Raw genomic sequence first — 230,607 nt, forward strand, 5'->3', positions numbered from 1 at the left:
CAGGGAGCTGTTTACCCTAGCATGAGGATAATTTGAGCAAACTACGGCTGTTTAAAGATATAGCAATCACATGAGGGTCATTAAGAGTCACAAAGGTACTGAGAGGATCATTAATTTTATCTTTGCATGAATGGAGGTGTGAATTGTTGTGGAGAAGCTGGGACTGTTGTTGAGATGTTAGGACTGTGTTGTAAGTAGCTGATAGGAGGTGTAGTACCTCATCCCCTCTGTTCAGGGATGGGTTTTCCAGTTTGACAAAGATGGCCTCTTTAAACCCTCTTTCAAACCACCTGTCCGTCCCATTCCCCCCCCCCCGCCACCCCACCCCGGTCATATGCATATTGTTGTCATCAAAGCAGTGTCTCTTGTACTTTAAGTGTAGATATACAGCTGAGTATTGAACTGAGGTGTTAGTCCTCCCATGCTGGGCCATCCGTTTGTGAAGTGGTTGTTTTGTCTCGCCGATATACAGATCTGTGCCGTTCTCATTGCATTGGATAGCATAAACAATATTGCTCTGTTTATGTTTGGGTGGATGAGTTTCTATCTGAGTGTGTTTGTAGGTTTGAAAAACACAGGGATTTGGTGTTTGTTGAAAATCCTTCTGAGTTTCTCTGAAACTCCAGCGACATATGGGATGACTATATTTTTCCATCTGTTGGTTTAATGTCCCTACTGGGGAAATCATCTTTGTCAAACTGGAAGACCCATTCTTGAACAAAGGGGGATGGGGTACAACACCACCTATCAGCTACAACAGTTCATTCCTCTATTAATGGAGGAATGGAGGAGCTACAACTCCTCCATTCATGCAAAGATAAGACTAATGGCCCTCTCTTTACCCCTACAACTCTCAATGACCCTCATGTGATTACTATACCTTTAAACAACTCACAAGGTTTATAAACTGGAAAGCTACTCACCGTGGAATATAACTGAAGAACACTCTTGGGTAAGTGGTGAAATGGCTTCTGGACAACACAGCAAGTCCAGTTGCCTTGATTTGCTACTGTATGATATAGATGTCAGAGGTAGGTTTTTTTTTACACAGAATGATGGGTGCATGAGATGCCCTGCTAAGGTTGATGGTAGAGGTAGGTGCATTCAGACTTTTAAGTGCCACTTATATAGGCACATGGATAGAAAAAAAATGAAGGGTGATATGGTAGGTCAGGGTTAGATTAAAAGGTTGGCACAACATTGTGGGCCGAAGGGCCTGAACCAGACTGTTCTATGTTCTGCTGTTCTGAACTAATTTTTTTCCTTATCTAGTTTCCTTAATATTCTGATATGTTGAAATAGTTTGTCTCATTATATTGGTATGAGTGCTATAATAGTCAGGTGTGGTATCGGCATGACGTGTTTGAGTTAGAGAAATACCTGTGCAAATGCTTTGACTTTGATGGGTTACTCTGTTTGATGCTTTTGTGCCAGAGCTGCTACAGTAGTTTGAGATCCTGTGTGGTTAGTAGTTGAGCTTACTCTGAAGTGCTTTACATGCCTGAGTTTTCTTCTGACTGAGACACAACACTGTTTTATTGCGTGTCATTGGTGTATATGTTTCATTATTTCATCTTTGGAAATATGTTATGGACCCAAGATGTATTGTTCTATAATGTTTAGTGGCATTTTATGCAGCTGAGGTATAATATTTTGCATGACTTTTTGTAAATTGTGATATTTTAATTACCCTCAGTGCTGGTGGATTTCTATTAGAATTGAGATTTCTTATAGTTCTGGTGGATTAGAGAATAGATAATGTGACCCCAATATTTCAAGGAGACAGAGAAAGTGGAGAATTATAGATGGGTTAGATTAGCAGTGAGTAAGATGCTGTATCATTTATAAAAGATGCACTTGGGGAAATGACAGGATCACACAGTAATCATGAATCTGTGAATGGACAATCATGCTTGATAAATCCACGGGCAATTTTTAATGTACCCAGCAGACCAGTTGATGGAGAAGCAGTGGATGTGGTGCATTTAGACTTCCAGAATAGCTTCAATACGATCCCACATGGGTTATCCTATCAAGTTGAGAATCACGGGACAAATTATGGTGAATCCGTAGGTATCTGGGAGAGAGGAACCAGGGAGGGAGTAGGAGCAAACGGTGTGGATCCAGGAGACGTTGGTGATGCTGAAATGAATAATACTCATCTGTATTCAAAAAGGAGAAAGGGCAGGGTGAAAGGAGAATTCTGGATGAGGGATGGCAATATTCTGGAACTCCTTTGCATTAAGAATGAAAAGGTGTTAGATGTCTTGAAATACAAAAAGTTGAATAAATCCTCAAAGCCTGATTTTTTTTGGGGGGGGGGGGTGGGAAATTCCTTAGCTGCTGTGGGAAGCAAGAAAGGAGGAGGTTAAGGCCCTAATAGATATCTTTGTATCTCTCTTTGCCAGTGGTGAAGTATCAGATGACTGGTGTGTCACAATAGACAATAGACAGTAGGTGCAGGAGTAGGCCATTCAGCCCTTCTAGCCAGCACCGCCATTCACTGTGATCATGGCTGATCATACACAATCAGTACTCTGTTCCTGCCCTCTCCCCAAATCCCTTGACCCTGCTATCTATAAGAGCTCTATCTAACTCTCTCTTGAATGCATCCAGAGACTTGGCCTCCACTGCCTTCTGGGGCAGAACATTCCACATATCCACCACTCCCTGGGTGAAAAAGTTTTTCCGCATCTCTCTTCTAAATGGCCTACCCCTTACTCTTAAACTGTGGCCTCTAGTTCTGGACTCACCCATCAGCGGAAACATGCTTCCTGCCTCCAGCGTGTCCAATCCCTTAATAATCTTATATGTTTCAATCAGATCCCCTCTCATCCTTCTAAATTCCAGTGTAAAGCCCAGTCGCTCCAATCTTTCAACATATGACAGTCCCGCCATTCCGGGAATTAATCTCATGAACCTGCGCTGCAGTCCCTCAATAACAAGAATGTCCTTCCTCAAATTTGGAGACCAAAACTGCACACAATACTCCAGGTGTGGTCTCACCAGGGCCCTGTACAGCTGCAGAAGGACCTCTCTATTCCTATACTCAATTCCTCTTGTTATAAAGGCCAGCATGCCATTAGCTTTCTTCACTGCCTGTTGTACCTGCATGCTTGCTTTCATTGACTGATGTACAAGAACAAATGTTACTCTTTTATTCAAGCATGACTGCAGGGATAACTTGAGTCTTGATATGGACAAGACCAAAGAGATGATTGTGGACTTTAGAAAGGTGCAGGCTGACCCCTCTTCACTGCACATAACTGCTCCATCTCTCTTGTCAAGAAAACACAGCAGAGCTCCACTTCCTGAGGAGGTTGAGGCTCCCCTCGCCCCATTCTAACTTTTTTTTTGCAGGAACACCACTGAGAGTTTCAATTCCAGCTGCATCACTGTCTGGTACAGGAACTGCTAGGCATCTGCCCACAAGTCCCAGCAAAGGATTGTGCAGACTGCTGAGAGGATCATCTTAGTCTCTCTTCCATCCAACAGAAATACTTATCTGAAGTACTGTGAATGCAGGACCCTGGCTTTGTCAGTGACAAATACTGTTTGGCTAGGAAACAGCTTCTTCCCTCAGACTGTGAGACTACTGAACTCTATGTCACTATATCTTTGGTGTTTATCTTAATATTGAAAATGGAGGCCCTCTTCAAAATTTAAAAATCATTGATCTGAATTCATCCCTAGCTAATGAAATTCCTTTCCTATGTAACATTGATGATCATCCATCAATAATATAATTTATCTTAATGAATTTTGAAGCAGCTATATCATATTTAGATTCATTCTTGTGTAATGTCTAGTTTTTTCTAAAGTTTATACTGGTTTTAGTTGATACTTCGTCCTTTAATTCAGCATTTACAATTGGTGAAGTCAGGTTGAATTTCCATCCTGTCCATTCTACGCTATGTGTCATAGATAGTCATTGAGTTACACAGTTTGGAAATAGGCCCTTTGGTCCAGCTTGTTGATCAAGTTGCCCAAATGAACTAGTTTGATTTGCCTGCATTTGTTCCATATGCCTCTAAACTGCTTCCATCCATGCGATTGTCTAAATGCCGGTGGGTCTCCAGCAGCCGACTCTGAGAAAACTGGTGTCTAACAAAGTTGGTCATCATCACAACACTTCTGTCAACCTTTCTTGCTGAAGTGTTGATTCACCTCCAACAAACTGCCCACAAGAGTGGAGTGGATCTACAGAAATAATGAGAAGTATTGATATAACTGATGAGAGCCCAACATTTAGTCCTGATCTAAGGCACCTGTATACCAAAATCCTAACTGTTGTTTTTATAATGTAGCTTAAAATGGGCAAGGAAGAAAAATCTTGAGTACAGTATTGACAGAAATTGGATATCAAGCTTTGCAAGTAGATATTGGGGCAGATGTACAAAAGCTTATTCGAGCAGGTATTCTAAGGAATATATTGTAGAAAGCAAGCAATATTAAAGAGAAAATGCCAGTGATCAGGTTTTTCATCATCGCTGGTTAGACAATTAAAGGCAGTATAGTCATGAGATCAGTGTCTAAGGAGTGCAGATATCTTGAAGAACTGCAGATGGGGAGGATGAAGGTCATGGAAAACATTGAAAATAAGAATTATAAAATTGACATATTGTTTATCCAGGAGTCAATGCAATTCATCAGGTGAAAAATGGGGATCACAATTCGGTTTAAAACAGAAGCCACAAGTTTGCATTACCTCAAGTTTAGGAACTGTGAAATGACGAGTTGACCAGAATGCAGTGGAATTGCAATGGGTCTTAATTCACTTAAAGTTAGTGACTTGAACATCAAGCCTTTCTCTCTCTGGTTCACCATTCCAATCATGTTTTTGTTTCAAATTTCCAGTCTGTGCTGCATTTTGCCTTTGTATTAGATTGGCCAACTCGAGCTCAGTGACAGAATTCACAATTCATTTTTGTTTTGCTTGGCTTATTCAGAGCCAGACTCAAAAATCCAAAGTGAGCTAGAGATCAGAGACTGGAGCACTCGATCTGCCACTCTTCTGTGAATCCAGCTGAAGAGTGCTGACTCCCTCTGGAACAAAGACTGCACTCACTTGGCTGTGGTAAGGGTTTCAATTTTTTTTAAAGTATTTGAGTTATTTTACTTTTTTTTATTAGTGGTAATTTGCATTGCTTTGAATTGTTTTTAAGTGTACAGTGGTAGAAAGTTTGTGAACCCGATAGAAAATTCTCTACTTCTGCATAAGTATGACCTAAAATGTGATCAGATCTTCACCTAAGTACTAAAACTAGATAGAGAACCTAATTAAATAAATTGCTCGCTTGCTTGCTCTAGGTCGCATCTGGAAATTCCAATTGGCAGATGATTTCCCTCCATGCCGCTCTGACATATTGGGAAATCGTGTACTCGGCAGGTTACAGCAGTGGTTTGCCTTTGCCTTCTGCTGGGGGAGTTTAAAGAGATCACCAACTCTTGCAGTGGATGACCAGGACATCCAAGTGCCTTGTCATGCTCTTAGCCTGCTGGCCTGCCTTCTTGACCATTGGACCATTGATCGGTCTCCTCCACTCCCTCTGCCAGGGCCAAACTTCACATGCTGGGATAGGCAGATCCCCTACCTCACCGATGGTCGAAGAGCTGTCGGCTACCCTCATCTGGTTTGGCCCGTCTGCCAAGATGGTTTACCGGGCTGTGGCCGCTGCGCGTGTTACAGCTACTTGGAGCCAAAGGTGAGTGCTGAGCACCAGGTGGGGACCAAAGGTGAACAAGCTGCCCTGAAAAAGGGCACAGCAGGTCCCCCACCAGTGGTGCTACCCCTCCCTTTATATCCCATACATACCATACACCCCAATTAAATAAATAACATACAAAATTACACTTATTTATTGTATTACAAATGAGGAGCAAATCTGATGGGCAGAAGGGAACAGAATCGCCAATGCCCCCCCCCCCTTTTTGAGAATCGCAAGATCGCTATTATTTCGGGTTTGATACCCAGGAAATGAGAGAGATACACATCATTTCAGTAATGAGAGAGAGACGCAGGATAACAGAAAAGGTAGTTGTTATTGACAACGCAGGAATACACAAAAAGTGGAATGTCTCCTTCTAACAAAACCGGAACGGAACCACTGATTACTGCTATTGTCTCTTGGAGAAGGAATTGTGTATTGAGTACTGTTCTATTCATTGAAACCCCTCAGGGGACAACCAGAGTGGTCTGGTTGAGGGATTGCATCATCCCAACCTGATTGACATCTGAGACCCCGTGAGTGGAGATAAAAGTAGGGTCTGGGGAACACCCCTCAGATGCATCAGGAGAGACGCTACAAGACAGGTGGGGGCTTGTGTGTGTGTCCACCCTTGCCTGGGTGACAAGTCCTCCACGGAACAGTCTAGCTAAAGGACGGATACGGATCAAGATTGTAACAAGGAAAGTCGGTAAGTTTTTCTCTTTCTCTCTCTCTCTCCCTCCAACAATTGCAACACAGCGATCAACAACGACTGCAGCCTGTATGAACTGAACTGAACTTTATATTTCCATCGGACAATTCATTATCCCCTAGACAACGATATTCTTATTTCTTATTGATTATTATTATAAACTTTTAGGTTTAATATTGATGACGTATATTATCTGTATATTTGCATTGATATTATCTTTGTGTATTTTCACTAATAAATACTGTTTAAAAATAGTATCATCAGACTTCAACGGCTACTCCTATCTTTGCTGGTAAGACACCCAGTTATGGGGTTCGTAACAATTGAGGTGGAAAATGGTCCAATATTACATGTACTTGTTGGAAAACGTATGTGAACCTTTGCTTTCAGTAACTGGCGTGATCCCCTTGTACAACAATAACTTCAACCAAATGTTTCCGGTAACTGTTAACCAGTCCTACATGTCAGTTTGGAGCTTTAGGCCATTCCTCCTTACTTCAACTCTGGGATGTTGGAGGGCTTCCTTAAATGAACTGCTTGTTTCAGGTCCTTCCACAACATTTCTATAGGATTAAAGTCAGGAGTTTGACTTGGCGATTCCAAAACAAATTTTCCCCTTTTTTTTAAACCATTCTATTATTGATTTGCTGTTGTCTTCCAGATCATTGTCTTATTGCATTGCCTGTCTTCTATTAAGCTTCTGGTGACAGACTGCTACCCTGACATTCCCTTGTAAAATGTCTTGATACAATTTTGAATTCATTGTTCCGTCAGTGACTGCAAGTTCTCCAGGCCCTGAGACAGCAAAGCAGCTCCAAACTGTGGTGCTCCTTCCACCATGCTTCACAGTTGAGATGAGATTTTGGTGTTGGTGTGCAGTACCCTTTTCCCTCCAATCATAACAATGTGCACTTCTGCAAAAAAGTTCAACTTATAGTCTCATCTGTCCCCAGAACATTGTCCCAAAATCATTATAGAACATCCAGGTGGTTTGTTGCAAGCTTAAGACCTGCAGCAATATTTTTGTTTTGTTTTTCTTTTTGGCATTTCTGTGATGTCCTTCCATGAACATCATCCTTGTTCAGTATTTTTCTTATAGTGGACACATGAGAAGACTTTAGCAAGTTCTCAAGATTTCTGCAGGCCTTTTGCTGTTACCCTTGGGTTCTTCTTCACCTCCTTCAGCATTTCACATTGTGCTCTTGGTGTGATCTTGTAGGATGCCCACTCCTAGGGAGAGTAGCAACAGTACTCTGCTTCCTTCATTTGTAGACAATTTCTCTTACTCTGGACTGATGAACACTCAGGCCCTTAGAAGTGTTTTTGTGGCCTTTTCCAACTTCATCCATCTCTACAATTCTTCTAAGGACCTCTGAAAGTTGTTTTGGTTGAGGAATGGTGCACATAAACAGGGCTTTCTTGAGAAGAGCAGGCTCTATCAGCAACCTGACTTTGTGCCTTTTTTATAGGGCAATGCACTTCCGCAACCCACACTCCAATTTCATCTCATTGATTGGAACACCTGACTCCAAATAGCTTTTGTAGCAGGCATTACTCCAGAGGTTCACATACTGTACATACATTTTTCAACAAATACATGTAATATTGGATAATTTTTCTCAATAAATGAGCAAGTATGTTTTTGTGTTATTTATTTAAGAGGGTTCTCTTTATCTAGATTTAGGACTCGCGTGAAGATCTGATCACATTTTGGGTCATACTTATGCAGAAATAGAGGATTTCAAGGGTTCATAAACTTCCTAGCACCACTGTAGTTGAGAAGGATTTGAAGTCATTCAATTTTAACAGCTCCAAGCATTTGATATTTTCCTGATACAGAGGGTCAGGGTTTTTTTTACCCTTGCTGCTGGTGATGAGTTCGAACCATTTCTGCCCAATCCAGCCCATTATGGACCTTTCAATACATTAATGTCTTGGACAAAAAGTTGTTTTGTTTGCAGGTGATGTTGTTTTAGGAGGAAACATGATGATTGGAACAGGAGTGCATGGAGAAAAGCCACAGCCTTCCAGCACAAGGAGACCATGGTTCAATGCTGACCATGGGTATTATCTGTATGGAGCTTGCACGTTCTTTCCCTGGCTGTGTTGGTTTCCTCTGTCTGCTTCTGTTTTCTCCCGCATCCTAAAGGCGTGCAGTTTTGGGAGTTAATTCATCACTATAGTTCCCCTAGGATGTAGGTGAGTGGTCGAAACTGGAGGGAGTTGATGGGAGTGTGAGAATAAAGTGTTTAATGTGGAATTAATGTAAATAGGTGGTTGATAGTCAACAAGGAGCTTAATGGGCTGAAAAGCCTGTTTCTATGTTGTATCTCTCTGAGGATACAAAGTTAGACGTTTCAGTCTGAAATGAGAAGGAACTTCTCTTGGAGGTTTGTGAACTTGTGGTATGTGGTGGGTGTGGAATTCCCCTTCAAGGCTGTGTAGGCTAGCTTAAGAATGATATCCAAATGGAAATCATCAATGGGAATGGGGAGGGCACAGGAATATGCCACTGGTGGATATCAACCAATGATGATATTGAATGGCGGCAGACCGGGTTAGAAGACCTATTAGCCTATTCCTGTTCTGTTTCTGTGTTTTGTTGTTTCCAAGAAAAGCAGAAGTTGGGGCAGGTCAGTGGAAGAAGAGTTTGAGGGAGGTTCTAATTGGGCATCAAGATTGCAAGGCAGGCGGGTCTCAGACAGAAGTTGTCTATCTACAATTCCCTAGATAGATCACACTTTCCTTGGGAAAGGCCGAAAGGAAAGAGGCAAGTAAAGAGCTGCTCTGTTTCAAAATATTAAAGGAGTAGAGGAGAGATGAAGAATCAATATGCAGTATTATTATATGATAAGTGTTCCTGTTAGCAGAGTGAAAAAGAATGGATGCCAAGATTTCAGTTGTTAGTTAAGCATAGGGTAGCAACTAGTAAAATTGATTCCAGAAGTGCATAGATAATGAGAGCTAGTAAGAATAACTTTAGTTTTGTCAATTGGAAATTTTAATTCATCCAGTTTTATTGGTAAATAGGTAAAATAACTTGAATTCACAGTTGTTTTTTTGTTGTTGTAAGCATTGTTTTCACAGGGGTCCTTTAGTGATCTTTGCAACTGTTTACTAAATTAAGGATGGGTTCTTTAATTATAAAATTCTCAGAATATTGCTATTCTCTTCTTGAGTACAAGAAGGATGAAAGTGTTAATATTCATAGATGTACAACACCAAAAAGTACCTTCAGTTCTTCACAAACATGCCAACATTTTACGCCCATCTACACTAATCATATTTAACCCATGTTAGGTCCATGTCCTTCTATGCCTTGCCTATTTAATTGTTCGCCTAAAAGTCTCTTAAACATTGCCACCACTGCCTCTAACACCACATTCTAGATATCAACCGTTCTCTGTAAGATTTTTTTCCTCCTCAGATCCCATTTAAAATTCCTTCCTGGAGTATGTGTCCTCTTGTTTGTAATACCCTTACCACAGAATCATTCGTTTTTTTCCCACTATGGAAAAATATCTCCAATTTGTTCAATAAATGAATATTGGCAGATAGACATATCCCCCTTCAAGCAGATAAAACCTTGTTTGTCTAGTTAGTGAATTAATGGAGTAGGAATAACAAGCTTTTCCACCAAAGTACAACTAAGCAATGGATTTTGACATCTTAAAGTGGAAATGCTGATGACTGTTTTTTAAATGTGAAAGGGCATGGAAAGGTAAAGGTTAAGAGTTTTTTTCCAATGGAAAAACAAAATGGTAATGGAAGGATCTAGAACACACCCAAGAACATTGAAACAACTTTGAGCACATCCAAGTTGCTTTTTAAGATGGCATTTTATTACAATACAAAATTATATTTTAACATAGAAATACTTGTAAGGAAAAATTGTTTCCTCTTTGAAAAGTGAATTCTTATCCACTTTTATCATATATTGTCATCGTCTGAACCCTTAGTGCCTAGGTGGCACGTGGGGCCTCCTTTATCATATATAGCTTTACAAACACGAGGAAATCTGCAGATGCTGGAAATTCAAACAACACACACAAAATGCTGGTGGAACACAGCAGGCCAGGCAGCATCTATAGGGAGAAGCACTGTTGACGTTTCAGGCCGAGACCCTTTGTCAGGACTAAACTGAAAGGAAAGATAGTAAGAGATTTGAAAGTAGTGGGGGGAGGAGAAAATGCAAAATGATAGGAGAAGACCGGAGGGGGTGGGATGAAGCTAAGAGCTGGAAAGGTGATTGGTGAAAGTGATACAGAGCTGGAGAAGGGAAAGGATCATGGGACGGGAGGCCTCGGGAGAAAGAAAGCCGTTTCTTTGAGTCTATCACGTCCTGCAAGGATCGCAAGATCTTCCATCTGCAGACCCCAGAGCATGGACTTCGTATCGTGGCCCCGGGCCTGGCTGTCGATTTCAGCTGCCCCAGTAACCCAGGGCATATTGAAAACCCAGACTCCAGCACCATCAACGAGGGTTCCAACGACCATGGACAGCTTCAAAGCGATTGCACAACCACCGACTGCGACTCCAGCCTTGAACTCCAGGCCGGGTCTTCACAGGCTGCGATTGTGACTCCCGTCTCCCCTTCCCCCACCACCACTCTGCAATCCCCTCTCCCTCAGATCCCATCGTCAGCTCCTGGGCCCTCAGAGGCTCCATCTTTCTCTCACCCCAACCCTCCCCTCTCCACCGACACCACCAGCCTCCCTCTCCCCGCCCCCCCCTCCACCCCGATCCCATCTCTCATCCATGCCGGGTCTTTACAATTTCCTCTGACCTTCAACTCTCTGAGGCAGAGCGTTCTGTCCTCAGTAAGGGCCTCACCTTTGACCCACCTAAGGAGAACCAGGCCACTGTTTCCTATACCATCACCAACCTTATCAGCACTGGGGATCTCCCATCCACTGCCACCAACCTCATTGTTCCCATACCCCGCACTTCCCATTTCTACCTCCTACCCAAGATCCACAAACCTGCCTGTCCAGGTAGACCTATTGTCTCAGCTTGCTCCTGCCCCACTGAACTCATTTCTGCATACCTTGTCACTGTGTTATCCCCCCTTGTTCAATCTCTTCCCACCTATGTTCGTGACACTTCTCACGCTTTGAATTTTTTCAATGATTTTAAGTTCCCTGGCCCCCACCGTCTTATTTTCACCATGGACGTCCAGTCCCTATATACCTCCATCCCCCACTGAGATGGTCTTGAAGCTCTTCGCTTTTTTTTGGATTCCAGACCTAACCAATTCCCCTCTACCACCACTCTCCTCCATCTAGTGGAATTAGTTCTTACTCTCAATAATTTCTCCTTTGGCTCCTCCCACTTCCTCCAAACCAATGGTGTAGCCATGGGCACCCGCATGGGTCCCAGTTATGCCTGCCTTTTTGTTGGCTTTGTGGAACAGTCCATGTTCCAAGTCTATACCGATATCCATCCCCCTCTTTTCCTTTGCTACATTGACGACTGCATTGGCGCTGCCTCTTGCACGTGTGCTGAGCTCGTCGACTTCATTAACTTTGCCTCCAACTTTCACCCTGCCCTCAAATTTACCTGGTCCATTTCCGACACCTCCCTCCCCTTTCTTGATCTTTCTGTCTCCATCTCTGGAGACGGCCTATCTACTGATATCTACTATAAGCCTACAGACTCTCACAGCTACCTGGACTATTCCTCTTCCCACCCTGTCCCTTGCAAAAATGCTAACCCCTTCTCACAATTCCTCCGTCTCTGCTGCATCTGCCCTCAGGATGAGGCTTTTCATTCCAGGACAAAGGAGATGTCTTCCTTTTTTAAACAAAGGGGCTTCTCTTTGTCCACCATTAACTCTGCTCTCAAACACATCTCTCCCATTTCCCGCACATCTGCCCTCACCCCATCCACCTGTCACCCCACTCAGGATAGAGTTCCCCTTGTGCTCACCTACCACCCCACCAGCCTCCAGGTCCAACATATAATTCTTCGTAACTTCCGCCACCTCCAACGGGATCCCACCACCAAACACATCTTTCCCTCCCCCCCCCCTTCTGCTTTCCGCAGGGATCACTCCCTATACGACTCCCTTGTCCACTCGTTCCACCCCCCCCCCCCCATCCCTTCCCACCGATCTCCCTCCTGGCACTTATCCTTGTAAGCGGAACAAGTGCTACACCTGCCCTTACACTTCCTCCCTCACCACCATTCAGGGCTCCAGACAGTCCTTCCAGGTGAGGCGACACTTCACCTGTAAGTCGGCTGGTGTGGTATACTGTGTCCGGTGCTCCTGGTGTGGCCTTTTATATATTGGTGAGACCCGACGCAGACTGGGAGACCGTTTCGCTGAACACCTACGCTCGGTCCACCAGAGAAAGCAGGATACCCCAGTGGCCACATATTTTAATTCCACATCCCATTCCCATTCCGATATGTCTATCCATGGCCTCCTCTACTGTCAAGATGAATCCAAACTCAGGTTGGAGAAACAACACCTTATATACTGGCTGGGCAGCCTCCAACCTGATGGCATGAACATTGACTTCACTAACTTCCGTTAATGCCCCTCCTCCCCTTCTTACTCCATCCCTGACATATTTAGTTGTTTGTTTTTTTCCATCTCTCTCTGCCCATCACCCTGCCTGTTCTCCATCTCCCTCTGGTGCTCCCCCCCTCCCCCTTTCTTTCTCCCGAGGCCTCCTGTCCCATGATCCTTTCCCTTCTCCAGCTCTGTATCCCTTTTGCCAATCACCTTTCCAGCTCTTAGCTTCATCCCACCCCCTCCAGTCTTCTATCATTTCACATTTCCCCCTCCCTCCACTACTTTCAAATCTCTTACTATCTTTCCTTTCAGTTAGTCCTGACGAAGGGTCTCGGCCCGAAACATCGACAGTGCTTCTCCCTATAGATGCTGCCTGGCCTGCTGTGTTCCACCAGCATTTTGTGTGTGTTGCTTGTAGCTTTACCAAAATTTAATTTATGACTTGCTCCTGTGCTCTCCATTAACAAACAATACAAACCATTGGAAAACATGTTTCAATTAATTGCAGTAAAATTGCAGGGATTTGCTTTTGAGCCTTTGACAGGTTCTATAGAGGAAAATTCACAAAGGAAATTTTAAACTGTGTGTACCAGGAAAAGAAAGGATTAACAAAGGCTACATCAGCAGTCGGCCAGGAAGGTAAAACAAAATTCTGTGTGGAATACGACTTGGTTTATTATTGTCATGTACCAAGAAACAGTGAAAGCTTGTCTTGCATTCCGTTTATGCTGATCAAATCATTGCACAGTGCATTAAGCAGAAGGTAAAACAATAACAGACGGCAGACTAAAGTGTAAAAGCTACAGAGAATGTGTAGTGTAGGTGAACAAATGGGTGCAAATTCATGAGGTAGATTGGGAGGTTATCGTCTGACAACGGTGGGATGCATGCTGCCCCTCAACCTGGTGGTAGGGGCTTTCAGGCTTTTGCCTCTTCTGCCCAATGGGAAAGGGGCGAACAAAGAATGTTTGGGGCACATTAGGTCTTTGATTATGTGGCAGCAAGAATGTCAACAGTCAGTGGAGAGAAGACTGGTGTCAGTGATATGCTGAGCTGGATCCACAACTCATTGCACTTTCTTGAGGTCACAGGCAGAACAGTTGTCATTACCAAACTGTGATGATCCCAAATAGGATCTTTTCTATGGTGCATCAACTGGGACATGCTAAATTTCTTCAGCAGCCTGAGGATATAGAGGCTTTAGTGAGCTTTCTTGATGATGGGATCTATATGATTGGACCAGAACAATCTATTGGTGATGTTCACTCCTAGGAACTTGAAGCTCTGAACCTTGACATTATTGATGTATACAGAAGCATGTGCACCAGCTCCCTTCCTGAAGTCACTGTTGTGCTGAGAGTAAGGGAAAGGATGTTGTCATGACACCATGTTACTAAGCTCTCTATTTCCTTCCTGGACTGTGCCTCATCATTATTTGAGATACGGCCATAATGGTGTTAACATCTGTAAACTTGTGGAAGGAGTTGAGAGCAGACTTTGGACATTCTGGTATGAGTGTACAGGGTGTAACGTAGTGGGCTGAGGGTGCAATCTTGTTAAACATGAGTGTTTAGAACAATCATGGAAGAAGTGTTTCTGCCTATCCTTTCAGATTAAGGTCTGCTGATCATGAAGTTGAGGATCCAGTTATAGAGTGAGGTGTTGACTCTTGGGGTCCAGATTATGCTAATCAGGTTATTTGGATTATAATATTGAAGGTAGAGCTGCAGTCAATTAACGATGGTATGATATAGGTGTTCATGCTGTCCACATGCTCCAGAGATGAGTGTAGGGCCAGGGAGATGGTGTCTGTTGTGGACCTGTTTTGGTGGCAAGCAAGTTGTGGTGGGTCTGAAGCTAATGCGTGCATTGAGCGGCCTTTTGAAGCACTTTATGTTGATGAACGTCAGAGCCAATGGGCAGTAGTCATTAAAGCACATAATTTTGTTTTTCTTCTTGAGTACTGGGATGCTGGTGATTTTCTTAAAGTAGGTGGAACCACATATTGAAGTAGAAGGAGCTTTAAAATGCCTGAAGTATCCTTGTCTGCTGATATGCACAGTATTTAAGGACACCATATGGGCCAAATGCTTTCAGTGGGTTCACTCTCCAGAACACTGATCTTGCATCCACAACAGTGACAGAGAGTTGGAGATTGCTGGGGTGGGTGGTAACATACCAATTGTCTTCTGTTCAAAACATACATGGACTGCAAGCTTGAAAAGAAAGGATATGCTGTTGTTGGCGATGCTGTCCAACCTTGTTTTATTACCCACTATAGCCTATAGCACATCAGCCCTTCCAAAACTGAAGCTGGACTGGGACTCTATATTGAACTGATGCTGTTCTCTTGGATGCTAGTGTGTAGCTGAACTATAACTTAAGTCTTTATAAATATAGTTATGGACCAATGTAAATTGGGTATTTTTCTGTCATTCCACCTTCAGTAAGGGTGGTGGGGCAGAGGTGTGTCTCTACCAAAGGAGGTATGAAGCACTCCTCCTTCCAAGAGCAGCTCACTCTTGGGCCACGTGCAGCATCTGCTCAGCCTGCGCCCCCCCCCCCCCCACCACCGCCAACCAGGGTCATGTGAAGCCATGGGAGCATGTTTGTATGAGCAACTAGTGCATATCACAGGTCCTGGTTATGAGACCAGTGAGGCCAGGCTGACAGTCTCTGAAGAGTATTGACGATGGCCAGGGTCACCTATCTTGTAAAGACACTGCCCAGAAAAATGCAATAGCTAACCACTCTGTAGAAAAATTTGCCAAGAACAATCTCGGTCAAAGACCATGGCACAAGATGATGATGATGATATACCCTCCAATCCACTATCCCCATGCTATAGGAAAGCAAAACATAAAAATAAAGATAACACTGTTCATAAATTACACGTCAGCAGTATGTCAAGTTACTAATTAGCATAACCATGACACCAATCATCCTATTTCACTACTACTTCCTAACCAATGAACATTCCAATTAAACAAGTGGCCTAAGAATAGGCACCAAGAACCAGGTTAGATTCCCTCCCTAAATGCTGCCATGCACCACAAGCAGTGTAAATGCAAAGATACTGAAAACCCAAGTAATGTGGACTATTGATATTGACTTGGTCATTTTGGTTAGGAAATGGAGTCTCCGTGTTAATAACTAAGTCAAACAAAAGTCGAGGAAATCAGGAAGTGAAGCATTTGTCAGTAAGGCAGGAATAACTTCACTTCATGGCATTCATTAATTCCTGTTTCAGAATCTAAGCCTTCGGAGTCAAATTCAATTTGGGCAACATTTTACTGCTCTGTAGAATTACACTTTGCAACTGCAAACTAAATTAAAATGATGTGAATGATTTCTTGGTAGTCAGGGGACAAGATGGCATTGATAATCCAATGCATTTGAAAGTCCGATCACCTGGCTGTACTTCTGCACCCAGTGTATAGGCAGAGAATAGACAGGAGCACCAGTGATGAGGATGAAGGAAGTATGGTCGAAGGAGGTGGAGGAGCACTTGCAGGACTGCTTTGAATTGGTGGATCAGACAATATACAGGAATTCATTTCAGAATCTGAATGAATATGCCACAATTGTCACCAATTCATCAGGACTTATATGGATGAGTGTGTGCATTTGAGAACATGCCAGATAGACCCAAACAAAAAGCTAAGGATGAAACAGAAGACCTGTGGTCTGTTGAGGGCTAGGTCTGTGGCATTCAAGACCAGTGATCTAGAATTGTACAAGAAGTCCAGGTACAACCTATGGAAGGCTAAATTAAGAGGTGGGGGGAAGTATTCTGATTGAAGTTGGAGTTGGAAGTAGATGCATGTTAGCCCTGGCAGTGTTTGCAGGCCATTATTTTCTACAAAGCAAAGCCTAACAAGAATGGTAATATGATGCTTCACTCTCAGGTGAGCTCTACTCCTTTTTATGCACATGTTGAAAGGGAGAATCCCTGTGATACCTGGTGATCCAGTCGTGAAACATCTTTCAAGAGGGTGAATCCTTGCAAGGCATCTGATGGTGTACCTGGCAAGGCAACGAAAACCTGTACGAACCAACTGGCAGAAGTGCTCAAAGACATTCTCAAGGCAGCAGTTGAAGATTCCCACCTGCTTCAAAAGAACAACAGTCATAGAAGTACCCAGGAGGAACAGAGTGAGCTGCCTCAAAGACCATCATCCAGTTGCACTCAAACCTACTGTGATGAGGTGCTTTGAGAGGTAGGTCTTAGCCACAATTAATCCCTGCCTAAGCAAGTACCTGGACACGCTGCAATTTCCCTGTTGCCACAATAGGTCTAAAGTGGATGCAACTTCACTGGCTCTCCACTTGGCCTGCATCACCTGGCCAATAGCAATACCTGCGTCAGGGTGCTGTTTATTGATTACAGCTCAGCATTCAAAATAATTGTATCTTCAGTTCTAATCAGCAAGCTCCAAAACCTGGACTTCTGCCTCTTTCTGCAACTGGATCCTTGACTTCCTCATTAGGAGACCACAGTCAGTGCGGCTCAAAAATAGCATCTCCTCACTGACAATCAACACTGGTGCACTTCAAGTATGCGTGCTTAGCCCACTGATCTACTCTGTACACCCACGACTGTGTGGCTAGGCACAGCTCAAATGCCATTTATAAACTTGTCAATGACCTAACTAATGTTGGCAGAGTTTTCAGATGATGAGAAGACTTACAGGGGTGAGGTGGGTCAGCTGGCCGAGTGGTATCACACAACATTGCATTCAAGAACAGTAAAACCAAGTAAGTGATTGCGGACTTCTGGAAGGGGAAATCGAGAGAGCAAACCCCACCCTCATCAAGGGTTCAGCAGTGGGGAAAGAGGTAACCAGTCTCAAGTGCTTGGCTTTCAACATCTGAAGATCTGTCCTCAGCCCAATATATTGATACAATTACAAGAAAGAGGCTATAAATCATTTGGAGTTTGTGGAGATTTGTCACCAAAAACTCAAAACAAATTTCTACAAAACTCCATGAAGAGCATTCTAACTGGTTGCTTCACTGTCTGATTTGGAGGGGCCATTGTACAGGATCAGGAAAAAACTGCAGAAGGCTGTAAATTTGGCCTGCTCCAGCACCAGCCTCCCAAGCGTTAAGGACATCTTCAAAAGGCAGATCCTCAAAGATGGTATTCATCATAAAGTACCCCCAACGCCCAGGACATGCCCTCATCAAGGAGGAGGTATAGGAGCGTGTTGACACACAGTCAACATTTTCAGAACAGCTTCTGCCCCTCAGCCATCAGATTTCTGAATGGCCAATGAACTCATGTACAACTGCCTCACTTTTTTTTCTCTTTTTGTACTACTTAATTTAATTTGTATACATTTCATATAGCAATACATGATAAACTATAAATTACAATGTACTGTCACAAAACAATAAATTTCACCACCTATACCAATAATATTAAACCTGATTCTGTTTCTGTATGTAATTTATGATTATTTTAAGAGTTATAATTGTGTCCTTACCAAAGTCACACGCTAACTCTGACATATGTAATCACAGAAGTCTTTTTTATCGCTCTGCTTTTTTTCTAACCAATAAAGTGTACATTTTTTTAAAATGCAAATATCATCACTGTCCACCAAAATTCAGCAATACTCAATGCTGACAACAAAATTTTATCAATATCAAAATGCTCTGCTGAAAAGTTAAATGTGATTTCACATGTTCGTGGAAACATGATAAAGATGAACCTACTGCCTAAGGAGGAAGGAAAAACATGAGATCAAAAGTCAGAGGGAAGTGATGTTGTTGATGCAGTCATTTATTTAGGTCACGCATTGCCAAGTAGATGGAGAAGGTGATGGCAAATAAGCAAATTCCTGTACACAAATTTATTGATCAATAAACTTGACAAGAAGTAAAAGCCTGCTGATAATGTTACTGTTTTATTTATGAAAATGCTTGTTGACCTCAGAGCAAATACTTAAAGGAAGCATGCCATCTGAGCAACAACAATTCATGAGTCTACAAATCATGCTCTCAGTATTTTTTTGCACAATTTTTCTTTTGCACCTTGGTTGTTTATCAGTCTTTGTTTATGTACAGGTTTTCATAAATTCTGTTGTATTTATTGTCCCGTAGTATTTGCAAGAAAATGAACCTCAAGGTAGTACATGATAATATGTATACTTTGACAATATATTTACTTGGACTTTGATCACTTGTGATTAACAACATGGAAAGTCTGCTAGATCTATTCTGGAATGTCTTTAACGTAAAATAAACATAAGAATAGACTATTTAGCTCCTTAACGATATGTACGAATGGATACGCATGAGACTGCAAATACTGGAATCTGGAATTATAAAAACAATCTGATGGGAGAACTCGGTGATTTGAACAGCATGTATTGTGGGAGGGAGGAAATTATTTCACCAGAAAACTCAACCCTGCATCAAGACTGGGAAGAAATTCCTCCTCGTTTCTGATCTAAGGGGACATCCCTTTATTCTGAGGCTGTGTACTCTGGACTTAAACACTCCTACAATAGGAAATGTCCTCTCCATATCCACTCTATTGAGACCTTCCATCATTCAAAAGGCTTCAAATGGGTCACCTCTCATTCTTCTGAATTCCAGTGAGTAAAGGCCCAGAGCTATCAAGCACTCATCACATGTCAAGCTCTTCAATCCTTGGGTCATTTTTGTCAGCCTTGTTTGAACCCTCACCAGTTTCAGCACTCCTTTCTAAAATAAGGGGCCCAAAACTTCTCTCAATATTCCAAATGAGGACTTGCCAGTACTTTATAAAGCCTCAATGTTACATCCTTGCTTTTATATTCTAGTTCTCTTAATGAGGATCACAGCCCAATGATCCAAAAATCTTATGCCCTCGCTCCTAAACCAACTCCTTAGCCATGTAATAAACTGTATAATCTTCCCAGTTCTGGCCTCACTGGCACATGGCATAGGCAGCAATCCTGAGATCACAACCTTGGAGGGTCGAGTGAGATGGAGAAACTGAGGGAAATACATGTTAGTAGGGAAGTGGTTTTAGGTAAATTGAAGGGATTAAAGGCAGATAAATCCCCAGGGCCAGATGGTCTGTATCCCAGAGTGCTTAAGGAAGTAGCCCAAGAAATAGTGGATGCATTAGTGATCATTTTTCAAAACTCCTTAGATTCTGGATTAGTTCCTGAGGATTGGAGGGTGGCTAATGTAACCCCACTTTTTAAAAAAGGAGGGAGAGAGAAATCGGGGAATTATAGACAGTTAGCCTGACATCAGTGGTGGGGAAAATGCTAGAGTCGGTTATCAAAGATGTGATAACAGCACATTGGGAAAGAGGTGAAATCATCGGACAAAGTCAGCATGGACTTGTGAAAGGAAAATCATGTCTGACGAATCTTATAGAATTTTTTGAAGATGTAACTAGTAGAGTGGACGGGGAGAACCAGTGAATGAGGTATATTTGGATTTTCAAAAGGCTTTTGACAAGGTCCCACGCAGGAGATTAGTGTACATACTTAAAGCACACGGTATTGGGGGTATGGTATTGATGTGGATATAGAATTGGTTGGCAGATAGGAAGCAAAGAGTGGGAGTAAACGCGACCTTTTCAGAATGGCAGGCAGTGACTAATGGGGTACCGCAAGGCTCAGTGCTGGGACCCCAGTTGTTTACAATATATATTAATGATTTAGACGAGGGAATTAAATGCAGCATCTCCAAGTTTGCGGATGACACGAAGCTGGGCGGCAGTGTTAGCTGTGAGGAGGATGCTAAGAGGATGCAGGGTGACTTGGATATGTTAGGTGAGTGGGCAAGTTCATGGCAGATGCAATTTAATGTGGATAAATGTGAGGTTATCCACTTTGGTGGCAAGAACAGGAAAACAGATTATTATCTGAACAGTGGCCAATTAGGAAAAGGGGAGATGCAAGGAGACCTGGGTGTCATTGTACACCAGTCATTGAAAGTGGGCATGCAGGTACAGCAGGCGGTGAAAAAGGCGAATGGTATGTTGGCATTCATAGCAAAAGGATTTGAGTACAGGAGCAGGGAGGTTCTACTGCAGTTATACAAGGCCTTGGTGAGACCACACCTGGAGTATTGTGTGCAGTTTTGGTCCCCTAATCTGAGGAAAGACATTCTTGTCATAGAGGGAGTACAAAGAAGGTTCACCAGATTGATTCCTGGGATGGCAGGACTTTCATATGAAGAAAGACTGGATCGACTAGGCTTATACTCACTGGAATTTAGAAGATTGAGGGGGGATCTTATTGAAACATATAAAATTCTAAAGGGATTGGACAGGTTAGATGCAGTAAGATTGTTCCCGATGTTGAGGAAGTCCAGAACGAGGGGTCACAGTTTAATGATAAAGGGGAAGCCTTTTAGGATCAAGATGAGGAAAAATTTCTTCACACAGAGAGTGGTGAGTCTGTGGAATTCTCTGCCACAGGAAACAGTTGAGGCCAGTTCATTGGCTATATTTAAGAGGGAGTTAGATATGGCCCTTGTGGCTAAAGGGATCAGGGGGTATGGAGAGAAAGCAGGTACAAGGTTCTGAGTTGGATGATCAGCCATGATCATACTGAATGGCAGTGCAGGCTCGAAGGGCCGAATGGCCTACTCCTGCACCTATTTTCTATGTTTCTATGTTAACTTGGCACTGAGCTCCCTATGGCTCCTCTGGAAAATGTATGGTAATGCGTTTTGGTAAAAGGAACAATAATGCAGACTATTATCAAATGGGGTGATGGTTCAAACATTAGAGGTGCAGAGGGACTTGGGAGTCCTCGTGCAAGAATCCCAGAAAGTTAAGATGCAGGTTGGGTATGTGGTAAAGATGGCAAATGCATTGTTGGCATTTATTTCAAGGGGAATAGAATATAAAAGGTAGGAGATATTGCTGAGTCTTTATAAGACACTAATCAGGCCACCCTTGGAGTATTGTCAAGCCTTGGGTCCCATATCTCAAAGGATGTGTTCTCAATGGAGAGAGTCCAGAGGAAGTTCATGAGGATGATTCCAGGAATAAAGAGGGTTAACATGAGTGTTTGGCAGTTTTGTGCCTGTACTCACTGGAATTTAGAAGAATGTGGGGGGATCTCATTGAAACCTACTGAATGTTGAAATGACTAGATAGGGTGGATGTGGAGAGGATGTTTCCTATGGTGGGGGTATCCAGAACTGGAGGAAACAGCCTCAAAATTGAAATTGAAGGGCAGCCCTTTAGATCAGAGCTTAGGAGGATTTTTTTTACAACCAGAGAGTGGTGAATCTGTGGAATGCTCTGCCACAGACTGTGATGGAGGCCAAGTCCATGTGTATATTTAAGGTAGAAGTTGATTGTTTCCTGATTGGTCAGGGCATCAAGAATCACTACATTCTAGAATGGTTCTGGAGGAGTGGAAAATTGCAAATGTCACTCCACTCTTTAAGAAGGGAGGGAGGCAGAAGAATGGAAATTACAGGCCAGTATTTCTTTTACTTCAGTAGTTCAGGTGTTGGTCCATTATCAAGGATAAAGTTTGGGGTACTTGGAGGCACATGATAAACAGGCCAAAGTCAGCATGGTTTCCTTGAGAGGAAATCTTGGCTGACAAATCTATTGGAATTCTTTAAGGAAATAACAGGCAGGATAGACAAAGGAGAGTCAGCGTATGTTGTTTGAGAAGGTGACACATGAGGCTGCAGAACAAGTTAAGAGCCCTTGGTATTACAGAAAAGATACTGGCATGGATCAAACCTTGGCCGGAGGCAAGAGTTGGAATAAAAGGGGCTATTCTGGTTGGTTGCCAAGAACAAATGGTGTTCTGCAAGGGTCAGTATTGGGACCACTTCTTTTAATGTTGCATATCAACAACTTGGATGATGGAAGTGATGGCTTTGTGGCCAAGTTTGCAGATGATACAAAGATGGTGGATGGGGCAGGTAGTGTTGAGGAAGCAGGGTGTCTGCAAAGCGACTTAGACAAATGGGAGAATGGGCAAGGAAGTGGCAAATGGAATATAGTGTAGTGTGTGGCCATGCACTTTGGTAGGAGGAATAAAGGAATAAAATAGATTACTTTCTAAACAGAAAGAAGTTGAAAAATCAGAGCTACAAAGGGACATGGGAGTCGTTGTGCAGGATTTCCTAAAGGTTAACTTGCAGGTTGTGTTAATGGTAAGGAAGGGAAATGCAATATTGGCATTCATTTTGAGAGGACTAGACTATAAGAACAAGAATGTGATACTGAGGCTTTCTAAGGCACTGGTTAGACCACATGGATTACTGAGAGCAGTTTTGGGCTCCTTATCTAGGAAATGTACTGGCATTGGGGAGGGTCCGGAGAAGGTTAAAGGAAAGTTCTGGAATGAAAGGGCTAATGTATGAGGAACATTTGATAGATCTGGGCCTACACGCACTGGTGTTTGGAAGGATCGGGGGAGATCTTGAGATTTAAAAAAAAACAAACCAACAAATTCTGCGGATGCTGGAAATCCAAAGCAACACACAAAATGCTGGAGGATCTTAATAGGTCAGGCAACATCTATGGAAATAAACTGTCGACGTTTTGGGCCAAGACTCTTCTTCCAGACTGGAAAGGATGGGGGAAGATGCCAGTATAAAAAGGTGGGGTGGAGAAGGAGGTAATAAAGTAAGTAAAGTAATAAGTAAATCCAGATGAGTACATAGTCAAAGAGTTGGAGGGCAGCAGAGATTGCAGAGGGGTGGCAGTCTCACTGAACTCCTGTCAAAGAGAAGATTTGAACTTCAGGGTAAGCATCCCTCGAAGAGGCTACTGTCCACTTCTATCATAATCATAAGTAGACTTCTTCAATAAATCAGTGAGTGACAGCTATCCCGAAAAAAGTAAAGGTTGTAACAACCAACAAAGCTAACCAACTCCAGTCGAAAATCCTCTGCCATTAGAATTGTTACATACCCCTTTATTAACAACTTGGTACTGGTCAGCCACTGAATAACATGGCTACAAAACCAGGTGAGTTTTGGTGTTTCCAAGGCACAAGTCATGAGTACAAAGGAACACTCCAACTTAAGACTGTGCAAAACACACCAGTCCTATGGTCAGCACACTAGTTATCATAAACATTCACTTGTTTGACAACACAACATCATAACAATGTGTGCCATCCACAAGGTTTACTGCAGCCACTTGCCATGACTTATTTGCACTTTGCAAACATGATTTTTAAAAGCTTGGGGAGCAAGAGCAACAAAAAGGACTATCAGAATCAGGTTTATTATCACTGGCATGTGTTGTGAAATTTATTAACAGCAGCAGCAGTACATAATACATAATATAGAAGATAAATAAATCACTTACATTATACGTATCTTGAATAGATTAAAAATTGTGCAGAAGAACAGAAATAATATATTTTAAAGTGAGTTAGTGTTCAAGGATTCAACGTCCATTTAGGAATCGGATTGGAGAGGGGAAGAAGCTGTTTCTGAATCATTGAGTGTGTGCCTTCAGGCTTCTGTACCTCCTACCTGATGGTAACAGTGAGAAAAGGGTATGCCCTGGGTGCTGCAGGTATTTAATAATAATTTAATAATAATACCTTTCTGAGACACTGCTCCTTGAAAATACCCTGGGTACTTTGCAGGCTAGTATCCAAGACGGAGCTGACTAAATTTACTACCCTGTATGGCTTCTTTCAGTCCTGTGCAGTAGCCCTCCTCCCATACTAGTGATGCAGCCTGTCAGGCTGCTCTCCATATCTATAGAAGTTTTTGAGTGTTTTATTGACATGCCAAATCCCTTCAAACTCCTGATGAAGTATAGTCATTGTATTGCCTTCTTTATAACTGCATTGATATGTTGAGACCAGGTTAGATCCTTGGAGATCTTGACACCCAGGAATGCGAAACTGCTCACTCTCTCCACTTCTGATCCCTCAATGAGGATTGGTATGTGTTCCTTTGTCTTACCCTTCCTGAAGTCCATAATCAGCTCTTTCATCTTACTGACGTTGAGTGCCAGGTTGTTGCTGCATCACCACTCCACTAGTTGGCATATCTCACTCCAGTACACCCTCTGGTCTCCATCTAAGATTCTACCAACAATGGTTGTATCGTCAGCAAATTTGTAGATGGTATTTGAGCAATGCCTAGCCACACAGTCATGGGTATTTAGAGAGTAGAGCAGTGGGCTAAGCTCACCCCCCTGAGGTGCGCCCGAGTTGATCATCAGTGAGGAGGAGATATTATCACCAATCCACACAGATTATGGTCTTCCGGTTAGGAGTCATGGATCCAATTGCAGAGGGAGGTACAGAGGCACAGGTTTGGAACTTCTCAATCAGGATTGTGGGAATGATGGTGTTAAATACCGAGCCATAGTCGACGAACAGCATCCTGACATTATATTGTCTAGGTGGTCTGAAACTCCTATTCCTTGTCAGCTGCTACCCTAACACAGAAGTATACCCCTCATCCCTGGATGGTCAAAACTCTGGATCCTCCTACATGCCATCATGTCTATGTCATGTAGAGAGTCCGTGCACCAACCGGAGGGCAGCAATTCAAGATGAAAACACATCACCACCTTCTTGGGGGTGATTAAAGAGGTCCATGCCAGATACATCCACATCCCCCAAAAAAAGAAAATAATTAATTACAGTTACAATGAAACATCTGTTAGATTTTAATTAAAAATTACAAATTGACAGCTGTCTGGTATGTTGATTTACTGATGTCTTTGTGAATGAATATTAATAGGATTATAGTTTTTACAAGGGGAAAAATAGAATTTTGACAGTTAAATCTTTATAGTTAAAAGGTTAATTCTCTGTGGTTTTTCCCAATTATTGACTGCCAGATGGGGCCCAGAATGTTTTACTTTAGAAATTAAAGAGTAAATTGACCGAGGGATCTGAACTGAGCCATGTACAACACAAGTCATAGCATTCCCAAAGGAGATAGCCTTCATTTTTCATTTCTGGATCCAGACACAAAAATGTTGCTAAAAATCCATTAGTTACATTGACACACCATCACAATGTGGGCCATTTTCTAAGTGGCTTGCAATATACTAAAATTTTACACTACATCCCCAGAGAAAAATTCCTTACAGTTGGTTAAACCCTTTGAAAATGGTGTTTTCATTTGCAAGAAAATTGTCACTTGTATTTTCTCCTCTAATATCTCTAAGTTATAAGCCATTTAACATTTTTAATTTGTGGAACCAGGAGAAGAAGAAAGTTAAACCCTCACATTCTCTCTGTTTCTCCATTCCCTCCCCATACCTCATCAGCAAGTGGCCAAGTGGTTAAGGCGTCTGTCTAGTGATCTGAAGGTCACTGTTTCGAGCCTCAACTGAGGCAGCATGTTGTGTCCTTGAGCTAGGCACTTAACATGATTAACTAGGCATTGTTCTGCACCAGTGCCAAGCTGTATGGGTCCTCATGCCCTTCCCTTGGGCAACATCAGTGGCATGGAGAGGGGAGACTTGCAGCATGGTCAACTGCTGTTCTTTCATACAACCTTGCCCAGGCCTCACTCTTCATCGATGGACAGCTGAAGAAGAAGCAGTGCCAATGCACCTCACCCCAGATGAGAGGCCAAATGGAAAAACTTTCCCTATAGACAGTTCCTTAGGTTATCCAGCCATGGCAGCTATGTGCAGGTGAGATTAAAATTGACAGAGCAACACGAGGAAATCTGCAGATGCTGGAACAAAATGCTGGTGGAAGCACTGTCGTCGTTTCGGGCCGAGATTTTTCATCCGTCCTGATGAAGGGTCTCGGCCCGAAACATCAACAGTGCTTCTCCCTATAGATACTGCCTGGCCTGCTGTGTTCCACCAGCATTTTGTGTGTGTTGTTAAAATTGACAGTCTGGTTTTAAAATCAGTCTGATTTTCTGATCTTCACCCTGTACTGCCCAGTTCAAGTTAGTATAGAATTTGTTTCTCAAATCTGAACAAGAACAGCTGACTGTAAAACAATTCTATTGATTTTAAGCACTTTCTGGTGATACAATAAAACATAGCATAACTAGGGCAATGGGAATATTTTAACAGTTCTCTTTTCATTAGAACAAACACCAATTTAGATATCAGTGATATTTAAAGGTATGAAAGAGTAGGACAATATGGACGAAAATAAACCATGAACAGTACCAGTGGAAGAAAAGGATGTGTTGGGGTTTGTCAAGCGCCAACGCCACAGAGGCAAACTTAAGCATAAATGGTTAAGGACTGAGCAGGTGGAAATGCCAATACAATGATAGGATTTAGACATCAGAATGTACTTCCAGGGCTAACGACTAAGGAAGCAACATAAGAATGAAATTTCCTAAATACTCTTGATTACCTGATTATAATTTAAGAACAGGCTTTGCATAAACACTGGAGATAGTGTTCTTTAGGGTGGTAAAGTGTTTAGAAGAACATCTGACTAAATAGATAGTAGATGTAAATCGTTAAGAACATATTAAATCGTTGGCTGAAAGACTCCTTCCATAAAGGTATGCAGATAAGTGAAATAAAGCATCCCTATTCATCAATTCCAAATAATCAGTGGGGATCACAAAAGAAAACAGGCTCAGAATCAGAATTGGATTTATTATCATCGACGACGTGAAATTTGTTTTGAGGTAGCAGTAGTGTAAAAACAGTTTCAATATTTTACGAAATTAAATGGTTCAAAACAAAAGGAAAAATGAAGTAAACGTTGAAATCAGAGGTGCAAAGGGACTTGGGAGTTTTCGTGCAGGCTACCCTAAAGGTTAATTTTCAGGCAGAGTCAGTGGCAAGAAAGGCAAAAGCAATGTTGGCATTCATTTCCATAGGACTAGAATGCAAAGCTGACTCTTTATAAGGCATTGGCCAGACCGCATTTGGAGTATTGTGAGCAGTCTTGGACCCCTTCTTTAAGAAAAGATGTGCTGGTATTGTTGAGGTTCACAAGAATTATTCTGGAATGAAAGCATTAGCAGGAGGAGTGTTTGATGGCCCTGGGCCTATACTCGCTTGAGTGTAGAAGAACAAGGGGATTTCATGAAATCATGCATAGTGAAAGGCCTATATTGGGTGTGAAGAGGATGTTTCCTTTAATGGAGGAGTCTAGGACCATTGGGCATAGCCTCAGGTTAGATGAATGTCCCTTTTAAAAAATAAATGAGGAGGAATCTCTTTAGCCAGGAAGTGGGAAATCTGTGGAATTAATTGCCACAGAGTGTGCAGGTCAAGTCTTTTGGTATATTTAAAATACAATTTGATGGGTTCTTGATTAATAAAGGCATCAAAAATTACAAGGAGACTGGGGATAATGAATCAGCCAAGATTGAATGGGAGAGTAAACTTGATGCTGAATGGCATAGTTCTTCTCCAGTCAGTCTCTCTTGTGGATCATGAACAGCTACAAATCTGATGGGGAAGAGCAGAAGCTGTTTTTGAATCATGGAGTGTGGGTTTTCAGGCTCCTGTACTTCCAGCCCAGAGTCATATTCAGAAGACATAGTTGATGATAGTCCTTGGTGATAGATACCGCTTCTTGAAGATGTCCTTGATGGTGAGAAGGCTACAAACCTCTGCAGCCTCTCATAATCCTGTGCACTGGAGCCTTCAATCCAAGCTGTGATGCAGCCAGTCAAAATGCTCTCCCTGGCACAGCCACAGAAACTCGTAAGAGTCTTTTGTGTCATATTGAATCTGCTCAAACTCCTAATAAGGTAGAGCCACTAGCTTGTCTTCATGATTGCATCAACATGTTAGGCCCAGGATGGATCCTGCATGATGTCTCTACAAGTTGCATTGGAGAATAAGCAAATATAAATTGAAAAGTTTCACATATCAGAAGATGGGACAAAGCAAGAAACGTGAGTGTTACTTAATTACTTATCAGGAGATGGGACTTAGAGTGAGTTAAAAGGAATGTCTTGGAACTTCCTGGTGAATTTTATTTATCAGGACCCCAGAGAGGCATATTTGCAAATTGTTAATTAGTAACTAGCTGGCTAATTATCTAATTGACACAACCTACAAGGTTAGATTGGGGTCAATCAGACTGGGCCTTGTCATTTGGTTTTGGAGGATATTGAGTTGAATAATAATACCTTTGTGCTCAGATCTATGTAGGGGAAGTGTGGGTATGATACTGAAAATGGGAAGAGATAGAAAACTCAATGTGTTGCCAGTTTTGTATGGTGGGGAGAAGGTTGCGATTACTGTTTCTGAATTGGCAGAATTATTAGCAAAAGCATATGTCAGTGTAAAGAAGAAAGGTCTTGTAGAGAAACAGTTTTGGCAAGCAATCCACAGAGTGCTGAGAGAAAAAGCACTGTCCTAGTTTCTACTTGGATATTGAATTTAAAAGGACTATTAATAGACATCATCTGGGAAAGATGATACTTGTTATAATGTATTTACATGGTTATTGGATTTGAAGCTTATGATTTTTGGAATTTTTAATACAACCTGGGTTGAAGGGTGATTTCCTCCTTCCTGAAATTTAATGGTTGTTATCCCTTTATTAAAATCTGGTAAGGGTCAATCAGATCCTTCTAGTAACAAATCTATTTTGCTAATTTCATGTGTAAAATAAAGGAACCAAAAAGATAGCAAGGCTTTCTTATTTTTTTGGAAAGTGGTGCAAAATTAGCTGTGTACCATTCTGGATTTTGAAAAGAGAGAATGACCGTGGACTCGGTGTTAAGTTTAGAATTTGATATCTGTGCGGCCCAAGTTAATAAGCAATCAGTTTTCTTTGATTATATAGAGAAAGCAACGTCACTGTTTAAACTGGAAAAGATTGGAATAGGTGATAGAATATTTAATTGCATTCAATTATTTTTAAGCGATAGGAAGATGGTGGGAACGACATTCTCTAAGGAGCATGAGACGGAAACTGGGATTCCACAGGGAAGTGTGTAGCCCACTCCTCCTCAATATTATGATTAATGATATTTTCTTAACTCTAGTTCAGATACTGTGGAAGAGACAGTATATACCTGTCATGTACGTGTGTGTGTATATTTATATATATATCTGTAAATTTATATAGTTGGGAAAATGTAAGCAGCTGTTAATGAAGTAAAGGAATGGGGATGTTGTTTGGGGTGGGGGTTAAATTTTCTGTTGCAAAGATTCACTTTTTTTCCTAAAGTTGCTTAGTCAGGTGTGATTGGAGTTCAAATAGGATGTCACTTAAGCTAATGCATATTGCTTTAATCAGACTTGTCTTTGATCATGGATGTGTTGCTTATGGGTCAGTCTCATCAGCATTCTCAAAGCCCCTAGACAAAGTTCAAGCTCAAGCATTGAGATTGTGGTGCTATTAAATCATTCTCAGTTTCAGCATTACTGGTAAAAATAAGTGAAGTAACTTCACATCTATGCAGGTTACAGTTAGCATTGGTTTATTGGGTTAACAGGTGAAGAAATATTTTGTTCAAAGGTTATCAAAGTATACAACTCTGAAATTCTTCAGTTCTCTGGGTAGCCATGAAACCAAGAAAGTAATGAAAGGCAGCACAATCATCAACACCCAAAAACCCATCTTCCAGCAATGAAAACTAACAAAAAACTGATCAGGCACATCAACCCCCCAAATCCCTCCTCCCACACAAACAGATTGGGCACATCATCACCTAAATCCCACTCCCCACACAAAAAAAAACAGAAGATTGGGTGAAGAAACACCACCCGCTGCACCCGCAAAGCTAACAGCATTGTGAAGGACCCCACGCACCCCTCACACAAACTCTTCTCCCTCCTGCCTTCTGGCAAAAGGTACAGAAGCATTCGGGCTCTCACGATCAGACTGTGCAACAGTTTCTTCCCTCAAGCCATCAGATTCCTCAATACCCAGAGTGTAGACTGACATCTACATCATTTATTATTATATTGAAATTTGTCCTCTACTGTGCCTATTGTCTTGTTTATTATTAATTAATTAATTAATTAATTGTTGCGCTGCCCTGCACTATTTTGTGCACTTTATGTAGTCCTGTGCAGGTCTGTAGTCTAGTGTAGTTTTACGTAGTCTAGTGTAGCCTTGCACTGTCTCACATAGCCTAGTGTAGTTTTGTGTTGTTTCATGTAGCACCAGGGTCCCAGAGGAATGTTGTTTCATTCTTACTGTGTATTGTACCAGCAGTTTATGGTCGAAATGACAATAAAAAGTGACTTGACTTGAGAATATGAAAACTATAAGACTGGAAAAAGTCTAGTCTAAGTCCACATCCAAATTGGAGGGAAAACTTGGGCAGCACTCTCTGAGCACAGCGACAGTCTGTCCCCTCTCTGGTAGAGGGCAACCGATCAAAAGACAAGCAGCCAGCGCTCACTCACTCCAGATGCTTCAATCACCCTCATCACTTTAATCAACAAACAATGGAAGTTGTCCAATACTGGTGACGTTAGCAGAATGCTAGGAGCAGTTCTTTCATAAAGTCTTCAGTTTTGGGTGGGTGGGAAATGAAAGGGCATAATCTTGGGTTGCTCTGTGTGGAGTATGGTCCCAGTAGATCCCTGTTTTTTTTCTTTGTTATTCATCCATGGTTCTTTCCTTTTCCTGTGTTTGATTTAGGCCTTCAAGGAGAGGTCAAGATGAAGATTGTTTATCAGTGGCACAGGTAGTTCAGCAGTATATGCAAGGCAGAGATTATGGCTTCTTGCATATCTATACAGACGATTCAAAGGATCCAGTGATGGGTCATTCGAGTCTTTCTGTTCCAAAAGTTTCAGGTGACTATTTAGAAAAGATTACCAGACAAAGTATCAGTATTTGCTTCTGAGGTTTGAAGAAGTACGTGCTGATTATGTACTCCTGTGCTCTGACTTATTCTGGGTTTTGACAGCTATTAAAACAGGCCCTTCAAATTGTAGGCCACACATTCATTTTGAGATTGGACATCTGCTGAGGCTGCAGGGTTTAGGCTTGAGTATCCATTTTTTATGATCCCTGCCCACATTGTTGTTGAAGGAAATGATGTGGGAGACATTCTAGCTAAGCAATCGCTTAAAATCAAGGGTGTAAATGTAGTGGTGCCTTTTGCATAAAGGGGAGGTGAGAGCCATAATTTAAAAAGTCTATTTGATCACTGTAGCCACAAAGTTGGGATAAGGAGAAGGGAGGACAGCCTATATATATAAAATTCAGAGGATGGTGGGAACTCAACTGGGAGATAAGTTTAAAAGGAAAGTCGTTTATCCCTTATTTATACTTGCAGTATGTATTTGTACATACTAGGTTAATGTGCATGATACAGGCATTTGTAGTGGGTGCACTTGTCAAGAAATACTGCAGTGCACATTGTTCGAATGCAGTTCCTACGAGGTGCAAAGGAAACACCTAATAGTTAAATTGAGATCTTTGGGACAGATACAGTTTATCATAATGTATATGGTGTAAGTATGTATTTGAAAAACATTAGACTTTTGATATTTGAGGTTTTGGGGGGGTAGATTTAGAGGGTATACTTCCTATCTCTTTGCTCCACACCCACCTCAGTAGGTGGCAGTAATGGACTTTGTTGGTCTGTCAACCGCCATTAAACTTTACATGAAGAAGAACAGGGTGGCTGTTGTCTGGGCCAGTGTGATAGAGAGCAGAGTAAGTGGCGTTGGACGTGAAAGCAACTTTGTGAGAAAAGGCTTCAACGAGAAGCCACATAAGGTCTTATTTTGACTATAATTCCTTGGCCATTGATTTAGATTAAGCAGCATAGTAGTTGGGGCAGTGAAAATGCTCCTCCTGTAAGATGTGGGAAGGCAGGCAATCACAAGGTCTCCCTGAAAATTACATCTGCAGGAAATGCATTGAGGTGCAATGCTGACATGTTGGGTCAAGGAACTGGAGTTGGTTGTACTAGGGACCATCTTGGAGGCTGAAAACCTCATAGATGATACTTCTACTTAGGTGGTCACTTCCATGGTAAAAGCTACAAATAGATACGTAGGCGTTTAAAGTAAGGGGACTAAGCAGTCAGTGCAAGGTTCCCCTGTGGCAATTTCCCTAGGCAACCAGTATTACCCTTTGTATTGCTGCTAGGAGAAATGTCAGTGGCTCTGAGGCCAGCAGGGAAGGGTTAAATCAAGCAGTGTTCAGCATTCAAAATAAATTTCATGAAAGTATATGTGTCACCATATACAACCCTGAGATTCACTTCTATGTGGGCATACTAAAGAAATCTATAGAATAATCATAATCAAGAATCAATAAAAGACCACCCAACAAGGGATTTCAACAAAGTGCAGAAGACAACAAACTGTGCCAATGCAAAAAGTAGAAATAGTAATAAACAAGCAACAAATATTGAGAACATGAGATGAATCCTTGAAGGTGAGTCCTTCGGTTGAGGGAACATTTCAATGATGGGGCAAGTGAAGTTATCCCCTTTGTATTAAGACCCAATCATTGAGGGGTAGTAAAAATTCCTGAAACTGGTGCTATGGATCCTGAGGCTCTTGCACTTTCCTGACGACAACAGCAAGAAGCGAGCATGTCCTGAGTGTTGGAATTCCTGACGGTGGATGCTGCTTTCCTGCGACAGAGTTTCATGTAGATGTGTTCAATGGTTGGGAGAGCTTTACCCATGATGGACTGGGCTGTATTCACTACTTTCTATTAGATTTTCTGTTCAAGGGCATTGGTGTTTCCATACCAGGCTGTGATGCAGCCAGTCAATATACTTCACTACACATCTATAAAAATTTGTCGGTTTTGGATGTCATACCAGATCTTCACAAACTCCTAAAGAAGTAGAGGAGCTCATGTGCCTTCTTCATAATTGCACTTGTGTGCTGGGCCAGGACAGGTCCTCCAAAATAATAACACCAAGGAATTTAAAGTTGCTAAGCCTCTCCACCTCTGATCCTCAGAAGTTATTTTGATGGCACAACTCAGCCAGAATTTCAACCTCTGTCCTATATGTTGATTCACCACCACCTTTTATTTTGCCTATGACAGTGGAGTCATCAGTAAACTTGAATATACATTGAGCTGTAATTAACCATGTTGTGTTCCTTATATGTACTGTGGGTTACTCACAAAGGAACATATTCTGGAAGAACATAACTAGAACTTTTATTTACAACAGCAACAGCAACCATGTTTTAACCATACAAGTTTCTTGATCTTTCTGTCATTTCTGCGCATGCTCCAAACTCTGTCCAATCGCGTTCTGACACGTGACATGAGACATCACCACAAGCCACACAATTATAAGTGTAAAGTAGAGCAGGGGACTAAGTGCAAAGCCGTGTAGTGCACCTGTGCTGATGGAGATCATGGAGATAGTATTGCCAATTCAAATTGACTGTGGTCTGCAAGTGAGGAAATCGAGGATCCAATTGCATAAGCAGGTGTTGAGGCCCAGGTTTTGAAGCTTATTGATTAGTTTTGAGGGGTTGATTGTATTGAATTCCAAGCTGTATTCAATAAAGAGCATCCTGATGTATGCATTTTTGAATTGACTTTATTGAATTGAACTGATGTAAGAAATAAAATCCTTCACATACATGAGTAAAAATCTTTGTTACATCTGTCTAAATGTGCAATTTATAGCAAATTGTAATAAATAGTATGTACAACAGGACACTCAATATAGCATAGAAATACAATTGTATCAGCATGAATTAATCCGTCTGGTGGCCTGGTGGAAGAAGCTGTCACAAAGCCTGTTGGTCTTGGCTTTTACGCTGCGGTACTGTTTCCCAGTGATCCTTCAGGCCCTTTTTATGCACCTCTCTCTGTAAATGTCCGGAATAGTGAGAAGTTCACATCTACAGATGTGACTGTCCACACCATTCTCTGCAGAGTCCTCCGATTGAGGGAATTGCACTTCCCATACCAGGCAGTAATGCACCCAGTCAGAATGCTCGCAGTTGTGGCCCTGTACAAAGCCCTTAAGATTTGGGGATTCATGCCGAATAACTTCAACCATCTGAGGTAAAAGAAGCACTGTTGTGCTTTCTTTTTCACTACACAGGTGAGATCCTTGGTGATGTGTATGCTGAGGAACTTAAAGCTGTTCACCCTCTCAACCTCAGATCCATTGATGTCAATAGGGGTTAGCCTGTCTCCATTCCTCCTGTAGTTCACAACCAGCTCCTTTTGTTTTTTTTTAGCAACATTGAGGGAGAGGTTGTTTTCTTGACACAGATGTGTCAGAGAACGACTTCTTCCCTGTAGGCTGCCTCATTATTTCAGATGAGGCCAATCAACATAGTGTGTTCAGCAAATTTAATTAGCAGATTGGAGCTGTGGACATATCAGTTATGGGAATGCAGAGTAAAGGAGGGGGCTTGAAACACAACCCTGAGGGGCATCTGTGCTGAGGGGCAGAGGTGAGGGAGCCCACTCTTGCCGCCTGCCAGCAATTTGACAGGAAGTCCAGGATCCAGCTGCACAAGGCCGGGTGAAGGCCAAGGTCTCTGAGCCTGGAGGGAGTTATAGTTTTGAATGCTGAACTGTATTCCAAGAACAGCATTCTTGCACGAGCACCCTTCTCCAGATGTGTAAGGGCAATGTGTAGAACTGTGGGCTATTGTGTCGTCTGTCGACCAGTTGTGTGGGTAGAGGGGTCCAGTCTGGGTGGTAGCATGCTGTATGTAGTCCTTGACCAGCCTCTCAAAGCATTCACCTACTGTTGAGGGGAGTGCAACAGGACATCGGTTGTTCCGACAAGTTACCTCGGTCTTTTTAGGTAGGGTGCAATGGTGGATGTTTTGAAGCAGGAGGGCACTCTGCAGTGGGAGAGGGGGAGATTAAAACTGTCTGTGAACACACCTGCCAGTTGTGCCGCGCACCCTCTGAGTCCCCGCCCTGGGATGCCTCGTGACCGTCCACTGATTGGAAACACCTGCGTACTTTAGCCTCGGGTGACCAAGGTACAGGTCACTTCAGGGGCTCAGTGTTGGCAACATGAATCAAGTGTTTTTAAAGAAACAAAATATTTGCCCATCTGGGAGAGGGGCAGCAACTTTGGTAGCACCACTGTGCTTAGCTTTGAAGTCTGCAATGCTGTGCAGACCTTGCCAGAAGCTGCATGCGTTGCTGGTGGACAGTTGTCTGGATCTTGACCCTGTATTGTCGTTTCGCTGCCTTGATGATTTTGCGTAGTTCATTGCTGCATTCCTTAAGTTCCGGTTGGTTGCCAGCAATGTCAGCTGTGCGTCACGCAGTTAGTGCTGCTTACATGGAACTGTTGGTCCAGGGCTTCTGGTTTGGATAGGTGTTCCAGGGTTGAGTGAAGAGCCAATGAGATGGCACCTGTTGTGGACCTGTTTCTCAGGCAGGGGTTAATACATTTCATCATCAACAATCAACTATTCTAGGAGACTGGATAGTTGTGGGGAGACAGGAACTGAACTGAACCGAGGTGCTGGACTCTCTGCAGAGTCCTACCATTGAGGGAAGTACAGTTCCCATACCAGGCAGTGATGCAGCCAGTCAAGATGCTCTCAGTTGTGCCCCTGTAGAAAGTTCCTAGGTTTTTGGAGCCCATACCAAATTTCTTCAAGCACCTGAGGTGAGAGGTGCTGTTGTGCCTGTTTCACAACAGAGCCAGTATGTACAGACAACGTGAGATCCTCGGTGATGTGTATGTTGAGGAACTTGAAGCTGTTCACGCTCTCAATTCCAGATCTATTGATGTCATTAGGGGTGAGCCTGTCTCCATTCCTCCTGTAATCCACAACCAGCTCCTTTGTCTTTGCAACATCGAGGGAGAGGTTGTTTTCTTGACACCACTGTGTTAGAGTGATGACTTCTCTGTAGGCTGCCTTGTTATTATTTGAGATGAGGCCAATCAGTGTAGTATTGTCAGCAAATTTAATTAGCAGATTGGAGCTGTAGGTGGCTTAACACAGACATGGGTATGTAGTGAGTAAAGGAGGGGGTTTGAAGCACAACCCTGAAGGGCATCTGTGTTGAGGGGCAGAGGTGAGGGAGCCCACTCTTACCACTTGCCAGCGATCTGACAGGAAGTCCAGGATCCAGTTGCACAAGGCCAGGTGAAGGCCGAGGTCTCGGAGCCTCTTGTTGAGCCTGGAGGGAATTATAGTGTTGAATGCTGAACTGTATTCCAAGAATGGCATTCTCACATAAGCATCCTTCTCCAGATGTGTAAGGACGGTATGTAGAGCAGTGGCTATTGGTTTGTCTGGTGATCAGTTGTGTCGGTAGGTGAAACGTAGGGGGTCCATTCTGGGTGGTAATAGGTTGCATGTGGTCCTTGACCAGGCTCTCAAAACACTTGCTTAATATTGAGGTGAGTGCAACAGGATGCCAGTCATTCAGACATATTACCTTGGTCTTTATAGGTGCAGGAACGATGGTGGATCTTTTGAAGCAGGAGGGCACTCTTCACCGGGAAAGGAGACTCTGTGGCCATGAATGAGAAACCAGGATGGTGTTTGCCTCCCAGGTGCTTGGATTGAGGATGTCACAGAATGGCTACAGAGTATTCTCAAAGGGGGAAGTGAGCAGCCAAGGGATGTGCACATTGGCACTGATATTGCTAGGAAAGAGGAAGAAGTCATTCAGAGTATAGGGAGTTAGGAAAGTGGCTGAGAAGCAGATCTTTGAAGGTAGTGGCTACACAGGTTGATAAGGTGGTAAAGAAGGTTTGCCTTGAGTTGAGGAATTAAGTTTGAGTTGGGAAGTTGTATTGCTGCTTTATAAACTATTGCTAGGCCATACCTGGAGTATGGCATTCATTTCTGGTTGCCGCATTATAGGAAGGATGTTGAGGATGCTGCCTGGATTAGGGTGTTTTTTTCTGGAGCAGTGGAGGCTGAGGGGAGAATGGATAGAGATGTATAAGATTATGAGAGGCATAAATAGACTAGACAAGTTTGCATCTGTTTCTCAGTGTTGAAATGTCTAAAATTAGAGGGCATGCATCTAAGGTGAGAGGGGATTACTTCAAAGGAGATGTGCGGGACAAGTTTTTTTCAAATTGGTGAGTAGGTGGAATGCTGTCTGGAGTGATGGTGGAAACAAATGATAGTGGCATTAATGAAGCTTTTGGGTAGGCACCTGAATGTGCAGGAAATTGAAGGATGTGAACATTGTAGGCAGAAAGGATTTGTTTAGTTAGACGTTTGAATACTAATTTAATTAGTACACAACAGCGCAGACTGAAGGGTCTGTTCCTGTGCTATACTGTTCTGCAGTATGTTCTGTATCTGGACACTGAAGATTCATGCATCAGGATACACTTCATTGACTACAACTTTGCATTCAACATTATCAACCCCTCAAAACTAATCAATAAGCTACAAGACCTGGACCTCAATACCTCCCTGTACAACTGGATCCTCAATTTCTTCACTTGCAGACCCCAGTCAGCACAGGTACACCTCAAAGCTGTTTATTTACCCCTCCCCCCCCCACGGGGTTGAATCAGCATATAGAAGAGGGGTTGAAAATCTGGCTGAATGGTGCCAGAACAATAGCTTTTCACTGAACGTCAGCAAAACCAAAGAGCTGATTATTAGACCACATGAGGAGGAAACCGGGTATCCATGAACCAATCCTCATCAGGAATCGGAGTTGGAGAGGGTCAGCAATTTTAAACTCCTGTGTTATCATTTCAGAGGATCTGTCCTGGGTCTAGCGCACAAGTTCCATTACAAAGAAGACCTGGTAGTGCATCCACTTTCTTAGATGTTCGTGTAATGCTGTAAGGTTTCGTTGCTAATGTAATGGTTTCTCTGTAGCAGTAGTGCTTGGGTTATGCCTAGAAATGGGGCTTTGGAGTGTGCTCCATCCAATGGAGCTTCTTTCTTGTGTGTCTGAGAGAAGGTATTCGCGGGCTTTTGTTTGGCGGAAGATGGAGAGTGAAGATGCAAGAATGGAGAGGTCGTAGACTGCAGGACTGAGTGGACGTGGAATGGGGTTGGGAGTTGACTAAGTCTGGGGGAAATCGATGGAGAACAAACGGATGGGAAAGTCATGAGCTCCAACATCCACAATAGACTGTTACATTAAAATGGGCCCTTTTCTTTTTGTTTTTTTTACTAACCCTCTAGTCAAATTAAGAATCATAAAGTTAAATCATTTAATTGCATATGGTGCACTGTCTGCTATTTCATGGTACTGATTTGTAATGAGCAAACATCACGCAGCATCCACACAAATGAGATTTCACAATTTTGGTGGGCCAGAGTAATGCCCGAGACTAATGCAGCACACCAAACCAGGGGGTGTCATTCGGGATTGATTTTGTTGGATGCTGTGTGATTGCCCTGAGCACTGAACCAGTGTGCTGTGTGTTTAAGACTGTGCTGGTATGGATGTTGCCGGGGTGGAGCAGTGGTGTGCCTCCATGAGGTTACCAGTAACTAATGTGTGTGTGTTGAGTGGGGTAGATATTCGTATCTGGATGAATTGTTAATTCGACTTTTGAATACTCTTAAAGTTACTATTGCGAAGGTTTGATAAAATGGTGGAAACAGACCTTGGTCTTATGGTCTTGTTTTAGTTCAGACTAGCGCTGACGTAACGGCAGTGGGACTGCCCGCTTCTATCGGTGCCCCAGGTGAGGCGTGACCATGGCCTGTCCATACTATCAGGGAGCAGGAGGGTGTAGCAGAGCAGGCCAAATCACAAGTTGACCTTCCTGTAGCTGGGGGCGGAGACTTCAAAGACTGGATTCTGTCGTTTCTGAGGAGTGAGGGGAGGGAGAGGTTGCATTTGAAGTGTCTAATTGGTCCCGTCCCCCAGGGAAGAATGAGAATTTTGAGTTGGTATTCACTCTTGCCTCTCTGGAGAATAAAAGGAAAAATGCCCAGGTTCTAAGTCCCCGCTATGGCAGGCTCCGCCTATTCTCTGGAATAACACCCACCCCTGTAGGGGAAGAGAAGTATGAGGCTTGGCTGGAGCAGACCTCCCAGTTGCTAGACGAGTGGCACTGCTCTGATGTAAGGTGACAGATTGGTTGAAAAGTTTGAGTGGCCGGGCCGCTGACATCACGAGAGCCATGAAGTTCCGGTACCCCATAGCTAAAGCTGTCGATTATATGGGGGCATCAGAAAAGGCATTTGGCCTGACAGGAAGCCCAATGGAGCTCATGGTGGGGTTTCAGAACATGCTGAAGGCGAAGGGGTAGAAGCTTTCTGCTTACATTTTTCGGCTAGAGAGGCAGCTACGTTGCTTGCAGCGCAGAGGGGTCATTCAAACGGCTGAGGTGGGTCAGTTAAGAATGGACCAGATAGCCAGTCCCATGACCTGATTGCTTGGGGTCTGTGACAATCTCGTAAGAACTGACCCCCCCCCCTTTTGTTGAGCTGATCAGAGAAATACAAGAGGAGAAGAATACGTCAGAGGCGCAGGAGGCCTCCATCAGCAGCGTACAGTTCTCATTACTGATCCCCTGCAGTGAAGCAACCATGAATAGCCTACCCCGGGGAGTGGTAGAGGAGATTGTGGCAGAGTTGAGAACTGAGATGTCCTGGTTGTTATCAGCAGGTGTGACCCCCCCACCCCCCATATGATGCTGATTGGGGGGGGTGGGAGGATCTTCTAAGGGGACGAACAATGTGGAGGGCTGCTGGCAGCAGGTGTCACGCCAGAAGGAGAGTGAGCCCCTGGGTACCTCAGCAGGGAGAGTCGTTGAGAAAACTTAGAGGATACCCAGTGAGGGAACGGCCTGGTGTCTCTGGGGGAGCACATTCCCAGCAATGTACCAAGGAACTCCCGAAAGCAAAAGGCCCAATTCCTGACGGCCTAATGGGATCTTGCTCCAGTGTGTCGCTACAGATAGAGGGTACTTACGCTAAAGCCATACTCGACACTGGGTCGCAGGTCACGTTACTGTACCGTTTGTTTTACGATCATTATCTGAAGCATTTACCCTTGACACCATTCAGGCACTGGAGATCTGGGGTCTCAGTGCTGGTGATTATCTATATGACAGTTATTTGTCAGGGAAACTGGGGGTCTCAGAGGCCAATGTGAGAGTGGCTGAGGCCCTTGATACATTAGTGCTGGTTTGTCCGGACCCTGTTGAGAAGGGCGGTGTTTCAATTCTGGTGGGGACCAACACCCCTCTTGTGAGGAGGCTCATAGGGGCCTGCAAGGAGATGGCTGGTGAGAGCTTTCTGGGAACATTGTCCGTACGCCGAGTGCTTCGAGCTGCTTTTGAGGAAGTGCGTGGTTGCATCAGGCCGGATACCGAATTTAGACGGGGGATTGTGTGGTTCACCCAGTCGATGTCAATGGTGGCACAGCCAGGGGAAGTAGCGAGAGTGATGAGACCCCTCCCCCCAAAATTCCCGGAATGCCTGCGGGCGAGGCCCACTTAGTGGACACTCCAGAAGACCACGAGGGGGAGTCAGGATTTCCTGCTGGGGTACTGGTGAGGCAAGAATTGCAGAAGCCCTCGGTTGTGTAAGTAAACAGGATGGCAGTGATTGTCAGGAACACTCTTTCTTTCTTTTTCAATCTTTTTATTGAATTTCATATATAAAAAAAACATAATATAATAATAAATAGGTTATAAATGCATAAGACTTGAAATTGAATTATAGTAGGATAACAATATCCTATTAAAATATCAACAGAAAAACATAGTACATTATCAATCAAGTCTATAATAATTATATGAAAAAAATAAAAATAATCATCAAAAGAAAAAGAAAAAATTATAAAAATACAGGCAAAAAATATAAAAAAAATACTAAACTAAACTAACATGGGCAATACTAACAGTTTATTTGTATATGATAGTGCCAAAAACTCCGGAACTCCATACCTGAACAAGAATAAGTAAAGACAAGGTCTGGAAGAGGCCAAATTAATTCATATGAAAATGTCGAATGAACGGTCCCCAAGTTTCTTCAAATTTAATTGATGAGTCAAAAATAGTGCTTCTAATTTTTTCCAAGCTCAGAAAAGAAATAGTTTGAGAGAAAGGAACACTCTAAAGTGGGAGGTCACCTTCAAGCGGGAAATGCCCCTGGTGCATTTGTTCCTGGTGACGGTAATGTCCAGTGTCCACATGATACAAGCTGGGGAGAAACCATTGGAAAAGGGGTTAAGTTGACTGCTGGGTCATTCTACTTCGGGGACTCCCTGATTCCTGCGGGTTGGAAGAAGAGGTTGGTAGAGAAAATGTTGAAGCTGGAAAGTATCTTTTCCACTGAGTCTGTTGATTGTCCCAAAAGCACTTGTCACACTATCCGGGTGACCGAGGACACCCCGTTCAGAGAGAGGTTGAGGCGACTGGCTCCTGCAGAGGTGGAAGACATTCAGCAGCATTTGTGTATGTTGAAGGAAGCTGGGATCATCACTGTGACCCAAAGCCCCTATGCATCCCCAATAGTAGTGGCCAGAAAGAAGAATGGGAAGGTATGGATGTGTGTGGACTATAGGACTCTGAACAGATGCACCGACTCTGACCAGTATACTGCCCCAAGGTTCGAAGACATGCTGGCCTGCCTGAGGAGTGCAGAGTGGTTCAGTGTGCTGGACTTGAGGACTGGATATTACCAGATCCCGATGAGTGAGGCCGACAAAGAGAAGACTGCATCTGTATGTCCCCTGGGATGCTTCCAGTTCGAAAGGATGCCCCAGGGCATATCGGGAGCCCCTGCCACCTTCCAGTGTGTCATGGAGAAGATGGTGGGGGATATGAACTTACTTGAGGTATTGGTATATCTGGATGACCTCATAGTGTTTGGATCCACCTTGGAAGAACATGGAGCGAGACTACTGAAGGTGCTGGGCCACCTGAAAGCTGAAGGGTTAAAAGTTTCCCTGGCCAAGTGCCAGTTCTGCAAGATGTCTGTTAGCTATGTTGAGCACATAGTCACAGGGAATGGAGTAGCTACAAATCTGGCTAAGGTAGAGGCGGTGATCACGTGGCCAAGACTCCAGACTGTGAGCGCTCGGTGCTTGTTCCTCGGGTTCCGTGGTTACTATCAGAGGTTCATGAAGGGCTACGTGAAAGTGAGTCACCCGTTGAATCAGCTTCTGTGTGTTTACCCTCCCTTGGGGAAGAAAGGTGGGGGGGAAGGAGAAGTATTGGAGGATTGTGTTGAAGTCACTTCATGATGATTCTGGACATTTGGGGGTTGAAAAGACCTAAGTAAAACTCAGAGACTGGTTTTCCTGGCCCCAAATGACAAATACTGCAAGTCATACGCGGAAGACGCTACCTACGCGGGCAGCTCCGTTGTCCCACCTGCAGAGTGCAGGGCCCCTGGCCCTGGTGTGTATGGATTTCCTGTCAATAGAACCCAATGCCAGCAACATGGTGAATGTCTTAGTCATGGATCACTACACCAGATTTGCTCAAGCTTTCCTTACCATGGACCAGAGGGCAACTACGGTAGCAGACGTGTTATGGGAGAAGTATTTTCTTTATTATGGCCTCCCCAGGCGGATATGTAGTGATCAGGGATGGGATTTTGAGAGCAGGCTCATCCATGAGTTACTGGGCATGCTTGGAGTTGAGAAGTTGAGGACCACACCCTATCATCCATAGAGTGATCCCCAGCCCAAGAGGTTTAATCAGACTTTGCTAGACATGCTCAGGACCCTGGAGATCAGCAAGAAGAGCAGGTGGAGTCAACATATTTGACGTCTAGTCCACAGTTACAACTGTACACAAAATGAAGCTACTGGGTACTCACCATACTTTCTGATGTTTGGGCATGAGGCGAGGTTGCCCATTGAATGACGAGGGTGACTTACCACTGAAGACTTATCTGAAGTATGTGTCTGACATGAGAAGAGGGCTGAAAAGGGATTATGAATGATCTGGGGTCGCAGCTGCCAAGCAGAATCAAGGAAATAAGAGGAGGTACGATCAAAAAGTGAGGTTCTCCCTACTCCTGCTGGGAGACAGAGTCCTCACAAAGAATTTGAGTGACCTGGGCAGCATAAGTTGGCTGACCGCTGGGCGGCTATGCCCTACGTGGTGGAGAGTCAGATGCCAAACCTACCACTTTTTTGGGTGAAACCAGAGGATGGGGATGGGCCTGTCATGATTCTCCATTGGAACCACCTTCTGCCTCTGGGACAAGAGGTGAAGGCTGACCCAGAGCCTAACCTGGAGCCTGCACCTCGTAAGATGACTCTGAGGTGATGCAGGGCAACTGCAGGACCAACAGCAGAAGAAGTTAGGCTGGCCCTCACCCCTGAGAGGGATACTGTTTTGGAGGATGAGGACATGGAGGAGTGGTATATGCTGCTTTTTGCTAACTCCCCACTGACTGAGGAAGAGACTCCCAATCCTTCTCACACTGAGTCAGGTGAAATCGGGGAGGATGGTGCGATCGGTGGACAGCCTGGGTTGCAGTGGGACCCTGCAAGGGATGAAGCCAGGCTTAGCCAAGGGACAGAGGGGTCTGAGTTGCAGGGGGGCACAAGTGATAGGCCAGGTGAGGTCTCACCAGGTAGACCAAAAAGTATCCCTGGTAGTGTTAGAACATGAAGAGATAGATGAGAGGGAATGTAGGTCTTGGAGAATTAGGAGACCATTGGATAGGCTGGCTAATGTAACACCGGGGGAACAGAGAGTGGCCCCAACTGCTTTGGGGATCTATGTCACTGCCTTTTACATCTGCGTTGGACTTTGTGCTTTGCAGGAGGCATTGGCGAATTCTCTCAATGTCATGAGGACATGAGTGAATTTGGTGGGGGGGAGAGTGTAATGCTTTGTAAGGTTTCACTGCTAATGTAATGGTTTCTCTGTAGCAGCAGTGTTTGGGTAATGACGAGATAACGCAGCTTTGGAATGTGCGCCATCCGATGAGAGGCATGTTGTTTCTTTCTTGCGGGTCTGGGAGAAGGTATTTGTGGGCTTTTGTTTGGCAGATGGAGAGAGAAGACGCAGCCCACTGAACCTGGGGGTTACATTTGCAAAGATTCAGCATGTCATCTAAAGCTTTGACAATCTTCTATAGATGCGTGGTGGAGAGTATAGTGACCGTTTGCATCATGGCCTGGGATGGAAACACCAATGCCCCGAATGGAAAAGCCCATAAGAAGTGATGGATGTGGCAAGTCCATCACTGGAAAAGCCCTCCATACCACTGAACACATCTACAAAGGGCTCTGTTGTCCATCATCAAAGGCACCCACTGTCCAGGCCATGGTCTCTTCTCCAGACAGAGGTACAAGAGCCTTGGTTCCCACACCACCAGCAGGTTCAGGTGCAGTTATTACTGCCTCAACCATCGGGCTCCTGGACCAGGGTAGATAACTTCCCTCACCCTAATACCAAAATGATCCACAAACGATGGACTCACTCTCAAGTACTCTACAACTCGTGTTCTCAATATTTATTTATAGTACAATTTTTTTTTGTATTTTCACAATCTGTTGTCTTCTGCACATTGGTGGTTTATCTGACATTAAAGTTTTTTTGTTGATTCTATCGTGTTTCTTTGTATTAGTGTGAATGTTCACAGGAAAATGGATCTCAGGGCAGTATATAGTGACATGTATATAATATGGTAATAAATTTACTTTGAACTTTGAGTGAATTCACTCTGGCTATTTGGATTCCAAACAAACTACTTTGACTTCCATATTTAATTCTGGATAATTAGTTATGGAATTTAAGTAAAACTAGTCTCATTAATGTTCATCATGAAACAACATGATTGACATTAAAATTAACCTGGTTCAGTAATGTTCCTTGGGGAAGTCAATCTGCCATTTGTTACCTGGTCTGACCTCCTGATTTCAGACTCCCAATTTAATTGGCTTAACTGTGTCTCGTCAGTTCAGGAAGATTAAGGATGCACATTAAGTCAGCATTGTCGTCATCGCATTGTTGTATGCAGATATCTGTCAGAGCTAGTCCCATTTGTTTGCATTTGACCCATATGCCTTTATATCATTTTTATCCATATACTTGTCCAAATGTCTTTTATAACATTTCTATTTGATCTCAGTACTACAGTTTCCTCTGGCACCTAATTCACATACCCACCATCCTCCTGCAGAAGGGTCTCGACCCGAAATGTCGACTGTACTCTTTTCCCCAGATGCTGCCTGGCCTGCTGAGTTCTTCAGCATTTTGTATGTAATACCCTATTTGGATAATGTTTGCCCTTTGGTTGCTTTTTGAATTGTTTTTTTTTTATTTCTCCTCTCACTTTAACTCTGTTTATGCTGGTGGGGGAAGAAAGGCTGGCCATTTACCTTTTCTGCACCCCTCTTGTTTAAAAACCTCTAAAGTCACCCCCCTCCACCTCCTTTGCTCCAGGAAAAATTCATTAGCCCATCCAGTCTCTCCTTGTAACTCAGATCTTCCAGTTCCAGTAACATCCTGGTGAATCTTTTCTGCACAATTTCCAACTAACGACATCTTTTCAATAGCTGGGTGCCAAGAACTGTGCACAATACTCTAAATGTGGTATCACAAATGACTTGTACAGTAGAACATGACATCCCACCTTCTGTACTTGATGCCCTGGCCAGTGAAGGTTATCATGCTAAATGCACCATGATAATCCTACCTACCTGTATCACCACTCTCAGGGAACCATGTACTGTATACAGGTGTCTTCATTCTACAACACTCTCCAGGGCCCTATATTTACTGTGCAAATCCTGCCCTGGTTTAACTGATCAAAATGCAACACTTCACATTGTCTGAGTTAAATTTCATCTGTCATTCATTAGCCCACTTTCCCAGTTCATCTACTGTGTTGTGAAGTATTGGATAAACTTCTCGATCCACCATGGTGAATGTCAGTGTCATCTGCAAACCTCCAGCCATGTTAACAACATTGTATCTCAAATTATTAACATAGATGGCAAACTGTGGATCCTGCACTGTTCTCAGTGGCACCCCACTAATCACAGGCCTCCATTCTGAATAACAACCCTCTACTACCACCTTCTGACTCCTTCCTCAAGGCCAATTTTGTATTCATTTAGCTAGCTCCTGTTTAATTCCAGATTACCAGCAACATCTATATCTTACGAAAAAAATAAAACTAGGATGTTCATTTGCAGACCTTTTTGTTATCCTTTACTCATAGATAAGTTTGAACACTCATTGAGTTGCAAAATGGCAATGGCAGCATTATCTCCTGTTTAAGGATATTTTTACAAAACCCAACCAACCCCAAAGCAATTTGTTTCTTCAAAGTGTGGTATTTCATCCAACAATCAAGCTGCAATCTGAGCAATGTTAGCTCACTCAAGCAGATTATTTGGAGACCTAGGGTTACTGATTGAGCAATTTTACACTGCCTTTGACACACAACATGGAATCAATTTGTATTTTTTTCCCTCATATGACTGGTTTTATACTTAAACAAGAAAGCGTGGAAGATTTTGTGGAGAACATGCAGGGGGATTTTTTTTTACTTATAACAAGGGAATAGCATTTTGCTTTTGGATTCCCTGATTTAACTCTACAGGAGATTTCACAATTGCTCCTCTCATCTTTTGTTGGAAAATAAATGAGTGCAGCTCCTGTATAAGTGCAGAAATTCAGAAAGCAAACTACTTACAGACATACACAGATAAGAAACTGAAATGTAAGACAATGTAAAAAACTCCATTATTTACATAGAGGAAGCCATACTGTTTGCTAGCTTGAATAAATTATTCCTCTTTTAATGTTCATAGAAGGTCTGCCGTGTAAAACTTTTCTAACAGTAGCACAGATATTTCTATCATTTGAGCTCTGTATGATATTAGTGGGAAAATGGAAAGGTTACTTGTGACACTAAATACAACCCAAAATTATGTAATAAATTTCTATTTCTTATCTAAAATGGAAAATCTTTACAAGGAATCATCAATACTGTCATGACTGTGAATTCTTTTCATGTTTTTCTGAATACTTATTGACAATTTGACCACTTCTGAATATTTATTGTTTTTGGATGCCACACTTGTGCATCAAATTCTAGCAATTACCTTTAATTTGTTCATAATATTCTGTTTCTGAATTACATTCATGTATGGTTGCAGCCTTAAATGTGCATATTATTTGCAAAATAAATCTTTTGTGTTAATCTTTATTCATTGTTAGACAGACCTCAGAACATCTTACAGCTAAAGATGCCCAGCTGGTGTTTCTTCTTACATGAAATATCTATTTATTTTGGCAGACTTCAGCTATGGGAACAGCTATAAGTTTGACTAAGACCTACTAATACTAGGTTGTGTTTAGTGTTAGGATTTCCAGCTGGCTTTGTTAAGGCAAGGCACCCTCCTTACAACATTAATAAGGGGGTGCGGTAGGGTGAGGTACCCACAAGGCCCGGTCACCTTGGAGACCAGATTGCAAACGAAGCATGCATGAAGTAGGTGGACCAGAGAACCCAGTAACTATGTGGTCTGGACACCCAAAAATATATCAAAGTATTTTAAAAGTGTTGGCATATTATTCATTTGCAAGGGCACTTCACTTTTCTTAGGAGGACTGGTGCCTCCTGAACAAAGATCCATCACCTAACCTGTGCTTGGTTTATTTGTGATTAGATTGGGGGAGGGGGGAATCCTCCCATAAGTGACTCCATCTATCATTGCCCTAGACGCTGCATTGATAAAGCAGCAATGGAGTTCGGAAACAGGCATATTACAGCACAGCTGCACAATCTCATGAATTTTCAGAACCATTAGGTTTAAATTATTGCAGAACAGAGGAAAAGCTCTCTTATCTATAACATGGTTCTGATTTAAGATATATTCACATTGTATTAGTATGAACAACTACATCAGATTTTCAAACAAGCTTTAACCAAGAAATCCTATCAGTGAATGAATCAGCTGTCCATTATTCAAATGAACTATAATATAATTTGTCTTCAGCCTGCTAACTTGAAGAAATGCATCAATTATTAGTTCTCTACTCATATGTTATATTATTTATATTTCCTTTGTGATTTGTTTTCCTTTTTACTTAAGGGTACAAGCAGTAAACTTGCAAAAGATTATTTAGCAAATAAATGCATTCTCTAATGAAAAAACTTTAGAGCTTATTCAAGTCATAAACAATCCCTGTTCTATTTACATTTGTGAGCATGAGTATCATTGAATATTGAACAGGACCTCACTAAGGAGCACCAGGCCACTGTCTCCAACACCATCACTGACCTTATAAACTCCGGGGATTTCCCATCCACTGCCACCATCCTCGTAGTTCCCTTATGCTGCACCTCCCATTTCTACATCCTACCCAAGATCCATAAACCTGCCTGTTCAGGTAGATACATTGTTTCTGCTTGTTCCTGCCCTACCAAACTTGTATCTGCAGACCTTGACTCTGTTTTATCACCTTTTGTTCAGTCCCTTCCTATGTATATCCATGGCATTTCACATGCTCTTGATCTTTTCAATGACTTCAAGATCCCTGGCCCTGATCACTATGGATGTCCAGTCTTTACACACCTCCATCCCCCACCAGGAGGGCCTTAAAGCTCTCTGCTTCTTTCTGGACAAAAGACCCAACCAGTTCCCTCCACCACTACACCCCTCTGTCTGGGGGAAAACAGGTTCTCACTCTTTGGTTGTTCCAACTTCCTTCAAACCAAATGTGCAGTTATGGGCACTTGTGTGGATCCTAGCTATGTCTGTCTTTTTGTTGGCTCTGTAGAACAGTCCATGTTCCAATCCTATAACTGTATCGCTCCCCATCTCTGTCTATGCTACATCAGCTGCATAGATGCTGCTTCCTGCACCTAAGCTGAGCTCATCAACTTTGCCTCCAACTTCCACCGTGCCCTCAAATTTACCTGGTCCATTTCCAATAACTTTCTCTCCTTCCTCAAACTCTGTTTCTCTATCTCTGGAGACGGTCTATCTACTGTTTTTTTTTATAAATCCACCGATTCTCACAGCAACCTGGACTGCACTTCTTCCCATCCGTCACTTGTAAAAATGGCATCCCCTTCTTCCAGCTTCTCCATCTCTGCCACATCTGCTCTAAGGATGAGTATTTTCATTCCAAAACTGAGATGTCCTCCTTCAAAGAAAGGGGTTCTTCTTCCACCATCAATGCTGCCTTCCCCACATCTCTTCCATTTTGCACACATCAGCCCTCGCCCGATCCTCTCACCGCCATACTAGGGATAGGGTTTGTCTTGTCCTCACCGACCACCCCACTAGCGTCCACATCCAGCACATAGTTCTCCATAACTTCTATCTCCAGTGGGATCCCACCAGCAAGCACATCCTCTCATCCTCCCCAACATCCTGCTTTCCATGGGGATCACTCCCTACACAACTCCCTTGTCCACTCAGTACCTCCCCACTGATCGCCCTCCTGGTTCTTATGCTGTCAAGTGAAACAAGTGCCTCACCCTGCCCCTATCTCTCTTCCCTCACTACCATTCAGGGCCCCAAACAGACCTTACAGGTGAGGTGACACTTCACCTGTGAGTCTGTTGGGATCACCTAATGTACCTGGTGCTCCTAAAGTGGCTTCCTGTGTATCAGTGAGACCCGACGTAGATTGTAAGCTTCGCTGAGCACCTTCACTCAGTCCACCACAAAGAGTGGGATCTCCTGGTGGCTGCCCATTTTCAATTCTATTCCCATTCCCATTTTGATGTGTCAGTCCATACCCTCCATTACTCCTGCGATGAGACTCTCAGGTTGGAGGAGCAACACCTTGTATTCCATCTGGATAGCCTTCAACCTGATGGCATGAACTCAATTTTTTTGAATTTTTGATAATTGTGCCCCCTCCCCCAACCATTCCTCATTCCTGTTTCCCTCTCTCACCTTATCCCCTTGTTTCCTTACCTGCCCATCACCTCCTTCTTAGTGGTCCTTCCATTTCTTTCCTTGGTCTTCTGTCCTCTCTTACCAGATTCCTCCTCCTCCATCTCTTTCACGAATCAATTTCCCAGCTCTTCACTTCACCCCCTGTCCTGGTTTCATCTACCACCTACTACCTTTTACTTCTTCCTCCCCTCCCCCCACTTTACTCCGACTTCTCATCTTTTTTCCAGTTCTGATGAAGGGCCTTGGGCAGAATCATCAACTACTTACTCTTTTCTGTAGAATCTGCCTGGCCTGATGCATTCCTCCAGCATCTGCAGACTTCCTTGTGTTTATGAATATTGTTGTTTTTTTTCCTGTCCTTTTATGTCCTCTTTGTGTTGAGGATGATTTGCAGTTTTGTGCATTTTTGGGGCAGGTGAGATAGTTATGTGGGATCTGCAGGCTCTGCCAAAATGAGACAGGCTTGACTGGGCAGGCATTTAGGAAGTTTTGGAATGTAATATTTTCCTCATTTGTTAGGCTTCTGCGTGCTCCCAATGATTGGATGTAAAGTTGTCTTATTAATCTTGAATGTGTTTCTTTTTTGCTGTTTTGAGCTGTAATGAGCAAAGATTTCTTAGAAGTTGAAATCTCAGCTTTTTAGGAAGACTTTGAGAATATCCTTGATTTGCTTCATCCGTCTCTTGTTATGTCAGAACTTGACGTTGAAAATCTCTTTTGGGAATCTGTGAAATTAAAACAAGAATAACCTTTTGTTGGCAGCTACTCAAAAATCCCAAGCTGAGGAAGCTTATCTTCTATACTGCTTAGTGTTCCTTCATTTTGAAGCATTAAAATTAATAAATCAGGTTCCAATTTTTTTTCATTGCCCGCAGTGATACTGCCACAATGGCCAAGTCTTGGGGCTGGATATCATCAGGATATCTGTTGGTTGGAGTCAAGTAATTGATATCAGAGACACTAAAAATGGTATTGCCTTAAATTGAAATGCTATGATGAGCGTATTTAATTCTGTTAATTGCTTCATCCAATACACCAGCTAACTGTCCTTATCAACATTGTAAAGGGATTGTTTTCCTTGCAATTAACCTTGTAACCTTCTGTGACCTGAATCTACATTCATAGTACTGGCATAATAAAAGTTGACCCCATGATCCCAACTGAGCTAAAGTCAAAATTTGTGAAAGCAGCCCTCCCCACTTCTGCAGCAATAGTCTCCTTATCCCTTCCTACAGAAGCAAAATATGTACCTCATTATGAACAATGTCATGGCTGTACTAATGTTAATGAAGATCTATAAACAGAATAAATTTGCATATATATGTATTTAGATCAGTTTCTCATACTAAATCCTATCTTTGTAAAATCGTGCACTTCGTCTTTATGATATTTGAAATAACATAAGTTATTATAATTGGGTAAAATTTGCATATTCTGTATGTACCCCTGAGTTTGAGCTGAAAGAAATGCGAGGGCCTGACATCTGACTTAGATTCAGCTAAAGCCACATTTTCAATGTAAATGGCTTTGCAAACGTCCCATGAGAATAGAATAGAATTGTAAACAATTTTTCAAGTCAAAATTAGACTTGGATAATAAGAATGGCTTGATGTTTAGCAAACTCATGGGACATTATATTTTTAACATCAGTAAAATTATTGTAAGTGAATCATCATTTTCTGTAATTTCCAATAAATGATCTTAATAGCACTTCCTGACATTACGAAGCAACAGACAGAACATATGCCATATTTTAATTTTTCATGTTCTGTATTATAATTTAAGAACATTACAGAATATTATGCAAATTAAAATACTGTTGAACTAAAAAATGTTGGAATTATTCTGGAAATGATCAGGCAGCACCTGTGGTAAAACAGACTTAACATTTCAGGTCCAAGACCAGCAGATCTGGGAAAGCAAAAACAAAGGTTGTTTTAAACTCTTTCCCATGTTTTCTTTGACTAAAGTGTAAATCCATGCACTCCCCTCCACTCCATCGAATCCTTGGTCATTGCCTCATCCCATTAGGTGCAATCAACAATGTTCTACCAATAGATCTGGTTAATTCAAGGATTTTGCACTCAGTGAAAATGATGATTTCATTGTCAGACCAAGTCTTCCTGTTCTGGATGTCGAATGATGCTCATGTTCCACAAAACAAGCCTTCATTTAGTAACAGAAGGTTGATCAGTAACAGTTCTGGAGATGCAGTAGTGTATAGTGGATTTCACAGTGGAATATCCTTGATTTGCCAGTGCTTGGAGGTAATGCAGTTTTCCTCTTGAATAAATTATGAAATATAAATGTATAAACAGTTTATAAAGAGAAAACCACAGCAATTATCTGATTCTGTGTGTTTGAGATCCTAGTGAAGAGAACAAACATCTCCTCAGTTGGTGCCACAGGCTTAACTGGTTATCGATTGATTAGCTCATGGAGAAGGATCCCACATTGGAACGATTACAAGACGCCCAGCAAATCTGTGGTCCAAAGCATCAGAAAGTAATTGATAGAGAAATACTTTGTTTTTCTAAATATTTAAATTCTTGAATGTAACATCTCTACAAGGTTTGTGGGAATGGAAATGCTCAAAACTCTCTAAGTGGTGAAGGCTGTCAGAGGTGCCATAGATATACATGGGAAGAGAATGAATAAGAAATAAATTATGGGGTCATGGTAGGAAAAGATAAAGGACTTGTGGCTGGATTTACTTGTATCTAAAGGGTAATTTATTGTTTTATTTCTTATATTAAAGTCAACCTTATTCGTACATACAGTATATGTGAGCTTAAGTTGCCAAATGTGATCTGCCACCTCTCTAAGCATCTTTGTTCTCTTATGTAACATGCACTTTACAGTAATCAGGTATTATCACTCAGAAATTGCCTGAAGTTTAAAGAAGAATCCCTTCCCTGAAAGGAAAGCTTTTTGATGATTATCTTGCTTAACAGTTGAGGATTTAACCTAGTCTTACAAATGTTGTTACTAATACAACTTGTTTCGGGGGGAGAAAACGAAATACACATAGAAAAAGAACTCAGATACTGGAGAATTAATGGATGGATGTATGCAACCATATTTCTAAGAATTGAGAGGAAGATGACAGATAGCTATTAGGTAGTTAATTTAGTACCCGTTTGGGGGGAAAACTTGTTATCCATAATTCAAGATGCCACATTAATGGGATAATCAAAGGCAGTCAAGTTAGCTTTGGTTGAATAGCAAAATTATAAGCATGCATTTAAACATCTCTCATTATCATGAATTTCCAAGTTGTAAGCTGAATTAATTTGCAATGATGGGAGTGAAAGTGAAGAAATATCTTTATAGAATCATAGAAAATCTTCAACAGAGAAGGAAGTTATTCAGCTCACTGTGTCCATTCCATTTAGAGATTATTCAAGTTAATCACAGCCTCAGCACTTGACCATAGCTCTGCAGAAGATCACAGCACTTCAACCACACGTAGAATTTATTTAATGTAGCAAGGCTTTTTGCCTCTGCCTCATCTCAGTATTGAGCTTCAGGCCTTGAGCACCCACTGAATGGAGGGGGTGGGGGAAGAAACATTTGACTATATTTTTTTCTCTACCAATTAATTTAAATCTGTTTTTCCCCTGGTTTGCTAACCATCAGTTAAGGAAGTAGACCCTTTTTTATCACAGCCCCTCATGGTTTAATGTCAATTAAATTTTCCCTCTCCTTCTGATCCAAAGAAAACACTCCAGTTTAAAGAAACTACAAAGAGATATAGATTATTTAAATGAGTAGTCAATGATATGGCAAATCTGGTAATTATGCACCTACAGGAAAAATTATAAAACTTACCATCTGAGCAGTAAGAGATTGCAGAGCTATGAGATTGAAAGGAACCACGGTACCCAAATGAAAGATTTGAAAAAGGGATGTAAGTAGAGCAAATAATTTGGAAAGCTAACAGAATAAAATTATTTATTCCAGAGGGAATTGAATACAGGAAGCTTTAGCTACATAGGACAATGGAAAGGGCACCTCTGCAGCACTGGTCTCCTTACTTACATAAAGCAATTCCTAGGAGGCTTGTGCCTGGCATGATTTGGTTGTCTTGAGTAAAGGTTTGAAGGGGTGGTCTGTATCCACCAGAGGATTTGATTGAGGGGTCTTCACAGGGTGAATAGAGGGGTTTCCCCTCTCAGGAGAATCTAGAACTAGGGTCCAAATAAGGAGTCACACGGATTAGATGGATGAGTTGATTTTTTTTCTCTCTCTCAGCTTTGAAGCAGAGATAGAAAGATTCTTAAGAGCAAAGGGGTCAACGATCAATTAAGGTTAGACTGGAGAATGGGCTTATAGTTCCCATTAGATTAGGCAGGGTTAAATAGCAAAGCAAAATCAAAATGATATGGTGGTGGTTGAGAGAGGTGGGCAGTATCTGTTCACGTTTGGAATGGCTTGTCTTTGAGCAGGCTCAGCAGCTGTGTCAGAATCAGGTTTAATATCACCACCATTTGTCATGAAATTTGTTTTGCAGCAGCAATTCAGTGTAATACATAAATACATATTAAAAATAAGTAATGCAAAAAGAGCAAAGATAGTGAGGTAGTTGATTTATTTTATTTATTATTTAGAGATACAGCATGGAACAGGTCCTTCACACCCTACAGGCTGCACGACCCAGCAACTCACCTAATTAAGACCAGCCTAATCACAGGGAAATTTACAAAAACACCACATTCATGGGTTAGTTTATTGTCCTTTCAGAATTCCGATTGTGGAGGGAAAGAAGCGGTTCCCAAAATGTTGAGTGTGTGTCTTCAGGCTCTGTACCTCTTCTCTGATCGTAGCAGTAATAAGAAGAGGGCATGTCCTGGGTGGTGGTGGTCCTTGATGTGTGAATCCCCCATTAACTTAACTGATAAACATAGAAATTCAGTTAGGATTAAATAATCAAAAACACTTACTGTAGTTATGGAAACTAAAGCACTGATCATTAGTATTTTAAAAAAATTAAATGTTTAAATCAGGAAGTGTAACTGAGCTATCTATATCTAATCTCATGTAAAACTTTGAGCAACACAACATTCTGCAGGATTTCAACAAGTCAGGCAGCATCTACAGAGATGACCAAACAGTCGATGTTTCGAGCCAAGATCTTTCATCAGGACTGGAAAGGAAAGGAAGGGTGAAGAGACAGAATAACAATGCAAGGGGAGGAGAAGGAGTACAAGCTAGGAGGTGATAGGTGAAACTGGGGGTGGGGGGGGGGGTCAGAAGCTGGGATGGGTAGACCCGTCATAAATTGGGGGACCACTTCATCAAACAACTCTGCTCCATTTGCCACAAGTGGAACACTTCCCGGTGGTCGAACATCTTAATTCCCATTCCAACTTGTCAGTTAATGGTCTCCTCTTGTGCCAAGGTGAGGCCACCCTCAGGGTGGACAACCAACATCTCGCATTCAGTCTGGGTAGCCTCCATCCTGTTGGCATGAATATTGATTTCTTCCGGTAAACTAATTTCCCACCTCCTTCCTCTGTTCCCTACTGACCTTTTACCTCTTCTCAGCTGCCTATTACTTTCCCCCATGTCCCCTCCTCTTCCCTTTCTCCTATGAGCCACTGTCCTCTCCTATCATATTCTTTCTTCTCCAGTCCATGACCTTCCCCACCCACCTGCCTTCACCTATTACCTTCTAGCTATCCTCTTTTTATTCCGGCATCTCTCCACCCCCTTCTTAGTCCTAAATGAAGGTCTTGGTCCAAAACATCAACTTCATTTCCATTGATGCTGCCTGAGTTCTTCCAAAGCAACACACACAAAATGCTGGATTTCTAGATCTGCAGAATCGCTTGTGATTATGATAGGTAGAAAATGTAAAAGGTTGTAGAAGAAGAAATCTGATAGTGGACAATGTTTGAAAGGAAAGGAGGAGCGGCATTACAGTGAGGTGATAGGCTGGTGAAGAAAAGAGGTAAGAGTAGGGAATTGAAGAGGGAAGGGGGAGTGAAAAGATTACCGGAAGTTGGAGAAATCGAAGTTCATGCTTTTAGGTTGGAGGCCACTCGGACAGAATGAGGAGTTGCTCCTCCAAATTGAGAGTGGCCTCAAGGTGGCAGTAGAGGAAGCCATGGACTGACATGTCAGAATGGGAATGGGGTTTGGAATCAAAATGGTTGGCTACTGGGAAATCCTGCTTTATGCAGATGCTCGACAAAGCTGTCCCCCAATCTAAACTGTGGAAATCTGCAGATGCTGGAAATTCAGGCGACACACACAAAATGCTGGTGGAACGCAGCAGGCCAAGCAGCATCTATAAGAAGTACAGTCAACATTTCAGGCCGAGACCCTTCGTCAGGACTAACTGAAAGAAGAGATAGTAAGAGAGCTGAAAATGGGAGGGGGAGATCTAAAATGATAGGAGAAGACATGAGGGGGAGGGATGAAGCTTAGAGCTGGAAAGGTGATTGGCAAAAGGGATACAGAGCTGGAGAAGGGAAAGGATCATAGGACAGGAGGCCTGGGGAGAAAGAAAGGGGGAGGAGAGCACCAGAGGAAGATGGAGAGCAGGAAAGGAGATATTTGTGAGGGGGACAGAGAGAGAGAAAAAAGGGAAAAGTCACAACTCCCTGGACTATTCCTCTTCCCACCCTGTCTCTTGCAAAAATGCCATCCCATTCTCGCAATTCCTCCATCTCCGCCACATCTGCTCTCAGGATGAGGCTTTTCATTCCAGGATGAAGGAGATGTCTTCCTTTTTTTTAAAGATAGGGGCTTCCCTTCCTCCACCATCAACTCTGCTCTCAAACACATTTCTCCCATTTCACGTACATCTGCTCTCATCCCATCCTTCCGCCCCCCCCCCCCCACTAGGAATAGGGTTCCCCTTGTCCTCATCTACCACCCCACCAGCCTCCGGGTCCAACATATAATTCTCCATAATTTCCGCCACCTCCAACAGGATCCCACCGCCAAACACATCTTTCCCTCCCCTCCCTTTCTGCTTTCCACAGGGATCGCTCCCTACATGACTCTCTTGTCCATTCGTCCCCCCATCCCTTGCCACTGATCTCCCTTCTGGCACTTATCCTTATAAGCGGAACAAGTGTGACACCGGCCCCAGACTTCCTCCCTCACCACCATTCAGAGCCCCAGACAGTCCTTCCAGGTGAGGCAACACTTCACCTGTGAGTCGGCTGGTGTGCTATACTGCGTCCGGTGCTCCCGGTGTGGCCTTTTATATATTGGTGAGACCCGACGCAGACTGGGAGACCGTTTCACTGAACACCTACGCTCTGTCCGCCAAAGAAAGCAGGATCTCCCAGTGGCCACATATTTTAATTCCACATCTCATTCCATTCTGGATTGTCTATCTATGACCTCCTCTACTGTCAAGTTGATGCCACACTCAGGTTGGAGGAACAACACCTTATATACCGGCTGGGTAGCCTCCAACCTGATGGCATGAACATTGATTTCTCTAACTTCCATTAATGACCCTCCTCCCCTTCTTACCCCATCCCCTATTTATTTATTATTTACCCCTTTTTTTCTGTCTTTCTGCCCATCACTCTGCCTGCTCTCCATCTCCCTCTGGAGCTCCCCTCCCCCCTTTTCCCTCGGCCTCCTGTCCCATGATCCTTTCCCTTCTCCAGCTCTGTATCCCTTTTGCCAATCACCTTTCCAGCTCTTAGCTTCACCCCACCCCCTCCGGTCTTCTCCTATCATTTCAGATTCCCCCCCCCCCCCCACTTTCAAATCTCCTACTATCTCTTCTTTCGGTTAGTCCTGACGAAGGGTCTTGGCCCGAAACGTCGACAGCGCTTCTCCCTATAGATGCTGCCTGGCCTGCTGTGTTCCACCAGCATTTTGTGTGTGTTGCTTCATATCTATGTCCGGTCTCACCAGTGTAGAAGAGGCTGCATCGGGAGCAGGACCCCAACAGAATTGCAGGTGAAATGTTGCCTCACCTGGAAGGACTATTTGGGGCCCTGAATGGAGGTGGCAGAGGAGGTGAGTAGGCAGAGTGGCGGGGGCAAATGGACAAGGGAATTTTACATAAAATATTTACTGTTTTTGTTATTTTGAGCTAAAGACATCTTCAGCCTATTTTGTCATGGGTTTTGTGAGAGAGATTTTTCTCCACTCGACTTGATGTAATTATACGCCCTTCTCTTCGAAGGTTGTTGGTAGCTAGAAACTAGCCGTGTAATATACAAACCGCTGATGATGTCAGCTTGTTATTGACTTTCCAGGTCTGAATGACTGAGCAAAGAGGGGGTGGGGTGGGTGAATCGATTGAAAGGAGTGGCTGGCCAGACAAAAATGAGCCGGCGCTGCTCTGGGGGAAGGGCGCCGTAGCTCGCTGTGCCTAAACTGAATTATCTGTAGGAATACTGTATAAATAAAAATCTGCAGCAGCTTAAGCGGAATGCGGTGTGAATTTCAATTACTTTTTTCTCACGTTGTAAAATTAAAGCATGCAACAATTAATTTCGAGTTTGGAATTTGATTTATGTAGTACTGAAGAACCTGATTTAAATTTAAGTGGGGGAAGGGATAAGAGAATGTGTCATAGACAAAGAAAAATACTTCTAAACCCATTTTAACCAAATGTTTCTGACAGCTAGGATTCTTAAAGGGGTGATAAAATCAGCTTTCCAAATGCCAGGCGGGATATTTGTGGATTATGAAATGGACTAGGAAGGTCTCAGATGATGATGGTGACCTTGAGAAAAAGAGGAAAAAATAGTTAAGTTAGCAAAGGAAACGTTCAGAATTTATTGCTTTGCAACAAATCTATTTATGTATCTTTTATGTCAGGACTACAAGAACACAAGGAACTCTTATCCTGCACCAATTTTCCAATCTTTCTCAAATGTATCTACCTCTTCAAGTAATTCCAGATGACCAGTGTCTAGAACCCTCAATGTTAGAATTCCAGAGACTCACCTTCTGTAAGAAGAATTTCTTGTGCACCTTAGTTATAAATATCACCTACTTATCTTGTAATTATGCCCATCTGTTCAAGACTCTCCCACTTCTGGAAATGTCTTAATATGTGTCCTGTCATCCCTCCCCCCCCCCCCCCCATCTTCTATATTTAAATAAGATCACCTTTTATTCTTTTCAACTCCTGAGTACAGTTACAAACTTTTTAGCCAATACTTTTAGGGCAACCCTCCCATTTCAGGAAATAACCATAGAATCTCTTCTAGACTGTCTCCAATGCTGGTTTATCTTTAATAAGGGAACCAAAACCATACAAAGGAAGTTTTAACAAAAAAGCTTACAAATTACCTGAAATGCCAACAATCCCTCTGCCTCAACAGATGCTAACTGATCTTCTGAATTCCACCAACAGATCATTTTTGCTCTTGGTTGCAGTTACTGCACCCTGTCTCCATGGATAATTGCAGGATTGAAGGTATTGTTTCTATAAGACCATAAGATAAATGAGCAGAATTTGACCATTGATTCTGCTTTGCCATTTTATCATGGCTGATCCATACTCCCTCTCAATCTCCTGCCTTCTCCCTGTATCCCTTCATGCCCTGACTAATCAAGAGTCCATAAGCCTCTACCTTAAATATACCCAATGACTTAGCCTGCAGCAATGAATCATCACTTTCTCGCTAAAGAAATTTCCCCCTAATCTCCATTCTAAAATGACACTCCTCTATTCTGAAGCTGTTTCCACTGGTCCTAGACTCCCCCACCCTGGAAAACATCCTCTCCACATCCACTCTGTCGAGGCCTTTCACCATTTGATGGGTTTCAATGAGGTTACCTTGTGGCGACCCACTTCCTAGCACACTCGAACCGGCTCACAAATAGCCAGTGCACCGGCACAAAGGCCAGTCCCAAAAGGGCACCAGGTCTGCTTCACCAACAAAGGGAAAAGCCTGCGGGGGTTTGTGAGTACGTGCCCCCTACAGCATCCGCACCCGGGGAGGGCAGGATCAGGGAGGCTTTAAAGCAAGGCTGTGAAGTTCGAATAAAATCTTCTTTAACTGCAGTTTATCGACTCTGTGTCGTTATTTTAGCGCTGCGCGTAGCACATTGCTACAACCTCTCATTTTTTTCTGAATTACAGTGAGTAGAAGCCCAGAGCCATCAAATGCTCCTCATGCGATAGCCTTTCAAATCCCGCAATCATTTTTGTGAACCTTCTTTGAATCCTCTCTAATGTCAGCACATCCTTTTTTAGACGAGGAGCCCCAAAGTGCTCACAATACTCCACGTGAGGCCTCACCAATGCTTTATAAAGCTTCAACATTTCACCCTTGCTTTTATATTCTAGTCCTCTCAAAACGAATGATAACATCACATTTGCCTTCCTCACCACAAACTCATCCTGCAAATTGACTTTTAGGGGAATCCTGCATAAGGACTCTCAAGTCCCTTTGCACCTCAGATTTTTGAATTTTCTTTCCATTTGGAAAATAGTCTATCCTTTTATTTCTTCCACCGAAGTGCATGACCATACACTTCCCAACATTGCATTCCATCTGTCACTTCTTTACCCATTCTCCTAATCTGTCTTAAGTCCTTCTGTTGCCTCAATGCTTCCTCAAAGCTATCTGCCCCTCCACTTATCTTTGTATCATCCGCAAATTTGGTCACGAGGCCATCAAATCTATCATCCAAACCATTGACATATAACGTTAAAGAAGATCCCAACACAGATCCTTGCGAAACACTATTAGTCACCCGGAGCCCATTCTTTTTCCTCCTGCCAATCAGCCAGCTCTACCCATGCTAACATCTTTCCTGTAATACCATGGGCTCTTAACTTGTTAAGCAGCCACATGTGTGGCGTTTAGTCAAATGCCTTCTGAAAATTGAAGTACACAACGCCCACCAATTTCCCATTGTCTATCCTTGTTATTCAAAGAATTCCAACATAATTTCTGTGCCAAATGACTTTGTGACTCTAACTTTGAACCAATTATTAGAGATAGATATGGATAGAGTAAAGCATACCATTAGGTTTTTATTCACATAGTCAAATTAACTTTTTTTGATTAAAATTTCAATAAAAACACCTCTTCTTTGTCCCTTATCGTGTTAGCATTTGTTGTGATTTGTGATGGTATCGATTAAGTGTCTTGGTATTTAAACAATACTCATTCAAACAATGAGTGCTTTGAATCACAATTATTTGTTTATTATCTAAGTTTTATTTTTCATTAAGTAGTAGTTCCAAAGGTTATTAATGACCTGGTCTATATTTACTAGAAAACAAAAATACTTCAGATAATGAAAAATTAAAATGTTGGAATAACTTAGCTGGAAATGACAGCAACTGTGGGGAAAGAGAAACAGTGGATATCTGTTTTGAACTGGATCATTAACTCCTTTGCCTCCACAGAATCTATTCAGTATTTTTTTACTTTTTATTTGTTTCCTATTAAATCTTTTTCATTCTTAGCCAATGCATTAGGCTTGCCCCTGACAATAATAAATCAATACTTATTATCATTTACCATGAAAATCAACATCTGTATAATGTTAAAAGAAATATTCTACATTTCATATCTTATGAAATAAAGGAAGCCATCAAATGCATGCAGACTCTCAGAACAATCCCATTAGTCCTACTCCCCCGCTTGCTTTTCCTACAACCTATCTTTCTCACATGTCTATCAACATATTTCTTATAATCCCACCAGCCATGGTACACTTGGGGTCATTTACAGTAGCCAATTAACCTGACAACCAGAATATCTTTGGGATGTGGGACGAAACGGGAGTGCCTGGTGGGGTGGGGTGGGGGAATACCACATGATCACAGGGAGAATAATGCAAACACCACACAGATTGCACATGAGGTTAAGATCAAAACTGGATTATTGGAACTGTGAGACAACTACATTCCCTACTGTTTCTTTATGCTGCTTGTGACATTAAAAAATAACTTTTTGATATTATTTCCTTAAAGCACACTTAAAAATCTGTTTATATGTCTCTGTAACTAGATTCAGACATAAATTATATTAGACAGAAAAAGAGCACATAATTGGAATTAAAGAGCAGGCAACTTCAATGTGGAACTAGCACCAGAGCAAACATGATGAGCCATAAATCTGATCTGTGCTAACATTTTTATGGTTCTATTTATGACAGACTGAGATTTGAGTTGTGTTGATTGAGGTGGCCATTCCATAAAATTCCTCTTTTGTTTATTTTATTTGGACCAATAGTTCAGGTCTACAGCCCCAAGCATAACATTTCAGAATGCTGGCACAAGGGAACAGATCATTTGTCCCCTATTTTTTGTGCTGATTATTTTCTTTAAATGGAATTAATTTCACATACTACACACTCTTTTTTTTGTTAGTGGCTGTATTTTAATTGGCTTTTCAAGTAATATGTATGCCTTCCCTTAACAACATTGCAGAAGTGATCCCAGAAATATTTGTTCCTCATTTTTTGTGTGGTCGAAAAATGTCAGAAAAGGCAGGACCTAATTCTAGTTTTACATAAGTAGTGTATTGTGACTGGTCAGTATTCATTGGGTCCTCTTTGAGTGTCTACTGCTCTAGTCAAGCTAAGGTTTTGACATATCACTTACATTTATCTTAATACTATTGGCATCCCAGATAAACCGGATTTTCTTCCCTTTGTGAGATGTGTGCACTTGCAGCACATAATTTTACTGAATGGCTCCAAAACTGAAGGGCTCCATGTGAACTGTAAATAAAAAGGCATTGGAAACACCGAGTTTAGGTCTCCCGCTGGAGGAAACCAGTTACAAAGACACTATTGCGCAATTGGCAATAATCATTTACAAAAAAAACTCCACTAAAAGTATCTGATGGACTGACTTCTGTTATTCTATATGTAAAGCTGAAAATCCATCTGATAATATTCAACTCCTTCCACATTTCCATAAGCAATCCTTTGTTCTAAACCTAAATTAAACTTTTCAAGTAATTTGCTTTTGACATCCTGAGATAAAATAAAAAATCATCTATTTTGAATTCGCAAATATAATACAAGCAAGAGGTTTTTTGAGCCAATGTGTAAACAATCAAAGGAACAAAATGCATGTTATGTTAATAGAAATACAATGGCTCAATATTAATCACTGAAAGGACTGAAGCACCTTCATAACAAGTACATGTAGGTGATACCAGATTCACAGTAAATACAAGAAACACGATAGAATCAGTGAATGACTATACCCAAAAGGACAAACAACTAATATGCAAAGGACAATGAACTATGGAAATACTAAATAGATTTCAAGAAAATGAGTTGAAGACTCCTTGAAAGTGAGTCCAAAGGTTGAGGGGACAGTACAGTGGGGCAAATGAAGCTAAGTGAATTATCTCCTCTTGTTCAAGAGCCTGATGGTTGAAGGGTAATAACTGCTCTGGAACCTGCATTTTGAGGCTCTTGCACCTTCTTTTTGATGGCAGCAGTGAGAAGAGAGCATGGCCTGGATGGTGGGGGTAATTAATGATAGATGCTGCCTTCCTGTGACAGTGTTCCATGCAGATATGCTTGATAGTGGGGAGGGCTTTACTTTTCAGGGACATCAGGGGATGTCCAGTACTTTTTGTAGGCACTTCCATTCAAGGGCACTGGTGTTTCCATACCAGGCCATGATGCAACCAATCAATATACTCTCCGCTGTACATCTATAGAAGTTAGTCAATGTTTTAGATGATATACCAAATCTTCGCAAACTTGAAAGAAAGTAGAGATTTTGTTGTGCTTTCATGGTAATGGCACTTGCGTGCTGAACCCAGGGCATATCCTCCGAAATGAATTTAAAGTTGCTGAACCTCTCCTGATGAGAACTTGTTCATGAATTCCTCCACCTGAAGTCAATAATCAGCGCCTTGGTCTTGCTGACATTGAGTGAGAGGTTGTCATTGTGGCACCACTCAGCCAGATTTCCAATCTCCCTCTTATATGTTGATTTGTCACCACACTTGCTTTGGTCAATAAAAGTGGTGTTGTCAGCAAATTTAAATATGGCATTGAAGCTGTGCTTAGCCTCAATCGTAAGTATAAAGCAAGTAGAGCAAGATGCTAAGTAAACAGCCTTGTGGTGCAATATGTGCTGATAAAGATTGCGGAGGAGATTTTGTTGCCAATCCGAACTGACTGGGGTCTGCAAGTAAGGAAATTAGGATCCAGTTGCACAAGGAGATATTGAGACCTAGGTCTTGAAGCTTATTGGTTAGCTTTGAGGGATGATAGTATTGAATACTGAACTGTAGTCAATGAAGAGCATCATACTGTTTACGCCTTCACTGACCAGATATTCCAGGGTTTAGTGAAGAGCTAACGGAATGGTATTTGCTGTTGACCTGTTGTCAAGCACCTGCCTCCCCTTTCTTGATCTCTGTTTCCATCTCTGGAGAAAAACTGTCGACTAACATCTTTTATAAACCTACCGATTCCCACAGCTATCTTGACGATACCTCTTCCCACTCTGTCTCCTGCAAAAGTGGTATTCTGTTTTCTCAGTTCCTTTGTCTCTGCCATATCTGTTCCCAGAATGAGGGTTTCCTTACCAGGACATTAGAGAAGCTGTACTTAGCCTCAGAGATGTCCTCCTCCTTCAAAGAATGGGGTTTCCTTTCATCTACCATTGGTGCATTGATGCTGCCCTCACCCACATACCCAAAGGTCATATAGAGGAGGAAGAGTTGGAGAGCACCTCCCCCTCTCTCTCCCCACTTTCTGCAGAGATTGCTCCTTCCGTGATTCCCTTGTCCATTCATTCCCAGTAATCTCCCACCCAGCACTTATCCTTACAAGCATCGAAGGTGCTACACTTTCCCATTCACCTCCTCCCTCATCTCCATTCAGGGCCCCAAACAGTCCTTCCAGGTGAGGCAACACTTCACTCGCAAATCTGCTCGGGTCATCTATTGTATCCAGTGCTCTCCATGCAGCCTCCCAGCACACTGGTTCATGCTCCACAGTGTGGAGGAGCAACTCCTTAAATTCTGTCTAGGTGGCTTCCAAACTGATGACATGAATATCGATTTTTCCTTCTGATAAATAACGTCCACTCTCCTCTCTCTCATTCCTTCATCTCCAGCCCATCAACTTTCCCACCCACCTTGGTTCTGCATTCCCCTTCCAGCTATCCTTCTCCAACACCCCCCACCCATTGTTTCATTCTGGTATCTTCCCCCTTCCTTTCCTTTCCTGAAGACTGGCTTCGGCCTGAAATGTAGATTGGTGTTTATTTCCACATTATGCTACCTGACTTGCTGAGTTCCTCCAACATTTTGTGTACTTTGCTCTGGATCTATAGCATCTGCAGAATCCCTTGTGTTTATGTACCTTTACCTCTTGTACTTGACTTGGTTGTCAGATCAGACCTGAATGCTACTGGCCCTCAGCAGATCGTGAATCTCACGGTTCATCCAGGGCTTCTGGTTGGAGAAGACTGAACTATTTTGTGGGGACAGATATGGCCTGGATTTTGTAGGCCATGGCAAAGTAGAAGCTGCTGTGGCCTACGATCCTGACCTTGAATAAAAGCTACAAGTGGATTACTAGCAACTTCAGTGACATCAGGGTGCTGCTGCTTTTAGCTGGTGGGGGGGGGGGGGGAGTGTGGTTTTTGGCCTTGCTGCCTGCTTGTGTATGGGAGGGAGGAGCTGGGGGGGGGGGTTGGGGTTATAACACTTAACTGTCATTCATTCTTTGGCAGCACTCCTCTGTTTTTCTGGATGTTTGTGAAGAAAAAGAATTTCAGGATGTATATTGTATATATTTCTCTGACATTAAATGTACCTATTGAAATATGAACTTCCTTTTTTCCAATAGTTTCTGATAGGCTTAATTTTAAGGGCATTGCTGGCACTCAGAAACAATGACTTCATCAAACTTTATTGCACAAGTTAAAATATTTTTCCAATGGCCTTTCTTCGTCCAGCTCTGGAAACATACCGTTATGTGCTACTATTTTACTTAAGCAGATGTGTTGTGGTGCATTCCTTATGATGAACTACATACGCAGTATATTTTCCATACATTCTTCAATACCTTTGGTTCAAAGATATATTATCCTCAGAAATAAAACTAATGAACCCTACACAAATCTGTAGAAAAAACATCTAAATTTCTACCACTCTGCATAGAAAAGTTTCTTAATTTTATTCATGAAGAACATGGTCCTAATTTTTCAGCTACATCCTGGTCACCTTCACCAGCAAAAGTATTTTTTACATATCTAACAAAATTACATCTTTTCATTGCTTTCATAAATAATACCCCTTAACCTAAATTCTGAAGAAGAGTTTATGTGATGTATCCTCGTAATTTAGCTAGTAGTGAACTTCCTTGAAAAAATATTTTTCTGAAGCTGTGGTTCCCATAACAACTCAGTCCTTCATGTGTACTCTAAACAGGGCTCACTTTTATTTCCATTTTATTCCCCCTTTGTGGTGATTCATGACAAATGGTTCTACAAATAACAATCATTGTCTGGTATCTTCCCTTACAACTATTATTCTTGTGTGAGCACTGTGAATATTGATAGACACTTCCACTTTGGGGGGCATTAAAGGCGTGCCAGATCTTGGCTTCACCGATCTCTAAACACACAACTACACATTGAGAAGTAGTCAAAATGGGGATTCTAGCTATTTACTTTTACCAGTTGTAAGACCCACTATCACATCCCAGCAAAAATCAAACTATTGTACAACTCTGTTCATCATGGTGCAAAAGGTGGGTGAATAAAAGCTACAACACACACACAAAATGCTGGTAGAACACAGCAGGCCAGGCAGCATTGATAGGGAGAAGAGCTGTCGACGTTTCGGGCCGAGACCCGTTTCAGGACGAAGGGTCTCGGCCTGAAACGTCGACTGTGCTTCTCCCTATCGATGCTGCCTGGCCTGCTGTGTTCTACCAGCATTTTGTGTGTGTTGTTGTTTGAATTTCCAGCATCTGCAGATTTCCTCGTGTTTGCTGAATAAAAGCTAAATGATATTTAAGGAAGGATAAAGAGATAGGAGTAGTATTTTTGTGCATATAGTGTTACATCAGTATTTATGAACATGTTAACAGAAATGGTGTGGTTATAAAAGTATGACCCGTGTATTGTTGTTAATTGAGAGAAGAATGTTGTTATCATTTTTCCTTGAGGTATTGACTTTAAGGCGATTTTGCATATTGTATTTTAATTGCATTTTAAATGAAGTTTAATTGCACATGTATCAGTGATCATTCAAATCATTCCAAGGAAAATATACTAAACTGTACTCCAGTTAAAAGCAACAAACCTCACACAATTTGAGGACTGAACCTGCACTGGCACAGTCATTGCAGTGGAAGAGATTAGCAGGAACATAGAGGAGAAGAATTAAAGGATGAACTCAAAGCCTTTTCAAAGAGATGCAACATCTCCTCTGACTTCAGGGAATCTTTACCCATGAGGCAAAGTATTTAAGGTGTCATTGAGAATTACATTGGGAGCACATGTAAGTCAACAAAAAGACACTTCATAAACTAGACAGCTCCTCTCCCCATTGTAGAAGAGTCTGGAGACACAAGATGATGGAATCTGAATAAACACTTAAATGCTAGAGGAACTCAGCAGCAATGTTCCCTCTAAATTGTAATTAAAAGTTTGCGCAAAACTCTTGTGCTGTTCAACTTTTTGCCCAGTGACAACACACTGTGTGCACTGAATTTTGTATATAGAGATGTTCATTTTAACCACAAACAACACTGTCAATAATAATTTTGACCTCCTCTGAGTTTAATCGTTTCCGCTCTTGTTCATCTGCACTCAGAAAACAAACGGAGTAGGTAATGAAGGATTTTCTCGCCAGAGCTTTTGCACACCATCCATAGGTGATTTGCTTGCTAAACGATGCTTTAAAAAGTCCAGTTTCCAAATGTGACTCCACTTCTTCCCACTTGCAAATTCTCCAGCAACTTTTGCATCGCAACAATACATGCAGGTAAAGCTAGTTTCTGTATCATACATGCGTGTTTTTCATAGCTGCACGTTCCTGGCCATCAGCAGTTTCTGCTGATTGATTAAGCCATTCTGCTTTAAAGGAACTAGCAGTTCTTTGTGCTTCACACCTTCTGTTTCTTTGAAATTCAACAGTCAATTTTTTCAATAAAAACAGTATAAATATGTAAGCCATTTTTAATATCTGCAGACATATCATTACAAACTCCATGTTGTCAACACTGTCTGCATTAGAAACCAGAAATGTGATTGTATCTGATAGTGAAATGCACTTAACATGCCGAGATAAGGATGACAGTTTAAATTCCCTTGTGCACTAGTAACAAAAGATCTGTACTTGCGCACACCTTAGATGGAACATTGCTTTAGCAGGTCAGGCAGCATCTAAGGAAGGAAGTGGGCAGCTGACAGTCAAAATTGACAGACCCTTTGTGTGAATTTGGAGGATGAAGGGTCCTGACCAGAAATATAGATTGCCCATTTCTCTATGCTGTCTGAACCACTGAGTTTCTCCACTATCTTATGTTTTGATTTGGAAGTGTCTGTAGTTCTCACTTTACCTTGCTTCCTCAAACACAGAAAACTGCTGTGGAAGTAAACATTCCAAGGGCTTGTTTCAGAATAATTACTGTTACATGAGTCAAGAGCCTAAACTACAATAAATTTGGGTGAGATTGATAGGTTATATGGTATTTATTGTGCAGTTGAAATGAAAATCCCAATTTTATTAACATCATAAAATGTATCAGATATCATGGATTTTTTTTGTAAACTTGTAGTTACTTTTGATAATAAGCCCTATTGATAATAAAATTGTAATTGAAGGATTTCCTCTTTTTTGGAAGGAAGCTCTCTGTTTACTTAAAGTGAATACTTAAGTAACCCTTTTCCACTGGTTTCCAAAATTTTAGCAGATTGCAACTGCAAGGAGAGAAGTTCCTCTTTCAAATAAGCATTTTCTACCAGCCTCTCCAATACTGTATGCGATGGAAATTATTTCCATTTGCACCACTTTTTTTCCTGAAGCAAAGATCTGCATTTCGTAATTGTAGTAATCTGCTGCTGACTGTTTAGGAGGCAGCACAAAGTGAGAGTGGTGTTCTTTCCCCGTCGGCCTCCTCCCTTTCTCATACAATAGAGTGCTGTTGCGGTGAGTGAGCCATTTGCGCGGGCCGGGTCACAGCGGCTGGCAGACGTTGGATGGCAGCGAACATTTGGCTGTGTTCAGCCTAACATTCTGCTTCGGCAAATCCTGCACTCACCCAACAAGCCGAGAAAGAAATAAAAACCCACCGTTTAAATCGTCCGCTCCGGCCGGGACATTTATATCACTGACCGCCAGTGCGGATGCCCAGACACTTCCACAATTACCGTCTGTGAAAGCCCGAGGAGCCCCGGCCCCGAGAGGGGGAAGGGAAGGAGTAACAAGAGACCGCCGAAGCCACCAGGAGGACCAGATCCAGACCCAGGCCCAGGCCCGCTGTCTGCGCTCCACGGTGAGTGAGGCCGGCGCTCGGGTGAAGGCAAGCTGCTGGAAATGTGTGAGGATCCGCGGAAGGACGGAGCCTGTTTCACTAGGCCCGGCGCTGGGGGGGGGGAGGGGAGTTCAGTGACTCCTTCCCCGCCCCCCACCCCCAATACTCGGTGCTGCGTGGCCGACCCCCACGAGGGAGACCGGCTCTCCTGGGTGACAGCGGGCGGCCTTGAGCTTGGGCTGGGTGATGACTGTGGCCTGGGAGCTCTCCGTGCGGGGGATCCGGACAAGGTTTGGGAGAAGCGCGGGTCGGGCCCAGACTCGTGCTGTGGGGGAGGGGAAGCGCTTGGCCAAAAAAATCCTGAAACCCACATGCAGTTGTGAACTGATAATAGCGACGGTGGAGGTGGAGGGATGCCTTGTCTGCACTTAAAATGATCAGCGTGCAATTAATATCAGTGAACGAACACATAGTTCCTTGATTCTGAAGTAGTTTTGTAAGGCCTGCACACTATGCATCCCACATCTCTTCAAATTCTGTTAATCCTCTGGCTAGTAAAGGATCTGCTGATCATACTTCATGAAAAAGTTGTTTCAAATGCTTCTGATGTTGATATGTTTCAAATTTAGTTATATTGGCGATGCATACATACTTAGGAAATCAAGAGAACCACCAACAACACTCAAATTCATTTTGCGTACTCTGCATATTGCTGTCTTGTAAAACTATAAGATTATCATTTTCCGTTTTGAACAAAGTACACTTATCTTTCTGTTAAGCTCTATTGATTAAGATCTGGTTTGCAAAGAAAGTGTGCCATGAATTAATTGTGTTGCCAAATAGTTTTAATTTATATTTAACGTATGTGCATTGATGAATTAAGAGTTATAAATGGAGGATATTGTTTCTCACCAGACAAAAGTCATGCATGTGAGTGAATGTTAAGTGTTAGATCTTCTATGTAATACTATCTTTACCACAAACTAAGGAATGTAAAAGGCATCAATACCTAAGGGGAATCTAGGTTAAATTGATACTGTAATTTAATATGATGAATTTACTTCATTGCTATTCCATAATTTTACAGACAGAGTATTCAGTTATTAATTAGTGAATTACCAAAATCCCATCTTTAGTTTGGTGTTATACTGTTCTGTACTTAAATTCTAAAATATAGCTTATGCACTTTAGATGATTGTGGATTTATTTTCCTTTTGTGAATTGTCCAGGCAAGTTGAAAGAGTTTAATGTGTTTACTACATTACATCTTCCACTTGTATAGCACATGTACTGCCATAGAATCAGATGTGAATATTAGGGAGAATTGATAGCTTGGCAAATTTTATTCGTCCTTCATAAAATTGATTTTTCCATTATCCAAGCACAGTCCTACCTAGATTTAAGCAGTTCGAATAGTTACCTGCAGTGTAATGTTTATGGGCCCATTCTATGGGTTTTCTGTACAGTAAGTTACTTCACTCTGCTTCTGTAGCTCGCCTGACCTGAGTGGTGTGATGCAAAGGAGCCATCAATGGAATTTCTATTCAGGCCATTGTAGCACTGTTTACTGCTGGTTATAGGATTGTGACAAATCCAGTGGTCATTAGATGCAATTGTAAAAATGCTGTTCTGGTTAAAGCAATGGTCGGCTTTTGAAGTTGCACTTGTTTCCCTTTTACAAAAATTATTTAGAACACTCTTCCCTTTAAGCCAGGTCTAGAAATAAGTTGTGTGTCTGTCATCTGCAGTTGCATTCAATTGGTTGGTGGTGTCCCAGTGGCCTTCTCTATTTTTTGACAGTTTTGAATTTTGGGTGGTAGGGATTTTGGAATTTTGATGAGTGTTCCATTTTATGTGAGAATGAGAACGAGGTGGAATAATGCTTCAACAACTTGGCTGTAAATTACGCTATTAGCGGCAGATTTCTCAAGGTACGCCTCAAGAAGTCACTTCTTTATTGCATATACTGTTGTATGTTGTATATATGGATGTGAACAAATGGCTTGAGCCCCCCCCCCCCCCCAAATAGGAAGGGGTGATTTTTATTAGCAATGCTTGCTTTTCTGTTTGTGTTCAGACAGAGATTTCTGAGTACGTTGGTCTCCAGGTTCAGGGCATGGTAGAGATTTTTGAGGGCTTGATGCTGGTCTGGAACTAAATTTGAAGTAGATATTTATTCTGATACATTCACAGATGCCCATCTTTTGGGCAATTTCATTTTATGGGTGGAAGTGGTTCTCTTGTCCCTAATTTACATTAAAATAGACGCAGAACCTAACGTAAACTTGGTATTGCAGGTCATAACAATAATGAGGGTGTCAAGATCCAGACAAAACTTGCAAGCAAATCAGGACTAGGTGAAATTAAATGTAGTTCAAGTCACTTCTGAGAAAATCTGAGTTATGTATGTACAATGAATAATTTTGAAACATGTTTTTGTACACATGAGCATATTGGTTGAGATATTATAGTAACCACTGAGCCCCCTGAGCTTGTTAGTCGCTATCCTTTGTCCTTTGTCTTCCTTTGGGAGGCTGGTTTACACTTAATCCAGACTGAGTGCAATGTGCTGCAGACAAGGCCTTTCCCATTGCAGACAACAGGCTGTGCTTCCAGGAAGGCCTTGACAGCTGGTAAATCTCCTAGGCACTAGGGCTGTCAGACTTGCTGTTGAAGTTGGATGTTTGTGAATATCTGTATTCTACGAATATTCTAGAGCACTTAGGAAGTAGTTTAAAATGTGCAATTGAAAACAAAAACCATTGATTATTAAAAAGTCAAAATTCTTAACCACTTTCAAATAAAAAGAACTTTCTTACAGTTCTTCTGACAACTGTTTCTCACTATTCATTTGAGTAGGCCTACCATGCCTGCCACAGATTAAACTGACACAGGTCTTATGGGCAAATTTCCCACTTTGGCCGGCTTTCCCTTCTGTAAATTCTTGTTCTCATTGTGAACCTGTCATATACACCCATTGTCTTGGGCTTGTTGATCTAGAATCATAGTGCCACATACCATAGAAACAGGCCCTTTATCCCTTCTAGTCCATGCTGAGCATCAGGCATTGATACTATTCTCCCCAAATTTTAATCAGCTCCATGCAGATTCTACCATTCACCTAGACACAAGTGATTAAGTTAACAGTCCGCATTATTATGGGATGCAGAAGAAACTGAAAATATGCAAACTTCATGCAGGGAGCCCAAGAGATCAGTTGCAATCTAGAATTCTGGAGTGTGAGGCAGCAGCTCTACTGTAAATCACAATTAAAATTTTATAATTTTCTATCGTCCTCTAAGCTCCATAACCATCTATGATCTTTCCTTTCTTGCTTTGACTACTTATGCATTTCTTTAAGAGCTGTAGCATTGGTAGCATGCTTCAGTTCTTAACTTTAGCAAGATGGCACTGGCAAGACGTGACATTTTGCAGTCAGCAAACCAAACTACTAACTATTATATTATACCTTTTCTGGACTACCAACATTACAAACTGCAGCCTGAAATTTTCCTTTGGGAGTTGTACTTTTGATCCATCTTTGTGATCTGGTGGCGTTTTTGTGGCATCCTGAAGGATTCAGCAAATTGGACTCTTGAGAATGTGGGTATGGTTGTGCAACCATTGCTGCGGTGGATGGGTCTGGATCGAAGCGGGGTGGCCTTAGTCCGAGAGCAGAAAACAAACCAAAGTTTAGCTGATTTAAGTGCAGAGCCACATCAAATAGATCAAGGCTAAGAGTAAAGGAACTGGTGTTCATCTTACTACTCTGATAAACTTACTCGTTTCAGTGCTGAACTGGCTCTGTGGCTGTGAACTTGCTTTTGGGTACTTTGAGGTTCATGTTCTGTGTGTTATTTGTTTATTTTTTTAATATTGTTTGCGTAATGTTTTTTTTTCACAGATTGGGTGTTTGACAGCCTGTAGTGTGTTTTTTTTAGTGGGTTCTGTATGTCTTTGTGGTTGCCTGCAAGAAGGTGAATCTCAAAGTTGTGTATGGTATACCTACTTCAATACTAAATGTACTTTGTACGTGCAGTCTGCATATTGACTTCAATATAGTTTAATTCTGAATACATTGTAGGTAATCTGTTGCCATCCCCTGTGGATTTGTCAGATTTTGTTTGATATCTTCCCCATGATGCACCATGCAGGCTGTTGCTGTTTACAAACTGCTTGATACTGTAGAGTTCCTGATGAGCATAACAGTGTGAAAGGAGCCTCTGCTCATTTAATATCTGCTTAAAGTGAAGAGTTGCAATGTATCTAGGGCCATTTTCAAGTGCCTTCACGATGGTGTTCATTGTGAGAAGAAAGCATGAGACCTGACTCTGCTACCTCTAAACTATGAAATTGGTGCACTGGATCACTTTATCCGTACCGAATTATCACTTGTGTAGAATTCTTGGGAGAAATTTCTTGTTCAACATACAGAAGGAACCATTCTGGCTATTAGCATTTGAAGCACTGAGTAGTACAGTCGAGCATGTACAGACTTTTTTTCCTTGTCATTATTCCCTAAACAATGCAGTATAACAACAATTTTACATAGCATTTACATTGTGTTAGGTATTCTACGTAATCTAGAGATGATTTAAAGTATACAGGAGGATGTGCGTAGGTTACCGTGGATCGGGATCGAAAAAGAATCAGAAGTTCTCTTACTAAGTAAGTCGGAACAGGTACATCCGGTATTTAGAGTCAGTTAGTCAAATGTTTGTCTTAGTATATATTTTACCTTTCTATGCGTATAAAACACTTAAGAACGTGTGTTTCAGCGCCGGGCTCAGGAAGTTCCCGAGTTCGATCCAGTGAAAGATGGCTTCTGAGCGCGCTCTCCATCTGTGCCAGGTTGATGTGGAGGATCAAAACCCCAAAACCCAATAATTAAACCACTGCGTTGCTTATTAATAATTGTAGCTTTCATCAGGGCAGGGCCTTTCTCACTATATCCTTTAAAATTGTTCTGATCATTGATCAACGTAGCCTAACGCTTTTCCAGTGACCAATGGTGTTTCACCTCTTTCCAATTGCTTTATTATTTCCATTTTATTTTCAATCATGATTGTCATTATTTTCGTGAACAGAAACACTGCGAATTCAGAGCTCCGCCGCCGGGTCCTAATGTCCACCGCACTGAGACAGGTTAAATAAGGTCTGGGGTTCCGCCGGGTCCTAATGTCCACCACACTGAGACAGGTTAAATAAGGTCTGGGATTCCGCTGGGTCCTTAAGGTCCACTGCATTGAGACAGGTTGAGTAAGGGACTTGAGCATCCGCAAGGGGTCCCAGAACCAATCCCTCGCAGATAAGGAGGGCCGACTGCACTGGTTCTGCTGCTTTGTAGGAGCCGTACGAAATAGATGCTCAGAATACACAGGACACAAAGCAGAAAACCTTTTCTTTCAATGGTGTTTACTTCCTCCTCTCTTCATCCCTCTCACTACTATCCCATTTGATGCATCTTTTCCTTCTGCTTTATTATATGCAGTTTTGTTTTTCTCCAGTTCTGCTTTTTTTTTAACTGCATTGATATCCCTCCTGGTTTAGCATAAGTAATGTCAAATTCTTTATCTAATTCTTTAACATACTGATCTTGTTAGATACTGTTTTGCTGTACTGCCTTGATATACCTATTGGGATTCAGCTTCCTAAATTGTGCACAATAAGGCAGGTATAACTGAAACTATAACCACAGAGATATAGCATATAAATAAGCCCTTTTGGCCCAGTTAGTTCATGTCGACCAAGTCGCCTGACAGAGCTAGTCCCATCTGCCTCTGTTTGTCCATATTCTGCTGAACCGTTCTGTCCAAACATTGGTAACTTTACCCACATCCATGTCCTTCTGGCAGCTCATTCTGTTGCCCCTCAGGTCCTTTTTATATCTTTTTACACTCACTTTAAATCTGTGCCCACTAGCTTTAGACTCTGCACCCTGGGAAAAGCAAATTAGATCATTTGCCTTATTTATACCCTCATGATCTTGTATAAGATCACCTCTTCACTTCATACCAGGAAAAAAAAATGCCCCAATACATACAGTTTTTCTTTATAACTCTGAGCCCTCTGGTCTCAGTAACATCCTTGTGAAAATTTTCTGAACCCATTCCAGCTCAGTGGCTCGTTTTCTTTTTAATAGTGACTAGAACTGCACAGTAGTACCAGTTTCACCAATGACTCATACAGTTGTAACATGACCTACCACTCTTGTACTCAGTGCCCTGGCCTTCTTCACCATTTTGTTTGCCACATTCAGGGAACTTGCTTTCTATAACACAGTCCAAGACATGCCTTAGTATTATTGTGCATGCTCTTCTCTGGTTTAGCTTATCAAAAATGTAGTAATTCACACTTGTTCAAGATAACTTCTATCTGACTTGACAGATTTCCCAGTTAATCTAGATCCTGTTGTAGTCTTGGATAACCACTTTCACTGTGCACCACACCACCTATTTTGGTATCATTTGCAAAGTCACTAACCATACCAACAACATTCTCATCCAGATCATGAACATAGATGAACAACATCGGGTATAACACCAATTATGAGGCACACTGCTATTCCTAGGCCTCAATCTGAAAATCAAAACAAACCTCTACTGCCACTCTGACTTCTGTCGCTCTCAATATTATATCTACTTGGCCCACTGGCTCTGGATCCCATGTGATCTAACCTTCTGGACCGGCCTTCCATCTGGATATTGCTAAAGATCTTGCTAAAGCCAATATAAACAATGTCTGCCACTTGCCTTTGTCAATCTCCTTGGTCACCTCTTCAAAAAAATCTCAATCAAATTTGTGAGGCAGTTTCCCATGCATAAATCCATTGAGGATGATTCTAATCCAGGGGTCACCAACCTTTTTTGCACCGTGGACTGGTTTAATATTGACAATATTCTTGCAGTCCGGCTGACGGTGGGGTGGGGAGGAGGCGCAGTGTGGGTGTTAATCAACTCTGGAGTATAGGTGATAGGTCAACTATAAGTCACTTATAAGTGGCTAATACACTCAATTTCGTTTCTAAAATGGTTAATCTAACACACTTAATATTAAACACAGCGCATATTTTCACATGAATATAGTGATAAGTCAATTATAACTCACTTATAAGTCAATAACATCATAACATTTTAAGTAACGTTTGTATATTAAACAGCACATATTTTCCTTGTATGAACATATAGAATCATTGCAACACACCAGTGAGAGGACAAGGTAAGGGCTGGAGGTCCCCATACTGGGGCCGCGGTGGTCGTAGTCTGGAGAGAGCGACCGACCAAGTGAGGGGCGCAACAGGGTGTGTGCCCTTCCCCCCCACCCCCGTAGGTAGGTAGGATCTATCGGCCGACAAAAGTTTGGCTCGAGGAATGACTTTCAGTAGATCGCAGCGAGGTAGCTGCTCTGCTACTTACGAAACCCTGAGCCCAAATTAGGTCGTCTGCAAATATTTTGGCACTGGGTTCCCCACGAACGTTCGGTGTGTCCATCTGTCTGTGCTCCAGGCCAGTAGCAAAGTCACTTCTTGCTGGCTGCACGATGCGACCGGTTACCCAAGGCCAACCAGTGATCCCTGGCGCGAGGGTATCACTGCGTTTAGGTGACTGATGACTTTGCATGCGTAGGCGTGACAGGGAATGAGGAAAGGTGCAGCTGACTTGTATCGTTTCATATCGACAAATCATATCTTTGCAGTCCTTCTTAAATAAAGGCATGTTAACCACTCTCCAGCTAACGATGAAGCAAGCATCTCTTCCAGGCCTCCAACAGTTTCTTCTCACAATGTCTTGGGTTATACCTATTTAGGCCTTTAAGATTTATCCATCTTTATGTACATTAATACTCTTAGCACTTCCTCTTCTGTAGTGTGAATATGTTCAAGGACATCGCTATTCTCTTCCTTGAATTCTCTGATGGACATGACCTTATCCAGAGTAAATACAGATAAGAAATACTGCTTTATTGCCTTGCCTATTTTTTTTGTTGAGGCCTCGCACATAGATGATCACATTGATCATTGAGGGGTTCTGATCTTTCCCTAGTCATCCTTTTGCTATTAGTATAATTATATAATCTCTCCCAATTTTCCTCTACCTTATCTGTCAAAGCAATTTTGTGTCGTCTTTTAACCGGTTTGTTTTCCTTTACTTTTCTGGTGATTTGCTTAAACCCAGCTGATATACTTCATTTTCGCTCTATTCAAATTCCACCCTACTCAAGCCTTTAGCACTATGGCAGTCTGAGTCAATATTGGGGAAGTTAAGGTAACTTTCAATAACAACTCTATTTTTGCAATCTTCCTACATATTTGCACCTCTCGTTCCTGCGGACTATTGAGTGACCTATAGTACAATCCCATTAAAGTAATCACTCCCTTGTTTCTGAATTCCACTCCTATAATCTCACTGGAAGATTCCCCAGGAATATCCTCAAGGTACAGTATTTCTTTCACCAATCAACTTCCCAGCTCTTTACTTCGCCCTTCTTCCTCCCAGTTTCATGTATCACGTTTCTTCCCCCCGCCACACCTTCTAACTAACTCATCTTTTTTCCTTCAGTGCTGCTGAAGGGTCTCAGCCCGAAACATTTTGATCGCTTTTGTTTTGAATTAATTGATATTAGTTAATGCTATATTTGTTTCAGTGTTCTAAAGTGTTTAAAATGTGTTAATTTGAACACTTCAGAACGTCATCTAACGAAAGAATTTTTTTTTGGCTGTCTTTTTCAACAGTTTCATGTGAAGGACTTGTTCCTTTATCAAATGCCACAATATTTTTGCTTGCAAAGCCCTACTGTCAGGCAAGCTTATGAATATTGGGGCAATTTTACTGGAAATTGACATAGTTGTTCTGTGTTACTGCCTGCAGTGGACTGCCGAAATTCCGGCCAAATAGCTTTACTGCGTTGTTAATCAACGAACACCAAACTTAGTTAATCTGAATTTTCGTGAGAAGCATTGAAAGTGGAATATTGGCAAGGTTGTCCTTTTTGATCAAGATCTTTAACATCCAACAGAACTTATTGTGTTGATATCTCTCCAAACGGATTCAATGGTGCAATATTTTGTATTGAAATGCAAGTCAACGCGTGGCTTTTCCCATTTCCCCCTTATTTATTTAGTTAGTTAGTTTCAATTTGAATGTGTTGCTGGGACTGTCTTATTTCTGATCTCATTTGTCCATTTTATGGTTATGTCTGCTTTAGGAAGGCCTTTGACAAGGTTCCACAAAGGAGACTGATCCAATCTGCCCATGTGATTTAGGGCAAGCTGCATATTCGATCTAAAACTGGCTTGGCAATAAGAGACAGAGGTGGTAGGGGTATTTTGTGGATTGGCTGCCCATGAGTAGAGGTTTTCCACAGGGACCTTTGATGAGGCCTTTCCTGTTTGTAATGGATGTGGGTTTAGGTGGCATGATCAATAAGTTTGTAAATGCCATGATGACTGCAGTTGGTGGAGAGGCTGGTCTTAGGCTACTAGGGAATATCCTAGTGAATATCCTGCGTTGTGACGCAAATCTGCCAGGGCTAGGTTTGTTTTTCCCCAGAGATAAAGACATTCTTTGTATAGTGGGGGCGACCAGAACTGTATGCAATACTCCAGATGTGGCCTAACCAGAGTTTTATACGGTTGCAACATAACTGTGTGGCTTTTGAACCCAATGCCTCGACTAATAAAATGCAAGCATTCCATAAGCTGCCTAAAGCATTTTATTGATTTGTGTAGCCACTTTCAAGGAGCTATGAACTTGGACCCCTAGATCTATATTGTGCTATCTTGTTTGCCAGTCTTCTACACTATCCACAACTCCACCATTCTTGGTATCATCCACAAACTTGCTAACCCACCCATCCTCATTTTCATCCAGGTCATTTGTATACATCCCAAACAGCAGAGGTCCCAGCACAGATCCCTGTGGAACACCACTAATTACAGAGCTCAGCTCGAATGTGCCTTGAACTACTACTCTCTGTCTTTTATGCGCAAACCAGTTCTGAATACAAACAGCCAATTCACCATGGATCCCATGTATCTTGATCTTCTGGATTAGCCTACCGTGAGGGACTTTGTCAAATGCCTTATTAAAATCCATGTAGACAACATCCACTACCCTACCCTCATCAATCTGCCATCACCTTGTAACAAAACTCAAATCAACTTGGTAAGTTGAGGTAAGGCACAACCTGCCATGCACAAAACCGTGCTGGCTCTCCCTAATTAGACAGGCCATGGTTTCCAAATGCTCAGATATCCTATCTCTAAGAATTTTCTCCAGCAATTTCTCTACAACTGACCTGAGACTCACTGGTCTGTTGCTCCCAGTATTTTTTTCTTGTTTGCTTCTTAAATAGCAGAGAACATTAGCCACTCATCACTCACCTCGCCTATGGCTAAAGAGGATATGAAGATACTGGTCAAAGGCCCAGCAGTCTTGTCTCTTTTCTCCTTCAGTAACCTGGGGTAAATTTTGTCAGGCCCTGGGGACTTATCCTCCTCAATACTCACTATGAGGCCCAACACTTCCTCCTCCTTAACCTCTAACCATCCTAATGTATTTATACACTCAGCACTGATCTGCTGGTCGTTCATATCTTTTTTTTGGTAAATACTGAGGCAAAGTACTCATTAAGTACCTTGCCCTCACTATCCATGTCCAAGCAAATGTTCTCCCCATCCCCTTTATCCTTGATTGGTCCCATCCTCTCTCTAGTTCTTGCTCTTGATGTGTGTATACAATTCCTTCGGATTCACCTTAATCCTATTTGCCAAGGACCTTTCATGGCCCCTCCTGGCTTTCCTAATACATTCTGTAGTTCTTTTTTGACTTCTTTATATTCATCATGTGCTTCGTTTGATCCTACCTTTCAAAGCTTTACATGCTTTTTCTTTTTCTTCTTAACTTAATTCATCACCTCTCTCGATATCCCCAACCTTCCTTTAACAGGAATATACCTTTTCTGTACTTTGTGCAGTTGATCTTTAAACACCCTACATGTGTCAGATGTGGATTTGCCAGAGAATAGGTGTTCCTGATTAAAGTTCTTGGTTCCTGCCTGATGCTCTCTTAATTAGCGTTACTCCAATTTACTCCAAAGGTCAGTCACCCAGCCAGACTAAATTTGCAACATCTACCCAACATCAGGTCCAGTATGGCTCCCCCCACCTTGTTGGGCAATCCACATATTGATTTAGGAAACCTTCCTGGATACACTTAACAAATTCTGCCTAATCTGAACCTCTTGCGCTAAGAAGGTCCTAGGTTATATCAGGGAAGTTGAAATCCCCTATGGCAACAACCCTATTATTTTTACATATTCCCTTAATCTGATTAACATGTCTGTTCCTCAGTGTCCTGGTGGCTATTAGGGGGTCTGTAGTATAATCCCACCACTCTTCCTATTTCTGAATTATAGCCAAATGGACTCAGTGTCTGACCCCTCCATTATGTCTCCCCTGAGTACAGCTATGATATTGTCCCAGAGTAGTACTCCACAACACCCCCCACCAATTCCTCTTCTACATTAATCACCCATTCTTGCCCTTCTCTCGATCAAATTTCAATAATGGCCACAACATTGTAGTTCCACGTACTGATCCATGCTCTAAGTTCATCACCCTTACCCATAATACTTGTAGCGTTAAAATATGAACTGTCTGACCCAACATACCTGTTATTTCGCTTTTGACTTTCAATACTTTTGATCTACCTTTTGAACCGATCCTTCCCTTACTGACCTGGGGCTCTGGTTCCCAGCCCCCTGCAAAACTAGTTTAAACTACTGTAGTAGCATCAGCAAACTTCGCAGCCAGGATATTAGTTCCCCTCCAGTTCAGGTGCAACCTGTCCTTCTTGTAAAAGTCAGTCCTGCCCCAGAAAAAGTTCCAATGATCCAAGAATTTGAAACCCTGACCCCTGCACTATCTCCTCAGCCGCTCATTCATCCATGCTGTCGTCCCATTCCTATCTGCATTATCTCATGACACAGGGAGTAAACTGGAGATTACTACTGTGGAGGTCCTTCCTTCTCTTCAGCATCTTCCCTAACTCTATATACTCACTGTGTAGGACCTCTTTTCCCCTTTTCTTTCTTTGTCATTGGTGCCAATATGCTCCACAACCTGTAGCTGTTTCGCATTCCTTTTGAAATATCTTGTAGCTGCTCCAATACATCATGGACTCTAGCACCCGAGAGTCAACACACTATCTTGATATCTCTTTTGCAGCCACAGAATCTTCTTTCCATCGCCCTAACTATTGAGTTCCCTAGAACTACTGCATTGCCTGTCTTTAACCTTCGCTGTCGAGCTTCAGAGCTAGCCACAGTGCCACCAACCTCGCTGCTGCTCCGATGATCTGATCAGTTAACGCCCCCCAGCAGTAGACAAAGAGGTATACTTGTTGCTGAGGGGAATGGTCACAGGGGAACCCTGTTCTCACTTCTTAATCCACTTGCCTCTCCTGGTGCTCATCTACCTATGATCCAAAGACTGTGCTCCTGGTGTGACCACCTCTTCAAAAGTCTCATCTATAATATCTTATGCTTCTCGAATGATCCTGTGTACATCCAACTCTTTGACCCAGTCTGTCAGGCACTGAAATTGGTGCACTTACTGCAGATGTAGTTGTCAGGGAAACTGTCAGGTATCCTGAATTCCCAAGACTTGACAGGAGGAGCATTCCATCCTGACTTTTCTATACTAAAATGTTTGGTACACCATTGTGGGCTGAATGGACTGTTCCTTTGTTGTGCTGTTCTATTTTCTATAATTGAGATATATGATTTTTTGGTGGATATAAATAGAACAGGTGGCAGAAAACTGTCCCCCTTGGAGGTGAATGAAACTAGATAATAGGATTTAGGGCAAGAAGGATCTATAAGGTATCTAAAGGAGGTATTTTTCAGCAAAAGAGGGGCGAGTACCTGGAATGCACAGCTGGAGAGAATGGTGGAAGAGTCACTGAATGCATCTAAGTGTCTAGACGTGCACTTAATTGCCTAGGTATGGAAGGCTACTGGCCAAGTGTTGGATATAGGAATAATAGGGGCGGGTGCCTGCTGTTTGGTATGGACGTGATGGACTAGCGGCCTGTTATCATGGTGTATGCTGCTATGAAACCTCACATTGACAAAAATGAAAGTTGTGGAGATCAACCTGTATTTTTCACATGTTTTGCCCTTCCTATCTTCAGTTACATAAAATTGATTTTGTAATTTTCATAAAATGAAGGGATTGATAGGAAAAAATCTGAGATCAGGAAAAATCTGGGTTCAATAAAGGTGGGCTGTCGCCAAAGCTAGGGGGATTTCCATCCTTATTAATTCAAATATTCCTTTTGAACTCCATAATAAGATATACAAATGGCTGTTTTATTATTGTTTCTGGTAAATTATATAATACTAAAGTTGTACTAGCAAACCTGTATGCTCCCAATTTTGATGATGTTAATTTTTTTGAATGTTTTTTTCTCCTCATTACCAGATTTAAACTCATATTCACTTATACTGGGTGGCGATTTTAATTGTTGGTTAGATCCTAATTTGGATCGATCGTCCTCTGTTACTAGATCACCTACTAAATCTGCCTTAGCTATTCACTCTTTTCTTTCCAATTATGGTATCTCAGATATATGGCCTTTCCTTCATCCTACTGAGAGAGATTCTTCTTTTTTTTTATGATGTTCACCATACCTTTACTAGAATTGACTATTTTTTACTTGATAATCAACTTATTCCATTTGTCTATTCTTGTGATTTTCAGAGTATACTGATTTCTGACCATGCCCCAATTACTTTGTCTTTAAATTTTCCTGGTCTCCCTCAGAGGAATAAACACTGGCGTCTTGACTTGACATTATTATCGGATGATGATTTTCTAAAATTTATTAAGGATCAGATACCTTTTTATTTTAACACCAATACGTCGTCTGAAATGTCATCCTAGATTGTCTGGGATGCCATGAAAGCATATTTGAGGGGTCAAATAATCTCCTATACAGCAAATCTTAATAGAAAGTCCTGTACAGATCGATTAGACCTCATTAATCAGATTAAAGAATTAGATCAACTGTATGCTCAAACTAAGAATCCTGAATTATATAAGAAGCGTGTAGAACTTCAAACTAAATTTAATCTTCTGTCTACTCAACCTGTTGAACGCCAACTTCTTGAAAGTAAGAGTCACTTTTATATTCATGGTGACAAATCTGGTAAATTTCTAGTTAATCAACTGAGGCGTTCTAAAGCTAAACAACATTTTACAAAGATCCGGAAGGAAAATGGAGATTTTACTTCGGATCACTTAGAAATCAATGACGTATTTAAAAATTTTTACTCTCAACTTTATTCCTCTGAATCTCTGAATGAGAATATTTCTGTTGATCTTTTTTTAAAATAATCTGGATAGTCCTTCGCTTTCATCTGATTTTAAAGCCAAACTTAATGTGCCTATATCATCAGAAGAAATATCTTTTGCAATTTCTGCATTGTCTTCTGGGAAATCTCCTGGACCTGATGGGTTCCTTGTAGAATTTTATAAATCATTCTCTTCACTTCTTTCTCCTCAGTTACTCTCAGTACTATCTGACTCGTTTAATTATGGTAAATTGCCACCCTCTTTTAATGAGGCATCTATTATTCTTTTATTATAAAAGGGTAAAGACCCAACAGAGTGTTCCTCATACAAGCCGATTTCTTTGCTTAATGTTGATGTTAAAATCTTGGCCAAAGTTTTGGCTTATAGATTAGATTATTTCTGATTATTATTATTTCTGATGATCAAACTGGTTTTATTAAACACCGTCTTCCTTTTTTAAATATTTGGCGTTTATTTAACATTTTATATTCACCTTCAACTGGGATTCCTGAATGTGTTATTTCCCTTGATGCGGAGAAAGCATTTGATCGTATAGAGTGGAACTACCTTTTTGCAGTTTTAGAACAATTTGACTTCGGTCAAAGTTTTATCTCTTGGATCAAATTGCTGTATCTGTGTCCTACTGCCTCTGTTTTGACTAATTTTCAGAAATCCCAGTTATTTAACCTCAAACGTGGCACCCGTCAAGGATGCCCCTTAAGTCCCTTTCTCTTTGATTTGGCTATAGAACCTTCAGCGATAGCATTCCGAAGCTGTCCTGAATTGACCGGGATTTGGGGGGGGGGGGGGGGGTTGAGCATAAAGTTTCTCTTTATGTTGATGACTTACTACTTTTTCTTTCAAATCCGTCAACATCCTTACCTCCAATGTTCTATCTTCTTGATCAGTTTAGCCAGTTTTCTGACTATAAACTTAATTAACATAAGAGTGAACTTTTCCCAATTAAAAAAGATGCACAAGAATTAGCATTTCGTGACCTCACTTTTAAAGTAGTTCATAATCAATTTACTTATCTTGGGATTACAGTTACAAGGAAGTTTAAAGATCTTTTTTGTGAAAATTTTGTCAATCTTTTATATACTACAAAACAGAGTCTGTCACAACCTCTATCTATGTCTTTGGTAGGTCGTATTAATGTTGTTAAAATGTATGTTCTCCCTAAATTTTTTATATTTATTCAATCAATCCCAATTTTTATTCCTAAAACTTTTTTTGATTCCTTAGACCAGGCATGGGCAAACTACGGCCCAGGGGCCATATGCGGCCCGTTAAGCTTTTTAATCCGGCCCGCAGAACTTGATGAAATTATATTAATAAACCTTGTTAACGTTTTTCCTCGCAATTCTGGCGTTTTCCCAATAGATGACGCACTCTATATACATTGACCTTTGTTGAGGTGCAGCGTATTACTCCACATTTGCGCTTTACTCTTTGTTCGGCTCGACCTATTTGTGTGAACAGACGTTCAGCGTCATGAACATCAACAAAGCCAGCCACAGATCCAAGTTAACTGACCAACACCTCAGATCCATCCTGAGAATCGCCACAACAAAACTAAATCCAGACTTTGATGCGCTGGCTAAAAAGGGAGACCAACAACACTGTTCCCTCTGAAATTAAAAATAAGTTTCTTCGTTGTGTTATGTAAAAAATGCATTTGAAAATATTTTTTTCAATAAGCCTTACATGTTACATGTCATTTCTATTAAGTGATGGACATGAGTAGTGCGCAGGTGCACGTACGTTCTCAAAATAAAAAATGCGCTCCAGATCAAATAACGCGCTCCGCATACTGGCATTCTGTCCTGTTCTGTCCTTGTGCTGGTCGTTGTTGAGTTTTGGCACAGGGGACAATTGAATAAGAAGGAGCAGGAGACCTGCATCTCCTACCGTTTTTGAAATAACGACAGTCAGGAGGAGAGTGATGATGATAATATCTTGAAGGATAATAGAATTTTCAGTGCTTTAAAATAGTAACTGTTACTATTAAAAAAAGCTGTATTTTATTTATTTAATTTTCAGTGTTTTAAAAGTCATTTCAATAAATAGCTAAATACCATGGGACTTCAAAGACAGATATTTTGTTGTAATGCATTTGTTCATTTTCAATTGAAATTAAAGCACATGTTTTCTACATATCCCATGATATTTTATTTTCTCTTATAAGGTTTATTACCAAAACACTCCGTCCATCTGCTCCTGGTCCAGCCCCCCTGTCAAATTTTAGAACCCTTTGTGGCCCACAAGTCAAAAAGTTTGCCCACCCCTGCTTAGACTCTATTATTTTGTCATATCTAGAAGAATAAGCATTCCAGAATTAGTAAAGTTTATCTCCAAAAATCTAAAAAAGAGGGTGGCATGGCCTTACCTAACTTTCGTTTATATTATTGGGCGGCCAATATACGTTGTGCTGCCTTTTGGTCTTTTTTCCATAGCCAACCCGAGTGCCCTAATTGGGTGGCAATGGAGTTGAGTTTCACTAAAGATTTATCTATTTCTGCATTTCTTGGCTCTGTACTCCCTTGAAGTTTGTCTAGATTAATTGTTAATGTTAGACACACTTTGCGAATTTGGGCTCAGTTTAGGAAATTTTATGGTTTCTATGGTTTTTCCTCTTCTAGTCCTATCTTACATAATCACCTTTTTTTTTACCTACTATGTATGACTCAACATTCCATGATTGGTATAGGAAGGGCATTAGACATTTTGAAGATCTTTTTATTGATAATCGCTTCGCAGCTTTTCAACAGCTTTCTGCTAAGTTCAATCTGCCTAATGCCCATTTTTTTAGATATCTCCAAATTAGACACTTTATTAATCCTTTAATTCCTAACTTCCCTGAAATGCCTGAGAAAAATGTTATGGATTTATTTCTTTTTATTAATCTACTGGGTAAAGGTTTAATATCATTTATTTGTGATAAATTAGCATTCTTACGGTGTACCCCTGTGGATAAAATTAGAATGGCTTGGGAGCATGATTTAACTATCTCTATCTGATGAGACTTGGGACTCGATTCTCAGATCGGTCAATTCAACCTCTCTTTGTGCTCGCCATTGCCTTTTACAGTTTAAGATTGTTCGTAGAGCCCATATGTCTAAATCTAAATTATCTCGATTTTACCCTAACATTAGTCCGCTTTGTGATAAATGCAAAAGGGGCAAGGCCTCTCTCATTCATATGTACTGGTCCTGCCCTAGCTTAGAGAAATTTTGGAAAGATGTCTTCATAACTTTATCCTATATTCTGAATCACCACTTAGAACCTAACCCTTTAATTGCTTTGTTTGGTTTTTTGGGTGAGACAGATAATACGTCTGAGTTTGACTAAGTGTCGAATATTATCTTTTGCTTCTCTCCTGGCTAGATGTTTAATCTTCCTTAGATGTAGAGATGCCCCGCCCATGCATGCTCAATGGCTTAATGATACTACGTCCTGCTTAGACCTTGAAAAAATTCATTATTCGGTTCTTAATTCGGATATAGTTCCATAAGGTCTGGGGACATTTTATTGAGTACTTTCATAACCTTCCTGTTTATTAAGGTTTTTTTCTTCGGTCCCTTGCTTTCAGCTCTTTTTTTTTGTCGTAGGCATTATTATCTTCTGTTTAAAGTGTATTTACAGTTTTGGGGGTTTGAATGTCCTGATTTATATTCTCTATATTGTGTTGTGGTTGCTCTGGAGTTTTTTTTTGTTGTGGGGCTTGGGGAGGATACTAACTTTACATGACTTCAATTTGGGTGCTTTGTCAATTATCTTTTTTGTATTATACTATTGCATGTTTATTTTTGCACTGTATTAATTTTCTTCATTTTGGTTTGGGTTTTTTTTATCTGTAGTGATGTAGAAAATGCATTAAAAAAACCAATAAAAAAAGGTGGGCTGGTAATTTGAGTTCCTTGTAAGGCACTGTATGAACAGTTGTATACTTTTGTGCCATTATTATAAATATGCATGTTTTATACTGGAGGATAAATTCTATCATGTGTGCTGATTCACAGTGTGAAATTGTTGACTGCAATTCCTGGCAGTCAGATTCTCCATTGGCTGAGAAATTCCTTATTATCCAGGTGTGAAAACAGGAAAAAAACGGTGGCATGCACTAGTATTTACATTTCCTGTCAGAGGTATTGCTATTTTTAGAAAGCAGCTAAGTGCAGTCTTTTAAAGTTTTTGCTGGTTCCTCAATGAAGTATTGCTATATTATTTTCATTGGAATCTAGTATAAGAACTTTTATCTGTGGTACTGTTGTAAAATACAAGGAATGTTGTAACAAACAATGCCTGGATAACAACGCAAAGGAATTCCCTGCTGGCAGTTGTAGCCTGTTTTGTCATTTGTGTTTGAAGAAAGAGGGTAGGCAAGAGAAGGAACTGTTTTAGTGGATATAGTCCAGTCCATCACAGGTAAATCCCTCCCCACTAATGGCCACATCTGCATGGAGCATAGTTGCAGGGAAGCAGCATCCGTCACATGCTCTCTTCTCATTGCTGCCATCAGGATGAAGGTACAGGAGCCTCAGGACTGACACCACCAGGTTCAGGAACAGTTATTACCCCTCAACCATTAGACTCTTGAACCAGAGGGATAACTTCACTTACCCCAACATTAAATTGTTCCCACAACCTATTGGCTCACTTTTCAGATCTCTTCATCTCAAGTTCTTGGTATTTGTTGCTTATTTATTATTATTTCCTTTTTGTATTTGCAGTCTGTTGTCTTTTGCACATTGGTTGTCTTGTTATGTGTGGTGTTTCACGGATTCTATTGTGTTCCTTTGTATTCACTGTGAATAGCTGCAAGAAAATTAATCTCAGGGTTGTATATGGTGACATATATGTACTTTGTTAATAAATAACATTGAACTTTGAGAACTGATCAATTTTCTCTATTTACTGGTAAGCCAATTCAGTGACTGATAAATGTACAGTAGTGGATTGGGTCTTTAGGAGCATCAAATAGGGAATCGTAGTTAAGTCAAGAAAATGATCGTATACTGTTTCTTGGAATTATAAGAGTTTCTATGACTTGTTTACATTTTATTTGAACTGTAATAGATTGAGGCCGCCTGATCAGACTCATTTCCTGGTCTTTGCAATTCTAAAGTTAATTTTAGGTATGATTTACATTGCTTTGACCAAAACTCAAAATTTCAAGCGATTTCTGTAGACATACTATTAGATTTTTGTTACTGTGGCCCCTTTAAGATTATACTTTTCACTTAATATTGCTTTTCATTTTCTTACCAGCAAATATTCAAATGTTTATCACTTGCTTATTTTGCAGTCTGTTTCTATTCTCCTGAAGATTGTTTCTTTCTCGATTGCTTCTTGCCATAGGGTCAACAGATTGACTATCAATGTCTAGAATATTTAGGCTTATCCAATTTGCCTAAATTAGGACCATATCCTTCTGCATCTTTCTCATCCAAGTACCTATCCAAATGCTTTTTTATGTGTAATAGTAACTGCCTCCACTTCAAACTCTTGTTCCAAATATTCACTCCCTTTGTGTGATAAAGCTTACCCTTGGGATCTTTAAATTTCTCCCTTCTCTTTTAAACCCCTGCCTGGAAAAAAATAAGATTGTGGCTATCTAGCCTATCTATCCCTTCATGATTTTGTAAAGCTATATAAGGTCACCTCTCAGCCGCCTATGTGCTTCTGAGACTGAACCCAGTCTGCCCAGACTCTCTATAATTGCAGTCTTTCATTCTAGTCAAAATTCTTGTAAATGTCTTGTACACTCTCACTATTGCTACCACATCCTTCCTGTAGTGTGGTGACCTGAACTGCAGACAGTACTCTTTAAACTCAGGCTAACCAGTGTTTTGTTCAGCTGCATCATGATATCCCGACTCTTCCTCAGTGCCTTGGCCTTTGAAGGCGAGCATACCAAATACCTATCCATCCACTTTCAGGGAGCTGTGTATGATCTTACATCCCCAAGTCTCTTTACACCTAGTTCGCTCAGCGTCCTTGCTACTTGCTTTATTTTTCCTAACTAAATTTGGCCTCTCAAAGTGAGTTATCTCATATCTGTGTGGATTAATTTTCATCTACTTCTGTATGCCCAACATTCCAGCTGATTTATTTCCACTGTTTATTTAAACAACAGAGATGGGGAATATTCGACACATAGGTAGGACGGGTTTAATGGAATATGGGCCAGACGCAGACAAATGTGGTTAGTTTAGATGGGCACTTTGGTTGGCATGGATGTTTTGGGCTGAAGGACCTGATTTCATGTTATATTAATCTATGACTGAATGACTGTAGACTTCTTTGCCATGTATGATGGTAATAATAGAATGTCCATGATGGTGAAAGTCCAGTTTTGCACTGTATCATTCAGTCATTGGAGTGACTTCTGTATGTTTATAGTGGAAGCTTAAACTTGGCCATGATGGTTGGTATTCAAGTTTTAGCAAAACAATGGGAAAAAATTGGTTATCCTATCCCACCCACTTAGATGATTTCTGAACAATCCTACCTGGTTGGTGGCCCTCATGTTTAGTGATCAAATGTGCTGATTTTCAGTAAAACCAGTGTTTGCTGTGTGACGCTGATTACGACTGTAATGTCCATTTTGATTGGTTTTCACTTTCAAGCTCTTTAAGGGCCAGTGCGAGTTCTTGGCCATTTGAAAGGAAAAGTGTACTGGGGGTGGGGGGGGGGTGGTTTATAATAAGGCCCTGTGTCATATGACCAGAATTTGGCCAATTAAGTTTGCTCTGCCATCCCATAATAGCTGATTTGCTACCCTTGTCAACCCTATTTCCCTGCCATCTCTCTGTAACCTTTGACACCCTGACCAAACAAAAATCCATCAGCCTCTGCTTTAAACATACCCAGTGACTTGGCCTCCACAGCTTCTGTGGCAATGAATTCCACAGATTCACTACCCTCTGGCGAAAAAACTTCCTTTTCCATTCAAAAGGGACATCAGTCTATTCTGAGGCTGGTCCTAGATTCACACACTATTAGAAACATCTTCTCCATATTCATTTTACCTAGGCTTTTTAATATTCAATTGATTTCAATGAGATCCCAGTGGCCACACATTTTAATTCTACGTCTCATTCACATTCTGATATGTCTATCCATGGCCTCCTCTACTGTCAAGATGAAGCCACACTCAGGTTGGAGGAACAACACCTTATATACCGGCTGGGTAGCCTCCAATCTGATGGCATGAACGTTGACTTCTCTAAATTCTGTTAATGCCTCTCCTCCCCTTCTTACCCCATCCCTGATATATTTAGCTTCCCCCCCCCTTTTTTCTGTCTTTCTGCCCATCACTCTGCCTGCTCTCCATCTCCCTCTGGTGCTCCCCTCCCCCTTTCTTTTTCCCGATGCCTCCCGTCCCATGATCTTTTCCCTTCTCTAGCTTTGTATCCCTTTTGCCAATCACCTTTCTGGCTCTCAGCTTCACCTCACCCCCTCTGGTCTTTTATCATTTTGCATTTTCCCCAACACCTCCTACTTTCAAATCTCTTACTATCTTTCCTTTCAGTTAGTCCTGACAAAGGGTCTCAGCCAGAAACGTTGACAGCGCTTCTCCTTATAGATGCTGCCTGACCTGCTGCGTTCCACCAGCATTTTGTGTGTGTTGCTTGAATTTCCAGCATCTGCAGATTTCCTGGTGTTTGTCAATGAGATCCCTCTCATTTTTCTAAACTGTAGCAAGTACAGGTCCAGAATTGTCAAATGTTATTTATGTTACCCCTTTCATTCCTGGAGTCATTCTTGTGAGCTTCCTCTGAATCGTCTCCAATGGGATCATATTTTGGATAAGGGGGCCAAAACTGCTCAAGATACTCCCAAGTGTGGTCTAAATCTTCACCATGACATCCTAGACCTCTGGAAATGCATGTTACCATTGCATTTACCCTCCTTACCACTGACTCAACCTGCAAGTTTACCTTTAGGGAATCCTGCATTTAGACTCCTAAATCCCTTTTGCACCTCTGATTTCTGAATTTTCTCCTTGTTTAGAAAATGGTCTATGCTAGTGGTCACCAACCTTTTTAAGCCTAAGATCCCCTACCTCGGCCTTAGTGAAAGGCAATATCGACCTACTAAATTGTTTAGTCACACGCATGTGCACCGGCCAGAAAAGACCGGAAGTAAAAACAATATATAACCAGGGGTCACCACCCTTTTTTGCACCACAGACCGATTTAATATTGACAGTATTCTTGTGGACTGCCTAAGGGGTGGGGGCTGGTTGTTGTCAAACACAAACAGAATACAGCGATACTCAAAGGAGGTTCCTAATGTCCAGTCTATTCTGCAATTTAGTTTACTTGGCTCTTAGCACTTCTGTCCCACTTGCACGTTTTTTCCGCTCAAAAAAACTCAACGGGTTTGTCTTTAACTGCAGGGTGCTTGGACTCAAGGTACTGAAGCAGTTTTGAGTGCTTCACTGCCTCATTAGACAGCCTCTGGAGCCGAACTTCAGCCGCCCGCCTGCCCACCGCCAGACTCCTTGGCCAGGTGTGGCTGGTCCTGGGTGGGGTGCGAGGAGAAGGTCAGGGCCAGAGTTCCGCGTGCTGGGGCCGGGGCGGTCGCAGTCCGGAGAGAGTGACTGACTGAGCGAGGAATGTGACAGGGCATGCACCTTGCCCCCCTTGTAGAATCTATCAGCTGACAAAAGTTTGTTCCAGTAGATTGCAGCGAGGTAGGAAGCCCTGAGCCCGAATTAGGTTGTCTGCAAGTATTTTAGCACCGGGTTCCCCACGAACATTCAGTGTGTTAAACAGGTTTAGAGGCGGCGCCCATCTGTCCGTGCTCCAGGCCAGTAGCAACGGCACTTCCCACTGGCCACCAGAGGCGGTCGTTACCCGAGATTAACCAGTGATCCCTGGCGCTAGGGTATCACTGCATTTAGGCGACTGATGACCTCGCATGTCTTCAAGTTCAACAGTCAGCGTGACAGGAAATGAGGAAAGGTGCAGCTGACTCATCATTTGATATCGCCACATTGTATTGTTTCCTTGCAGCCTGGTGGTTGGGGACCACTGAAGTACACTGTGTAGTGCATGGTGGGGGAGCTACACACATGCGCATTGGGCAGAAAGAATGGAACTAAAACCCTGCAACCCGGAAACAATCTCTCAACAGTACTTGTGTATTTATTTTTCTCTTTTTTTCGCTATCTGCTGGGAAAGTCTCAAAGATCGACCAGTTGATCGCGATTGACGGGTTGGCGACCACTAGCCTTTGTTCCTTTTACAAAAATGCATGACTCTACACTTTCCTACATTATATTCCATCGTCCACTTCTTTGCCATTCTCCTAGTCAGCCAAGCGCCTTCTGTAGACTACTTCCACAACACTACCTGACCTTCCCCCTATCCTCATATCATCTGCAAACTTGGTCACAAAGCCATTAATTTTGGCATCTGAATTATTAACATATAACATGAAAAAGCAGTTCCAACACTTTCCTTGCAGAACATCAGCTTAAGCCATCAGCTTCCACCCAGAAAAGGTTCTCATTATTCCCACCCTTGGCCTCCTGCCAGTCAACTAAATCTTCTATCCATCTATCTATCTTCTATCTTTCTGGTATTACCATGGGCTCTTGTTTAATAGCCTTCTGAAAATTCAAATGAACAACATTCACTGACTCTCCTTCATCTGTCCTGCTGTTGTTTCCTCAAGGAATTCCCACAGATTTGTCAGGTAAGATTTCCCTAAGGAAAACTATGCTGCCTTTAGCCTATTTTATCCTGTGCTTCCCAAGTACCCTGAAATCTTATCCTTTATATTTGACTCCGACATCTTCCCAAGCACTAAAGTCAGGCTAACTGGCCTATGATTTACTTTCTTTTGCCACACTCCCTTCTTAAGGAATGGAGTTACATTTGCAGTTTTCTGGAACCATTCCAGAATCTATTGATTCTTGAAAGATCACTACCAATGCCTCCACATCTCTTCAGCTGCCTCTTCCAGAAGTTAATAACTTATTGGGGTGATTGATAACTTCGTGGCCTAAGGTAGATAGAGGTGAGTTATTAACTTCAAACTTTCTGCATAATCATTCAAAGAGTTGAATTGCATGTGCATGTAACGAGAGCTGTATAACTCATCTCCTCCAGGCCACGAACTTATCAATCACCCCTGCTGTGGACCACTTCTGGAGGTCCAAGATCCGTATGCTCCATGACCGCTTGACTAAGTGTGTAAATGTAGGAGGGGACTATGTTGAAAAATAAATGAGCTAGGTTTTCTAAAATTGACTTCTTCTACCTTAGGCTATGAACTTATCAATCACCCATCGTAGCAATTACATGACAAATCGGGTAGGAAGAGATGTATGAAGCATCTCGTAAATCAGAGGAGAATGTGGTAAGTTGGAGAGAATGCAGTGTGGCAAAGAGGATTACCTATTAGAATGTAGTCACTTTGATGTCTGCACTGCTGCTCCAAATAAGCATTATAATGATCAGTATATAGGTAGTCCCCAGGTCACAACAGAATTCTGTTCCTGAGAATTAGTTGTAAGTCTTAACTGAACAGAAACAATATGTGGCAGAGGATCACAAAAACAACTGTGACGGGACAGGGGACGGATGCAGGAAGTGCGTCTGAATGACTGTGTGAATCTGCTCAGTGTTCCCAGTTCTACACCCTTGATTCAACCCCTATTTATAATGTTTCAGGTAGTGTGGACAGAGAAATAGCACTTGTCCGTACTTGGCAAAAGGTGTCTGAGCCTCACAACGGAAAAATACATCCCCACCCATCCTGCAATTCTTCCAACTGCTTGCTTGTATGCACAGAGTGTCCATAAGTCAGTCATTTTTAAGCCAGTGAGGAGCTTTCTGCCTTCAATAGAAAGTGTGTCTGGGCAATGTTGCTGCCATGGTTGAACATCTAACAAAAAATATGAATGCAAGTGTTAGAGATTTGTTCAGCATGTAAGGTTGTGCTGGAAAAGACTATCTGAATTCGTACATTATCACAAAGCTAGCATACAGCTACAGCAATTAATTAGAAATGGAATATTGGCCTTTATTACAGAGGCGATGGAGCATTAAAGTAGGAAATTCTTGTTAGGCTACTTTTGGAGAACTCCATGAATTTTCGTCCTTTGTTAAGGAACAATAGGCTTGTTTGGAGGTGGTTCAGAGAAGTTTCATATGATTGATTCCTGGGATAAATGTAAAGGAATGAGGAAAGGCTTGGCCGTTACTTAAAGGAGTTTAGAAGAATTTGAGGGTGATCTTACTGAAATATGCAAGATTATGAGGGGGTTTGACAGTTTACTAAGTGAATGTTCACTTTCTTGGAGGGATATAGAACTAGGAGGTCATTGTTTCAGAAAGAAATAATTGCCCATCAGAAGTTTCTTCTACGTACTGAAACTAGATTTTGATCTATAGGGAACTAACTGTAATGGCTGATTTATACTTGTGCGTATGGGCTACGGTATAGGTTGCGGCGTAGCCCTGATTTTCACTCCTGCGTCGCACTATGCCATAGCGAACATGCATTGGTGTGTGCCGAAATGCTAGTTGGCAGTGGGGTTTCTATGCCACTGTGTTGAGTTTCCTTGTGAGCGACGTGGACGAGGAAATGCATTTCAAACATTTTCACATGTCGGCAGGTAGATTTAATGATTTGACTCATCTATTTCACATTAGTGTACAACATGGCAGTGAAGAAGCAACTGGAAATGCGTAGGAGGAAATGCGATGCTACCAAGGTGACCAATCACAGTTGTTGCGATCTGCATCGTTGCAATGCGTCAGTTACTTTTTTGGGGAGGTGCATGTCACCCTAGGGCGTAGATGCGACACACAAGTATATATCAGCCTTAATGGTTATCAGAAAAGAAAGTTAAGCAAAGGCCAAGAATGCGTCAGGCTTGATTTTATGGAATAGCTGAACAGATTTTCAACCACGTGCTCTGCTGCTGCTCCAGCTAGTTTTATGTTCTAGAATATGTGATTTAGTTAAATTCTACGTCCTTTCTTCACTGAGAAATAAAGTGATGAGATCTAAATTATTTTTTTTGATACAGTTTGATAAGCTGTTAATTGATCTTGAACATTTCTGTCCACTCATGAAATGCTGATAGATATTGCATCCATTGCTAGCTGCAGTCCCTCAGGGTTCAATTTTTACCTCCTCTTGACTCTGTTCCAACATAGTCTTCCCCAGTCTTTCAAAGTACTGTATGTGGAATAACTTCCAGCAATGGTTGAAAATTGAGATTGAGAGGGGATCTGATTGCAACATATAAGATTATTAAGGGATTGGACAAGATAGAGGCAGGAAATATGTTCCAGATGCTGGGAGAGTCCAGTACCAGAGGGCATGGTTTGAGAATAAGGGGTAGGTCATTTAGGACAGAGTTAAAGAAAAACTTCTTCTCCCAGAGAGTTGTGGGGGTCTGGAATGCACTGCCTCGGAAAACAGTAGAGGCCAATTCTCTGGGTGCTTTCAAGAAGGAGCTAGATAGGTATCTTAAGGATAGGAGAATCAAGGGATATGGGGACCAGGCAGGAAGTGGGTATTGATAGTAGATGATCAGCCATGATCTCAAAATGGTGGCGCAGGCTCGAAGGGCCGAATGGTCTACTTCTGCACCTATTGTCTAAAATGATGAACTGCTCTTCTCTAGAGTATTAGACAGAAGTTTCTTTATTCATTGTTAGTTAAACGAGCTCTTGCTGAAATGAAACCCTGTAAAGCACTGAACAACATGGATGCTGGGTGGAACCAGCAATTCACACAATTAAGTGTGCACATGCTTTTTGGCACACTGGGTTGCTCAAGCATTGCAATTCTGGGCATGTTTGAAATTTTGACTGTCCCATTTCTTCCGTAGGTGCTGCCTGACCTGCTGAGTTCTTCCAGCTTTTTGTGTGTTACTCCTAATTCCAGCATCTGCAGTGTCTTGTATTTGACCCTGAGTGGTCTTGAAACTTTATGAGGGTCTGCCAATAGGTTCAGTAGCAGTGAAAACAGCATTATAGATGATTGTCCCAGTGCAAGAGCCAAGGTTATAGATGTGAGTAATATGCATGTTAACTAGAGAGAATCTGCAGATGCTGGAAATCCAAGCAACATGCACAAAATGCTGGAGGACTCAGTAGGCCAGGCAGCAGCAACAGAAAAGGAGTAAAGGGTCCATGTCTCAGGCCAAGAACGTTCAATGAGTTCTGGTGAAGGGTCTCAGCCTGAAACATGGACTGTTTATTCTTTTCCATAGATTCTGCATGGCCTGCTGACTTCCTTCAGCATTTTGTGTATGTTAACTAACTAGTTTTCCAGTTGCAGAGAATATGCTGTTGTCATTTTTACAATGATCAGAAAAGTTAAATAGATGCATGAAACAGAAAATGAGATAATCGGAGCTCAAAGACATTTGCAGTGGTCTAGTGTAGTTAGTGTAGTTGAAGTTGAAATGTCCAAAGTATGTTGAAGTTTGAATGGCAAAGTATATTTCAAAGCAAAGCCAGAAGGCTATTTAGTGTCTCTTCATAGCTGACTTGCTGGTACTCTTAAGAAGGCTATGGGTTTAAATTCCCATCATCATCAATAAATATTTTGTTGATGCACCAATGTAGTGCTTTGAAAGAGAAGAGGACACAGCATTGACACAAATGAAACCAAATGTGGCAATATTAGCCAGCAACCAGTGATGTGCAGTAGTGTAGAAGAACCCATTTCATGAGCAGCAAGTGTTCCCATAGTGACTACAAACTCATTTGCTTTGACAAGATTGTAAAATCCTCCTTGGCTTGCCAATGGGCCTCATTCTGGGTTCTCTGGCAAGTCTCCACAGTTTGTGTGTGTCAGCTTGGCTCTGTTCCGACTTACTGGTTCTTGCTTGGTTGTCAGTGGGACTGCTGATTTTTTTTGAATGTTGAGACCTTGCTTAACCTTGGCAGAACTTTAGATTTGGCTTCTCTATGCATTGTGGGAAATTCCTGAGTCAGCCATTGACTTATGCAGTTATGACTCAGCCAAGTCCGAGTATACAGCATGGTCTGTTTAGTGTAGGCTAGCTTGTACAAATACTTTAATGGTCCATTGATCCAAAGTGACTCCTAAAGGTTTTTGTGAGACAGAAAAAGTGGTAGCTATTCTGTCTCTGCTTTTGATTGATGCATATGTTGCTGAATTCATAATGGTGAAGAAGAATATCAAGAGCACGGGCTGGGAAGGAAGACACATCTTTTGTGCTCAGTGATATTAGTTTGTTATTCCACAAGTTTATTCATAAGTAGCCTCTATTGTTTGTATTTTGGATTAAAAGTAAACTTGGATAGGTTACAGCACTGACATCCACCTGACCAAATGGATAATTGCTGATGTAAGTCCTGATTACTAAAAATTGCTGATAGTTGAGGGGTAATAATTGTTCCTAAACGTAGTGAGATTCTTGAGACTTCTGGACCTTTTCCCTGATGGCAGCAATGAGAAGAGAGCATGACGTGAGTGGTGGGGTCTATTAATCTGACAGCACTCCATGTAGATGTACTCAATGGAGGGAAGGCTTTTCCCATCATGGACTAGGCTGTTCCCACTACTTTTTCTAAGATTTTCCGTTCAAGGGCATTGGTGTTTCCATACCAGGCTGTGATGCAACCAGTCAATTTGCTCTTCACTAAACATCTATACAAGTTTGTCAAAGTTTTAAATGTCGTGCCAAATCTTCACAAACCTCTAAGGAAGTAGATTAGAGGCACTGCTGTTCATTCTTTGCAATTCCACTTGCATCCTAGGCTCAGGACAAATCCTCTGAAATGATAACAAAGAAGGCAGATTGCACACTAATTTTGTTGAATGTTGTTTGTGATTTGATTGAGTAATCAGATTGAGTTAAACTGCTGTAGAATTCTGTAACATGTTGGAGTATTTCTAGTTTCTCTTGGCATTTTCTGTATTTATCATCTTGAATTTGTTGATCTTTTATTTTGTATTTTGGCAATCTTTCTGTGTTAACCACCTGGGCAGAGGGCCTCAAGGAACCCCTCAGTTTCTAAGAAAAGTTCTCCAACTCTGAGCCTTGCCCTGAGTTCAGTGCTTCCTTGTTGACATCTAGTCTGCTCGTATTGTGGGAACGTCTTCCTTGGAAGTTCATACTCTTCCATTGGTTAACGTTTTCTTCAATAGTGATACTTCATTTTTCTGGGTTGTGCTTTCTTCTTTTTTTATTTTTTTATACATTTTCTACATCGCTACAGATAAAAAAAAAACCCCCAGATCAAAATGAAGAACATTGATACAGTGCAAAAATAAACATACAATAATAATATGGTACAAAAAAAGATAATTGAGAAAGCACCCAAATTGAAGACATGTAAAATTAGTATCCCCAAGCCCCCAAAACAAAAAGTGCTTTCTTTTAAATTCGCTGGTTTGTGCTTATCAGAATTGCAGATGCTTGCATGAATCCTGTTTTTTGTTGATGAAAATGTATCCCTCAAAGTTTTATCTGACTATTGTGTAAATTTTTAAATTTGTTATTCCTCTTCCTCCTCCTATCCTAGGGAGTGTTAATCTTGTGTTTGGATGTATATAGTGTAGCGTTTTCTAAAATTTGTTATTTCAGTTGTTACTTTTTCAGTTTTTCAGATGGGTTTTGGACCAAAATATTATGCCAAAAGAATATGTTAATATATTGATGGAGAAGTGTTTATTGCCTTTGTTACATTTTTGCTGTTGAACACTGACAGTTTTTCTGAACTCTTGAAGTAAATTCTATCAAAAGTTCTCCCTTCATCACACTCTGATTTATTTTCTTTGCTTGATGATATCCCAGAATATCTTTCATGTTCATCCATCGGTTGTATTTTATCCTGCTGCTCTGTTTTATATTCTGTTAGCTCTTTTTGCACTTAGCCAGTCCAAAGTTCAAGTCTATATCTTTAGAATATAGTCCTATTATTTGCTTTAGCTTTACTGATGAAGGAACGTATAATTTCAAATCATCCATATATGCAAGGTGTGACAAGGTATAATTTGTTGGTTGTTTCTGATCTAATACTTTATTTTCATTAGATTCAGTAAATTAGAGAGTGTGTTTAAAGCTAGCCAAAACCATAATGGGCTTAGAGATTTATTTATTTTGAGAATGGTGGTTGTTCTTTTTTTTGTTTAGTCAAGTCAAGTTTATTGTCATTTAACTATATACATGTATACCATCAGATGAGGCAAGGTTTCTCTGAACCAGGGTGTAAAGCACAGTAGTAGCATAACACACAGTAACTTGTGAAAGTAAGGATAAAATCTGCAGATAAATTACACATAAAGTGCATAAATTAAATAAGGTACAGAGCAGATTAATCAGTTACACTTTGAATGTGATGTGGCAGGGAGTTTAGTAGCCTAATTGTCTGAGGGAAGAAACTGTTTCTCATCCTGACTGTTCCTGTCTTTATAAAACAGAGTCTCCTGCTTGACCTCAGAAAGTCAGAGGATGCTGGGTGGACGGGCAGGATCCTTAATAATACTAAGGGCCCTGCATATGCAACGGTCCTGATAAGCGTCCCTGATGGATGGTAGGGAGACCCCTACGATCCTCTCAGCCATTCTCAAAGTTTTTTGTAGGGACTTCTGGTCCAATGCTCGGCTGCTCCCATTGCAGATAGAGATACAATTTGTTGGGCCGCTCTCAATGGTGCTCATATAAAATGCATTTGAGATGGGGTGGGGATGTGAAATCCTTGCTTGTCTCAATCTCCTTGGTAAGTGGAGGTGCTGCTATGCCACCTTGTTCAGGAAGGTGATATTAAGGGACCAGGTGAGGTCATCCGTGATATTAACTCCCAAGGGACTATTAACTCTCTGTGGAGGAGCCATGTGTTTGCTGAGGGGATGGTCCATCTGCACCTTTCTGAAGTTCTGAATGATAGGGTGACTATAGTACACCAATGCTTCATCAGATATTGTAGGAATTTTACAAGCATTGGGTGTAGTTTATATTAAGAACTGCTATTAACCATGAATGTGGGATGAAATCATATGCTTTTTGTTTGTTAATACAGTGACATGCAAATGTTTGGGCACCCCTGGTCAAAATTTATGTTACTGTGAATAGCTAAGCGAGTAAAAGATGAACTGATCTCCAAAAGTCATAAAGTGAAAGATTAGACATATTTGTCAACATTTTAAGCAAGATTAGTGTATTATTTTTGTTTTAGACAACTCGAGAGTGAAAAAAAAGGAAAGGAGCACTGTTGTGTCTGTGGCTGTTTACACAATACCATTAATGAAAACGCTGGAGACTGGAGCTACATTAACAGGGTTCTTTACTAACTAAAACTGAACTGAACACATATATACTGATCAATACGCACCCAATAGCGCATGCTCAATAATGTGTTATTACGACATAAAATAGTCCCATATTATACAGTAGGCTATATGGTACACTCCTCGTATTTTATTTAAAAAGTGTATCAACTGTTTTTTAACGCTAAACAAATACTGTATGTATACCCTTAATATACAAGCACCCACCCACTGTTTACTTAATAACTTAATGATATGAAATTATAACAAAGTAACATAATAACAATAATTATAACTCAAGTCTTGGGGGGGGGGGAGGGGAGGTCTTCTCAGCCTCTCTGGGTATTTATTGTCTGCCTTGCAACGTTTGCTTTGGGGAATTAGTCTCCACAGGTACTCAGCACTGATGACAGGCTTCTCTGTGGGCTAGGCTGATCGATGTGGTCCCAACAGGAGTGTTTGCTTCTGTGTCCAGGTCGGGGCAAGATGTTGTTATGTTTTCCACCTGAGCATTCAGGATTTGATCCACACGATGTGCTTCTATGTCATGGGAGTCCGGGCAAGGTGTTGTTGAGTTTTTCACCTGAGTATCCAGGATTTGATCCACATGATGTCTCCATACGTTCTCTCCCACCTGTACTCCATACATTAGTGGCCTGTCAATGGTGGAAATTATATCCGACTGCCACTTTTCAGTCCGGTAATCCCGTGCAAGAACTGAGTGTCCCACATTGAAGCTCCCTGTGGACTTAGAATTCAAGTCTTTGAACTGTCTGTTCTCTGCATCATGCCGTACATTTGGTTTGAGAAGATCCATGTGGGACCTCAGGTTCCGGTTCAGAAGCAACATCGCTGGAGTATGGTTAGTGGTTCCATGTACTGCATTACGATAGGCAAGGGAGAAAGTTGTCTTATCTTGTGTTGCAGTGGTCGATTTTTTGCGGTCCCTTGCCTTGAGGGCTTTCTTGAATATCTGTACAAATCTTTCTGCCAAGCCATTTGTGGATGGATGGTAAGGATGGATGGTAAAGTGCTTGATTCCATTGTTCTTCACAAAACTTTGGAATTCCTCAGAGACAAGTTGTCGTCCATTGTCTGCAGATTTGCTCTAGTATGCCATTCTTGGCGACCATGGTCCTCAGTATGTAATGGTCTTTTCCGATGTGGTTGTCTTCATTTTGATGACCTCTGGCCATTTGGAATGTGCATCAACGGTGATTAAAAAGATAGTCCATGAATGGTCCAGCAAAGTCAATGTGCACTTGTTGCCATGGTGATGAGGGCTACTCCCATGGATAGAGAGGGGCTTGTGGTGGTGTGTTCTAGATCTTTTGATATCCAGTGCAGTTTTTGGTCACATCCTCAATTTGTTTATCGATTCCTGGCCACCACACATAGACACGGACAAGACTTTTCACTTTCACGGTACCCAGGTGTCCCTCATGCAGTTCCCCCAGCACTCTGGTGTGTAGCTTGGGAGGAATCACAACTCGTGAGCCACGCATTAAGTGTTCCCCAACACACTGACAACTGGTCCTTCCTCGCTGAGAAAGCTGGAAACTGTGTTACCGCCGCTGGCCATCTCTTTACCATGATGTCATACACTTTTGACAACGTAGGGTCATTGTGCATTTCCCTTTCAATGAGGCTGTTTGTTACTGGTAGTTGCTCAGCTATTGTCATGTGAAAGATCTCTGCTGAGTCTATTTGCATAGTCACCTCGGAAGTGGGCAGTGGTAAACATGACAAACCATCTGTGTTGCCGTGTTGCTTGGTCCCCTTGTGTTGAATGTCATACCTGTGACCTAAGAAAAGGGACCATCGCTGCAGCCTTTGTGCTGTCATCACTGGAACGCCTTTTCTTGGGTTGAAGATTGACACAAGAGGCTGATGGTCAGTCAACAGAGCAAACTTTTGGCCATACAGGTAGTGACTGAATTTCTTGACTCCCCACATGAGGCTTAGGGCCTCTGTCAATCTGTGTGTAGTTGTATTCAGCCGAAGTTAACGTTCTTCTGAGCCATCTGGAAACTTGTGCGATAACACAGCTACTATTCCATGGGGCGAGGCATCATAAGCCATTCGGATTGGTAAGGAGGGGTCATAGTGCGCGAGCACCCTGTCTGAAGTTATAACTCTTTTAGTTTCTTGAAATGCTTTCTCACAGCTCTCAGTCCACTTCCATTGTGTCCCTGCCTGTAATAATGTATTTAGTGGGTGTAGAACTATGGATAGGTTAGGCAAGAGCTTGTGGTAGTGTTTCATTAGACCAAGATATGCTCTCAGCTGAAACACATTTTCAAGTGGTGGTGTCTTAAGCACCGCTTCTATCTTGTCTTGAGACATGTAAGCCATCCTTGTTGATCACATGCCCACAATATGAAATTTCCTTTTTGAAAAACTCACATTTCTCTTGATTAGCTCTGAGTCCATATTCTCGTAACCTAGTAAGCACTTGTTTAAGGTTAGAAAGATGTTCGTTGTCATCCTTGCCGGTGACAGTGATGTCATCCGGGTAACACTGAGTCCCTGGAATCCCCTGTAGAACCTGGTCCATTGCCCTTTGCCAGATTGCAGGCGCTGTTGCTACCCCAAACACCAACCTGTTGTATTGGTAAAGTCCTTTGTGTGTTATTTATTGTCAGGTATTTCTTACATGCTTCCTTGATTTCCATTTGGAGGTAAGCCTGGGCCAAATCAATTTTTGTGAAATGTTCCCCCTCCTGACAGGGAAGCAAAAATGTCCTTAATACGGGGTAGGAGATATACTGTGCAGAGCACTGGATTGACAGACACTTTAAAGTTGCCATATATGCCTACCTTGCTTGGTTTTCCTGGTTTTGTGCTGAAGGTTTCCTTCACCACTGGCAGAATGGGCATGGCTCATTCACTCCAATTCACCTTTGATAGGACCCCAGTCTGCTCCAGATTTTTCAGCTCTATCTCTACTGTTGGACAGATTGCATATGGCACTGGTATATGGCATATGGCTTTGTAAAATTTTGGACATGCATTTTCCTCAACCTCAATCTTTGCCTTCATGCCCTGAAGCATTCTTATTCCTTTCATGAACACTTCCTCAGAGTTGGCAAGTATTTGTGATAGTCTCTCAGATGTGGCCTTTGCTGACACACCTAATGCCTTGATGGTGTGCCAATCCAACTGGATTTTCCTGAGCCATTCACGTTCCAGCAATGGTGGTCCTCCATTTTTCAGTACATAGAGGTTCAGCTGCTGTGTTTTGTCTCTGTAGGTCACTGTCACACTAATTATAGATTTGGGGACGCACTTTCTGTCCTGTGTAAGTCTTTAGCAGTCGTCTTTAGAAGGGTCTCAGCCCGAAATATCGACAGCGCTTCTCCCTATAGATGCTGTCTGACACCACCAGCATTTTGTGTGTGTTGCTTGAATTTCCAGCATCTGCAGATTTCCTCGTGTTTAGCAGTAATGTAGTTTGTTTCAGAGGTATGTGAGAAAACAGTTGTTTGTAGTCGTGTACAGAGATTACTGTTAAAGCTGAGCCTGTGTCCAACTCCTTCAGTCTCACGCCTGCCACTTGTGGAGTGATCCATATTTCTCTTCGATTATCTGTGTCTTTCACGCTGTGGAGTTGCAGACAAGACGATTCACTTCTGTCTGACTAGTTTTCATCAGCATTGTTTTCTTTCATTTTGTGCACATTGTTGTATTTTCCTTTCTGGGGTTTCTTATTTCTCTGTATTTTGACCTTTTCCTGCTGTTTACTAGCTTTGCATACTTGCCAGTGTGGCCCTGTTTGCCACAGTTTTGGCATTCTTTGTCTTAAAACCAACAAATATTAGGGTCATGTGACCTGTTCCCACAATGGAAACATTTCTTTCCTTCATTTCTGTGCAGTGACATTTTATTTGTAGCATTTTCCAGAGATTTTTGTTCTATCTCTGAAGCACCTTGTGCCACTGTTTCTAATGATATTGAGATGTTTAGCATTTTCTCGAATGTAAGGTCTTTTTCACACAGGAGCTTCTTCTGTGTGGTTTCACAGTACATGCCACACACCAACCTGTCCCTCAATGTGTCTGATAGACCAGCTCCAAATGATAATTTGCGCAATTCAGCACAATATTCAGAAATGCTTTATCTTTGCTATGACTTTGTTCATGGAATTTAAATCTTTCAGCAATGACCAATGGTTTGGGGTTTAAATGCTGTTGGAGAGTGTATACTATTTGCTTGAATGTTTTGTCAGCTGGCTTTTCAGGGGTTAACAAGCTCCGTAGCAGCCCATATGTTTTTGCGCCTATTACACTAAGTAAGACGCTGGCTTTTTTTTCTTCATTAACATCGTTAACATCACAATAAAACTTTATTCTTTCAATATAAGTTGCCCAGTCTTCAATGCCACTATCAAATATTGTAATGGTTCCAATTAATGCCATCCTTGTTATGTGAATTTAGCCTCGATCCCTTGTGAATGTAGCCCCGGTCCCTTGATTTCCTTTTGACTCACGTGACCTTTTTTCAGTGTCGCAAGTGTACCCTGGCTAGATACGTGTGTCGCTCTTTTTTTTGATCTCCCTTCTGGGGCAGGCAGACTGATGAAGGGTTTTGCCCCGAAATGTCGTCACTACCTCCTCCCATAGATGCTGTTTGGCCTGCTGAGTTCTGCCAGAATTTTGTGTTTTTATCAATTTAATACTAGCAAATTCTGAAAGCAAGCATCACACCATCTGTAAAAAAGCTGAAGATGAAAAGAGGATGGCTTCTGTAACAGGATAATGACCCTAAATACACCTTAAAATCCACAATGGACTACCTCAAGAGGCGGAAGGTGTTGCCATGGCCCTCACAGTACCCCGACCTAAACATCATCAAAAATCTGTGGATAGACCTCAGAAGAGCAGTGCATGCAAGAAGGCCCAAGAATCTCACGGAACTAGAAGCCTTTTGCAAGGAAGAATGGGCAAAAATTCCCCAAACAAGAATTGAAAGACGCTTAGCTGGCTACAGAAAGCATTACAAGCTGTGATACTTGCCAAAGGGGGTGTTACTAAGTTCTGACTGTGCAGGGTGCCCAAACTTTTGCTTCAGGCCCTTTTCCTTTTTTGTTATTTTGAAACTCTGAAAGATGGAAATAAAAAGTAATCTTGCTTTGTGTCATCTTTAACTTTATGCCTTTTGGAAATCAGGTCATCTTTTACTTGTTTAGCTATTCACAGTAACAGAAATTTTAACCGGGGTGCCCAAACTTTTGCATGCCACTGTATAACAACATGAAAAATTTCTGCTTTTTTGTCAGGCTTGATTTAGAACTATAGAATTTATTATCAGTTGTTCTTTAAATAATTTTATACCTTTATGGCATCATTTTTGCTCTTCTGTAAGTATATTGTGGCAAGTAAATTTTTATACCAATAATTATGATTATTATCACTGCCAGTACATTTCTAGTTGTGGGATTGTTTTTATAACTTGCTTTTAGTATATCCATTATAACTTTAGATGTTTACATTTCTTCAGTTCTGTTCTTTTTTTGTTCCCTTGTCCAGCTTTTTAATGGTGCGTCGCTCTGTTTGACTAGATATTAGACCAAAAATTCATTTTTTTACTCTTGTATTTGCACAGCTTGATGTCTTTTGCACTTTGGTTGTTCGTCTGCCATGTTGAGTGCAGTCTTCCATTGATTCTATTATAGTTTTTGGATTTACTGAATGTGTCTGCAAGAAATCAAATCTCAGGGTTGTATATGGTGACATAAAAGTAGTTTGATAATAAATTTACTTTGAATGTTGAACTTTAATCATCAGCAGAATGATGCAAGGTGACATCAACAGTATTGCGAAGCAGTGGTGCTTATCAACCTGCCACCTGATGCCCAGTTTGCATTGGGCAATGACCAGTGAGCTTCTGTTGGCTTTGCTCAAGATCCAAGGTCTCTACAATGAAGAAGGACAATGAGCCACATGAAAATGTGATCAAATCCTTGTTTCCTCCTCAAAATTGCATACCATCCTGACTACAAGTGTATCATGGGTGCTTCAATGTTGTAGCACCAAAATGCTGGAAATCCCCTCCCAACAAGATTGTATGTGTACTAGATGAAAGTAACTGCAGCAGTTCAAGACTAGCTCGCTATTACTTCAGTTGCATTTATACATGGATAATAAATGTTGGTTGCGCTCATCTCCCACAAAACGAATATGTAATAATCTTGAAGTTGCAATCTTTGATTACAGATAACGCTAACATTTCTTAGTGTGATTATTTACAACAAAATCAAAGTTTTCAAGCAATTATATTTGATAATTTTGTATGGAATATTTACGCACTTTGAATCTGATTGTGTGGTTATACTGGACCTTTGCCTATTATAAAGTGTTTAGTGTATTCAGTAATTGTACTTAAGTTTGGTTATTCTTTTGAAAAAACATGTTGAATTTGATACAAGTAACTTCTGAAATTCAATGTATTTCATGTGCTCTTTAAGGTAGGGATTGGTTATTTCAAGATCTTTTCTGAAACCCCTATTTTTGAATTAAAATTGAATGTTCCTTATAAGTATTATAGTCACCCTTCCTTTAGCCTTTAACCATCTCATCCTTTTGAGGGGGTGGAGAGCTCTGTAATTTGGAGTTGGGGCTGATAATTTAGGTGTCAAACACTATTACTAAAGATGTAAACAGCTTGAAGCAATATTCCAATATGAAGGAAGTTGCAGACTGGAGTTTGGTTCCACATTTTGTGGAATTAACTTTATATTAAAAAAATGAAACCTTTGGTGCCTTGCTTGTACTTACATTCAATATGAATAAACAAACTACTTTAAAAAAAAATTTAAGTGAAATGGAACAAATTATAAAAATGGTAATTGAAAAATATAAATACTTCAATATTTCCTGCTGTTGCATTCTTGTATTTCAACCTGCAACAGTTTGATTATGCCCCCTGAGTTTTTTTTTTATTAGATTAGCTATTTTTCATTGACTTTCTGCACAGTGCCACAGATTTCCTGTAGTTTTACAATGAAATACAAAATGTTCTTCAATGTGTTATCTTGGTAGGATTTCAAACGTTTGAATTATTTCTTTACATTCAAAAGTATTGTAAATTCAAAACTATGTTTTATGTTTAGAAAGTGTACACTGTTTTTGTTCTCACTTTTGACAGTGGCATTGAAAAAAACAGTAAAATGGGGGACTTGGACATTATCGTGAGCCACAGACCTTTTGCTCCCATAGAATATTAGTAGATGGAATCTAAAAGCAAACTTAATTTTTCCTGAAGTACACAGTATTAGTTAGTCCACCAAAATGCTAGATTCTGAAGTCATAACATTTATACAAAATTAAATAACTTCAAATTTAATTATGCAGAAATAGTACCTGAGATGTATTAATGTTAAACAATTCAAACTAAATTAAAAATAAACCATGATTTTTAAATTTATGAAACTGGACCATATTTGACAATTAATGAAACTATAGATATTTTCTTTTGGTCCGTGCAGTAGCCCCCTCCTCATACTAGACAGTGATGCAACCTGTCAGCATGCTCTGTACATCCGTAGAAGTTTTTGAATGATTTTGTTGACATACCAAAACTCTTCTAACTCCTAATGAAGTAGTATAGCCTTGCATTGCCTTGCATTCTTTATAGCTGTATTGATATGTTGGAACCAGGTTAGGTCCTTAGAGATCTTGACACCCAGGAACTTGAAACTGCTCACTCTCTTCACTTCGGATCCCTCTGAGGATTGGTATGTGTTCCTTCATCTTGCCCTTCCTGAAGTCCACAATCAGCTCTTTCGTCTTACTGACATTAGGTGCAAGGTTGTTGCTGTGACACCACTCCACTAGTTGGTGCATTTGCTCCTGTCTCATTTGTCTCATCTCCATCTAAGATTCTATCAATGATGGTTGTATCATCAGCAAATTTATAAATGGTATTTGTCCTCTGCCTAGCCACACAGTCATGAGTGTAGAGAGAGAGAGAGAGTAGAGCAGTGGGCTAAGTACACATCCCTGAGGTGCACCAGTGTTGATTGTTAGTGAGGATTGTCAGCATTTGTTGCTAACTTGAAAAGTTTGCTTGTCATTGCAGTTTAGAAACAGAACAAACTAGACCAATTTCAAAGCTTTTAGTTTTTTTAAAAAAACTAATTTTTGTTTTCACTTTTGAGAGGATTTTGAAAAAGATCATGAAATGGTTGTTTTGAACTTTTGAGTGAGTCACGGACTTTTTGCTCCCTGTAGAATATTAGCTGATGGAATCTAAAAGCAAAGTGTTAAATTTTTCCTGAAGTAGATGTGCAAGTCCATCAAAATGCTGGACTCTGGAGTCCAATGATGGAAGGATGTATTTAAATTTAATACTAGGGAATCTGTACATGGATCCTATTCCAGGTTGTGTTGGACAGTTATTGTTCAGTCTTTTCAAGGATGTATGATCAAAGACGGTAACTTTTATAATAATTTTAATTAGCTTTTTGTGTTTCTTGGCAACTACATTGTCTTGAACTTTCCAAATAATTTATTTCATTTTTAAATAGTCTTTGACTGTTTCTGAATATCAGTGGCACACAGGTACGTTGCAAAACTTAATAGCTTTAAAATAGTGGTCACCAACTCATTGATCGTGATTGACGAGTCGATCTTTGAGACTTTCCCAGTAGATCCGGGAAAAAAAGAAAAATAAATACACAAATACTGTTGAGAGATTGTTTCCGGATTGCGGGGTTTTAGTTCCGTTCTTTCTGTCCAGTCTGCATGCATGTAGCTTCCCCCGCCACGCACTACAGTGTACTTCAGTGGTCCCCAACCACCGGGCCGCGAGGAAACGATATGAGTCAGCTGCACCTTCCCTCATTCCCTGCCACGCCGACCCTTGAACTTGAATACATGCAAGGTCATTACCCAAGCGCATCAGGGATCACATGTTGGCCTCGGGTAACCAGCCAGTGGGAAGTGCCGATGCTACTGGCCTGGAGCACGGACAGATGGACGCTGCCTCTAAACCTGTTTAGCACACTGAATGTTCGTGGGAACCGAGTGCTAAAATATTCACAGACCTCATTCGGGCTCAAGGTTTCATAAGCAGCAGAGCAGCTACCTCTCTGCGATCTACTGAAACAAACTTTTGTTGGCCGATGGATCCTACCGGGGGGGGGGGGGGGTGCCCTGTCGCACTCCTCGCTCTGTCGGTCTCACTCTCCGGACTGCGACCACCACGGCCCCGGCACGGGAACAGCTGCACTTGGCCAAGGTGTCTGGCGGTGGACGGGCGGGCGGGAAGCTGGAGTTCAGGCCCGGAGGCTGTCTAAAGAGGCAATGAAGCACTCAAAACTGCTTCGGTACCTTGAGTCCAAGCACCCTGCACTCAAAGACAAACCTGCTGAGTTTTTTTCCAGTGGAAAAAAACGTGAGCAAGCGACAGAGCAGCTGAAAGCCCCGTAAGCTAAATTGCAGAATAGACTGGACATGCTTCAAGAATCACTGTATTCCCATCACGTTTAACATCACACCCCCCCCCCCCCCCCCCCCCATCAGCCGGTCCACAAGAATATTGTCAATATTAAACCGGTCCGCGGTGCAAAAGAAGGGTGGTGACCCCTGGTGTTCGTACATTATTTCTGCTTCCAGGTTGTGGGGTTTTACTTCCGGTCTTTTCTGTCCCGGTGTGCATGCGTGTGACTAATTGATTTGGAGTCAATCTTGCCTTTCAGTAAGGCTGAGGTAAGGGATCTTGGGCTTAAAAAGGTTAGTGACCACTACTTTAAAAGTTGGCAAAACTGGGGATGTTGAAGGTTAAAGGAATTCTCAGCAGTTTTATGGGTGAAATTTTTGTTGATATTTCCATTCAAATCAGTTATCGTATTGAGACCCTTGAAATAAAATGGCCTTGGTACCTGCGATCAGATACCTCCAATACCTCCGAGTTTGCAGATCTGAACCAGTTAAATGTGGAGTAATAATATCCAGGAACAAAGTGCAAGCTGCTATCTCTGTTGCTTTTGGGATGTCAGTAGCAACAATTATTTCTTAATGGATAAGATCCAGGGAAACTTGGCTATTTGGATTCAAAATTGACTTGCTCAAAAAAAGTAGAAAGTGGTAGTAGGTGAAGCGTGTTCTGCCTGGAGTTTTGTGTGCAGTAGTGTTCCACAGGGATCTGTTCTAGGACCCCTGCTTTTTATGAGTTTTTAATATTAAAAACTGAATTCACGAGGAAGTGGAAGTGTGGGCTATTAAGTTTGCGGATGACTCGAAGAGTGGTGCTGTTGTGGATAGTGTAGAATGTTGCTGTAGATTACACCAGAACATTGACAAGATGCAGAGCTGGGCTGAGAGTGGCAGATGCAGTTCAATTTGAAGTGGTACACTTTGTAAGATCCAATTTGAAGGCAGACTACAAGACTACAGGATTCTTAACAGTATGGGATTTTGGGGCCCAAGCTTATAGATCCTTCAAAGTTGCCATGCAAGTTGATTTGGTAGAAAGCATTATAATGTGTTAGGCTTAATTGATTGAGAGATTAAATACGGAGCCATGGGGTAATATTACAGCGCTATAAAAAATCTGGTTAGACCACACTTGGAGTATTGTGTTCGTTTCTGGTTACCTCATTATAGGAAGGATGTGGAAAATTTAGAGACAGTGCTAAGGAAACTTACAAGGATGCTACCTGGATTGGAGAAGATGCTTTACGACGAAAGGTTGCGCAAGCTAGGGCTTTTCTCTTTGGAGCAAAGGAGGATAGAGGTGACTTGATAGAGGTATATAAGAAGATAAGAGGCATAGACAGTGGACAGCCAGCACCTTGTTCTCAGGGCAGCAGTAGTTAATATAAAAGGACGTACTTTTTAATATGATTGGAGGAAAGTATAATGGGAATGTGAAAAGTTTGATTTTTACAGAGTGTGAAGTGCATGGAACACACTGCTGAGGTTGGTGATAGAGGCAAATATATTAGACATTTAAGAGACTTTAGATAGGCACATGGATGAAAGAGAAGTGGAGGGCTGTGCTAGAGGGAAGTGTTAGATTGATCTTGGGTAGGTTAAAATGTTGGCACAGTATTGTGGGCCAAAGGGCCTGGCCCATTCTGTTACACGAGGAAATCTGCTGATGCTGGAAATTCAAGCAACAACACACACAAAATGCTGGTGGGACACTGCTGGCCTGCATATGGTTTTGTTCAATGAAGATAATTTCCATTGTGTTGCATTGTCAAAGCGGCTTTTCATTACTGGAATGATGTAACCGGTATATGTTTGCATCTCTGAAGTTACTTGGTATGACCTTCCCTCCCCAGGTGCAAGTGATGAGATTATGAACTTCTGATTTAAAAGTTTCTTTCTGTCAAGTTCAAACTTTCAATTCTCTCTGGTCCTAAGGTCTTGTCTCTCAGGTGACATAACTTTTTTGACAAATTGTTGATTTGGCAGTGAGATTGAACTGGATAGTTTATTTTGGGTAGTGTCATGTTTGAGAAGTTCTTTGAAGTATTTTACAGAATATAAAGATGCAAACTGCCTTTCTTTTTTAAATAAACTGTCCTCCCTTCTTGTCTCTCAGCATGATTAGCTCTAAGATGTTAGGGTGCATAAGATCATTGTCAGTGGGTTGCTGGATCATTTCAATCTTTTCACTATTTTAGGCTTTGGGTTCCTTTGGACCTCACTTTTCTTGGTGGAGTTTAGATCTAGGAATGTCTGTGGTTGTAGTTAATTGGTTCTTGAAACTGACCATTCCCATCAAGCTTATTGATTGAAATGTGAAAAATCTTTTTACGTGTGAATTAGTTGATTTCAAGGCGGCTAAGCACTGGACACAGTGTGATTTCTGTTGATTGTGAGCATTGTTTTATGAGGTCCTTTTGGCTTTCAATGTAAATTTTTTTATAAAGCTGTTGCTGCTTCTTGTTGTGAAGCGAGACTGATGAGACACCAGCGTGGATTAGTTGGTTATGGTGCAAGTAATGCACTCATCCTTACTGTCCTATGCTGCTTTGTTTTGTGATCTGTAGTTGCCACTGCTCAACTTGATGACACCATAAGACCTGGTGATGGTCTTTCTGACTGAACAGCAGGCTTGGTTGCATAAAACCCATGTAGCATGCAATTTTTTCAGGAGGAGAACTTGTTTAAGGTGTTCTCATTGTTCTCCCTCCTGTTAGATTTGTCCTTGGGATTGAATCTGTCTAGAATTCCATTTTGAAGATCAGTTTATATTTATCTTTTGCTTTCTAGATTGGCATATTTATGCAAATGACTGATTCTGCAGTGAAGTGTGTTGTAGGATTGAGAGATATTCACTTATCCCATGGAAGAGTTACAGATATGTCATAATTGCACATTGGAATTGTTGCTTTTGTTTTGGTTCTGTTCCCTTTAAGCTCATGGGGTAATTCATGCACTCCCTTTAATTTGACATAGCTCACTGGAAATAAAATACTACTGTGTAATAGCTTTTACAAAGGCAAATTAAAACTAATGTCTAATTCTCTGGGGGGGGGGGAAGAAAATCTGTCACCACTGATTTCCTAGATTAATAATGTTTTATTTTATTTCTCTGTATCATTTTAATGAACTTGCCATGGTATTGATATTTTGCCTCATATTATTTGTTACCTTCAGTTATCCAAATGAATCAGAATCCAGAATCAGGTTTAATGTCATTGGCCTATGTTGTGAAATTTGTTCTTTTGCAGCAGAAGTACATTGTAAAAAAATCTGTAGAAATTTGTGAGAGTCTTTGGTGACATGCCAAGTCTTCTCAAACACATAACAGCAGCTGTCATGCCTTCTTTGTAATTGCATCAGTATGTTAGGCCCAGGATAGATCTTCAGAGATGTTGATACCCAGGAATTTGAAACTGTTCACCTTTTCCACTGCTGATCCCTTGATGAGATCACTGTGTCTCCTTGAACAAAACCACTCAACCAGCTGATCTGTCTCATTCCTGTACTTGGTGCTCATCACCATCTGAAATTCTGTCTACAATAGAGCCAGCGATAAACTTGTATGATGTTTGAGAGCTGTGCCTAACTTTTTACCTTCTCTACATCCACGACTGTGCCTAGCCACATAGTCGTGGGTGTAGAGAAGGTAAAAAGTTAGTCTTTCCCAGCCTTATAGGCTCTTCAGCCCAGTGCTTATGCCAGTTTCCGTGGCGTGAAGCAACTGAGAGTACGAGATTCCCCCTCCCCCACCCCCACCCCTGCCCCCCCTTTGGGCCTCTATCTCTAGTCTTGTCACTGTGGCTTCTGCTCCTAGACTTTGAACTTTGGCTCTCCCCTCTGGACAGCTGACATCCGGATATTGACCCAGACTTTGGGCCCAGAACATCATTGGAAGAAAAACAGTTACGAGTAGGAGGAAAAAGTACTAAAATTAGTCTGAGGAAATTGATGGTTTGCACATCAGGAAGAAAAGCTGGAAGTTGATGGATTACTTAACAGATAATGTTGATGAGTGGGAAAATGTTTAATACATAAGATCATGATTAAGAAGTTAACCCAATAAAGTAATATCTTGTCCTCATGAAGGGTTTCGGCCTGAAACATTGACTGTAGATGCTGCTTGACCTGCTGAGTTCCTCCAACATTTTGTATATTTTGCTTTGGATTTCTAATAACTGCAGAATTTCTCGTTAGTTTTTTTAAAAAAAGAAGTTGATCAAATAGACTGAAAAAATTAGCACTTACAAAAAGCCCAAAATCAGATCTAGCATGTTAAAAGAGACCATAAAAGCAGTCCTGAAAAAGTAACAGTTGCTGCTTACTGTCTTAGTGGCTGTTTTAGTTTATTGTTCCTCATGCTTAAAAATCTGTACAGATCAGCAGAACTTGTAGATCCAGTTTGTCTGAACCCTTTAACAAAATACTTTGACATTACATCCCTTCTGATGTATCTTCTAACTTAGTGGTCACTAACCTTTTTAAGCCCAAGATCCCCTACTTCGGCCCTAGTGAAAAGCAAGATCGATCCCAAATCGATCAATTACATGCATGCACATGGGGGGGGGGGGGGCAGAAAAGACTGGAAGTAAAACCCCACAACCCGGAAGTAGAAATGATGTTTGAACACCAGGGGTCACCACCCTTTTTTGCACCATGGGCCGGTTTAATATTGACAATATTCTTGTGGACCGGCTGATGAAGGGTGGGGGGGGGGGGGGTGTTAAGCACTACCGGAATACAGCGACACTCAAAGCAGGTTACTTATGTCCTATCTATTCCACAATTTAGTTTTCATGGCTCTCAGCACTTAGCTTCTGTCCCACTTGCTCACGTTTTTCCATTGGGAAAAAAAACTCAACGGGTTTGTCTTTAAGTGCAGGGTGCTCGGACTCAAGGTACTGAAGCAGTTTTGAGTGCTTCATTGCCTCGTTAGACAACCTCCCGCCCGCTGCCAGACAGACGCCTTGGCCAGGTGCGGCTGTTCCTGTACAGGGGCCGCAGCGGCCACTGTCCGGAGAGAGAGACTGACCAAGCGAGTGAGGAGTGCATTAGGACGTATGACCGCACCCCCCCTCCCACCCCCATAGAATCTATCGGCTGACAAAAGTTTGGCTCGAGGGATGACTTTCAGTAGATTTCAGCAAGGTAGCTTCTCTGATGCTTACGGAACCCTGAGCCCGAATTAGGTCGTCTGCCAATATTTTAGCACTGGGTTCCCCACGATCATTCGGTGTGTTAAACAGGTTTAGAGGCGGCACCCGTCTGTCCATGCTCCAGGCCAGGAGCAAGAGCACTTACTGCCGGCCGCGCAAGGCCAACCAGTGATCCCTGGCGCGTGGGTATCCCTGCGTTTCGGTGACTGATGACCTCGTGTGGGAAATGACTTCACATGTATTCAAGTTCAACAGTGGGCATGACAGGGAATGAGGAAAGGTGCAGCTGACTCATATGATTTCATATCACCAAATCATATCATATTGTTTCCTCACAGCCCGGTGTACTTCAGTGGTTGGGGACCACTGAAGTACACTGTGTAGTATGTGGTGGGGGAGCTATATGCATGCGCACTGGGCAGAAAGAACAGAACTAAAACTCCACAACCTGGAAACAATCTCTCAACAGTATTTGTGAATTTCTTTTTCTTTTTTTTTCCGGGATCTACTGGGAAAGTCTCAGAGATCGACCAGTCAATGACGATCGGCGGGTTGGTGACCACTATTCTAACTCAAGGTGGTTATTCTGCCATTATACCAATATTTCCTGATGTTTTGTGATCTTTGATATAACTAAAACAGCATCAAAACATGTCTGGTGGCTTTATTAGGGCTTAGTTATAAATGACTTCTCTTTAAATGATGGAACCCTTGCCAAATGCATCAAAACATTGTTGTTTTAATAGCCTATTGATGTTTTTTGTAATCAATCCATTGAAGCTGCATGATTCCTATTTCTATTCAGTTCAATAGATATCCACATTAAATATCCATTTTCATGCATTTACATTCTACCTGCCATTTCCCACTGTTATTCATGAACGCGTTTATTAAATTGGCACCTTGAAGCAACTGGACTGTTGCCATTTTTTGTTACTAGTATTGATACTCTCAGTCATTAAGTTTCAGAATTTTGTAGGTTTGAAAGTTGTATTTCAGTTTTGAATTTTTGTATTGAAATTACTTCTTCCAAGTATTTTGGTATTTTGTTATTGTTTTACTCTGTTAGATCTGAGTACTTTTCCTGAGGAGGATAACTGAGCAAAGTAGGAAAGAATTGACGATCTTCCAAAGCCTTATCTACTTGATGGGCCAAATGTCAGCAGTCTGTGTCAAAAATTCTATGATTTTAGGTTTTGAATGTTTTGAGAAATACTATTGGTATTTGTATAATGGGATTAAGTTATTCCAATTTTAGTTTGCAGCTGTGGTGGTAGTATTTGTTGTCAGAGTCTTCTACATCTGGTGCCAATGCTGTACTGAACGTCACTACAACTGATGAGCAATGCACAATATGCTGGAGGAACTTAGTAAGTCAGGCAGCATCTATAGAGGTGAATAAACATTACGTATATTGTGACGCATTCCTTTTAAGAACAGGCTACACTTGAATGCTGAGAACTTCAATAAAGTCTGGCGTGCTTAAACTGACAAGTCCGCTAAGGTGAAGCTCTTTGTTTTCATATCAAAACAGTATTTCCTGGAGCAATTTCTAGGTTAATATTGCCCATATAGTATGTATTAGCACCTGTCTGTTTTCTAGCATTAACTACTGAGTTTTGAACAAGTTTAATAAGATTGTTTTGGGCCATGTTGTACTATTGCAGTTATATCTTTGATTATACCACTGTAAGCAATTATGGATAGCTCAGTCATAATTAGTCTATAGGGAAACATCAGATTTTTTTTCTCTTAAAAGTAGGGGGTAGCACTTTTATGTGAATGGATTCTCAATTAGAATGTTTGGGGACTGTGTATCAGGTGCTTTATCGCTAACTGATGCATATTTGAGCAGTGAGACTAGTAGATAGTTGATTGAACCATCCAAATATATATTTTCAAACTTATCCTGCCACATACAAAAATTAAAAATTTGTGTTACAGCCATCTGCTCAACTTTGATAGCACGCAAGTAAACAATTTGTAGAGTATCCCATCTCACCAACCCTCCCTAACATTAATGTTATATACACATTCAAACAGTGCACCAAAGCTTTCCTCCAAACCCACAGTAGATGTTCAATATCAGAATAAGTATGTTTTTTGGAAAACTATTTAATAACAAAGATGTGAGTTGCACATTTTTTTTTTAGAACTTTGAAGTGAATTTTCTGTTGTATGGCATAAACATAACATTCTTGGAGGATGTACCCCTTAATGATAATAGAAAATATTTTAAGATGTAAGTAAATACTGTAATATGTCAAATGCAGTCAAGTGTTGTAACATAGAATGGGGATAAATACATTGTTGGTCTCAATGTAAAGTATTGACTGGAAGTGAATCTGCTGTTTAACTATTTACAGTTATCCCTTTTGATCATGCTTGTGTCCTCGGCTAATTATTTTGATGTTTGAGGAGAGATTAATGCTACAATGTCGTATTTTTCTATTTCTACTCGTATCTCTATCACCTTTTACAAGTCATTAATAGCACAGCATAGAAACATGGTTCATTATTCTGGCTATTAACCACTTTGGGTATTAAACACAATTTGATCCGATCTTTTCGTCTTTATTTATTTAGAGATACATCTTGGAGTAGGCCCTTTGGCCTTCGAGCCATGCTACTACAGCAACCCCACAACTCTGATTAACCCTAACCTACTCACAGGACAATTTACAATGATCAGCGATCTACCCAGTATGTCTTTGGACTGTGGGGTGAAATTGGAGCATCCAGGGAAAACCTATGCATTCCATGGGGTGGGTGTACAGGGACTCCTTACAGAATGGCGCCAGAATTGAACTCTGAACTCTGGATGCCCTAACCCAGGGGTCGGCAACCCACGGCTCCGGAGCCGCATGCGACTCTTTCGTCTCTGTGCTGTGGCTCCCCGTGGTTTGTTAGTTTTTGAAATGTAATTCGAAATTTGAAGATTATGGTGATCTTGTATAATCTAAAAACGTTGTGGAGACCCCATTTCCTGGCACATCCGAACCGGCTCACAGTTAGCCACCGTTCCGGCTAAGGGAGATAGCCTACGGGGGTTTGTGAGTACGTGTCTTTTGGAGCATCCGCGCCCACGGGGACGGGTTGAGGGAGGCTTTAAAGCAAGGCTGTTTAGTTCAAATAAAGTTACCTTTGACTGCAGTGTCTTTATTTTAGCGCTGCGTGTAGCACACCGCTACAACGTGTTTTTTATCGCTATTAATATACATCACCACTGCCAATGACTGACACCTGCCAGTGCGCGACACCTGCCAGTGCGTGTTTTCTTTTAATTCTTCGATCCAAGGTAGGCTAACTATGGAGTAACCTTCAACCCAACGTCTTTTTTTCGGAGTTCAAAATGTTTTTGTTGCATGCAGAAATGTAATTTCGTTTTCTCTGCAGGAGTTCATCAATTTCATAAATGCAGCACATTATAGTTTGTTTATACATAGCATAAAGGCAAAAAAAACCGTTGTATGCAGTGTTATTTCATTTTAAATGTCAAACGGGTTTTGTGGCTCCCAGTGTTTTCTTTTCTGTGGGAAATGGGTCCATATTGGCTCTTTCAGTGGTAAAAGTTGCTGACCCCTGCCCTAACCTGTAGCATCTGTTTTTGGAAATGGTGAAATCCCAATAATTCACAAAGTAATTACAGAGTGCTGCAGTTAAAGGGGTCTTAGATGGGAGCAAATCTTTTAAAATGCAGCTTTCTGAAAACCTTAAGCTCATGTACTCATTGATGAACTTGTCACTTTGGTAGGCTTCAGACTGAGCAATATTGTCAATTTTTGCTTTGAGGGGAGCTAAAAACCATTTTGCATAAATACCTAAGTGGCTGTGTAAAGGCAAGCATAGTGAATGTTATGTGCATAAGTCTCAAGCATTTGGCACGCAGTCATTGAGCAAATGTTTTATTCATTATGTTGCTCTCTGGAGCAGCTTGCTGATGGAACTCAAGCTGACCTTATGCCAAATTTGAGCTCTAAAGTGGTAGGTATTTTCAGAGCTTGGAAAATAGAAATTAAAATTATTTTGCAGCACAGGAAACCCGTAAATAGTTCCAAGATAGGAAAAATAGGAGCAAGAAAGAATATTTTCTATTTTATATGTTGATCTCCTGTGGTCTGCACATGAAATGTAGTTTTACAGGGATGTGGAATTAAAGAATAGATTGAAAAGTGGGTAAATGCTATTCAATGTCTTTTCCATATCTATTTAAAATTTTTCATTATTTACCACGTGATTCAAAGATGGTGCTACAAAATCTAATTTGTACGGATGTAGTAATTGGAGTGCTTTGGAAATACCATATTTGGTACACTGTACCTATTTTTCTCTCCTAATCGAACGAAAGACATGCTTAATGTTGAACAGGGTTTTGATTGGATTAATTGTTGGACTTGAGAAATGTTAAGCATTGAGGAGTTAAATGAATTGGCCTTTATCCCATGAAATGGAGAAATAATGCCTGATCTCATTGAAATTTATAACATTCTTCAAGTCTTGATAGTGCAATTTTTGATAGGCAGATTAAATTTAACTTGACCAAGTGTGAGGTGTTGCATTTTGCTAAGTTACACCAGAGTAGGCTTGCGCAGGTAATGGTCATGGTCTGGAAAGTGTTGTAGAAGAGACCTGGAGAGTATAGTTACATTTCCCCAAAATGGTGACACAGGTTGATAAGAGTGCTGAAGAAGGTGTTAGGCACACTGGCGTTTATTTGTCACATCATGTGTCTGTGATAATTAAATATAAGAATTGAGATGTCATGTTGCAAATGTGCTTCTGTGGACTATATCAAAGGTGATGATGAATTGGCATACAGGAGGGAGATTGAAAATTTGACTGAGTGGTTTACTAATAACAACAACCTCTCATTCAATGGTCAATAAGGCCAGGGAACTGATAGTAGAATTCAGGAGGGGGAAATCAGAGGTCCAGGAGACAGTAATCTTCGGAGGATCAGAGCTGGAGAGGGTCAGTAACTTTAAATTCCTGGGTGTCACCATCTTATAGGATCTGACCTGGAACCATCATTTAAATATAATTGCTAAGAAAGTACAACAGCACCTTTACTTCTTCAGGAGTCTGCGAAGATTCGGTGAGTGATCAAAAACCTTGGCAAACTTTTATAGATGTGCGGTGGAAAGTGCGCTAACTGGCTGTGTTACGGCCTGATATGCGAACACTAATGCCTTTGAGCAGAAAAACCTACGATAGGTTGTGGATTCGGCCCAGTACATCACAAGTAAAACCCTCCCAACCATTGAGCACATGTGCATGAAAAGTTATCATAGAAAAGCAGCATCCATCATCAAAGATCCTCACCATACTGGCCATGCTCTTCTTGCTGCTGCCTCAGGACTCGCACCAGCAGGTTCAAGAACAGTTACTACCCCTCAACTGTAAGGCTCTTGAACAAAACTACATTCATTTAAGGACACTTTTGCCTTGATATTTCATGCTCGTTATTTATTGCTATTTATTTATATCTGCATTTGCGCAGTTTGTTTACAGTTACTGTTCTATAGATTTGTTAAGTATGCCTGTAGAAAAAGAATCTCAAGGTTTTACGTGGTGACATGTATGTACTTTGATAATAAATTTTACCTTGACCTTGAACTTTCATTTGTTAGTGAGTTCTGGTCATTCAGCTATTGGAATAATGTCATTAGCTGATAAGGGTGCAAAAAAAATTTATGAAGATTTTTCTGGCTCTAGACATCTTGAGTTAAGAGGAGAAGTTAGATAAGACAAAGAGCAGCTTGCAACTCTCTGGAGAGGTTGAGACATTTTTACCCTGAAGTGGAGGCTGCTGAAAGTTAACCTTATCAAGCTATATAAAGTTATGCAGGTGAATAGATATGGTATATGATTAGTCTTTTGCCCAAAATAGGACAATCATAAACTAAAAGGTTCTTCTAGCTCTTTTCCTACCTGTGTTTGAGAGGAGAAAGATCTACAGGCATATGAGGGGCATTTTTTTCCTCAGAGAGCAGTGTGGGTATGTGGAATGAACTGCCAGAGATAGCTATACTGATGGTACTGATGGGTATAATTACAATGTAGGAAAGACATCTGGACAGGTACATACAAAAGATTTAAGCAATGGTTCCCAAAGTGGGTGATGGCTCCCCCCACCCCCGTGTAGTGGGAATTTCTAAGGGAATGACAAAGATAAAGGGGGTGGTGGGGAGGGCACAAAGGAGGCAGCTAACGGATTACAGGCTTAATTTACGAAATGGATTGCTTATCATAAGCACTTGATCCTCAGTGGCTCATAATTAATTACAATGATCATGTAATCACCCAATTTCTTGCTAACTCACTGTTCTCTTAGAATTTGCTTCAAGTTCATTATAGTTGTTGAAAAACAATGTGACACTTCTGTATTTGGCATATCACGAGAAGTCTGGATTGAAGAAGTAATTGCTTCTGGGCCTGACCCACAAACTATTGCCATTTACTACTGCAGTACAGGGCTAGTATGATTCCCATACTCTAATCACACAATGACACAATTCTTCTGAATTACCATATGCCTTTCAATGGTTTTCACTGCTTTTCTATAGCCCATGGTCCAACCAAGATATCACTGCTCACTTTATGTACGTTCTGGCAGAGAATTAGGTTTTGCCTGATTGATGCTGTTGTCATAACTTTCCTCTTTATTGATCGCTGTGCTTGAGGTTGGCGATTGATCGTGGTGGAAAATGGCAGAAGCAGACCAAAAGGAAAAGAGTGCAGCTAGTATACAGCGGAGTATCTGAAAAATGGACTTGAGCCAGCATCAAGAAATCAACAATAGCAATGTGTGAAAAGATTTTTCAAATGAAGCAATGAAACTATCTGGGTTCCTTCAGCATTTGAAGAGAATGCAATCTGAATAACAAACAAGAAACAACACACACAAAATGCAGGAGGAACTGAGCAGGCCAGGCAGCATCTGAGCGGTAAAAGTACAGTCGATGTTTTGAGCCGAGACCTTTCGGCAGGACTGTAGAAGAAAAGGTTCCTCCAGCATTTTGTGTGTGAAGCAAACAAGAACTTAGTGTATCTTCAGTCACTTCATGAAAACTTACAGAAACACTTCAAAACATGTTTGCCAGCACTTCACAACAAAACAGTGATGGTTTGCGTGCTTCATATAACATTTTCATTGCTCATTGCTGAATCCAGAAAGCCTGTTGCAATTGGAGAACTGATTTCATCTGCATTGTGGGGGGGGGGGGGGGTCTGAGTACGATTTTGTATAGGTCACCAGGCTAAATAATTAAAATGATTCTGCTCAGCAACAACTCTGTTCAAAGACGAATAGATGAAATGTCTGAGAATGTGGAAGAAACATTGTGTAACATACTCAGGACAACAGTAGAGTGAGTCAACTTTGCAGACAATGTTTTTTGGTTATGTTCACTTCATAAAAAAGATGAAAGCATGGTTCAAATGCCAATTTTGTAAGGAGAATAGAAACAGTAATGAAGGGGGAGTCAATATTTTGGGTTGTTGAGAGTAATTTTTCCAAAGAGAGATATTCTGCTCTCCAACTTTCTTGCTTGTGCAACAAATAGAGCACTATCAATAACAGGAAAATAAAAGCTCTACCTAACATTTACCGTTCACCATAATTCACAGACATTTTGTTGGACTACTAATATACACTCTAAAATTGTACTGTAGTTAAAGAAATAATTTTATTTGTAGCTTTAAATAGATTTATATATTTCTTGTAATTATTTATTACTGCTTTGAATTGCAGTTACTGTTTTCTTTCACTAAGCATTGTAAACCAAAATTCTTTTATGTAATGACCAGAAAGGGAGAGCGGGGCGCTGTGGATCTGGTCAAGTAGCAAGAAGGTAGTATCTCAAGTAAGTTTGGGAACCACTGGTTTAGAGGGACAGGAACCAAACATAGTCACATGGGCTTAGCTTTTATAGATATCTGTTGCAGGGAATTAGGTTTGTGGATTCAGTGAAAGGGACAGAGACACCAACTACAGGCAAGTTTTAACTATTTATTAACAAAACGAAGACAAACAGTAAAGCATTCAGTTTACAAAGGTGCTTACCTAAGCGTGCATGGGCTGTATCTGCAGTGCACTTCCAAATCTTTCCACATGATCCCCAGGCCGTGGTAAGAGCCGGAGCTCCACGCCACTACACTTATAAGCTAGTGGTACTTTGATGCTGGAAGCTGGTACTGTAGTGCCAGAAGCAGCCAATGGAAGGGCTGCAGTGTTCTTCAAACAAACCAATTGATACCTAACACAGTGGCAGAGGCTTTCGACTGGCAGATAGGGTTAATCCTTCATGTTACATCACGGTTGCCATGGACTACCGGGTAGTTGGAATCTGATTTAGGTGAGTGCAGAGCTGCTCCTTGTCCTTGGCCAGGTAAGTTATAATGAGGTAGTAAACTTCTCAGAGAATATTTGGATTTACAGAGATGGAGGTTTTGCCTGTAAATATGGTTTCAATCATACAAGAGATAACTGAAAAAAACTGTATCCTGCAAACATCAGAAAATTATAAAGTTGGGAAGTACTTGCAGAAGTTTTGTTTTAATATCGGTGTTTTAGTGGCTTAAATTATTGTGTAGTTGAATTGCATGATTTAATTAGGCTTCAGAATGTAAAAAAAAGAATATAGAACTTAAGAAAGCAATGCTGTATATAAAGTTTTCTCTGCAGTTGAAGCTGGAATTAATTTTCATGGACATTGGGTATTACAACATAAAACAGTACAGTACAGGAACAGGCCATTCGGTCCACAGTCTGTGCTGGACCAGCTAAAAAACAAATCAAAAGCACCCAGACACTAATCTCACCTACTTACACAATGCCCATGTTTCTCCAGCTTTACATCTATTAAAAACAAATGATTGGCTCAATTTCTGTTTTAACGTTTTCTCTTGAATGATGGCCAAAAGGCTTGATTTTAGTGTGGGATCTCCTGTGTTTTTTTTACCAAAGCTGTGTGGTACCTCTGTAGTATACAATAAATAACATTCCAGAATCGTGTAGCCATGTCAATTTATATTACCTTTCTATTTCAGTAAATTTCTAGATTCTTGGAGAGTACTTCCAGGGAGAATTTATTGAGCCTTCCATTTCCTATTTGAAGTTTCAATGTATATTGAGAACAAAAGTAGAATAACAAATTAATGTATATATTTTAATTAGAATAAATCGGTTTTCCACCAATAATTAATTATCTATTGCTTTTAAAATGTGCTCTTGTTTCTACTTCTGCCCTGTTTGGTTTATGTATGCACTGTGCATATTGGGAACAGTTAAAGGCATTCTTTTGTTTAAGCTTCCCATTTCTATCCTTAGTCTTATCTCTTCATCAGCACTTGCATTTTCTGCTATGGAGGACATTCTTTTATATCCATTTCAGATCATCAGAGGCTAAAAATTCTGTTGCTCTGGCCTTGAGGTCTATTATTAAACCATCAAAGCTCATAATCTTTGATCTAAGATATCTTTATAAAATTTATTTTACTTCATACAGGTTTTGAAAAATTTTGGATTCCTGATAGCACTGAAGATGGTAAAGTGATAAACTTGTATAATTTTCTCACAATAACTACTTACAGTCATATAATGCATTTCATAATATGATTGTTTAGAAGATGTGTGAACTTATTTTCAGACCTTGAGGTTATTTGGATTTATATCAAGAACTGGTGGTTTGTTGACACACAATTTGTTTGGGTTGTCCACTGTGGTATTGTCTACGTCAAGGAAATCTGAAATCAGTGTGTCTTTGTTGCTCTTAATCTTTCAGGCTTTTAAAATATTTAGATTGAAGTTAGCTATTTTCAGTTTGGGCATTTAAATGCTTTATTATTTTATTCCTGCTTTAAGCTTGAAAATATAGTGAGCAACATGGAATTACTTTTTAATGTAAGTATTTTAATTAAATTTGTTTTTCATCCTTTAATGTATACACATAATTAATATTTTTTGCCCACTTAATATGTTAGACTGTATTGGTCTGAATTGCGACCACCAGATTTTTAGCCAGTTACACCACTGCATGCCCTTGACTTCCAAGCAGGCATAGTAAAGGAGGGGGGGAGCTGGGGGTGACTTTGTGGTTCTAATATTTAACTGTCATTCATTCTTTTGGGCACTCCCCTGTTTTTGTGGATGATTGCAAAGAAAAAAGCATTTCAGGATGTATATCGTATATATTTTTCTGTATTAAGTGTACCTTCGAAATTTTGAAAACTTTGTGTTGGAGGGTGGATCTTGATGTAATTGAGTTTCCACTTCACTGGTGCAAATGCAGTGGTAAGATATTGATGTGCTGGGAAAAAGGGACCAGAGGCACACGGCTGTGTGTGAAGGAGGGATATAAGTGGCAGCCCCATTAATTTGAATGGATCACCAATTGTGTGGTAATAGGTAAGTACAGATAAAATTTTTAATTGTTATAGTGTCTCAATGACCCAATTACTTTTTCATTACATTTATTTTAAATTAAATTTAACATTTGTTGAATAATTTTAGACTATTGCTGCTTACTAGGGACATTAAACTAAGTGTTTGACAGCCAGTATGATGACCTCTTTCCCTAGTCTGGAGGGGTGTTGGAATATGGTACATATAAGGCAGGGTAAGTAGCCTTTCCACAACAAACATCAGGAACACTGTATGGACAGGTCGAGATATTGAGCAGCAGTCCAGACGGTAGGCTGGATGTAGGACAATTTCATCTAGAGTACTTTTTACAACCCTTAATGGGCATTTAATTGTAGTCAATATTTATCAAGTAACTTTTTCTTCAAGACATGAAATAACGATTTTTAAACTTCTGCAGAATGGGTATAAAAATAAATTAATTTATTGAGCAAAAAATGTCTCGTTTCTTTTGGTGTACTAATTTTGTGCTTGCTAGCATGAAAAATAAATGAATCAGTAGTAAAGTGAAAATTGACTAGCTGTATGAACAAAAGAAACAAACCAGTGTCTTTTATTCTAGCTAGTCAAACTTTTGAGGATTAGCATGAATTGTCAGTGATTTGAAAACTATTTGCATTTTGGAGTGAACTGAAGATTCAGACGAGCTTGCATGTTATTGTTCGTTCTTGCTGCATTTCAATTTTATTATAATACTGATGAAATTTCTATGGTGTTGCATATGGGAAATGATGACTAAGTTTAATTTTCAGTTGTCTGGTGAAGAGGAGTAATTTCACATTAATATTACACTTCACCTATAAGTAGTGATTGGGTCCCTGGATGGTGGGAAGGGAAAGGGTAAAAAGGCAAGTGTTGAATCTTCAGTTTCAAGGGAAAGTGCCAGGAGTGTTGTTGGAAATGGAAGTCATGGAGGGAATTGTCCATTTGGAATTTTGAAAGGCATGGGAGGGGAATCATTATCATGTTTGTTATCACTTACGTATGTTGTGAAATTTGTTGTTTTGTGGCTGAATGTGAGAATATTTTGGGAGGTTAAATGCACTTTGGCAGGTTAAATATAAAGGGAAAGTATATAGTAAAAGGCAGGAATGTTGGGATTTATCATTGGGCAGAGGTTATTGAGGTCCAAGTCTGTAACTCCCTGAAACAGTCAACACAGCTAGAGAGGGTGGCAAAGAAGGGGTCTGAATGCTTGCCACCTTTGTTTGGGGCACTGAATATAATAGTTAGGAAATTATGTTATGGCTGTACAAAATTTTAGCCAGGCAACTTCTGGAATATTGTCTGTGGTTCTGGATGCCCCAATTCCAGAAAGGATGGTGAAGGCTTTGGAGTGGAGATAGAAGAGGTTTACCTGGATGCTGTGGATTTAAAAAAAATACTAGAAATAAGGAGAAATTGGGCAAACGTGGACTGTTTTCTCTGGAGTGTTGAAGATGAGGGAAGACCTAATCAGAGGTTTATAAAATTGAGAGACAGAGTAGAAACTCGGAGTTTCTCTGCCAGAGCAGAAATGCTGAATTCTAGAGGGCACAGCTTTATGTCAAGAGGGGTAAGTTTAAAGGAAATTTGTGAGGCTATTAGTTTTACACCAAGTGTTAGGTGTTTGGAATGCATGCCAGGAGTTGTAGTGGAAGCAGATTTTATGGAGCAGTAGCGATTGTGTGCAGTCACATGGATTAGTTTAATTTGGCATCTTCCTGTTCCTGTGCTGTGCTGTTCTATGTTCAACTTGAATATTGGTCTATAACCTAAAATTCGAGAGACATGCTGTGATTATGGCATTGCTCCAGTTTTTGTGGTTGGAATTTTGGTGATATTCAGTGTTTGTGCTATTACTGTAGATTGCTGATAGAGCCTCTGCCATATACATATTTGTAAGAGAACTTAGAAATTTAAAGTTGCTGCTGCTGTTGTCTAGTATAAATTTAAGAAACTAGTTGTCTGGAATTCAACAGTTATTCTTGGTTTAGAATGCTATGAGAATGCACATTGTTAAATGAGGAACAAATGTGTTCTTAATGACTTAATACACTTTAATTACTGTGTGCATTATACTTCTATCTGATAAAAGGTTTAAAATAACTTTAACAGATGTGTATTTTGGTTTCCACCCTAATTTTGTCTGTATGTTACAATCTTTATTTTGAAATCTTAAAATTTGAAAGAAGTTTAAGGAAGATTTTTTTTCTTCCTGGTATGCCGCCTTTGAGAATTCTTTAATATGATTGATTGCTTCGTTAGCTTGTTGATTTCACCAATGCTGAATGTCAGGAATCTCTTATGATCTTACTACACATTGATGATAGCTTTTTGGAAAGAAGCACACAGTTGCTTGATTTTCATGTAAGATAAAGTTAAAGGAAGATCCCAAAAGTTTCAATTATATGTAAAAGTAATGGGATGGTAATAGAGTAGCTCCCCTTAGAGATCAGCAGGGCCTTCTATGTCTGAGCGTCAGGTGATAGTGTTGGATTCTTAATGATTATTTCTCTTTATTTTTGGTTTCTTACAAGATGAAGAAAACTCAGATGATTTGGAGTATATTTGTATTACCAGGGAGGAGGTATTTTGCAGCCTTACAATGCATTAAGGTGAATAAATCCCCAGGGATTGAGTAAGTGCTTCCTCAAACTTTGCAGGAGGATAGAAGAGAATTTGTAGAGGCCCTTGTGGAGATATTTGCTTCATATTAGCCACTGGTGAATCGGTACATGCTGACCGAAATCCCATGTTCTGCCCATGATCAGGCGCAAGACTGGAAGGTGGTTAATGTTCTTCTGATATTAAAAAGGGTAGCAAGGACAAGCCAGGAATGTGCAGGTCTATCACTGTAGTGGGGAAGTTGCTGTCGGGATTTCTAAGGGGCAGGATCTATGAGCATTTGGATGGATGATATCTTGACTAATGTGTGAAGTCATTTTTGACAAATCTTTTACAATTTTTGAATAACTAACTAAAAAGGTAGATGAGGATAGGGCATGGATATTGTCTATTTGGACTTCAGCAGGGTGTTCAACAGGGTTCCCATATTGTTCATCAAGAAGGTTATGTCTGAAGGAAATCAAGGGGAGTTAGTTAGCTGAATTCAGATTTGGCTCAGAAATGGGAAGCAGAGGGTTGTGGTTGAAGGATGTTTTTCCGAATGGAGGTTGGTGACTAGTGGTGTGCCGCAAGGGTCAGTGATTTTATTTGTATGAATGATTTGGATGTGAACACACAAAGCTTGATCAGTAAGTTTATGGATGATACAAAATTAGGAGGTGGTGTTGATATTGAAGAAGGTTATCATTGGTTATGTGGGGTTCTTGCTCAGACAAGGAAGTATGTTAGGAGTGGCAAATGGATTTTAATACAGGTAAGTTTGAGGAAACTTTGGAAAGTTAACTGAGTGTAGGACTTGTACTGTGAATTTTAGGACACGAGGGAGTGTATGGTAACGGAGCAACTTAGGACCACAAGTCATAGTTTGCTGAAAACAGCATCACAGGCAGACAGGATGGTGAAAAAGGTGTTTAACATACTGGGCTACATTTGTCAGGGTATTGGGTATATGAGTTGTACAAATCACTGGTGAGGTTGCACTTTGGAGTACTTGGTTTGGTCACCTTGTTGTAAGAAAAATGAGACTAAAGTGGAAAGAATGCAGAAAATATTTATGGGGATGCTGTTAGGACTAGAGTGTTTGAGTTACATGGAGAGTTTGGCCAGGCTTGGTCTTTAATTGTGCATCAGCTAAGAAGCACGTGGATATATAGGTATGTGAGGGGTAGGGTTTAGGGGGATCTGGGCTGAATGCAGGAAATTGGGACTAGCTGGGTAGCCACCATCGTTGGCACAGGCTCGCTAAGCTAAAGGGTCTGTATCCATGATATATTACTTATTCTTTGACCAAGTAAGACTGTTTACTCAGGTTGAATTAAATTTTGCTTTCATATAAATATATCATTGTACCAGTTAATTGATTGTATACAGTTGGAATGAGCATTATTTTTAACATTTGTCTAGCACAATTTTTCCTTTTTTGGGGCTAAACTGGGTGCATTTCTTAACATGGGATTACATGGCATAAATAACACAGAAACTACCATTAGGGCGAACCACTCTGTGCCAGCATTTTTGTTCCACTTGAGCCCCCTTCCGTACTATTTCATTGAAGTCTATGAACATGATTGTCTTTTTTTAATATACATGTCTCCCTCCACAGAAATACATTTGTATCTCACTACTATTGAATTATTCTCTTTCCCATAGATGAAACCATCCTACAAAAATGTACAAACTCAGATTGATCTTTTTTAAACTTCATCTGCCACATATTTGCCAATTCTGGAAAATTTATCCTGTAAAACTTTGATAATCTGATACCCAATGTTTGGGAAATCTATTTTGGTTCAGCATTTGGATCCATTTGGTTCAGCAAAGCAGTATTTTGGCTAAATTTGCTGGGAATCCCTTTTCACTTGCTCAAGGCACCTTTATCCATGTCCACTGGAAAATTTATTATCCCAACTTAATAATTTTTCCTAATAGATATTACTAAGTGTTTATAGACAAGGGTAACATCTAATAGTCTGGTCTCTTAGTTTTACATCTTTTGCCAGTGCCAACTTACAGTTAGAGTTATAGTTATTTTTGCCTATGTATCACCCTTGCCTTTACCTAAGAAAAAACTGGACAGGCTAGCATATCCAGAGATCAGGCAGTATCTGGGGAAGGAGAGTTAACAATTTAAGATCAATGACTTATGACCAAAATAAGGAAAAGTTAGAAATCAAAAATACTTTTAAATTGCAGAGAAGAAGAGCAAGAAAGCAAAGGAAATATTCATGATAGAGTGGAGACCAAGAATTGAGTGATGTGTTATTGGTGCTGGCTGGGTAAGAGTTCTGAGAATTTATTAATTACTCTTCTCTGCCTGGAAGATAAGACAGTAGAGGAAGATAAATGAGAACAAAGAGAGGGGAAAAAGATTGGTGAAACAAAGTTGTAAGTCACTTGACACAGCAGTTTGAAATCTGAAGTAAAGTTCAAAATAAATTTATTATTAAAGTACATACATGTCACCGTATATAACCCCTTAGAGTCATTTCCACATGGGCAATCACAGTAAATACAAGAAACACAATAGAATCAATGAAAGACTGTATCCAATAGATTGGACAACCAATATGCAAAAAAGACTACCAAACTATACAAGGACAAAATCAAACAGGAAAAAAAGTTACAATAAATAATAAAAAAACAAGCAATAAATACCAAGACTCTAAGATGAAGAGTTCTTGAAGGTGAGTCTGTAGGTTGTGGGAATAGTTCATTGCTGGTGTGAGTGAGGTTACCCCTCTGGTTCAAGAGCCTGATGGTTGAGGGGCCGTAACTGTTCATGAACCTGGTGGTGTGGGTCCTGAGGCTCCTGTACTTTCTTCCTGATGGCAGCAGCTGGAAGAGAGCATGGGTGGTGGAGATTGTTGATATGGATTAGGCTTTCCTGCCACAGCACTCCATGTAGATGTGCTCAGTGGTGGGGAGGGCTTTACCTGTGATGGACGGCTGTATAAATGATTTATTGTTTTTTTTCTGTACAAGGGCATTGGTTTTTCCATACCAGATCATGGTGCAACCAGCCAATATACTCTGCATCAAAGTTGATGTCATGGCCAATCGTTGCAAACTTCTGAGCAAGTGGAGGTGCTGCCTTGCTTTCTTCATAACGGTACTTAAGTAGTGCACCCGTGAAAGATCCTCTGAAATAATAACTGAGGAATTTAAAGTGGCTGACCCTCTCCACCTCTGAATCCCTGATGAGGAACTCATTGGCCTTCTGTTTCCTCCTCCTGAAGTCAATAGTCAGCTCCTTGGTATGCTGACATTGAAAGAGCTGGTTGTTGTGGCACCACTCAACCAGATTTTTAATCTCCTTTCTACATGCTATTTTGATACCACCTTTGATTTGGCCAATGCCAGTGTTGTCGTTGGCAAGCTTAAATGTGGCATTGGAGTTGTATTTAGCCTCACAGTCCCAAGTACAAAGCAAGTAGAACAGTGGGATAAGTGCGTGCACAGTCTTGTGGTGCACCTGTGCTGAGGGAGATTGTGGAAGACATGTTCTTACCAATCCTAACTGACTGGGGTCTGCAAGTGAGGAAGTCAAGGATTCAGCAGCTGAACAAGCTATGGAAAAGCAAAGCAGAGCTGACTAATTTTGATGCTAACTTAAATGTGCGTGACCGAAATTATTAAATTCAGTGTAACCTGAGGGCTGTAATTTGCCAGTTTAGAAGATGAAATGCTTAGATTGAGCGTCATTGCAGCAGCAAAAGAGACTACATACTGAGATGTCACAGTCAGAGCTGGATGAAGAATTAAAGTTGCAGGTAGCATTGTGATTAATCCTGTCAAAGTTTTGTTTATCTAACATGGTGACCTTTGCATGATGAGCAGAGGAGGCAGTACATTGAACTGCAGGGTGTAAGGTAAATTGCTGCTTCATCTGGAAAGAATTTTGTAATACCCGAATGGTACAAAATCAAGAGTTCAGGACACAGATATATTTCTTATATTTCTTATGGTTGCGTGAGGTGATGCCGAGGAAAAGGCTATGGGTGTTAGAGTTAGAACTATGAACTTGGTGAGTGGAGATCCAGACAAAAACACTATCGGAGTCTGGGTTGCAATAGATTATTCAATAACCTATCAATAACAGTAACTAATAACAGAGATAGAGAAGTCAAGGGTAGGAGAGAAATGAGCATGTGACAATGAAAGCTATTCTTTTTAACTCTTGTAGCTGATATACCATTGTCAGATCCGGTGGTATATTCTCTCTTGTTAGCTGTTGTTGACATATTGGAAAGGGGTCTGCTATAACTAAGGAATTGAAATCTATAGAGTTTGAACCTATAGATTCCTTTGTCCAGTTAATATTTGGCAGCTGAAATCAAACATGATTATAATTCTGTTTTTAAATTCATTTTCCTAATTTGTCTGCATATTGCTACCTCCACTATTTGTTATAGAGTGCATCAGTTTGATTAATCTCTAGTCTTTTTTGATTCAAGATAAACAGTACTATTTGCCTCTCTATTCATCTTTTCTGAAAACATGCTTTTTAGAGTACATTTGTACTCCACAGGATATTACAGACCATACCCTCTCTTATGCACTGGAGTATCTTTGAATTGTGCTGCAGTTTAATGATTTTAAACTGAAGGGATTTATGCTGGTCTGAACACAATCTCCCATAGAGTGCAGGCCACACCAGTTCTTTCTAATTCAATTAGGTAATAATTGTTTATGGTTGCATTTTAGCAGCTTAATTAATATAAATTTAACATGTTTATTAGTTTCTTTAGACTTAGTTTAAAGCACACTGAACAAGTTTAAGATTTTTTCTCATGTTAGGTATTTTTACAAGAAGTTATTTGCCCAAGACTTTGTAAATCAGCTTTAACATTGCTCTAGATTTTGAATGGATATTGTCAAAAGTCCTAGTATAGGACTATCCCCTCAAGATGTCTCATATCTGTGAATAGAGACACTACCAATAGAGCTGTCATTGCTTGTGTTGTAATGTGAGCATTATTAAAAGTAAGTTGATACTAATTAGGATAATGGAATATTGCAATACTCCCGCTGTGGGAAGCTGTTCTTAAAGAGGGGCTGGTTCAGAGGTTGGCAGGGTTTTACTTCGGGTGTGCATTTTATATTGTTTCTCTGCCATGCAGTACGGGTTAGTGAAAGTCTGTATGTAAAAAGCGATTTTGCCATCCCAGATAAAGTTGTTCCTTTGGGCATGAAGTTGTGGAGTGGTCCTTTTTTAAAGTAGAAGTTACCACAGCTTGGTATCTGCCAATTTGCATTGTTTATACAGTGATTAATCTGCTTTACAAATACATTTAAATATCTGTGTTTCATAAAATATGTAGAATCAGAATCAGGTTTATTGTCATTGACATACTGTATGTTGTGATATGTATTGTTTTACAGCAGCGGTACAGTGCAATACACAAAGTATTCTATGCAATATTTATTTATACTAATATATTTCTTTATTAGCTCTCAATTCCCAATCTTTCAAAAATTTATAAGAGTCCAGGGACCTGATCTTTACGCCCTTTTAGAGTATTCCAAACATTCATCACTCTCTGTAAGATGTTGCTGCGCTTCTCATTTTTAAACAATCACCCCTTTATGTTGTAACTAGAACTGGAAAACATTTGAATAGATTTGGCAGGTATGCAATTCCCTCCTTGTGTGTGTTTGTTTTAATTATCCTTTCCTGCCTTTACCAATGTGACACCATCTGACATTCAGCAACTGTTTGCCCTGACTGTAATGCACACTCTGGCCAGAGACTGCAATCATGTGCAACATGTTTAAAAAAAACCTGAAGCAGCTTGCAGACCCTCTCTTCTAATTGATTTGTAACAACAATAGAATGCAAGAAAGTTGTCTCAAACGTTTTGTTGTGGCTTAATTATAAACTTAACGTTGTGCTCCTTCTACCATTTTCAAATAGTTGTACGAACATGCAAAAAAAAAACCCTGAAAAGATCAGCTATGCAAAGCTTACCATTTGTAGATCGGGAAGAGACAAGGAAGTAATAAATTGGAAGGAGGGAGATTAGAAGAGAAGTGAAGTGAAGGAAGAATGAGGTTGGAGAAAGTGAAGGTAAAATTGAAAGGTGATATCAGAAATGGAGATGTAAGCAGATAGGGAGACAAGGTTAAAATACATGTAATTATTGCACTAATCATTTAAAAAGTTTCTTGTACAGTCAAATTCTAGACTTTTATTGAGGCAGTACATATTAAAAGGAATGATAGTGGTGTTATGAGGTGCGGGTGATGGCTTCGCAAAAAGATCTGTTCAGTTGTGGGCATAACTAATTAAACATCAAATTGGAGAGGGGCAGACACAACATTGATTATCAAGGTGAGGCAGGATAAATACCATTTGGAGTGCTAAAAAACCTAAGGACGAGTGAGCAGTTGAAACAGAAGCAGGCAGAAAATCACAATTCATGTTTATTTCTCAAACTGAGAGGAAAGAAGAACATAAGTGACTGTCCTGTTAGCATAGAGTGGTACTAAAGTGAAAGTCACATTACTTCTGGGAGGAGGAGGAGGAAGTTTTTGAATCAAGGAGGAAATGAATAGGGAATGATGAAATGCTCTCTGCCCCAGGAGTTGAGTTATTATTTTATTTAATCTCAAGGAATGCGCAGCCACAAGGCCATCGTCTGCTGAATGTTGAGCGCTGCAGAGAGAAGCAACTTGAGTAACCTGAACAACAGTTAGATAGAACAGCTAGATAGCATGTTATGCTTTTACATACTTACTCTATCATGTACGCTTTGAACCTATGTCCTGTTTTATAATTTACAGTTAATGTAGACTAGAGTAAGTGAGTTGGATTTAATTTGGCTTCACATTTGCACCTAACTTTGCTTTGTTAACCTGTTTAAATATTATTTTTGCTGTGTTTGTACATCTCCTTATCAGTTAGCTACAGTTTAGGTACATAACTCTAGTACTAGTGATCATTTTACTAGTAACCTCATGTGAGCATGGTTTTATCTTGCTCTTTTATATTAGTTACATATATAGCATGGAATCTAGTTTCACTTTCTTGTCCGTATATTAGTTATGTTTACTTGCATTTAGTCAGTAGCCTTCTATGGCTTGGCAGTTCAGGTACTTATTCACACGTTGTGAGTACCTGTCTCCACACTAGTGCTTTCCACTGATTCCATTGACTCTGTGTGTATGTGTGTTGTGTGTGTGTGGGGGGGGGGGGGGAATTTCCCACTTTATATACCCTTTAAACCTACCTCTTGTATTGCAACACACAAAATGCTGGAAGAACTCAGTAGGTTAGGCAGCATCTGTGGAAGTGAATGAACAGTCGATGTTTTGAGCCAAGACTTATCTTCAGGACTGGAAAGGAAGGGAACGGGGAAAGTGCCACAGTAAAGGTGGGGGGGGGGTGGAAAGAAAGGTAGCTAGAAGGTGATAGGTGAAGCCAGGTGGGTGGGAATGGTTAAAGAGCTGGAGAAGGAATCTGAGAGGAGAGGACAGTGGGAAAGAGGAGGGGCCAGAGGCAGGTGATAGGCAGGTGAGGAGAAGTAAGAGGCCAGAGTGGGGAACAGAAGAGGAAAAGGTGAAGAAAAAGAATTACTGGAAAAAGAAATTCATTTCATACTATCAGTTTAGAGGCTACATAGGCGGAATAGGAGGTGTTGCTCCTCCACCCTGTTTGGTCTCATTGTTGCAAAGGAGGAGGCCCTGGACCAACTTCTGGGAATGGGATAGGAATTGAAACAGTTGGCCACTTGCTTTTGGTGGATGGAGTGGAGGTGCTCAACAAAGCAATCCCCAGATTTATATGTGTAGAGGAGGCTGCATTGGGAATATCAGATACAACAGCCCTGAATGGAGGTAAGGGAGGAGGTGAATGGGTAGGTGTAGCATTCTTGTCGCTTGCAGGGATATGTGCCAATATGGAGATTAGTGGGGGGAGAGGTGAAGTGGAATGAATGAGACAATTATGGGGAAAGTGATTTCCCTGTAAAGAGTGGGGAGGTGGTAAAGATGTTTCTGGTGGTAGGATCCTGTTGATGGCAGAAGTTGTGGAGAGTGGTGTGTTGGGCGAAGAGGCTTCTGGGGTGGTAGCTGAGGACAAGAGGAAATCTATCCCTCTTAAGGCAGCGTGAAGATGGATGTCTCGGCGATGGAGGAAATGAGGTTGAGTGCAGCATTGTTGGTGGAGAAAGAGAAAACTTGTTCTTTGAAGAAGGAGGACATGTTCTACCAGACAGAGGAAGGTGGTGATGCAGGGGAATTGGTTGGGTCTTCTATTGAGAAAGAAGTGGAGAACTTTAAGACCTTTTTGATGGAGAATAGAAGTGCATAGGGACTGGACATCCATGGTGATCAGGGCCAGGGAATTGGAAGTTGTTGAGATCGAGAGCATGTCAAGTTTCATGGATGTTGGTGGGAATGGACTGAATCAAGAAGTGGGGGGGCTGTAGAATGGAGTCAGTAATTTTGGGGCAGGAGTAGGCAGAAACAATGAGCTACCCAGACAGTCAGGTTTGTGAAAATTTGGTAGGAGGTAGAAACAAGCAGTGTGGGGTAAAGGAATTGAGTTTGGTGGCAGTGGATGGGAGTTCTCCAGAGCTAATGAGATTAGTGATGGTATCAGACTCACTTTTCTAATGGTCCAGAGTGGAATACTTTTTCAAAGGGTAAGTATGAGGAGGTGTCTGAAAATTACTGTCTGGCCTCAGGAAGGTAGAGGTCAGTTTGCCACACTACAACAGCACCCCTTTTGTCTAGGGTTTGATGGTAAGGTTGGGATTGGTGCAGAGAGAATAGAGGGCACTGTATTCAGAGAGGGCAAGGTTTGAGGTGGAGAGAGGACTGCTGAAATCGAGCTGGTTGATGTCCTATCAGCAATTAGAGATGAAAAGATACAGACCACGTAGAGAACCAGAGTGGGGTGTCTAAGAGGAGAAGCGTTGGAAGCAGGAGAAGGGCTCATCAATTTGGAGTGGGGAGTTCTTTTATATATGTCTTATTTTAGATGCTCCTCTCCCCACCAAATGATGAGGGATTCCTACTATTGCTGATACCTCTCCCTTTCATAATTTTGTAGTCCTCTGTCAGGACATCCTTTAGTCTTGTATTCAAAGCAGAAAATGCTCAACTTATTCAGTCTCCCTTAAAATTGAAATGCTTCAATCCAGGTAACATTCTTGTACATTTCCTCTGTGCCCTCTCCAGTACAATCACATCCTTTCTATTGTCTAATTACCCAAAATATGTGTACACAGCATTCCACATGTGGCCCACCAAAAGTTCGAAGAGAGGTTATTATTAAAGTACAAATATATTACCATATGCTGTCTTGAGATTTGTTTTCTTGCAAACATTTATAGGAAAAAAGAAATGTAATAGAATCTTACCAAAAAAACTTCTTAAACAAAGTCTAACATGCAGCTAGTGTGCAGAAGACAAACTATGCAAATGAAAATAATACTGAGAACATTAAGTTGTAGAGAGTCCTTGAGAGAGTCTGCATCATTGAATAGTGGTGGTAAATGAAGTTATCCATGCTGCTTCAGTAGTCTGATAGTTGTAGGGTAATAACTGTTCCTGAACTTGATGGTCTGGGACCTAAGGCTTCTTGGGCCTACTCTCTGATAGTATTAGCAAGAAGGCTTGTCTTGAATGGTGCAGATCTTTGGCATTGGCTGCTGCTTTCTTGTGGTAGCGCCCAATGTAAAGTTGTAACAAGATATCCCCATTCATATATTCTGAAAATTTCTTGGAAGTGATATAATCTATGAGGCTACAGAAGGACTTAGACAGATTGGGAGAATGGGCAAAGAAACTGCAGATGGAATACAGTGTCAGGAAGTGTATGGTCATGCACCTTGGTAGAAGAAATGAAAGGATTCTCTATTTTCTAAATAAAGAGAAAATAAAAAAAAATGAGGTGCAAATGGACTTGGGAGTTCTTGTGCAGGATTCCCTAAAGGTTAATTTGCAGTGTAAGTCTGTGGTTAACATTCATTTAAAAAGGGCTAGAATATAAAAGCAAGGATATAATGTTGAGATTTTGGTGAGGCCTCACTTAGAGTATTGTGAGTAGTTTTAGGCCCCTTATCTTAGAAAGGAATCACTGAAACTGGAGAGGGTTCAAAGGAGGTTCACAAAAACGATTGAATGGCTTGTCATATGAAGAAGGTTTGAATGCTGTGGACATGTATTTGCTGGAATTCAGAAGAATGCATTGTGACCTCGTTGAAGCCAATCAAATGGTGAAAGACCTTGATAGAGTGGATGTGGAGAGTATGTTTCCTAGGATGGGAGAGTCTAAGACCAAAGGACACAGCTTCAGAATACAGGGTCATCCTTTTAGAATGGAGATGGAGGAATTTCTTTCAACAGAGCGGCAAATCTGTGGAATTCCTTGCCACAGGCAGCTGTGGAGGCTAAATCTTCATATTTATTTAAGGCAAGGGTTGATAGGTTTTTAATTGGTTAGGACATAAAGAGGTACAGGGAGAAGGCAAGAGATTGGGTCTGAGAGAAAAATTCGATCAGCCGTGATGAAATGGTTGAGCAGACTCTACAGGGCCAAAATGCCCTAATTCTGTTCCTATTTCTTATGGTCTCGTGGTCTTGTTTATTATTGAAATCTGCTGTAGAGTTCAGATCATTTTCAGAGTAAAGAAAATGTGGAATAATAGATTTTCTTGTTCTAGTAGCTGACTAATTTGCCCAAGGAAAATATTTAACATGCAAGTAAATGCATAGTTTATAGAATTCCATTCTCTTATTTAAGCACAGAATTCTGATATCCAATCACTGCTCTCGGTTTATATTATTAAAGCTGACCCCAGTGGTAGAACAATAGCTACTATATCCAGGTCAGTAATTCCGAAAGCTCATGAAATCTCCTCAGGTGTTCCAGAAGACTAGAATTTCATAGTATGTTATAGGCAATGTGGGCATATTCCCATTTCATTTTTCTTTGTAAATGCCAAAGTTGTTCATGGACAAAGCAGGCAATTAATTGTAGCCAACCATACTATTGGGTCGAGATCTACATAAAGACCAGTACGTATAAGAATGGTAGATATCCTTCACTGTATGTCATTACCGATCTAAATAGGATCTTTTATGGCAGTCTAATAATACTGTTACCGAGACTAGCTGTAATATAAATCTATTTAATTGCTGGATGTTAAATACTTTATGAATGAAAATGTACAGGACATGGTTAGTTAGTCTGTAGATAACATTAAAATAGATGCTACTGTAAACAGTGGAAACAGTTATCGGGATTTACAGAGGGATCTTGGACAGCTGGGCAAATGAATGGCAAATGGAGTTTAATTTTGATCAGTCCAAAATATTGTACTTTGGGAAGACAAATAACGGTTGAACTTTTGCAGTGAATCATACAGTCCTTTGGAATATGTTAGAACAGGGATTTAGCAGTACAAGTACATGGTTCCCTGAAGATGACTTCACAGGCTGACAGGGTTATGAAGAAAGCTTTTAACAATGCTAGCCTTCAACAGTGAGGAGTATAGAAATTGGGATATTTTATTGCAGTCGTACAATGAGTTGCTAGAGCAAGTGGTTAAAGCAGGTACATTGATGATGTTTTAAAAGGTCTCAGATAGGTAAATAGATGAGAAAGGTGTGGGGTAAATGAGACTAGTTTAAATGGGTATTTGGTCAGCATGGACTTATGCTAAAGGGCCTGTTTCTGTGCTCCATGACTTAAAACTGCAGAAAATATTTAAAGATTTAAGACTATTATTTGAGACTGAATTGGGGAAGATTTCTACTTCTATACGTCCTACATCAAAATAAAGTATTTTTAAAAAGACAATTACTTTAAGCTGTATTTCTTGTATTTCTGTATTTCTTACTTCCCAAAATCTCAACAAAGAAAACAAATTATGCATTTAAAAAAGTGAGACTTTAAAATGTCTGTTTTATTTTTTTGTAATAAGGAAATGTAATATTGTCACAGCTCGCCATCCAGTCATATACTTGGTTATCTGTCCGAACATTTTGTCATGCTTGCTTGGTTCATTTCAAAAGCAATTCAGTTTGATTAGAAGTGACACTTCCAGTGCACCAGTGGTTTCATCTCAAGCCAGTTATTGTGATTAGTGGTCTTAACTTAGCTTAGGCTGGTTTATGGATTGCTGTTAAAACAGCACAGCTTAAAGAAATGAAAGTAGTGGCTGCATTAAGTATTTGAAAGAAGAATAATTCTTGCTTTTTATATATTAAAAAATTGGAAGAGGAAGGACAAAAGATGAGGAAATATCTGTTTACTTTGAAGACGAGCTATTAAATGATATACATATGGTTTCTTAATGCATAGGTATCTACAGTGAATTAATGTGATATTTAATCTGTGGTTGTGGCTTTTATGGAGGAGCAAACTTTTGGTATCATTCTTTGCTGTGCAAATATACTTAAACTAAAACTGGAATGCAAGTATAATTGACGAGAAACCCAAAATGGAGCAGTGTTAATGTATTTAATTTTCAATATCCATATAAAAACACTGAAGTAAAACAGTTTTAGGTGGCCAGTATTCAAAATATCAGTTATTAGGTTGCAATGCAAAGCAGTTCATTTGTTGATTATAAACTTTGCGATGGACCTAATATCTTAAAGCTAATATTTTGATGTGAAAAAGAACCTAGAAATGGTGTATCTTTGATTTACAGTGCATATGATGTGCATCACAATATTTAGTAAAACTATTGTAATCCTTTGTTTCTGATTCAGCTGGGTGAATCTGTCAGGTCCTTATCAAATGTAACCTGAAATTAACTTACGATGGGTTGACTTCCTGCATGATCACTGCTCCCTTTGATCCCCACGAACTAAATCTTAGTTATTTTCAGTTTCTCATTTCTAAGCTACCGTTTTTGTTACATCATTCAAAAACAGGACATCAGTTTTCATCTGCATGTTGATGACTCCTGGCTACACTCTATTACAACTTCCAGATCATTCCAGTCTTTCTAAGTTTTTACAATGCTCATTAAACACCCCTGGCCAAATAAAATACATCTTCTTTCAATTAAATATTGGGATTGCAGAAGTTATTGTACTGCCGAGTTCCTTTCCTAGCCATTGAATCAGCTTCTTGGCAGCAATTGAGTCTGGCAGTGCACTATCTTGATGGCCCATTTGATATAAAGATGATCTTTGCTCTGTACGATATCAGCAGCACAATTTAAGAATCTTTTACAATTGTGGGTCCATTATCTGGGTCTGATCCTCGTTGTGCAAATATTCCAATCTTTTCCTTGCTTCTAGGTGTAATGCGCTTCTGATTAGCTTCTGTGGTAAAATAGTCATCCAGACTTCAGCTATAGCCAAACTGACACTGAATGTCTTTGCAACACACTCAAAATGCTGGAGACAGCAAATATGGAAAAAAAGTACAGTTGAAGTTTTGGGCTGAGACCCTTTGACAAGACTGGAGAAAAAAGATGGAGTAGATTCTCCCACCTTTCCTCTAGCACAGGGGTGGGCAAACTTTTTGACTTGTGGGCCACAAAGGGTTCTAAAATTTGACAGGGGGGCCGGACCAGGAGCAGATGGACGGAGTGTTTTGGTAATACACCTCATAAGAGAAAATAAAATATCATGGGATATGTAGAAAACATGTGCTTTAATTTCAATTGAAAATGAACAAATGCATTACAACAAAATATCTGTCTTTGAAGTCCCATGGTATTTAGCTATTTATTGAAATGACTTTTAAAACACTGAAAATTAAATGAATAAAATACAGCTTTTTTTAAAGTAACAGTTATTATTTTAAAGCACTGAAAATTCTGTTATCCTTCAAGATATTATCATCATCACTCTCCTCCTGACTGTCTTTATTTCAAAAACGGTAGGAGATGCAGGTCTACTTGTCCTGCTCCTTCTTATTCAATTGTCCCCTGTGCCAAAGCTCAACAAGGACCAGCACAAAGACAGAACAATGACAGTGTGCCAGTATGCGGAGCGCGTTATTTGATCTGGAGCGCATTTTTTATTTTGAGAACGTACGTGCACCTGCGCACTACTCATGTCCATCACTTAACAGAAATGACATGTAACATGTAAGGCTTATTGAAAAAAATATTTTCAAATGCATTTTTTACATAACACAACGAAGAAACTTATTTTTAATTTCAGTGGGAACAGTGTTGTTGGTCTCCCCTTTTAGCCAGCGCATCAAAGTCTGGATTTAGTTTTGTTGTGGCGATTCTCAGGATGGATCTGAGGTGTTGGTCAGTTAACTTGGATCTGTGGCTGGCTTTGTTGATGTTCATGACGCTGAACGCCTGTTCACACAAATAGGTCGAGCCGAACAAAGAGTAAAGCGCAAATGTGGAGTAATACGCTGCACCTCAACAAAGGTCAATGTATATAGAGTGCGTCATCTATTGGGAAAACACCAGAATTGCGGGGGAAAAACGTTAACAAGGTTTATTAATATAATTTCATCAAGTTCTGCGGGCCGGATTAAAAAGCTTAACGGGCCGCAGTTTGCCCATGCCTGCTCTAGCATCTTGTGTGTGTTGCTTGGATTTCCAGCATCTGCAGATTTTCTCTTTATTTCTGAATGTCTTTGTCAGCCTATAACCTACTCATTATATTTGCTTCCAGTTCACTGTTAAATTTCTCTTCCTAGTCAAAGCTAGTTTGACTTTACAGTCACAAAATGCTGTGTTCTACCAGCATTTTGTGTGTGTTGTTTGAATTTCCAGCATCTGCAGATTTCCTCGTGTTTGACTTGACATTGTTAGATATTTCCACAAAAGGTGCTATGTCAAAAAGGTACAGATATTCACCATCCACAATATTTTGGGCCATGCCGTCTTGTCACAACTGAGACAGGAGGTGCAGAAGCCTGAAGTCCCATACCACAAAGTTGAAGTACAGCTACTTTCCTTCAATCATTCAGTTCTTGAACCAACCTTCACAATCCTAGTTACTACTTTAATAGAGCAATGCTATGACTACTTTTGGAGTTTACATATTTTTATTCTAATTGTGTTATTTCGTATGTAAATACCTGTAAATTTGTTTGTCTTAATGTTCTGAATCTGTTGCCCAGTGTATGATTCTTTGAATTTATCTGTTACAATGCTTCCCCCCCCCCCCCCCGAAAGAGAACTTTTTAAAGAGGAATGTTTCAGTCCATGCACCCAACTCTGTAGAAGAGTTAATAAACATATTGTGTTTATCAATGGTAGTTAATAAAATAAATATTAGTATAGCTATGGAAGTGAATGCATAGAAAGACCCTCTTCAGCCAGAGGATTTTCACACATTTTTAAAGATACAGATGAATGCTCTTACTACAATTATAAAAGGTTTATACAACTTGTTAATGGCCCAAATCAAGGCTTTCCCTAGCCTGTCCCATCCATTACAAAACATTTGCTGAATATGTATGTTTCAATGAACATATGCCATCAGTGAAGCACGTTTTAGTGTTGGATCATCTAGAGACAAGCAGGTTCTTTGGCCCACCCAGTTGCACTGACCGAACCCTCTTTTCCACTAATCCTAATCCCTTTTCATTCTCTCACACATTTCCATCAGATTCTACATGCCAGGGCACTTTACAGTAGCCATTTAACTTGTATGTATTTGAGATGTGAGGGGTTACTGGAGGATGTGTGTGTGCATGGTCATAGAGGGGATGTGCAAGCTTCACTCAGTCAATACTGAAGAATGCTGGAGCTGTAAATCAGCAGCTTTGCTAACTGTGGTGTAGGGCCATTTTGTATTAAACCATTTAAAACACTACTCACAAAGGAGAAAATCTACAGGTGCTGGAAATACAAGCAACACACTCAAAATGCTGAAGGAACTAGGCAGCATCTATGGAAGAAAAAGTACAGTTGACATTTTGGGCAGTCCTGCTAAAGGGTCTCGACCTGAAACTTTGACTATACTTTTTTCCATATATTCTGCTTGGCCTGCTCAGTTCCCCCAGCTTTTTGTGTCTGTTACTTCAACACTACTTCACATTTTTAGATGCTATCTCACATACTCAGCATTTGGTTATCTTTAACTTTCCTTTTATTACTTGGTACTTGCTGCTGGGTAGTGTAGTGGCTAGTCTAACACTTTGCAGCGCCTGCAATTGGTATTCCATTCCCGCTGCTGTCTGAAACGATTTTATATGTTCTCCCTGTGACTCTGTGAATTTCCATCGGGTCCTCCAATTTCCCCTTACATTTCAAAGATGTGCGGGTCAGTAAGTTGTGGGAATGCTATATTGTCACTAGAAGCATTGCGACACTTTAGGCTGCTCCCAGCACATCCATGGATTGTGTAGGTCATTTTCCCAAATGATACATTTCACTGTATGTTTCGAAGTTTCAAAGAACATGTGACAAATAAGTTTGTCTTTAACTTTGTTTTTTCACTTGTTAGAGTTCCCTCAGATTTTTATGTAAAAGATGAAAGTAGTTAATTTTGTCAAATGTTCGGTGGTGTCTCATTACTTCATTTTATTGTGAGCAGGTGAACTAAGGATATTTGAATTAGAAGTAAAAGCGTGGGAATATCAACCTTTTGGAAAATGTTAGAAACACAGTTGCAAGAAAAAGTTTGTGAACTTTGCAGTTACCCAGTTTTTTGCATTAATTGCTCATAAAATGCTCACTGATCTTCATTTAAGTCACAGTAATAGACAATAAATGCAATCTGCCTAAACTAATAACACATAAACAATTGTACTTGGCCTGTCTTTATTGAATACATTGTTTAATCATTCACAGTCTTTGCCTGGAAAAGTATACCTTTGTATATTTTTTCCTTTGTAAAAGGTATACAAAAATACCTTTGTATTTAATTACTGACAGAATCTCCTATAGCAGCAATAACATAAACCCAAATATTTCCTGTAGCTACTGACCAGACTTGCTTAACAGCAAGGAGGAATTTTAGCCCATTCTCCATAGAAAACTGTGTCAGTTCATCTATATTTCTTCTGTGAACAGCCCTCTTCAAGTTATGCCACAGTATCTCAATTGGGAATTAGGTTAAGGTCTGGACTCCTAGGGAGAGCAGCAACAATACCGAATTTCCTCCAGTTGTAGACAATTTCTATTACTTTGGATTGAGAAATACATTTCTAGCCTTTTCTGGCCATGCACATCTTCAATTCTTCTATGGTCCTCTGAAAGTTGTTTGAATTGAGACATGGCACACATAAACAGATCTTTCTTCAGAAGAGCAAGCTCTGTCAGTAACCTGATTTTTTGTGTCTTTTTTATAGGGCAGGACTCCTCTACAACCCACACCTCCAATCTTATCTCCTTGATTGGAACACCTGATTCTAAATATCTTTTGTCAAACCCATTATGCCAGGGGTTCACACAATTTTTTTGAACCTAGACTGTGATAGTTTAAGTGGTGTACTCAGTATTGATGAGAAAAGGTACAGTGCTTGTGTGTTATTAGTTTAGGCAGATTGCCCTTTGTTGTGATTTAGATGAAAATCTGACCACATTTTATGAGGAATTAAGGTAGAAAACCAATTAATTGCAAAGGGCTCACAAACCTTTTCTTGCAATTGTACATCATTGTAAAGAGATTTAATTCTATGAATGGTTTTCCCCCTGATTACTCTATGACAAATAATGCATTTTTTTTAAACAAAAGGGTCATAAAGCTTATGAACATGTAAAGGTTCTTAGAATAAAAGTTATAGTTGAAATTGTCTTTGGATTTTGTCATTTAGCTAACGTTGGTAAAGTGGAAATAATGTCAGTAATCTAAGACACGCAGACTTTACAGTACAGCTTGGGACTTACATCAGCATTCTTGGAAAATCTTTTATTTGCAGTAATACACATTCTCTTTATCTCAAAGCTTTATTTAGTATGTAAGCTTTTTTCCTGCAAAACTAAAGACTGACTTTGAAATGCAGACTTTTGTAGTATTATCCATATCATATCCAACTTTCTATTTCATTTTCTGATCTAAAATTAAAATTTCTGCTAGAGATTACTGATTAGCATGACACTGATTCAGCGTTATGTTTTATTTATGGAAATTGTAAATACCATTTGAAATTCTAATTTGTATCAGACTAATTAAATTCAGCCTTTAGTTTGATTCCAGTTAGGTTTTGAATTTTTTGCCTTTTGAAATTAACATTTTTCCTAGATAAAAAAAAATTCAATCACCATACTTTGGTACATTTATAATTGAATTAAGAAGTAGAAATGCTGTTGTGTACAATCAAATATTGGATAAATGTTCATAAAACTTGAGAGATAACTTGAGTAATTGGATCTTTTCAGCAGTAATTATTTAATACTGATGTTTTAAATATAGTAATGGATAAGGTTATAATGGTCTAAATTTTTTTCAGGATGTGTTTTTTGGATTTATGCACTTGGATGTTAAGTAAAGTAGACATTTTGCATAATTTGAGGTGATAAGTGAACAGGTGAATGCAGGTTTCTACAGGTAGAATTATAGGCAACCCTTGCATTGTGTTCATTTTGTAATGGAAATTTCCCCTTGCTGAGTTCATAAGTAACTACCTAGAAATTCGAAATGTGGGAAAAATAAATACCAAATGCAAAAAGGAGAAAGTATGGCAGTAGATTTAGATATGACATTACCATATTGATCAGATTAGCATTCACAATGGAGTCCTTCCTCTGCTTTCATTCCAAGGTTATGTAAAAAGATGTCTCCGACTGTACTTCTGGCACAATCTTCATTTGGAAGCTAGTTGCTGTGATACTGTTGGCAGTTACAGCAGCTATGGCCTATTGCTCAAAATGATTTTGCAGCCTTTCCTCCACCTTCACTGAATCATTGCAATTTAGTCTATTACTCCCTTTAACATCCCTTCACAAACTTCCTGCCATCAACCTCAACCCTTGAATCCTATCCCTTTCCCTGATATCCCCATTTCTTATACCCATTCCTTATTCATAAGCTTTATGTGCCAGAGATAAACCCTCCTGGGATTGAGTGGCTAAATATATAAAAAACATAATATCTCTTGTTTGTTTTGCATGAGCCTTGCCCACTCCCCAAGTCTAATGTTAGCCTCAACTGTTAAATACTTGCTATATGTCGCTTTATCATTGCTGATAAAATAGTTTAATGTGAGAGAAAAGACCCCGTAGGAACTTTAATACTGAATTCAGTGGGAAAAGTGGATTTACATAGCAGTGTAACTCCTCCAAAATGTGGGACCTGCCTGTGATTTGATGTGCAGCTGGACTGCAAATGGAATGAGCATCATTGACTTTTGGAGAATCCTGCAACCAGTTGTAAGTGGCATTTGAACAAAACTATTTAATTCAGTGATATAAAGTTTTAGTTGGCTTCTTTATTCCTTTTAATATACTTTACATTACTAGTTACTTTTGGTGCCAGGTCAGTAATTTTATATGCAATTTAGAAATGCTGAGCTCTGATAGTGAACATATAGAATCAAATATATTGTGATGGAAAACAGTACAGCTTTCAAAGCTTTTTGAATGTAATTTTTGAAGCTTGTGACTCCTGTGTGAAATGCAGGTTGTTTATATGGATAATTATTTGAACCACTATAATGGGAAGCACTAAGAGCAATTTTTAAAAATAAACATGGGATTCTGCAGATGCTGGAAACTGTTCTGTAAAATGAGCATCAAAGTTGTGTCAAACTTATGACCAATATTGTCAACATATGGAGAAATATATTCTCCAGTATTTCAGAATTTCTGATTAAGTAATGTCTTCATCCTACTTTTGGGAACTGCAAAACTACTAGAGTGGTCTAATGTCAAAGTCAAGTTTATTGGTGTTTAGGCAAATAACTATATGCAGAGTTGCAGTGAAGATCTTGTAGCAGTATCAAAGACACACAGCATCTTAAGCAGTATTCCCAGGAAAACCATTAATTACACACAAATTTCGAAGAAAGAACAATTGGAACGAATTTAAAAAAAAGTCCATTTGTTGAAAAATGTTGAAAAAGTGTTGAAAAATTAGTTTGAATCAGTACCTGGTGGTGTGGGATTTTAAGCTTCTGTACCCCTTATCCGATGGTAGCCACAAGTGGATGGTGTGTTATGGTGTGTGTTGCATGTCGTAACTCCAAAACATTAAAGTAATTTAAAAGAAAATAAGAGCTAAGGGGCAAGCAGGTATCACATGGTAGGATGATGACATATACAATTCATTTATTTTTATATATAACCTGAAATGAACTATTTAAATAAACAAGAATGCTTAATCAGCCATATTTACAATATTACTTTATGAAAAAAATTAAATACAGTCGCCCCTCTTTATCCACGGGTTCAACCAACCGTGGATTGGGAAAACCCGGAAGTTCTCTTTCCAGCACTCATTGTTTGAGCATGTACAGACTTTTTTCTTGTCATTATTCCCTAAACAATTAGCAACTATTTGCATATCATTTACATTGTATTGGGTATTATAAGTAATCCAGAGATGATTTAAAGTATACAGGAGGATGTGCATAGGGGACCGGGAACCGGCCGGGGTTGGGGGGGGGGGGGGGGACCAGAAGTTCTCTAAGTCAGAATAGGTATTATTTAGCGTCAGTTAGTCAAACGTTTGTCTTAGTATATATTATATATTTTACCTTTCTATGCATATAAAACACTTAAGAAATGTATGTATTTCAATAATTAAACCACCGCAGTAATAGTTGTAGCTTTCATTGGGGCAGGGCCTTCACATGCTCCATTATTCTCACTTTATCCTTTAAAATTATTCCAATCATTGACGGACTGTACCCTAACGGTTTCCCAATGACTGATGGCGTTTCACCTCTTTCCAATCGCTTTATTATTTCCACTTTATTTTCAATCATGATCATTTTCCAGAACAGAAACACTGCAGGTGGTGGGTCTGGAGCTCCGCTGGGTCCTAAAGTTCACCGCACTGAGCCAGGTTAAACAAGGGACTTGAGCATCCGTGTGTTTTGGTATCCGCTGAGGGGGGGGGGGGTCCTGGAACCAATCTCTTTCCACCCTCCCCCCCCCCCAAACTGGACTTGCTTGGTGACTAAAAGATGCATCGCCACTCGTTTGAGAGAGGGGTTAAAGAAGCCATCTTTATCAAACTGGAAAACCCATCCCTGAACAGAGAGGATGGGGACACTTACCTATCAGCTACTTTCAATGCAGTCCTAACATCTTGACCCCAGTTTCTCTACAACAGTTCATACCTCCATTCATGCAAAAAGACTATTGACCCTCTCATTATCCTATGACTCCCAACGACCCTCATACGATTGCTATAACTTTAAAGAACTCATAGAGTTTATAAGCTGGAAAACTACCCACCAAGGATAAGAACTGAAGGAGCCTCTCAGATGAGTGGTGAAACATTTTCTAGGCAGCACAACAAGTCCAGATGGCTTGATTTACTACTGCTTAATATACAATGACCTGGATGACTGAGAACCTTCATAGATGTATTGGTCCAATTTGCTTTCCAACTAGAGGCAAAGAGGTTGGCACCAGCACCTGTTGCCCTCTGAGCAACTGTTCACTGTGTACAGCATGGAGACTGTTGTGGCAATATCCAGTACCTTTTTAAATTTGCTTTCAGTTGGCTTCATTGCCATGGGCGTGTCACGCAAATCGTGGATGGATCTCCAATCAAGTTGTAGGTAGTCATCCTGAAGAAGGATCTTTCCCCGAAACATTGACTGTTTACCCTTTTCCATAGATGCTTAGGCCTATTGAGTTCCTCCAGCATTTTGTGTGTATTGCTTGACTGTTATTTTCATATTGTAAATCTCAAGGCTGTGCTGTTTTTTTTTGAAACTGCACCTTGACTTTTCAGCTTTTTCTGTTCCCTGTGCAGTCCATTTATTTTGGACTGCCGGAATGCCCTTTGTATGTGTCCTACCTTATTGCATTTTCTACAAGTTTCGCCTTTGAATCTGCATTGGTCTGGTGTATGAGAGCCCCTGTAGCAATGGTAACACAATTAGTTTGGCCAGGCTGGTTTCTGTTTAGATGTTGCAATTTTGCTCACCTTCACTTTAATTCCTGACTGTAGTCAATTGTGTCTGCTGTTTCCATTGTTACAGCTATTTTAACTGCTCTTTTAAGTGCAAGATGTGCTTCAGTTAGGAGCTGTTTTTAAATGCTTTCTTTTAAGATTCCATAAACTAAACAATCTTCACAGTGCATTATTAATATCATCATAGAACTGACAATGCTTAGAAAGTCTCTTCAATTCAGTGACCTATGCTGAAATGTACTCCCCTTTCTTTTGACTCCAATTATGAAACTTAATACTTCTTGCAATCAACAAATGGTTTTGGTAATGAGTTAACAGTCAAAATGTAAGAATGAGAGGTGATCTCACTAAAATGTAGAAAATTTTTTGTGCATCTTTATATGAGATGTAAGTGCAATGCTCGTCTTGATTGTGAAGTTTAGGAAACATAGTTTCAAATATAGGGGTCAGCTATTCAGAATAGAGATGGGAAGATAATTCCTTACTCAGCAGGTGGTGAATCTTTAGAAATCTCTACCCAAAAGGATTGTGGAGGCTTAATTGCAGAGAATTTTCAGGTTAAAAATCATCTCTCATTCTTCTACATTCAAGCGTGTAGGCCTTTGTGCTTAATCCCTCCTCCTATAAAAAGCCACCAACCTAAACATCTATTTGTTAATCTGGGTGCACACCCTCTATCACAAATTCAATTTTTCCAAGTAACCTGCCCAAATGTCATTAGAGGTAGAGTAGGTTACATGTGATATATTTGTTGTTTGTGATATATTTAAATGATTTGAATGAAAATGTAGATGGGTGGTTTTTTAAGTTTGCAAATAACACAAATGTTGGTGGAGTTGTGGGCTGTGAAGAAGCTTATCAAATGGTACAGTAGAATATAGACCAGTTCTTGAAAAGGGCGGAGAAATGGCATATCATTGGGATTTGGGAGGCTAAATATAAGGGGAGAATATACAATTAATGTGCGTTGCAGCATTGATGTCCAGCAGGATCTTGTGGTCCAAGGCCACAGTTCCCAGACAGTGACCATGCAGATAGATAGGATGGTAAATGTGGTCCACGGCATGCTTACTTTCTTTTATTTTTATTTTATTGAGATGCAGCCCAAAATAAGTCTGGTCCTTTGACCCAAGCTACCCAACAATCACCCGATTTAATCCTAGCCTAATCTATGGGACAATTTACAATGATCAATTAACCTACCAACTGCTATAGTTTTGGACTGTGGAGAAAACTGGAGCACCTGGAGAAAATCTGTGCGGTCATGGGGAGAACATACAAATAGAACCTGGATTGTCTATACTGTAAATCTTTCTGCTAACTACGACATTTACATGTGGCCCTTTCGTTGAGTATAATAGTAAAGAAGTCTTGTTGCAGGTATATAAGATTTAGATTAGGCTACACTTGGAGTATTGTGTGCAATTCTGGGTTCCATATTACAGGAAGAACATGGAAGCTTTGGAAAAGGTACAGAAATTGTTTATGAAATGCTGCTTGGATTGGAGGCTATGAACTATAATTAGAGTTGGAGAGACTTGGATTGTTTTCTCTTATTGTCAGACACTGAGAGGAGACCAGATAAGTGTTTATAAAATTAAGAGAATCATAGGTATGGTAGACGGTCAGAAACTTTCTTCTGAGGTAGAAATATCAAATATTGGAGGACATGCATTTAAGGTGGGGGGATTTTTAAGGGAGATGTTCAGGTCAAGTTATTTTTTTTAACACACATTGGTAGGGATAGTGGTGGAGGTGGAGATACAATAATGATATTTAAGAGGTTTTCAAGTGGACACATGAATGTTCAAGCAATAGTGGGATGTGGATCATGTGCAGGCAAGAATTGTTAGTTTAATTTGGCATCGTGTTTGGCACAGCCACTAGGGTGAAGGTCTATAATGTTTTATGTGTTCATGTCTCCATAACTGGAGTTGTCTGTTTTCAGTTGTAACTATATGAAAGATTTACTGCAATATTTGAGAAAATCAGTGGAATTTTCTGCAGTCTGTTTAATATTCCTATGTGCATTAATAAAAGGAGATTAATTGACCATTTATTTTTCTCGCAGCTGCAGGTAAAATGTCTGGTTTGCCATTCATAACTATTGTCACTATTGTAAATTTTAAAAAAAACTTTGAGGGAAAGATGGAACAGTGTAATGGTTTGTTTTCCAGTAGAATGATTTGTATAGTAGAATATCCGCTTCTCACCAAGTACATTTGAATAAAAAAAAACATCATTTTTGTTTATCTTTTTATAGGAGACATAGGTATTGGAGATGGTTGTAAGATATTTCCTTTTCCTTTAGTAGGGATATCCAAAATGACACCTTAAGGTGAAAGAGAAGTTTTAAATCGGATCTGAGGGAGCTTTTTAAAACGCAGAGATTGGTTGATTTCTGAAGTGCCAGAAGATGTGCCGAAATAATCTCTATGTCTAAAAGGTATTTAGGCAGGCATTTGACTAGATAAAGCTCTTCTTTTATGGGCAAATGGGATTATTGCAAAAAAAAAAGAACGGCCAGCTTTGGCCTGGTGGGAAAAGGGCCAGTTGTTCTGTCTTGTGTGAGTTCTCTGAACTCTAAATGTAAGAGATTGTTGGTAATGGCCCATTGCCCTCTAACACCTCTTGTTGCTTTTCCCAGAACTGGTGAAATGCATTTTATATCAAAAATCTGGCACCCTCGGGCACAGACCATGCTGGATTTCAGATTCTCTTGGAGTTTGGACAATGTACCACATCAGCTTTTGAAAAAAATATATTTGGTACTTATAGAAGAAAAATTATGTATCCTTTTGTGGTTTTGCCCTTTGGGCTACCTGCTGGACTTTTTGACATGATTGCAATAGCAAAGAGAAAGTGTAGGAAATCAGAGAGCTCACAGAACTTTATGTGCTGTGTTGGAAGCTGTCAGGGGTTGCAGGGGTTACACAGCCAACCACAGTAATAAAGTGGAAAAGCTGAAAGTTAATTGAGCATCACTCAGAGGGCCAGCCCCAAGCTGAAAAAGTCTTGGTATTTGGGCAATAAATCCAAATTTCATTTGATTGAAGGGAAGATAGAGGTTTTACGTGAATGTCCAGCTGATGGATGTCCAAACAACATTGCATTTATAGCCTTAAATAGCATTCTGTCAAGAATCTACTTTTTCTCATAACATTTTGTGGTGAAGATTGAGCCAATACTTAAACTGGTTACAGTGCATGCATTTTAGGATGTTTTTCATCTGTTTTAAACTTGAATGGCATGTTGTCCAGTAGCACCCAGTGACATAGCTACAGGTCTCCTGAGATTAGTTTGAATGTTTTCATTGAACAGTCGGTCATCCCAATAATTTGGTACTGTGTAGTTGAATTATAATTTTAGTTTTCAGTTCTTTCCCCAAAATTTTATGTTATCCATACAAACAACTTATTTTAAATGTAGCTCTATCCCTATTCCCTGTTTAATCCTAATTACAATTTATTACAGTTTATTAAGAGTATTTAATTTCACCAGTAAATTTGGATTTGTGTAATATCCATCCTTAGTTTTGTGAGGTCACAAGCAACTAGAGTTTATAGTAATAATTGATGACAGTTTATTCCAAAAGCTAAAATGTACTCTTGGAGGAATATTGTAGTAAGAATTCATTTTTTGTTCTTAGATAGTAAAAGTTGAACCTTCCCTGGGCCATCTGTTCAGCAACAGAATATATAATTAATGGAAGCCTTTGTCTTGGCGATGTTGTGACTGGAAACTGGGCAATATCATGCTTATTTCTAATTATGTCATCTGTTAATTTGCATCATTGTAGTAATAGTTGTTTACACATTCACATCACCACATCTACAATGAGCAAGATTTTAATGGGCTCTACTGTTTAATTCTTGTTGGAGAAAGTGGCGGTCCCAAATACAAATGTGACGTTTGTCGATCAGCAGCTCTCAGGTTTGCAGTGGTTCCAAAGCTTAGTACAGTGCAGTTGGCTTAGTGCTACAGCTGGTGGTTCTTCTAATTAATGCATTAATGAAGAAGCTCTGAGTGTGTAGTATTCTGAGTTATTTTACAAGAAATACTTTGCTGTTAAAATATATAACATACAATGTGCTCCTAAATTAATATCAGTATGTGAAAAACACTTATGCTCATGTTGCTGTTTGCCAGAAATTGTGAGGTATGAAAGTAAAAGTAATCTTTCAGCAGAATACTGAAAGAAGTTTCAGTATTCCGTGGTGACCAGGTACAAGATAATAATGCTATTAATCTAGAATTCCTTGTTTTTTTTTACATCAGTGGCTGTGGATTTTTTAATGGGTCATTTGTTTTCCTCCTCCTGTGTATTTGTTCTCACCATTTAATTTTGTTCTTGGAGGAATTCTATTTTATTATCTTATCTGTCATTCTAAACTTTGCATTTTTATGTAACATCTGTGAAGTCCTGTTACTGTAGAAGATTATTTTTTGCTTAATTTCAGGAACAGAATTTTCTTGGCCTTAAATATATATAATAATCTCATTGTTCCCATTATTTCGACTAATGGGCAGGGTTAGGTGGCACTATCCTAATACCATCACAAAAGAATGAACAGAAGGGCTACGCTTGGATAAACACTTAAGGTTAATGAATGTTGCCACCATGAATGTGTTAATGGAATCTGGCCAAATGGGAATTACGAATTTAAAATCTCATGCCATTATGGTTGGACCTACTACTTGGTGCATTTACAGAACTTTTTATGGCTAACACAGTATCAAACAGTGAATTAGAGGTTGAATGGGCATATGATTCATAGTAAACAGTCACCTAATCTTTAAATATCCTTTTTAAAGTCGAAGCATGTTGGAAGAATTTCTTGCACTAAAGGATGGGCATTATCTCAACACACAGTAGTTTGTTTAGTAATCTACAACAATGAACTGTGATATTGAAGTTTGAATATCCTTGGTTCTCTGTCTTTGTGTTCTTATGTTTTCTTCAGCTGCAGTATGTTCTATTTCTGGTTTTGTTAATGTTTGAGTTTTGTTGTCCTTTTAATCGGAGGTTTAGGTAAAGAGTGGTTCAGGAATTACTGTCTATAACTGCCTTTGCAGTTATTTGGTTAACACCTTTTTACACAGCATGACACAGTTGTGGTCAAAAGATGAAAGCTAGGATGATTGTGCTAGGATAGTAGACATTCATTGAAAGCTGAATCACACTATTATTATTACTGGTACTTTCCTGTAAATAGACAAATGTTCTTGTTTGCACTGTAATTTTTTTGTTCAACACTTTTTCTTGAAAACAGAAGTGCCTAACTGCTAATGGCCTAGATACTCTTGGAAAATCCACCAAGATTGGTATCCTGTATGTATGCAAACAAATGATGAAACAGCAAATTTATTGGCAGCCATTTGCAGCATTTTCCTTGCCGTCCTCCAGTGTTGGAATCCTTATGGAGTGTAGTGGCAAAGCAGGAAGTTGGCTCTGACACACAAACAGCGTTTCTTTTTTGTTTGAATGGTGTGAATGTGCCTCTAGGGACGGGTTAAATTTTAGTTGATTTCCATTTTCTGTTTTTTTTCTTGGTGATTTTAATAGTGAATTTTGAAAACTTTACAGTTTAAAATAAAAGTTCGTAATGTTTTAGATTTGTCGTTGATTTTAGCTGAGTGTCAAATGTATTTAGCATTGGCTAATTTCTGTCAGATGGGGGACTTGTTTTGTCATCCCTCACTGCTTAATTGGATTTGTTCCATCTCTGTGTAAGAGCCTTGCCCTTGGGGCAGGAATCTGCTTTGTGCAGCATTTGACTTCTGGAGATCAGTACCATGTATGTATGATTTCAAATTGATCAAAGGCAAGCATGGCCATCTCTGATAAAAATGATCTTATATTGAATTCATTTTCCAAGATTGAACCCTGTTAAGTTTTAAAAACAACATCATCCTGATTTTTTTCTATATTTGTGTTTCAAACTTGAGCAACAATATTTAGGTTATGTTAAAATGCATACTTTCCTTTTAAACTTGGTGTCAACAAGTTTCCTTGGAGCTTTTTATTCCAGGAGTCAAATTTAGAATGATGTGTATGTTATGAAGCTGTAAATCCTAACATGACCACTTTGGGACTAAGATGATTATAGATTAATTATATAAGTTACTTGGACAAGTCATAAACAAAATCCTATCAATTTCTGAGTTTGTTAATGGCTTGTAATATTTTCTTTGTTTTGTAGGTTTAGCATGTTATTCACTATGAAATTCAATTTAAATCACACTTTGGTGACCTGTAAGTTTGAGACAGGAATGGAAAGTAATTCTCATTTCAAAGCCGAAGTGCATTTATTTACTATGTTGTTATGATGCATTTTATTGATGAAGTTGTAACCTACTTTTCCTTTGTTTTATTTCCAGCTTTACTACATGTCCAGTGATCTAAGGTGACGTGAAATCTCCATCCTTAAACATTTCCCAAATAAACATTGGGAATGTGTTAATAGCCTATTCATGAAAGGTAAGTTTAAATGTATTCTGTCATAAAAATGTGCAGCTGTTAATTTTCTGAACCATTTTAGATGAATATGATTTCCCTTGTAATGAATCATGCTTTACAGGATTTTTCTGCTTGAAAACATTCAGCTTTAGAGCAATTTATTAATATTCTTGGTTATTCTTAATTTAGGGTCAATTAACACCAAAGATAAATCAGTGGTGAAAATAGTTTTAATTTGAAGGAGTGTTTCTATATAATTTTATCTGATGAGAAAATCACTGAGGCAAGATGAAACCAAATCCCTAGCTGCAGCTAAGCCTTGCCATTTGTGGGTCAACACTTTGCTTGAACCCCGCTCTGAAACATTGTTTGCGCTGTAGTAAAGGTAGTGAGCTATAATTGCAGTTTGTAATATTTTAGATATGTCTAAAATCAAATTATAGGAAAGATTGATGGGAATTGATAAACAGTACAATTAGAATTTGGGTGATTTCCAACCCCCCTGCCCCCCCCCCCCTCAGTTTTTCTGTTTTTAATTTGTTCATCTTTGGGGCAAAAGAAATGTGTAGAATGCACATCCCTAATTTAAAATGTAACCTTGCGTGTAAAGTACTTAGAACAGTGATTTTTGGTAAATAGTAATCTGCTTTGTGCTTTTCAACTCAAAATTGGCAGAAAATTATGATTAAGGCAAAAATATAGCTGGCTTAATGGAACATTTGAAATTACAAAGCAACTTGAACAGATTGATTAGTATTAGCAAACTTGATATTATATAATTCAAAATAATTTTAAAACAAAAATGTTGTGAATGATAGAGTCAGAATCAGGTTTATTATCACCAGCATGTGTCATAGAATTTGTTAACTTAGCAGCAGCAGCGGTTCAATGCAACACATAACAATATAGACGGAAAAAAAATAAGTAAATCAATTGCATTAAGTATATATATGTATATCAAACAGTTAGATTAAAAATAGTGCAAAACGAATAATATAAAATGTGAGGTAGTGTTCATGAGTTCAATGTTCATTTAGGAATTGGATGGCAGAGGGGAAGAAACTGTTACTCAATCACTTTGTGCTTTCAGACTTCTGTACCTCCTTCCTAATGGTAGCAATGAGAAGAGAGTATGTCCTGGGTGATGGGGTCCTTAATAAAGGACACTGCTTTTCTGAGGCACAGCTCCTTGGAGATATCTTGGATACAATCAAAGCTAATACCCAAGAAGGAGCTGACTAATTCTACAACTTACTGTAGCTGCCTTTTGTTCTGTGCAATAGTGCCCCCCCCGCCCCCCACCCCTATACCAGACAGTGATTCAGCCTATCAAGTCTGCTCCACTGTCCGTCATGGCTGATCCGGGATCCCAAATTAACCCCATACATTTGCTTTCTCACCATATCCTTTGATGCCCTGATCAATCAGGAAATGATCAGCTTCCGCCATGAATGTACTCACAGGCTTGGCCTCCAAAAAATTCTTCCTTACCTCTGTTCTAAAAGGTTGCACCTTAATTTTGAGGCTCTGCAGTTTAGTTCTGGATACCCCCACCACAGAAAGTATCTTCTCCACATCCACCCCATCTAGTCCTTTCAGCATTCGGTAGGTTTCAATGAGATCCTCCACATTCTTCAATATTCCAGTGAGTACAGGCCTAAAGCTGCCAAACTCTCCTCATATGCCCTTCATTCTCAGAATTACCCTTGTGAACCACCTGTGGACCCTCTCCAATGACAACATATCCTTTCTGAGATATGGGGCCCAAAACTGTTGACAATGCTCCAAGTGTGGCCTGACTAGTGTCTTATAAATGGTCAGCATTATCTCCTTGTTTTTACTCTACTTTTTTATTCTATTCTACTCCCATTGAAATAAATGCCAACATTGCATTTGCCTTCTTTGCGCGGGCTCAACCTGTAAATTAACCTTCTGGGACTCTTGCATGAGGACTCCTAAGACCTTCTGTACCTCTGATGTTTGAACCTTCTCCGCATTTAAATAACAGCCTACAGTATTGTTCCTTTTACCAAAATGTATTATCATACATTTCCCAATACTGTATTCCATCTGCCACCTTTTTGCCCATTCATCCAATTTGTCCAAGTCCTGTTATAGTCGCATTGTTTCCTCAGCACTACATCTGTAGAAGTTTTCAAGAGTTTTGGGTGACAATCCAAATGTCTTCAAACTCCTAATGCTTCTTTGTGGCTGCATTGATATGTTGGGGCCAGGTTCGATCCTTAGAGATCTTGATGCTCAGGAACCTGTAATTGCTCACCTCTCCACTTCTGATCCCTCTGAGAACTGGTTTGTCTCCTGTCATCTTACCCTTCCTGAAGTTATCAAATATGTGACTCCAGTGGAAAGATTTTGTGAAAGTAACACTCAAAAACAGAATTTCAAGATGTAAGTTGCAGACATTTTCCTGACATTAAACATACCTATTAATTGTGTCTTCACATCCTCCTTGTGAGGTCATACAGCAATCTCAACTTTAAGCCCGATTCTGTCTCTTGTTTTTCAAATCAGTATTATAGAAGGAAATGGACAATTTTCATCATCAATATAATATAGGCATATTAGGCACAATATTAAATGAATAATAAGTCAGTTTTGGCAAAATACAGGTTGAGTACCCCTTATTCGAAATGTTTGGGGCTGGAAGTGTTTTGGGTTTTGGAATATATAATGAGAGAGCTTGGGATTGCTACAATTTCTGACTCTGAATTTATGTGATGCCAGTAAGCAATCTTTGTTCATCACACATGTACTGATGCAACCAATCAACACATTAGATTTTCATCAACCTTGGCAAACTCATCCGCAGACACTTTATTATCTACATGGTAGGGTAGCGGTAGCACAATGCTGTTACAGCTGGGGATGTCCTGGAGTTCAGTGTTCAATTCTAGCATTGTTCTATACGGAGTCTACAGATCATTCCCATAGGATGCATAGGTTTTCCCCAGGGGCTCTGGTTTCCTCCCAGAGTACAAGGATGTACCAGTGAGGTTAATTGGTCATTGTAAATTGTCCCATCATTAGGTTAAAGTTAATTAGGGTTCGGTGTTAACTGGGGTGCTGTGGCTTGAAGGGTCTACTCTGCACTGTATTGCTAAATTAAATATACAAATCTTTAAATATTTAAACCTGTGCCTTTTCTTAAATTTCTGCAACCAGCCTGCTGAATATTCACTATTACCGTCAGTTTTCAGTTCGTCATATAGATTTTTGCTTTTTTCATGATCAGCAGACTATTAAGTGGCATATGTTCACCCTGCTGTTGATGAATCTTTCAATACAGGCTCAAGATCTTAATTTTTCACTTTATGCAGAGTTATTAAATTTTTTTCATTAACTTCTCAGAACTATTTGTGGTGTGCAGAGACCTGTGCAAAACAAACTTTCCACTTGTGACGTTATGTCAGCACTTTAACAAAAATTCTGATGTTGGAGGTTTTTGGATTTTTGGAATTTCAGATGAGGGGTACTCAGCCTTTACTAAGTATTTCTTGTATCTTGTTAATATTCATCTCACAATTGCAGATATCTCACAGATACTATCAGATGCCTTACTTATAATCCGGAAGTCCTAAGTCTGAAGCTATTCATGCCTGAAGTGCAGGAATCAGGTTATAATTTATTTCAATGTAAAATTACCAAAGCTGCTTGTTAGGGATTCACGGGTTGAAAGGGAATGTTATTTTCAATACTAATACTGGACATTGAAATTTAAAAAAAATTGTAGTATTGGCAATGACCATTTCCAGTATATTCCAATACATTAAAATTGAAGTAAACAGAAAACATGAGTTTGCATTTTTGTGGAATGTAGCATTCTGAATATGATTTATTTTAAGATCTTAAAAAAATGTGCCAGCACAAAATGCAGCCTTGTGCAAGAAGTAAATCTTCAGGCTGAAGTTTGCTGAATTCTGTTTTGTAAATTGCAGCATTTATTTTTATATATCTGTCCAAATGTTCCACAAATTAATTTTGTGCTGTGATTTTAACTAGATTGATGAGTTTAACATTTTGGATTAGATCCTCTTAGATGGCTGGACAAGAAAAATAAAGTGAAATTATGATGCACTGGATTGGTAGTAACGATCGGAATCCTGTGAAGTAAAAATGGAAATAGAAATCTCATTATAGTCAACGTGCAATTGTGGATATTTAAAGAGCATCCTATTGCATACCATTAAGGTGAAAAATAACTTTAAAGGGAATTTGCAAAATCCCACCTTCTGGACAGGAAAACAACAAATATGAAATGTTTTTCTTTGTTTTTCATACATAGGCTTACCCTCGAATGACCTCATGGTTTAAGTGGGACTGAAGATGAGTATAAGCAGTGATGAGGTCAACTTCCTGGTTTATAGATATTTGCAAGAGTCTGGTAAGAAGATCAAATATCATAAATTGGCTTTGAGAAGTTTGACTTACTTCCTTCCAATGGTTTTACTTACAAATGCAAACCAGCTTGTGGAAACAAAGCTGAAAGTTGAAATGGCAGGAATGATGGTGGTTACTGGAGAGAAGTCACGGTGCAGTCTGTAATGGATGTAAAAATCATCGTTATGAAGATTGGGGATAATGATTAAGAGAGAGCTGTGAGGAGGTGTTAGTAATCTTTTGGACAGGTTATTTTGAAGCCTGGGGAAGTATTGATTGTGATTGTTTTCAGGCCTCAGCTTGCATTCATTGTTTAAATGGTTGTGCAGTAGGCAAAAAACATCCTCATTTGCATTGCTAGGGGGTTAATAGGTAAAGCTCTTGTTTGCCCTTGACCTCTATAGTGGGCAACACACTCCTTCTTGTCCATCCTTTTGGAATCCCATTTTCTAGGCCTAGAATTCCTTATTTGTGTAAACTTTGGAAACGGGACAAAGAATTTGAATTGCTGATTTCACAGTAACTTTATTCCTCTGTTAAAAATTTGTCCACACTCCCATCTCCTCTTGTTATGGTTAATCGTTAAACTCACATGTAGATGCCATTTCTGATTAATAACACAATAATCTGAGAATATTGATGCTCTTTGACAAGTTCCAAGATCCAAAGGATTGTGAAGCGTGCAGTTGTGGAACATTTGTTTAAATGGAGTAGAAATAGGCAAACTTGGATCAGGATAGGAAGCACAACTTGTTAAGGGAGTAAAGTGCAACCTTTTGAAGATCAGAGCAAACTGGTATTTTAAGGGGTTGTCACACTTGCATTGATACAGATTTTTATTAACCTCAGTGATTCTAAAAGAATTATCATTTATTAAACCATTCACCCAAAGAAAAGCATTCAGAGTGTTTCTCTTGGTTCTTTCAATTCTGCTGAGAAAAGGTTTTGAAATTTCATGTGATTAGTGGACTTAATTTTCTTTCCAGTTGCTGATGCTTTGCATATTACATTCCAGGAATTACTGCAAGCTACATGCTCAGCAAAAGCATGTGGTTGAAAATTCCAGACAGCCCTTGAAGTTAAAAAAATTCCAGTTAAAACTTAGCTTTTGGAAATAGAGCAAGACTTTGAAGTTAAGGGCATAAGAATAAGTTATTTACAAACCTGTCGTTTAATTTCAATTATTTGCTGTATTTTTAAGAATTTTTTTATTTAAGTATATTTAAGATACAAAGGAAGGAAAATGGTACTTTTTAAAAAATCTAACAGGACAAACTATTGGAATAGGTAGCCATGATGGACAACAGCCAAAAAATAGCCTTTTAACAATAAAATGCTTTTATATATGTAGATGTAACAGCAAATAATGTTAATAAACAGGAGGAGCATGCTATACTCAAGATTTTTAATACAATGAGGTTTAAGTCAACATTTAGCAATGTTATGTGGTGCCTAATTTATTCCTGTTTATTCTTTATAAATTCTTAATGTCAGCGAAGTATGCTTTCTTATCAGGGACTTGCTTTCTGTATGCCTGTGTATGCCTCTATTAACGTTATTATATTTCTTTTTCTGTTTTATCAAAGGTTTTTCCCATTCAGCCTTCACATTTGGTATAGAGAGTCACATCAGTCAGTCTAATATTAATGGAGCCCTGGTGCCACCAGCAGCTCTCATCTCGATCATACAGAAAGGTTTGCAATATGTGGAAGCTGAAGTCAGTATTAATGAGGTTAGTATCCAGCGTACTTAATAGGAAGTTACTGGGATTAGGATTGATCAAAATTAAACTTGAATAGGTTGTAAATTTTGCTGTACCCTAATACAATTCCCATTTTTAAATACTGTTTCTTCACTGAGCATTGTCATGCAAATTAATATTATTTAAATGTTTAATATTAACATTATTAATAATAACAGACCTAGCGAGTTCCCCCTCTACACTAGCCACCTCTTGGCAGAACTGGTCCTCACATTCAACAATTTCTCTTTTGGCTTTTTCCACTTTTTCCATACCCAGGGTGGAGCTATGGGCAACTTCATGGGCCTCAGCTATGCTTGACTTTTTGTGGGCTGCGTGGAGTAGTCCATGTTCCAAAATTTCATTGGGAATGCTCCCCAGCTCTTCCTGTGCTATATTGTTGACTGCATTGGTGCTGCTTCCTGCACACATGCTGAGCTCTTCAATTTCATCAACTTCCACCCTGTCATTAAATTCATTTCTGACACTTCTCTCCCCTTTTGCAATATCTTTGTCTCCATCTCTGAAGACATACTGTGTACTGATATATTTTACGAACCTACTGATTCTTACAGTTATACTTCTTCCCACCTTGTTGCTTGTAAAAATGCCATTCTTTTTTCTCAGTTTCTCCATCTCTGTTGCATCTGTTCCCAGGATGAGACTTTCCCTTCCAGCACTTCAGAGATGTCCTCCTCCTTCAGAGAACAAGATTTTCTTTTCTACCATTGACGCTGCCCACACCTGCACCTCCTCCATTTCCTAGACATTGGCCCTCACTCCGTCTTCCCACCGCCTTTTAACAGGATAGAGATCCTCTTGTCCTCATCTACCACTTTGTGAGCTTCCGCAACCAACACATCATTATTCTCCGCAACGTCTGACATCTTCAGTGGGATCCAGTTACCAAACGCATCCCCCCCAACCACCATCCGCAGTCTCTGCTTTCCACTGGGATTGCCCTCTCTGTGATTCCCATATATTTTTGTCCCTCCTCACTGATCTCCCACGTGGCAGTTACCCCCTGCAAGTGGAACAAGAGCTACACCTGTCCAGTCTTCCTCTCTCACCACCATTCAGGGCCCCAAACAGTCCTTTTCAGGTAATCCAAAACTTCACCTTCAAGTCTGTCAGGGTCATCTACTGTATCTGGTGTTCCCAAAGCAGTGAGACAGTGAGACTCAGCATAGATTGAGGGACAGCTTTGTCAAGCACCTTTACTGTGCTTGCAACAGGGAGGGTTTCCCAATGGCCAAACATTTTAATTCCACCCTCCTTTTCCATTTGGACATACCACCAAGGCCTCCTCTACTGTCACAATGAGGCCACACTCAGGTTGGAGGCGCAACACCTCATATTCTGTTGGGTAGCTTCCAACATGATAGCATGAACATAGATTTCTACAACTTAAAATTTCTCTTAACCCCACCCCCTTATCTACTTTCCCATTTCTTATTCTGGCTCCCTTCTTACCCCTTCTCTCTCCTCAGCTAACACTGTCCACTAGTACCCTTCCTCCTTCCCTAATCTCCTCTCCCATCAGAATCCTTCTTCAGTCCTTTACTTTTTCCCATCTATCACCACTGAGCTTCTGATGCTGTTCCCCACCCATCTACCTTACCTTTCACCTGGCTTCACTTACTACTTTTCCAGCCTATATCCTTCCCCCTCCCCCACCTTCTGGCTTCTTCCCCCTGAGGAGGGATCTTGGCTTGAAATGTAGACTGTGTATTCAATTTCATAGTTGCTGTCTGATCTGCTGTGTTTCTTCAGCATTTTGACTGTGTTGCTCTGGATTTCCAGCATCTGCAGAATCTCTTGTATTTAACAATACTTATTTTGGAGAAATATGTGTTGGCCTAAACATAGAGTTGCATAAAGTGGAATTAGTTTTAATAAGTGTGACTAACCTGTAGCATAAAATATGAAAGAGGTGCATTGGAAAACAAAAGTTCTACAATCTGGTTTGTGTATTTATTCAAGTGCTATAGGGAAAAACACTAAGTTTTGCTGTGTAGAGGGATGTTTAATGGACTATTTTACTTTTATATTCTGTAATTAAAGAAATAGATGTGGTTACTTGATTGTTTATCTAAATGTAACTACAGGTAGTCCCCAGGTTACGACTTATGGACAACTTGTACTTACAAACCAAGGAAGAAGAACGGTGTCCACTATTTTAAGTAATCGTGACACCGTCTGCTGTTTTAAGTCGTTGCCGTTGACACTTTGTGTTGAGTGTTTAACTTTGTATTTGGCTTAAATTTTTCTTAGTAAGATTCACCCTGACCCCGCCCCCCCTTTTCAAGTTGGCGGGTGGCGCAGTCAGATCAGCACTGTACTAGAGAACAGAGGTCCCGAGTTCAGTTTAGTGACAGACTGCTCCCATGCCGGGTTGATGTCGAGCTTGCAACTTGACCTTGTAAAAAAAAACTGCCATCTCCAGTTTAAATTCCCACGCGGAATATTGTGGAGGATCAAATACTCAAACCCAGCACAGCCCCCACTAGTCTCATTTAACCTGTCTCAGTGCGGTGCAATTTAGGACCTGGGGAATTTAGTGCTGTGGTCCTTAGGACCCAGGGGACCTCGGGAGCCAGCGCAGGTCGGGACCCACCACCCACAGTGTTTCTGTTCCATTGACGGGAAGCGATCGCAATTGAAAATAAAGTGGAAATAATAAAGTGTTTGGAAAGAACCATCGGTCATTGGAAAAGCACTAGGCTATTTTAAAGGGTAACGGATAAAGTGAGAATAATGGAACTTGTGAAAGGCCCTGCCCCGATGAAAGCTACAATTATTACTAAGCAACACAGTGGTTTAATTATTGGAATACATACATTTCTTAAGTGTTTTATATGCATAGAAATGTAAAATACATAGTATATACTAAGACAAATGTTTGACTAACTGATGCTAAATAATACTGGATGTACTTGTTCTGACTTACGTACAAATCCGACTTAAAGGCGGACTCAGGAACGGAACTCGTACGTAACCCGGGGACTGCCTGAATATCATTTTACAAATCTTGTAGACCAGCAAGTGTAACAGAGTGAACATCAGCTTCCATTCTGACATCATCTTCACAATAATTTTCAAGTCTCTCCATGGCCTTTAATCGCCATTTCTGTCCTCTAACACAACACCAACCCCTATCTCACACCATTTCCACACTCACAGCTGAATTCCTTAAGCATTTTGTCTGTGTTCCTCCTCAAGATCTCATTATGCCTCCAATTCTGGCAACTTGTACAAATCTGATATTTGTTGCATATCATCTGCAGATCACTCACTGTCGCCTCCCATAAGCCCTCTACTGCCCTTAGGATGCTTCTTAAAACCTACTTATTTTAATGATGCCTTCAGTCAAGTGCCTTCATGTATCTTTCTGTGGCAGAGCATTTTTGTTGATAAGTAATCCTGTGAACTCAATTTTTTTCATTATGGTAAAGGAGCCTGTGCAAATGCATGCTACTGTAAAAGTGTTATGTATAAAGTATGTGTTGTTTTATGGCAGCAATGTTTATTCGAGTGCAGATGAGCCAGAGCATGATTTTGAATTTGATTCAAAGCAGTGATTCAGTAAGACAGGCAGTACTATGGAGGGGAATAAGTTGCCTGAGTTGCAGCATTGTGTGTGCAGGATTTCCAGCGTCTGCAAATTCTCTTACATTTACAAAGGAGGGTTTACCTTCCCCCTCCACCCATGTGCCATTTTTTAAAATTAAAATTTCATTCTGTTACATTTGCTTCTGAATACTTTGCCTCATTCTGATTTTATGAAAATCAAGTGAATATTTGTTTTTGTATGGCAGCCTGATGTTCCACGTTGACCATGGATGTTGTGTCCTAGCTGTTGAAGTCGGTAGGCAAGCCAAGGCATTAGAGCAGGCAGTTGTCCATGTAGCAGGTTCCTCCTAGCTATACAGCGGGTGAATCTCAGGGAATAACAGAGACCCACAGAGTTTGGCATCATTGGTGTCACCAGAGTTTCCAGTCAGCATTCAACTCAACATAGGTCTGCATTAGGAAGGCCAGATTTGGATTTTTCTTGTGGGTTTACTCATGAGGCCTTCTCCATGAGTGAGTATAGCCGCAAGGAGGTTTGAAATCAGAATTTTCCTTCTCCTCAATGAGCTGCTAACCGATGAGCCTTATTGGCCCGAAATGATTGCAACCTGCCTTTGTCCCTTCTCCTGTCAGTAGAAAAGGTTACACTGGGCTTCGTAGCTAAGCCACTTATGAAGGCCAAAAGTTGGAATTGGTTGTCAAAGGATATTTGAAACACACACCTTTGGGAGCATTTAATAGGTAGTAGCAGCTTATCCCTACTGCCCCACACCCGCTGGCTATGACAGCCTTAAGGAACCAGCGCCGTGTAAAATTACTTAAAGTCAATGTAGTTAAGAATTTGCTATGCAGGTGACCATGACTGAACTTGTTTAATCTTGGCTGCAATAATGAAATTTATGTGGCCCTGTCAACAAAGCAAAATATCCCAAAGCATCTTTTGGAAATGTATTCAAACAAATGGATGCTGGATTACATAAAGTGACATTAGGGCAAATGAACCAAAAATTTTGTCAGTTTTAAGAGGCATCTTAAGGAAGGAGGAGACATTCGGGTATTAGGAAGAACCAATATCATGAAAAGTTGGTGTCAGCATTGTAATTAGGTAAACAATGGAGCAGCTAGAACTAATAATGATCTGTATGTAACCAAATTGCTTTGAGTTCTGATTTAAGATGGTTGATGAAATGCAATTCTAATGTTATGCAAATGCAGTGTTATTATTCTGAGCAATAACTTTCACCTCCAGGATGGCACACTATTTGATGGGAGGCCAATTGAGTCCCTTTCTTTAATTGATGCTGTTATGCCAGACGTGGTGCAGACAAGGCAGCAAGCTTACAGAGACAAGCTGCAGCAGCAACAAGCTGCAGCCGCCGCCGCTGCCGCTGCTGCGGTCAGTCAACAGGGAGCAACGAAAAATGGAGAGAATACAGCAAATGGAGAAGAGAATGGGGGGCACTCAGTAACTAGTAAGTATTAACAAGATTACTATATACTTTCTACCCCCACTTTCTCCATCCAACACTGTACCTGAATTTTCATGACGCTGTTTGGAAATTAGGAAAAAAGTTTATATATTGAAATGAAAATTCTAGTTTCCCACTTGGGCCCTTTTTGACTATCTGGTCTGGAACTCTGAGGTGATTGATCTTGTTTTTCCAAACCCATGAGGTCACCTTGCCAATTCTGTGCAAAACTGCTGGTAAATGGTGCTTGAAAGTTAGATTTGTGGGGACTTTTCCCCTACTCAATAGGCTTCTTAGTTAAAATTAGTACTGTGGACTAATGTTCATTCTCATACATCCCTGAATTTCCTTCCCTCTTGTCTCAGTGTTTTTCCAAAACATTCAGCTGGCAACATTGCAAACCACACTCTTTGTCCTATCCCAATTTTCCTTTGGTTAAACAACCTGTGATAGCGTGGCACTTTCGATTTGCCTGTTCTGTCTCTCGTTCAGCACGTCCAATTTCCTAATTCTTGGTCTCTACTTTATTGTGTCTGTGATTATGAAGTGTGCTATCCATCTTCCAACAATTTATGTATTGAAATTGGTTTAGGAAAGGAACTTTATTTCCACCAGTCGTTGAGTAGCATTGATACATATAAACATAGAAAACCTATTGCACAATGCAGGCCATTTGGCCCACAAAGCTGTGCCGAACATGTCCTTTCCTTAGATATTACCTAGGGTTACCCAGAGCCCTCTATTTTTCTAAGCTCCATGTGCCTATCCAGGAGTCTCTTAAAAGACCCTATCGTATCTGCCTCCACCACTGTCGCTACACACTCACCACTCTGCTTTAAAAAAAAACAACTATCACCACCTAGAACCTAACCCTTTAATTGCTCTTTGTTCGGTTTTTTGGGTGAGACAGATTTACCTCTGAGTTTGACTAAGTGTCGAATATTATCTTTTGCTTCTCTCCTGGCTAGACGTTTAATCCTCCTTAGATGGAGAGATGTTGCCCCATCCACACATGCTCAATGGCTTAACGATATTATGTCCTGCTTAGACCTTGAAAAAATTCATTATTCAGTTCTTAATTTGGATATAAAGTTCCATAAGGTCTGGGGACCTTTTATTGAGTACTTTCATAACCTTCCTCTTAACTAAGGTTTTTTTTCCCGGTCCCTTGCTTTCAGCTCCTTTTTTTTGGTAGTAGGCATTAATATCTTCTGTTGCTAAGTGTATTTACAGTTTTGGGGGTTTGATTGTCCTGATTTATATTCTTTATATTGTGTTGTGGTTGGTCTGGAGTTCTTTTTTTGTTGCGGGGTTTGGGGAGGATACTAATTTTACATGTCTTCAATTTGGGTGCTTTCTCAATTATCCTTTTTTGTATTATATTTTTATTGTATGTTTATTTTTGCACTGTATTAATGTTCTTCATTTTGATCTGGTTTTTTTTTATCTGTAGCGATGTAGAAAATTATAAAAAAACTAATTAAAAAAAAACAACTTACTGCTGACATCACTGTACCTACTTTCAAGCACCTTAAAACTGTGCCCTCTCATGTTAGCTATTTCATCCCTGGGAAAAAGCCTCTGACTATCCACATGATTAATGCTTCTCATCATCTTAGACACCTCTATCAGGTCACCTCTCTTCCTCCGTTGCTCCAAGGAGAAAAGGCCGAGTTTGCTCAGACTATTCTCTTAAGGCATGCTCCCCAATCCAGACAATATCCTTATAAATCTCCTCTGCACCCTTTCTATGGCTTTGACATCCTTCCTGTAGTGAGGTGACCAGAACTGAGCACAGTACTCCCAAGTGGGGTCTGACCAGGGTCCAACTGAGCTGCAATGTTACCTCTCGGCTCTTAAACTCGATCCCATGATTGATGAAGACCAGTACACCATATGCCTTCTTAACCACAGAGTCAACCTGCACAGCAGCTTTGAGTGTTCTATTGATTCGGACCCCAAGATCCCTCTGATCCTCCACACTGCCAGGAGTCTCATCATTAATACTATATTCTGCCATCATATTTGTCCTACCAAAATGAACCATCTCACACTTACCTGGGTTGAACTCCACCAGCCGAGTTTTGCATCCTATCAATGTCCTGCTGTAACCTCTGACAACCCTCCACACTATTCACAACACCCCCAACCTTTGTGTCATCAATAAATTTACTAACCCATCCCTTCACTTCCTCATCCAGTTCATTTATAAAAAAATCACGAAGAGTAGGGGTCCCAGAACAGATCCCTGAGGCACGCCACTAGTCACTGACCTCCATGTAGAATATGACCTGTCCACAGCCACTCTTTGTCTTCTGTGGGCAAGCCAGTTCTGGATCGACAAAGCAATTTCCCCTTGGATCCCTCATGATCTTGAGAGGGAGTGAAAGGAAACTGTTTCACCTGTGTTACCTGGATGTCTTTTTTGAGATGGTGATTGGAGTGTTTGAAGCAAAAATATTTTTTCCACATCCACTCCCATCTCCCCAATCAAAACTTCTTACGATATTTTACTGATGAGTACTTTGAAAGCATGCATTATGTGCATATGTTTCATTGTTAATAAATGACATTTATTATTTTAGAAAATTAGTTAATGGTATTTTCTTAAATGTTTAGGCTTTTTACTGAAGATTTTGAGTTGGAATGCAACTGGATTTTTAAAATATATTTGAATTCATTTGAATTGAATGAAACTTCTTCAATTCACAAATTGCTTTCCAGAGATATCTGTTTCATAATTGATAAATGTATGCAATAGGCATTCTTTTTGATAGTTATTTGCATCAAACTTTCTTTTTTTGTGTTTGATAATTACTTAACAGTTAACTCATTTTTTAAACAAACAGATAACCATGCAGATATGATGGAAGTTGATGTAGATGTGGATATTCCATCGAGTAAAGCTATGGTATTGCGAGGTCATGAATCAGAAGTCTTCATTTGTGCTTGGAATCCAGTCAGTGACCTCTTGGCATCTGGGTGAGCTGTTTCTGGCAATAGAAATTGACTAAAAGATTTATGTGTGAACACAAACAAGCTGTCTAATTTAGGCTGGCTGATTATTGGATTTTTTTTACATGCATCAAGTCGCACAAAATAGCATGGTTATTAACTGACTTTTGTCTAATTAAAAAAAATTTCTTTATAAATTATCTTGTATTTCATTATAATTTAATTTACCTAAAGCATAAAGCTTTCAACAGAAATTTATAGATTAAATTTTAGCATTCACTTTTAACTTTAATCCTCCAGGTCAGGAGACTCAACAGCACGAATTTGGAACCTTAGTGAAAATAGTAGTGGCGGTCCCACTCAGCTAGTACTTAGACATTGCATAAGGGAAGGAGGTCAAGATGTACCAAGCAACAAAGATGTTACATCGTTAGACTGGAATGTAAGTCATGGACATATTGAAATTTGTACTTATTGGAGGTTGTAAAAAAAAATTTGTGTACTTGCTATTTTTAATATTGTTTTCAGAAATACCTTTAGTGCCTATGTCAAAATTTGTAAGTGTTAGTTTTTGTAATACATAATCCAGGATTTGCTATCACAAGGTGGCACCTATAAGTGGCAACTATTTGCACACAGGTCCAATGGAAACAATCAGATATTCCCTTTTAGGACTAAACAGCTGAAATCCACATTTACAGCCATGGTATTGTAGTAAGCAACATCATTTTAAAAAAGAATATCGATTCTCTAAATTAGTAGACCTGGAGGGCAGACTTGTGTCCTGTGGCATACCTTTTGAAGAAAATGGAAGCATGAAGGGCTTCCATGGATACGATTGAAATGCAGAGACCTTGGATCCCCACTTCCGACTATCCTGCTAGTGAAAGTACAGTCTCTAGTAAATAAAATTGAAGACCTCAGCAAAGTTGTGGTACTAGAGGGATATATGGAACTGCTGTGCACTTTGCTTCACACACCTGCCATTTTGGATGCAGCGCTGAAGCCTGAGGGTTTCACCATTAACTCCAAAGACAGGATGGTTGAGTCTTTTAAAGGTAAAGGAGGTGGAATATGCTTTATAATTAACTCATCGGAGTGCACAAACACAGTGGTTCTGTCTCAGTCCTGCACATCCGACCTGGAATATCTAGCGGTCAAGTGTCGTCCACTTTGTCTCCTGAAGGAGTTTTCCGCCGTCATCCTGGTAGCAGTGTACATTCCACATCAGGCCAACATCAGGCAGGTACTGAACACCATGATTATCAGACACGAAACAGCGCTCCCCGATGCCTTCCCTATCACTGCAGGTGGCGGATTTCAACCAAGGTAGCTTGAAGGAGCATCTTAATTACCATCAACATATCACCTGTGGGACGGATTGAGGCCACCTGATCAGACTCTCATTTCCTAAGCAATTCTGAAGTTAATATACTTGGTATGATTATGTGTTCGTTCAACCAAAATTCAGAATTGCAAGTGATTTTTTGTAGATAAACTTCCAGATTTTTGTTCCTTTGATCTCTTTAAAATTATCCTGTTCACTTAATATTGTTTTATTTGGGATTGGGAATTAAATGTCCAAGGTTTCAGTTAATATGGAAGGATAGGTAGGAAGTTAAGGGAACAGGGGCAGCACTCTTAATTAAGGACGAAATCAGGGCGATAGTGAGAAACAGTACAAGATCTAAGGCACAGAATGTTGAATTTATCTAGGTAAAGAAGAGGAATAGTAAAGGGAAAAAAATCATTGGTGGGAGTTGACTATCGGCCACCGAATAATAACATTACTGTAGCATAGGCAATAAACTGAGATATATCTGAGGCATGTAAGAATGGAACAGCAGTTATCATGGGGGGCTTGCACATTGAGTGAATCAAGTTGGTTGAGGCAGTATTGAGGAGGACTTCATAGAATGCATCCATGATAGCTTTTTTGAACAGCATGTTATTGAATCTACAAGGGAATGTGCTATCTTGGATCTGGTCCTATGCAATAAGACAGGTAAAATTGGCAATCTTGTAGTTAAGGGTCCTCTTTGAAAGAGTGATCATGATATGATTGGGTTTCTCATATAAACGGAGGGTGCAGTAGTTTGATTTAAAACCAGTTTATTATGCAGAAACAATGGCGACTACAATGGGATGAAGATTTGGCTGGTGTAGACTGTGAACACAGGCTATATGGTGGGACAGTTGAGGAACAGCGGAAGACTTTCAAACAGATTTTTCATGGTGCTCAATGAAAGTAAGTTCCAGTTAAAAGCAAAGATGGTAAGTGTGGGGAGAGCCTGCGATGGATAACTGAGGGAGTAAAGGAAGGCACCAAATTAAAAGCTCGTGCATACAAAGTCGCCAAGAGTACTGTAGTGCGAAACTGGAAGATTGGGTAAACTTTAAAAAGCAACTAAGAACCACTAAGTGAGCAATAAAGAAAAGGAAGATAGATTATGAAAATAAACTAGCACAAAAAATAAAAAAAAAGGTTAGTAAAAGTTTTCATAATTATATGAAGTGGAAAAGGTGGCCAAAGTAGTTCTTTTGGAGGGTGAGAAAGGGGAATTGATATTGGGTAATGAGGAAATGGCCAAGGCTTTGAATAACTATTTTGTGTTGGTTTTCATGGTGAAGGACACACCTAACATGCAAAAGTGAGATGAGATAGATGTGATGGGAAATGAGGACTTTGATACAATAGTTATCACTAAAGAGATAATGCTAAGCAAACTTGTGGGCCTGAAGATAGACAAGACCCCTGGTCCTGATGGAATGCAACCCAGGGTGCTGAAAGAAATGGCATAGGTTATACTTGAGGCTTTGGTAACACTTTACCAAAATTCTCTGGACTCTAGGCAAGTCCCATCGGATTGGAAGACGGCGAATGTCACATTACTGTTCAAAAAGGGATGTAGGCAAAAGGCAGGTAACTGTAGGCCAGTTAGTTTAACATCTGTAGTTGGGAAAATGCTTGAAGTTATCATTTAAGAAGAAATAGCAAAGCATCTGGAAAGAAATCGATCCACCATGCAGACACAGAACTTGGAGTTCTTTGAAGATGTAATGAGTACAGTGGATAGAGGGGAACAGATGGATGTTATTTGGATTTACGGAAGGCATTGGATAAGGTGTCACACAAAAGACTTATCCATAAGGTAAGGATGCATAGAGTTGGGAGTGATGTATTAGCATGGATAGAGGATTAGTTAGCCAGTAGGAAGTAGAGAGTTGGGATATATGGGTGTTTCTCTGGTTGGCAATCAGTGATGAGCGGTGTGCTGGGCCGGCAACTATTCACTATAACATTAGCGTTCTGGAAGAGGGGACTGAGAGGAGTGTATCTACGTTTTACTGATGACACTAAATGGAGTGGAAAAACAAATTATGCAGAGGTTACAGAAAGTCTGCAGTGAGATTTAGATAGATTAAGTGAGTGGGCAAGGGTCTGGCAGATGGAGTACAATGTTGGTAAATGTGAGGTCATCCACTTTGGAAGGAAAAATGGAAGAGCAGGTTATTATTGAAACGGTAAAAGACCGCAGCATGTGATTTGGGAGTGCTTGTGCTTATGCATGAAGGTTGGTTTGCTGGTGCAGCAGGCTATCAAGAAGGCAAGTGGAACATTGGCCTTCATTGCTAGAGGGATTGAATTTAAGAGCAGGGAGGTTATGCTGATTTGGAGGTGGTGCATAGGATGTTCACTAGGTTGATTCCGGAGATGAAGGGGTTAGACTCTGGGATGAGAGATCTAATGGAAACATAAAATTAGAAAGGGATAGATAAAATTATGAAAGGCATAGAGGCAGGAATGTTGTTTCTAATAGTAGGTTGAGACTAGAACTAGGGGACATAGGCACAAGATTTGGGGGGGTGAATTTAGGATGGGAATGAAGAGCAACTGGTTTTCCCAAAGACTGGTGAATCTGTGGAATTCTCTGCCCAATGATGCAGTGGAGGCAACGTGAGTAACTATAAGATGAGGTTGGATATATTTTTGCATTGTAGAGGAATTAAGAGTTATGAGGAAAAGACAGGTAGGTGGAGATGAGTCCATGGCCAGATCAGCCATGCTCTTATTGAATGGTGGAGCAGGCACAGTGGACCAGATGGCCAACTCCTGCTCCTATTTCTTATGGAACCAGAGGAACCAACACATTCGACCACTGTTATACCACATTCAAATACGCTTGCAGTGTCATCTCACACTACATTTTGGAAAGACAATCACCTGGCTGTACCAGCATACAGGCAAAGACTAAAGAACAGAGCACCAGTGGTGAGGAACAAGAAGGTGTGGTTAAGGGAGGTGGAGGAGTACTTGCAGGACTGCTTCGAGTTGGTGGACTGGACATTATTTAGGAAATCATTTTAAAATCTGAATGAATATGCCACAGTTGTCACTCTCTACATCAAGGCCTTTGTGAATCTCTGTGTGCCTTTTGAGAACATACCAGACATATCTAAACCAAAAGCTTTGGATAAACCAGGAGATTTGTATTCTGCTGAGAGATCTGTGGCACTTAAGACTGGTGATCCAGAAGTATACAAGAAGAAGAGGTATGACATACAGGAGGCTAATTTAAAAGCTAAGTTCAATTCCGACTGAAGTGAGAGGTGGAATTGGATGCACGTATGCTCTGGCAGGATTTGAAGGTCAATTCATCCTGCAAGGTGAAATCTAACATCATGAAACTGTAAAGACAAGGAAATCTGCAGATGCTGGAAATTCAAGTAACACACAAAATGCTGGTGGAACACAGCAGGCCAGGCAGCATCTATAGGGAGAAGCACTGTCGATGTTTCGGGCCGAGACCCTTCATCAGGACTTCGAAGGGTCTCGGCCCAAAACGTTGACAGTGCTTCCCCCTACAGATGCTGCCTGGCCTGCTGCGTTCCACCAGCATTTCGTGTGTGTATCATGAAACTGTGTTGCTTCACTCCCAGACAAGCTCAACAACTAATGCACACTTTGAAAGAGGGAATAGGCCTACACCTGTGCGAATCCCTGCAGTATCTGCAGTATGTGATCTTTGTCATGGAGGCTGATGTCAAAAATTCTTTCAAGCAGGTGAACCTTCACAAGGCACCAGGCCTTGATACTGTATCTGGTAGGGCACTGGACACCCATGCCAACCAACTGGTGGGAGTTTTCAAAGACATCTTCAGTCTCTCTCTGCTGTTCTCAGAGGTTACCACCGGTTTCAGAATGGTGACAATCGAAGTAGCACCTGGACCTGCTGCAGTCTACCTATCACCACAACTGATCTCACTGGCTTTCCATTTGGCCTCGTTGCACCTTGACAGTAGCGATTCCTACATCAGGCTGCTGCTTATTGATGACATTTCAGTGTTCAATACCTTCATACCCTCAGCTATGAACAAGCTCAACAAGCTCCAAAATCTGAGCCTTTGTACATCCCTCGGCAATTGGATCCTTGTCTTCCTCATTAGGAGACCACAGTCAGTGCAGATCAGAAATAACATCTCCTTGCTGACAGTCAACACTGGTGCAGTTTAAGTAAACACAAAGTACACTGCAGATGCTGTGGTCAAATCAACACGTACAAACAAGCTGGATGAACTCAGCAGGTCGGGCAAGTCCTGACGTCCTGATGAAGGGTCTCGGCCCGAAACGTTGACTGCTCCTTTCAACGGATGCTGCCCGACTTGCTAAGTTCATCCAGCTTGTTTGTACATGGTACACTTTAAGGATGTGTCCTTAGCTGCTTTGCTCTCTCTACAATCGGTAACTGTGTGGCTAGGCACAGCACATGTGCCGATGACAGAACTATTTGTTAGCAGAATCTTGAATGGTGATGAGAAGGCGTTGCAACAACAACCTGACACTCATCGTCAGTAAGACCAAGGATTTGATTGTGGGCTTAAGAGAAGGGAAGTCGAGGGAACACCCACCTGACATCATCGAGGGAACACCCCCGGAAGGATGGGTTTTGATTTCCTGGGCGTCAACATCTCCTGAAGATCTATCCTGGGCCCAACATATTGAAGCATTTTACTGAGAAGGCACAACACAACTCTATTGGATTAGGAGTTAGAAGAGATTTGGTTTGGTACCAAAGACTTGCAAATTTCTACAGATGTACCATGGAGAGCATCACCATCTGGTATGAAGGGGGTGACTGCATAGAATTGGAAAAAGTTGTAGAATGTTGCAAATTTGGCTAGCTCCATCATGGGCATCTTTAAAAGGCAATGCCTTAAAAAGGAGGCATCCAGTATTAAGGACCCCATCACCCAGATAGGTCCTCTTTTTATTGCTGCCATCAGGGATGAGGTACAGGATCCTGAATACACACACTCATTGTTATATTTTTTGGGAACAGCTTCTTGCCCTCCACCATTATATTTCTGATGGACAATGAACCCCATGTACACTGACTCAAAATTTTTGTGCTATTTTTTGCACTACTTAATTTTTAAAATATAGTTTTTACTATGTAATGCAATTTACTACTGCTGTAAAACAATGAATTTCACGACATATGCCCATGATATTAAACCAGATTCTGATTCTCAAATAGCAGTAGCACTTTAATAAGTCATTTGACAGAGTGCCACATGGTGGGCTGGTTCAGGAGCTTAAGACATCTGGGATCCTAAGCCAGCTGACTAATTGGTTGAAAAATTGATTTGGTCATAAGAGCTGGAGGAGGTTGATGAAGTAGGTCCATGACCAGTGGTGCACTGCAGAGGATGGTGCTGGAGCCTTTGTACTTTGTGATGAATGTTAATGTATGGGAAATAGTTTGTATGATTGTAAGTGACACAAAAGTTCCAAAACTTATGGGTAACAAGGAAGGATATTTAAGGGTACAGCAGGATTATAGATCAAATAGAAGGTTGGGTGAAGCAGTAGCAAATGAAATTTAGTCCTGACCTATGCACGGAGGTGCAGTTGGGAAGTCAGTCATGGGTAGGACATGATTAAAAACTTTGTAACTGCTAAGTATGTTGACGAACTGGAGGACCTTGGTGTTAAAAGTGTTAACACAGGGTAGTTAGGGTGGTGAAGAAGGAATATGACATGCTTACCTTCATAGTTTATAGAATAAAATATAAAAGCTATATCGTTATGTTTCAATTTTACATAATGCTAGTTGGACTGCACTTGGAGTATTATATGAGGTTCTGGTCATCATACCAATGAAAGGATTTAATTGTGCTGGAGGGAATGCAGATGAGATTCACCAGGATATTGCATTGGTTGAAAGACTTTAGTCATGGGGAGAGATGGGTCGGTTGGTTAATTTACCCTGGAGACCGAGGAGAGGCCTTATAGAGGCTTTTAAAATTATAATTGGCCTAACAAGGTAGATAATTGGAATCTTTTTCCCTTCTAAGGATACAATAAGAAGAGGACATAGTTAAAGGTGAGAGGAAGGAGTTTTAAAGGGGATTTGGGAGATTGAGGAGGAAGAAGTTTTCTTTCCCACATAGAAAGTGATTGATATCTGGAACTGGCTGCCAGATGAGTTGGTGTTGTTGGATACAATCACACTTTAAGAGACATTTAAAAAGATATTTGAATTGTAAGACGTAGAAGGATGTGGAACATACACAAAATGCTGGAGGAACTCAGTAAATTGGGTAGCATCAATGGAGGGCAATAAACAGTTCATGGTTTGGGCTAAGAACCTTCATTAGGACTGGGAAGGAATGGGGCAGAAGCCAGAATAAGAAGGTGGGAAGGGAAGGAGATTAGACCAGGTAAGGGGTAAGTGGGGCCATACTGACATATTGATGAGATCAAAGTCATCACCTCATATTCTGCCTAGGTAGCCTCCAACCTGATGACATGAATATTGATTTCTCTAACTTCTGTTAATTTCTCCTTCCTCCCACCTTCTCTCTTTTTTCCGTTCTCCATTCTTAGCACCCACTCCCCCCTTTTCTTCTGCTCATCTGACCAACACCAACCTCTGGTTCTCTTTCTCCTTTCCTTTCTTGCATGCTCCACTGATCTCTCCATTAAGATTCCTTCTTCAGCTCTTTACCTCTTCCATCTACCTCTCCCAGTTCTTAATTCATCCTCTTTCCATTCCATTTCTTTCACCTGCTCTCATCTATCACCTGCCAGCTTGTGCTCCTACTCCCGCACCTCCTTATTCTGACCTTGTCCCTCTTCCTTTCCATTTCTGATGCATTCTTGGTCTGAAACATTGACTGTTTATTCTCCTCCATAGCTGTTGTTTGACTTGCTGAATTCGTCCAGCATTTTGAGTGTGTATCTTGTCTCCTGCTCACCTCACTTGGAACGTGTAGCGGTCAAGTGTTGTCCATTTTATCTGCTGATGGAGTTTTCTGCCATCATCCTTGTAGCAGTGTACATTCCACCTTTGGCCAGTATCAGGCAGGCACTGGAGGAGCTGAGCATCAGCTATCACAAAACAATGCACTCTGATGGCTTCCCTATCATTGTGGGGGATTTCAACCAGGCCAACTTAAAGAAGTCTCTGAACAACTACCACCAACATGTTACTGGAAGAGCTAACACACTTGAGCACTGTTAAACTACCATCAAAAACACTTACCATGCCATTACACACCTGCACTTTGGTAAGTCCGATCACCTGGCTGTACTTCTACTTCCGGCATGCAGGCAGATACTAAAGACCACAGCACCGTTGGTGAGAACCAAGAAGGTATGGTCAAGGGAGACAGAGTGCTTACAGGACTGCATTGAGTTGGTGCACTGGACAATATTCAGGTATTCATCTCTGAATCTGAATGAATATGCTACTATTGTCACTGACTTCATCAAGATCTGGGTGGACGAATGTGTGCCTTTAAGAACATACTGGAATGCCCAAGCCAGAAACTGGATGAACCAGGAGATTCGTAGTCTGCTGAGGTATAGATCTGAGGCATTCAAGACTGGTGATCCAGAACTATACAAGAAGGCCAGGCACAACCTATGGAAGGCTATTTTAAGAGCGAGATAGCAATTTCAGTTGAAGTTGTACATGCAATAGGATGCATGTCAGCTCTGGCAGGGTTTGCAAGCCATTACTTCCTACAACACGAAACCTAACATCCTTAGTGGCTGTGATCTATTCTATTACAAAGGCTCAACGGCAGCTACATTACATTAGTAGGAGTTTGAAGGGCCTTGGTATGACACCAGAGACTCTCAAAAATGTCTTCAGATGTACAGTACAGACAATTTTAACCGATTGCATTGCAATGCCACCTGGTTTGGAGGGGTGACTGCATAGGATCGGAAACATCTGGACAAAGTTGCAAACTCATGGGCACTAACCTCTCCAGGATAGAGGACATGCTCAAAAGGTGATGCCTCAAAAAGGCAGCATCCATCATTAAAGACCCCAAAACCCAGGACATGTCCTCTTCTCATTTCTACCATCAAGGAAGAGATACAAGATCCTGAAGATGCACACTCCACACCTTACAGTTACCTCTCCTCTACCATGATATTCCTGAATGGACATTGAACCCATGAACACTACTTCAGTACTTCTTGCTCTCGTTTTGCACTACTTGTCTAATTTAATGTTCTTTTTTGACACATAATACATGATGCAATTTATAGTTTTTATTATTATATATTTCAATGTACTGTTGCTGCAAAGCAACAAATTTCATGACAAATGCCAGTGATATTAATTCTGATTCTGAAGATTTCCAGCATTTTCAAGAATATAAAAGAATGTGGATCTAGTGTGGATTAATGGGATTTGTGTAAATGGGCAAAAGGTTTTGGCGTGTACAGACCAATATTTGTGCTTGATCACCATGCTCTTCAGCAAAGACTACTGGATTATGTTAACTATAAAAGGTGTTGACTGATTTGCCTCTTCTTTCTAATCCAGTGATGTCCCAGCACCAACTAATTGAAATTGTTTTAGATGGATTTAGGATTGAACTAACCATCTTCCAGTTAGTTATGGCTCAGCCATTTAATGCATACGTACATTTTTTGTAAATTTGTTTATTGCAATAATTGTTAATCTCCATTGCCTTAGAGTGAAGGCACACTTCTGGCAACAGGTTCATATGATGGATTTGCACGAATATGGACAAAAGATGGTGAGTAAACAACATTTACAACTAAAGGTTTTATTTGATCCAATATTATTTTTACCCCTTGCATTATTGTTGTGTGAGATATTCATATGGATTAGTTTTAGGTGACAGAAAAAGTGGCTATTTAGCCCATTGAATCAATGCCAGCTCTCACTTATTTCCTTTAGTCTATCCTCTCTCAGGTGTTGGTTGGCAAGGGAGAACTTAATGTTATTTTTGTGCTAACTCTTGGAAAGAGTAAAAAAGCCTTTCAACTGCTTTCATTGATTTTGTTTTTTTTAATGCCTAGTGTAGAAACATTTCACTTTGGCACCATTGCAATTTGATCTTTCTTTGTATGTTTATAAGAGCTTTGGCCAGAAAATTCCTTACCCCATGACAAATATATACCATCAGTATTCATTTGCTGTTTAATCTGGATTGTTAACGTAGATGTTAATGTAGCATATTCGCAGTTCAGGTGCATTGCATGTAATGATGTAGACCTGTAATGACATTACGTGTAGTGATATAGACATGTAATGTCACTAGATCCATAAACTTAGCTATTGCCCAAACATGTGGTTGTTTTATGAAGTAGAGTAAATTCAGTCCAAACCTGAATGTTGTTTAGAACTTGTTGTATGTTTTATATTTTGTAATCATTGATGGTTATCGTTCTGTTGGAGAAAAGCTTATTGCTGAAGATGGGTGGGTCGTGGACAGAGAGCAGAAAAGCTTTTACAGGGGTGTCCTCTGATCGAGACACTTGACCACCAACAGTCAGTCACCTTTCTTTGTGCTAAGTACGGCTCCATCCAGTCAACATTAATTCTACTAAATTTCCCATTGCTGCATTTAGTGAAGATCAGTACCATTGATCTTCTAGTTTTTGGATTTCAGTTTTCTTGTCTGTAGTTAGGCCTACAATAAGTAGCTGTTTGTCCTGCTAAAACCCAAACCATGCATGAATGAGAAGGCTTTGGTGAATAAGTACTGTTTCATAACACAGTTACGTTTCATCATGTGGTTGATTGATTATAGACTAATGGAACAGTAATTGGCTGGATTGTATTTAACTCTTGGGCATGGGTATTTTTCCAGATTTTTTTGAAATGTGTCAATACTGTGCCTGAATAGTTTGATCAGTGATGGTTCTTCTGCAGTGTTAAAAGCAACATACTGTCAAGCTCATAATGTGTTGTTTGCTCACTGTGCACAATGGAGTGAGCTCAATTTGCTGAAAAAGTCAGCTCCCTTGGGTGGAGGGTAACCTAATGGAAAATATGAGATGCATCATTCACTGTATTTTTCTGATAGAAAATGTTTATGGTGATGTACCTATACCATGGAAATTGTCAAAGACACTGAATTGATTCTTTCATTACCATTGGCAGGTAAACTCTTAATAGCTCATCCCTTCAGGACTTGGCCAAGGCTAAAGTAGCTGCTACTTCACTGTAAAAGTCAACAATGGAGAGCAAGTAACTCTTTGAGTCTGCTTTCATTCTTAATATTTATCTCTTTTTGTCTCTTTAAGGTAATCTTGCTAGTACCTTAGGCCAACATAAAGGACCTATATTTGCATTAAAATGGAACAAGAAAGGAAATTTTATTCTTAGTGCAGGAGTGGATAAGGTAAGATATTAAACTTCAGCTTCAGTGCAAGCAATTGCAAGTTCTTATTTAGGAGTTAAATTGACAGTTTTTATATGTACTTCATGCTACTAAATAGATATCTAACATGTATGTGGGCTATTTCTGGCCTGTATATTATCAAGCACACTTGTGAGGACTGGGTAGACTGCCGGTCTGATTGATCTGAACTTGCAGACCACCCACTGTACTGCTACTAAGTTTGGTTTTAATTGAGTATATTCCAGTAGCAGTCCTGCTTATTTGGTAGTCACTAAATCATCTGTCACTGTGCTTAATTAACAAAACTTACTCAAAAATTAACAAAATCAAGACATACGTGGAGAATTTGTATTGAGTATCAGGTGAATGAAAATATTGCCAGACCACATTTTCAATGACTTAGATTGGAAACTTGTAAAAATTATGGTGATTTATTTAAGGCCAGAGAATATACTTGGCAAAATTAAAATCGAGATCATGAGGGCATTTTCTTTATGGACCTTAATGCAAGTTCACTTTCAGAACTATCTTCACAAGAAATAAAACCTAATTCACATTAAGTTCATTTTTCTGTAATAAATACTGGACTTTGTCAATGCACTCCATAAATTTTTAGTTTTAACAGAAGAAAACTCTACATGTGGATTTTAAGAGTCTATGGGCTCTAGAGAAATGTAAATTTCAATTTACAGTTATGAAATGTAAGGTTCTCATGAACTAAGGTATAACCAATCAGAAAATTACTTAATGTAAAATAAACTTGGTTGCACTTGGCTAAGCTCAATTTGGAGAGAAGTCAAAATGAGAAAACTGGAGGATTTTGTTTTAAAATGGGAGTAAACATTGCCAAATGCTTAGGCATATTCTGGAAGTTGCTATATTTATAAATTTGGATAGAACAAATTCCATACTGAAATGCTAGTAGCATCAAATACTGAGCCTGCTATTAAGTGTCCTGAACTGGTAATGGCTTTTAAAAAAGATAATTTCCAGGAAATCATGGTGACAAACATCTGAAAATAACCAGGTAGTTAATTTTAGAATTTGTGCGTTATGTAAGTGACCTGTTCTATTTGATTAAACTAAAACATGTAAAAGTGATTTGAATTTACAGTCTGGCCTTCTTTGGCAAAACAAAATTGCTGCACACCACTGAACTAATCATTGAGTTCTGATTTTTGCAGACAACAATTATTTGGGATGCCCATACAGGAGAGGCCAAACAGCAATTCCCTTTTCACTCCGGTAAGCTTCCAGAAATTTTAGCACAGGATGTTCACTGGAGCTACTAAACATTTTTCCTCTTTGTTGAATAGTTGAATTATCATTTTTGAATGATGCATTAGAGATATTCATGAACTTTGGTTGAGGATTCTAACATTGCACATCTTCTCAAATCACATACTTTTCTGTTCAAAAGTGAAGAGTTCCTACAAATTTTCAAGGCTTCCTTTCAAACAGTTAAGCGATTTGTTGCAAAGATAGATAATTGTTAGAACTGTAGTTATAGAATAAAAAGTCAAAAAATTACTTCTGTGTTTGAAAATTCTTACATATAACAGTGACATTGAAATTAATCAGCATATATACAGGTAGTCCATGGAATGCATAAAGGAAAGTCTATAAACTGATTTCTCTGTTAGTCAGAAATTTCCGTTTGCTATAAGTAAGCCATGTCAGATATATATGTACTTGTTTATTTTTTCCAGTTCACTGAATAATCATCATAATACTACTCTTTATAAAACAAATTACTTTCAAATTTTGAGTATCAGCCCTGAATCATGGTCATGGTATAAACCATTTTATCTGACCAATATTGTTTGATGTTTAATTGCTTGATGTGCCTCTCTACCACCCCCCCCCCCACCCACCCCACCACAACCATCTTTTAAAGTGCTTACAGTTCTTGTTTTGCACTAGAAAATGATGCTGTTAAATTTTTAAATGTGATTAATTTACAAAATCAAAGAAACCCTGTAATTATCCCAAAAATCTGAAATTGTTAAACTAAGCCCATAATCAGCAGTAAGATGTGAACTTGCACAACTTCGGTGTGCTGTAGATTCCTATTTGTAATTTTTGGGGAAATCTCAGCAATCTCCTGATCTGCTTTTGGACTGCAACCAAGAATTTCCCGCCTCCATTTCTGCAATAGGGTTAGAACTTTTCATTTGTTTTATCTGTTGTAAAGTTTTAAGTACATGTTAAAAAATAATTAAAAATGAAAATTAATGTATTTTTTAAAAAAATGACAGACAATTTGGCAGCTTCCACAAATTAAATAGTCTTGAGTTAGTTGCCTGGCAATGATTATTGCTGATTGGCAAAATTAATAGCGATGCTTCAAAAATTTTAAATTAAGTATTGTGAAACTTTTTGAAGGCTGTAAAATGGAAAAAAATACGGAGCAGATCTTCCATCAATATTATTGCTTCTGTTGGCATACAACCACATTTTCCAGGAAAACTACCAAAATTTATTGCTGGTGTGGAGACAAAGCCAGCAGTGGCAATTTCCCTCCTGCCATCTATAATGGCCACAGTGGAAATAATTTGGAAAATGTATAGTTTGGGTGGTTGATGGTTGGGTTGAATTGTTCTCCGATCTTAGTAATTTACCTGCAAACATCTTGTCACCATATGAGAAGATATCGTCCGTTAATTAACCAAGAAGCAACCAAGCGTGTTGGCTTTCCATACATTTGAAATGTCTTGGAAATGATGGTCCAACTGCTCCAAAAACATAGAATTTCAGTTGGGCATAAGCCGGCAGCAACTTTGAAGCGAGTACTTTGCAGACCAAAATAATGAACCAAGCTATTGGATAGACCAGTGTGGTTTACAAGATCGAATGCGGGTACCGCAGCAAATGTCAGCCAAGCTGGGAGAAACTATCTGCAAGGGTCCATGAACATCAACTGGCTGTTCAGTGGCATGATCAACTTTCCTGTCTCTATCTATGAAGATTGAGAGAGGCACAAATTCAACTGGGCATCAGTGAATGTCAAAGTGCAGGCAAACATGCGACAGACACGAGAATTCCTAGAAGTATTGTTTTCCACCAACAATTCTGTAGACAGACAAGTAGACCTTGATCCTATTTATGAGCCAATGCAAGCAAAATTCCAAACCATAATGTGCAAAGTTCACACAACTAATCAGCAATGAGACTTCCTCCCTTCATCACAAATGAGTTTCTCTAATGATGACCAATGAACTGATTAATAATTATATAAAGACCAAGCATTCAGAGAATGTATAGATGGATGGATGTCTGGTTCTTCGCTTGCGAAGGTCAGGAGGGAAGAAGAGTCCTTGGGAACGATGGCACGATCTTTGGTGACTGTAGAGGCCAATTCTGGATCAGCAGACTCTGGAGCAGTAGGGACAGCTAGGATGTGGGTGCTTGGGTATTAGGATCCTTCCTGCATCTCCTCTTCAGCAGTTGCTCTTCCAGATTCCTCAAAATTCCTGGCTGCTCAGTGGATCGTTGGTGTCTGTCACAAGCCAACTGCTGCCACTCGATGACCTCAGTATTAGCCTGCTGCTTAAGTTGATCTTTGTACCTCTTGCGCAGGGTACCACGATCTGTCTTGCCTTGAGAGAGTTGCTTTCGGTAACCTGGATGGAGTTATCTTTGCGGGACACGTGGCCTGGTCAGTGAAGCTGCATGAGCAGTAAAGTGGCTTCAGTGTTTGGAAGTTGAGCCTTCTCCAGGACGTCGTCGTTGACGACATGATCCTGCCAGCTGATACCCATGATGGAGTGGAGGCGGGTCTGATGAAAGCGCTCAAGCAAGCGGATATGCTTGCAGTACAAGACCCAGGCTTCGAAGCCATATAGCAGTGTTGTGGCGAGGGCAGCCCTTTACACCTGGATTTTTGTGGACAGATGCAACTGGTGGTTCTTCCACACGTTTCTGGAGGTGCTTGAGGGATTGCTGGCTCTGGCTCTGTCAACACCCGTTACTACTATAGCAAACATTGGAGATGATGCTGCCCAGGTAGGTGAACTGCTCAACCGTGGTGGGAGAGTGGTTGTCAATGGTGATCCAAGGTGGGTTGTAAATGCCACGAGGCAGTTTCAGGAGGGGATCATTGTTTTCTTCACACTGAGTGTTAAACTAAAAGTCCTTGACAGCGCAGTTAACAGCACACTGTTGACTCTTCGTATGGTGATGAAACATTTGCCAAGATTCAGAACAGCTCAACCCAACCAATGGTCATAGTTGTCAGGCTGGGAAATCAGCTTGTATATCAGTGCAGTGCAGCAACTTAATTTTAAATGAAAGTGAATCATTGGCTACTGGGAGAAGTACAGCTTTTTTTATTGGATTCAACTACCTTACTTTATATCTCTTTTTAAAAGGGATATTGTTACGTTAATTTGGAAGCCTTGTGCTTTACTATGCTACACTAACACGCTGTGAGCTGAGCTACCAAATGAAGTCTAGCCAGGGCTACTTCGGAAGACGTTATGGTTTAACCACTGGCAGGTGATCTGAGAGCAGTAAAAGCTGTCTCCTCTTTAGAATTTACTTTAAGTTATCCAGCTTTAATCATTGGTAGATAATTTTGGTTTATAAATCAATGTATAATCAAAATTTAATTAAAGAAAATGCATGGCGGTTGATTCATAATCCGGACTCCTAAATAGTTTGTTATAAGTTTCCAGAACAGTTATGGCAGGGTTTTTTTTTTGAGAAAAGTAGACTGATACAGGTTTCTTTGGTTAACTTATTTCCAAATACATATTTGAAGTCATTTTGTTAATATTAAGCTTGCCTTTGTATTGTAACAGTTGCCATACTGACGTGTGCATCCAGGAACTTCAGATAAATACTATCCAGAATGGGAGAGATTTAGTTATTGTTTGCTTTGTAACGGTGTGATGGTGATCATTTCAGCCCAGAAAGTTTTACAGGGAATGAAGAACTTGGAAAAACTAACAAGAGGAGTATAATGTAGATTTTCATCAATGTTTGATCATGAGTTGGTGGTATTTTTAGCAAATCCAGCTGATTTATCTTTTAGTTTTAATTATTCTTAATTAAAATCGTGGAACTCTAAAATATAGAAACGGGTCACTCAAGCTATCTAGCCCATGCCAAGCTGTTATTCTGCCTTGTCCAATCAACCTGCACCTGGACCATAGCCCACACATCCAAGTACAAGTTGACCAACACACATCTGGAATGATTGGAACTTGTTAGGAAAGGATTAAATAGATAAACTCTTCTGACCCACTTAATGATCACCTCACCGTTGGATAATAAAAAACACAATGACAAATGAAAAGGAAGAAAAAATTATATTAGTACAGTACAGGAAGATACCTTACAAGCTATCTGTATTTACTTACATCAGCAACTTGGCTATTGCCACTGCTAAAGTAAAGGGTTGGATTATACAACTATGCAGAGTTCCATGTCTAAAAGTGGGGCCATCAGGATAGAGAGTTCTGCACCTTCGCTGACGTGGAGTTTAAACTATTTTATGAGAACTTTATCTCATCGTGAAGATCTTCCATCTTTCATTGTTCTCCTTAGACACATCTGTTGTTTTTTTGATTCTCTGTCAGCAAAGAACTGGAGCAACTTTACTTTTTTGTTTCTTATGCAAGTTGCATATGCTTTTCACAGACACACCGCTGTCGAGTTTTTTCAGAACTTCCACTTTATCTTGTATAGATAATGTATGGTGTTTGTACTTTGCACCCTGAGAAACACTTCCTTTATCCAATAAAGACATGACTGGGGCTAGATAAGCACAGATAATAAAAATAAAAGCAGAATAAAACAGAGAAATTACTTGCTTCGTTTAAAGACTGTGCCAACAGCTATTTTGCTAATGGCACCACCAAAACAGTTGCGATGGGTTGGCGCAGTGATGTGGGAAATTTGAAGCTAGTCTGGCGAAAATTGTGTCCTAGCCGCAATCGAACTGGATTACTGATTGCCAGATTCTCACTGGTCGACTTGTACTTAAATTTCTCTTAAATATTATTGGACCTTCAACCAACACTTCCACTGGCAGCTTGTTCCACACTCACACCATTCTCTGAGTGAAGTAGTTCCACCTCAGGTTCTCCTTAAATGTTTCACCTTTCACCCTTCACTGTTAACCTACTGCAATTCTTTGAGGAAATTACAAGCAGGGCATATAAAAGAGATGCAGTAGACATGATGTACTTGGATTTTCAGATGGACTTTGACAAGGTGCTGCACATGAGGCTGCTTAGCAAGATAAGAGCCCATGGAATTACAGGGAAGGTACTAGTGTGGGTGGAGCACTGGCTGGTTGGCAGAAAACAGAGTGGGATAAAGGGATCCTATTCTGGCTGGCTGCCAGTTACTAGTGGAGTTTCACAGGGGTTGGTGTTGGGACCATTACTTTTTACGATGATTTGGACTATGGTATTAAGGGGTTTGTGGGTAATGTTGAGGAAACAGAGCCTGCGGAGAAACTTGGATAGTTTAGGGGAACGGATAGAGAAGTAGCAAATGAAATACGATGTTGGAAGGTGTATGGTCATGCACTTTGGAAGAAATAAACGGGCAGACTATTATTTAGTTGGGGAGAGAATTCAAAATGCAGAGATGCAAGGAGACTTGGGAGCCCTTGTGTAAGATACCCTAAAGTTTAACCTGCAGATTGAGTCGGTTGTGAAGAAGGCAAATGCAATGTTGGCATTCATTTCTAGAGGTATAGAATATAAGAGCTGGGATGTGGTGTTGAGGCTCTCTAAGGCACTCGTGAGACCACATTTGGAGTATTGTGTGCAGTTTTGGGCTCCTTATTTTAGAAGGGATGTACTGACATTGGAGAGAGTTCAGAGAAGATTCACAAGAATGATTCCAGGAATGAGAGGGTTACCATATGAGGAACGTCTGGCAGCTCTTGGGCTGTATTCCCTGGAGTTCAGTAGAATGAGGGAGGATCTTTTAGAAACATTCCAAATGTTAAAAGGCCTAAACAGATTAGAAATGGCAAAGTTATTTCCCATGTTAGGGGATTCCAGGACAAGAGGGCACGACTTCAGGATTGAAGGATGTCCTTTTAGATTTAAGATGCGGAGAAATTACTTTAGCAGACGGTGCTAAATCTGTGGAATTTGCTGCCATGAGTGGCTCTGGAGGCAGAGTCATTGGGTGTATTTAAGGCAGAGATAGACAGGTTCTTGATTAGTCAGGACATCAAAAGGTATGGGGTGAAAGCAGGGAAGTAGGGATGACTGGATAAATTGGATCAGCCCGTGATTGAATGGTGGAGCAGACTCAATGGCCTTTTCCTGCTCCCAAGTCTTATGGTCTTCTGATCTCCCTACCCAACCTAGGTGAAAAAGGCCTACTTGCATTTACCCTATTAAATTGTATTTTTATCAAATCTCTTCTCATTCTCTTACACTCCAGGGAAGAAATTCCTAACCTAGTCAACCTTTCCCTATAACTCAGATACTCAAGTCCCAGTAACATCATTGTAAGTTTTCTCTTCACTCTTTCGGTCTTATTGATGCCTGTCCTGTAAGTAGGTGACCACAACTGCACACAATACTCAAAATTTGGCCTCACTAACGTTTCGTACTTCTTCAACATAACATCCTAACTCCTGTGCCTGACCTTCAAGGAATTATGACTCTGTATTCCCAAATCCTTCTGTTCTACTACCCTCCTGAGTGTTTTACCATTCACTGTGTAAGTTTCACTGTGGTTTGTTCTTCCAAAGTGCAACACCACACACTTGTCTGAATTAAATTCCATCTGCGATTTTTCAACCTATTTTTCTAGCTGGTCCAGATCCAACTCCAAGCTTTGATAGCCTTCTTCTTGTCCACTACACCCCCAGATGTGGGTTCAGCTATAAATTTGCTTATCTGGTTTACCTCATTATCATCCTGATTATTAATATAGATGAGAAACAACAGTGGTCCCAGCACCACTCCTGCAGCATACCAGCCTCTAGACACAAGCCTCCATTTAGAAAGGCAACCACTCTGGTTTCTCCCACTAATCCAATATTGAATCCAGTTTATTACTTCATCCTAAATGCCAAGTGAATGAACCTTTGGACAAGCCTCTATGTGGGACTTTGTCAAAGTGGACAACATCCACTGTGTTTCCTTCTTCAACCTCCCTGCTAACCATCTTGGAAAAGCTCTATGATGGGTTAGACATGACCTATCATGCACAAAGCCATGTTGACTATCCCTAACAGCATCAGTCTATCCAAATACTTGTATATCCTGTCTCTTAGCATAGCTTTCAATAAATTACCCACTACTAATGTCAGACTTACAAGCCTATAATTTCCTGGTTTGTTCTTAGACCTTTCCTTGAACAATGGAACAACATTAGCTATCCCCCAGTCGTTTGTCACCTCACCTGTGTCTAAGTACTTTTTAAATACCTCTTCCAGCACTACTGCAATTTCTGTACCAGCCTCCCACTAGCCTCAATAATTCTTTACTAAGAATTATTTTAATCAACTATTTGATCAAGAAGACACACAAGCAACATTAAGTGGTAGAATCTTAAGGTATTCTGATTACTGATTTGGTGTTCAGATTGTACGGTCGGCCCTCCTTATCCACGGGGGATTGGTTCTGGGACCCCCACAATACCAAAAAACAGAGGTGCTCAAGTCGGTGGACTTTAGGACCCTGCGGAGCTCCGGACCTTATTTAACATGGCTTAGTGCGGTGGACTTTAGGACCCGGCAGCTCAGGACCTACCGCCCAGCGTTTCTGTTCTGGAAAATAACCATGATTGAAAATAAAGTGGAAATAATAAAGCCATCGGAAAGAGGTGAAATGCCATCAGTCATTGGAAAAGTGTTAAGCTACAGTCGGTCAACAATCGAAACAATTTTAAAGGTTAGAGTGAAAATAATGGAGCATGTGAAGGCGCTGGCCTGATGAAAGCTAGAATTATTACTAAGCAACGTAGTGGTTTAATTATTGAAATACATATGTTTCTTAAGTGTTTTATATGCATAGAAAGGTAAAATATATACTATATATTAAGACAAACATATGACTGACGCTAAATAATACCAGATGTACCTGTTCCAAATTAGAAAACTTCTGTTTTTTTCAATTCCTGATCTGCAGTAACCCGTGCACATCCTCCCGTATGCTTTAACTCATCTGTAGATTACTTATAATACCTAATACAATGTAAATGCTATGCAAATAGTTGTTATATTGCATTGTTTAGGGAATAATGACAAGAAAAAAAGGTCAGTACATGCTCAAACAAATGCTGGAGAGAGAACTAACGTGTTTTCCCGAACTGCGGTTGGTTGAATCCGTGCATGTGGAACCCGTGTATAAGGAAGGCTGACTGTATTTCAAATTTTAATCACAAACCGTTTACGAAAAGAAGCTTTCTAATCTCATGAGAAGTTTCAACCAGCTATTAATCATCATTAATATTTTATCAATTAGTTAGTAAAAGTGTTAATTGGCATTTCCTCTCTCCTAAATATTTCTGCATATTTTTGATTTTATGGTTAGAAACCTGAGTTTGAATTTATCTTCTTTTTCAGTGTTGTAGGATTGGGCCAAATATTTCTATGTGGGTGTAGTATGTACTATTTACCAATATTTTTCTCTTCTCTGCTTTATATTTACAGCCCCAGCACTAGATGTTGATTGGCAAAGCAACAACACATTTGCTTCTTGCAGCACGGACATGTGCATCCATGTCTGCAAACTCGGTGCAGATAGGCCTATCAAGACATTCCAGGGACACACGGTAATGGCTGTCCAGTTTTAATTTTATTGCCATTTATTTTTCCTAAAAGCACTGAATAAATGTGGTATTGATCAATCAGATTTAGTATGTAATAGTAACTTTTCAATGATGATTAGCTGAAGTCAAAGATACAGTACCTGTAAAAAGTATCAATCCCTTGGAAGTTTTCATATTTTCTTGTCTTACAGCATTGAATCAACAGTGGATTTGATTTGTCTTTTTTTGACACTGACAGACAGACATACTTTATTGATCCCGAGGGAAATTGGGTTTTGTTACAGTCGCACCAACCAAGAATAGTGTAGAAATAATGCAATATAAACCATAAATAATTAAATAATAATAAGTAAATTATTCCAAGTGGAAATAAATCCAGGACCAGCCTATTGGCTCATGGTGTCTGACACTCCGAGGGAGGAGTCGTAAAGTTTGATGGCCACAGGTAGGAATGACTTCCTATGATGCTCAGTGTTGCATCTCGGTGGAATGAGTCTCTGGCTGAACGTACTCTAACCAGTACATTATGGAGTGGATGGGAGACATTGTCCAAGATGGCACGCAATTTGGACAGCATCCTCTTTTCAGACACCACTGTCAGAGAGTCCAGTTCCACCCCCACAACATTACTGGCCCTACGAATGAGTTTGTTGACTCTGTTGGTGTCTGCTACCCTCAGCCTGTTGCCTCAGCACACAACAGCAAACATGATAGCACTGACCACCACAGACTCAACAGAAACAGAAAAGACTCTTTCGTGTCAAGATGTAAACAAATTTCTACAAATTGGTCTAAATGTACAGTTATTAAGCAAAAACTAATTGAATGCATAATTATTCACCCCCTTCAAGTCAGTATTTAGTAGAAGCACTTTGGCATCAATTACAGCCTTGTCTGCGTGGATAGGTCTCTATCAGCTTTGCACATCTGGGCACTGCAGTTTTTCCACCATTCTTCTTTACAAAATTGCTCAAGCTCTGTCAGATTGTATGGGGATCGAGCGTGAACAGCCCTTTTCAAGTCCAGCCACAAATTCTCAATTAGATTGAGTTCTGGACTCTGACTTGGCCACTCCAGGGCATTAACTTTGTTGTTTTTAAGCTGTTGCTGTGTAGCTTTGGCTTAGTGTCATTGTCTTGCTGGAAAACCAATCCTCTCCCAAGTCACAGTTCTCTTGCAGACTGTATCAGGATTTCCTCCAGGATTTCCCTGGATTTTGCTGCATTTGTTTTACCCTCTACCTTCACAAGCCTTCCAGGGCCTGCTGCAGTGAAGCATTACCACAACATGATGAAGCCACCATCCTGCTTCACAGTATGGATGGTGTGTTTTTGGTGATGTCTGATGTTAGGCTTATGCCAAATAAAGCATTTAGTCTGATGGCCAAAAAGCTCATTATACCACAGAACCTTTTTCCAAATGACTTCAGTGTCTCCCACATGCCTTCTGACAAACTCTAGCCAAGATTTCATGAGAGTTTTTTTTTCAACAGTGGCTTTCACTGGGCAACTGCTGTATGCACAGTCTCTCCCATCTCAGCTACTGAATGTTGTAACTCCTCCAGAGTTGTTATAGGTCTCTCCGTGGCTTCCTTCAGTCGTTCCCTTCTTGCATGATCACTCAGGTTTTGAGGATGGTCTGCTCTCGGCAGATTTACAAATGTGCCATATTCTTCGCACTTCTTGATGATTTACTTTTCTATAATCCAAAGGATATTTAGTGACTTGGAAATTTTCTTGTATCCATCTCCTGACGTGTCCTTTTCAATAATCTTTTCATGGAGTTGCTTGGAGTGTTCTGTCTACATGGGGTAGTTTTTGCCAGGATACTGACTCACCAGGAGTTGGACATTCCAGGTACAGGTGAATTTTTGCTACAATCAATTGAAAAACCTTGACTGCACACAGATAATCTCCATTTAACGAATTATGTGACTTCTAAAGCCAATTGGTTGCACCAATGATGATTTGGTGTGTCGTATTAAAGGATTTGAGTACTTACGCAATCAATTTTATGTTTCATATTTGTAATTTATTTAGATCATTTTGTAGAGATCTGTTTTCACTTTGACACGAATGAGTCTTCTTCTGTTGGTCAATGTCAAAAAAAGTCAAACCAAATCCACTGATTCAATGTTGTAAAACAATAAAACATGAAAACTTTTTATAGGCACTGTACCATTTGAATAGTGAATGAGTTTCTGATTTTGTTTCAATGACCCTTTTTGAGTATGTAGGCATGTGTGTGGGTGTATACACAAATATTTTATTGTTAGTTGAGCCTCTGAATCAACTTATTGCAATTAGCTATTTATATTTTGTAGTGGTTTCTCATTTGAATGGTTCCTTTTGCATAGTCCTGCAGAATCTCTGCATCCACTGCTTTTGCAATCAATAAAATACAATGCTTGCTTACAGTATTGGCTGAGATTGACATTTCTCTTTGAGAAAGCTTGAAAATTAGGATTCATTGTTCAATACTTAAATTCATGTTGGTTTCCCAGTTGAGTGCTATCAATAGTGCACTTTGCTTGCAAGCCTCTCTGTATTAAAAATGTCTCTGAACATGAAATTCTTAGTAATTTTTTTTGAACTAGGGTATGAAATTCTTTACTCACGGGTTATAGAATAAAGGTTTAGCTAAAGATGCAGGAATGTGATTTTCTTTTTGATAACAGGCACCACTTATTTTCTTTGCAAAATGGTTTTTGAAACATAAAATTTGATTGGGTTGAACAATACCATAGCTCATTGTTCAGGAAAGGAAATATTTTGCATTTGAAGTTTAATTGTAAAACGTAGGTTTTCTTTGGAGGGTTTACTTGGCTTACTTGTACATAATCTTAAATTCTGCTTCCAATTGCCCATTGATGATGTCATTGAATGTAGTGTTTCATAAGGAGAGCAAGGTAGCAGGAAAAAATGGAAAGATTGGGGGGAGGTAGAGGTACTTTTATAAGTGAACTTTACCAGGTGACATCCAATGTTATCAGGTCTTGCAAAATTATTTATTTTGAGCTTATTTTAATATTGCATAAAGCAGGAAGACTACAATTCACTTTAAGCAATATGGAATTATGGTGCAGATGTTATCTGGTCCACTGAATTGTGTGCCAGTCCCAGTAGAATGGTTCTGCCATTCTTTTATATATTTTATGCTCAGTTGATGCATGGGATGATGTGCTGGCAAGGAAGCCCCTCCCCTCCCCCGCGGAGCCAGCATTCTATCTAACCACAGCTGATGTGGGGAAGACTCTAGATAGGGTCAACCCGCATAAAGCGGCAGGCCTGATAACATAGCTGGTTGGGTGCTGAGGTGCCGTGCAGCCCAGCTAACGAAGGTTCTAACAGACATCTTCAGCATCTCTCTGGAACGATCCACTGCCTCAGACTTCAAGATGGCCACCATCATCCTGGTATCAAAAGGAGTGACAGTAACTTTCCTCTAAGATTATTGTCCAGTGGCACTGACCTCAACAATAATGAAGAGCTCTGTTCGACTGGTTATAGTTTACATTAAATCCTATCTACATTGTGCCCATTCTAGTTCACTTCTTGCTCAAATTGGCCCTCTGAAAATGGTGCCTCATGTGCCAGATGGTGTTTATTGGCGTGAGCTTGGCATTCCTCAGAACCTAGTGGGTACATTGCCCTCATTGGGCCTCAGCACCTCTATTGGATCCTGGACTTCTTGACTGAAAGGCCACAATCAGTCCATGTTACAGAAACATCTCCAGCTCCGTCTTGGGCTATGTGCTCAGATGGCTGCTGATGTATGACTGTATTGCTAGGATCCAGTTTCAACCTTATCATCAAGTTTGCTGATGACACATCAGCCTCATCAACAACAATTATGTGATGGCGTACAGAGAGGAGGTAGAATGGTGCAAACACAACAACTTGGAGACTCATTGTGGACAAGATTAAAGAGGTGATTGTGGACCTTGGGAAGATGCACCTGACCACACCTCACTGCATGTACACAGCTCCTCTGTGGAGAGATTTAGGAGCACAAAGTTTTTGGGAGTCTCATCTGGTCTGTCAACATCACCTTATTGGTCAAGAAAGCATAGCAGTGTCATCACTTTCTGAGAAGATTGAGGCAAGTGAGCCTCACCCCTCCATTTTAACAATTTTTTTTTACCTGTAATACCATCAAGAGTGTCCTCACCAGGTGCATCATCATCTGGTATGGGAACTGCAAGACATTTGACCGCGTGACCATGCAAAGGATTGCGAGGACTGGCAAAGGGTCATTGAGGTCTCCCCTCTCTCCACCTATTACATATATATATTAATCAGCAGTGCTATGTATGCACAGCCCTTAGCATTGTCAGTGATCCCTCACATCTGTCCAACAACCTCGTGTTTTTATCTCATCTCCCCCTGAATATTTTTTGCCCAATTTTTTTTTAAGTGGACCCCAGTTCTTGAACTGTTTACTAATCTGAACAATTTTGTTTCATTTACCGTTCCTGACCCTGCCGTGACTTCAAAATATTGATTCGTTTCTGCATTGATGTTTACTTGTTTATGTATATTGTGAAATAAATGTCTTGGATCACTTCCTATGATGCCCATGATTTGAGAGGAACATGTATATTTCAAAACAAAAGATAAGAACAAATGTAAAAAATTATTGTATTTCAGTCAGAGGGGTTAATCGATGGAACAGTTGTAGTGAGAATTTAAAAACACTTAGTTTTAAAAATTATTTTAAAATAATTTAATGAACAAATATAAAATACATGATTTAAAATGAATGGGAGTAATGTAAGTGATATTTGGAATTGGATTTTGTGTTAAAAGGTTATGAATGTTTTTGTTTTGATGTGATGATTGACACCAGATATGTTTTTGTATAAGTAAGAGGGGAAGGCATAATAAGCTGTGGCTTCGGCCTACACCCTTTCGGTCTGTTTTAAAGATTTTTATTATTTAATTTTGTCTTATGAAATCATTGTTGAAAATGATGCTTTTTGTTATGTTTGTACTGACCAAAATAAATTTCACCATTCACCATAATATTGATCATGGCCCTCTCGTGAAATGGAATTTCAAACAATGCTAGTTCTTCAAACAGAAGGAATTTTGTTTTATTGTCCACTTTATTGATCTCTTCATTTAGCTAAGACTACATTCTTGTCCCTTTGCTTGGGCATTAAAACATTAATACTGTAAGCTTGGCAAATAAAAATATATTATTGATTATAGGCCAGGTTGTTTTGATCTTCTGCTAAATTATTTTACTGTTCTAAATACAAGAGCAAGGATGTTCTTTTGCATTTGTACAGGGCCCTGGTGAGACCACACCTGGAATATTGTGTATAGTTTTGGTCTCCAGGTTTAAGGAAGGACATTCTGGCAATTGAGGAAGTGCAGCGTAGATTCACTAGGTTGATTCCTGGGATGGCAGGGCTGTCTTACGCAGAGAGATTGGAGAGATTGGGCTTGTACACGCTGGAATTGAGGAGATTGAGAGGGGATCTGATTGAAACCTTTAAGATAATTAAAGGATTTGATAGGATTGAGGCAGGAAATATGTTCCAGATGTTGAGAGAGTCCAGTACCAGAGGGCATGGATTGAAAATAAGAGGTCAGTTATTTAAAACAGAGTTGAGGAAGAGCTTCTTCTCCCAGAGAGTTGTGGAGGTGTGGAATGCACTGCCTCGGAAGATGGTGGAGGCCAATTCTCTGGATGCTTTCAAGAAGGAGCTGGATAGATATCTGATGGATAGGGGAATCAAGGGATATGGGGACAAGGCAGGGACTGGGTATTGATAGTGAATGATCAGCCATGATCTCAGAATGGCGGTGCAGACTCGAGGGGCCGAATGGTCTACTTCTGCACCTATTGTCTATTGTCTATTATATCTTGCTGTGTACATAAAAGAGGTACCTTTTATATTTTTAATAACCATAATCTGACACTAATTTTCAGAATGAAGTGAATGCAATCAAGTGGGATCCAACTGGGAATCTACTTGCATCTTGTTCTGATGACATGACCTTAAAGGTAACCAGCATTTTAATTCTTAACGCATATAGTTAGTTGTGAATTTGCATGTCCAAGGGATGTGGTAATAAGTACAAGCACAACAAAGTAACATAAGCCTAATTTATTATAAGACAGCCAGCACAAATAAACGACACAAAGTACTACATAGCAAGTCACAACAATTCCTCTGCCACTTGGTTGTTGCAGTCTAGGGAACTCTGAATTCCAACTTGTTCGTGAAACCAACCCTGGATCTTAGGTATCGATCGTGATTTCCAGCCCCAGCTGAATTCCAACTTGCTCATGAAACCAACCCTGGGTCTGAGGTACCGATTGTGATTTCCAGCCCCAGAAGTCCAAAGAAAACAGTTGGAACTTGTTTCAAGTTTGTGAACACTTTACAACTACCTGCTTTTCTCCATTAAATACTCATAAAATGTTTAAAATGTGGTCTGGTCTTCATATATGTCACAATAATGGAAAAACACAATCTACTTAAACTAATAACACACAAACAATTGTACTTTTCATGTCTCTATTAAACACATTATTTAACCATTCACAGTCCAGGTTGGAAAAAGGTATGTGAACCGTTGTATTTAATAACTGGTAGAACCTCCTTTAGCAGCAATAACTTTTACCAGACTTTTCTGTAGCTGCTGCTCAGATAATGGCAAGAAGGAATTTCAGACCATTCCTCCCTATACAAACTTCTGTCATCTGCCATGTCCTATCCTCTAATAGCAGATCAAGTATCACATAGAAACATAGAAAATAGGTGCAGGGATAGGCCATTCGGCCCTTCGAGCCTGCACCGCCATTGAGTATGATCATGGCTGATCATCCAACTCAGAACCCTGTACCTGCTTTCTCTCCATACCCCTGATCTCTTTAGCCACAAGGGCCATATCTAACTTCCTCTTAAATATAGCCAATGAACCGGCCTCAACTGTTTACTGTGGCAGAGAATTTCACAGATTTACCACTCTCTGTGTGAAGAGGTTTTTCCTCATCTCGGTCCTAAAAGGCTTCCCCTTTATCCTTAAACTGTGACCCCTCATTCTGGAATTCCCCAACATTGGAAACAATCTTCCTGCATCTAGCCTGTCCAATCCCTTTAGAATTTTACACGTTTCAATAAGATCCCCCCCCCCTCAATCTTCTATATTCCAGTGAGTTTAAGCCTAGTTGATCCAGTCTTTCTTCATATGAAAGTCCTGCCATCCCAGGAATCAATCTGGTGAACCTTCTCTGTACTCCCTCTATGGCAAGAATGTCTTTCCTCAGATTAGGGGACCAAAACTGCACACAATATTCTAGGTGCGGTCTCACCAAGGCCTTGTACAACTGCAGTAGAATCTCCCTGCTCCTGTACTCAAATCCTTTTGCTATGAATGCCAACATACCATTTGCCTTTTTCACCGTCTGCTGTACCTGCATGCCCACCTTCAATGACTGGTGTACAATGACACCCAGGTCTCGTTGCACATCCCCTTTTCCTAATCGGCCACTGTTCAGATAATAATCTGTTTTCCTGTACTTGCAACCAAAGTGGATAACCTCACATTTATCCACATTAAATTGCATCTGCCATGAATTTGCACACTCACCTAACCTATCCAAGTCACCCTGCATCCTCCTAGCATCCTCCTCACAGCTAACACCGCCGCCCAGCTTCGTGTCATCCGCAAACTTGGAGATGCTGCATTTAATTCCCTCGTCTAAATCATTAATATATATTGTAAACAACTGGGGTCCCAGCACTGAGCCTTGCGGTACCCACTAGTCACTGCCTGCCATTCTGAAAAGGTCCCATTTACTCCCATTCTTTGCTTCCTGTCTGCCAACCAATTCTCTATCCACATCAATACCATACCCCCAATACCGTGTGCTTTAGGTTTGCACACTAATCTGTGTGGGACCTTGTCAAAAGCCTTTTGAAAATCTAAATATACCACATCCACTGGCTCTCCCCTATCCACTCTACTAGTTACATCTTCAAAAAATTCTATAAGATTCATCAGACATGATTTTCCTTTCACAAATGCATGCTGACTTTGTCCGATGATTTCACCGCTTTCCAAATGTGCTGTTTTCACATCTTGGATAACTGACTCTAGCATTTTTCCCACCACCGGTGTCAGACTAACCGTCTATAATTCCCCGGTTTCTCTCTCCTTCCTTTTTTAAAAAATCACACAGTCTCTTGTTGGGACTTCTACATACTGATGAAGGAAACTTTCTTGAACACATTTGACCAACTCTATCCCAAGTAGACCTTTTACAGTTTTGGAATCCCTGTCAATATATGGAAAATTAAAATCACCGATTATAACAGCCTTGTGTTTTTTGCAATACTCTGACCTCTTTACATATTTGTTCCTCTAAATTCTGAAGACTGTTAGGTCAATAATACAAACCCATTAAAATTGTCATACCTTTCTTGTTCTTCAGTTCCATCCATAAAGCCTCACTAGACAAGTTCTACAGTCTGTTTTTAACATTTTTCCTGACTAGTAACTGCCCTTACCCTTTAATCCCTTCTGCTCTGTTGCATCTTAAACAAAGGAACCTAGGATTATTGAGCTGTCAGTCCTGCCCCTCCTGCAACCAGGTCTCACTAACGGCTGCAATATCATAATTCCATGCCCTAAGCTCATCTGCCTATTTTACAATACTTACTGAAATATAGGCAGCTCAGAACTAAGAGACAGACAAACTCTTTGATCTTTTGTTCTCTTTCCTCCATGTCCGGGCTCAGTATTCCTTGGTTTGACAAAGTACATTAAATTTTACGTATATAAGGGATGAGCCCAAATCCAGACAGACTTGCATTTTATAGGCACTTGTTATTTCATTCACTCATGTCCACATACGAATGGACACACTACATTCCATGGGCTCTCAACTGCATTAAATTTGAACATATAAACAATAACCCCAAGTTAAAAAAGAATGGGGCTAAGAATCCAGTTATTGACATTCTACAGACATTAACAGACTTCACATGCTGCGAATTTTAGAAGGAGTTGTTTATTGACCTGACAGGCATTCATTCAATGTTTTACAAAATCTAATATGCAAGCTACACATGTAGGAAAAAACTGGGCAGAACGATGGATATCACTTAGAGTGACAGTGATGATTGGAAAAAACTGATTCTGTAAAAGTAAAAATTAACAGTATAGAAAGCTGTAAATTTCTGAAATGCTTGAGCCTCGCAGCTTTAACTATTCTGTTTAATTTGGTGAATGTCTGGGATGGTTTCAGAAATAAGAAAAGTTATGCTTTGAAAATCAGTTACTAATTAAACATCCAGGAGGTGTTATTCTGATTACCTAATCAGAAATATAATAATCACATGCCAGTGATGCAAGGAGTGCAATTTTAGGGTGGTGGCTGTCCAACAGCAAGCGCATGAGGACACCAACATGGTTTCTTCCTCTTCACCAATCATCGTCAATTAGGAATATATTGGTATTCCTTCATTGATGATAGATATGAATTTCAAACACCTTCTCCTACATCATTTTAAGAAATGACTCACTACCATCTTAAGAGGAGTTAGTGGTCAGTACTAAATTGATCAATGATGCATACATTCTGAAAAGAATTGATAAAAAGGCACTGAATTACATACTTCATTTATCACTTTGCTCATTTCTTCTATGAGTCTTGCAAAGCTATAGAAAGCAAAATAAATTACTGAGGCTTTGAAATAAAATTTAAAGCAACTCTAAATGACTGGCACACCGTTGTTTTTAAAAATGCCCTGGTAAAAGCCAGGTAATTAAAGGTCAGCGAGTCTAATATTAAATTTCAAAGATGTCATTGGAGGGGTAAGATTTATCTACATTTGAAAAGTAAGGCTTAATCAAGAATAGTCAGCAAAGGTTCAAGGGAGATCATTCTGACTGGCTGAAATTTTTCGAAGAGATATCCAAGTACATAAGAGAGGATAGTTTAATACACAGTCTATGTTAACTCCAGTAAAGATTTGGACTAAGTTCCAAACAGGTTCACTGAGCTAATCCAAGGCAGGAAAGCAGCTAAAGAAGTTGGAATTTTGATGAAAAAGTTATCTTATTGAAACTTAGAACATCTTAAGAGGGAGTATGGCAGGATAAAAGTTAAGATGCTTTCCTTAATAGGCAAATCTACAGCAAGCAATATAGTTGTAGGATGAAGGGGTAGTCATTTAAGACTGAGGTGCATAAGATTTTTAAAATTCTTTATGGAGTTGTGGATCTCTGGAATTCGGTAGCCTGAAAGTTGAGTCACTGGATGTATGTACAAAAATTAGTAGTTCAGGTGTTAGGAACATTGTGAGGTAGATTGTAAAGTCTTCATTGTGCCACAGATCTGTGCAAGAATCTTATAACAGAGAGGTAGAAGCTGAACTTGAGCCTGGTCGTGCATATTCAAGCTTCTGCATCTACTACCCAGTGGAATGGGTTAGAAAAGAAAATGTCTGGGGTGGGAATGATTATGCTCGCTACTTCCCCAAAGCAGTGGGAGTTGTAGACAGTCATGAAAGAAAGTCTGATTTTGGTGATGGACTGAACTGCAATTGAATCCATAATTCTCTGCAATTTCTTGCTGTCTCAGGTAGCGCATTTGCTATTCAAAAGTGATGCATCCGAAAAGCTTGCTTCCTTTGGCATGCTTATAAAAATTGGTGAGGGTCAATGGAGACATGCTGATTCCTCTTAGCCTTTTGGGAAGATTGCAGTTTTGGTGTGCTCTCTTGGCCAAGAGAACATAGCTCAGCATATCACCGAAAACTACCCCCCCCCCCCCCCCCGCCCCCTATCTGTATGCTGTTTGCTGCTTTAATAAAGCAGCCAGCTTAGTGAAGGACCCCACCCACCACAAAAGCTACAAAATCCTGAAAGCATATATACCAGGCTCAAGGACAGCTTCTATCCTGTTGTTGTAAGATCATTAAATAGTTCTCTAATAAGATAAGAGGGACTTGTGACCTCATAATCAACCTTATTTTTAAAACCTTCACTGCTTTTTCTCTGCATCTGTATTCTGCATTCTTTTATTGTTTTATGTTAACATTGAATTGAGGTAGAATTTGTTCCACCTCAGTGCCCTGTGTAATGTTTTGATCTGTATGAACAGTATGCAGGACAAGCTCATCAATGTATTTTGCTACCCATGATAATAATATTCCAATTTTATGGTGTCCACCAGGGTAAGCTATTAGTGATGTTTTGACCTAGGAACCAGAAGGTCTCTACCACCTCCACCTCAGCACCATTGATCATATGGGGTGTGTACTCTTCCCTGCTTCCTGAAGTCAGTGGCCTCTTTTATTTTGCTGACATTAATGAAAAGGTGGTTGTCTTGATCCCCTGCCACTATATTCCCTATCTCCTTCCTGTACTTAGTCATTTTGTTAGTTGAGATATAGCTCACAATGAATTTGTAGAGAGTGTGAAGGATCTGTCATACCTGTCAGTAAGGAACATGGAATCTGGCGCAGATAAATGCTTCTCAGATGATGTATGATCAGGAACAGTCTAACTATGCATTGATTTCTGCACGTGCATACACATCTACTTTGTAGGATGTATGAGATGTATACAAAAAAAAATCACTTTCTGAGCATCTTTGCATCAGTTACAGCAGGTAGTGCAATATCCTAAAATAAAGACTGGCCTGGCCACATCCATTCTTCTGTGTTGTTCCTGAGGAATTGTCTGTGGACATGAAGTACAGATTTTCAACACCTTTTGCATGTGAAATCCACAGGAGTTGCAGAGTGATATTGCCTGGTCATGGTCCATTGTCAGATAATAACTTTGGATAAGGCCATTCCCTCAGAAAACAAGGAGCTTTGTTTTATAGCAGTGAGTTATTTTTTATTGGTAATCCTCTGAAATATCAATCAAATGTATCCATTAAAGATCTTTTGAAAGGCCTTGCCTTGATAAATATTTCTGCAGTTAATATCCATTGCCAAGTAATTGCTGGTAAGAATGATCAGAAAATAACTATAAAGTACTTTTTTGAATTCTTGCCAGCACTTAGGATAATGGCAACTGCTTTGCTGTTTTATTGATCAGTGTCTGGCAGTGAACCCCATTGATACTCAAAACAGAAAACTAGACTGATAAATTTGGTGTAGAAAGCATCTTCCCTTTATAATCCAGCATTTTCATTCTTGGTATCATATTTGAATCTGATAGTTCACAAACAATTGTCCAATTTATTGTGGTAAGTTGGCTTCTGTTTTACTTGAGAAAGATTAAAAGATCTAACTGTGCATTGTTGAACACGTTCGTGTAGCAGATGAACATGTTTACTAAGGTATGTTTTATATTTTCATGCAATATTGTTACCACCTAGATTTGGAGCATGAAGCAGGACGCATGTGTCCACGATTTGCAAGCGCACAACAAGGAAATCTACACAATCAAGTGGAGTCCCACAGGACCTGGTACTAACAATCCAAATGCCAACCTTATGTTAGCAAGGTATGAAAAGAAATACTTCTGTATAATTAGAAATTCTAAGTAGTTTTTTTCTTCTTCTTATAGGGGCATCCTAGCTCCAAAGCCACATGATGAGCAACAGCAACTTGTATCTATATAGCACCTTTCATAAAACAGTTGAACACAATATGGAACTACAACCCACGTTGTTGTGCCGACCTGCATAAACCTACTCCATGGTCAATCTAACCCCTCCTACATACATAGCCTATAACCTTCCATTTTTATTTCATCCACATGTCTGCCTATGTCTCTTAAATGTATTAGCCTCAACCACCACATCCAGCAGTGCATTCCGGGCACTTTCCACAGTTTATGTAGGGGGAGAAACCTACCTCTGACATCTCGTAGAGTCATAAGAAAGTACAGCACAGAAACAGGCCCATTTAGCCATTTAAGCTACCCACTCCCATTGAGCTGCACTGGGACCATAGCTATTCATACCACTACCTTCCTTGTACCTATCCAAACTTCTCTTGAACATTAAAATCGAGATCACATGCACCACTTGTGCTGACAGCTCTGCCCTCATGACCCTCATGTTTCCCCTTAATTTTCACCTTTCACCCTTAACCCATGACCTCTACTTGTAGTCCTACCCAACCTCAGTGGAAAAAGCCTGTTGCATTTATCCTGTCTATACCTCTGTCAAATCTCTCGGTCTTCTACGTCCCAAGGAATAAAATCTTAATTTATTCAATCTTTCCTTATAACTCGGGTCCTCCAGACCTAGCAATATCCTTGTAAATTTTCTCTGTATTCTTTCAACCTTACTTACATCTTTCCCATGGGTAGTTGACCACAACTACACACAGTACTCCAAATTAAGCCTCACCAATGTTTTATACAACTTCAACATAACGCCCCATCTCCTGTACTCAAAACATTGATTTATGAAGGCTGTAATCTCCCTTAAACCTTCCTCAAATCACTGTAAAAGGATGTCTCTGGTGTGGGCTGTTGTTGCCCTGGGAAGAAGGTAACCTATCCTCTTGTAATCTATACACCTCTATGAAGTGACCTCTAATCCTATGGATTTTTTAAATTCCAATTAAAAAAAGCTCTAGCTTGTCAGCCTTCTCACTTAAGACATGTTCTCTAATCTAGGCAGCATCCTGATAAATCTGATCTGCACCTCTAAAGCGCTTACATAGGTATTTTCTAAATAGGAAGCAATTCAGCAATTGGAAGTGCTAAGAAACTTAAGAGTCCAAGTACAGATTCCTGAAAAGTTAACTTGTAGGTTGGTAAGAAAGGCAAATGAATGTTCAAATTCATTTCAAGAGGACTAGAATATGAAAGCAAGGATGTAATGTTGAGGCTTTAAAGGCATTGGTCAAAGCACATGGAGTATTGTGAGCAGCTTTGGGGCCCATATCCAAGACAGGATTTGCTGGCATTGGAGAAGAGGTTCACAAGAAAGATTCAGGGAATGAAAGGGAGGATTTGAGGAGCATTTTATGGCTCTGGGTCTGTACTCACTGGAGTTCAGATGAATGGTAGGGGTAATTTCTGAAACCTATGATATATCAGAATGTTTAGATAGAGGGGTCGTGGAGAGTCTAGGATCAGAGGACATAGCCTTCGAATAGAATGTCTCTTTAGAACAGAGATGAGGAGGGTATTTCTTTAGCTAGAGAGTGTTGAATCTGTGGAATTCATTACCACAGATGACTGTGCTGTCCAAATCACTGGGTATATTTAAAGCAGAGGTTGATAGATTCTTGATTTGTAAGGGTGTCAGAGGTTACGGGAAGAAGGCAGGAGAGTAAGCTTGAGGGAGAAAATTATTGAGCCATGATCAAATAGCTGAGCAGACTCAATGGCCTAAATTTGCTGCTTTGTTTTATGGTCTACAGTTGAGTGTTAGGAAGATGAAGAAGAAATCAGTGCAAGTCTAACAGTTCTGATCTGGAGCTGGTGAAAGGAAATGGAGTGTTTTAATAAAAACTAATTTTAAAATAAAATCATTATTTTAAATATTTTTATTTAGCCAGATGGGAAAATTAATAAAAGTGCCTTTATGTTTATGCTGAAAGAAGATGTGGAATCTGCTGATAGGGTCATTGCATGCACTTACAATTTCTAATATTGGTCCACAGTGCATCCTTTGATTCTACTGTGCGATTATGGGACGTGGACCGAGGCATCTGTATCCACACCTTGACCAAACACCAGGAACCTGTATACAGTGTAGCCTTCAGCCCAGATGGAAGATACCTGGCCAGTGGCTCCTTTGATAAGTGTGTTCACATCTGGAATACACAGGTATATACTGTCATTTCTGAAGACTGGTTAAATTCTACTTTTAGTAAAATTTTACCCTTTTGTTTACAGTATAAAACCATACCAAAGTCTCATAACAGGAAAAACAATAACTTAACTATGTATGACTGTTCTGTTACCTCTGAGTTAGTGTTGACTGTACTCCATCGACTTGAATATTTTCACCTTTCCCTTTTCCATTTAAATGCAAATTAATTTTTAGTACACTATTATTTGGACATTCATTCTTTTGATGTTGCCTCCATGTTTGATATTTATTTGTGTGTTGATTTACAGACAGGCTCTCTTGTCCATAGCTACAGGGGAACGGGAGGAATCTTTGAAGTGTGTTGGAATGCAGGTGGTGATAAAGTGGGTGCTAGTGCATCGGATGGTTCAGTAAGTACCACTAGTGATTTGAAAGTGAGTTAGCAGAATTCAGACTTAATTGAATTTTAATATATAATCTAATGCTTTAGTCAAAGAGGCAGACATATTTTATGGAAGCAGAACTGTTTTTCACCATATTTTAAGATCAGTTCAATAATGAGCTCTCATAGCTTTACAAGTTTTGCTCTCAATGTTTTCCAATTCCAGATGTCTATGTTTGCTCCACAGTGGAAACTGCTTATGTAATTATGGCATGCTGTAATAATACCTCTAGCCAATATCACCAAATCATTTTTGCATCTGCAATTCCACACTGCTTTCAAAATTGATTTCTGTTTACTTTAGTATTATCCACCAGAAAGGGCAGACTGCAACTCAAATCAAAGTAGTTCTCATATCTTAATGTATTTTTAAATGACTCCATCTACTGGCTTTACTTTCATGTTTTTCTGGTAAGCTTGTTTAAACTTACAAGTAGTTTCACAAAATTTCCTGGTAGAATTTGCTTTCTTTCCATACCAACATTTATTTTAAGAGCTTCTTTTTCTTTTAAAAACTGATGGGGTAAAGAAAGTTGAGTCTGCAATATGAAATGATGGAAAAGATGCAGGTGTACAATTGCTTGCTTAGAGAATGATTTCAAGCTATATATTTGTGTAAAGTCAAATCTTTGTGCTTTATTTGAAATGCCCATCTAACAATTTGCAGGGGAACTATTCAATCTACAGATATTGTGATGAAACTATAAAAATGTTTTAATCTGGAATGTTCCCCTCAGTCATGCCCCACCACCTTTTTCTGCAGATCCTAACTCACTTTCAGTTAAGCATTCTCCTCACAACTGACCATTCAGTCATCATTGAGCTTGCTGACTAATTCTCTGATTTTCAGCCATTGAATAGATGTGACACTGGATCACAAAATCTTTTATACTTTTCCTTAATAACCCTTCACTTGGAAATGCAATTGATTCACTTCTTGTGATTCACTTCCTGCTTTATCTGTCACTGTAAAGTCAAGTCAGGTGAAGTTTATTGTCATTTAACTACATACATATATATAATGTATATAGACATATAATGTATCTGAAAACGGAACAATGTTTCTTTGAACCAGGGTGTAAAGCACAATAGTACACATTGCACACCATAACTTCTGAAGGTAAGATAGATACTTTATTGATCCTAAAGCAAATTACAGTGCCACAGTAATTTGTAGCATTACAAGTAGCATTACAAGTACACAGATATACAACTATTAGAAGAGAAATGAGAAAGAAGTTACCTCAGACAGTCTTAACAGAATGGGTTCATGGCTATAGGTTGACTCATAATAGAGCCTAGTGACCAAGGGTAAGAATGACCTCATATAGCACACTTCGGAACAGCGCAGTTGTCTTAGCCTATTACTAAATGTGCTCCTCTGTTCAGGCAAGGTGGCATGCAGAGGGTGAGAATAGTGTCCAAAATTGCCAGGATTTTCCATAGGGTCCTTTGTTCTGCCACAGCCTCTAGTGTATCCAGTTTGACTTCTATAGCAGCCAGCCATTTTAATCAGTCTATTGAGCCTGTTGGCATCACCTGTGTTGATGCCATTGCCCCAGCACACCACTGCATAGAAGATTGCAATGGTGACAACTGGCTGGTAAAACGTGAAGGATAGGTCTGCTCCAAAGGACCTCAGTCTCTTCAGGAAGTAGAGGTGACTCTGGCCCTTCTTGTACACAGCTTCTGTGTTGGTGCTCTACTCAAGCCTGTCCCCAGGTATTCGTAGGCCCTCACCATCGTTACCTAACAGAGCAGTTCAAGCTTAGTCTTAAAGTCCATCACCTTTGTCAAATGGTGCAAGGTGAATCATCCACAGCTCAACACCAGTAAGACAAGGTCCTCCTCCATCATGGCCCTGTATTCTTCCTCCCGTCCTCCCTTCATACTCCCAACTCTGAGTCATCAGAGGATTTCTGCAGACAAGGCTTGGTATTGTATCTAAAGTCCATGGTGTACAGTGTAAATGGGAAGGGGGACAAGTCTGTGGTGGGGCCCCAGTGCTGCTAATAGCCACATCTGACAGGCAGCTCTAAAGCCACACAAATGGTGGTCTGCCAGTCAAGTAGTCCATTATCTGGGATACAGTGGAAACGCCAACCTGCATTGAACGGAGCCTTTCCCCTAGCAATGAGGGCTGTATAGTATTGAAGACACTCGAGAAATCAAAAAACATGATCCTCACAGTGCTTATCCAAATGGGGGTAGGCTCTGCTCAGCAGATAGATGACAGCCTCGTCGACTCCAATGTGCTCCTGGTAGGCAAACTGTGAGGGATCGAGGGCTGATCTGGACCAAGTGTCAGAGGTGAACCAGGACCAGCCTCTAGTGTCTTCATGATGTGTGAGGTCAGGGCCACTGCACAATAGTCATTCAAGGCTTTCGGTTGGCCCTTTGTGGGAGCTGGGACCACTCAAGATGTTTTCTATACAGTCAGGACCATTTCCAGACTGAGACTCAGACTGAAAGTGTGCTGGATAAAACCCGCAGATGAATAATCACACATAAATAACAAGCTAAAGTGCATCAATATTAAATATTGTAACAATGTGGCTGGGAGTTCTGAGGCATAATAGCCTGGAGGGAAGAAACTCTTTTTAATCCTGACCGTTCTTGTTTCTATGCGTCGTAGTCTCCTGCCTGATGGTAGAAAGTCAAAGATGCAGGTTGGATGGGTGGGATCCTTAATAATACTAAGAGCCCTGCATATGCAGTGCTCCTGAAAAATGTCCCAGATGGATGGTAGTGAAACCACTATGATCTGCTCAGCTGTTCTCACAGTTCTCTGTAGGGACTTCTAGACCGATGCTCGACTGCTCCCATTACCAGATGGAGACGCGACTTGCCAGGGTGGTCTCAATGGTGCTCCTGTAACGTGCAGTTAAGATGGTGGTGGGGAGGGAGCCTTGCTTGCCTCAAGCTGCTTAGGAGGTCGAGACACTGCTGTGCCTTCCTTTTCGGGGAGGTGATATTAAGGGACCAGGTGAGGTCATCCATGATGTGAACTCGCAGGAACTTGGTGCACTTAACTCTCTCTGCGAAGGAGCCATGTATTCGCAAAGGCATAAGCCTTTGTCCGTATTTATCTCCCAATCACTGTCTTGGCCCCTCTACTGTCACTGAAGTGAAGATGAGGAGCTCATGTCTGAGTTTGTTAATAAGATTGAACTAATAGCTTAAACTATTTCTACAACTTGCTTTACTTTTTACCAAGTGAAGTCTGCCCACAAGTTAATTACTATTTGTCTAATCCTGAGCAGGTTGTGCAACCTTTTTGACCAGCACCAAACCAATGGGTGCTTCCTGTGTTATATCTCTTAAATGATTTATTTTAATGCTCTCTCCTTTTGAGTTTATTTTGTCTGTGGGATACGTCTCAGTATCGTTAAAACTCAATTCCACTCAAAGCTTCCGCTGCTGTTCTGTCTTCCATACTTGCTGACAATGCTTCTCTGTAGGTACTTCCAAAATTATAGGACATACATAAATAATCTTTTGTAAACATTAACTTGTACCATTTTCAGAGAAAAGCATTTTTTTGGATAAAATGATAATGAGCTTTGAAGAGTAATCTAGCCCACCAAACTGGAGATAATTTAATGATTTGTGTTGAAATAATTTGTTAGGGTAGCTCTTCAATAAGAATTTCACAGCAAACGTTACACTCACTCAGTTGGTACTGCAGTGGGAAGTAAGGTTCCTTCAGAGATGAATTACGTTGTCCCAAGTGCTCTACTGATTGCACTTTCAATCTAACCAGCAGAGAAGCTCCGAGTTCCCAGCATTTTAATTATGTGTAGGAACTGTTGAAATTCCAGATGGCTTGCACAGCTAAAGCTTCAAATCATTATGGGACATCAAAACTATCTAAGCTTGGGTATCAACGTTAGATACTAAATCATTATGTGCTAACAGTCTGGAACTGAACAAGTTATTAATTTTTCAGTGTAAACTACATGATGACATGACACCTATAGACTTTTATGATTACCTTGAAAATCTCTGAGTTTATATAAAGAAGGACTTGCTTTGCCATTGCAATAATTTGATTGCTCAGGCTAGTTTTCAACAGCTCCTTGCTGGCTAGAATTGAGGTAATGGCATCATCAGTTAAACAAATGCCTGGTGAGCCTGTAGAGTGGAAAATGTGAGCATAAATTCAGATGTATCTCAGATGACCAGGTGCTTGCTGATATAGTGAAATTCTTATAGAATAAAATCACCCACAGAACCCTGAAGTAAAATCAAACATTCTGCACCGTGTAGCCGCTGAAAGAGAGACAAATCAGTTACTTTACAACAGCTCAAAAATGCTAACTGCCTTTCTCTAATCAACATATTAAAGAATCACACAGCATGGAAACAGGCCCTTTGGCCCAACCAGCCCATGCTTACCAAGGTGCTCATTCAAACTCATCCCATTTGGCTCCTAACTCTCTAAACCTATTCTATCTATGTGCTTCTTCAAGTACCTTTTAAATGTTGTCAGCCACTGGCTCAACCACTTTCTCTGCAGCTCATTCTATGGGTGAAAAATGTTGCTCCTCACGTTCCTGTTAATTCTCTCCCCTTCAGAGAGGCTCTCTGTTGGTCAGGGTCGACCACTGGTGATGCGTCCCATCTGTCTACGTGATATTTAAGCCATTGCAGTACAATATGGAGTGCAAGCTCTTACCCATGTAGCAGGCTTCCTTTCTCCGCACAAGTAATAAATCCAAAAGAACGTCAGATTCTGATACAGTTTGGCACCATCAGTTTCGCAGGAGCTGCCAGTCAGCATTGAATTCAACTTAGGACTGCTTTAGGGATTCTAGCTCTGGATTTTTCCTCAGGGTTTACTCTTGAAGCCTTCCCCATAAGTGGGTATAAGTGTAAGGTAGTAGAGGTTTGAGTTTTTCTCCTGCCAGCCACAGCCAATGAGCCCATCTGCCTGAATCCCCCACTTCACCTTAAACCTATAACCTCTCATTTCTGATTTCCCCCACCCTAGGAAATAGATGAGTGCATTCACCTATGCTCCAATGAATAAAAGTTCTAGCCTGCTCAATCTGTAGAGTCCTAGCATCATCCTCATTAATCTTTTCTGAACTCTTTCTTGCTCAGTGACATTCTTCCTCTAGCAGGGTGACTAAAATTAAACTCTATATTCCAAATGCAGCCTCATCAGCGTCTTATGACATTTCTATGTAACATCCAAATTCTATACTCAGTGCCCTGCCTGATGAAGGCTAGCCTGCCAGAAGCTTTCTTCACCACCTTCTCTAACAGTGATTGCACTTTCAGGAAACCATCTGTTTTTACTCCCAGATCCCACTGTTCTGCAACAGTCCCCAGGCCCTACTATTCACTGTGAAAGCCCTATCCTGATTTGTCTTCTCAGAATAAAACACTATGTGAATTAAACTCTATTTGCCATTGTTATCCAGCTTTACTGTGCTACTATTTATTTTTGTGTCACCTGCAAACCTACTGATCTACATTCTCATACAATTCATCAATATAAAATAACAAATAACAATAGGGCTAGCACCTACCCCTAATGTTTACCATTAGTTTTGGGATTCCAATCTAAGAAACAGTCTTCCACCATCAACCCATGCTTCCTTCCATCAAGCCAGCTCTCCCTGGATTCTGTGTGATCAAACTTTCCATAGCAGCTTACCATGCAGAAACTTGCTCTCATCAGCCTTCATGGTTACTTAATCAAAAAAATTCTCAAGTAAAATCATTGAGACATGATCTTCCATGCACAAAGTCTTGCTAACAATCCCTAATCAATCCCTGTTTTTCCATGTGCACGCATATCTTGTTCCTCAGAGTCCCCACCAATAATTTATCACAGATGTTCAACTTAATAGTCTATAGTTCCCAGATTTTTGTGTGCAGGCATTCTTATATAAAGACATATCAGCCACTGTCCTGTTCTCTAGTACTTTGCCTCTTGACTAATGATGTGTATACCTCAACCACAGCTTCTGCAGTTTGTTCTCAATTTATATTTCCTGCATTTTCTGTTTATTTCAGATGTGCAGCATTCATGGTATTTATTTTAAGGAATATTGAAATGTCAATTTTACATTAATGCAATGGAATAAACATTTGTGCAGAGTTCTAACAGTTCACTGCTAGGCTGTCTCTACAGGATTCCTGATGAATCTCATACTGCACGATATGCTTCTTTCTTACTATTGAAAGATCTTGTTGCTTCTCGTTCATTCCCCTTTGTATCCTTCTGCTAATCCTGCATTCAGATATTTTCTGTTACTACTTTTTTGCTGTATGAAGTCGAATTGATTTCTTGGTGTTTATTAATTTAATTGTTATCTACACTGTCTCAATCTTTGCTGTCTTAAGACTGAATTTCACTTCTATTATTTCATTCTTTTATTGTTGTTTCACCGGCATCTGCTAGTAGGCATTGTTAATATATAGAACCAATATACAAATATTATTGAACCTTGGTCATATTCTACTAGCTCTTGGTTAATTCTTTACCAGTTTACAGATTCTTAAGCCACCAGACTCTCTGGCCTGACTACTCTTCTAACTAATGGCCCCTTGACCTACATTTAATCTAAACTTCTACTCTCTCCCTACGCCTGGAACTGACTCCAGACTTAGTCTATGCATGATGTTGACTCCAGGTTAATCCTATGACACATAAAATGAATTTCCATCTATCACAGCTTTAGCTTTAAAGTGTTTAATGTTACCTACTTCTTATTTGTGATTGACAAATAATAATTCATTGTCTTAACGGTAATAAAACTGGGGAGAAAATCTTCTTTGGCTGTTGGAAGGGAGGCATTTCATATGCAACGGGTTTATGGGACACAATTTCTCAGGTGCATCCAAGGTGGTTTCTTGAAATGCCCAACCAGAGGAGGGATTAAACTGGACCTTGTTCTGGGAACTATGCCTGGTGTGGTGACTGGCCCTTCATTTTGGGAATAGAATAGAATAGAATTACTAAGTCGGAGAGAGCAGATTAGAACATTATTAGACAGGAGCTAGGGTGTGTTAATTGGGAGCCGCTCTTATGGGACAAGACTACATCTGGGTTGATAATTGTTTAAGGGTCATCTAATTAGAGTTCAGGACCACAATGTTTCAATTAGGTGGAAGTTTAAGGTTGGTAAGCTAAGAGAATCTTGGAAGACGAGAGAGATGGTGAATTAAGTAAGGAAAAGGATGTGGGCCCACGAGTAGGCTGCCATGAAAATAGCTGCTACCTGTTCCAAAATATGGAGTTCAATGTCCTACTGATGTTGCTTCCTAAACCTGTGGTGCACAGGAAATGTCCTGGAGTTTTCATGTAGCATCACTTCTGGATTCCATGGGTCTGAGGTGCCTGTTATTAGATTTGACTTATTTGGCAGCAATAAATGCTTTTTAAAAAAAGCACAAAACCACTCAACTGTAACACCAACTACTTCCCTTGATGTTGCTCAAATCAGTTAACCAATCACTTCCTTGCACTTTTATGAGCGAATGCCTCTTTTATGAAAACTCTTCCATTTTTCTCTAACTTTTCTTGTATCTCAATCTTTATTCTCTGTTGGATCTCTCCCTGTCTGGCACTAGGTTTGTCTTAAATTGCAAGAACAACACTTAAGTTGCTATAGCAGCACTCACCATATTTTAGAATGTAGCTTGCAGCAGAAGTGGTCTCCGCTCTGAGGAAAGATATGCTGCTATCCATTTAGGTGGCAATATTAGAGAAACGGATCATTTTTAAATATGGTGATAGATTTATACGTGAATCCCTGAAAGTTAACATGCAGGTATAATTGAGATGTTAGGAAGGTGCATAACATGTTGTAATTTATTGCAGGTGGATTTGAGGAGAAGAGTGACTGCAGTTTTATAAAGCTTTGTTGGCATCCTATTGACCACAAGATTTTTCCTGAATACTCTGATTTCTTTCCACATACCAAAAATTTTCTGTTATGTTAATTGACTACAATAAATAGCCCTTACTCTAGGCATGAGTCAAAAGAATCAAAATAATTAATAGAAATGTGAAAGAGAATAAATTACAGGACCCAGTAGTTCCTTCTGTTACACTTGCATATTTTCATAAAATGAGTGACCAAAGAAGCTTAGAGAGCAATTGATTAAAGATTTTAAAAATAATTGAGAGCAGATGAGGATAAATTTTCCATTGGTTGAAGTGTGCAGGATTTAAATCGCATCACATCCTAAAAATTAGAGCAAGCTCTTAAAGAGAGAGGTTGGGATGTATTTTTATGAAAGTGGTAGATATTTGAAACTCTACCACATTCAGCAGTTTATCCTTTGCCAATTTTTAACTTTAAAATCTTAGAATGCACAAAGTGATATGGTGCAAAGCTGGATCTGTGATGTTGGGAGGTCTGCATTCTGCAGCTGTCCCACAAGGCCGTCCTGCATGGGATCTTTCCATTTCTCTAGTGCTATTAGATTCTTAATGCAGCATCAGGAATATGATTGTAATATCTTTGAGCTAAACAGAAATTTAAAGTTTCCTTTCTTTGCTCTGTCACAAATTCCATTCTCTTCCCAGTAACTCTCATTCCTCTTAATGGCCAGTATTTCAGACTATGACATTATTTTCAAATTGCCTTTCCAATCTTACTTGTACAATTGCCATCTAATTCCATTTCCACTTCACATTCTCTGGGCCCTTTTTAAATCTGCCTGAGATTCTCATACTTGCCAAATTCTGCATTGAACTTATTTTATCTAGCCAGCCAACTTGTATCCTGCAGTCTTTTAGCTTCAGCACATTCAAAACCCTGCTGACTTTGTATCTAATCCAACATCAAGCTTAACTTGGTGATTACATCTATCCTTGCTAAACTGTGTTGACAGTCAGTTGCCTATTTTCTTAAATTTAATATTTAACATGTATTTAAATTCTTCCAGGGGTTCTCAAATTCTGTAACCATATTTTAAAAAAATCCTCCTTAAACTTTAAAATCCCTAAAAATATGCTTTAATGTAACCTTTATGTCATCTTCACAATTTAAAGCAGTAGCTTAATCTTGCTATCAAGATTCTAGATTTTAGATAGTTTTGCTTTGAGGGTCCATTTCAAATCAGAATAACATTGTACAATGTTAGAACATTTCAGGCTCCACTTGCAGTGTGGAGACTGGTAATCAGTTCCATATAGAATGGCTTAGAAGGCTGTTCTCTGTGTTGCAGCCTACTGTTTCGTTCCATTTCTATTTATTAATATTCAATTAGAATAGTTTCACTTATTGCATATTTAAATAATTATGTTCAATGCTTTAATAGTTGGAATTTCGGTAAATACAAATCTCATTCATAGAGGTATACTGCTGGCATAGTGAACTTGTATTGATTTAATAAATGCTACCAAGTGATCTTAAATATTCAATTTTTTTCCGAAGGTTTGTGTGTTAGATCTGCGGAAATAGCGCTGCTAGCTGGAAGCCATGGACCGACAATGAATGTGTACATAGCCAAAATGACTGTCCCTGCCCCATGCACTGCTACAGTCTCACTTGAACCATGGCCAGTCCACTACAGGCAAAACGAGTCAGAATGCAAAACCCAGGACAACTGAGCCCTGATGTGAAGAGTACCCTGACTGCTTAATGCTGGAAGTTCCATCCACAAAGAAAAGTCAACCTTTCTTGAAGACGTAAAGCAACTTGAAACAGACTTGAGACCATATGTGTACCAAAATGGGGAGATAATCAAAGGACAAAAAAAGTTTTTTTTTTGGCCAGAGTCTATGTAGAATGAGTTATCTTGTCAGCAGTTCAGCAGATCTGTGTGCAGACATATCAGCTTCTTTAAATCAGCAGCAAATACTTTGTTCCCTTGTTTTTAAACATTGTTCTTTCACTTTAGTTTACAGTTGCATGATGTAAGAGTGACTGTATCTTGTTTATTTTTTTCCTACTGACACTTAACACACAATTAGAAAAAAACTTTTTTATGGATACTATAAGAAGAATGACAGTGTATTTAGTATGTTTTTGGTACATTTTGTGGCTCACCAACTAATGTGAGGAAATGTAAAACTGCTCCAAAATTCAGTCTAAAATTAGTTTCATCGTACATCAATCATAGATAACAAGCAGTGGTTTACAGGTGGTGTGGCTAAATGTAGTAGTTTCCCAATGGGGACGTTTTTCTGCCGATTTATGAGAATTAAACAAATGGGCACAAAGAAAGAATCAATGCAGGGATGCATCCCATTGCTTTAAGACCATAGTTTGCATATGGTTGGATTGTGCACTATTGAAAGAGCAGCTTAAGGAATTTTGGAAGATAACTTTTCTGGATAGAGAATTATTGCTGTTGTTCTACTTATTCTTTGGTAGAATGACAGGCACAAATTTCACAGCAAGATTCCAGTATTAAGACTGATATCATAAGCAATGTTTTTAAAATTTATCCAGTGCAATGAGGTAAAAGCCCCTCTGTCATAGGGCAGAAATCAGGCAGGCATAATTTTTATGTTAATGCTACAGTAAGGGTTGACTTTGCTTTAATTTTCTTTCCTTGGTGCTCATGTATTACACATGGGTTTATCTCAGATCAGCCCTCTAAAGTACTTGCACTTGCTGGGTTATTCAGTAAAGTACAGGTAATATAGTTGCAATAGCTTCTTTTTAGAATAAAAGTATATTATACTATAAAGTAAAGCATATCTGAGCTTTTAAACCTCAGGGGACCCTTCTTCAGATGATGAAGTGGTTAAATAAATATTTCTGCTACAAAACGCTCAATTACTTTTTCACGTGAAGAAAAGACGTTTGAGGTTTCAAATTCTTGGATTTAATGCATTGTAAGATGTTAGTTTAACAAAAGTATTCTTCTATTTCCCATATCCCATGCAGTAGCAGAACAATGAATAATGATTACTGTTGCAAAGGCTTTATACCACCTCTTCAAACTTGGTCTGTTTTCCTGCTCATTGAAAGTGCAAGGCTAGTTTTTTTTTTGAAAGAAGAAACATGACTAAGAATTTCTACAGAAATGTTTAGATTTTGTTGTCTTTGAAGAAGTCTGTTGATACAAGTAATCATAGATAACTTGGAATAATCATATAGCTGCTGTAAATGCAGAAATTTTACGTTATCTGCATTTCTAAAATGGCCACTGAATTTGGTAGGCTTAAGCAAATGGTGATACATGAATAGGCAGCTTTACACATTTATAATAGATAAACCCATTGACTTTATTATTTTCCTGGCCTTTTTCTTTTAGGTTGCTTCATTTTAAGGTGATGAATGAGACTGGTTTTATCTTTCTCTCAAGCTTATAGATTCATTGTGAAGTTCAAGTTAAAGAAAAAAATGTATTTTCCTCCCTCCCACCAGTAAACATAATGCATGGGGCATTTATTACTGATAATTGAAAGAATGTTCATTTGAATGAATGAGCCCTGGCTTATTTTAATTAAGCTGTTAAAAGTTTTTCATTTATATGTTTTAAAGTGCATTCATCAGTGACACATTTGTTGTGGGGTGCAAGTGGTAAACGGGCCAGAAGCATTTAAAAAATGGATAACAAGATATTAGCTTTCTGGTTACAATTTTATAACGACTGAAGGCAGGGTTGTAAGAATAGTTCTGGATTTTTAAAAATCTAACTGCGTACTTTTAAATTGGAAAATTACAAGAGGTTGGCAGTTACCTCAGCCAGACCTGGTCAGGTTTAGCCATCAAAATCTGGGGCAGGAGTCATCAAAAGATGGGGATTTATCTGAATTAGTTTTTGTATTAGTTGGCTGTTGAATGGATGGCAATACTTTTATTTTTGACACACATTTGTTATTATTTCTTGTGGTATATGGACTTCAATGATCTAAGGTTCCTATTCATAGCTGGTACTTTGAGGAAACTCAAAGCACCAAAATAATGACCATACAGTGCTGTTTGAACTACCTAAAACTAGTAATTATTACACATAAGATGCTTACTATTGGAAATTATCATACATATAATATGGATTAAAAATTACCCCCCTTTGTCAAACCAATATATACTGTTATAACTGTTGCTCATTTGTACCTTTTGCAAGTGCTGTTTTAGGAGGGGCTGCAAATGAGACTAGATGGTTGAAGCAAGTGAGGTGTTTTGGTTGGTGAAGACAGCATTTGATGCATTCAGTGCGTAAGAGTGGTTAACTTAGGTCATGATTTCAGGGGATAGAGCTGCAACTCTAGCACTGGATTGACGTGTCTGCATCATTTCTACAGTTCTCACAAATTCAGAATTTAAAAAATTGTGAACCTGTAAACCAGGCCATGAAAGTTTTTTTTCTACTCTTTGAACTCTTTATTGTTCTGTTTTTATTTGTACCTGTTAAAAGGACTGATATTTTGATGTACCATACTGTCCTGGACCATGTAAATATCACCTGATGATGTATTTAGGTTCTGCATTACATTAATGATTTTCCCTCCTACCTCCCCACTCTCCACCTCTCCAGATCGTCCTTCCACACCTCAAGTATCACAGCCAAGGCACATTTTCTGTTTCAGCTTCCCTTTGCATCGTATCAATCTGACTACCATAATTTGCATCAGATCAAAATTAGGTCCAGAATAAAATATATTTTGATATTACATTATTGTTGTTGTTTTGGACTTTGTATATCTGGCTTCACATTAGCATAATTAAAGTAAACTCTTGTATGTTAAAAGTTAATAACAGTAATTTAATTGTTAACTGTATTTCTAGCCCATTAAGGAATATTATAGAAGAAAATGTCAGTTTGATTTGAGGCTCTGTGTGCTAACGTATTAGTATCAAGATCCCTGAAATGTCGACCAGCCTGCTCAGCACCTTTATGCTATCAACCAAATACTTAAAACCAATAGAAAAACATGTTGTGTAAGCATGGTTTAAAGTGATTCTTTATACCCTCATAAACAATTTTGAAACATTCTATATAATTCAAGGCAACTCACATTATGTGAAGTGGAAATTGAGGAAATCTATTTTGGAGAAAAAAAATTAAAAAACATGGTTCAGTCAATTCTTGATGTTTTTTTTCTGAACTCGTCACTGAACAACTGGAAAAATCTGAATAAAGTGGCATAGTGACTTCAGCAATTATATACAAATATTTCAGCTTCCAGGTAAGGAACTATTAACAATTAGGAATATTAGTTACTTTTGTAATATACTTCATTATGGGCCCATTTGTAGTGTTTTTTATAAAGGTATGTGAACTGTGCAAGAAATTAGGTTAATGTATCTTCTGATATTGTCGTGACTATTCCCTCAAGAAACCCAACCCATCATGTGATTGGATCAGACCTTACAGGCATGACCCAGCTTCTCATATTTTGGTGTCTTTCACACGTGAAATGATGTTATCCATGTCTTCTTACTGATCAAAATTGCAACAAAAATATGCATTGAAATGCATTTATAACTGTAGAAGAGAGGATATTCTGGAAGGTAACCATGGTATTAAAATGAATTGTTCAGCCCCTGTTGTTACAAAGATAATGTTGCTGATATTGAACTTTTATCCCCCCAGTCATTAGTTTAAACCACTACAACATATTTTTTAGTGCAGTGTTTCTGTACACTCAGTAAAAATCAAATCTAAGTTGGTAAGGAAATGTAAATTAAAGCATCCCGACGTCAGTGTGTAACTATCTCCATCCGTCTACCTATGGTTTATTTGTTCTGCAGATTTCATGATCATGTGTGCTATGAGTTTCTGAGACTTAATTGCAGCTACCTACAGCAGATAAAATGTGAGCTGTGCGATGATGAGCCTTGCTGTGGCCTTTGACCACTTGTGGTATGTGATCATATTTGAGGGAGTGATTGCTATCGGCCAGCTACACCGTCTACTTCCATGCATTTTGCTGCTGTACTGTGACAACTGTGGAGTAAGTTCCTTAAGGCTGAACACACTTCTCATGAATTCTAGTAGCAAAATGTGCACTCATCCTTGTAGGAAGTTGCCATCGGAAACCATGGAATTTCTTAGCATATTTCTTGCATTTATAGTTTTACACCACCTGTTGTAATTTCTTTTAGGGTTATATGTCTTATGCAGTGCACTAAGCGATGCGTTTATCAACTATACTGACAAAAAGGTTGAGTTAATTGAATATTTTATTAGTAATTGCACATAGTATAGTTACTGGAAATTTTAAACTTGTGAACAGATTTTGGAAGTAAGACATCAATTCAAATTTTAATGGATTCAATCCAACCAAAATAATTATCTTAAGCAATATAGGGTTATTGTCTACATTTTGTTCTTAAATCAGGAAATGCAGTCACTGAAGGATATCTGCTGGATATTTGAGATGATTTACCAAGTACATAATTTACATTTATTGATTCAGGAAAAAAATGTAATACTTATGCAAATGCAGAAGGCTAGCTTAGAATATTTCCTGTTACAATGAAGTTTTCTTCATGATTAAGAAGTATTTGTAATATTCCATAAATAACAGGGTGACCACGTGGTCATTATGTGAAGATGAAGTGTTTAGCCCTGCTGCTGCAAAGTTAATTTTCAAGTTTTTAGATTGTATATTTGATTTCATCTCAGTCAAAATCACTTTCCTATTTTTCCTCCACTGTAGTTTGATTCAGGCTGTAAAAGGTGAGCTCTGCAGCTCTCAGTTTGGAAGTTCCCATAGTGTGACTAACAGATCACTACCTGAAAATCCAAGATGTGGAGCATTATTGCTCTCGTGTTTATTTGGGTTAAAAAGAAACAAATTTTGTCTATTTGTTTTTTTTTCAACGTGCATTTCTTGATAGATTTGCAGTTAAAGTGCGGTAGGTCAATTTAAATATCTAGCATTCTGCCCCCAAGCATTTTCTTTATTATTTGCCCCCCAAATATGTATGAAACAAATGCAAGTTGTAAGCTTAAAGCAACCACTGTTATTTGTTGCCAGTCATATTATACTATGTTACTATCGTTGATACTTGATTAGAATGTATGTCTCCATTCAAATTGAAAGCTTCATTCAAGCAGTTACTTCTGTATCTGCTTTGGAAACTGACAAGACAATCTCTTGTCTTCTCAAGACTAAGCAATCAAATGCACTTCCCAACCCCCCACAATGAATTAGCTGTGGCAGTATTATCCTTTTGAGAGGAAAACATTAAGAAACAGGATTTTATGTGGTAGAAAATTATGATATGGACAGTATTTGTATTAATTGCTTTAATCACTTGCATTTTTTTAAAGAAGGATTTCGTGATTTTCTAACTGCTTGTAGTGCACTCTGGCCTGACCCAATTAAATATTTAGCTTAATTATTAGATGAAGTATACTGTTGTCATTTACTTCTCATAGACTTTCATGCTGTAATTATGGTCTCCCCATATTCTTCTTAAAAAAGGACTTGAGCCTTGCTCTTGAGACACCTTCACTGCCAATAGAGAGTGGTAATTGGATCATATTGCAAAAAAAAACCCTCAAATACAGGAAAATCTGTAGATGCTAGAAATCCAAGCAACACAGAAAATGCAGGAGGAACTCAGCAGGCCAGGCAGCATCTATGGAAAAGAGTAAACAGTTAATACTTCGGGCTGAGACCGTTCATCAGGAGTCCTAATGAACAGAGTTGCAAAAAAAAAATTCTGTTGTGAACTGTTTATATGTTATTTAACAATCTGTATTTTTGGCTTACTTTGTGGATTTATTAGAAGAAAGTGATGTTTACTTTTCAGTATGCCACCTTGATTAACTTTCCATTCAATTGCCTAGCCTGACTTCATTGGTTGGAAGATGAAGTCCATTATTGAGGATGAGGCTTGGGGGTACTTGGAGGCACATGATAAAGTAGGCCAAAGACAGCGTGGTTTTCTTAAGGGGAAATCTTGCCTAGAATTCTTCAAGGGAATAACAGGCAGGATAGATAAAGAGTTGGTGGATGTTGTTCACCTGGATTTTGGAAAGGCTCTTGACAAAGTATTGCACATGAGTCTACTACATGAAAGCCCATGGTTTTACAGGAAAGATACTAGCATGGATAGAAAAAACACGAGGAAATCTGCAGATGCTGGAAATTCAAACAACACACACAAAATACCGGTGGAACACAGCAGGCCAGGCAACATCTATAAGGAGAAGATTGGTTGACTGGCAGGAGACAAATAGAGGGAATAGCAGTGGCCTTTTCTGGTGACTAGTGGTGCTTGGATCTCTTCATGTTATATGTCAATGAATTGTTGGCTTTGTGACCACGTTTATGGATGATAGATAGGTGGAGGGGCAAATAGTGTTGAGGAACTAGGAAGTGTGTGGAAGGACTTGAACAGATTAGGAGAATGGGCAAAGAAGTAGCAAATGGAAAGGAGTGTAGAGAATTGTATGGTCATGCACTTCAATAGGAATAAAGACATAGATGGGGAGATGGGTGCAAAGGGACTTGGGAGTCCTTGTGCTTGTTTCCCTAAAGGTTAACTTGCAGTTGGTGAAAAGGAAGGCAATTGCAATGTTAGTATTCGTGTCGAAAGGACTAGAATATAAAAGTAAGGATGTAATGCTGAGGCTTTATAAGACATTAGTCAGACTGCATGTGGAGTATTGTGAGCAGTTTGGGCCCCTTTTCTAAGAAAAGATGTGCTGGCATTGGAGAAAGTCCAGAGGAGGTTCAGGAGAATGTTTTTGTGAATTAAAGTATGAGGAGCATTTGATAGCTCTGGGCCTTTATTCGCTGGAGTGTAGAAGACTTGGGGGCAGGGGAAATTATTGAAGCCAATAGAATATTGAAAGGCCTATAGAATGGATGTGGAGAGGATATTTCCTGTTTTGGGGGAGTCTTGCACCAGAGTGTACAGCCTCAGAATGCAGGGACTTCCCTTTAGAACAGAGATGAGGAAGTATTTCTTTAGCCAGAGGGTGGGGAATCTGAGAAATTTGTTGCCACGGATGACTGTGGAGGCTGTCATTGGATATATTTAAAGTGGAGGTTGATAGGTTCGTGATTAGTAGGGTTATCAAAGGTTACGGGGAAAAGCCAGGAGAATGGAATTAAGAGGGTTAATAAATCAGCCACAATTGAATGGTGGGGCTGACTCCATTGGCTGAATAGCCTAATTCTGCTCCTATATTCAAAGTTCCTGTTGAAGTTTAATAAACTAACCTCTCCTTAACTAATGAACTGCTCTAAGGAAATTCAAATTATGATATTGGAATGAAAATCTTAATAAGATCATAAGACATTGAAGTGGGATTAGGCCGTTCAGCCCATTGAGTCTGGTTAATTACAAGAATTTTTTTTAATAGAGAGATTTGGTAAAAATATTTAAAGTAACAAATATCTGATGGTAAAAGGATACAAAATAGTATGTGTTGTTACCCAAACTTGTGCAGATGGTGTTTTTTAAAAAGTATTAATACGTGGCTAAACTGATTACAGTTGTTGACCGTTCATACTCTAATTAGAAAAGTTAGTAATAAGAGGGGACAAATTGTTTAGTGTTCATTGAAGATGCTTAAACTTGTAGTGTTAGCCGGTTACCAGATTCATACCAAGTCTGTTGTATGGCCCATATGCTAGGTTTGTTATTCTGTTCACTTTGGTAATTACCAGGGGTTCCCAACCTTTTTTTATGCCATGGGCCCTGGCCATTAACTGAGGGACCTGGGAACACTTGATACTAAACTATTGAGTTAGTTTGATTGAATTGGTTGATTTGCCATCCACTCTGTTCATTGATGTTATTCCATTTCTTTTGAATTGACTTACCCAATTATATTATTTGAATTAATTTGATTTGAATACCACACCTTTTCCCCTCTGAAATTGGTCCTCATCCCAAACGGACATGTTTGAACAATCTGCTTGAGTTTTCTTAATTGTTTTGTTTGTATTTCTTACAACAACGCTGCCTTTATTAAAAAAAATCCAATAACCTTGCTTCTGCAGTTTATTGAAGTTGCAGCATAATATAAAGATGCAGTGAACCTTTGATTTAATATTTCACATTTTTCACTGACATGCAACTAGAGATTAATAGTAGAAGTCTTCATGTTAGGGATTCCCCTACTTAAGTTTCCCCAACTTAAATAAACAACACATCAAAACTGAACTTGAGGTAAATTTGTCATTTTTATCACTTTCTGATTTTCTTACTCTTTAAGTTGTGACTGAGCTCCTATTTGACCTCGGGTACCTAAATTTGTATGTTGTGAATTCTCTGACAACTGCAAGGCCATTTTCACTACATAACTTGTATCTAAATTATACAGGGTGATATGCTACTAATTAAATAACCACCAAACTTAACCATGAGTTGTCCAAATTTATGTGTGTTTGCAGTATTGAGAGCTTTGGAGTCCTCAGATAAAATATTCTCAGAGGTTAGTAACCAACTAGCTGATCAGGCAAGTAATTTCATTTAAACACAGCAGAATATGTTCACAGCTTCATATTCATAATTCTGCTTAATTGTCATGTAGGTGCATGTGGTATTTATTCAAAATTGCTTAAAGTTGTTTTAAGCAATAGGGGTGTTTTGAAGGGTCACACCTAGAAGATTAGGTAACAGTAGCAATTGATTTTATTGATCAGTAGGAATGTGCTTTGAAGTTTCTTTGGAGATCTTGTTTGAAGCAGTTGTGATTTTGATTGTACAGTTGTGTATGCAGATCTTGTTGATTACACTGATGTATAAAAGCCGTTTTTTTGTGAGTGCATAGATAGTGGATGCTTTAGATCAGACAAGATGATTATTTTCCAGCTGAGGAGGTGAATTAAGTACAAGAATTCTAGAGCATTCTTGGCTAAAAAGCAACTATTATTTAACATCTTTAGTACAATTTCTGTAGTAAAAATCAACAGAAACGGGCAGTTGGGAGATGCATTTAAATTTACAGTCACTGGCAGAGGTAAGTGCAGTCTTCCAGCGTGAGCCTGTGGAAAGCATTGTGCTTGGATGGTACCCCGGCCACGTCCTTAGATTCTGTGCAGATCGTAGACAATTTTAATAACTCCCTACTTCAATTTTGCCTGCTTAAGGAATACCACTATCAGCTTGGTACCTAATAAAACAAGGTAACCTGGCCTTAATGACTACTACCCCATGACTCATCCTCCATCCTGAAGTGCTTTGAGAGGCTGGTGATGGCACACATTAACTTCAGCCTCCTAGACATTTTCAACCTACTGCAATTCAACTACTATGGAAATAGCTGTACGGCACACACCATCCTGTTGGCCCTATGCTCCTGTCTGAAGCACCTGGACAATAAAGGCACCCATGTTAGGCTATTGCTAATTGACTACAGCTCTGCCTTCAAGACTGCAGTTCCAAGGAAACTAATGTCCAACCTCCTAAACCCAGGTGTGTATTTGGAATTGGATTGTGTAGTCACTGTCTACAGATGGGGAATTTATAGAGATAGAAAGCATCACTTCAGCTCCCCTCCCCCACCACTCTATTCCCTTTAGCTCATGATAGGCTAGATTCTGCACTAACTCCAATTTTGCTGATGACACCACCAAAGAGGGCTGTATAATATTAGGCTGAGCACAGGAAGAAGATAGGAAGCAAAGTAACATGCTGTCATGCTGCAACATTTCTCTCAATGTGAAGAAAATAAAATAGCTAGTTATGGTCCGGAATTGGGTGGGGTGGTGGGAGGTGCTCCTGTTTCTATCAGTGGTGCTGTGATTGAGAAGGTGGAGAGCTTCAAGTTCCTAGGAATGAAATCACCAAAGCCTGTCCAGAATCATCAATGGAGTTGCCACAGCCAAGAAAGATCACATACACCTCTACTTCCTCATGAGGTTATAGAAATTTGGCACGTATCAATGTACCATAGAAAACATCCTATCCAGGTGCCTGACAGCTTTGTATGGCAACTACTCTAGCAATGGAATTGTTGACATAGCTCACCGCATCATTGAAACCAGCCTTTCCTCCATGGAGTCTGTCTCAATAAAGCAGAAAATAAAAACAATGACCCCAACCCATCCGGCATTCTTTCTTCTCCCTCCTCCCATTGAGGAGAAGATACAGAAGACAGAAAGCATGTACCACCAGACTCAAGGCCAGCTTACACACAAAGTACACTGCAGATGCTGTGGTCAAATCAAGACATACAAAAAAGCTGGATGAACTCAGCAGGTCGGGCAGCATCTGTTGAAAGGAGCAGTCAACGTTTCGGGTCGGGACCCTTCGTCAGGACCAGCTTCTTTCTTGTTTTAAAATTCTTGAATGGTTCTCTAAGATAAGATGTCCTCTTGATTTCACAATCTGCCTCATTATGGCCTTGCATTTTATTGTCTACCTGCACTGCACTTTGTATTAACTCAGTGCACTTGTAAACTGTATGGATGACATGAAAGATACGTGTTTCACTACCTTGGTACCTGTGACAAATATAATCCACTTTAGGGTTTTGAAGATCGTCCTTGGAATGCCTTTTTTGGGAACTTAAAAGTACTGTGAGAGTTTTTTTTCTAATGACTATTACTGGTAAGCAAAATATTATCTTGCCATCTATGTAAAAGTAACGTCATAATGAAGTACAGAATACTGATCTACTTTGACTCTATATAACACATACTTGGGATTTTAAAATATTTTAGTTTGCAGCCATTAATTCATAATCAAAGTAATGCCTTTTTAAACTTGAATATTTTGTTTAATATCACTGATGTACTTCTGGTAGTATTGATATTCATATAACCAGATAACAATTACAGCACAGAAACAGGCCATCTCGGCCCTTCTAGTCTGTGCTGAACGCTTACTCTCACCTAGTCCCACATACCTGCACTCAGCCCATAACCCTTCATTCCTTTCCTGTCCATATACCTATCCTTTTTTTAATGACAAAATCGAACCTGCCTCTACCGCTTCTACTGGAAGCTCGTTCCACACAGCTACCACTCTCTGAGTAAAGAAGTTCCCCCTCATGTTACCCCTAAACTTTTGCCCCTTAACTCTCAACTCATGTCCTCTTGTTTGAATCTCCCCTACTCTCAATGGAAAAAGCCTACCCATGTCAACTCGATCTATCCTCCTCATAATTTTAAATACCTCTATCAAGCCCCCCTCAACTTTCTACGCTTCAAAGAATAAAGACCTAACTTGTTCAACCTTTGTAACTTAGGTGCTGAAACCTAGGTTATCTATTATGCTTTTAATTGGTAGAACTCCACAAGTAGTGAGTTCTTGAGATAGTTAAGAAAAAAGTTCATTCGTTTAGAGTGCTATACACAACTTATTGTACAACTCAAATTTTAGATCCATCTTTGAGATGCAGTTAATTGTTAATGATATGTTAACACAAAATAATTTCAATGAGAGACTCTACACCATGTGGACTTTTTTTTAACTAAATACAGTGAATTCCTGTTAATTGAGACATCGTGACCAGTACATTTTGACCCAATTAAGTGGCTGTCCAAATTAGCTGGTTTAATGGAAACAGTTAAACGGTATAATGAAGCAAATTACTGTTTAACTGATTAATAATTGGTGTATTTAAATGAAGAAATTAGACACCACCAATACTACTACAGTACTATTAATTGCTAATAGTTATCAACGGTGACATTCATCTTGCATGTTCTTACGATTGACTGTAAATGAACAAATTCAGCACATACTTAGTGCAGACATTAGACTGCCTTCATACAATGCTTTAGATGTTTACATCCTCCAAATCTTCATTTTCATTGTAACTTTCAAGAGACCTTCAAATTCTTCGTAATTCCTAACTTGTTGAAGTAGTGAAATCATTTCATCTTCAAGCCTGAATGCTTGAAACTGCCGTGAGCAAAACAGTTCCTAATTGTCTTGCTGCTTATTTCCCAACTATCAATGATAAAAATCACTGCTTTTTGAATACAGACACTTAACTGACACTGTATTAAAAATTGATTGCTCTAAGCAAGATGCTGTGTCTAATGGCAATGCAAATGTGGATGGCTGACTCTAGAAACTGATCGGCAGCAATCTCTTGCCCCAATTAAGTGGATGAGTGTCTCAAATAGCAAAAGGAATCCTGATTATTTTCCTGAGTTTAGTTTTGTTCTTCGAGTTGTTCCAAACTGGCTACCCCAATTAATCGGTGGCCCAATTCACTGGAAACCACTGTATTTTAAAGAAAAACATGTTTAATTTTTTTTTGCTGTCATTTTAAAAAAAACACTCTGGAC

The 230,607-nt window shown here is 40.1% G+C and overlaps 1 protein-coding gene across 3 annotated transcripts; it reads left to right on the forward strand.

The window, feature by feature from the left end:
* The first annotated feature begins 69,672 nt into the window (after positions 1–69,672).
* On the forward strand, positions 69,673–221,064 carry tbl1xr1a (TBL1X/Y related 1a). Of its 3 annotated transcripts, XM_059946105.1 has the most exons (18): positions 69,673–70,026; positions 157,624–157,723; positions 161,252–161,337; positions 161,750–161,911; positions 162,006–162,104; positions 163,687–163,832; positions 168,664–168,886; positions 171,733–171,865; positions 172,139–172,280; positions 181,840–181,903; positions 183,420–183,517; positions 184,702–184,762; positions 193,152–193,273; positions 199,211–199,285; positions 205,628–205,755; positions 207,876–208,041; positions 208,336–208,437; positions 217,871–221,064. In XM_059946105.1, exons 5-18 carry the CDS (start codon positions 162,047–162,049, stop codon positions 217,895–217,897), a joined length of 1,545 nt encoding a protein of 514 aa, XP_059802088.1. In that variant the 5' UTR covers positions 69,673–70,026; positions 157,624–157,723; positions 161,252–161,337; positions 161,750–161,911; positions 162,006–162,046; the 3' UTR covers positions 217,898–221,064. The 3 variants fall into 3 exon arrangements, with proteins under 3 accessions (XP_059802088.1, XP_059802075.1, XP_059802081.1); XM_059946092.1 differs by lacking the exon at positions 161,252–161,337; XM_059946098.1 differs by lacking the exons at positions 161,252–161,337; positions 161,750–161,911.
* Positions 221,065–230,607: the final 9,543 nt, after the last annotated feature.

The sequence above is a fragment of the Hypanus sabinus genome, chromosome 2, assembly GCF_030144855.1.
Source record: "Hypanus sabinus isolate sHypSab1 chromosome 2, sHypSab1.hap1, whole genome shotgun sequence".
NCBI classification, from domain to species: domain Eukaryota; kingdom Metazoa; phylum Chordata; class Chondrichthyes; order Myliobatiformes; family Dasyatidae; genus Hypanus; species Hypanus sabinus.

Excerpts from the sequence above, each read along its gene's own strand:
- tbl1xr1a (XM_059946105.1), top strand. The coding sequence starts at position 162,047 with ATGAGTATAAGCAGTGATGAGGTCAACTTCCTGGTTTATAGATATTTG. Across the intron at positions 162,105-163,686 it reads TAGATATTTGCAAGAGTCTG|GTTTTTCCCATTCAGCCTTC; the intron begins GTAAGAAGATCA and ends GTTTTATCAAAG. Across the intron at positions 199,286-205,627 it reads CTGATGACATGACCTTAAAG|ATTTGGAGCATGAAGCAGGA; the intron begins GTAACCAGCATT and ends GTTACCACCTAG.